The sequence below is a fragment of the Hoplias malabaricus genome, chromosome 17, assembly GCF_029633855.1.
Source record: "Hoplias malabaricus isolate fHopMal1 chromosome 17, fHopMal1.hap1, whole genome shotgun sequence".
NCBI classification, from domain to species: Eukaryota; Metazoa; Chordata; class Actinopteri; order Characiformes; family Erythrinidae; genus Hoplias; species Hoplias malabaricus.
Window position 1 is genome coordinate 19,020,710 of NC_089816.1, and position 288,358 is coordinate 19,309,067.

Sequence of the window (288,358 nt, forward strand, 5' to 3'; positions counted from 1 at the left end):
GAGTTTCTGTGACCTGTTGATTGCAGTCAACCACCACTGACATGCCTCAAAATTAAACAGAGGCAGTTCCACTGTGGTTTATAACCCTCATTCTGTCAGACGACAGGAACTACTTCTGAAGATTCACAATGGATCAGAATCATCACACTGCATCTTATTGTTGTTTTAAGTTCGACTGCTGCCACCACATCAGATCATCCACCGCTCACTGATCAACCCGACCCCAGCTGCTGGGGGGTGGACATGGGAAGATCACACCGAACTGCACAGACAGTGACACAGGGCTTAAACCTAAGCCCCATGGCTCCACAGCTGGGTGAGAGAGACTCCTCATGCCGCTCTGTGGCTGCTGTCAGTAATCTGTCTCAGGCTGAGAGGAATCCTGCTCAGATTAACTGAGTTAAGAAAGAGAACAGACACACACACACATGTTAGGACTTTTCATAGATATAATGTTTACTGTAGTTAATCAACTCTACACCTAACCTCAGTAACCGAAATCACCCAAACAACACTGTCCTCAGAATGAGTGTTTCCTGGAATTTTGTATTGACATTTCACATAACCACACACACACACACACACACACTCAGCAGCAGCTGGACACTCTACACTGTGTGCAGTTTTTCCCCTGGTCCAGCATTTCCTTTCCCGTGATTAATCACTGTGTTCTGGACTCTCTGCAGCATGTTTCATGAGGCCTGACCTGAACTGGACCAAACTAATCCTGCCATACAAATTACTCCTCACCCCATACAGGCGTCTGCACACTTATAGCAGAGGGCTTTCTGATGAAGTGGCCAGTCGGTGTCTCTCCACCTCTCTGGTGTACAGCTACAGATCTGTCTGTTCCTGAGTGTTCCCCTTCCTCGAGCCCCTCCTGATCATTCCAAAAAGCAAAAAATGCAAAATGTAACCTTTAGAAACATCTGTACCTTGTTTTTCCAAACCCTGGATCCAGAGGCACGTTCCTCGCTCTCTGCAGCTCAGGATGGGGTTGTTGATGAGCTGCTGAGTGTGGCCCGGTGCGGTGGGAGCGGTTAAATAAAGTGGGCAGGCAGTGTGCCTCCAGGACCAGGGCTGGGGAACACTAAAGTGTCTTGAAGAGGACTTGAACGGAGCAGTGTACGCTAGAGGAGGTCAGCACTGGGACATCTTCTGAAGTGATGGAGGCATTAGGGATGGTAAAGCCTCTTTCAGACATGCACAGTAACCCAGGAAATCTCTGGACTTTACCCGGAGGAACTGTGTGTGTGAACGCAAACATCGGTGCCATTGTCCTGAATGTTCCCCTGACTTTTTCCTGCCCCCAGTGCACAGTCTGGGTAGTGTCCGAGTGACTCCTGTGAGAATGTTCCAGAGAATAATGCTGTCTAAACCACATGCTGCACAGGCTCCGCCCCCGTCTAAATCACATGCTGCACAGGCTCCGTCCCGGTCTAAACCACATGAATAGCAGAGAAGTCACAACTGATTTTGATCGGCTGTACCAGGCCCTCCACATCCTGTGCTGTGACTATAACATTGAGATGATGATGCTGCTCAAATGAGAAAATCAAGATTTTCACAAAAACAATTGTCTTTAAAACAATCTTGATTAATGTGGACACGGTCTAAGACTTAAGCATTAATTCAGAAGGAACTCTATATTGTTTTAAATACATTTCAGCCCCCCCTACCTCAGGCCTCCCTTGGAGTGCACTCTCTCAGCAGTGTGTGAAGTGCTCCTCCATCTCACTGCAGTCTGGAGGAAGATGAGGGTGTAACTCCTCTTCAGCCGCGAGGTGAGGACAGAGTGCATCTCAATCAGAAACATACACCATGATAAACATTTCCTTAAGAGCGGTGTTCATGGCTGGGGAGGGTGTTCTGCAGTGAGGCGGGGGGCTGGTGGAGGAAGGCAGTTGTGATGCAGATTTTCTGTTTGTGTGAGGGAAATTAGTGCAAGCACATTTCCAGGCAATTTCAGGCGATGCCACGAGCGAAGAGAGCTGACGGCCTCGGGGGAAACGAAGAGAGCGGTCTGTGTTTTCTCCCCCGAGAGAAGAGTGATAGCAGATGGAGGTTATCACCTATAGCTCACTGCCAGGCTTTGTTTATTTATTTATTTATTTATTTACTTATTTATTCTAGTCCACAACATTTTCTGGGACACTGCATGTTTCTGTCACTCAGTTCATCGGCACAACAGCGTTCTGCCAAAATCAGCACCTCTGGGGTGTTTTATGTTTTTACAACATTCTGCAGAACCTGTTCTCACAGACTCGAGTCTAGAACCCTAAAGGCTCTCTGCAGATACCAGTGTAGGGTTTAGGCGGGTTTATGATGAACGTATGGAGAAGCAGATAGAACAATGCATTTATAAACACTTACATTCAGCACCAGACCTCAGTAGTGTTCTTGTGGCTGAATGCCATCAAATCCCTGAAGGACTGTGGAGGTGGAGGTTGTGTTTCTGCTGAAACGAAGGGAAGGAACCCCTGATAAATGCCCTTCATTTTAAAGGAAACCTTAGGGCAGCACCGAGTGTCTAAAGAACAGCCACATGGTTTTGTACAGGGGGTAATAAATGCTGCAGAAAACAAAAAGATGAGCATTCAGCACTGACACTGCACAGAGAGAGAGGGGAAAAAAAGGGGAAGAGAGAGAGAGAGAGAGGATTGAATGTTGAAGAATGTAAACAGACAAAGAGAAAGGGACATAGAAAGCAGGAAAAAAGGAGGAAGAGAAGAGACAGAGACAGACAGAGTGAGAGAGACAGAGAGAGACAGATACAGAGAGCATAGCTGCTGAAATCTTTGACCTTGAAACTGTCAGTCGTTTAAATGAGAGTGAAATGTTAAAATCTTTCACTCATTCACCACACTGTGTGTAGAAAAAATGTTCTGCTGATTTAAACACACACATCCCCTGAGGGAGAGAGAGAGAGAGCTAATAACACACGCTGTCAAAAACAATCCATTGATTAGAAATTGATCTGAATCCACAGGGCTGTTGACCAGCTGATTGGCCAGAGGACATCTGGACCAGGATCGAAGAGGGAGTGTGTGTGTGTGTGTGTGTAGTCACAGTCCAGCTGCTGCCACCTGTCTCCCTGCACAGAGGTGACACCCTCACCCCTCCTCCCCTCTGTCCTAACAAATAACAAACACATACTAATGACTGAAGCTCTGTCCTGATTCGGGAGCACATTCCTCATTAGTGTTCTCTGGAACGCCGCCACGCTCCGGAACACTGTCCGCTACATCCCTCATTACAGCTCTGGAGCGCTGAGGTCATTAGAGAGCTCGGACCAGCGACGTCTCCAAGCGTCGGGCGTCCATCTGAAAAGAGTCTGTTTTTTTATCCGGTACTCTTTTGTGGATCCGGCCAAGCTCCGCCCACACTGGGGCTGTCTGTAAATATCACTTAAAGTGATCCTTTATGATTGTGGCTAAGTGCGGTTCTCTCTGGTTGTTTACATTCAGAATTAAGCGTCATTTAATGTGGAGCGGTGTGTGTGAGTAAGAAGTGACTGTATCTTTTAAGGTGGAGCAGTGTGCGTGAGTAAGAAGTGACTGTATATTTTAATGTGGATTGGTGTGTGATTAACAAGTGACTGTATATTTTAATGTGGAGCAGTGTGTGAGTAAGAAGCGACTGTATCTTTTAAGTTGGAGCGGTGTGTGTGAGTAAGAAGTGACTGTATTTTTTAATGTGGAGCAGTGTGTGTGAGTAAGAAGTGACTGTATCTTTTAAGGTGGAGCGGTGTGTGTGAGTAAGAAGTGACTGTATTTTTTAATGTGGAGCGGTGTGTGTGAGTAAGAAGTGACTGTATCTTTTAAGGTGGAGCGAAGTGTGTGAGTAAGAAGTGACTGTATCTTTTAAGGTGGAGCGAAGTGTGTGAGTAAGAAGCGACTGTATCTTTTAAGGTGGAGCGGTGTGCGTGAGTAAGAAGTGACTGTATATTTTAATGTGGATTGGTGTGTGATTAAGAAGTGACTGTATCTTTTAATGTGGAGCAGTGTGTGAGTAAGAAGCGACTGTATCTTTTAATGTGGATTGGTGTGTGAGTAAGAAGTGACTATCTTTTAATGTGGATTGGTGTGTGAGTAAGAAGCGACTGTATCTTTTAAGTTGGAGCGGTGTGTGTGAGTAAGAAGTGACTGTATTTTTTAATGTGGAGCGGTGTGTGTGAGTAAGAAGTGACTGTATCTTTTAAGGTGGAGCGAAGTGTGTGAGTAAGAAGCGACTGTATCTTTTAAGGTGGAGTGGTGTGTGTGAGTAAAAAGCGACTGAATCTTTTAAGGTGGAGCGGTGTGTGTGAGTAAGAAGTGACTGTATCTTTTAAGGTGGAGCGGTGTGTATGAGTAAGAAGCAACTGTATATTTTAAGCTAGAGCAGTGTGTGTGAGTAAGAAGCGACTGTATCTTTTAAGGTGGAGCGGTGTGTGTGAGTAAGAAGCGACTGTATTTTTTAATGTGGAGCGGTGTGTGTGAATAAGAAGCAACTGTATCTTTTAATGTGGAGTGGTGTGTGTGAGTAAGAAGTGACTGTATCTTTTAAGTGTTCATTCACTGTTTGAATTCCCACAGAAACTCATGTGTAACTCAAGCTGTTTAGTTTTGTAGTGCTCTGTGTTTACTTTCATGTAGAATTTAGAGTCAGTTCCACCTTAAGTAATGTAACTGTAACAGCAAAAATAAGTCAATGTTCCCCCCCTATGGAGCAGGAATAGAGCAACATCCTCATCTCGGTTGGTGCTTTTCAGCATTTGGAGTCTCTCCATTGTTTAAAAACCTCCAGATGGTGTTTCTCTGTCGTGAGCAAAGAGAGAGAAAGCCTAGCATACTGGACCCAGACACTTTGTTTTTACCCATTTACAGACACTGGGGCTTCGTAAACACATTAGAGCGGTTTCCAGAGCAAACCGACTGCAGAGCAGCACATGGAAAGGAGACACACTAAGAGCTTTATACACAGGGTTTTTGATTAAAATCATGAACTTTGCCTTTAAAAACCTGCAGAATGAATCTGGGTCGATCAGAGGAGGAGCTCGAGCACAACACGGAGCAATTACCAATAAAAACAAACACAAGAGTCTGGGTAAAGCCTCTGTTCCTCTGTGTTCCTCTGACCACAGCGCGGAGGCTCGGTCTGATGCTGCTGTTTACATGAGTGTTTACAGTAAATTCTCAACACACTACACTCGCTATAAACACACACTGAGCTGATTTAATCCTAACAATCAGTCTGCAGTCTGTCAGTGTAGAGAAACCACCATGGGACCACCATCTGAGAGAGCATGACATGACCAACAGGTAACTAACGGAAGGACTGATATGAAAACTGATATGAAAACTTCTACAAGGGTTCTTTAGTAAATAAAATAGTTCTATACAGCACCATTAATAAAAGGGTTCCTCTATTGTTACTGCCTGTTAAAATGCTTTTGGTGTCATATAGAACACTTCTCTAAAATGTGCCATATAGAACTATAGAACTTTAATAATGAAAAAGGTTCTTCAAGTGCTCAGGGTTCTATACAGAACCATTTCCTTCAATAAAGAACCATCATTAAGTGTGAAGAGTAAATGAGTGAGTGACCGAGGGATAAACGAGAGAAAAGATGGTCTATCCTGAAAGGACGGAGAGGTGAAGGTATTTAAAAGTGAGAGCGCAGCAGAGACATGGCCGTGTTGTTCCAGGAGACAAGCAGCTTATTGACGACGATTGGCCGCTGGACGGAGAGATTTTATCTCCAGTGAGGGAATGTCATTGTGTCATTCATGTGGTGTCCTCCTCTTCCTCACCTTTCTCCTGCCGTTCTCTCTCCATTCATCAGCCCATAGTCTCCTCTGGCTCGCAGCGTCTCGGGTGGACCGAGAGGTACAGGCTCATCAATGTTATCAGCCGGAGACAGGCGGAGGCAGAGAGAACGACAGCAGCAGACACAGAAGCTTCGCTAAACTGCTCAGTGTCCCCAGAACTCACGTGACCCTGTGGGGGAAATATAGTCTTCAGTCTTCAGTCTCTCGCTTCATTTGGGGACACGTGTGCTTCTGTAAAAATGGCTCTTGGTCAGAAACGCAGTGTTCCAGTGTCAAACCCACACTGCACTCAAGAAGAACTAAACACACCTTCTCAAAAACCATTCTGAGGACAAACGCAGCACTTCAGCAACCTCCTGAAGTGCTGAGTAACTCACAGATGACCAGAGGGAGCCCTCAGAACAGAAACTAGTGTGGATCACTTTGTTCTTCTCTCTCTGGATCATTCTGCTCTGAAATAAAAGCTCTGTCAAGCGACTTGTGAAGCAGCTGATTTCTCTGGATTAAGCACACTCATGTTGGCGGTATTTCGTCAGACACTTTCTCTTATTCGTCAGAACATCACCCTCAGCTGTCTTCCTAAAGTAGTTACAGGAAAACGCATTAACGCCAGGAGACAAACGTCTCGACTCGTCACTGGTTTGTATTCATTTCCACGAAGTGTCCGTGTTTAGGATTCATTTCTGATACAAATTCCGAGAGGAGACTCAATTAATGCCTGAAAAATAATGATGTGCTAAAACCATCCAGAGATGACAGGGGAAACACTCGCCGCAGCGAAGATAAGCCTCGGGATGTGAAATTTAATGTGTCTTTTTCTTTTGAAGCTTTATTCGTTGAGATCTCTCTCCATCTCCAGTTTGAGCTTCAAACACAGACCTCAACATGAAGCGAACCACCTGCAAACTTTCAATTTCTGACCGCTCTCTGGTCCCAGCGTGCTCCGGGTAGAAAGCTAAGCACCTGTAACACACACAGTCTTCAAAATAAATGCTCCTGAGCAGCTCCTGGACGGACAGACCTTTAATGGCTTAGCAGCAGCTGATGGGCCTCCTGAAGATTCCTCATCACTGGAGCTGCTGAAGATCTGTGATTGTGAACTGAGCTGAAAAACCCTACATCCAACATTCATCCAGTGTCTGGCGCCAGACCCTCACTCTGTTCTGACCGACCCGGTTCTGAAGTGACGGTTTAATCTGACAGAGTGACCCTGCACTGACCGAGCGCTGTGTAAATAAGAAGTTCACGAAAATAACGACGATGCAGAGCGGCCGAGTGAGGAGTTAAACATATTTCAATATGTTTCTTAGTGTAATACACACTGAGGCTGCTACTTGTGTATGTGCTTCACATAATTCGATTTATACAGACACTTCTCACTTTATTTCTTAAAGTTAACAGTTTAAAAGCAGCCCTGCCTTATTTATTGTGAGTAAACTATTGTCTTCTCTTGGGCACTGTGTACATGGCTGTGACGCTGCAGTTCAGTGTCAGTTAAGAGTTCTTATCTCATCTCAAACATGAGAACTCTAAACAGCTGACACTCGACTTTGTTTACAGCTGTGTCCAGAGCAGATCTCACAACCGATCCCAAAAACCACAGTGAGTCTTTAAGCCTAATTACTGGAGCTCCTTTAAGTAAAGTATTCTCTAGCTGTGGATAATCACACGTTAGGAACTCGGTTCTCACTCTTTCAGATTCACAGCTGCTCAGACTTTATTAATCAGATCATGTCACAGCAGGGGAACACATTTATTAGACACAGTCGCTCTGAAAATGTATATTAATGGAGCTGAATGGTAGTGGTTAATATCCTGAGGTCCTGTATCGAGGCAGAAGAAGAGGAATCAGTGAGACCTTCTCTGAGTTGAATCCGAGACCAAGGCTGTATTGGTATTCTGAGACAAATGTGATTTATTCTTCGCTTGGTACCAGCTCCAGTTAATGTGAGTTTAATACACCCCTGGAACCGCAGGGACATGAGTTTTGTTAAAGCGATAATCAATTACACTTGGGTAAATTTGCAGACACCAAAACTGAGCCACAAGCAAATGCTTTAAATTAATAATACCAAAGCCTTTAAATCAAAAGCTCAATTGCTTGCTCTTAATCCTAATGAACCCGGTTAGAGTCGCATTATGGAAAGAAATTAGGGTCCAAATCTCCGCAGTAACATGGCCATGCAACATTATCCCCAAATTTAGCAGCTGAAAAAGCTATAATAAAGCATCAGGACACTTCAGACTCGCCGCTTCAGATACGGTCAGCTCTGAGACCGAGGAACAGTGCCAAGAACGCCATCGATGTCAGGCCTTTCTGAAGTTTTCAGCATAACTCTAAAGCCGTGTGAAGGGATTATAATCAGGTGCTGGGCCGAATGAGGGTCCAGTGACAAAGTTAAACCTCCCAGCAGCACACGGGAAATCAGCAGCTTCTTCCCTGAAGAGTCAGAATTATTACACAGCAATTTACAGAGCCGCCCCGAGGAGCTTCATAGGAACAGTATCTGAACCATCTGAGAAGACTAATCCAGGATGTGATCTTTGGCTGTTTTCTGATTTTCTGAATCTGGAAGTGCTCCAGGAGGAGTGATTTACACTGGGGGACGCTGGAGACCCCAGCACTTTCTGAAATGTCCTCTAAGAATATTTTATTCAAAAAATAACTCACTGCAAGCTGTTAGGAAATCCTTTCTGTTCCTTTAAGAGGTGAGAGCGCCCCCTACAGCCCTGTGCTCTCTGCTGTGTCTGTAAATGCTTACTCTGTTTAAACACACAGCTCTCCCACTTCTTTACACAGAGAATGTTCCTCTGGTCTACGGGACACATGAGCAGAGGCTGGGAAAAAGCTGTCCAAACAGTCTGTGGACAAGGCACTACCCTCAGTCCATGGCTCTGATATCACCCCGTCCTTGTCGTCGTCCCTGTCCCCAGCGCTTTTCACACAGACTTCTGGGGACTTAATGTGGCTCTAGGTTAATGGTGTCATCCAGATAAACACTAAGCTCATGTTCATTTCGGTGCTTAAAGTGGTTAAAATATGCTTTAATTATAAGATATTAATTTGTTTTTCTGTTTACATTACATTTGGGGCGGCACGGTGGCGCAGCAGGTAGCATCACACAGCTCCAGGGGCCTGGAGGTTCTGGGTTTGATTCCCGTTCCGAGGGACTGTCTGTGAGGAGTTGGTGTGTTCTCCCAGTGTCTGCGTGGGTTTCCTCCGGGTGACTGTCTTTGAGGAGTTGGTGTGTTCTCCCCGTGTCTGCGTGGGTTTCCTCCAGGTGCTCCGGTTTCCTCCCACAGTCAAAAAAGACACGTTGGTAGGTGGATTGGCGACTCAAAAAGTGTCCGTAGGTGTGAATGTGTGTGTGTGTGTGTTGCCCTGTGAAGGACTGGCGCCCCCTCCAGGGTGCATTCCCACTTTGTGCCCAATGATTCCAGGTAGGCTCTGCACCCACCGCAACCCTGAACTGGATAAGCGGTTACAGATAATGAATGAATGAATGAATGTTTACATTTGCAAACAACAAATACAATCTAAAAGTTTGTGCAGATTTCAAACTTTATAAACTTTGTCATGAATAAAAATAGCTTTTATTATGAAACTGCTTTTACCTGTTGAGACCAATAATGAGAAAAACAGCAGCAAAGCAGATTTTTAAACAGATGTTTGCTCGATGGTAGTGTGACGCAAACAGACGCTGAAAACTGAACTGAAACAACATCAACCTAGTTTAATGTTAGAAGTTTGATAAAATAAACAGTAGTGCTTTATTTCAGCTGATTATTAACAGAATCATAACCACGAACCTGAGTCTCCTTGTCTGTTCTACACTGTATTAGCACCGTTTCTCCTCGGGTTGTGTAGTACAGCTTTAAAATCTCCATATTTATTTATTTCTCCAATAATTACTCACTGGCTTTATCCCAGGATACAGCTCGGTTATGTTTAAAGAATATAAACATCCATGGACTCAGGTGAGCTAATCGAGCCCAGAGTCCAAACTAAACTTGGTGAAGCAGTGTTTAGCCGCTATGCTGTGCTACGTACAACTGGAAGAAACGGCCAGAAAATTTCAGATGTGTCACATTCTCTTTGTTTGAATATTTTTTAAAATCATGTTTATATTCATTTGTAAAATCAATGTTACTGTTTTTCTGGTTCAGTTTTCACACTCTAAATCACGCTGAATGGTCGCAGTGAAGATGCTACATAAATAAACTTGATTTGATTCACAGCTCAGAAAGCAGACTGTAGACATTATGACAATGTGTTTTGTCGGTGGAGCATCACTCTGTCACCTCCAGTCCACTCTGCTCCTGTTCTGATTACAGTAGACATGTCCATTAGGAGCTGACGGACCTGAAAAAGCCATAATAAAGACCTGCAGCTCTCAGTGTTTTCACTCTGGAGGGTTTAGTGCTCTGGATAACGGAGTAGATCTGTTACTGCCTCAGACTGGGAGCAGAAGAGCACTTTTCAGCAGGATTCAACTCTCTCTCTCTCTCTCTCTCTCTCTCTCTCTCTCACACACACACACACACACACTCTGCAGCAGGGTTCAGGTAGTACAGTCTCATTCATCTTCAAAGTGTCTGTGTTGATGGAACACATCACATTTGTCTGGGGCCTTCAGAACCTGACGAGGCTCTGTAGATCATCCTAGAGCCCTTGGATGGAGCTGCATTGCTCTAGAAAAAAAAAAAGTTCCACTGCTCCACAGCCAGGGGATATATAGCCCACCGACTGTTCACATATTTGTCAGAGCTTTTACAAATGGACAACAGCAATCAGACTTTAGTTTAAAACTAGTAGGTGATTTTGAAGAAACCAGAAGTTTTTTCAACTGAAATAATGCCTCGCCCTCCTTCTAAAACCACTTCTCTAAACTACAGGAAGTGCACAGGAAGATTAGAGCCAGGTCTATTGTTGAGGAATGAAGACGGCTCTAACCCAAGTTTGTTTGGTACAGGGATGATCGCAGTATTTTGAGAGAAGAAACTGTTCTTAGTGAAAAATACAGATTTATCAAATGTGTATAAAAAGGAAGTAAAAGTAACAGCTGATTGAGGAAAGCAGTAAGAACTGGATTTATTGAGGTGCACAAGACGAAATCCTTTAGTGCTCATGCTGAGTGTTCTGAAAACTATTGTAACACAGCAACCCAGAAAGAAAGAAAGTGCTGACAGCAAACTCACACACAACACACTCTCTCTCGTCCTCATGACCCAAACTTCCCCTTCCCCTTTCCTCTTCCTGGTTCCAGATTCCTCCCCTTTGTTTCCAGTCTCACTCTTAGGGCCTCTTCAGCTTTTATTTATTAATTATATTAATTCAGTTCACTCTCACTGCACTGGCCCCTGTACCACACAGAAACAAGCAGCAAACTCCCCCTTTTTCAATAACATTGTAACCTTCTATGTTTCAGCTGTTTTCCCAATAAACAATCAACATACAGAAGTCAGTTAAAACCCACCTCACGTGGCACTGTCTCAAACAGGAAACAGCATCAGGTTCATTCAGATTTCTCAGATCAATAAAGACACACAGGGTTCGATTACATCTGTTCTGTTCTGCTCTGTTAGAGATCACACATCACCAGACCTTAACCTCCAGAGACGGCACAGCCTCCAGAATAACAACACACACACACACACACACACACACCTTGAGGAATGGCTGAGCCCTGTGTCTCACGCGATGCTCAGAGCAGGAGCCTTTCCTCTTAATTGCTCAGTTAAAGCCGAGGAGGAGGGAGTGAAGGCTCCTTTCAGGGAAAAGTGGGTGGAAGCCTAAAAACTGCACAGATCTGCTAGTGTGTGTGTGTGTGTGTGTGTGTGTGTGTGTGTGTGTGTGTGTGTGTGTGTGTTCCTCTGTGAGGAGGGAGGATAATGAAAAACGCTGCATTGGTGCAGTTTAAACGTTCCAAATATAATCAGGCCTTCAGTGGTGTATTCCGTATTCCGTATTCTGTATTCTGTATTCAGTATTCCGACTCCTCTCTCCGGGCTCCTTCCCAGCTCCTTGCTCCTGAAGTGTGCTTGTTGTCGTTTTTGTTTTCGTTGTTTTGTTTTTTTGTATTTTTGGTCCTCGCTGTTTTGGGTTATTATTATATTAAATACACACTTCACACTGAAATCTGGGTCACATCACTTGTGTAGTGTAAGAATACACACAGGATACATTCCAGAGAGGGGGGGGGAGGAGTGGAGGGGACGATTAGGGATGCATTTAGGAGGACACCATGCCCACAGGACACCACTCACATTATAACACCACCCACAGAATGCTCCCCGCAGGACAGCACCCACAGGATGCTCCCCACAGGACACCACAGCCACAGGACACCACCCACAGTACACCACCCACAGGACACCACCCACAAGACACAGCCCACAGGACACCACCCACAGGACACCGCCCACAGGACACTGCCCATAGGATGCTCCCCACAAGACACAACCCACAGGACACCACTCACAGGACACTGCTCACAAGACATCACTCACAGGACATTACCCACAGGATGCTCCCCACAGGACACCACCCACAGGGCACTCTCCACAGGACTCAGCTGCCCCAGCTGTTTTTGTTTAATTTCTGAATGTTTTTGTGTCTATTTCCTTTTTTAGTTTTGGCTTCTTGATAGTTCCACATCATTTCAGACCTATAGCATTTCCTTATCTTCTTCTATAAGGACTTTCCGCATACTGACCACCATGCTGATGGCTGTCAAATCACCTCAGAGATGTCTCCTGAGAGTTGTAGACTAGCCTGTTTCTCAGATTAAGACCCGGGTTCTAAACCGAAGGGTTACAGTGGAACCCGAGCATGCGGATCCCCTTGGGCTCATGGTTCTAAAGAGAACACTCCACGTTTCCTGAAAAGTGTTGGTGAATGGAATCAGATGTCTCCCCACACTGTTCTGTGGTTTTCTGTCTGAAATCCATTATTGTTTGGCCCCTGCAGCAGCAGCACCGAGCCGAACAGACCAGACACTCTCCTGGGCACTGTCTGCTGGACGTCCAGCTAACGAAGCAGCCACTCTCAGAGCTCGACGTACAACAACTTCCTCCACTGTCTGCGTTTTCCATCCAGAACCTTTTCCCATTGTGGGATGAGCTCGGCGCAGGCATTTCAGATCAGCTCATTGTGCTAAAGATGGCTAATGGACTGCTGAGACTGGTCAGTGGCAGATGGTGTTAGCAGCTGATGTCCAGGGTTTTGGAGACTACAACACTGTTTACGACACCTGTCTCTGCCTTTCTCCGTCTTTGAAGGACAGTTTTGCTTCCGGTTTTATTGAGCTCTGTGTGAAGTCCTGTTTGACTGAGCTCTACTTTGTGGAGTGAACACTTTTCGCTACAGAAGCTGGGGATCTTGCTGATGATGTTAGTTTCCTAACGTGTGCCTTATTTTCTGTTTTTTGAACCTGTCAGTTTCTGACAAAGTGATCCGTATTACCCACTCTGGTCTGGTTAAAGGAGCTAATGATGAAAAGCACTGGACCCGCATTTATGTGAGAGCACAAAGATGAAGTTAAATGCAACAAAACAGACACAAGGAGTGCTGAGAAATAAGAGTACTGAGTGAAAATGGAGAAGAATGAGAACAGAGCGAAAATTGTTAAAAACCTGAGCTTCTGTTCCAGGGCTGTTTAGACAGGGGGAGAACACTGCTGTGGGGCTCGTGGGGTTTGGACAAAAGCAGGTCACAGATGTTTCATTAAGAAACAGAACTGTGTCACACTGTGGAGACGAGGGGAGTATGGCACCTTTAATGCAGCATCATTTCAGAGCTGTTCTGGATGTAAACATGCTGAAGCTAAGATCCTAGTTTAAGAGATGGATCGGCTTAGCCATTGCCCCTCAGAGCCCTCGCCACTCGTCACTGTGAGTTCTACAGGCCGTTACTCACTGACTGCAGTTTATTCTGGTTTGTTCTTTTGGTGAAAATACAAAATGATTCTATTCGCTGTCTGTTCGATTTCTGTAAAATGGAAGAGTCATCTCTTGTATGAAACTTTCTAACTGAGTCTTCAGCGCTGGGAGGAGATGAGGTGTTTATTTTTCTTTGAATAAGAAGTTGAACCATGCACAAAATCTTTCACATTGTGACGTGTTCAGTGTGAAACAGTCTTTAGATTTGACTGAAGGGTCAGGGCCTATATTTTCCTGGTTGTTAATCGTCCGTCAAGTTCCTCTTTTTGATATTTATGTCATTTAATGAACCACAAACAATCCCAATTTATATTCATACGCCAGTTTACTAATCTCTCTATTACTCTGCATCTTCTGTTGATCATTGCTCACTAGCAGTTCAACACAGAGCCAGCACTGTCTCTGTTTTTCTCACAGTTCTGAGAGACATGTTATTTTATGTGGTTGTTGTATTTAAAGTGTCCTGGTTCTTTTCTGACTGACCACAGCATAGTGGAGGAGCTGCAGAAGAGAGCCTCACTAAAATGAACTGTACTCACTGGAGAGGGAAGTACAGTGGAGGTGGAGTTGGGAGGGTCTCCCACAGAGAGGCAAGAGAAAGTAATGAGACCAGTGAGTGAGACCGAGAAGAGTCTATACTACACACATACACACACACACACACACCACACTACACTACACACAAACACACCACACTACACTACACACAAACACACCACACTACACTACACACAAACACACCACACTACACACTACACACACACCACACTATACACTACACACTATACACACCACACTATACACTGCACACTCTACACTACACACACACACACCACACTATACACTACAAGACTACACACTATACACTACACACATGCACACACACACCACACTACACACTCCACACTATACACTATACACTACACACTACACTATACACTACGCACTACACACTATACACACACATCGCACTATACACACGCACACACATACACTATACACTACACACACACACACACACACTACACACTATACACACTGCACTACACACTACACAATCTACACTGCACATTATACACTACACACTCTACACTACACACACACCACACTATACACTACGCACACACACACACACACACACACCACACTATACACTACACACTATAAACAGCACATTATACACTACACACACACACCACACTATACAGTACACACTATACAGTACACACACACACACACACACACTATACACTACACACACACCCACACCACACTATACAGTACACACTATACACTACACACTATACACACTGCACTATACACTACACACACACACCACACTATACACCACACACACACCACACTATACAGTACACATTATATACTACACACTATACACACTGCACTATACACTACACACACACCACACCATACTATACAGTACACACACCACACTATACACACACCACACTATACAGTACACACTATACACTATACTACATACATACGCGTGTGTGTGTAGAGTGTGTGTGCACGGAAGATGGTCGTGTCCTTCATCTCAGAGAGTCTCCTGAGGTCCTGGACATTTCTTCCTCATCCTCAGCCTCTCGCCCGTTTCTCCCTGTGGCCTCGTTACCGGCCTGTAGCCACGGCGACACACATCTCACTGTAGCTGTTGATTGCACGCAGGTCTCTGGGCGCCTCTGTTTTTGTGTTGATTCCTTCGTCTCGTGGGACAAAGCTCAGGAGATGAGACACTCGCAGAGACCAGAGCATGACCAGAGAGCAGAGAGGGAATTAATAAAGGAGCAGAGGTCTGAGTGACACAGTGAGTGTGTACAACTGTCTACAGGTGTGTGTGTGTGTGTGTGTGTGTCTGTGTGTGTGTGTTTGTCTGTGTGTGTATGTGTTTGGGTATGTGTTTGTGTGTGTTTGTTTGTGTGTTCTGTTAGTGCGTTACTGCCCTGCATCCAGTGCAATTCAGGAAAGAAGGTGGAGGAGGGTGGGGTCAGGAGAGGAGGTGGAAGAGGACGGGGTCAGGAGAGGACTTGGAAAAGGGCGGTGTCAGGAGAGGAGGTGGAAGAAGGCGGGGTCAGGAAAGGAGTTGGAATCGGGCAAGGTCATGAGAGGAGGGAAAAGAACGCGGGTTCAGGAGAGGAGTTGGAAGAGGGCGGGGTCAGGAGAGGAGGTGGAAGAGGGCGGGGTCAGGAGAGGAGTTGGACGAGAGCGGGGTGAGGAGAGGAGTTGGAAGAGGCCGGGGTCAGGAGAGGAGATGGAAGAGGGCGGGATGAGGAGGTGGAGGAGGGCGGGGTCAGGAGAGGAGTTGGAAGAGAGCGGGGTCAGGAGAGGAGCTGGAAGAAGGCTGGGTCAGGAGAGAAGTTGGAATAGACCAAGGTCAGGGGAGCAGGCGGAAGAACACAGGGTCAGGAGAGGAGTTGGAAGAGGGCGGGATCAGGAGGGGAGGTGGAGGAGGGCGGGGTCAGGAGAGGAGTTGAAAGAGAGCGGGGTCAGGAGAGGAGCTGGAAGAAGGCAGGGTCAGGAGAGGAGAGAGAGAAGTAAAAAGAGAGCATGGTGATTCTGTACTGACTGAGAGCAGGTAATTAGCTCCCTATATTGTATGGGTGGTTAAATCTCTACACATTTCTCTCTCCGTCTCTCTCTCTCTCTCTCTCTCTCCATCACTGATTTTGTGAGGGCTTTGATCAGCCGTCTTGTGCTGATTGTGTGTACATCATCATCCTGGGCCTAACACACTCTTCATTTACCCCCCCCCCCCCATCCCCCCAGTCTCACTGTAGCTGGGTGGGCTTCAAAGGGGCGTGGCAGTCTCCGCCCACAGGAGATTAACTCCATCCTCCTGCCCTCAACACCTCACCTCATTAATCCAGGAACGGTCAGGGTGCATTTACTACAGCTCACTGCAAATTACACCTGCAGGAGCCTTAATGGCACCCTTCTGAATCCACATGTTAACCCTTAGGAGCCCAGACTCAGTTCATCATGAACCAAATTATTAGAAACAGAGCTGAAAAAGGAAGAACAAGGAACACATTTCTGTCACATTTCTTGCCATATTCTGTAATTATTTTGGGTTAAAATCCCAATGTAACATTTTCTTCTTGAAATGGGTCGTATGTGACCGGATGGCTCGCTAAAATATTTGACTTGTTAAAAAATCTGGAACACAACTTTTAGAACAAATCTGCTTTTAAAATCAGCATTTCTCTGGTCTCTATGTCCTCACCAAGCACACTGTTATTCTGTAAATGTGGACACACGTTCACACATTCACAAACTGTCTTGTGACCACACCCAGGACATTCAGTAAATGTCACTTAGGTACAATGTGATATACAGCCAAAGGAGTAGTTACTGAGTCAGCAGAGCATTAATAACTTTTACACACTGTGTCCTTCATCGCTCAGCCACCCCTGCTCTGTACATTCACATGGCCTGCCACTTTGTGCCTGAGTTACTGTGGTTCCTAAAGGCCTTCTACTTTTCAGTAATTCTACTGTGGAATGTCTTGCTGCAGGGGTGGCCTCCTTCTACAGCACCATGATCAAATACTGTGAGCTCTTTGGAATGACCCATTCTTTCATAAACATTTGTAAAGGCTGACTTCATGGTCTGGGGTTTCATTTCATTCCCCATGAGGCAATGGGGCTGAATGAAACACCTACATTCAATGATTAAATGGTCAGTCCCAACCGTTTTGTCCACATGGTGTATGTGAATGTGAGTGCATCGTAGGGAGTGTGGAGGAGACAGTGAGTCCGCCCACTGTTTATCTGGCCTCCATAAGTCATGAAAGGGTTAACTCACAGATGTGACACACACACACCACTGTGGTCAACAGATCTTCATCTATCCATCCACTGTCTGTGGATGTGTAAGTCTGTTTCTGAGCGGGCGTGCAGTAACACACTCTGGGCTGCTTCTCTGCACTGAACCACCACCCCGACCCTGGGGGCAGTTAGTGGGGTAGGGGGCTTGCTCAAGGGCACTACAGCCGTGTATGATTTTATTTTCCTGTCGGCCCTGGGAATTGCACTAACAACCCTCCGGTCTTGAGCTCACTGTCTTAAGGTCACGGCTGTTCTCAGTTTATTATTATTCTTTTTATTTATTACTTGTCAGTAACTCCGAACTGAGTGGAGTTTTAGGGGTTAATCCAGGAGGGTGGGGGGGGGGTGGCTCATAAATAATGAATGATCTGAAGACTGTGCTCTGACCCTGTGGAGGAAGAGGGGGTGGAGCATGGGGAGGGGTCTGTCAAATGCGACTCCGTTCCTATCCCGCCTCGTTTGGCACTAACACCGCCTCCTACTCTCTGAATGGCTGGCCACCTGATTGTATGGAAATGAGCGCAGGACGCAGGCAGTCAGTCTGCTCTGAGACTCGGAGCGGAGCTGTCCACTGCCGCGGTGCTGAACCCTGGACTAAGACTCGAACTAAGGGAGAGAGTCGGCGGCTTCCCGAGGAATACAGCGCCTCAACTTCGCTCACGGGGATTTTGCCTCGCGAAGACTAGGAGGACCGGACGCGGAGAGCTGTGGCTTTAGCGCGCGAGGCTCGTGACCCTCCTGGGGGGCTTGGTTTTGGAGTGGGTTTGGGATTACTCTTCGGGATGAGCTGCGGCTGGACACACAGGTAGGACACTGCTGCTTTCGGGCTTTATTCTTTATGGTTCTCGTTATACAATGGGAAATGTATATTAGCATTGACACTGACACACACACACACACGTAGAGAAGTTGACTAAGAAGGGGGAGGTGATTCCAGCGCGGACCCGCTCTCTAAACGTGTGCAGACGCAGTAAACGTGGCTGGATGCTGAAGAGACGCTCAGATTTCGCGAGTTTAGCGGGTTACCCCACCCCCCTCCCTCCCTCCCTCCTCACGCACACACCCCCAACCCCTCTCGCGCTAATCCCTAATCTCGCGCGGATTATGCTCGTGTCTCTGTGTCCGTTCCCGCGATGCTCTCTGGTCAGTGAGCCGCCTGGACACGGGTCTCCACTTCGGTCACCCTTACCTCAACCTCACTGCACCCGCCCCTCATCAGCCAGAACATTACAACCTCCTCCTCCTGTTTCTACACTCACTGTCCCCTCTCTCAGCCCCACTGTCCCCTCTCTCAGCTGCACTGTCCCCTCACTGTCCCCTCTCTCAGCTCCACTGTCCCCTCACTGTCTCCTTTCTCAGCTCCACTGTCCCCTCTCTGAGCTCCACTGTCCCTTCTCTGTCCCATCTCTCAGTTCCACTGTCCCCTCACTCTCCCCTCTCTCGGCTCCACTGTCCACTCCAGTCTCTCTCTAGTTCTACACTTACAGACTGTAATGCCTCTGTTTCTACTTTCTTAGTGCTCAGGACCCCCACAGAGCAGGTGTGATATGGTGGTGGATCATTCTTCAGTAGCACTGCTGTGTCTGATCCACTCACACCAGCACAACACACACCACCACCACGTCAGTGTCTCAGCTGTTGTCCACACTCAGTGTTGTCCTGAGGGCAGTGACCTTAAACACAACACTGTGTGCTGTGGACAGGACGACTGTGTCTCACATCTCACTTCAGTCAGATTCTCAAAATCACACGTGTAAGATGTGTATGAACACAGGTTTCTGAATGTCCATGTAGTCAGCGAACATCCCGCTGTTGTAAACACAGAAGACACTGAATATCACCGCACTAACACAGCACTGCAGAGTTGTCTCCACACCAGCAGGGGGCCCCAGACTAACAGGCCTGTTTATGATGTCTATGTTGGTGTTGTTGTGTAGTAGAATTAACAGAATTCAACAGTGTTTAATGTAGTAGTGTGTGTTGTGTTGTTGTTGTGTAGCAGGGTGTTGTGTAGCAGTGTGTTGTTGTTGTTGTTGTGTAGCAGGGAGTAGTTGTGTAGTGTAGCAGTGTGTTGTTGTGTTGCATAGCAGTGTGTTGTGTAGCAGTGTGTTTTTGTTGTGTAGCAGGGTGTTGTTGTGTTGTGAGGTAGTGTGTTGTGTAGCAGGGTGTTGTTGTGTTGTGTAGCAGTGTGTTGTGTAGTAGTGTGTTGTGTAGCAGTGTGTTGTGTAGTAGTGTAGTGTGTTGTGTAGCAGTGTGTTGTTGTTGTGTAGTAAGTGGTAAAGTGTTGAGGATGGTGTTAGTGACTGTGTTAATGCGATTAAGTGGTGAGGATGGTGTTAGTGACTGTGTTAATGAGATGAAGTGGTGAGGATGGTGTTAGTGACTGTGTTAATGAGGTGAAGTGATGAGGATGGTGTTAGCGACTGTATTAATGAGATGAAGTGGTGAGGATGGTGTGGTGATTATGAAAACACAGATAATGGGTTAAAGTAACTTGTTGTGTATTTTTCGTATTTATTTCCGCGGTTGAGGGCTGTTTCAGAACGAGGACAGAGACTGGGGACAGAACGCTCCCAGAGTTCGTGTGGCCGCGTTGTGGCCTGTTCCTCATGTGAACAGCAGGGGGCGTCTGTGGTCTGGGCCGTGGGGTAGAGGAGGAGAGTCTGATGGATTGTTTCCTTAAAGAATAATCACTGTCGTGTTTCTGTTTTTCTGGTGTTGTATTTTTAAAGGGTCCATGTCCTGAAAGTTTACTTTTTCTGCGTGAGTGCTCCACTCCGTGGTGTTTTTAGTTCTGTTTGTGTGTCTCCGTCCCTCTGCAGTTACACCACCACACCATTAGGGTGAATCTGAAATACTCTCGTCCAGACTATGTAGTGCACAGTGTAGGTGCTGCATTAGCTTTATAATCTGTGAAGTGCACTATGAGGGGAGGAGCACTTTATCCCACGTGGTCCTTCTCCTCGTAGCAAGGTTTTATTTTCCCAGAGACATCTGTATTTACTCCCTTCTTCCACCTCTTTATTCATCCGTGATGTCCAAACTGACGTGTGAGGAATCTGTCGCTGGGTCTGACCTGCCCTCTGCATCTCTGTCGTGTGGAGATGTTTCTGGATGTCATGGATCCTCAGGTTGATCCACAGTCTGTGTTGATGTGAGGCGTAGTTATGTTTCTGGGGAAGTGTGTGTGAGGCTGTGGTGTGAGTACGGCTTAGGGTTTGTAGATACATGGGACCTACACAGTGTCAACGGTATAGATTCAGCGAGTCTTGGTTCCTCTCAGTGTGTCGTCCTCATGCTCTGAGGGAGTTCTCCATGTTGCTGTGGCCCTCAGCTCACCTCCGGATCTCTGTAAAACCGCTTTGTGAACTTTCTGTTGTGAAAACACTGTATTAATGAAATCTGACGGAAAGTTTGAGATGCACAGAAGCGCGTTTGGATCAATGAGGCCGTGGATGAAGTGTGAGCTCTTCTCTTTCTGAGTGGGGTCCTGTATCTTTGGGCCTCTGTGGATCTGATGTGTCTCAGCTCCTACCTCACACACAGAAACATCCCATAATATCCTCCAAGTTGTGTGCTGATGGAAACACTGACATTGAAAACTGTCCATGGAACATCCACACAGAGAGGAATCAGACAAACCGCAAACTCTCTCTCTCTCTCTCTCTCTCTTTATCTCTTTATCCAAAGGCATGTAAAGACCACAGCACAAACATGAGAAACAAAGCTGCCTCGCATCCTGCCATCCGCACGATGCGGAGAGAGACATCCGTTAAAAATACCTGCAAAGATAATGGCTCTCGAACAGAAAAACTGTCCCTTCAGAAATACACAACAAAACACGTCCCGGAGAAGAGGACGCGTCCACTTCACTATGTCCATCAGAGAGAGGAGCGACAGCAGCCTCTGGGTTTACAGCGTCTTTCACACAGTCGTATTTCACTCTTAGTATTTAACATTTCCTCAGGAAAGACCCTGAAACTGAAGCCGTGTGAAAAGTGAAGAGTTTATTGGGCGCTGCATTCGTTCTGAGCTCCATCAGGAAAAAGCTGCAGAAGACTGTAATGGGTTTGTTCTGTTCTTGGGGATAATACTGTGTCCAAAAGTCCGTGTGAGTGTGGGTTTAGACGAGTTACAGATGGGGGAAGTGTTAGAGTTGGGAACCAATGGCTGGTGCTTGCTGGTGTCCAGAAACTGCTCCACAAGGGGGTGCTATTCAGTGTTTCACATTACAGAGACTGTGTGTCCTTGTTCTTTAGAGGTCTCAGCATCAGAGTCAAATGTAACCTCAGTTCAAATGGATTCTGCACGTCCCTCGAGTCCGAACTCCCCTTTAACTCACGGCCCATGGAGTCACAGCCTCTTTAATGAGCTCTGACACGGGACACCGCTCGGCCCTGTGCCATGCTCTAGTCCAGAGCAGCACAGCACTGCTCTCTCTATCTGTCTCTCTCTCTGTGTGAATGTGTGTGCGTGTGTGACTAGGTGAGTGTATGTGTGAGACTGGGTGAGTGTGTGTGTGTGTGTGACTGGGTGAGTGTGTGAGTGACTAGGTGAGTGTGTGTGTGTGTGACTGGGTGAGTGTGTATGTGACTAGGTGTGTGTGACTTGGTGAGTGGGTGTGTGACTGGGTGTGTGAGTGTGACTGGGTGAGTGTGTGTGTGTGTGTGTGTGACTAGATGAGTGTGTGTGTGTGTGTGTGACTGGGTGAGTGGGTGTGTGACTCGGTGAGTGTGTGAGTGACTGTGAGTGTGTCTGTGTGTGAGTGACTGTGTAAGTGTGTGTGTGACTGGCTCAGTGTGTGAGTGACTGTGTGAGTGTGTCAGTGACTGTGTGTGTGTGTGTGTGTGTGTGTGTGAGAGAGAGAGAGACAGTGTGTGTGACTGTGTGTGTATGTGTGTGTGTGTGTGTGTGTGTGTGTGACTGGGTGAGTCTGTGTAATCAGTGAAAGTGCTGTTTTGAGCTGAATGTGTTGGTGAAACTCCGTGGGTCTCTGGAGGTGAGAGTAGAAGATTCTCAGAGGCATTGTGTTTGTTTATCTCTGCTTCAGAAATGACAGCCACAGTGTGTACTGGCTGTCTACTGCTATTTTTATGTTTGTGTGTGTGTGTGTGTGTGTGTGTGTGTGTGTGTGTGTGTATGTGTGCGTGTGTGTGTGAGTGTGTGTAGGCTGGTCAGTGTAACTACTGAAGCGTGCTGGAGTAAAGACAAAAGGCCATTCTCAACGGGTCACTGCAGGACTCTGTAACTTGCTTCAACTGTTGTTACTGTTCTCTCTCTCTCTCTCTCTCTCTCTCTCTCTATCTCTCTCTCAGTGTGAGTACCTGCAGTTTGCAGTTGAGCAGTCAGCTGTTGTGTTTTAATGGCTGCACACTGCAGCATCTGTCCTCCTCCACTCTTCCGCTCCTCTCTCGAATCTGTTATGTAATGAGTTCAAGCCCTTCTCTTTAATCTGACCCTGACTGGACACTGCAGTCACATGTGTCCAGCGCCATGCAGCAGAGCTTACCAGGAAAACATTACATCAGCCCTCGCATCAGCTGGATGTCAAATCTGCAGCCAGCCAAATCTGTCCCAAGCACAGGAGACTGCCGCCGAGTCGCTCAGGGCCTTCGAAACCCTGGTCATCTGCCTCTTACACACAATGGTATAGTCAGAACATCCACCATCTATCTGCATCCAGCATCTATCTGCATCCACCATCTGCATACATCCACCATCTGTCTACATTCACCATCTACATACATCCACCATCTGTCTACATTCACCATCTACATACATCCACCATCTGTCTACATCCACCATCTACATACATCCACCATCTACATACATCCACCATCTGTCTACATCCACCATCTGCATACATGCACCATCTATATACATCCACCATCTACATACATCCACCATCTGTCTACATCCACCATCTGCATACATCCACCATCTGTCTACATCCACCATCTGCATACATCCACCATCTGCATACATCCACCATCTACATACATCCACCATCTAGGTACATCCACCATCTGTCTACATCCACCATCTGCATACATCCACCATCTACATACATCCACCATCTGCATACATCCACCATCTACATACATCCACCATCTAGGTACATCCACCATCTGTCTACAGGGTGGGCCATATATATGGATACACCTTAATAAAATGTGAATGGTTGGTGATATTAACTTTCTGTTTGTGACACATTAGTAAATGGGAGGGGGGAAACTTTTCAAGATGTGTGGTGACCATGGTGGCCATTTTGAAGTCTGCCATTTTGGATCCAACTTTTGTTTTTTCAATGGGAAGTGTCATGTGACACATCAAACTTATTGGGGATTTCACAATAAAAACAATGGTGTGTCTGATGTTAATATAACTTTATTCTTTCATGAGTTATTTACAAGTGTATTTACAAATGTGTTCAAAGTGCTGCCCATTGTACTGGATTGTCAATGCAACCTTCTTCTCCCACTCTTCACACACTTATAGCAACACCGCAGGAGAAATGCCAACACAGGCTTCCAGTATCCGTAGGTGTTAGGAGTCCAGCTACTGGTCAAGCCCACCATGCACAGCCCAAAGAGACCCACTACCCAAAATACAGTACAAGCAAGACAGATTACTCCTACACTCACATCTGTACTCCATCACCACCATCGCCCTCCAGTGTGACTCTTTAGACAGGTTTGTGTTGTGAAAGTGGAGACGTCTGGTTTCACTCATCATCTACATCTCAAAGAGAGCGGAGATGTTGGAGCTCCTTTGTAGGGGAAGAGGCACAGCCCCGTTTTCCCGGAAACTCTGCAACAGTCAAAACACCAGGCACTGAAATGAAGCCAGAGGCCTCTTTCCCCTTAAACATATCCCAGAAAGTGTTTCAGGCAGCTCCCTTCATGTCAAGGGGTGTTTCTGTGAAATCCTACAGCCAGGTATCAGCAGAGAATCTTCATGCAGTCGGAGCATGGTACAGAGCTAAAGTGGAGAATAAAATGAGATCTGAAAGGAGCAGTAACTTGTAGAAGGTCGAAGCTCTGCTGCTGACCATAGTTTTAATCTCAGAATAAAATCCCCAGCTGTGTTTCTTGGAAATATAAAAAAAATAAATAAATAAAAATCAGATCCCATTCTGTGGCAGAGGGATTGAGGAGTGTTCACTGAAAAGATCCCGGCGCAACAGACTGTGTTCCGGCAGAAAACCATGTTTACTTCATGGCAGCTGTTTCTTTAGCACAAGGTTCCAGCAGCAGGGATCAAAGTCTGGAGAGAGAGAGAAAGCTAGAGAGTGACACAGAGAGAGAGAGAGAGAGAGAGAGAGAGAGAGAGAGAGAGAGAGTTGGAGAGAGAAACAGCTAGAGAGAGAGAGAGAGGGAGAAAGAAAGAAAGAAAGAAAGAAAGAGTTACAGAGAGAGAAAGCTAGAAAGAGCGAGAGAGTGAGAGAAACTAAAGTGATTAGCTAACTGCTAGAAGTGGCTGTTAACTGTAGAGCTTCCAGTTGTAGCTCTTTAGTCCAATGTCCTGGATGTGGCCATTTAGGACATTTACAGAGACATTTGAAGCCGTAGCCTGTGCCATCTCATAAAGAAGCAGCACAGGGTAAAGCTCGGGTGGTTTTCCTCAGTCTGAGCGGCCCCCGGGGGAGCGCTCAGTCTTTCTCTCCAAACACAGATCCTCGTCCTCGTCCTCCTCCGGCAGTGTGGCCCTGGGGCTCCACCCAAGTGAATTTAGCTTTCATTCTACAGCCTGACTTTGGGCTGCTGTGAGATTTAGTGTGGTCTGAATGCTGTGTGTGTGATGCTACGGCTGTGGTCAATTTTAGGCGACTGTTCTCTCTCTGTTCTCTCTCTGTTCTAGAGCTCAGCAGACAGCTCTGGAGCCACAGCATGAAACACTGGGACTATAACAGACAGATCTCTGAATCATTTCCACATGAGTATCATACCGCACTGTGATCTGACTGTGCTGTAAACAGTGGATTAACCATGACTCTGTTCTGACACAGCGCCCCCACTGGTGAAGTATCCTTGTTTCTCATCAAAACTGGTGAAAATGACTGGAAAGTGTTCACAAAAACAGAACCCGTTTGATGTTAAAGGGCTAACAGTGACTCCAGGCATTTACTGAACCATGGATATCACCATCACACCACTGTGTCACCACAGAAACATCTGTAAATTAACATTAATTTAGTGCTGACTGTTCCCTATGACACAGAGGCACAGCATTAGTGCAGAGCTGTTTTCTGATTTCTGTAGCCCAATCTGAAGGATTTGCTGCTCTCCCCTGTGACCCCGACCGTATTCCACCAGGATGTAAACACTCCTTTGAGTTGATTAATTTGGAATTTCTGGAATTAATTCCAGAATGTTCCTCTTTTTCAGAATTTAAAATAAAAATTGTTAGCGAATCTTCCCTGAAGTCAGATGTTTACACACCTAAAGTCCACTGATGCTGCGAGAGAGAGTGCAGCAGTTTGGACTTGCACCCAGGGGACTGCCTTTTATTTCAGACTCGCCTCACACGCTACCCAGAATGCCGCGGCAGCGGTGGCAGGCGTGGAGAGTGGGCCCAAGCTGTGAGTCAGCGGAGGTGGGCGAGCTCCTCTGGGATCTCCAGGAGCGATTGTGAACGCAGAGGGAGAGAGGGTTTTCCTTGATCCCTCGTTTGATTCGGCTCTGCTCTGTTTCCCGAGGGACGTCATCCTTTTATCGCGAAGGAGACGAGGGAACGGAACGCAATTGCTCTCTCTTTAACAGCACTCTCCGGACCGATGCTGCCTAAAGAGCCGAGGCTCAGAAATCCAGGGCTTCGGAGACACATTATTTTAAAGAGAGCTTGAGCTGCTCGGAGCTGGATGACCACGTGACTCTGAGAGGATCTGAACCATCTGTTTTTAGACAGGACAGATTTAGTCACTGAAACCAAACCCAAATAGACTCTGCAAGGCAGATATCACACTCCCTCAGTGGAGTTCCCTGTGCTCCTGGAAAGAGAGAACACTGTGTGTCTGTTTATAGAGAACCCTTATGTTTATTGGTGAATTTACTGTGGATACAGATGTTCGCTTCTCAAAGGAAAAGCCTTGCAAGAATGACATGGGAGCAGACGAACAGAGCCAAGCATCAGCACGAGGGGTGTAGAGACATACAGAGAAGTAAAGAGGTTTTTCAGAGGATTCAACCATCCCAGAGTAGCATATTACTGCTTATAGATTACTGCTCTGTAATGGCTCAGGAAACATTATGGTCTTCCTCCTAAAAAGTCCTTATAAAAAAAGAATGAAATGAAAAGGAAAGAGGTGAAGGAGATAAAGGAAAAAGTAGGGTTTAATTCATCTGGATAATCTGAGCACAGTTTAGTGGAGATCTCCACTAAAACTCAAGAGGAGACACATGATATACTGAGGTCTCCTTTATTACCTTTAGCTCTTTCCTTTTTGTCTCATTCTTTTTCTCATAAGGAATTTTAGGAGAATAACAATTATGTAACCTGAGTAACCTATGAGCAATACATTTTCATTCTGGGTTAGTCTAAGGAGACGCATTTGAGCAGCAGGAGACTTATGAGAATGTCTCATTTGTCTTTCCATCTTTTCTCATTGTTGTCTAGGGATCTCCTTGTGGATTATTCTTTCCTCTGGGATGAATTGACAGACTCCTCAGTGAATTTCAGAAAAAAAAAAAAGATTCTCCGCTGAATGGATCCGATGATGTCCTTTTGTAGTTCTTCTCTCTGAAAGAATCGAGAGGTTCTGCCTTTGCTGATAATCATGTTCAGAACTTCTAAAAGGTCAAGCTTTTTGGTCTTAATGCTCATAACTAAACAGTGCTACGTCTGCTCTGTCTGTGGTTACAGCTGCGTGATTGTAGACATTACCCGAGCGGGGGCACCTCTAGGTGACATTTGAAAAATGTACGTATTACAGAGGAACGCTGTGAGAAAGAAAGAAAGAAAGACAGAGAGGTGAAGGGGGAGGAGGAGTAGGGGAAGGACAGGAAGCAGGAAATTCCCGTTCACCAAAGCATTTGACATTTGTTAAGAAAAGAAAGAGAGAATGAAAGAAAATCGTTCCGACACGAGGGATTTACGGACTGATAGGCCGCACAAGGCCGAGTTCGGAGCGGAGTGTAATCACGTTCTCTGTGCTGGGACGGATATGTGAGCAGAGCAGGTAACAAGGCCATTTAAAAGGATTTGGGAGAATAATAAATAATGGCATCACAATCGCGGAAACACAAGGCCCTATCTTCAGGCTGATCTGTGATTGTGTGCTCGTGCCTGCGCTCTGTTATCTGCCTGGTATTTGGAGCAGGGCCCTGGGTGGAGGCAGCAAGGGAGGTGTTCTCGGGCCTCATCCCTGGGCCGGGATTAGGATTACACTCCTGTCTCTAATCTGGTTAGAGAAGCACTGCGTGTGCCCACTCGGCCCTGACCTCACGCCATGTGACCTGGGTTGTGATCACGTGACCAGCAGTGGGCGTCAGATTGCTGTTCTTATCTGTCCTGGACCTGTGTTCTGTTCAGGTTTATTAGATACATATCTGTGTGATGACGAGTTTAATTTTTAATAACAGGACATTACCATCCTCCCTGGCCATTTTACTGGAAACATCTACCTTGCTAGTGCACAGCTGGAGACTGAGGTGTTTTTTACTAATCGCAGATAACACTCTCTGGACAATTTATTGGAAACATCTACAATGCTGGTGGTTAGATCTGTTTTATCTAACTTAAAAATGGAGGCAGTGACATCACAAAACCCCGTCTCTAACTGGAACCTTGGGCTTTGAAAAACACAACAGCAGAATTGATAAAGTCAGGCGCTGTTTCGTGGTGTTGTTGTTGTTTGGACTGAACACGGCTCTGCCCCCAGTTCTCACAGAGCAGTTTTCATCATGTTAGGCATTCGCTGTAGATTTTCCTCAGACACCGACCCAAGGAGCATCTGACCCTCTTCAGAAACCCCTCGGGGGAATGTTACGAGCCGCTGCTGAGAGTCGGATAAAAACTAATGTAAAAGCTGCTGTAACTTCAGAGATTTTACAAGTGGTGAGTTTGTGCTTGAGCTTTGTGTTTCTCTAGTGATTGACAGGTCTCTGGCCAATCAGAGCTCTACAAGTTTTACACCTCACATTTAGTACCTACTCAGCTCGGCTGGAACCGTAAGAGAACAGGAACTAAACAAGAACCCTGGCTCTGGAAAAGCAGGAGAGCCAAGTCAGTGTAGGTTCCATTCAGCAGAAAAGCACCGTTAGACAGAGTCCCCAGAGAGCTGAGATCAGAGCAGTCGGGGAGTCTGTGTCCTAAATAACAAGGGGACTTGATAGAGCAGAGTAGATGTTTATTAAACTGGACGGAGAGAGCCAGGCAGATGTTCTCCTGGTTTTAGTTCCTCTCCTGCGGTGGAGGATGGAGGCCTGGCTGGTGTTGTATATTGATGAGCTTTCAGAGCTGTCTCCAGGTCCAGAGCCCTGTTTAACAGCATGGCCGCAGTCAGGATAGAATGAGAAGAATCAGCGTTATTAACAGAGGTGGCTGGTGTTGGAATGTGTCCACAGATAAAACAAACGGCCTGCTGCAACTGTGAAATAAAACTGGAACGTGAAGGACACAGAACTGGATCAATAGCCAATCAGATCAAAGCTGAGCTCGACTGAATACAGCGTCCCTCTTCATCTGTGATCATCACATTAACACACATCACTCTGCGCTCGGTGAGACCAGGGGGAAGAGGAGAGCTGGAAAACTCAGCTTCCCTTTGGTGATGGAGATTCACATCCCAGTTACTGTCCAGGGAAGAAAATAACACAATAATACACTTCTAAACAGAAGTGTCTCTGTCCTGCTCTGTATTTCTCACGGCCGGAGGGATGCTGACCAGTGTTAGAAGAAGACTCTTCCTAAAAACTCTCTGAAAAACTGAAGCTGAAACAGCGAATGACCTGGAGATCTGTCAGTGATCCTGATAATATCAGAAATCTCCAAGCTTTCTGTTGTCTGCTTTGAGCTCATTTTATTTAATTCTAGTTTATTTTATTATGTCTTACATAAGCAGCAGGTAGTGTCTCTGTCACAGCTCCAGGGTTCTGGAGGTTGTTGGTTCAAGTCCCTCTTCGGGTGACTGTCTGTGAGGAATGTGATATGTTCTCACTGTGTCCGTGTGGGTTTCCTTCAGGTGACTGTCTGTGAGGAGTGTGGTGTGTTCTCCCTGTGTCTGTGTGGGTTTCCTCCGGGTGACTGTCTGTGAGGAGTGTGGTGTGTTCTCCGTGGGTTTCCTCCGGGTGACTGTATGTGAGGAGTGTGGTGTGTTCTCCCTGTGTCTGTGTAGGTTTCCTCCGGGTGACTGTCTGTGAGGAGTGTGGTGTGTTCTCCCTGTGTCTGCGTGGGTTTCCTCAGGGTGACTGTCTGTGAGGAGTGTGGTGTGTTCTTCCTACACTAACGCTGGGTTAAGACTAACGCCAGATGGTGAGCGACTGGTCTGTCTGGTCTGATCCTCTTAGCTGGACATGAGGCCGGAGTGGCCCAGACGTTAAGTGTTTGTCTAAAGTATTGTCCAACATTTGAAATAGCTTCACCTCAGCGTCACCATTATTCCCACAGCTCTCAAAACCACACAGGCCTTGTGTTCACTTCTTAAAGAAACAGGGTCTTTATCGCCCCTACAAAGCTCTGACTTCTGAAGTTGGGGGCATTTTCAGCTTCACACACTCCAGGTTAATCCCAAACACATTCAGGGTCCAGTCAGCAATTCAAAGACCACTTCACCACAAAGCTTTATGATTTACAAATGGTGTGTTCCTCTTTCCACAGCCCCCTACTGGGCATACTGCTGGCAGCACTGTTATCTGTCTCTCCGGGTGTAATTGTGGTGATAGAGGAGTCCTGGCATGTGCACGTTCACACTGCGCAGAGTGAAATAAATCAGAGCAGAATCAGAGCTCTCTGTCCTGTTGCGGGAACTGTTTTTGTTTGGGAGTGAGCGTGAGGGCTGTTTCAGAGCAGAGTGTGTAGTGGTCAGAGCTGAACCCTGTTGTGTTTAATCAGAGGAACAATAAACACAGTCGATGTGGTCATTATTTTCCTGTTGCTGTGTTGTGTTGTTCAGAGTGAGGTTTCTGAGTTTACCTGTCTGACTCTGACAGGTGGTCCTCCTACCACTGACATGCATCATCAGCATCACCCTTTTGGTCCCAACAAGCACTAAGAAGAGCTCCACACACTTTTCTAAGCAACTTACAGAAGACTTGTAGTCCCACTCAGTCTCTGGTTCTTCTGATGCACTGCTGTATTTGAAACAGGGTGATTATTCATCACTCACTGATAAACTGCAAACTCTTTACAGGACTGAGACCCCCATAACGGCGTTAGAAACACAGCAAGGAAACCTGAGGAAACCTGAGAGTCAGCTGCTTGAAGTAACGTAAAAGAGAGCGGTCAGGAGTTTGAAATTGCTTTGCCCACTGATGCACAGCAGCCTCCACCAATCTGGGTATTTACAACCAAAATCAATCCTGAGGGTGGGCAAACGTTCTGAGCCAGCAGCACCCAGGGTGACCCTGCGCCCAAGGATTTACGCCAGGCTTAGGCTTAGCGCTAAAAGCCTGGAATGTTCATGAAAGATTGAGTGAATTATGAATTCAGTCAGATAACACTCATCGGATTTTAAGCGCTCGCCCCGGGCCAGAGACACGGAGAATCCAGGAAAACAGGGAGAGGGCCGAGGATGTAGAGCAGCCTTAGTTTCAGGTTCTGTGTTAATGTTCCTGTGTTTCAGCACTTTCCCAACAATGCAGAACCTAATGAAGAGATGTATGTTTTCACCAACATAAACAGCTTATGTAAAAAAAATTCACTCCCAGCTGGAACCAAAGAACAGTGGGGTCTTCAGCAGGAACTATGATGTGGGCGAATGGAGATAAAGAAGCTCCAGAAAGACCTCAGAGCCTGAAATAAAGGGTTGTGTCATATTGGAGTTGGACGGGTCATTTACAGAGTGTTATATTGTCCTCGATGGGGTTCTGGGTAAAGACCAGAGAACCAGACAAGGCTGAGTAGGTTCTCCTGAAACAGGAAATGGAGAACGGGAAGTGACTTTGAAATTAAACACAAAATTGCAAGTAAATCAGCACGACTCGAGGCAGTCTCTTTTACACTTTCTCCTCGGTTCTCTCTCTGTTCTTTCACTCAGCAGATGGCTCTGGAACCACAGGCTGAAACACTCTGTAAACACTCTGTCTGACTGTAACAGACAGAATTCTGAATCATTTCCACACGTGTATCATACCTCACTCTGATCTGACTGCGCTGTAAACAGTGGATTAACCATGACTCTGTCCTGACTCTATCCCTTTATCTTCGGCTCTGGAGCTCATACAGACACAGCCCAACAGCGCCCCCCACTGGAGACATATACTTGGTTCCCATCAAGTGTGTGTATGTATATGTGTGTGTGTGCGCCTGTATGTCCGACTTAAACACACCCTTAAAGGCAGTGTGGCTCAGCAGAGTGTGTGTGCAGACGGGAGAGTGAGAGAATGACGGCCGCCTGCAGGCTGTGGGAGTGGTGTGGTGTGTACGAAATGAGTGAGTGATCGCTCTCAGTTTAAACCCAATGCCAAAAAGCTTTAACACATCACAGCAGATTTATAACAGTCCACTGAGGATATGATGAGTCAAGAGTCACAACTTTTAATCTCTCTCTCTCTCTCTCTCTCTCACACACACACACACACACACACACTCTCTCTGTTTCTGTCTCTTCCAGTTTCTTCATAATGACATAATGCCTCAATAACAGCCCTCACAAATTCTTCACAGTGCCTTTTGATGCTGAAAATAACATTGTGCTCATTTGCATATTAATCATGAAGCTGGATATAAAGAGCACACACTCACCCTGTCACTCTCACACTTACTCAGTCATTCACACACTCACACACTCACTCAGTCACTCACACTTGTGGACAATGTCACACAGTCACTCCATGTACCAGTGTGTGTTGGGACTGTGGGAGGAAAGCGGAAATCCACACAGACACAGGGAGAACAGATACAGGAATGATGCTGTTTCCTCTGTGGAAGAAAAGGTATAATTCCTCCACTTTAAACTACTTTCCAGCTGCAGATGTCTGTCAGTGCAGCTGATGGATCCGCAATCAAACTGCGACAAACCTGTGGTGATTTCCCCTCAGTGACCCTCCCCTCAAACTCAGTTTCATGAGCTGGTAACTCCTGCCGACTGAAAGTCTGCTCTAATACATGCAAGTCGTCACAGCAATTATCTGAATGTATCAGCTATTTGTCTTGCTTTTATCTTTATTTCTGGCCACTCCTCTCTCCCTGTAATTGATTGGAGGAGATTTAATCCTGTGTGTGAGCTTCTTATTGACAGCATTAGTTTTAAACCCTGCAGACTGGCAGTTCCTATTGTGTGCTCTAATTACTCTGTGGCTGATGTGTCTTCTGCAGCTGAGCAGCGATCGAGCTCGGGGTGGGGTGGGGGGGACTGTTGTGTGAGGGAGGGGTCCAGCCTACTATTTGTGGTTATTTGTATTCATTTGTTGTGTTTTCTCCTTTTCCCCACAGACGAGAGCCAATGAGGGCCTGCGGCTGGTGGTGGGTAGGCATCCTGCTTCTGGGTGGAGTCCTGGGGGCGGAGTCTCGGCCCAGCATGGACAGACTGGCCTATCGACCGCTCGTGAGGTTCCGTCACAAGGTATCGATCTCTCCTGTTCCATTAGCCCTGCCTTAACAAGAGCAGAGTCCGGCCTCTCCGAGTGTGATGCTAATTACTGGGGAAGTCAACAGCCGCATCGATTGTCTCTGTTTTGATTCCTGGCTCTGAATGATTTATCGCACTGCCCGTCCACATCCAGCCGGGCGGGACGTTTAGAAGCTGGCTCTGATTTGCAGGCAGAGACTGTGAGAAACGAGGTACTGTAAGAGGCGTGCGTTGTTCGGGACTCTGTCAACACTGTGGTGCACCGGGATGTTTACAGTGGGTTTAGAGGCTCTTAGAAAAATAAATATAATGAAAAGCCTATCTGTAAGACTAGTAGTCTTATAACACATGTATAATCATACTTCTGTGTAATTGCAACCTTATAAATGTACACAGATGCATAAGCATTGTCCTGCTCTAAGCCTCCATCATCAGGACAGGTATTAGAGCTTACACAGACAGAGGTCATGCAGACAGCAGTGTCTGACCTTGCTGCAGCTGGAGCAGAGCTGCCCAGCCTTATTGCGTAATTGGATGTTTATTGACTGACTGGAGCAGTCAATAAACATGGGGGTTTGATTGTATGCACACACAATCACATCCAATCATGAGGCTCTAGACAGGCTTTTTGTTTCCCTAATGAGCCTCCCCTGCGCCCTCCCTCCACTCGCCGCAGGAGTAAAACATTACATAACGGATCAATTAATCCCTGCCCAGGACGTCACGCTGGCCGAGAGGAAGTGGACGCCTCGCTGTCAGGACTGAGACAATCAGCGACTCCCTCTGTCGACATAAAAGTGAAGGGAAACAAGCTCTCCACTTTTCCTCCACAGAGAACTTCATCCACTTCTCACTCCTGCTCCGCTGAGCTGAGCTGATTAGGACGGTCGGCAAATTAGCTCCAGATTTAATTTGCATGTACGGATCAGTGTCGACTAAAAAAAACTCTGCACGGGAACGAAGGAATAATCATCTGTGCAGATGCTTCATGATGTGGAGGAAGACAGAGAGAAGCTGAAGGAGAAAAATGAATGAAAATGCTGTAGTCCCTCCATCGCTCAGAGAATTCCCAAAGCAAATCCGAATCAAATTCCCTGGTGGAAATGTGTAGAGAATGGTTCCTACATCAGCCCCAGTTTCCTCTGAACAACAGGAAAGCAGGAAACATTCCGGTTCATTAAGATGCCACAGTGATGTCACAGTGATGTCGCCACTCATGATCATTTCACCTCATTTCTCCCGAGGGTTGACCCTTTATAACCGGTGCTCTCGTGCACACTCTCGGACGCTGGTGCCCCTGCTTGTGGGCCGGTGTGGTCACTGATTCACTGATTGGATGGTTGTTGCTATGCCAACTGTGCAGACAAAGATGATTGGTTGGTGAGTTTTTCTCAACGGCGTAATGTGTAATTATTAAACAGAGGGTGAACACAATCATCCATCGAAAAGTCACAATGTTTGTCCAAAAGCCTCTGAATAAAGCGCGGTCAGTGAATGAAGAGCGACACTCTTCCAGCCTCTCACAGCAATAAAAAGCATTAAAAAGTTCATCTGAAAAACACTTCTGACAGCGTCTGACATCAACATCAGAGTCACTCTCTAAACTCTGAACCCTGGCTCCTTTCACAAGGTAATAATAGTATTAATAATAATCTTTATTTCTTTAGCAGCTCAAAGTATTTTCTAGGAATTCTTCAGAACAAAAATTATTAAATATATAACGTTAGAATGTAACCACAATTAAAGTCAAAATGTTTTAAAATAAAATACAATTAAATTATTGAAAATAAGAAATCCACTTAAAAATTCAAAACATTAGAACATCCCTGAGACCTAGAACCTCAAAAAGCCTTTAGCACCGAGAGTTAAAAGGTGATTAAAAAGAAGATCCTCTGGAGTTTTCCTGTGCCCTGAGTGAGGAAGAGCACCTGTAAACCTTTAAACCCCAGGATAAAGGAGAGGAGCTGTGCCTGTGTCGTAATAAATCATTCAAACACACAATGTAGGTCAGAACTTCGTGAACACAGCAGCCACTGAAGAAAACCAGGAAGTTGAGGGGTAAACACTCTGAGCTGAGAATAACCACAGCGTGGGCTGAGGGTCATGGTGAAGGACTGGGGTGTGTCATGTTCCAGAACCGGAACCGAGAGGTAAAGAATAAAGAGCCTTCAGACACTAGGCAGTGTACAAGACCCGTGGAGCTCTCTCTCTCTCTCTCTCTCTCTCTCTCTCTCTCTCTCCATCCCCCTCTCTCTCCATCCATCTCTCCATCCCCCTCTCTCTCAATCTCTCCATCTCTCTCTCTCTCTAACTCTCCCTCCATCTCTTCCTCTCTCCATCCCCCTCTCTCTCTCTCTCTCTCTTTCTCTCTCTCTCTCTCTCTCTGTCGTCAGGGAAACACAGGGTAATTGTTGATGAAAATTGCAGCTTAGCTCTGCATACGCCTGCTGAGCCAGAATCCCTTATTTCCTAAGTGATCACACTTCTCACAGCGCAGCGTCCATTAGTGCTGCCTTGACCTCAACCATTACGTCTGTAAACGGTGGGGAAAAGTGCTGCATTAACAGAGAACACACTTTGTTTACGTTTGTCTGAATTTGGAGAGAGTTGGGTGGTTGTGGTCTGAACTGGACTCACACACAACTCTGATAATGGGGACGGTCAAACACAGCAGTGTGTGCTTGGTGTGTTTCTGAGGAATGAGTCTTGAGAATGTAGGACCCCCCTTCCCCCTCCCCCTCTCACTGGAGTAAACAAACTCTCCTCCCTCAGGGTCAAACCCATCCCCCTCAGACCCCCCTCAGGCCAATCAGACCACGTCAATCTAGATTTAGAGCATATTAATAAAGTTTATCAATGGTTTAAAATCGTGATATTAACACCTTAAATGCCATTAATAATCATTTTAAGACAGAGATTGAAAGAGAAAGAGAGACTAATTTAGTGAAAGTGTCAAAGCTATAGAATAAGCTCAGATCTGAGGATGTGAATGTAGTTGTTTCACATGTTAAACCTGGTGGTTAAAGGGTTAAACAAATAACAAATCTATGCTGGAGCTGACTGGGTTAATGTCGACTGATGGAGGAGACACAGTGAGGTCAGTATTCAGTGATGTCTGAGGCTTAACTGTAGATGGATGAGGGTTCACTATTTGGCAAACACCAGGTCCCAATTACCCTTTCTGTCTATGTGTTATAACTGATTATTAATGACAATTAATGTGTTTATAACCTAATAAATAACAAATTTGAAACCATTTATAAACCTTTATGAGTACAGTCTTATTCCAACATGTTACAACTCACAGTGTGGTGTAAAGGGCTAAAGCTAAAGCTCATGTCTGTGCATTGTTCACATCAGAAACACTCTGGTTACCATCTCAGTCACTGTGGAGATCTATGGGTTTCTCAGCAGTGAACGACTTCACCTTAAACCCAATCCTGTGACAATGTTCGTGCTGATCTCTCACTCCTGGAGAGAACAGCCTCATGTTGCAGTGTGCAGGTGAATTCTTTACCACCCCACCCCCTCCTCCTCCTGCAGCAGGGCAGTGTTTATGGAGTGTGTTAGCCTTTGTTTGTTTTACGGCACAGAAAAATAGAGATAAGCTGTGACCCCATTAGCTCCGTCTACACGAGCAGCTCATCAATCACTCAGAGTAGTCCCACTCACAGCTCCCAGAGCCGGGCCTCAGCCAGCTCAGACTAAACCCAGCATCGCACCAGGGCTCACAGGCCACACCCACATTCACCAGAGCCCCTCATCCCTCTGCTTTCAGCCAATCAATCACAAGAGAAGCAGGTGCTGTGTTGACAATCATTCACTCAGAGCCTTTTATTCTGTAATAAATATGTATGTACAGTATAACCACAGACAATCCCCTCCCCCTTGAGTGAGAAGTGACAGATGTTCTGTATTTTATGCAAATGAGTTAAATCACAAATACCTAACAAAATGGAATGACTGGTTCTGATGGTTTCTCCGACCAATCACCACCTGAATTCCCCATACCAAAATGACATCACTGAATACGCCCCCAGGAGACAGGAGACAGACGTGAGTCAACACAGGGTAAGCCCTTACAGTTTAGCCCTGCCCATTCCTCATCCAGTCATAAGCAGTGTTTCACACTGAACCGAGCTCATTTACATACACTGCTCTTAAAGGCGCAGTAAGAAGGACGGCCTGTCGTGTGTAAAACTGAAATCTGGACCTCGCGGGGAACAATGGATGGTTTATAATCTGAGATCTAAGAGCAGCTGTTCTCTGGAGAACACACAGAAATCTGCAAATTAATCAGGTTAAATTAATCATTCAGATGGGTCTCCTTCAGAAGATCTGATCAGAACCTGGGAGGACTTTCTGCAGAAAACACATCACTCTGAACAGGAACACGGCTCTCAGACTGAGACTCGGCAGAAACACAGACGGAGAGAATAATTAAGGTCCTGCCTTTATCTGACAGTGTTTTATCTGGAAGGATGGAGAGAATGGAGGGAATGGAAGAAAGATAATGAGAGAGAGAGAGATGTAGACAGGCAGAGAGAGGGAGAAAGAGAGAGGTATAGACAGAGAAAGAAAGAGAGAGAGAGAGAGAGAGAGAGAAAGAGAGAGAGTGTGAGAGAGAGAGAGAGAGAGACAGGGGTATAGACAGAGAGAGAGAGAGACGGGTATAGACAGACAGACAGAGAGAGAGAGAGAGAGAGAGAGAGAGAGAGGTAGAGAGAGAGAGAGAGAGGAGAGAGAGAGTTATAGACAGACAGATAGAGAGAGAGAGAGAGAGAGAGATGTATAGACAGAGAGAGAGAGATAGGGGTATAGAGAGACACAGAGAGAGAGAGGTATAGACAGAGAGAGGGGGGGGAGAGACAGAGGTATAGACAGACACAGAGAGAGAGAGAGGTATAGACAGAGAAAGAGAGTTACAGACAGAGAGAGAGAGAGAGAGAGAGAGAGGTATAGACAGAGGGAGAGAGAGAGGTACAGACAGAAAGAGGGAGGGGGAGAGAGACAGAGGTATAGACAGACACAGAGAGGGAGGGAGAGAGACAGAGGTATAGACAGACAGAGAGAGAGGAGGAGAGAGAGGTATAGACAGAGATAGAAAGAGAGAGTTATAGACACACAGAGAGAGAGAGGTATATAGACAGAGAGGAAGTGAAAGAGAGAGAGAGGTATAGACAGACAGAGAGTGAGAGAGAAGTAGAGGTATAGACAGAGAGAGGGAGAGAGGAGTGCAAGGAAGAAGTCAAGCTGGGAAGCAGACTCCATGACCCGGATTTACCACATTGCAAAGCTAGATTAAAGTTGGATAAGCAGAGGGAGAGCGAGCACGCGCAAGAGAGAGAGAGAGAGACTTTTTTTTACTTTTCAAATGCTTTACATTAAACAACAAACATAATACAAAAGGAAAAAGAAAAACTTTTAATTGATCAGAGAAATGAGAGCGAGAGAGAGAGAGAGAGAAAAGGAGAGACCTTACAGTTCTTTATTTAAAAATCCAGTATTTTTTTTTGTGAAACAGTCAGTCAAAATCATCACAAACAAAAAAGAAAAAAAAAACAAACAAACAATCAAACTATTACATCTTTATCAGAGCATTTAACATTTCACCAACTTCCTGGGTACCACTCCCATTCATTGTTTCTTCTGGACAACCAAACAGCCATCTTACCCTGACCCAACAAAAAATTCAGCAACACAACTGTCTTTCTCTGTGCAGCTTTATACTTTGGTCCAAATAAATACAAACGATTAGTCAACACCACCGTAAACGCACTGAACCACGCTCTCAGCAACAAGAACAGAGCAGTCAGTCTGGTGCCGTGTAGAAATAGATGCTCAAGCGTTTCTTCTTGACCACAAAATATGCATTTGCTACTGACAGTGGGGTCGATGCGTGCCACGTATCTATTCGTGGCCACGGCCCCGTGTACTACACGCCACTGCAAATCATCCTTTTTTGTATGGGTGGTTTATACAGTGTGCTCCAGCATCCTCGTGGGGAAGAGTCTGGGGCCAACAGATCTGACCACCGTGACTCCTTCACTCTGTTTAAAACCTTTCCATGAGACACCTTAACACAAATCTCATACAAAGCGCTTTTACTGGCAACTTCCAGTGATGTCACCTGTGGGGTCTTAAAAGTAAGAATCAAACCTTCAGTCTCTTGAAAATCTAGAGTTGCTGCAGCAATTGGAATGGAAAAAAATTATGATGCTGGCTCCCCATAGAGCCACCCGCCAAAAGCTCTCTGAAACAAGGAGGAATTGCAGAAACCAGTTCTCCCATCAACGTCTCCATTAACCGAGCAGACTGTATACCAGCCTGTCTGTGCACACAGTTCATCGGCCGCTTTCCAGTTTCCCATGGTCCTCAGACCAGCTACTGTGGTGATTCAAGCTCGTAAAAAACGCTTTTGAACAAACTGTAATGCTATGACACTAGTCTGAGTAAAAGGGTTATAAAACAGAGGCTCCTGCTGGACCAGAGTTAAAGGCTTGTCTCTTCTATCCACACGCAGCATATTCGACCAAGCTCTCAGGACAGATTGATAAAAAGAAGACGTAGCTGACACATAATTTACATTCAAAACAAAGAAGGACATTTTTCGTAGCCCATACACTCCACACATTGTAAAAGGCGCAAGCTGTGTCAGTCCATGTCAGTCTTTCTCCATACAGTAGTCTTTGAACCGTTTTGAAGCCTAAAAGTCTTTATTCGGCTCAACAGGTCAATGAGGCCTTGTCCCTCTTCCTGCAGTGGCAGATAGAGTACAGCTGCTGGAAGCCAGTGCTGTCCTGACCAGAAAAAAACTAACAATGGTCTTTTGAATCTCCTTTATTATCAGACCTGGAGGTTCTAAAACAATCAGGCGATGCCACAACATAGAAGCCACAAGGTTGTTGGCCACCAGTACTCTTCCCCTGTAGGACAGCTGTGACAGAATCCACATCCACTTAGACAGCTGGGCAGGCACCTTTCCCACTAGACCATCCCAATTCTTCTCCAAGAAATGAGATGTACCTAGAAAACCCCCCAAATACTTCAGGCCCTCTCTGCTTCACCCTCTCCTGCACACCTCTGATAATCCTTGCATTGTGGCTCTCAACCTACACAGCAGAGGCTCTATGGCTAAGCTGTATAGTTGTCCAGACAGTGGGCACCCTTGTTTAATTCCTTTACCCATAGGCATAGGAGCACTCAGACTACCTCCAACCTTCAACATAAAAGAAGCGTCCAAATACAGCACCTTTAACCGGGACAAAAAACAATCACCAATACCAAAAGCTTTGAGGGCATCAAACAGATAAACATGATCCACTCAATCAAAAGCTTTCTCTTGGTCAATCGTAAAAAGACTTGTTTTACAGGAACCAATGTTGCTCAAGTCAACGACATCTCGGACCAAAAATAAATTATCCATAATGGTTCAGTTAGGAATACAATAGGTTTGGTCTTTGTGCACTATAGAGTGCATGCATGTTTTCAGCCTGTTTGCAAGACATTTGGCCAGTATCTTGTAGTCACTTCATAAAAGTGATAGTGGTCTCCAGTTCTTTACAAGTCCCAAATCACCTGATTTTGGTAACAGTGACAGTACAGCTCGTGTAGAGATTACAGGCAGCCTGTTCTCAACAAAGCAACATATGAAGACCTCAAACAAGTCCTCTCCAATAGTCCCCCAAAGATGCTTATAAAATTCGGCAGGAAGGCCATCAATACCAGGGGCTCGTCCATTCATAAGCTCCCGCACTGCAACAGTCAATTCCCGCAGCTCAAGATCCGCCTTGCTCCCTTTTTTTATGCTGTGGAAGGCCGTCCAATAACACTTCTCTGCATGAAGAGAGACAGCACTGTACAAGTTTATGTAAAAGTCAACAGCAAGTTTTCTCATTTCGCCCATTTCCATAGTAACAGTTCTATCCGGAGCACAGAGATGATGTATGAGGTTTTTCTGTGTAGTCTTTGGTGGAAGACTGAAGAAAAAAGCACTTGTAGAGTCCATGTCATTAGAGCTGCAGAATCTTTGTCTAATGAGTGCTGATGTTTTAACCCATGTATAACTTGGCACATCAGGGTTAGATTCCATCCACACATCCACCAGTTCACACTGACGGACAACCCCCTCCAACACCTCAGAAGACTGTGAGTGCGGCTCTTCTCCAATCCTGTCCACCCTAAAATCTAAAGTACAATTCAAATCTCCTCCCATTACAAGCACTGGATCTGTATCAGTCTGCTGCAGTTCATCCCTCAATTTACAAAACAAACATACTCTATCACTACCAACGGAACTGTGTCCCTTCAATTCCAGTATTTATAATTAAAACTCTACCATGTTCCAAATCAGTGACATTCGTATTAGAAAGACACAGTCTTTTATTAAAGAGCACTGCCACTCCTGCTGTAGTATTAGAACAATGACCAAGGAAAATATTCCCTTCCCACCACTTCCTCCACTCAGCCTCATTATTGACGTCACTATGAGTTTCCTGGAGGAAAAGCGCATCAACACCTTTCTGTCTTATACACTCCCCTACCACAGCCCTTCTCATCCTGTCCCTACACCCATTAATGTTCAGGTAACCTATCCTAAGTTTGTCCATCAAAGGAAATTGAAGAAGAGAAAAAAGAAACAGATAAGAAAATCAGTGGGAAGAGAGACAATCACCAATCCGATCGTTACAGTTGTTTTTTTCTTTTGGGCCACAATCCTCCTCAGTTTCGCCAGGTGGTTTTTTAAACGAAATCTCTTTTTTTATCCAATTTTTCAAAGCTTGCCGATTTCCATAAATGTGCTACTGATGCTATGAATTTTTCAGCATCTGGAAAATAATCTATAACATTAACAGATCTACCAAAGGTATTGTCCAGAAAATCAGTGATGTCCTTTAAGGTGTAGAGCTGATTAACTCCCACTACTTGAGACACACTGATGTCAGAAATATCAGAGCAGTTATCATCATCCTGTGAATTAAAAACCCCCTCTCCTCTTCCTGCTCTGCTATACCACCGGCCATCTCAGTACACGTCCCTCCCCACAGAGCCCAATCACTCTCTGTTTGGGCCTGTACTACTGCTCCAGCCTGTTCCAACACCTCAACACCAGTCTGCACCTCTGACATCTGGCCTGTCCCAGCTGAGGTTTCCTGCTCACTGTTTTTCTGATCTCCCAAATCACCACTAACATTAACCTGTTCTCCACCAGGCTGTACAACAGTCATCCTCTCATCACAGTGTCGTTTTTTTCTACTTTGTTTACCACCTGCCTCTTTATTATCAACCTCTGCAGTATTCACCTTTAATCCTTCTGCTCTTTCACCACTTTTTTTCCTCACCACCCTCCTGTCTACCACTCCCCTCTACATTACCAGTGTGTACGGTCTCTTCCATAGCTGGTTTATCAGAGTCCGGACCCGGCTCTACAGTCTGTGACTGATTCATATCTCCAGCTCCAATAGGCCCAGCCGCGGGACTGTCCCGCTTTCTGTGTGGGCAACCAAACTGCTTATGGCCCATGTCCCCACATTCAAAACACCTCATTCTGCCAGTACTCACATAAAGCATGAACGACTTCCCTTCACACAGCACTCTGAAAGACACATTTAACTCCTGCACATCCAGTAACATCAGCACTGATCTCCTGAAGGAGTCAACGTGCCTCAGTGCAGGGGCTGCACAATTCAAAGGAATCTTTCTAACCGCACTCACTATTTTTCCGAAATGAGACAGTTCACATATGATATCCTTGTCCGGGATGAACGTAGGTACATTCGAGATCGTAACTTTAGAAGTTGTTACTTCCAGCGGAGTAACAGGAAAAAACTCGCCACTCACCATCACTCCACGTTCAATTAGCCGATACACGAGCTCCCTATCCGCCAGAAACACCACTACAGCTCTGTTTATCCTGGAGGCCGAGATTATATTCTCACAGCCCACACACTCCCCCACTGCCAGTAACACCTGCTTGACCAAAACTTTGAGTCCCACTTCACATCTCACGCCATAACGTGAGATAAGAGTGAATGAGGTCGGGCTCCACCGCTCAGGTGAGCCGCCATCCCTGCGCTCCGCCACGAGATTACTACACACTGTCTTACAGCACCACTCTAGAGTGCATTACAGAACAGACCCAGAAAATAAAACAGAAACCGAAACAAAAACAAAATAGTTTGAAAGCCCACTCTCAGCGTCTCACACACGTTCTCCATCCACCCTCACTCACCAAACTCCCAGCATGCAAGAGAGAGGGGGGGGGGCAAGAGAGAGAGAGAGGGAGAGAGAGAGAGAGGGGCGAGATAGAGGCAGAGACAGAGAAAGAGGGGGGGCGTTCTCATCTGTTCTCATCTGGACGAGAAAACTGTAGATTACACTGTACACACACAGCTCCTCACTCCCTCTACAGTGAACTACGTCAGTCACAATCTACACTGTATACACACAGCTCCTCACTCCCTCTACAGTGAACTACTTCAGTCACAAACTACACTGTGCACACACAGCTCCTCACTCCCTCTACAGTGAACTACATCAGTCACAAACTACACTGTACACACACAGCTCCTCACTCCCTCTACAGTGAACTACATCAGTCACAAACTACACTGTACACACACAGCTCCTCACTCCCTCTACAGTGAACTACATCAGCCATAAACTACACTGTACACACACAAACAGCACTAGAGTTCAGATTCACACAGATCAATAAATAGAAATGATGTGTGTTAGAAATATTGTTAGAAATATTGCATTGTTGACATCTAAATTCAGTCATTTAAAGGTGTGTATAGTCCACTACAGAGGGAGCATGGAGAGATTTGGGATTAAACCACTGTGTTTATCTCACACATTGTGGTGTGTTGATGTCTCTCTGTAAGAGGTACAATGGCCCCCTACTGGAGTGACGTGAGAATGCAGCTGTTTTTGTATTGAGAATGACGTGAGAATGCAGCTCTTTCTCTCCATTCCTCTCTCAGTTCTTCTCCCTCTCTCTCTCTCTCTAAATGCTTTACCAGTTCTTCTCCCTCTCTCTCGCTCTCTGAGTGCTTTACCAGTTCCTCTCTCTCACTGCATTATACATCGACTCCATTATGCTCCTGAACAAGGAGCAAAGAAAAGAACTGAATCAAAAAATATGAGTCCTGCTCATTCCTCATGCTGCTCCAGTCACACATCCTGGAAAATGAATCCGGGCGTTCGGAATATCAAATATTCATGCCTCTGTCGCCCGTTCTGCCCGCTGGTGTTAACTGAGGATTCCTCCCACAATAACTGGGCTCTTTAATGCCCTCGTAATGGAGGGCGATTGTCGATATACATGAAATACGGAATTGCCTCGGGGTAAATAATTTGACAGCTCTGCCCTTTGGAATGGCTCTGTTTAAAATCACAGTGACACCTAACATTTGCCTTTTGTCTCCCACAATGATGAAGGAAGGAGTTACAGAAGCTTTCTTTAACCTTTAGAAACAGACTTGCTCACTGAGACCTGTCTGTCCTTCCCCTCAGACATGGACATGAATATATCACACACTCTGTAACGATACACCCTCAGTTTGTTTCCAAAATGATGGGGATACTCAACCTCAGTGAATCCGAGCAGGTGGGTTTTACTTTGTTCACTGTGTGAAGAAGCTGGTGTTCACATAAAACTGGAATTCCAATAGGTGCGCTGACAGAAATCAGCTTTTTTTTTTATAGTGGTGTTTTTATGTGGAAGTCAAGAATGAGCTCAAATTAATGCAAAGTGAATCTGCAACAGGCTTCAAACGGCAGCCAATCTCTGAAAAATAAAGAGAAAACGGAATTTAAAAAGTTGAGGAGAGAAAATCTGAGGAGAACACACTGCTCTAGAATAAAAAGTACAAGAAAAGTGAATTCAATAACACTGACACAGAAAGAAGGGGGGGCAAGAGGGGAGAGAGAGAGAGATTTTTTTTTTTTTGATTTTTAAACACAAAACATTTAATCAATCATCCATAAACACATATAACAGTAAACAAACACAGTACGACATCACAGACATAAACACAGTATCAATTAAAGCATTCAACTCAAAGGGCTTGTGAATATCAGTTGTCCCTCCTCAACCCTGCACAGGAGATCATTACAACACCATTCCAGCTCAAAACCTTCAATGTTATTCAGAGTTTTGTAAAAACAAAACTCAAAGTAAATTCTGGACTTTACCAGGGACAAGAACAGAGGTAAAACCTCCTGACCAGATCTGTCCTCCATTTTGTTCCTCCTGGAGTTATAGATCGCCAGTTTTGCCTGACCCACTATGAAATTAAGCAGCTGCCACTTAACACGGTCTTTTTGTCGATAACCAGCCCCAAAAATAAAAGCACAAGAATTAAAAAATTCCCCACTTTTCAAAAATAAAAACTCAAGTGTCAGAAAAAGGGACTTAAGCCTTGAACAGTCTAAAAAACAGTGAAAGATGGTCTCTCTGAGCCCACAAAAAACACACCTATCACTGACTTCTGGATTTATCACAGACACAAAAGAGTTCACTGCTATGACCCCATGTAGGATCCTCCACTGGAGATCTCCAGACCTCTTAGTTAGGGGTTGTTTATATAAAACCCTCCAGACAGGCTGCCTTTCCGTCCCTACCCCCAGCTTGTCCCTCCACACCGTGTCAGGCCGTCCATTCAGTACTGTTTTATTCAACACTTTAACACAGCATTCATATAAAACACGGCCTGACACAGTGTGAAGGTCCACGTCCTTCAGGCCCGAGAGGTCTAACAAAGGGCCCGATGCTCCATCTAAATCAGGAGTAAGAGCAGTACGTGGGAAAAGGTCCCCCTTGTTTGGCATTATACTCCCATTGCTGTAGTTTTCCAACAAAGATAGTTCCTCCAAAGACAGCCTGTCCTTCCACAAGTCAGTGATGGCTTCAGCTTGACGGAGTGACCTCAGCCCCAGTACAGAGGCAACATTCTGGATGTCGTTTAAGCCTGGCCCTAACACACCCACCAGGTCCCGCAATGTCACTGTTCCAGAGTCACTGAGCATTAAAGCAAGGCCCGGTACACCATCTCCAGACACGTCCAACCGAGCCCCTTTTACTATTGGCTCTTCCAACAGCCAAAAAAGCGAGGCAGTAGTCTCCAGTCTATGCTTCTTAAAAAGTCCCCACATTTTAAAAAGCCCCCGATAAAAAAGAGGTAATCCAGCAAGGTGCAGTCTTTTATAGTCTGTAAAAAACAGTGCAGTGTCCAAACCGAGTCCATCAACCTTGCGCAGGATGGTGCAGGCCACCTCTCTCCACACTAGATCAGCAGGGCCAGCCAGAAGTCTCTGCAGGAACTGCAGTCGAAAAGTCGCCATCCTACTCGCAAGGTGTACCAGGCCTTGCCCTCCTTCCTGTCTGGGAAGGTAAAGGACACCTTGTGGAATCCAATGGAGCTTGTCCCAGAAAAAGTCCACGAGGAGCGCTTGTATCCGCGACAATAAGCCCACAGGAGGATCCACACAGGACAACCGGTGCCACAACACTGATGCCACCAGGTTGTTGATTACCAACACCCTTCCCCTGAAAGATAGTTGTCCATGAATCCATTTCCACCTCGACAGCCGACCCATCAGTTTCTCTATCACACCATCCCAGTTTTTCTGCTGCACGGTGTCATCCCCAATAAAAACCCCAAGATATTTTATCCCCCCTCTTTTCCAGACTAAATTACCCGGTAAAGAAGGCAGCCCCCCGGTCCACTGTCCTACTGCAAGAGCTTCGCTTTTGTTCCAATTCACCCTCGCAGCTGAAATTACTCCAAAATCTTGAACAATAGAAACAAGTTTTCCGATGTCTTTCTGCCCCCTTACCATTACAATCACATCGTCTGCGTATGCCGACAATTGATAGCGAAACTGTCCCAGCGTTATACCTTCAATTTCAGATCGAAGCTTGTTTAGCAGAGGCTCAATGGCCAGGGAGTATAACATCCCTGACAAGGCACAACCCTGACGTATGCCCCGACAGACCCCAAAAGGAGCACTCAATCCACCGTTAATTTTTAGCATACTCTCAATGTTTTTATATAGTACTCGTATCATATTGATAAAAGACGGCCCAAAACCCAATAATTCTAGTGTACGCCACAGATGGTGATGTTCCAGTCTGTCGAAAGCTTTTTCCTGGTCGATAGATATGAGACCGACATCAAGCCCTTGAGTTCTGAAAACAGATAAAATATCTCTAATTAAAAAGACATTATCATGTATAGACCTGCCAGGCACACAGTAGGTCTGGTCCTGATGGATTACCTGCCCCATCACATCTCTCAGTCTGGTAGCCAGAGTTTTGGAGAAAATTTTAAGGTCCGTGCAAAGAAGACTCACTGGTCGCCAGTTTTTAATATCCTGCAAGTCACCCTTCTTAGGCAGCAGGGTGATCACCGCCCTCCTGCAGCTTAGGGGCAAGAGACCATCAGCCAAGCTCTCATTGAGAACTGCTAGCAGATCCGAACCCACCTCTGTCCAAAAGGCCTTATAAAATTCCACCCGTAGGCCATCTATACCAGGGGCAGTACCACCCTTCATGCCCTGCATCGCAGCATGAAGCTCCTGCTCTCCCAGTGGTCGTTCCAGTTTGTCACTAGAGCAAGTAGAGATCTTTCGTAGTCCTTCGTAAAATCCTGCCGCCAGTTCTCCATCGTCCATACGCTCACTCTCGTACAGCTCAGCATAAAAACGTACAGCCCGCTTACGGATCTCAGTGGGTTCAGTCAGCTCCTGTCCATCTTCAGCACGCAGGGAGTGCATAAACCGGCACTGACCATTCTTCCTTTCCAGACTGAAAAAAAATTTTGATGGGGCATCCATCTGTGTTAGATTCTGGAACCGAGAGCGAACCAGAGCCCCCTGTGCCCTGACACCCAGGAAATCGCCAAGAGCATTCCTTTTAGATTTCAGAGCCCGGGCATGATCCCGGTCTCCAGTGCAGTTCATCTGCCTTTGAATTTCTAAAATTTCACCTTCTAATTTTTTTATAGCCCGAGTAATATGCCTCGAAACATTGAGAGTATACTGCTGGCAGAGCTGCTTAATTTCTACTTTCCCATAATCCCACCACCCTCGCAGATTATGAAAGAACTGTTTTTGGGTTCTAAAACTAGTCCAAAACACAGTAAAAGCTTTTTTAAAATTCATATCTGACAACAGGGAGGTGTTAAAATGCCAGTAAGCACTTTTAGGCTTAAGGTTTGCAATAAAAAACGAACACAAAACCAAACTGTGGTCTGAAAAATGGACCGGCGTAATACCACACCCTTTAAATATATTAAGATGATGTTTAAAGCAGTAAAACCGATCTAGTCTGGCCAACGCCACATAACCGTCCCTCACATGGGCCCATGTATACTGTCGACCTTTATCATTAAAAGCTCTCCACACGTCAAGAAGATCATGAGCAGACAATAGCTCTCTAAGAGCGCGCTGAGATGCAGCGTGAGGTTCGATGTGATTCCTGTCCGTATTATCATCCTCAGTGCAGTTAAAATCGCCCCCCATGATCAGATAGTCTTCAGAGTTGAGTGTTTTTAAAGCTGTGTTAACAGTGTTAAGAAAACCCACCCTCTCAGCTCCAGAAGTGGGAGCATAAATATTAACAATGGCAAATTTAAACCGCTCAAACTGAGCACGTACAACCATACACCTCCCTGCTATCACCTGCTCAACCTCACACGAGACCGGCAGGAAATGCTTAGCAAAAAGAACGGCCACACCACCTCTGGTCAAGCTCATGTGACTAAAATAAACCTCCCCTTCCCATTCCTTCTTCCAGTCGACTTCATTAGCGCCGTCACTGTGCGTCTCTTGGACAAGCACAATATCCATGCCCTTCTGTTTAATTAATTCAAATAACAGAGCTCTTTTCTGTACGTCCCGCGCCCCATTCAGGTTTAGAGAGCCTATCTTAACTCTACTCATAAAAAGAGGAAGGTGGTCAAGGACAAGCAGCAACAAAATAAAAAGCAGAAAATAACTATGAAGTTTCACAGCCATCATCTTTTAGAAGTTCTGTTCTCAATTTTTTAACCAGTTTCTTAAGTCTGTAGATTTCCTGTACCGTAAATTTATCTTCGCTATCCCCTCTCATAAAAGTCTGTACCGAGTCAATGAACAGTTTACGATCGGGAAAGTATTCTTCCACAACAACCCCCTTCATATTCTTGGTCTTATGCAAAAAAGACCGTATCTTGTTAAACGCATAGACACTTCTCCTACTCCTTTGACTCAAAGCTTCTGGTAGATCACCATCAGAATCATCCCGAGCAGAACCAGTCACAGACCCAGAGTCCTCCACATCCTGTACTTTCCCCTTTTTAACACCTGCCTTAGCCCTCCTCATTTTCCTTTTTCCTGACTGCACTCTGAACACAGCCTCCTCCGATACTGAGTCTGTTTCCATGGCCTCCTCTTCCACAACTAAACTAGCAGCAGCTTTAGGTTCCTCACGTCCCTGATCTTTGGCCACAACATCATCAGGCAACGCAGCACACCCAGAGACCACCAAACTGCTGCCAGAACTAACGTCAGCATTTGCAACTGAGGTAGGGTTCTCCCCTGCACTAATAGTTCCGTGACCTGTCTTTTTTTTCCTTGGACTTCTTGGTCTAGCCTCAGTCCTACCCTCTGCTGTAGGCTCTGACCCAGTCCCAGCCCCAGCTTCCACAGTAGGCTCTGACCCAGTCCCAGATCCAGCCCCACCCTCTACGGTAGGCTCAGGCCTATTCCCAGACCCAGCCCCACCCTCTACGGTAGGCTCAGGCCCATTCCCAGACCCAGTCTCACCCTCAACGACAGGCTCAGGCCCATTCTCAGACCCAGTCTCACCCTCAACGACAGGCTCAGGCCCATTCTCAGACCCAGTCTCACCCTCAACGACAGGCTCAGGCCCAGGCTCAGCCCCACCCCCCGCAGTAGGCTCAGGCCCCACTCTGGAGGGCTCAGACCCAGTCCCACCTCCTGCACCGGCCCCATCAGGAATAGGGCCAGATACCCTAGAGGAGCTTTCACCTGCCCCAAAGGGACATGAACGCCTTAAGTGCCCTTCCTGTCCACACCCAAAACACTTCATCGTGGCAGATGTTGCAAAAATAGTGTAATCAAAACCATCAATTCTGAATTTAAAAGTCACATTCAGTTCTTCAACACCATCCTTTAAGATCATGAACAGCTGGCGTCTGAAGCTGACAACGTGTCTCAGTAGAGGGGACTTAGAAGCTATTGGGATCATTCTAATCTCTGACACAATCTGTCCGAACCGGGCCAACTCTGCAGTCAGCGCCTCATCGGTGATAAACGGTGGAACGTTAGACAGAGTGATCTTTTTAGCAGGTCGTGTGAGGGGCAGCACAGGTGTAAATGTGCCCTGAATAACCACACCATTCTGGACCATAGTGTTAACCTTCTCAGGACTATCCAAAAAGATCACAATTGCACTGTTCATATTAGCAGCAGACAACACACTTTCATGACCTATGACCTCCGCCACAGCCATGCTGCATTCATACACTGAACACCTCACCTCGGGGGCTATTTTTATACTGTTTTTACGAGAAAGTCGAAAAAGACGAGCTTTCTCCGTCGCCGTCATGGCGACCGGCCAAAACGCCGGCATCGTCGCCACGCGCACCCCGCGCTAAACCCAAAAACACACTTTAACAAACACGAACAATAACTAAACTAACAAACAACCAACAAAGACAGAAAAAGATAGAAAAGTTCAGAATTCGCTCACCAAACAAACCGCCAAACTCACTCACACACCACTCGCTCACACACCTCCACTCACACTCGCGCATGCGCACAGAGAGAGAGAGAGAGAGAGAGAGAGAGAGAGAGAGAGAGAAAGAGAGAGAGAGAGAAAGAGAGGGAGGGAGAGAGGAGAGAAAAGAGAATGAGAGAGAGAGAGAGAGGAGAGAAAAAAGAGAGAGAAAGAAAGAGAGCGCGAGACAGGGAGAAAGAGGGACAGAGAGAGGAGAGCAAAAAGAGAGTAAGAGAAAGAGAGAGCAAGAGAGAGAGGGGGGGTAGAGAAAGAGCAAGAGATAGAGGAGAGAAAGAGCGGGAGAGAGAGAGGAGAAAAAAGAGAGAAAGAGAGAGAGGGAGAGAGAGAGCGAGGGAGTGAGAGAGAGAGAGAGAGAGAGAGCGAGGGAGTGAGAGAGAGAGTGAGAAAGAGAGAGAGAGAGAGAGCGAGAGAGAGAGATAAGGGGGAAGAGAGCGAGAGACAGAGAGAGAGAGAGGGAGAGAGGACAGAGAGAGAGAGGGGGGGAGAGAGGACAGAGAGAGAGAGAGAGAGAGAGAGAGAGAGAGAGAGAGAGAGGGTGAGAAACTGATGTGCAGTCGATTTAAATCACGGTGAAGTGTATATTTGCCATGGGCACATTTCTGACGTGACTTTGTGAGGACAGGTCTCAGCAGGCCCGAGTCCCTGGGGTGCGTGTGAAACGTGTGACACGTGTGACGCGGTGAGGTGTGGAGCTGAGGCTGTGACTTGTTACAGAGCCATGGATCAGCTCTGAAACACTCTGCTGTCTGTCTGTGAGACGTCTTATGAGTTTCTCTTTCTCTTCTTGTTCCAGCAGGATGGGATCCCAGAGAGTTTACGGATTAAGGGTATGTACCACCTCTCTCTCTCTCTCTCTCTCTCTCTCTCTCTCTCTCTCTCGCTCCTCCCACTTGTCCTGAGTGTGCAGCTTGAGCCTAGAAATGTTTCTCATTAGAGAGGACAAGAAGGAAAATGGTAGAAAGAGCCTTCACTTCAGAGTGAATCCACTGCTCCCTTCAGAAAAAAAAGCTGTAGTCAGAGGTCTGTGGACTGAGGCTGTGGAGGAACAACTTCTTGTTCCTTAAAGTAACACTAGGATGTATTTTTACTTTAGAATCACAGCTTTAAAATCAGTGTGATACTCCACTGAGATGTAACCGAAAGAATAGAGACTCTGTCGCTGCTACTCTGGCCTCAGCACAGCAGAAACTGCACTATGTAACATTAGGAGTAGGTAGGAAACCACCCCTCTCTCCTACCCACTGATTTCAGAATAGAATCCAAAGACCAACTCCTACCTAGTGTTGCTTTAAAGAGCTCATCTATAGAGGACTGCACTGACCACATCCAGCGCTAAGCAAGAGCCTTAATAATAAATAGATCATCACATGGTTCCTGTGGATGCTGTCGTCATGACAACCTTCCGATCCCTGCATCCTGCTGTTGATTGTTTAGACAGATGTTTATTTTTCTGCTGCTAATGTAAACACAGCCTCATTGTACTCAACTGTTTTTCCTCACGGTGAGAACATCTACTGCATTCATTCATTCATTACTTCCTTCATCTTCAGTGAATCAGGACATCACACACTCACTCACACACACACACAGACTGTTTATTCCCAGATAATTCCTAAACATAAATGTGACTTGATTTGACCGAATTCAGTTCAGATTCCGGTTGTAGATCAATGTGTGAACGGTTTCTACTGGAACATATGTCTGTTCAACGCCTGAAACGCCTGAAGACGTGGGCAGTGGAGAGGGAATGAGGGATTAACTTTCCGTCTACAGAGAGGAGAAACAGAAAGAAGAGTGAGAGATAGAGAGAGAGAGAGAAAGAGGGGACAGAGAGAGAGTGAGTCAGAGAAAGAGAGAGAAAGGGGACAGAGAGAGAGAGGGAGAGACACTGCCAAGCCACTGCTACCAGATGTTCAGAAATATCAAACATCTGGTCTTTATCTCATCCCTGGCATGTGTTTATTAATAAATCAACCTTGGAGTAGAAGCCGGTTTCGAAGACGTCTTTAAGTATTAATTTACTTAATGTTTCCTTCAACTCTTCTTTTCCTCTTCTTTTTCTCCACCTCCTTCTGCTCTTCCTCTTCTTTTTTATCTCCTCCCCTTCTCCTCCTCCTCTTCCTCTTTTTACATTTTCTCTTTCTCCTCCTCTTCCTCTTCTCCTCTATCACTTCCTCATCTTCCACCTCTCCTCCTCCTATTAATATTAGAGTGCGTACAGAATATAATCATTTTTCTGTGAGTTAGAGAAAGTTATTTCAGATTGGACCTGAGCTCAGCAGGAACCCAGAGGAGTTAGTTTCTCACACAGACTTACATTAACGATGGCTTAAACAAATCACCACGCTCTGCTTCTGGCCGCAAATCTGGAGCTGGACTCGGCCCAGAGCTCATCCGTGAAGTAGAGAGTCTGGTGTCTGTCGGACGGCGCTGGGCCTTCATCAGCGGAATATGAGCCTTAACCCCAGAACCAGGCTGATCCGTGGTCAGTCCGGGAACGTCCGCTCTGGCAGCGGCTCTGTCGGCAGCTAATCACAGTCTGATGGAGAGCTCAGCTTACGAAGAGCTGCCGAAGGTCAGAGCTGTAATTGGAAAGGGGAAATTATCATAAAGGGTGGGCCACGCTGTCGCCAACTGTTCAGTTTAATGCACTCTCTTCCTTCCTCATCTCTCGCTCATGCTTCTCTTCCTTAAACTCCTTCAGCCAGGAGACATTTCAGCCCCATTTCCCGAGGTCAACTCGTTCAGGAGCGTCCATCAGATCAGCGCCACGACAACGAAAAGTCGCCGCAGGGAACGGAAAATTACATTAAACATGTCAACATTAAACTGTCCACGACTAATAGAGCCACGACTCCAGACCCAGACTAACTCCAAACTAAACCACACACTCACCCAGTCAGTCACCCACACACACACTCACCCACTCACTTACACCCTCACCCAGTCACTCACACACTCACCCACACCCTCACACAGTCACTCACCCACTCACACAGTCACTCATACACTCACCCACTCACACACTTATCCAGTCACTCACACATTCACTCAGTCACTCACACAGTCACCCACCCACGCACTTAGTCACTCACACATTCAACCAGTCACCCGCCCACCCATCCAGTCATTCACCCACTCATCCAGTCACTCACCCATTCACAGACTCACCCACTCACTCACACCCTCACACAGTCACTGACTCACTCACCCAGTCACTCACACACTCATCCAGTCACTCACACACTCACCCAGTCACTCACCCATTCACACAATCACTCACCCAGTCACTGACACACACACACACACACAGTCACTCACCCGGTCACTCACCCCTTGTTGCCTGGAATCACAAAAAAAACGCTAGTTAAATTAGTTTATAATTAATTGTCAATTATTATTGAAGGGTATAATGAAGGGTAGTTTTAATAGCACGTGTAACTCAAGCTTCACCAGACTGTGATATTTAACCAGGAGTGCTAATGAAATGTCACTGGTGTTCAGCCACGACGGTGTGCTTCCAGAATCCTGTAGCTGGCCTCAGACTCTTTAATTTAACCCCGAGAGGACCGCAGCTGTTTGATGTAAACATAGCCACAGAACGGAACAGAGGTGATGAGGAAAGTGAATGGCATCTCTTTTTCTGCCAAATTACTCTTTTTAATCTTTAAATTTGTTTATTGGTCATCGGCAGTCGTCCGGCCACAACATTAGAAACTCCACCTGTTTGAAAGCTCAGTGAAAGAGAACTCGCTCAGTGAGCCTCACACTGAAATCTCTCTCAGATCTTTACTCCGACATCGTCTTTAGTGGCAGGGAACTGACCTCCGGTGGATGGGGGTCTCTGGGAACTTCAGGGTGGGGGCAGATCAGAGGGTGGAAACGTGGTTCATAAACTCTTTACAAACTTAGTTTTAGTTAAATGAACTTTTATTGTCTCCTCGTGTCGTGTTTAAGTCCGATCCCTTCATCTGGGAACGTGGAAAGAAGCTCAGTCCGAAAACACATTCAATAATGTAGCTCTTTATTACGGTCCTTTATAAGTGGCCTTTAGATCAGTCACTAAACGCTGCCTGCTTCCTACATTCTTTTCATCGACAGCTGGCCGTATCCAACAATCCACACAAAGACAATGGAGACGACACAGGGAAAATGGACAGCAGAATCAGGGATAGGAGGAGAGAGAGAGAGAGAGAGAGAGAGAGTACAGGAGGTGGTCCCCGAATGCTGTATAATTGGGATACAGAATGAAGTGTCTGGTGCCTCAGCAGTGCTCTGTGTGTGTGTGTGTGAGAGAGAGAGAGAGAGAGAGAGAGAGACACTTCCTCAGAGGTATCTACAGCTCACGTCGTTGACCTCAGTCGCCTCATATTTGACGGGAGAGCAGCTTTTTTTCTGTCTCTGTCCTTGCTGTGAGGATTTGATGGCATTCAACTAAGTTAATGTTACTGAGGTCATGGCCTGATGTAGTAAGATTACTTCTAAATCACAAACAGCGCTCCGACTCGTCCTAACATTTCTGGAATGAGCTCCGTCCCCTCTGTCTCTCCTCGGCCCTCTGCCCTGTGCCGCATACCCCTCGGCCCCATGCCGCATACCAGATATTGTTCCAGAGAAAAGGAAAATCTAAAAAATGTTCTTAAATGAATACCACATTTCCTCATCCTTTTCTTCAGAAACAAGCGAAACAATCATCTCCTTCCACCGAGACCCTTCACCATCTCATCTCACAGCCGCAGAACAAATAACAGCCCGACTCTGCTTTAAGATATTCTCAGTGGCCGCTCAGAAGCGTCATTACGGCATAATTCTTGAATCTGTATGCGACATGTGTGTGTGCTCAGCCGCGGCTGATTTGAATAATTCAGAGTGTTACAGACGTATAGCTCTAAATTGTACATTAATCCTGGAATCGTGCTCCCCCTGAAAGATTCAGGCGCAGGTTTAATAACGGAAAGCAGCAGCGTGTGGGATGAGAGATGAGCAGAGTATTGAAGTGTGTGTGTGTGTGAGAGAGTGTGTGGGAGAGCGTGGGGTGGAGGGGGTGCTCTCCTCCAGAGCTCATTTCTGCAGACAAAATAATTTGTCGACAGCTCCCTGATGTTTAAGTGGTGACAGCACATCCCACCGGCCCACAACAACTTAATATATGATCAGTCTCAGCATCTGTGAGCAAGTCCCGTTATCAGAGACTCTGCTCTGTCCACAGAGAGCAAGGGGGGCACAGGAAGAGGGGGGTACATGGTGGAGCTGAAATGAGGGTATGCTGGTCTGAGACAAGAGAGAGAGAGGGAGAGAGAGCGAGCGTAATTTTTAGCGTAATTGACCGCTTGGGGCCAGACGTGACGTGAACATCTGAGAACAACCATGTCAGACTTTGGGCTGAATATTGGTGGGAATATGGAGTCATTACCAAAAAGTAGTTTGAGTAGTTTATAGTTTCTGAGCTCAGTTTAGTGGCTTGTAAAAGAGAACTAAAATAGAGCATGCAGAGCTTTTACAGCAGGGCACTGTTTTAACGCTGTTTGCTGTGCATCTTTTTGGTGACATTGTGTCATGATATTTTCAGGGGTGAAATGACATTGTACATAAAGACAAATGACCTTGTAGCTCTTTTTCTGTCTTTTGGTGCGATATGGCAATATCACTGCTCATTAGTAAAATGAGTTCCACTTTACTTTTCTTCTTTGAATGAGAATTCATTACAAGCGATGCATGAAAAAGACCAGTGAAAACCTGTCACACACACACACACACCAAGACAGAAAAAGAGCTACAACGTCAGCGGTCATCACACAACCAGATGCCACCACAATGCCTTTATGAGAGTCAATGCCTTTTGGAATAAGTGTTTATAAAGGTGTGTGTGTGTGCTTCTGTCAGTTCTTATGAAGGGCTTATGTAAGGCTCATGTAGCTCTTCCAAACAGTGCCCTGCAGTAAACTGCTACTGGATTATATCTGTGCTCCTCTGTCCAACATTGCATCATGGACCAACCGTTTGATGTGAAAGATAACTCTTCATTTCTGGAAAAGCCGAGCCCCGTTTCCTTCTGTGACTCATTTGTTGTTTGTGTTGGTTCCACAAATAACCACAGACTCCCGAGTGGCACAGAGGTCAGAGCATTGGCTCCATCACAGAGAGAACGTTGATTCCAGCCGCGGTTTGTGCGCGAGCTGACAACCTCCCGTCATCACAAGTGTGTGCAGGCATCTGTTGGAGTCTGTTGTGGTTTTCGAGGGAATGTGAGACGAGCTCAAGCTAACAGTCTGAGGCTAGTCGGTGTGATTAGTGTTATTCTAACAGAACGTTTGTGTCCATTGAAGGAGGTGGAAATGGTGATGATTATTGATTGAGGAGAATCAGGATCTGTTCATTAGCCAGGCGTGTGGACACTTACCAAGAACTTGTCTCTAGTACTTTAGAAATGGACAGAGTACAGGTGATTTACAGACAATGTTCACATTTTTACAAACAGTTCACACTGAACAAACAACCTGGATTATTATGGGGTATAAATATATAGCCTCAGTTTCATAAAGAAGCAAGGCCTGTATTGGTCTGGCCCTTATAATTTAACTAGGTGTCTACACTTGGGTCGACACAGACTGTGTCATAATTTAGTTAGAATATCTAGTGTTGCATAACCTGCTGCTTAAATTAAATTTTTTACCATGAGCCTGAGAAAGACTCCAGCACACACACATACACACACACACACACACACACACACACAGCTCCTTTCTCTGGGGTGCGTCCATGTCACCATTAAAACTAATGTCCAATTAATGAACTACAAGCAAGACCAGCGTGTGTTAATTTCTCAATGATGAAGTTTTCCGCCTCTGAATCCAGAGTGTCCACCGAACGTCTGGAGCTCCACAGCCCCTGAATATTCAAACCTGTAATTTAACTCCAGGACAGACTTTCAACACAGCCAGAAAAGTCAATATTTGCATTGCATGAATATTCATGATTCGTGTGGCCCGAGAAACAGGAGGAAGTCTAATTCCAACAAAAGGATCTGAGCTAGAAGAGTTCTGACTCTGAAACATTCAGACGGAGATTACCTCCGCAGCCGGTGCTCACACGACGTGGAGTCAGATATTTGGGAACATGTGATGCCTGTTTTCGGAGAGCAAAGATCACACTTGAGGAGGCGGCAAATGCTTTGTGCAAATTTCCCAGCCTCCCAACAAGCTCCATGCCAACGCCATCGATTGTTATTCAGCTTTAAGTGTCGACTGGTCCTCTGTTAGTGTAACGCTAATAAGACTCCCCAGCCAAAGTGGCCTCGGGCTGTTTCCGGTGCCTGGGCTCATCTCATTTTCCCTGGAAAACCACAATGGACCCAAGTTAAACAGTGTTCTGTGAATATGCCTCAGCAGCACATCAGCGCATCGCGGCTCTTCTTTCTGCTCGTTCTGAATCTCGGAGACGCTCGTCCACTCAGATTCCGCTATAAATAGAGGAGTCCGTTTATGGACGGAGGGATAAATAAGTAAAGAGAAGGCCGGATACTTGTCTCCCTGGCTGTGATGGTGGTGTAATGGGTGTGGGCTTGTGTACAGGATTCAGAAAATGCATGATGCATTAACTCAAATATTTTCTCATCTGTCAGACTGAATAATTAATGACACAGTTGGCCTGTTGCTCTCCATCTCTCTCTCTCTCTCTCTCTCTCTCTTTCTCTCTCTCTCTCTCTGTGTGTGTGTGTGTGTGTGTGTGTGTGTGTGTGTGACTGATGAGGCAGGACAGAAGCTGATGAGATAAACAGCAGCTGAATCATTGTTGTATAAAAGCTGGATTTCAGCTGGTGCCTCTCTCAGCTCCAGCTGGTCCCAGCGGAGGCTCCAGAGAAGCAGCTCCTATAAATAGATACTTGACACACCAGAGGAGTCTGGAAGGGTTACCACATACTTCATAAACTGCTAAATACACTGAAACCTTTCACTTCTTTCACTTTCATCCAGCCATTTTACTCCTGGATTAAACAGGGTGAAGGAGCTTTACTGTCACTGCAGTCAGATAATAGCTTCCTTCCTGTAGGGCACTTGAATCATGGATGGTGAAAGAGGAGAAGGTACTGTTCCTTCACTGCTCCTGCCTCAATTTTCCTACTGGTCCTGGGAATCAAACCAGAGACCTTCTGGTACCAAACCTCTTTCTGTAACCTTTAGAGCTCTAACCACAGCTGCCACCTTCCAACTCCACACAAACCCGGTCAATGGAAGCCATGTCATCTAACAGCTAGGAATACAAGAAATGTCAGCATCTACAAAGTATCTCCGGAGTCTGTGGAGTCTGCAGGACACCGTGTGATGATACACAGCACTGAGGCCACTTTCTCCTCCACTGAAGATCCAAACCGAGGCCTATGTTATTACACTGCAGATTTCTGGAGTGCATCTTTAAATCTTTCGTAATTTCCTTGTACAAAGATGTGATCAACAAGTTTGCAGAATGCCTTGACTCCACAGAACACGTGGCTTAGTGCTACATGAATTAGCAGTGGGAATTTAGTGGAGAGTTTACAGGAAGCCAAGCACAGCGGGGCCTGATAAATAGAGCACTAGATAAGGAAGGCAGGCTAATGGGGATTTCCTCCTTCCCTTGAAAGAGAATCTGGCAATGCACTGTGATCCACCCCTTGAGTTTCTATTGATATCGGAGCTGGAGAGAGACAGAGATCTGCCAGGGTCCACATTTGCCATGACACATTTCAGCTCTGCTCATCTTTACCAGCCAAAACAATCAGAACAGGAGCAGACTTTAACAATCTGCACACGGCTCCAGGACCAATGTGGGTGGAGTTATTTTTCCATGTGCACTGATAAAAACACACACTCCTCCTCCTTCTTCCTCTTAAAGACACATTACACAGTGCCTTTATTTTGTACAACCGACTCCACCCACAAACTCCACGCTAAACACAGGGGGTGGAGCCACAGCCTCTAATCCACTGCAGTAAACACTGTTTACACCATCACATCATTCTACCATCTCCAACCAATCAGCACGCTCTGTTGTACTTCACTGTTATTTCTCCACTCTCAGCTCCACCCTCGGTTTAACTCTGTACAGTTTGGTCAGTAGGGGACACAGGGCATGCATCGCGCCACCTCAAACTCCACCCACAAGCACAGCCATTTACTCATGATCCTATGAAAAAGACTCACCATCTTTTTAGTGCCTCTTTGCTGAAACATTTGCACAAATCAGGATGAGTTTTATGTAAACTGGTAGGCGGAGCTTGATATCAGACACCAGAGCTGATTCATCAACTGCGTTCAGATCTGTGCAGAATCAGAATGTGATTATACCTGGTACAACAAGTTTCAGTGTGGCAAGTTTGGATTTATAACCAACACAAAAATGGTAGGATGAGTTGTGAGGAAATATAATAAAATCTTCCAGAAAATCTAAATACATTTATTTATATAGCACGTTTCAGGATACTTTCAGGATAAGTGGCTCTACATGTTTAAAAACAATCAGAGAATTCAAAAGTACATATGAAACCTAAAGAAAATAAATTGCAATTTCACTGAGAAAAAAGATACGGTAGAATACAATGAAATAAGACTGAATCATACATTAAACAGCACAACTGAAATCTGAAAAGTGAGTATTGAGAGGTGTTTGGAATATGGATGGATCAGTGCCGTCTCTGATGTGTTTCAGGAGTGAGTTCCAAAGGGAGGGAGCAGCTACAGAAAGGGCTCTGTCACCCCAGGTCTGGTGCTCAGTCCTAAGAGATATGGACCAGAGCCTGGCAACCACCTAATAACACGAGCTAATTAAAGAACAGATCCCAGTCTGAAGCCTGTGCTCTCAGTTTAAATCTCACTCTCCTGAAGGCAGAGGTAGCAGCTGTCGAGACTGTTTGGGCCGAGCTGAAGCTCTCCGCACTCTTTATCAGAAGCACAGAAGAAGAGACAGTCCTTGAGTCTCTCTGCCAGAGCAATAAGAAGAAATTCCCAGTCTCCCATCAGCTCTTGCAGCCAACAAAGCCTCCCGAAACTCCCATCTCCCATCGTCCGTGCCCAGCTCATTCCATTTTTACAAATATACCTGTCAGACAGGCGCTGGCCACAGCCGCCGCTAGAGACCAGGCGCTTCCTCACAGCTGAGGCCAGGGCTTAATCCCAGGATTTGTCTCCAATAAAAATTACTCTATTCCGAGCTTTTCCACAATCCGAGTTCCATCCTCAAATGAATACCAGGCGTCTCGGGAAGGTCACAGCTCAGATGCTGTGCATATTTTTACAATTATGTTTAAATCCTTACAAATATTTCCAGTTCCCTGTTTCTCAGAAGCTTCTGCAAACTCCCTGAGCGCACTTTTGTTTTGCAAAACAACATATTTTGTCTCGAAATGCCAGACTGTCGCCCAAAACCCTCCACACAATCCCAACACAAATAATCAGGCTGATCAGTGACTGGCAGACGCCGGCACAGAAACATTTGACGGATTCTGCAGATAAACAGGCTCAGTGTGTACGTCTGAGGGTACGTTTGTGTAGATTATGACTGACGGTTATGATGAAACTGTGAAAAGTGATCCCCTTTGTTCCCCCTCCCCCCAGTAAAGAGAACACTATCAACAACCCAAATTCAGCCAAGAGCACTTTAATCCGCCTTCTCCAGAAGACTTAGTCACATACCACTGTGGTAGGGGTTAGTACAGTTACGGTTCTAGGGTTGAGTTCTAGATAACACATAAGGGATTTAAAAAAAATAACTCTGGTGGTGTCTTCTACTAACATAACCATGCAAATCCTATAGAGAGCTGGGAGTGAGGTGTGGGAGGTGGGGGTGAGGCGAGGGAGGTGGTTGTGAGGCGAGGGAGGTGGTGAGGTGTGGGTGAGGGAGGTGGTGGTGTTGGGGTGAGGGAAGAGGTAGTGGTGAGGTGAGGGAGGAAGTAGTGGTGAAGGTAGGGAGGAGGTAGTGGTGAAGTGAGGGAGGAGGTAGTGGTGAGGTGAGGGAGGAGGAGGTGGTGGTGAGGTGAGGGAGGAGGTGATGATGAGGTGGGTGAGAAGGAGGTGATGAGGTGTGGGAGGTGGTGGTGAGGTGAGGGAGGAGGTGGTGAGGTGAGAGGTGGTGTTGAGGTGTAGGAGGAGGTGGTGGTGAGGTGTGGGAGGAGGAGGTGGTGAGGTGAGGGAGGAGGAGCTGGTGAGGTGAGGGAGGAGGAGGTGAAGTGAGGGAGGAGGTGATGGTGAGGTGAGGGAGGAGGTGATGGTGAGGTGAGGGAGGAGGTGATGAAGAGGTGTGGGAGGATGTGGTGGTGAGGTGGTGGTTAGGTGAGGGAGGAGGTGGTGAGGTGAGGGAGGTGATGGTGAGGTGTAGGATGAGCAGGTGGTGAGGTGAGGGAGGAGGTGGTGAGGGAGGAGGTGGTGGTGAGGTGTGGGAGGAGGTGGTGGTGAGATGAGGGAGGAGGAGGTGGTGGTGAGATGAGGGAGGAGGAGGTGGTGGTGAGGTGCGGGAGGGGGAGGTGATGGTGAGGTGCAGGAAGGAGGTGGTGATGGTGAGGTGCGGGAGGAGGAGGTGATGGTGAGGTGCGGGAGGAGGAGGTGATGAAGTATGAGAGGATGTGGTGGTGAGGTGAGGGAGGTGGTGGTGAGGTGAGGGAGGAGGTGGTGGTGAAGTGAGGAAGGAGGAGGTGGTGAGGTGTGGGAGAAGGTGGTGGTGAGGTGTGGGAGAAGGTGGTGAAGAGGTGAGGGAGGAGGTGGTGAGGTGAGGGAGGATGTGATGGTGAGGTGAGGGAGGAGGTGGTGAGGTGAGGAAGGAGGTGGTGAGGTGAGGAAGGAGGTGGTGGTGAGGTGTGGGAGGAGGTGGTGGTGAGGTGTGGGAGGAGGTGGTGGTGAGGTGAGGGAGGACGTGGTGGTGAGGTGAGGGAGGACATGATGGTGAGGTGAGGGAGGAGGTGATGGTGAGGTGAGGGAGGTGGTGAACTGAGCTGTCGTCTTCCCTGTGATTTTAAAGAGCTGTTTGGTGGCTGTTTATCCGGATTTGTTTCCTGTTGTTGTTCGCAGGCGGAGTCTGCAGGGGCTACTTAACAGGCTGCGGTGAGCAGAGCTGAAAGCTGCCTACTGTTGTTTACTACATTACCCAGAATCCCCAAGGACCGCTGCTGCTTTGGTTTTGGAAAACATCAGATGGGCCGAGACTTGCCTCTCGGGGGTGGGGGGAGTGTGAGAGAGGACGTTGTGTTCAGGACTTGTAAAGGACTTGTAAATGTTTTGTTTTTGCAGTTAGACTTGTTTCTGTGGCTGAATCTCATGAGAGGTGACGAAAAGCTTTACCTCAGATCTGTAGTCCACTGCTCCAAAGAGAAAGTCCACTGTCCCTTCTGTTAATCACTTCAACCTGGGGGGTGTTATTCAGATCCGCCTTCACACACGCCCACTGAACTCACTCTCTCAGTTTACAAAGCAGTCGCTTGCCCTTTATTTGTTTGTCACTGGAATAAACACAGGCCGCTCTGCTTCTGAACTGGTCTGAGTCAGTCAGTGAGTGGACAGAGCTGGACCGGAGCTCAGAGTTCTGACCGTATGATAAAGAGCTAATCTACTGGAGCTCCGCTGAAGCTGGAACTGCTCTCAGAGTCAGGTAGGTCTTATCTGATCCCTGCTCTGAGTCCATACCTGATTCACCCAGCGCCACTCGCTGCACAGCTCTAATAAAACACACCTGATAACTCCTGCTCAGATGAGATATTTTGGCATGAGAGTGTGTTTCCATTAATACTCTCAGAAAACATTTTCAGAGCAAAGTAACAACATGAAAACATAAGAGTTACTAAAGCAGTTGCTTAGTGATGGTCCCTCAGTCCCTTTCACCTGGGAGAGCGTCATCAGAAGAAAAAAATAATAATAATCAACAAGAAAAGAGAGGTGATGAAGGCCGATAAACTGAAAGAATAACACCAGCTCTAGGTGTATACCTTTACTTTTATGTTCAGATATATGCTCATTTTCACATTTCACTCGTATATGCTCATATCACATTTTTCTACAGCAGTGGTGCACAACTCCAGTCCTGGAGCTGGGCCAGTATCCAGCAAAGTTTGATGATTCGTCTGCTGAAACACACCCACTAAAACTGGCAATTAACAGATGAGCTTAATCGGGTGTGTGTGTGAGCAAAGGAATCACCAAACTTTGCTGGTTACCGGCCCAGCTCCAGGACTGGAGTTTTACACCCCTGCTCTACAGCCTGCCCAACCCCCCATGTGATAATGTGATATAACTTGGGAACTAGAAACACTCTCATCCTCTAGTGTTTGGATGAGAATTTTATCACAGAGGAGGCACAGAAAAAATATTTCAGATGCTTCCTCTGACAAATTAAATCAACCCAAAAGGGGCTTAAGACTCAGCTTCACAAAGTGTCTCCTGCAACAAACATCAGCCACAATGATGGGACAGAGGGGACACAGTGACCACTCAACAGTCTGAGGCTTTATACCCATTCTGTTTTATATTTGATTTATATTTTAAATGACTGTTTCATTTTAACAAGTGATGCACAGGAGTTAAACCAGGAACAGAGTGAACAAAACTGAAGAGACACAGACTACAGCAGATAGAAAAAAATAAATACAGTACAACAGAAAGGAACAAAAGGTAAAGACAACTAAAAAGATTAAATAGCAGAACAAAGAAATAACGAGAAAGGGAAGAGACTAAGACTGACCTAAATAAAAGCACAGAGACTGGGAAAGAAGATAAGAACAAGTGGACAAGTGCAGCAAATACCAAACTAACAGACAGAAAAAGAAGAGTGAACTGAGTTCAAAACAAGAACTAAGACTAAGGTAAAGCAAGAGACCAACACTGGACTGAAACCAAGGAAAAGTTAGAGAGAAAAATGACAACTTACAGACACAGAACCCGGCTTATGAACTACTAGTCAATAAGAAACACCTGTGATTAGTCACATGACACAAGAGGGGGTGTGGCAAGAGATCACATGAGGAGACAAGGTCACCTGACTAAACAAACAGAGCACATTGCAGATACAATATAAACATAGGGCACAGACAGAACGAAGCACGGAGGGGTATTGTGGAGGTGGAGCGGGAGGTGATGGAGGAGGATTATAGTGGTCCTAGGTTATTTCATACCTCAGTGGTCTCTGACTTTTGCACAGCTTTGTACAGTAGATCTCAGGGATGCAGTGAAGCATAGCGTGTGTTGCTGCTCTCTCTGACCTCTGGGGGCAGTGCATTCTCGTGCAGGTTAATGTGTTTCAGAGGGCCGTGTGCAGGTCTCTGTTGGTAAAACAGGCACGTCCTGCCGGGGCTGAGAGGTCGGTGCTGAGGTGGAGAGTTAAAGTCTGGGCGGATTCATGGACATTAGCTGTAAGGCACGGCCTTTGTCTTCAGAAAACCGTAACAGACGCTAGCTTTCAGAGCCTGCCATCTCGCTAGTATAACAGACGGGGGACTTTACAGCCTCGTCCTTCTGAAGGGCAGCGGCCCTGACCAGCCCCGGGTCTTTGCTGGAGATGGACGCTATTTCTGCGGCTCTCTCTGTGTGCTCCTCTCTCTCTGGTTCAGTGATCTCGAAGCCTGTGTATTTCCCGCCTGTGTATTTCACATCTGTTTACCACTGATCAGGGCTGATGCTTCCACCCCAGCGCTCCCTGAGCTCCTCCAGCCCTCTAAAGCTGTGGTAACCCACCTGGGCTGGAGGCGGGGGGGTGGCTAAATGGAGACTGGACAGCAGTGTTAGAGTTTTGAACTGCGGCTTTCTTTAAATCCTTTGAACGGAGAAAGGTGAAACTAAAGGAGCTGTCTGTCAGGTTCAGAGGTTTGAAATGTTGATGGACATTTAGTGTTACGTCTCGTGAAAGCTGCTGTCAACACTTACACTTACAGTCAGTCGTACGTACAGTCTCTGATGGAGCGTCTGATGAAGCGTCTGTCTGTTCTGTCCGGTTTGAGATTGACAGTGCGGAGTTTGACGTGTGTGACGTTGTCTGTCAAAGCATCAGTCAGAGCTATTAAATATTTAAAGTGTTTAATATGCAGTTAGAATCAGGCCCCATCCACACAGATCTGTTTTAAAAAACAAAAAAGTTTTTGACTGTGTTTTTTTTCTCCCATCGACACAAACATGACGCTGTGGGTCACTGACTGAAAAGAAAGGTTTTTCTAAGCGCTGTCCAAATTGGAAGTCTGTGGAGATGTCATGGTCTCTGTTCTCGAGTGGACAAGGAAAACTGTAAACTACACTGTACACACACAGCTCCTCACTCCAGTGGACTACATCAGTCACAAACTATACTGTACACACACACTCCTTGCTCCCTCTACTGTGAACTACATCAGTCACAAACTACACTGTACACACACAGCTCCTCACTCCCTCTACATTGAACTACATCATTCATAAACTACATTGTACACACAAACCTCCTTGCTCCCTTTACAGTGAACTACATCAGTCATAAACTACACTGTACACACACAGCTTCTCACTCCCTCTACAGTGAACTACATCAGTCACAAACTACACTGTACACACACAGCTCCTCGCTCCCTTTACAGTGAACTACATAAGTCATAAACTACACTGTACACACACAGCTCCTCACTCCCTCTACAGTGAACTACATCAGTCACAAACTACACTGTACACACACAGCTCCTTAATCCCTCTACAGTGAACTACATCAGCCATAAACTACACTGTACACACACAGCTCCTCGCTCCCTTTACAGTGAACTACATAAGTCATAAACTACACTGTACACACACAGCTCCTCACTCCCTCTACAGTGAACTACATCAGTCACAAACTACACTGTACACACACAGCTCCTTAATCCCTCTACAGTGAACTACATCAGCCATAAACTACACTGTACACACACAGCTCTTTGCTCCCTCTACAGTGAACTACATCAGTCACAAACTACACTGTGCACACAGCTCTTCACTCCCTCTGCAGTGAACTACATCAGTCACAAACTACACTGTACACACACAGCTCCTCGCTCCCTCTACAGTGAACTACATCAGTCACAAACTACACTGTACACACACAGCTCCTCGCTCCCTCTACAGTGAACTACATCAGTCACAAACTACACTGTACACACACAGCTCCTTACTCCCTCTACAGTGAACTACATCAGTCATAAACTACACTGTACACACACAGCTCCTCACTCCCTCTACAGTGAACTACATCAGCCACAAACTACACTGTACACACACAGCTCCTAACTCCCTCTACAGTGAACTACATCAGTCATAAACTACACTGTACACACACAGCTCCTCACTCCCTCTACACTGAACTACATCATTCATAAACTACACCGTACACACACAGCTCTTTGCTCCCTCTACAGTGAACTACATCAGTCATAAACTACACTGTACACACACAGCTCCTCACTCCCTCTACAGTGAACTACACCGTCATAAACTACACTGTACACACACAGCTCCTCGCTCCATCTACAGTGAACTACATCATTCATAAACTACACTGTACACACACAGCTCCTTGCTCCCTCTACAGTGAACTACATCAGTCATAAACTACACTGTACACACACAGCTCCTCACTCCCTCTACAGTGAACTGCATCAGTCACAAACTACACTGTACACACATAGCTCCTCGCTCCCTCTACAGTGAACTACATCAGTCATAAACTACACTGTACACACACAGCTCCTCACTCCCTCTACAGTGAACTACATCAGCCATAAACTACACTGTATACACACAGCTCCTCGCTCCCTCTACAGTGAACTACATAATTCATAAACTACTCCGTACACACATAGCTCTTTGCTCCCTCTACAGTGAACTACATCAGTCATAAACTACACTGTACACACACAGCTCCTTGCTCCCTCTACAGTGAACTACATCAGCCATAAACTACACTGTGCACACACAGCTCCTCACTCCCTCTACAGTGAACTACATCAGCCACAAACTACACTGTACACACACAGCTCCTAACTCCCTCTACAGTGAACTACATCAGTCATAAACTACACTGTACACACACAGCTCCTCGCTCCCTCTACAGTGAACTACATCAGTCAGAAACTACACTGTACACACACAGCTCCTTGCTCCCTCTACAGTGAACTACATCATTCATAAACTACACCGTACACACACAGCTCTTTGCTCCCTCTACAGTGAACTACATCAGTCATAAACTACACTGTACACACACAGCTCCTCACTCCCTCTACAGTGAACTACATCCGTCATAAACTACACTGTACACACACAGCTCCTCGCTCCCTCTACAGTGAACTACATCATTCATAAATTACACTGTACACACACAGCTCCTTGCTCCCTCTACAGTGACCTATATCAGTCATATACTACACTGTACACACACAGCTCCTCACTCCCTCTACAGTGAACTACATCATTCATAAACTTCACCGTACATACATAGCTCTTTGCTCCCTCTACAGTGAACTACATCAGTCATAAACTAAACTGTACACACACAGCTCCTTGCTCCCTCTACAGTGAACTACATCAGCCATAAACTACACTGTACACACACAGCTCCTCACTCCCTCTACAGTGAACTACATCAGCCACAAACTACACTGTACACACACAGCTCCTAACTCCCTCTACAGTGAACTACATCAGTCATAAACTACACTGTACACACACAGCTCCTCGCTCCCTCTACAGTGAACTACATCATTCATAAATTACACTGTACACACACAGCTCCTTGCTCCCTCTCCAGTGAACTACATCAGTCATAAACTACACTGTACACACACAGCTCCTCACTCCCTCTACAGTGAACTACATCAGCCATAAACTACACTGTATACACACATCTCCTCACTCCCTCTACAGTGAACTACATCATTCATAAATTACACTGTACACACACAGCTCCTTGCTCTCTCTACAGTGAACTACATCAGTCATAAACTACACTGTACACACACAGCTCCTCACTCCCTCTACAGTGAACTGCATCAGTCACAAACTACACTGTACACACACAGACAGCACTAGAGTTCAGATTCACACAGATGAATAAATAGAAATGATGTGTGTTAGAAATATATACTGTAATGTTAAGATCTAGATTCAGTCGTTTAAGGACGTGTGTAGTGCACTACAGAGGGAGCATGGAGAGATTTGGGATTCATGAGGTTTTTCTAAATACCATAATAAAAGTGATAGTGTATAGAATGTTACACCCCTACATTACTGCAGAGGAGGTACAAACTAGAACCGCCACTGGTTAGTATTTAAAGATGAAATAAGCTCTACAACTTCTGTGTCTGCACAGTTGCCATTTATTTTCTGGGGTTACATTGAATAAAATGTTCTTTTATTTTATTAAATAAAATTAAACACATTACCTGTGTGAAAGTTACAGCACATTTACTGTTTGCTGCATTAAACTTCAAACCCACATCCTCATCAGAGCTAAATCCTCTGTGTTGTGTGTGTTGCAGGAATTTTGAGCCACAGCACTTTCCCGAACCCCTGCGAGCACAAATACTGCGGCCTGGGGAAGCACTGTGTAGTGGACCGGGAGAGCGGTCAGGGGCAGTGCCAGTGTCTGGAGCACTGTAAACCTCACTACAAACCTGTGTGTGGATCTGACGGGAAACTCTACCGGAACCACTGCGAGCTGCACAGAGCCTCGTGCCTGACCCACCAGAGGATCACCATCCTACACAGCGAGGAGTGCTTCTACAAAGGTAAGGACACGCTGGAGGCCTGAGCAGTGGCTGTGTTCTCTTTGGGTTGTTTATGCTCAAGATCTCAGCATCTTTTAAGATGGAGCAGTGTCTGAGAGTAAGAAGCGACTGTATCTTTTAATGTGGAGCTCTGTGTGAGAGTAAGAAGCGACTGTATCTTTTAATGTGGAGGGGTGTAAGTGAGAAGCGACTGTGTCTTTTAAGGTGGAGTGGTGTGTGTGAGTAAGAAGAGACTGTATCTTTTAAGATGGAGCGGTGTGTGTGAGTGAGAAGCGACTGTATCTTTTAATGTGGAGCGGTGTGTGTGAGTAAGAAGTGACCTAATCTTTTAACGTGGAGCGGTAGGTGTGAGTAAGAATTGACAGTATCTTTTAAGGTGGAGCGGTGTGTGTGAGTGAGAAGAGACTGTATCTTTTAAGGTGGAGCGGTGTGTGTGAGTGAGAAGAGACTGTATCTTTTAAGGTGGAGCGGTGTGTGTGAGTAAGAAGAAATTGTATCTTTTAAGGTGGAGCAGTGTGTGTGAGTGAGAAGCGACTGTATCTTTTAAGGTGGAGCGGTGTGTGTGAGTGAGAAGAGACTGTATCTTTTAAGGTGGAGCAGTGTGTGTGAGTAAGAAGCGACTGTATCTTTTAAGGTGGAGCAGTGTGTGTGAGTAAGAAGCGACTGTATCTTTTAAAGTGGAGCAGTGTGCGTGAGTGAGAAGAGACTGTATCTTTTAAGGTGGAGCGGTGTGAGTGTGAGTGAGAAGAGACTGTATCTTTTAAGGTGGAGCGGAGTGTGTGAGAAAGAAGAAATTGTATCTTTTAAGTGAGAAGAGACTGTATCTTTTAAGGTGGAGCAGTGTGTGTGAGTAAGAAGCGACTGTATCTTTTAAAGTGGAGCAGTGTGCGTGAGTGAGAAGAGACTGTATCTTTTAAGGTGGAGCGGTGTGAGTGTGAGTGAGAAGAGACTGTATCTTTTAAGGTGGAGCGGAGTGTGTGAGAAAGAAGAAATTGTATCTTTTAAGTGAGAAGAGACTGTATCTTTTAAGGTGGAGCAGTGTGTGTGAGTAAGAAGCGACTGTATCTTTTAACGTGGAGCGGTAGGTGTGAGTAAGAATTGACTGTATCTTTTAAGGTGGAGCGGTGTGTGTGAGTGAGAAGAGACTATCTTTTAAGGTGGAGCGGTGTGTGTGAGTGAGAAGAGACTGTATCTTTTAAGGTGGAGCGGTGTGTGTGAGTAAGAAGAAATTGTATCTTTTAAGGTGGAGCAGTGTGTGTGAGTGAGAAGCGACTGTATCTTTTAAGGTGGAGCGGTGTGTGTGAGTGAGAAGAGACTGTATCTTTTAAGGTGGAGCAGTGTGTGTGAGTAAGAAGCGACTGTATCTTTTAAGGTGGAGCAGTGTGTGTGAGTAAGAAGCGACTGTATCTTTTAAAGTGGAGCAGTGTGCGTGAGTGAGAAGAGACTGTATCTTTTAAGGTGGAGCGGTGTGAGTGTGAGTGAGAAGAGACTGTATCTTTTAAGGTGGAGCGGAGTGTGTGAGTAAGAAGAAATTGTATCTTTTAAGTGAGAAGAGACTGTATCTTTTAAGGTGGAGCAGTGTGTGTGAGTAAGAAGCGACTGTATCTTTTAATGTGGAGCAGTGTCTGTGAGTAAGAAGAGACTGTATCTTTTAAGGTGGAGCACTGTGCGTGAGTGAGAAGAGACTGTATCTTTTAAGGTGGAGCGGTGTGTGTGAGTGAGAAGAGACTGTATCTTTTAATGTGGAGCGGTGTGTGTGAGTAAGAAGCAACTGTATCTTTTAAGGTGGAGCAGTGTGTGTGAGTAAGAAGAAACTGTATCTTTTAAGTGAGAAGAGACTGTATCTTTTAAGGTGGAGTGGTGTGTGTGAGTAAGAAGCGACTGTATATTTTAAGGTGGAGCGGTGTGTGTGAGTAAGAAGCGACTGTATCTTTTAAGGTGGAGCAGTGTGTGTGAGTAAGAAGAGACTGTATCTTTCAAGGTGGAGCGGTGTGTGTGAGTAAGAAGAAACTGTATCTTTTAAGTGAGAAGAGACTGTATCTTTTAAGGTGGAGCGGTGTGTGTGAGTACGAAGCAACTGTATGTTTTAAGGTGGTGCGGTGTGTGTGAGTAAGAAGCAACTGTATCTTTTAATGTGGATCGGTGTGTGTGAGTAAGAAGAGACTGTATATTTTAAGGTGGACCGGTGTGTGTGAGTGTTCTTTATTTTAAGGTGGACCGGTGTGTGTGAGTGTTCTCACTCACACACACCGGTCCACCTTAAAATATACAGTCTCTTCTTACTCACAGAAGTATCACTTACTCACTGTATCTTTTAAGGTGGAGCAGTGTGTGTGAGTAAGAAGCGACTGTATCATTTAATGTGGAGTGGTGTGTGTGAGTAAGAAGCAACTGTATCTTTTATTGTGGAGTGGTGTGTGTGAGTAAGAAGCGACTCTCCCTGTTCCATCACTAAAGCCTCCAGACCTAGCCCCAACCACTAAATATTTATTTTAAATATTTTAAATTTTACAACCTGATATTGTCCACAAAGCAGCTTCACAGAAGTAAAAATAAAACAAAAAACAAGACAAAAATAAGTTGAAACTAATAATGAATCACCCCAGGTGAGCATCCAAAGGTGATTCTGGCAAGAAAAACTCCCTCGAAGCAGATGTTCTCATATATTTGACTGAAGTGAAGGATATAAGGGAAGCACCAGTGTTACACGCTGTGCTGGAAAATAAACCTCATTAGCATAATCTTCTCAACCTGCCACTTCATCCAAACGCATCCAGGCTCAGGTAAAATCAATTTCACAGCGCAGACAAGTGTCAAAAGAGGCTCCTCAACACCTGTCTGCCCTAACAGCAGCGGAATACTCAGCTTCGCCGCTTTTGTTTTCCCCGAACTCTCTGATGCTTAAAGACTAGTGACTCTTTTTCTCTGTGATCCACTCAGCTGGATGATGTATTTATAGTTATAAACACAGTGATATAGAAACATATATGTCTAGTGCTGCTACTGTTTTTAGGTGGATTGTGAGCTTTACATTGTGTTTATATTTTTGGAAAAATGCTCCACAATTTCTCAATTAAATACTCAACACATGAATCCACTGTGGTCTAGGACTGAGCTCGTGCCTCAGTTCTGATCTTTCTGTCATGAATCTCTTCAGAATCCCTGAAAATGTAGAGTCTACCCTATCCACTCAATCATCCCCAGACCCTACACCCCTCACATCTAGAGTTATGAGGCTGTGAAGAGGCGCTGAGACACACGAGACATATCTGAGATCTGACTCTCGCTGCGTGTGACTGCTGGAGTCGTGTGTCCGTCGCTGTTCCATTTGGAGTAGACCGATGGATGGCAGGAGATCACTAAGAGCCGACCCGTCCTCCCAAAACCCTTTCTTCTTGGTTCGGTCAGTGCGGAGTGTGTGATGTGGTGTGTGGAGAGTGTCCTGTGGCTGAAGCTGCTGCTGAGGTTTGGAAGATATTAAAGAAGATGAAGGAGGGGGTTGGTCCTAGACGAGGGACAAAGGTTAGATTAATAACCTGTTGATGTTTTGTTTTGTTTGGACATTGATGGTATGTATGGTGATATGATCAGCTTAATTCCTTGTTTGTGTTTGTTTGATAAGCACTGAATGTGTTGATAATGAAGGAGTAATTACTTCCCGTTGTTGATTACTGTCTGGGGCGTCTTCTCTCCATGGCGTGTTTTCAGAATGGCAGTGAAAACATGGTTGTGTTTTTCTTGTTTGTAGCTGAGGGATGAAAGGAGCTGTGGAGAGAGCGCCGAGCGCCGTGCGGAGGTCTTCGAGTGGACGGGAGGAAAATGGCTGTTTGTGCTGTAGCCTTGCTTTGATGGGGCCATCTTTCCTGACCTGAGCGTCAGCCCTCTTATCTTTGAGAGAGAGCGAGAGAGAGGAAGAGAGAGAGAGGCAGGTTTTGATTTGGTACTAAATTGGAAACCCTCCCTGACCCTGCTGACCTCTCTCATTCCTCTCTCTCCCTCCCTCTCTTATTCGCCGTCTGTTCTCGGAAAGAAATAGGGGGAGATTGGCTTGGCCAAATGCAGGATTAAATCAGATTGGAAATTAAGTGGCATTCAAAGTCGGGAGGAGACACAAGCGCTGAGGTCAGCAGCCTTGGCTTCCGCTTACTGAGAAAAGTAGTGGATAATTATTAATAATCTCTGTGACGTAAGCATGGCTTTGTGTGTGTGTGTGTGGGGGGGGGTTACTAAATTCTCAGGGATTATAACAGGCCATATTCCCCACTGCTAATTCAGTTTGATAACAGCTGTTTGGTGTCTCGAATCACATCCCAACGCGCCCTGATTTGACTCAGACTCACATCACAATGAGCCCTGATTCGATTCAGATTCACATCACAGTGAGCCCTGATTCAACTCAGACCCAGCAAACCTGACTCAACTCAGATTTAAATCCTAGTGATTCACAACTCAGGACAGACTCACAACCCCACAGACACATGTATATACTTGCATACTTGTAAATATTTACATATATACAGGCTCTTCACTGAATATAAAGATCAAACTGTGGCTCACCAAAATTGACACTGACTGAACAAAGCTGCAGCAATTGAACCTCATTTCATATGAAGTAGAGTTAAAACAGAAGAGTTTTCTAACCAAATGTTATCTTCAAACCACAGCCAGGAAAATACACCACTACTCCTGACGTGCCAGAGACGAGGCTGTGGATTCCTGCCCGAGGGGATATGTGCTTTGGCACGAGTGCCTGTGTTTGAATGAAGTGGAGGTGCAAGCTGTTAACTTGGCGAAGTGGACTGTAAACACGTTATTAACTACATCATGCTCTTGGCAGTTACAGTAGGTCTGGATGTGGCTCCCGGAGGGAGGATGAAGCCTCGTGGCTGAAGTGAACACAACTGAGGAAGGACTGATTGGTCCCAGAGAGAATCAGAGCCAAAATAAAGTTCACATTGCTGTGTTTTTCTTATTAACAGTCTGGAATATTACAGAGCTTTCACAGTTTACACACCGTCCTCATCGACCAAATTGACCTTTTATTGATTATCTACAGGGTGCTGAGGGTTAGACTGGGTTTGAAGTTAAAGTTACAAAAGACTGACTGCACAACTTTGAGACTTTACTAAACTTTGAGGTCAGGGATCGGTTCATGTTGGAGATCAGTGTTCGGTTGGTGTGGGAGGTCAGTGTGTGGTTCTGTGTTGGAGGTCAGGGATCTGTCCATGTTGAAGGTCGGTGTTGAAGGTCAGGGGTCGGTCCATGTTGGAGGTCAGGGGTGGGTTTGTGTTGGAGGTCAGGGGTCGGTCCATGTTGGAGGTCAGGGGTGGGTCAATGTTGGAGGTCAGCGGTGGGTCGGTGTTGGAGGTCAGCGGTGGGTCAGTGTTGGAGGTCATGGGTGGGTTGGTGTTAGAGGTCACGGGTGGGTTGGTGTTGGAGGTCAGTGGTGGGTTAGTGTTGGAGGTCAGGAGTGGGTTGGTGTTGAAGGTTAGGAATCGGTCCGAGTTGGAGGTCAGGAATCTGTCCGTGTTGGAGGTTGGTGTTGGAGGTCAGGGGTGGGTTGGTGTTGGAGGTCAGTGGTGGGTCGGTGTATGAGGTCAGGGGTGGGTTGGTGTTGAAGGTCAGGAATCGGTCTGTGTTGGAGGTCAGAGGTCGGTCCATGTTGGAGGTCAGGAATTGGTCTGTGTTGGAGGTCGGTGTTGGAGGTCACGGGTGGGTCAGTGTTGGAGGTCAGGAATCTGTCCATGTTGGAGGTCGGTGTTGGAGGTCAGGGGTGGGTTGATGTTGGAGGTCAGTGGTGGGTCTGTGTATGAGGTCAGGGGTGGGTTGGTGTTGAAGGCCAGGAATCGGTCCGTGTTGGAGGTCGGTGTTGAAGGTCTGGGGTTGGTCCATGTTGGAGGTCAGGGGTTGGTTGGTGTGTCAGAGGTCAGTGATCGGACTGTGTCTGAGGTCAGGGGAAGACATCCAGCTGTGACCGAGGTGGAGCTGCAGTTACACAGACTTCGCTGCTCATTGCAACATGTGAACATTTCCACCACAGAAATTAGAGAGAGGAGTTTGAAGCGTCTTTCTCTAATCCACATGCTGTTAGAGACCGGATGCTTTGATCTGCTTTGAAGAGGAGGGGGGCTCACACGGCTGCCATGAAGCGCTCGACACTAAATGCTGCATTACACTTACACTCTCCTCTCCCTGTTCCTCTCCATCTCTTTCATCTGAGCACAGAGCTGCAGCTATATCTCTGCTCAGCGCCGTGAAGTGTGACTCTGCTCTCATTCTAATGTGCTCTCTCTCTCTCTCTCTCTCTTTCTCTCTTTCTGTCTCATATTTCTATCGCAGCCGAAAGCGAGTAAACAAATTTGTGAAATTATTCTGTGAAGATCTGTATAAAGTTGACTGAACTGTTGACTGACAGTTTTTCAGGGTGGGGGAGGGGGGGTCAACGTGAGGGCGAGGTTCAGGAAGCTGCCGTCCGCCTGAGACCCTTGGATTTAGGAGAATTTCAGATTTAGATTCAGGACGCACACCTGGACGACTCATCCGTCTGTGCAGCTCTTTGTCTTCAGTGATTATTCCTTCACACATCTAATTAAGCTCCTTTCCCTGGGGGAGAACAAGAGGAGAGAGAGAGAGAGAGAGAGAGAGAGAGAGAGAGAGAGAGAGCGAGAGAGTGAGAGAGAGAGAGAAAGAGAGTAAGAGAAAGTGAGAGAGAGGGAGATGTACACAATGCTCTGGTGCAGTCTGACCCTGTGATGACCCAGGGTCTGTATGTTCTTGTCCGGACCATGTGGAGGAATTGGATCCAGCTGGAGCTCAATGTGGAGGGTTCCCTGAAGATAAAGACGAGCCATATAGATATATGAGAAAGAGAGATATATAGAGAGGGAGAGAGGGAGAGAGAGAGAGAGAGATGTAGAGTAAGAAAGAGATGGACAGAGAGGTAGAGAGAGATGTAGAGAAAGAGAGAGATATATAGAGAGATAGATGTAGAGAAAGAGAAAGAGAGATGTAAAGAGAGAGAAATAGATGTAGAGTAAGAAAGATGTAAAGAGATGGAGGGATGGCAGTAATGAAGGCTCTAATCTGCCGGAGAGAAAGCCCCTCTCCAGTTGAAGGGCCCCTGGTTCTAATGGGATTCTGAAATGCGGAGTTGAACTGAAGAGTCGTGGTCACTGTGATAGGAGACAATCAAGACGCTGGCGAACACTAAAACACCCCGAGGAGAATTTAATCTCATACCAGGTGTGCCTCTGACTCGTGTGATTCTCCGCCTCATCCACCAGGTCACTGAGATCATGCAGCATCACCTTCACTCTCAGATTCTCCATCTGCCTCCTACATCCCAACATCTGCTCCAACACTTCTCCTGAAACGAAGGGCAGTAATCAGGAGGGTGTCCCTCTTTACTGCTGTAAACTTCTCTACTCTTCTGGAGAGGATTTGCATCACATATAGAGGATAATGGGGTTTCATTCTGGACCAGAAACACCACTCAATCTCATCTCAAAGGTCCTGGATGGAGCTTCGATGCTCCACAGCTCCATGTTTGGGAAGTCTTACCCCAGTGGCCCATGACTGGCACTATGCATAAGACCAAATGCTGGAGAAGGACACAAAGGAGTGAGGTGTTTCCATCAAAGTGAAAGTTTAAAAGGTATATGAAAGAGGAAAAAAAGGAAACGAATAAATTAGAAAGAAGGAGACATGGCTCGGAGATCTGTATTCAGATAACTGTCATGTGTTGAAGGAGATGATTTCTATCTCAGCTCCAGGTCGTTCCCGTCCTAAACCTGTCATCAAAGAACGTCAAAGGGGCACGGGCACGGCGGCGGAGGGTGAGGTTCCCAGGGCCTTCGCGCTGCAGTGAAATGAAGATGAATTCTGTGATGTTAGCTGTAATGATGTTTGGATGTATCCTGCTGCTTAGGGGGAAAGTCAATGACCCATTTTGGGGAGAATTGATTTGAAGAGAACTCGGAATTGTATCATACATCTTTTTGTGCAGTGGCTGCTGTTGGAGAAACAAGGGCAGAGCTGGAGAACCGCTCGACCTCGTCTCGCTTGACCGGCACGGGTTAAAGAAGGGTATACACATTAGCATATTAAGAGCAGATGGCCTTGGTTGGGACATGGCTGAGGTCAGTTCTGATCTGTGATGACCTTTTATTCAGGGCTCTTTCTTTTGCTGACCGAGCTGTAAATGAATCTCGCTCTGGTGCTTTTCTCATGCCTTTGTTTTGTGTTAAATCCCTGTCTGCAGTTTGGGAGTGACGTAGGCATGGAGGATGTGAGCACTGAATTAAGCTTGAAGAAGGCTGGATATTTTATTTGTTTTTGTTTATTTCAGAAAACAGACTTTTTTTTTTTTTTGCTTGTTTGTTTTTTAATGACGCTCTCAGATTTATCCTCTCCACTCTGACAGGAACTCATGTGGTCTTCCATCAGTGGCCTGCTTCTGACAGGACGCTGCTTTGCCCGAGGCTCAGGGAGCCTCGGCTGCGAGGAAGACTCCTGAAGGAGAAGGAGACTTGACAGGGCCAACAGCGGCATTTCACGCCAATTGTCTTCTCTTAAAAACATTGCCCGTAAGCCATTTTTCCTGCTTTTCATTTTGCGCCTGAAGAAGCTCTCTTTACAGGTCGGTCCCTCAGTGTTTACTGTGTCTCCTGCTCCTGCGGTGACCTCAGTAAGACGCGAGAAGCGAGGAGATAAATTATATGCATAAGCTGTTTTTTATGCTACAGTGCCACAATAGGTGCGTTAATGTTTCTGAAAGAGCTTCACATCTCTCTCATATTCCAGAGGTTTGCGAGGGAAATGACGCCTTAGAAAACACACGCTTCTGCTTTGAGTCCACAAAGAGACAGCACTAAGGCTTTAATGCAGCGTTCAGGCAAATCAAGGCTGTAACGTGAGCGCAGCTGATATCGTCAGGGAGAAGGGGCTGAGCTCCTCTTTCTCTGGAGATCCACTCTCAAATCCTAGTCCTCACAATGGGACCGGGGCCTTGTGGAGGGTTTTAAAAGCTCTCACTTGTCCTTAAAGTCGATCTGAAATCAGAGTGGAAGCTCCTTATCTCGCCATGGGTTTTCAGGTGGGAAATAACTGTGGGCGGATGTGATTTTATCTGTCTGGGTTTGAATGGAAATGTGGAAAGTGGGCGTTTCAAACTTTAAAGTGAAAGCAAGGAGGAGACGCTGAAGAAGGAAATAATATCAGATGGAAATTCAGATAAAACCTGTGTGGAAGTGTAACTAAGAACACGTTACAGACACCGGCCAATATCTGGCTGACCTTCACATGGACAGTGGTCAGAGGTGGAGACCATGGCTGAAGTGTATGTAGTTTATCTAGTGTACCTCTGTATAAACACGTACAGTGTAGACATGTTGCATTTTTAGGAGCGATTTACACCAGCACCTGTCACTCACAGTCAGTGAAAACAAGCCGATCACAGATGTCCTCTTCCCCGGACGGAGGACGAGGAGAGTGTATCTAAACACTCTGAGGATGCTGACTCCGACTGAAGTTAGAGGGGAACCCTGCATGAATAAAACAGACCATTTCATCAGGGGGATCTTCAAGCTCAGAGAAGCGAGAGCAACAGGGGGCATCTGTGAGCAGAAACAGATAACGCATGAAACCATGTGGTATGTAGAAAACACACATTCAAAATACACAGCTACATTTCAATGATTCATAATCTTTAGTGAAATGTTAAAGCTTAAATCTGTAGTCTGATATGGCTGAGATGTGTTTAGTGCAGTTAAAGTTGAGCTCTTTATACCAAGGGCGTAGCTTTGCTCTTGATATTGGTGGGGGCCTATGAATCTACAAGCAATAACACTGGCCATGTTCGGGAGGTGGGACTTCGGGAGGGGATCAAATTATAGGAGGGAACAATTCAATAATCGCTGGACACTGGTGGGGACACGTCACTTCTGTCCATGCTAATTCTACGCCCTCGCCCTGAGCCCATTCTTAGAGTCTAGAACCTGAGTATGTCGTAAATCTAAAGCCGAGAGACAGAGCAGACACATCTTCTAGTGTGCTTTCACAACCACAAACTATTCTTCGGTTATGGTTCTGTTAGTGAGACCGGTGCTTGACAAGAGCCGGCTCCTGGAGTTTATTTACATGGATCCGGCGCCTCTGCACGTGTTCCAATTCCTTCACACTCCTTACAAATGAAACCCTGACTCTTCACACACACATAATCAAGACGAATACGTTAGCCTAGCATGCTACCAAAGCTACAGCCTTCGCTCTTCTTCTTCTCCATTCTTTATATTTCATCTTGGTTAGAAACAGACCTTTCTCAGGGCTGTGATTCCACTTCGGGGTGAGAACGGTGTGCACCGCAGGGGTTCCACCAGGCTATGATGATGTTAAACTCACACTCAGAGAACGGCACCAAACAGCTCTTACACAGAAATAGGGAACAATGCTGAAACACATCAGCAGCATTTACAGCCTCCAACATAGAGACAATGGAGCACACGATGCTTACAATGTCGCAGCACACTCCTGAGTCCTGGGTGTGAGGTCCAGTAAAAGATTTAATTGTTACAAAATTGTATAATCTTTCTGTTCTTTAAAGGTATAAGTCATTTTATTTACAGTTAGCATTGGTGCAGATTCTGTTGTGGCTCTGTGTCTCTTACACATCGAGCATTGGTGCAGTCAGGGGCTGGATGATTAGCTGTGGATCAAAAACACCACTCCAACAGATCACAGAGATTTAGAGATTTTGAAAGTCCATCCTCCAGAGAGCACTGTTCCCTTTGTTCCACAGCCCAGTGCTGGGGGGTATAGACCACATTAGTGCACACCTGGCACTGGGCATAGGGACATTTCCTTTATCCTACAACAGATGTTACAGTGCAGGCAGCTTTAAGCTTCAACACTTGTCGGATACATTGTGAATGTTTTTAAATCCTTCAGCGCTCAGAGTAGAGCAATGGTTCCTTAGTCTTCAGTGATTCAATTGAAGCTTCAATTTATATCAATTTACAGAGTAGAGTGTAATGGCACTTTTCCACTGCATGTTGCAGACTGGTGGAATTCTACTGGTCTCTACTGGACTCTACTCTCTGATTGGTTCCTGGTCAGTTTTCCGGTGTATCCGGTGTCGACACTAACCCCGTCTCTAAGGGGAACAGTGGACTTTGGAATCCACAACAATGGCGGTAACGTTAAGCGGTGTTTACTCATGGTGTATTGGCGTGTTATTGTTTCGGACTGAACACAGCTCCGTCATCAGTTCAGACAGATCAGTAAAGTTTGTTCCGTCCTTGTTGCAGCGTCCAGCTCTCGCTGGATTCTTCCATCGGCCACCGATCCAAGGAACGTTTGAACCTCTTCATAAGACCACGGTGTAATTTTACGAGCCACCGTCATGAGTCGGATAAAAACAAATGTGATCTCTGCTGCAGCTGGAGATTTTACAGATGGAGAGTTGGTGCTGGACGTCTGCGTTGCGTAGCATAGAGTGACAACTCTCTCTGGACAATCAGCGCTCTGCAAGGTTTACATGCCACGGTTTAGTCCCTACTCGGCTCGCTCTGAACCACGAGAGAACAGCCACTAAATAAGAACCTGCTTCCAGAACCAGGACCTGATTTACCTGGTGGAGGAGGAGAGTATAGAGTAGAGACCCTGCAGTGGTAGAAGTCAGTAAATTCAGTAAATGCAGTAAATTCTCTTTCCTTTTGGTGTGAATACATTGCCACCATAAAAGAACACAGGGCAGTGAGAGGAGTAATTGCGGCATGTTTGGACCGCTGAGTGTCTGCTGTGTCTTTGTGTCCACAGGGAGGCATCTCTCAGTGTCGAGGGTGGGCTCTTATCGAGGCATGGGGTGTGTGTGACGTGTGACGGCTGTGTGTTTGCGGTAGAAAATGAAAAGGTTTGAGTGTGGCGCCGAGACAAAGCACTGCTGCTTGCTTTTGATTGACACGTCTATTTGTAGAGTCCGTGCAGCTTCTGAACCTGTTAATGATCGCATGTTAATTACACACTTCAAAGCATGTAATTAGATCACAACAGCAGAAGAAAGATTTTTCATACCACAGCTGGAGTAAAGCAATGATACTGACATCTCAGCCATTACTTCCTCTTTCTGACGCCGTGCCCCTCTGGTGTGAGGGCAGTGACAGCACAAGGTACATCTGTCTGAACTGTGGCTTCTCCTTGTGTCATTTATTCATATGAATTACTCCTTAATTACATAGTAATAAGTAATTCCACTTTTTCTGGATTTTCTAATTCTTCATCTGCATTGTGAGTTTGTTCTTCTACTTTTTAGTTCTGTTCTCTTCTCTGTTTTTCATCTCTTTTGTTTTTCTATTATTTCTTTTTCTGTTTGCTTTTCTACATCTTTTTGTAAATACTTTACTTCTTCTCTTTCTTAATTGATCTTCCACTACACCACACTACACTTTCTCTTTTCTTCTCCCTGTTTTTAAAAATAAAGTCCTCACTGTAATTAGTCTCTCTCTCTCTCTCTCTCTCTCTCTCTCTCTCCCACTCCCTCACCAGCTGATGTGATCATGAGGATATCTCCCCCTCTCCTGGTCACTTGTGCTCCATCATGTCATCACACAAATCCGCTTTAGGAACAGAGCCTTTGTAATGAAGAGCAGCAGGGGACCTCCCGGACTGAGAGAGAGAGAGAGAGAGAGAGAGAGAGAGAGAGAGAGAGAGAGAGAGAGAGAGAGAGAGAGAGAGAGATGAAGAATAGACACAGAGAGAGGGAAGGAAAAAAGAAGAAAAGAAAAAAAGACTCTGTTCAGAAAAAACTATCCTCCATCACTGAGACACAGCAGCTAGAATAATCCAGTCACCCACACACTCACCCAGTCACTCTCACACTCACCCTGTCACTTTCACACTCACCCAGTCACTCTCTCACACTCACCCAGTCACTCTCACACACTCACCCAGTCTCTCTCACCCAGTCACTCTCACACACTCACCCAGTCACTCTCAGACTCACCCAGTCTCTCTCACACTCACCCAGTCTCTCTCACCCAGTCACTCTTACACTCACCCAGTCACTCCCTCACACTCACCCAGTAACTTTCACACTCACCCAATCACTCTCACACTCACCCAGTCACCCAATCACTCTCACAGTCACCCAGTCACTCACACACTCACCCGGTCACCCTTACCCGGTCACCCTCACCCAGTCACTCTCACACACTCACCCAATCACTCTCACACTCAACTAGTCACTCTCACAGACTCACCCAATCACTCTCACACTCACCCAGTCACTCTCACACTCACCCAATCACTCTCACACTCACCCAGTCACACTCGCACTCACCCAATCACTCTCACACTCACCCAGTCACACTCGCACTCACCCAGTCACACAAACACTCACCCGGTCACCCTCACCCAGTCACACTCTCACTCACCCAGTCACTCTCACACTCACCCAATCACTCTCACACTCACCCGGTCACTCACCCAGTCACTCTCACACTCACCCAATCACTCTCACACTCACCCAGTCACTCTCACACTCACCCAATCACTTACCCAGTCACTTTCACACTCATCCAGTCACTCACCCAGTCACTTTCACACTCATCCAGTCACTCACCCAGTCCACTTTCACACTCACCCAGTCATTCTCACACTCACCCAGTCACTCACACAATCACTCTCACACTCATCCAGTCACTTACACACTCACCCAGTCACTCTCACACTCACCCAGTCACTCTCACTTGTGGAAAATGTTATTTCAATAATACTGTAGAACTCTGGAGGATGTACGCAGTCAATATCTAGAGCTTTAAGAGGCTGCAAAAGAAAAAGACTTGCCGACCACAGAAATTAGTTCTTTATTCCGCAATTAATCCGTGGAAATGTGGAATTCCAAAGAAGCGACGATGTGAAAACTCAGTGGAAATGTATTTCTTTTCTCTCCTGTGGTATGAAGCAGAGCAGGAGTGCATGAAATGGCCCAGTTCTCATGTGCAAAGTCTCGGCCTTCATTGGCCTCAGGGGGAATGAGAGCCCACTCATGAGAATTAGAGGGAGGGAGGGAGGGAGGGAGAGGGAGAGGGAGAGGGAGAGGGAGAGAGAGAACAGTTCTGTTCTGTTCCAGGATTAGCAGTGAGATAACAAGCCCGTGAGCCGTTTTAATGTTACTGTCACCTCGCGTCTGAAGAGCAGCCCCAGCCAAGTCTACTGGCAGGTAATGAGATCCTCAAAGCTGCTGCTCCCTCCAGTAAGCGAGGGATCACAGATAAAGGGACTCAGGAAGGGAAAGAGAATAAAGAAAAACCTGTGACAGGAGAAAGAGGAGTGTGCAAATCAAATTACGGCTGCAACAGGAGCGAGAGGACTTCCAGACGCAGGTTTGGGAGAGATGACTTTGTGTCACTGATGGAGGGAGGGACAGAGAGAGAGAGAGAGAGAGAGAATGAAGAAACTGAGGGCCATAAACACTGTCAGTGAAACGACACCACTTCAGGACGGCTGCAGAGAGCAGAATCTTGGAGCAGCTGCGGCACGCCGGGAGAATCGGGATAATGCCCTTGCCCAGATTTGGAGGCTTGCTATTGGAGAATAAATCCCCAGGCAGGTGAGCTTGTTATTGAGCACAGTCTGAGCGTCTCCTCCGGGACCCGGCACCGTGGGGTGGCCAGCCATGGCGAAGAGGTACAGGCTTTGTAGCCCAGTGCCCACAAACATCCCATAAATAAAACATGGCTGGATTTCAAAAGCAGCAGGCTCACCTGTGGGACGCTCTGAAGAATGCAGCGAGAACCGGAGGCTGGATAAAAGGAAAGAGGGAGCGGACACCTCCACCTCCGTTCCAGGCAGAAACTGAAGGATTGTGGCCTTCCCGGAGCACCAGGGCCACCTGCTTCTTAATGTGCAGCCGCGAGAGAAGCCGACAGGTCGGAGCATCATTCTTCTTCATCTCGCTGCCCTTCAGCCGGGCACTTAACCACAGGCTACTTCACAGCTGCCCTGCGCCCCAGACCAAGAGCCTTGGAAAACAGAAGGTTGACTCCAGACCTCGATGAGCACTGAATAACAGCAAGAGGAGGATTTAATACTTTATGATTAGGTTGATTCTTTGCTGTTTCCGAACTTGAGCTTGTTGTTGTTGTTCCACTGTCAGCCGCTCCATGTGGGGAGGGGTCATGTCGATGAAACATTTCAATATACAACAAATCACCACACCAGTTGCCTTAGGAATGAGCTGCAAACACACATTGGCTTACATTCACTGCATTGGTGACATTTCTCCTTTTACACACGGAGGAGGGACAAAAATGATCCACACTCTGGCTGTGCAGTTTATTTTAATCAAATTTCACTTTCCATCTGTCAACAACCTTCCACAGCCCCTTTTCAAAAACGTTTGAGGCTGAGCTGTGAGTCTTCATCTTCATCTTGTTGTGGCTTCTTTCATGGACCAACCAAGGAAGTGTGTGCAGTGTGGACAGTGGCATGAGGACAGTGTCCTGCAACAACACAATGACCTTGGATAACAGTCTAATGCTTTTGTCCAAATATTAGACCTCAGGTTCTCAGTGAGCTTCCAAACTCTGTCAGTTACCCTCAGGCTTGTGGTGATGGAACTCTTCATTTTAAGAATCATTCACCTTCACTCACAACACTTCAGTGTGGTTCCACAAACTTTAAAAAGTCTGGAGTGCAGGTCATTTTTGACTCGTAGTTTCCTGACGTCCATTTGTTTTCTGTGTCATTTGTGCAGTTTGTGGCGTCTGTACTTTTTTTAAATAATCATTCACAGGTCACATGAGGTCACTCTATATCTCATTTGTTGGAGACATGCACTGACCATGCATTACTCTTGTGGTCTCTTGGACCCCTGCAGTGATCAAGTCATGAATTCCACAGAGCAGCAAACGACTGTTTGTTCTAAAGCATTTCAAACCTCTAATCAATACAAAATACCCGTGCTTTTATTTTGGAGAAAAATAAAAGCACAACATCAACAATGATATATAAACAAATTAAGCATGAAATTTTCACCGCAGGGAATCACAGGTTTTACACTGGATACCCTTCCTGACATCACCCTCCCTCTCCACCATAACTTGGGATCAACGCTAAGTCAAGTGGATTTTATTGTCACTTTAACTATATACAGTGTGTACAGCCCATGGTGAAACAACACAACGCTCCTCCAGGACCAAGGTGCTACATAAAACAGCCCCCACAGGAGTGAAATGCAGGCATGTAGACACATGGACAAGAGGAAAAAGCACTGGCAGTGACCTACAGTGAACACTGCACCATCACACAACAGGGCTCTGGAGGGCTCGGTGTCTTAGAAAAGACTTAAGAAAACCTATGAAATCAACACTTGTGTGATTTGGTTTCAGCATTATTATCGCTATCATATCACCCTCTTACCCTTATCCCCACCCTGATGGGTCCAGGCTGATGATAACTCTGTCCGGATACATTTGTTGTTGCTTGTGTTCAGTTCACATCCACAAAACACAGCACTAATGAGAGAGTAGATGGCATTTTATTACCCGCCGTTGTCTGTAGCAACATGCTCTTGCTCTGCCGACGGTGGAATCTCAAGGGCAGCAGTTACGGATGCTAAACAAAAGAAAGCACCATCTTCAAAGCTTCCTTTCTAGCCACACCATCAAAGCAGGGGAACTTTCTAAGCTCCCTACGCCTGGAAACTGATCCTATGGTCCCAAGGTCCCCCGGTGAAGTCGACATTAAAAGCCAGTCCTTGGAGAGCAGCAACATATCGTCTGGAGACACAAGCGGTTAGATATTAAAGAGTGTTCTGGCATCTTTTCTTGTTTGGCATTTATTGAATTAATTGCGGAACTCGGCGGCCTGCGCTGCTGCCAGACGGAGAGGAATAAAAGATCAAGCTTTCCTTTCCTGTGATTTATTCTTCTGGGTCCACCGACTCCTCTGTGCTTCGGTTAAAATTTTAAACACACGCTTAAGCGGATCATTTCAGGCTGGAACTGTTTGCCGGAGGACGTTTTAACGTCAGACTGTGGATGCTTTGGCATCAACTGAAGCAAATCCAGAATCCATTTGTTATTCCTTGTGTCATTGTCTTTCCAGTCCCACAGTGGACAGTGACTTTAGTGTCAGGCATCACTTATACTCAAACAAATCAAAGTGGGGGCATTGCTCATCTTTAAGTGAGAGGAAATGTAAAGTAAAGCAGTGAAACAAAATTTAAAGTGCACTTTGTAAATATTTACAGGGAACAGACCCAGAGATCTGTCATGGTAGTGGTTGACAAACCAAAGAATTCCCAAGGAATGGCACTCCAAAGACAAAGTCATCACCTGCTCCAGGTCTCAGTGAGGAATAGAGAGCCCTCATCAGTGAGAATCTATTCTCCGATTGGTCCCTGGTCAGTTTTCCACTCCCACAGCTCCCCCCTGAAATGTATCTGGTGTCTCAAACCTTGTCTCTAAGGGGAACAGTTGACTTTGGAATCCACAACAACGGCGGTGTTAACGTTAAGCGGTGTTTACTCATGGTGTATTGGTGTGTTGTTGTTGTTGTATGGGACTGAACACAGCTCCGTCATCAGTTCAGTCAGATCAGTAGAGTTTGTTCCTTCCTTGCGGCAGCGTCCAGCTCTCGCTGGCCACTGATCCAAGGAGTGTTTGAACCTATTCAAAAGACCATGGCGTAATTTTACGAGCTGCCATCGTGAGTCGGATAAAAACAAATGTGATCTCTGCTGCAGCTGGAGATTTTACAGATGGAGAGTTGTTGCTGGACGTCTGTGTTGCGTGGCGTAGAGTGACGACTCTCTCTAGACAATCAGCGCTCTGCAAGGTTTACATGCCACGGTTTAGTCCCTACTCGGCTCGCTCTGAACCACGAGAGAACAGCCACTAAACAAGAACCCGCTTCCAGAACCAGGACCTGATTTACCTGGTGGAGGAGCAAGTAAAAGACGAGTCGAGAAGTGTAGGGACTGTACTCGAGTGGAAAATTACACATTACACAGGAACACACTCTAGGTGAAGAAGGGCAGCTGTTTAACATGGTATCATTATTAACATGTTCACAAATCATATCAGGAAAGAAATGAGACGCACAATCTTCAGGATGAATAGCCTGGGGATGAAAAGCCTGGCCTTGAACTCTCTCACATGGCGGTGTGTGGAATGTAAGCCATGATTGTGGAGTAGCTCTTAGGACGATGACTAGACATAAAACCAGAGGTCTCTTTAAATACTTGTGTCAGGTGTGTGTCCAGTGAAGCTGATAAATCTCAGCCACACTCCACACTGACACTGTCTGCATAATCATTCATAATGCAATTTTTTCATGCATGGGAAAAGCACAAGTGATAAATGAGGCCCTAATTAACTCAACACGGGGGTGTCTCACTGCACTCGGTTGAGCTTCGGAGGCAGAATTCACAGTGTTACACACGTTATGAATTTCTGTTGAAGGAGCAGCAGGATCTGCGTGGTTTACACATAGAGTGGGAGTGCGAGGAATCCTGGTGAGACCTATGCTCTATCTCTCCCTCTCTCTCTCTCTCTCTCTCTCTCTCACACACACACACACACACACACTGCTGACCTTCATTTCTCTTGGGAAGGGGGCAGAAAGGCATTTATCTTTTATTCATTCTGCCATTTCTGAGGAAGGCAGCTTTTCTGTCATTCTGTGCTGTCAGAGTGGAGGCCGAGCGGTGATGTGTGAGACCCTGTTGCTGAACAACACACACACACACCCACACACACACATGTGCATATATACATAGATCACAAAACTGTCAGGTCACTGGGTCCTTAAGACACACCATTCATAACGTTTACACGTGTAAACATCAGAGACCAAGTTTCATTTATTTCTATTCAAAACTGTTAAAAAATATTTCTGAGACAATCCACTTTTAAAAGGAGGAGGAACATCAAAGGGAAATAAGTCATAAAAGAAAGACATGCAGAGATTAAAAGGGACCCCTAACAACCCCAAAAGACCTGGGGTCTCTCACCTTCATCAGACATACAGCACTGAGAGAGTTCAACTCTGAGAGAGCGAACATCCAGCTCCACTCTCACTTCAGATCTCACCACACCCACACCTTCCACTGTGAGACTAACAGAGGAGCGCTGTGGGTCTGAAAGGATGTGGAGGCGGAGAGAAGAAGCCCACACTGAGAAAATTAAATAAAACTGTGGCACAACTGTGATTTTATAAAATACTTCAGCATTGATTTCCTCAGGCACGCACTGACGCACACACACACACACACACACACACACACACAGGAGCAGGTAAAGCCATGATGTCACTGATGTAAAGTCGCGCTCTGACAGCCGTGGCGTCTGACAGTGAAACCGTCTCAGTCCAGAGAACCCAGCTGCTGCTGCTCTCCTTCATCCTCTGCTTCTTCCTCCCTTTCTCTTTTTCATTCTCTCAGCTCTTTCATTTCTGTTGGGATCTTTGGGCTCCAGAGACGGAGCGGGGACTTGAACGATCCAAACTCCAGGTACTGTCAGAAAGGTAGAATAAAAACAGCGTCACACTGTAAAGGTGATGATGAAAATGCTGCTGTGGATTTGAAGCAGCTCTTGACAAGTCGTCTTTTTTATCTGCTTTGTTGGAAGAACCGTTTCAGGCGCTTAACACCTTTCTCCTGGTTGTGACGTGTCACTGGTGTGTGTGTGTGATGCTGAGCAGAGCTTTATGTTGATGTGCTTTTTGTTCTGACGTGATGGACACACTGACTGAAGTCTGTGTTGTCAGTGGTGGAGAGAAACCTGTAGAACACAGTAATTCAGCATTCAGCCCTCTCTCCACTGGCGTGGCGTGGTGCTGGTGCCATTATCTCAAATGTTTCAACACTTTTCTACTGCAGTAAAAATGGTTCTCAGGCCAGAAATATTGGTGCCTTTCTGGGTCTCATCTGGAGACAAGAAGACCATGACGTGAGTAGCTGAGGGGCGGGGTTCTAACGGCACGGTGTAAAGTTAAAGCTAAAAGTACGACAATTGCAGTAAAACCAGCTTCAGTGGATGATCAGTGTTCTGCAAAAGGAACAAACCCAGGATGAGAAACACGAGATTGTCTCAATCCATATCTTCTGTTCCTGTAATTTACGAAACACCCACATCCCAAGATGTTCCTGCTGAGTCCTCAATCTAATCAGCTCCAGGTCCTACTCGATCTCCAACTCCAATTTCAGCTTCATCTCTAGCTTCAGCACCATCTTCAGCTCCATCACCAGCTTCAGCTCCATCTTCAAAACCAGCTCTAGCTCAATCTCCAGCTCCATCACCAGCTCAATCTCCAGCTTCATCTTCAGTTCCATCATCAGCTCCATCTCCAGCTTCATCTTCAGCTCCATATTCAGAAGCAGGTCCAGTTCCAGCTCCATCTCCATCTCCAGCTTCAGCTCCATCTCCATCTCCAGGTTCAGCTCCATTACCAACTCCAGCTCCATCTGAAGTTGCATCTCCAGCACCTGCATCAGCTCCAAAAGGAGCTTCCATATTTTGTTGATAGGAAAGTGCTATATATAAAAGCCTCAGATTCATATTGTCTTGTGTTGTGAGTGTCAATAATCCCAAGTTAATGAGCAGCTGAGAGCGCTGAGGGAAACAGCATCGCAGACATTCTTCAGGTTTCCCCCTGCTCCAGTTCTACAGTCCCACAGCACCATCGCTCCACTATCTTCCCTCCAGCTGCAGCGTCTGTAACAGTGACACGTAGCTGATGTGTTGACGTGACACCTCGTGTCACTCAGTAGAGGCTGAGACGATATTCCAGGACATGGCTTTGTGCTTGGTGTTTGTAACACATTGTTATTCTCCACCATCATGATCCGTGTGTTTAGAAAGTGAAGTTCACGATGTCGACTGAGAGGAGGCGGGTCTCTGGTGTCAGTATAAAAAATTAATGTTTGCATTTGTTCAGAATTTAACCTGATGTAAGTGTGGCCTCTGACTGATCTCTGCACAGCGCTGTGTCCTAAACTAGAAGCATGTGTGTGCTCTGATCAGAACAACACATGCTGTTTTATTCCTCTTTTCCTGAATAACAATAATAATAATAATAATAATAATAATATGATATCCTCCTGTATGTGTTTGGAAGCTGACCGGTTGCATAGGGTGGACTGTATTTATGTTGTTTGTCTCATCTCCCTCCCACAGATGATAACTGCCGTCTGGGCGACTATAAGAAGCTGAAAACCAAAGTGCTGGACCTTCACGCTGAGCAATATCAGGCGCCGAGTGACAGAGACCGCTATGAGAAGGACATGGCCTCCAGGAAACACGTGGTTGATCTGATGTTCAAGCGCTTCGATGCAGACGGAAGTGGGCGAGTGGACAGCAGTGAGCTCTCACAGGTGAAGGACACAGTTGGGTTTACTTCTGTGATGAATAAGTAATATTTTTACCTTAAAATCTCAACTTCAAAATGATTTTGTCACTCCACTGAGCTGTAGCAGTGAGAACTCATTTTTAGAGCTTACAGAAACATCACTTTCACAAGATGAACCCACAGTTTTAAAAGGTTGCCAGATCCAGATTTTATATGCATGTTCTTACATCAAAACTATAACCACAAATTTTAGTTTATGAGCTAGGGTTAGGGTTAGATCGGGTCCTGCATGTGCACAGACATCATATTTATCTTCATAAGTGTAGATTTGAGCAGGAGCCGCTTTGTCGTCTGAAACGTCTGTAAACCCTGAAGCCCAGTAAACTGCTTAATGTATGTGGCACAGCTTAATGAACACAGCTGCAAAAAGAAGTTATGCCTGTGGTGTTAAAGTCACAGCGCTGTTTTACTCTACACTCTCAGAACTGTCTCTGTGGTGGTACCCTCAAGGGAACATATTCTGTGCCTTTAATTAAGGAAAATAATTCTACATTACTGTATTTTAATTGTAGATTTTTAAATGGAACGTCTAAGATTGTGGGGAGCTGCAGTTATCTGTGGTGAGTTTACATTCAGAAGCTCTGCATCTTTAAAGTGGAATGGTGTACCTTAAAATGGAGAAAACAGATCTTGTTGGTGGACTTTAACACAACTGCTGCACCTTTAAAGATACACTACACTGTTTGTAGCTTTAGTGATAATAATAATAATAATAATAATAATAATAATGCCCCTGTATTGTTTTTTTTATTTCTGAGAGGGAATGTTAGCGTTCAGGGAAGGCCTCTACTCATATCAGGGCTAAGGGTCAGAGCTGCAGATAAAATTAAATAATGGAGGGTTGCAGTAAATTCCCCAGTGTGAATATTTCAAAGCAAAGAACTTCCAAACCCACTCTCAAAGACTTTGTTTACAATCTCCCTTTAAATTAAACAGGAGCTCCCAGTGTAAATCAGTGGAGGGCAGTTTAAGACACTGTGTGTGTGTGTGTGTGTGTGTGTGTGTGTGTGCGCTGCAGCTGAGTGTGTTGTATTTGCACTGTTTCTGAGTGGAGGTGACAGGGCGGCGAGGTCTGTGCGGAGTCCCAGGCCCTTCACTCTGAAAGGGTCAGGGCTCTGAGTCCCTGCGTTAAACCACTGCAGAAAGAGAGAGTGGAGACTCAGGGCACGTTTACAGTCTCCTCGGGTGGAGGAGCGTCGTGACCGGCTGATCTAACTTTTATAAAGTGGTCTTCAAGTAACTTTAGACATCTGAGTAACTGACCAAGGCAGGGTGAAGGAATATATATATACACATATCAGCCACAAGATTAAAACCACAGAGGTGATGTGTACGCCGTGTGTTTGTGTAAGATCACAAGTGCAGTTTTAGAAGTGTGTTGTTTTATAAAAGAAAACTTTTTAATTTTAAATTTTAAATTTGTCAAACATACACTGTACAGTCAGCAGTGGAAAGCTACAGTCTTTAAGATAAAGAGATGAAAAGATTTACAGGGGTCCAAAACCAAATAGAGATTCAAAATAAACATGTACACACACACACACACACACACACACACACACACACACACACACACGCAAACACACAGACACACACACACACACACACACTCACACACAGAGAGAGATAACTAAAGCACAATGTACAAAATAAAGGTATAAAATAGTGATCTAATGAAAAGACACAAATTGAGATTTAAATTAAATAGAAAAAAAAAACATGAAGCTATATAAGGGCCTCACTGTGGAGCAGCAGGTAGTGTCTCTGTTACAGCTCCAGGGTCCTGGAGGTTGTGGGTTTGAGCCCTGTTAAAAGAAAGTGTGTGTGTGTGTGTATTCCTGGTTTATTATCCAGAGCTCAAAGCCTCATCCCAAACACACTGAGTGATGTTGAGTCCATCACTCTGAGAACATGAGCTCCTTGTAGACGTCCTTCCTTTGTGTCTGTTTCTTTCCTACAACTCCACACCCTTACACACACACACACACAGTAAAGTGTATTTAATATTACATTCTCCATTCTGGGCTGAGGAGTTCTGCTGGTGTTCCCTTATGATTTTACAGCTACATCCTGGAAAAGACAAGACAGGTCACAGCTAATGGACCTCTCTCTGCCTGTCCCTGTCCTTCAGGTCATTAAACAAGAAGGTCTGAGCAAGACGGCGTCAGAGTGCACTTTGTTCGATTTGCTGAAATACAATGACGCCAACGATGACGAACACCTCACCAAGGACGAGTTATATGCAGCGTTTGGTGAGTACAGACTTTAGGGAGCTTTTACTAACTCTGCGCTGCTCTGTGCTGGAGCAGTGCCTCTGCATTCATCACCAAAATATTAATAAACAACATTTCTACATTGTCCACATGAGCCTGCAGCATTCTGCCCACAGAAATAAACCCTGTAGAGGTGAGTTTGATGTTTCTGGTGCATAAACACACACAAATGTCATCAGTTAACTTCATATTGTGGGATATGAGCTGAAGGGGCCACATGAACACAGAGCCACGCAAAAAAAAAAAAAAAAAAAGCCATATCAGCACTGACTGCATAAAAGCCGTGTTGATGCTCAAGGCAGATTTCAGAAAGATGTCGTCCCCAAGGGACCCACTCTTCTGCTCTTCAGACCTCCTCGACAGATATGACTCATATAAGACTCATATAAGACTCTGAACCGTGCTCTGGTTTCCTTTGCTTCTTTGTGAAACTTTGAGCCAAAGGCCTGTGGGTCTGATGAATGTGGGGTCGGTTCTGTCCACAGAGGTCCAGAGTCCTTAAGCTACGTCTCTCTCTCTCTCTCTCTCTCTCTCTCTCTCTCTCTCTCTCTCTCTCTCTCTCTCTTTCTAAATGAACAATGAGACGTTTCCTCAGGGTCAGGGGCCTTCGAAACGGGCTGGAGCCGGGGGCCAATCCTGCTCCACACTCGCTCCTAAAGGTGAAAAAAACCTTGTTACGCCTTTATTGAAGTTTACACTGATATCTTTGCTCAGGTCACGGCATGAGGACTCTCCCAGGCCAGAACTCTGCTCTTATCTCCCGTCTCATTAAGAGACTCGCTCTGATGAAGCTGAGGGCTGATAATTACCTTCACAGCCCAGAATTCAGTTAGTACCTGTCATGTTTTTCTCTGCAAACAGATATAGGGAAAATGACGCTAATTTGGAGGGCATTGTGGGTTGGACTGTGGTAATTAAGGCACTGTCAGGCCATGTGGGAGAAACTGCAGAGTTTCTTGGTTTAATTGAGCCTCACGGTGGTAAACTGTTTGGATTTTTCACTGATGAAGTTAAACTATACACATTGCTAAAGTTAGAGACTTAAGGGCACGTTTACTTTGTACCGCTTTGCTTTTATACAATCCACACAAACCTGGCCCTGGATCCTTCTCTAGATCCAGGTGAATGTTGTGAGCTCTGCACTAGACATTCAAAAGTGTCCGGACACCTCCTCCGCTAAAAACACATTTTTGTTTTTAATGTTAACGGGTAGTTTATCACGCGTTCACATTACCATTTATTATTCATTCATTCATTCATTAAAAGTGCAAAATGTTTCATCATAATTCTCAGCTTTAAATTATTACTTTTGTGTAGATCTTGTCTAGTTTTTGTTCTGGAAAAAGGTCTCAGTATTTTTCATTATAGATTTCATTAACAAACAAATTTGGACATTCATTCATTAACCCAAGCACTTCATCCTGATCAGGGTCACTGTGTCTGTGTGTGTGTGTGTATGTGTGTGTGTGTGTGTGTGGACAGAGCATCAGTCCACCACTGTGGACACATTCACACAGACACTGCACTTCCCAACGCAGGTAGAAAGACTTCAAACCAACACATTACAGAGAGAGAGAGAGAGAGAGAGAGAGAGAGAGAGAGAGAGAGAGAGAGAGAGAGAGAGAGAGAGAGAGAGAGAGATCTTTCACCCTTTCAGTTCTGGAGAAGAATGAACTGAAGTGAATAATTTAAATTGCAAACTTTTGCTCCTGAGCCATGAGACGGCTGCTTCTTCACAAAGACCACTGTCATTTCTCAAAAAATAGAAAACAAATATTGATAGATGAGTGTGTGAAGCCTCTGGGGCTGGAGGAATAGAGCCTTGTGATCCCCATCTCTCTTTCTCTCTCTCTCTCGCGTTCTCTCTTTATCCTCCTCACATTGCTGTCTCGTCCTGTTTTGGCATTTCAAATCTACTCAATATCCACTGACATTCTGCAAGGGCCGATGCTGTCTAATCAGGGTGTGTGGGGTGGGAGAGAGGAGGAAGATGAAAAGCAAAATGAAGCAATGTTGCATCTTACTGTAACTCTCTGGATGTTTCAGGAGAAATCTTACATTTTCATAGAATACATTTCTAGTTTTGGGGCAGAATTGTGTCCCAGAAGTCTGCCACTGTAGTGCAGTAGTGTGTGTGTGTGTGTGTGTGTGTGTGTGTGTGTGTGTGTGTGTTGTAGCCCTTCAGGCAAAATACATCAGTCAGAATGAGTAGCAGTTCTCACTTTGTTTTGTTCTTCATGTGTTTGAGTCACTTTCCACTCTTCTTTCAGAGCTCTGACTTTAAAATGAAGAGACTGTGTGTCAGCAGGTCCGCTCGCTTGATGGAGAGTTATCCTCTTCCTCCTCTTCCTCCTCCTCCTCCTCATCCTCCTTTGCCACCTTGTCCACTGGTGTAAATACTGTAGCAGCAAGCATCTTAAAAATAACGTATATCTGAAAATCCAGTTTGAATATTCAGCAGCAGCTTCACTGGGAGAAGATGGCATGTCGCTGTGGGTTTGACAAAAGGAAATAGACACAAAAGAATCAATTACAGTATGTTTAGAACATTGTGGTTGTTCATTAGCTCTCGTCAAACAGTGCATTCAATGTTTTAGTGTTTTTAATACTGACAAGGCCTGGGAAATCCACTGTGGTGTAATTTATCACAATAACATTCTGCCATATTATACCTCTATAAACAAAACTCCTTTACTGCGTGAAGGAGCACTATGTAAGATTTGCTATTTTTGCTCATGGGCTCCCTCTACAGTTGCAGAGTGTGCTTCACTTTTATAGCACTGTCCTTGTATCAAGGGAGAGAGGGAATTAGAATCAGAATCACTTTATTGGCCACTGTGCTGCACACAGAGGAATTTGTTCTCAGCATTTAACCCAATCCATGCAGTGAAACATACATTCACACACACTAGTGAACACTAGGGGGCAGTGAGCAGTGCCTGGAGCGGTGGGCAGCACTAAGCACAGTGCCCAGGGAACAGTTGGGGGATAGGTGCCTTGATCAAGGGCACTTTAGACATGACCTGGCTGCTCTGGGGATCGAACCAGCAACCTTCTGGTTACACGCCCAGTTAAAGGTAAAATACTACTTAGTGCTGCTTTAAAAGACTCTCTTTTCCAGTTACTCATTAATCTGAATCTGCCTTGCGTCCACTCCCCGGCTCCAGGAGTTGTGATTGTGCAACCATGTGGACTGGCAGGACTGCAATCAGAAGGTTGTCCAGTGTAAAAGATGCCAGATTGTGTCAGTAGCATGGTGAGTGATCCACTTTGGCGACCCCTAGAGGAAGCGCCTGAAAATGAAACAACAACAGCTCTGAACTTGCTGTTGTCCTTTCCCTTCACTGTCAGAGAGTCTGAAGTCAAGCGGCTCTTAGGGAAAGTGACTCTGATTGTTCAGCGCACTCAGTTTACACTGTGTATGTTCAGAAGGCTCATCGCCAGACAGCTTCAAATGCTCTTCACAGGAGGTGGACAACTGGAAATACACCAGACAGCCCTGAAATACATGCAGTGTCATCCATGTTAATATAAAGAAGAGAGTAAGCGTTTATCTTTGCATTTGAAAGAGCTCCGTCTGAACTCCCTTTGCTTTGCCTGATTTTGTTGAATATTCAAGCGTCAGGTGCATTGTTTGTCATTGTGGAGATAACACATTGTGCTCATAAATTATTCATCATTCACAGTCCCCATTGCCCACCTGAACTACACCCCCCTGACCCCCCCCCCCACACACACACACACACACACACCTGACAGGCACAATCCAAGCTTCTCCAATCAATGCTCCCAGGGGGCACTGTAAGTAAACTGCTGAATTTTAATTGTGTCTCTGATGCGAGAATCTTGCTGCGTTAAGATCAGCCACAGTTATTCATCAGAGCACTTCAACCCCATTATCTGCTGAACTCCCACATCACACACGATGCCCCCAACACTGAGTGGGTGAGGACAAGCACATGCTTCCTCTGAGATACACTAATGCAACATTACTAGACAGCTCAATGCACCAGAGGAGAGCGCTGACCCCCTCAGGTTTGTTACATCAGCCGAGAGACTCCCGCACGGTACGGACGGGTCCATCTCACCCACCCAGAGAGAGCAAAGACAGCTATGTTCCCTTAGGGCCCCCAGTTGTGAATGAATGAGGCATGATCAAGGACTCCTTTCCAAATGCATCAGTTTGTAACTCTCCTCCTCATCCATACTACTCAAAGCTAGGATCAAGATTCCTCTGAGACACAGGTTCAAAGACACTGGAGCTCTACACACTTGGAGGATAGCTATGGCTCTCACTGCTCAAATGCAAAACTATCAGATCAATCAATTGCAGATCAATCAATAGCTGCAGGGTCCCTACTTGACTCGACTCATCTTTTCCACTCCTCTACCAGGTAAATCAGGTCCTGGTTCTGGAAGCAGGTTCTTGTTTAGTGGCTGTTCTCTCGTGATTCAGAGCGAGCAGGGTAGGGATCACGGCCGGTGGCCGACGAAAGAATCCAGCGAGAGTAGGCACTATACAATGTGTGTACACAGGGAAGACCTGGATGTCTCCTGTGGATAAGGTGTTCATTTCCACAAGATGAAGCTGATTGTTTGTACTTGATTCATTGTGCTGCAGACTCTGTTTCACTGTCTTTCAAATCGGACGCATCTCTGATAACAAAAGGCTTGTGTTTGTGGACGTGAAGTTGGACTCACATCATCCCTCACATCCACTGTGTCTTTGACCTCAGTGTGTTACGGAGCTGGCAGGAATTGATCAGCTCTGATAGGTATTGATGAGGTTTGTTTTGTTCTGGAGCCGCTCTGCACTGCTGGGGCTGTAAGTAAGTGTTCCTGCTCCTGACTCCACACCATGATGGAGGGTGACAGACCATGAGGGCGTGAAATGGCACAGTTTTGGTTTGCAGAGTCCCGGACTCCCCTGGGGTTCAGGAGGGACGAGAGACACCGCCTGTCAACTAGAGAGAGAGACAGAGGGAGAGAGACAGAGAGAGAGAGAGAGAGAGAGGGGGAGAGACAGACCCAGAGAGAGAAAGAGAGAGAGACAGACCCAGAGAGAGAGAGAGAGACAGACAGACAGAGAGAGAGACAGAGAGAGAGAGAGAGAGAGAGAGAGAGAGAGAGAGAGGAAATACATTGCAAATGTCATCTTAAAGTTCCCCACATGTGAAAGCATTGTTGAATCTGCTGTTGAGATATTTACACCTCTCAAGAAACACAACACTGTCAAACTTTTGTGTTGAAGTGACCTTCAAAAGCTCTGTTTGGATGAGTTTTACCTGTGGGAATGGGCTAATGTAATAATTACTGGAGCATCTCAGTAGTTTTAATCCCATCCGAATAAACTTTTAGACTTTTCCAGAGTGAGTTCTCCAGTCTCAGGAAAGATTCCAGAGTCATTTCCCTACTGCAGACAAATTAATCTCATGTGAACTGATGTGGGGGAATATTCCATCATATTCTAGGAGGGGGGGGGGGGGGGTGGGGGGGGGGGGGTTGGGGGGGGGGGGGGGGGGTTCTCGAGAAATATATCAGAGGAGTTACAGCCTCACAGTGGAGCAGCAGGTAGTGTCTCTGTCACAGCCTCTGGGTCCTGGAGGTTGTGGGTTCGAGTCCCGCTCCGGGTGACTGTCTGTGAGGAGTGTGGAGTGTTCTCCCTGTGTCTGTGTGGGTTTCCTCCGGGTGACTGTCTGTGAGGAGTGTGGTGTGTTTTCTCTGTGTCTGCGTGGGTTTCCTCCGGGTGACTGTCTGTGAGGAGTGTGGTGTGTTTTCTCTGTGTCCGCTTGGGTTTCCTCTGGGTGACTGTCTGTGAGGAGTGTGGTGTGTTCTCCCTGTGTCTGTGTGGGTTTCCTCCGGGTGACTGTCTGTGAGGAGTGTGGTGTGTTTTCTCTGTGTCTGCGTGGGTTTCCTCCGGGTGACTGTCTGTGAGGAGTGTGGTGTGTTCTCCCTGTGTCTCCATGGGTTTCCTTCGGGTGACTGTCTGTAAGGAGTGTGGTGTGTTCTCCCTGTGTCTGCATGGGTTTCTTCCGGGTGACTGTCTGTGAGGAGTGTGGTGTGTTCTCCCTGTGTCTGCATGGGTTTCTTCCGGGTGACTGTCTGTGAGGAGTGTGGTGTGTTCTCCCTGTGTCTGCGTGGGTTTCCTTCAGGTGACTGACTGTGAGGAACATGATGTGTTCTCCGTGTGTCTGCGTGGTTTCCTCCGGGTGATCCGGTTTCCTCACTCGCTCCAAAAACACACGTTGGTAGGTGGACTCAAAAGTGTTCATAGGAGTGTGTGTTGCCCTGTGAAGGCCTGGTGACCCCTCCAGAGTGTGTTGCCACCTTGTGGCTAGTGATTCCAAGTAGGCTACGGACCCACCACTGCCCTGAACTGGATAAGGGTTACAGACAATGAATGAATGAAAAAATAATAGAAGTTAAATATGTCTGAAAGATTATGAGTGAGTGGAATTCTTTGCCATGTTCTCGTCCATTAACGTTTCTGAAGGAATAGAAGATAACATTTACATTTACATTTATGCATTTGGCAGACGCTTTTATCCAAAGCGACTTACAAAAGAGGATCTAACATTCAAACTACAGCACAATTTATACAAATTACTTTACATTGAGTGCAATATGCCAGGAAGTAATAAGTGCATTAAAGAAAGACTTTCAGTGCAAGAGATACTCTCGGAAGAGTTGGGTTTTCAGTTCAGTTCAGTTCAGGCCAGAAGACCTGTCAGGAGGGCATTGCAATAGTCAAGACGGGAGATTACTAACGTCTGAACAAGGAGCTGATAAGGTCGTTGAGGGATGGATATCTTTTGGTTTCAGGGCTGTTCTCAGAACAGTAGTGAGAGTCTAAAAACTCCAATAGCATTGCTGTGTCTGATCCACTGTGTGTGACAGCAGTGCATAAATCAATTGAGATTTCTCATCCAGTGTGTATCCATCATAAACCTTACTGTTGTCCTGTGGTAAAATTACATTTCCCCAGCTCCTTGCAGAAAACTAAAATAGGGCTATAGTCGTATCATATTCCCAGCCATTTTCGCCAAACTTACTCCGTCTCCCTCTCCTCCTCTCCGTGCCTCTGGGACCACATTCTTTTGCAGGAGAAGCTTTTTAAAAACATCCTAAATGAGTTTACACACATTTCTGCCCTTGTTTGTGCCTCCAAAGGCTATTTCTGCCTCACCTCAAGGCATCTGGAGTTGGAGTGACACTTTTGAGGCTTGATTGCAGGAAAGAGTGGTTCGGCTTATTCACGGCTAGCGGTGCAGTGACTATTAGTGGCTCCTCATATAAACACACACACACACACACAGCCCCCCAGTGGGACCAGACCCCGCAGGCTTCCTCACGCTGGTAAATTGAGCTGGTAAAACTTTGCATATGTTTTAGCTTCTGTTTAGAAGAGACAGCTCTCTGAAAGCTCCTGAGTTGAAGCTGATGCTGTGGACAATGTCTCTGTGTAAAAATGGATCCATAAAAAACACACTAAAGATTTCCAAAAGCAAAGATTAAAGATCAGCTTCAGAATCCCTCTCCACTGCGAGGGGCATCCGGTACGGTCCGCTCCAGTCAGGAAAGCTGGAAAGATCAGGCTAAAGGAACAAGGATTTCTGACACATCAAACAGAACAAAGCACCAGCTGTGGTTTTTAGCGTGAAGATGAGATCCGTAACTCCAGCATTTTATCCGAATTAGAGTTCCCTGTAATGTCCCGCCTCAGGCCATCATCCGTATGGGGTTAATGAAAAGGTAAAGCTTCTGCTTTTGGAATCACACACATTAAGAAGGCAGTAAAGTTTCATAGTCGTTGCAGGACGTCTTTAACTTTGTAAGTGAAGCCATTAAAGGGTTCTGTGCTGAAGTGAATCGACTTTTTGAAATAAACATTCAGAGTAAATCCTGTTAAAGTTTGAAAAGGTAATCAGACAATGACAGGACCCTCGTCTGCTCAGGCCTGGGTTTAGAAAACCACCATCATCACAAAGAAATATATATAGTAGCGTGTGAGGTCAGACTGAAGCTGTGTGCTGATTGGAGGATCTGCTTCATGATCACAGTGTGATATTAGCTCTGTGCCGTGATTGGTCCTGTGATGCTGTGATGGTGAGTGTGTTCAGTGATGTATCTCTACAAGGAATGAAAAGAGAAGTAGAGCAGCTCTTTAGGAGAAGAGTGGATATTCCACATTCACGTTTCACTTGAAGACTTATTTTACATTCAGTGCATGCTCTGACAAACACAGAGAGAGAGAGAGAGAGAGCTCCTGGAGTGGGAGGGGAAGAGAAGGAAAGCGGATTTGGGATGTGATTCATCTCCATACTTCCACTGTTTCTCCACCAAAATAAATAAATAAATAAAACTAAAAGAATAAAGGGATGTGTCTTTGTGTTTCACACTATTAAGATCTTCCCATGGAGTCAGAAAGCAATTACTGCCTCCCTGGCCAATAGGCTGTGTGCAGAATTGCTGCTCCTTTCATCAGGCGGCGTTGATACGCCTCGACGAAGAGCTTAAAATCCAGCACTGCCCCGACACACAATCACACTTTCCAATGTCATCGGCGTAATAAGAAACCGGGGCTCGATTCCAACCAAATTGACTTCAATAAGAAAGTCACGGAGGCTGTTTAAGATTGTCACTGACGCGGAGATGAGAGAAAGGGAAGGATGAACTCACAGAGAGAAAGAGAGAGAGAGAGAGAGAGAGAGAGAGAGGCAACCCACAAATAAAAAAGCAGACCTCCTCCGACCTAAATCAGGAGCATCCTCTTCCTCCTCTCTCCTGCAGTTTCTTCACCGTCCCTGACAGAGGTGTATTAAAATTAGAGCAGTTATAGGTAGCGTGCTAATGCTGCAGCGCCTCTGGAGGCCAGCGATCAGCCAGACACTCACAGGCGACGACCTCAGTGCAGCTGTTTTCTCGTCCGTCACTCACATTGATTGGACGAATTTATTCCACTCGGCCGCACTTTTGAAAGATTCCCCTGCGATCAAAGCGGCTTTATGGGCTTAAAACTGCACTTCGGGGGGGTGTGGGGGGGTGCAGCTGGTTTTCATCAGGCTCTGGAGGACCTCCTTCCAGCCGCCAGCGAAGGATTTGCAGGTCCTCAGCCTGGAAGCCGAGGTGAATTAGTCTCATCCTGTGAGGAACTGTCTCTCCTGTCTCCTGTTTGGAGACGTCCTTTAATGTTTGTGAATACAGCACTTTTATGGCTTCAGATGTGAGTACACGGCTCGTATAACCAACGTAGGAAACTATTAGGATGCTCTGGACCAGCTGCACATGAATGAACATCCTCAACAGCCAAGCATCAGCAAGAGGAGTACACAGTGCTGTCTTTTCCTCTCCTCTCTCACTGAGAGAGAGAGAGATACACAGAGAAATGGAGAAAGAAGGAGAGAGAGACAGAGGAGGTGAGAAAGGGAAAGAGTGAGGGAGATCGAGGAGAGAGAGAGAGACTTCAAGAAATGATTAGAGGTTTGTCACACTTTGGCTGCTACAACAAAATCAGACCCACATTAAACACTGTTGACAATTGTAGAAATCAAATAAAAACATCAGTCTTTAGTTAGTAGTTTTGTGTATATCCCAGTCAAACAACAGCAACACAGTAACAACAATTACCACTGTCTGATTTAAACACCTTCAGAGCCACACACATCTGCCTCAAGGTCACTGTCTCACTTTCCTAATTTCTTATTATTTCGAATGTATCTAAACATAGATAAAAACATCTGCTATGAAGATGAAGACCTCAGAGTCGACAGGGGGCTTTGGGATGGAGGGAGCTGTAAATGGAGGAGTGAAGAGAGCGAGACTTTAGCGTGAAATCACAGTGTTTGTTTACGGTGGAGAAGGATAGTGTGTGAGTGAAGACAGGATCTGCTCCGACAGTCTCCATTGGAAATGCTCTTTGTTGACGGTTCAGCTGGTGGCGTTTGATGCTGTTTCCCCTCTATCACCTCCTCTCCTCTGATTGGTCGTTTGCCCTGCCCCTGCTGTAATCACTCAGCGAGCGGGAGTTTAATCCGGGTCCTGAAGGCTCTGCTCGGCGCTGTTCTGTTATCCTCCGCACGCTGAAGGCAGCTCAGAGAAGAGCGAACGCAAGTGTCTAATTCTCTAAATTAACTTTTAATGAGAGAGCAGGGAAGGGAAGGCGGAGTCGCCGCTCGCTGCGGGAGGGGGCTGTTTGTCTTTTTAGCTGGGGCTTGTTATGATTGTTGTGATTGTTATGATTTCCCGGCTCCGTAATTGTGTAATCATTCCAGATCCCGCCGCCAACCTTGTTCTCATTTGTTCCGGCCCGAACTCGATTATGTTTTCCATGAGCGAGGATTTAATTACGCACTGTCAGATATTTTAAATAATGCATTTGTTTGTTTGCACCAACAAAGCGCTATACATTTACAGAAGAGATGCTCTGTGGCAGCGTTCATGAGCCTATTCATCTCCATGAATCCAGAGACTCGTTTCCGTTTTGGATTCACAGAGATGCCTCCGTGTTTCCTGAGGAATTGCCCCGTGCAGCGAGGAAGGAATCGTTCTTTCAGATCTGCTTCGGTCCTGACTCACGGGGTCTGTTCACACCAGGGTCATATTCAGATTTCACTCGTCCCCATGAAAATCCAGGTGTAAACACAACTAAGACGCACTGTGATTTGATCATGGATCACTCACCACATTCAGAGGAGCTCAGAGACTGACCTTTTTTTTTTTCTTTTCTGGAGATCAGCGGCAGAACCCCCAGTGGCTGCAGGACGCAGCCTTGTCCTCAGCTGCTGCAGACGACCCCTGGCCTGTTTTACAGGTTTATTTCTGAGGTTTGACACACTGAGAGCAGGAAAGAGACCGTTTTTAAACCCCTCAGTGTCACTGCTGGACTGAGAATAGTCCACCAACCAAAAACATCCAGCCGACAGCGTCCTGTGTCACTGATGAAGGTCTAGAGGACACACTCTGTGCAGCGACAGATGAGCTACTGTCTCTGACTTTACATCTATAAGGTGGACCAACGAGGGAGGAGTGTCTCACAGAGTGGACAGTGAGTGGACACAGGGTTTAAAAACTCCAGCAGCACTGCTGTGTCTGATCCACTCGCACCAACACAACACACTAACACACCACCACCACGTCAGTGTCACTGCAGCGCTGAGAATGATCGGGGGCAGTGTGTGACAGTAGAGGTACAAAGTGTGTGTGGATTATTAGAGTGGGTAAATGTTCAGAGCCCTGTTCCTCTACTGCATTGTGTTTTCATGCGATGTCCTTTATCAGTGAGTGTCTGGACATGAGCAGCTCTTCAGAGTGTGTGTATGTGTGTCTGTGTGCCCTGTGCTGTTTGTGTAGCCTTGTTCTCGTATAGCTGCACTTGACTGCGCACAGACCAGCGTTCATTTCCACAGTGTCCTTTCATACAGCAGCACAACAACGGCATCGCGCCTCTGCATCTCAGCAGCAGCTCAATGAAAAACCCTCAGCACAAAACAGCACTCAGGCTCATAATGTCTGAGTACTGTAACACTCCCTGCTTTTTCATAGCTGCTCCCTCCCTTTCCAAACACCACAGAGACTGCACTGACCACACCATCTATGAATCACCTCTCAAACTCACAAAAGTAACACAATGTACATGTGAAGAGGTATCGTACACAGTCAGAAAAACTGTCTCTGTGGTGGTGCCCTCAGTGAAACATATACAGTACCTTTAATTAGGAACAGAACTGTACCTTACTCTATATTAACTGTAGATGTTAAAGTTGTGTTGATCTCATTTGCCCCGTTTCCTTTTATTGTGTTCTTTTATTCTCCACAGTTGTATAATGAAAGATTACAGAGATCCCCCTCTCCTTCTGGAGAAGAGAATGTAATGAACTTTTAGGGAACAAAACTGGACTCTAACACCAATGCTGTACCTTTAAATATACACTACACTGTTTGTAGCTTTAGTGACAGTAATGTTCCTGTACTGTACCTTTATTTCTGAGAGTGTACTTTATTTTCTTATTTGAGCTGTGTGTTTATTGCTTTAATGTTCTACTCTTTTATTTCTCTGTTGGTTTTGATGTGTGTAAAGAGACTCCGTCTTCTGAAAAGCCATATATAAATATAATGTGTATAATTATTATAATTATAAATGTAAATCACGATGAGAGTTTGATTGTTGCAGCAGTGAAGTCAGCTGCTGATGACAAATGATTAATTCTGGATTCTCTATTTCAGTTCTGCCACCTTGGTTTATTTTATTTTAATATTTTTTTTTCATTCTTTTAGTCCATTCTCCGTGTTTATTTTTATTTCTGTTCATTAAACGACAACTCGTCCAATCTGTCTTTCATTGCTGCTCGCACTCCGCATCACACTGGATCACAAACACCACTCCAATGACTCCAGAGAACACAGTTCCACCATTTAAACCACACCTAGCATTCAGCTCATGTGCAGCTGCTTCAGAGAATTATATCCTATTGGTCAGGGCTGTTCTGTGGAGATTAGGGACACAAGGGGTGTGTCACCCTCCAGCGTCTAGCTGCTGAATTTACTCACATGAAATTTAATAATTTCCCCTCTTACACTCTTTTCCCAGAGGTGTATCAGCTGAGTCTCGCAGAGGAACAGAAAGTGAGCGTCTCCACGGTAACCGTGGGACAGAGCATGGTGCTGATGTGTGGCATCAGCGGCGACCAGCGTCCACCAATCATCTGGACACGCAACAACCACGCCCTCAACACACTCCAGCTGGAAGACATCAACGTGAGTGACACACACACACACATACACTTAGGCAAATTAAGACTGCACTAGAACTAACTCTTACCTCATGAACTAAATAAATAACATGTTTTTGTAAAAGCATTACAAGACCTCACAATACCACATCTGGTCCTCAGAAACATATAAAAACGATACTCCACACACACACACATTTACTGGGACATCACTACTGGTCTAACACTAACCCAAACATGTCTTCTCTTTAAAACGTAATGATTACTTTGTGGGGACCCACCCTCCTTGGTGTACACCCACACACACACACATTTTCCTGCATATTTTAAGCATTATTTCTATGTAATGTCAAATTAACAATCGTATGATAAATAACAAACCATTTAAAAAAGATCCAAACTTTATATTCTTCATTATATTTACCATGTTTTACATTCAGGAAATAAATGTACACTGAATGAAACATATGAGGAAGGATGCTCAGTCTTTTGTATCTGACAGGACACACATAAACATGCCCAGCAGGAGTGTTATTAGAAAGCCAGTACATTGCACACACACCAATTATTATTATTATTATTATTGTTATTATTACACATAGGAACTAATATATAACGTTAGACACAGCGTCTGTTTTTATTACATAATCATAACTGCAGTGGGTGTGTGTGTGTTCAGGGCCTGTATGATTTGCTTTTGATGTAATGATGATAAAACACATCACATTCTGATGAATCACATTCACCAAATAAAAACAACGTTTCCAAGAAAAACGAGCAGAGAAAATGGATTCTGAACTAAAAGTAAATCATTGTTCCTCTGTGCCTCAGGCCCAGCACACACACACACACACACACACACACACACACACACATACACACATACAGTCTTGTCTCCATGGTTTCAAGAGACATTACATAGATTTAGAGTCACATAGAGACTTACACTAAACATAAATACTAGATCCAGAAGGACGCTGGTTCATTTCCCAGAATTGACAGGAAAACTGGGGTCAGGGGGTGTGAAGAAATAGTGCTGTCCTCCTCCCTCAACATCCACGGCTGAGAAGGGCACCGCACACTCAAATGCACCCAGGCACCCAGGATAGATGCCTGCCGCTGTGGGTGTGTGTCCGTTGCCCCTAGCACACTGGTGTGTGTGTGTTTGTGTGTGTTTCACTGCCATGAATGGGTTAAATCTGGAACACACATTTCGCTGTACATTGTACAATAACAAATAATTAAACATAAAACCTATTAAAGCTAACCGTAACATGTCCTCAGTTTTAAATGTAAATATTACATTGTGGAGACAAACGTTTGTCCCCACAATGTCTGTGTGCAAACAGGATTGGTCATCACAATATAATATATATCTGGATCACACACACACGCAGAGTCATAGGCTTTAGCCAGGATACATACACACACACACACAAACACACACACACACACCCCTCTACAAACCAGGGCCGGTGCTAGAGTGTCGTGAGAGAAGGTGTGCGCTTGTGTACGAGCGGAGTGCATCATTCATCACGGCTCCGGCTCAATAAAGGAGCCCATTAATATGAGCACAGACCCAACAGAAAGTGCTTAAGGAGAGTGGAGGAGCTTTGTCAGCCTTTTACTCTGAGTTACACTGAGCGCGCTCAGTGAGACGGACGAGGGCTCTTTCAGGAGAAACCGTAGAGAAAGGACAGTGAGGACAAGGGCGAAGAGCTGTGTGGAGACGCTGACACCTAGAGCAAAGACAAATCCACGTGGAACTGAGATATTTCTCTGAGCAGAACATATCTGTGATTTTAGCTGAGTTTTATTGATTCCAGTCCTGATCCGTGAGGTACAGAAACCTGAGCACTGAAGGAATGCTCTTTATTTATGTGGTGCATTGTGATTGTAATTGAAAGGCAAGGCAGGTTTATTTATACAGCACCTTTCACATACAACAGTTTTATACAATACACAGTGCAAAAAGAAGACGGAATAAAAAGATAGATTACAATATTTGTTTGAAATACAGTGTGGTTACAGAATTAAAAGGTGCATTACATGTGTGTGATACTTCTCCTTGACCTGAGGCTCCTCTTGTCCCTGCGGAGTAAACAGATCCTGAATCTGTAAGCGATGTTTAAAGCAGTAATAGTGTTTATGAAATCAGTTTTACAGCACATAAGAAGCCAGTGTAAGGATTTAGGGACGGGAGTAAAGACAGAGAGATGCATTCCCAATTCCAGAAATCCGATGCTTGCTTGACGAACTGCACATCTGCACACACTGTAGAAAAGTAATCAGCACAAATGACATGATCTAGAGCTCCATGGAGGTAGATAAACCCTGGCCAGCTGTGCCACTGGAAAGGTCTTCAGGAGCTGCACCCAAGGCTTTTCAAATAATAAAGTAAAATACTTTAAAGTAAAACTTTAAAATAAGTATAGCACATTTAACAACCTAATGGTTTCACAAAGCAGCTTAACAGACCTAATAGAATCTGAATGAATTACCCCCAGGAGAGCATCCAAAGGCAAAGCAGCAGGAAAAACTGTTGGAATAACCTCGAGAGGAATTGAGGAATCAAGGGATTGTCCTTCTCTGATCAAACACATTATAAACAACAGAGTTTTAATTTAAAGCTGCACTTCATTTTTTAATCAGTGGAATAAACCGGGGACGGAACAATGGAGCAGCAGGTAGTGTCTCTGTCACAGCTCCAGGGTCCTGAATGGTGTGGGTTCGAGTCCCACTCCGGGTGACTGTCTGTGAGGAGTGTGGTGTGTTCTCCTTGTGTCTGTGTGGGTTTCCTCTGGGTGACTGTCTGTGAGGAGTGTGATGTGTTCTCCCTGTGTCTGTGTGGGTTTCCTCCGGACGACTGTCAGTGAGGAGTGTGGTGTTTTCTCCCTGTGACTGCGTGGGTTTCCTCTGGGTGACTATCAGTGAGGAGTGTGGTGTGTTCTCCCTGTGACTGCATGGGTTTCCTCCTGGTGACTGTCGGTGAGGAGCGTGGTGTGTTCTCCCTGTGTCTGTGTGGGTTTCCTCTGGGTGACTGTCTGTGAGGAGTGTGGTGTGTTCTCCCTGTGTCTGCGTGGGTTCCCTCCAGGTGCTCCGGTTTCCTCCCATGCTCCAAAAACACACGTTGGTGGGTGGATTGGAGACTCAAAAGTGTCCGTAGGTGTGAGAGTGTGAGTGAATGTGTGAGTGTGTGTCACCCTGTGAAGGACTGGCGCTCCCTCCAGGGTATGTTTCCGTCTTGTGCCCAGTGATTCCAGGTAGGCTCCGGACCCACTGCCACCCTGAACTGGATAAGGGTTACAGACAATGAATGAATGAAATAAGTCAGGTTTAAATTGTTAACAAAGTACGTCACATTTTCATCAACACGTTAAATTCCACAGCACCTGATTATTTAGACAGTGAACCTAACTCTCCCTCTCTTACTTCTTGACAGAGCAGTGTTTCTGATCATCTAAATAATCCATACTCTCCGACCTGAAACTCCTGAAATATCAGCGAGGGCAGAGCTGCTCTGGGATCAGTCTCTGAGGAGAAACTTTTCCTCATGGCCCTGAAGCAGCCGCCCCCTCCAGCACTTTAACATCTTCATGTGAGCTTTATATCTCCCACACTGCAGTCCTGAAGGCCATGCTCCACCCTCTGGCACATGCTCCAGCCCTGCACTCTTCTACCACTTCAACTCTGAGTGTGGTGGGAGTTTCAGCTCTGCTCTCTCCAATAAATAAACTCTACACTCACTGGCCTGTGTGATACGATCATAACACAGACTCCAAACTAACACCATACTTATCAAAGCTCAGCTCAGAAATGAATCGTTCTGGTTCCGGATCAGTCTGAATGAGCTGCACATGGCGTCTCACTTTCTTTCACGTTTTAACCAGTCCACGATGAGAAGCGTGAAAATGTTCACACACCTACGGCATTGGCCCAAAAACGAGAGGCTTTCCAGACGATCCAGAGCAGGGGCTCAGAGCCAAAGCAGCTTAAGCGCATTAAACGTGGAAATGAAGGCTCTTGCCGTGAGTTGCATCACAGTACACAGCCGGGCCATTAGGACTGGTGCAGGGAGGGACTGGGGACTGAGCAGCCAGTGATACGACCTGCTGCTGAATATATGGAAAACACATTCAGGTTTCTCTCGCCGTTGGACAAGCGGCTTCTCGGAAATGTTTTAACGGATGGAAATTTTCCAAAGCCATGTGCCATCTGTCTGCTGCTCGTCTGAATATTTTCTGTTCAAGAGCAGACTCTCAGAGCTGTGCGGCAGCGTGCAGGCAACTCACCGCTTTCCTGTTTTAGATAGGCGAGGTCCGTCAGTGAATTGTTTAATCTGTGAGAGATGGGTGAGAGTAGGTTTGTGTTCAAATCAAAAAATTCTTAAAACCAATGCCAAACAATTCAGTAAAGAGTTAACATGCAGACATCATAAACAAGGGGCGACAGGTCCATAGTGGGCGCTAGAGCACCACCGTCCCTGTTGGGAATATAATAGCTTTACTTTATTAAGTAAGCATTTCTATAAAATAATTAACTAAATGCTTTATTAAAACTATGTTACATATGATGTGTAATTAATCAAATATATTGAAAAAAAGAAAATTAATTTTCATTTCTGTTTCTACTGGCAGTGTTTCCATTGGCCATTTTGCTGCAGATGGTTTCAGGTGCCCGCTCTAAACTGGGTCAGAACCAAAAACAGTTCCTAAGAGACAATACACACATAGCAACATAAGTTTAACCAATCAGCGTCTTCAAATCTGACGCCTCAGGGCACTTCGTCTCTCACTGCAAAGCAGAGTCTGTCAATGGTCGAGTAAAGTCCTGGTGGTTAATGGCGATCCCTCAGGACACTGGATTCCAGTAGACACACACACACACACACACACACACACACACACGCACATGCACATACTCACACACAGAGCCCTGTTGTCGTTGTATATAAATACAGAATGATCCAGCCTAGAGATTCCTAATATTGTCTCATTAGTGATTCTGAGCCAGTCTGTATTATATGATTCACATAACGTAATGCACCTTATTTCTGAGCACAGTACAGCTGTGATTCTTGATTCTTTTGGTGAGTATTATTCGGCTGATTGGTTTTTATATCCATTATAAATGATTACTTTTCACAGTGTGCTTGTGTTATGCAGTGTGTGTTGGATTGTATTGGGATGATTGTTGAAGCTAACACTCAGCAGGACCTTCTCTAAACCCATCAGCAACTTTTCAAAATGTGTTGTGGCCAAAGAGATTAGTGTCACAGGCTGCTGATAATGTTCTTAAAGGCTTTCCTAATTTTGTTTCCTTTCAATGACACATTTAAACATGTCTTTCTCTGCCTTGTCTATTTTCTAATTTAAGTTCTCTTAACCCAACTTCTCTTACCCTGCTGTCTGTGCTGATTTCCTCCCTGTAGATGCCATCACAGGTAGGTGTCCTCAGCTCTGCGCTGGACTGCATGCCCACAAGCCTCTCCATCCCTATCTCAAAGCCCCGAAGTTAATCCAGTCTAGCGTTACCTTAAACATTAAAATAGTAAACTTATACATCCACAACTCTCAGACTGTCAGTACACATGGTGTCTCCAGTTTTTAAAGGTTGATGTCAGTGACATTGCATTTTTCTTTGGCTGCAGAATCATTGCTGTATTGTTTCATGTGGGTCTGTTTTTGTTGTAGCACCAGGGACAACCCTCTGCCTTTGCAGGTCACTTTAGTTTTAGTCCTGGCAGCTTCACTCTTCACTTGCTGTGCTTTTCATTATCGTACACAATCATGGTCATCATCACCTTGAGAGGATGTTTAGAAATGTTTAGAGCATGGGGAGTAAATAAAGTCAAGGTAGTACTTTTTTAGGTCAGTCCAATGCCCATTTTTGAGGTCCACCTACTTTCTCAGTCCATATGTTGGTACATAGTTTAATCCTAAATCTACTACATAAATCTAGCTATTCAACTAGTCCTTGGTCAGTTTCCCACTCTCACAGCTCCCCCCTGAAATGTCATCAGTTCAGACAGATTAGTAGAGTTTGTTGTTTCGTCGGCCACCGATCCAAGGGGTGCTTGAACCTCTTGAAAAGACTTTTAAAAATTAAAAATTAAAAGTAATTTTACGAGCTGCCGTCATGAGTCGGATAAAAACAAACGTGATCTCTGCTGCAGCTGGAGATTTTACAGATGAAGAGTTGGTGCTGGACATCTGTGTTGCGTGGCTCTGCAAGGTTTACACGCCATGGTTTAGTCCCTACTCGGCTCACTCTGAACCACGAGAGAACAGCCACTAAACAAGAACCTGCCGCCAGAAACAGGACCTGATTTACCTGGCGGAGGAGTGGGAAAAAAGAGTTGAGGAGAGTAGAGCAGAGTAGACTAGGGACCCTGCAGTGGAAAAGCACCTTAAGAGAAAGCAGAAAATATCTGGTGGAGGAGTGGAGAAGACAAATCGAGTGGAGTAGTGTAGGGACCATGCAGTGGAAACGGCACCATTAGAGAACCAAAGGCCTGTAGAACACGAGCTCTTTCTAGATGACCATGAGATTTCCATGTTTGTATTTTTCATATGCACTTTTTTTTGTCTGCTGAGCATGTGATGATTTAATTTTTCCCATGCTGTTAGGTCAGACAAAGGAGAGCAGGGAGAGAGAGAAAGAGAGAGAGAGAGAGAGAGAGAGAGAGAGAGAGAGAGAGAGAGAGAGAGACCAGCCGGCGGCCTAATTTGGTCTTTAGAGAGATTGTCATCTATTAAAATTCAGCCAGCTTAACACTTCTGTTCCTCTAACCACCTCCACCACCCCCACCACCACTCCCTCCGCAGCACTGCAGCAGTGTGTAAGGAAGGAGGCGTAAAGGGTAAGTCAAGAGAGGAGAAAGAGAAAGTAGTTGAGAGAGAAGGAGAGGAGGGAGGGGGGCAGGACGTGGTGTTTTGTCACCTTTTTTCATTTAGGAAGGTGGAGAGAAAATACACAGGGCTGCTAGCAAAATGACACCATCAATTCCCATTGTGCTCTGAACACCAGCCGAGCTCCAGAGGAGAAAGCACACACTCCTGCACTGTCGTTCTATAGTTCTCAGGCAACACACATACACACACACACACACTCTTTCAGCCTTATCTGTAACACAGAGACAGGAGACCCACTCCACAATAACAACTCTTACACTGTGTCTACAACAATCTATTATTATAACAGGGATATATTTCTCCTGGTGTAAGACTCAGGCGTAAATACCAAAAAAAAAATACCAAAGGCTGGACACAACACAAGCATTTGTTTGACACACAGTTATCAAATATTACTTCTGAAGTCAGTATTAATGACAGCCTCTGCTCTTCTGCTCACAGCTGTACACTACAACAGGGGTTTTCAACATTTTTGTACATGTGCCCCTACCTCAATGTGTTTCTTTTAACCTTCCCCCTGACCGTAGTATGTTTTTCAGCAGGAACCGCGACGGTGTCCGTGGGCAAGATAAGGAAGCTCCAGAAAGAGCTCAGAGCCTAAAACAAAGGGTTATGTCACATTGGAGCTGGACAGGACATTTACAGAGTGTTAAATCGTCCTCGATGGGGTTCTGGGTAAAGACCAGAGAACCAGACGTGGCTGTGGAGCTTCTTCTGAAACGGGGAAATAAAAAACAGGAAATTGCTGTGTTTCTGGGGAGTCAATTTGTTTTGCCTACTTTCCTCGACTGTGCACAGGCTCAGCAGCAATAACACAGAATTAATCCACCACTCTGACCTGACTCTATCTGTTTATCTCTGGCTCTGGTGCTGAGCTCAGACACAGCGATGTTGATACCCAGCCCCCTGCATTTTTTGTTGTCAATCACATTCTATGAAGCCAGGAGTTTATCGTTCTCCGCTGCAGCCGCTCATCTCAACAGTTCTTCATACGCCGCCGTATAACGTTTACTTGAGTGATTTTTTTGGGGTGAGGACCACAGGTTGGAAACTTCTGCACTAGACTAGGATCATTGCTGTGTGGATCTGCTGGCGGTCAGTGAGGTCAGGACTGATGTTGGATGATTAGCTCTGCATTACACCCACCACTTGTTCCAAAGGAAGTTCCACTGCTCCGGCAGTGGAGAGGGCTGGGGGCTGGTACAGACCAACGATTTGTAAAGCAGTGCTTTCCAGTTCAGTTTTGTGAAGAGTTAATAAGTTAAGAATGTCAGATACCGCTCAGAGATACGGGTTTCCCACAGCATCTCGCCTCTGGGATCAATCACACACACAAATAATTATCCAACGCTAAATTAACGGAAGCGCAGGCTGAACTCAATTCTGGAGTCGTAATTAACCACGCCGAGGAGGAGAATAACGGGAAGATGGGGAAAATGAAACAAAGGATTTTCAATCTCTCCGCTCTGTCCCCGTTGTCTCGGGGTGATGCGGACTAATCAAATTCAGATCTAATCAGAGGGAGGAGAGAACACAGCAAATGGAGAGACAGCAGGAGCCGGTCCTCAGAGGAGCTGAGCTGAGCTCTTCTTGCGTGACTCTGTGCTCTGAGATGATGCTGATATGTATCATGGCACGGCTGAACTTTCCTTGTGTGGATGATTTAGCTTCAGGGCTGGCTCTGGCTTCTGGACTGATGAAGCGAGGGGTGCGGACTGACGGAGGGCGGACGCAAACGCTAATAACACAGACTTTATTTAACAGGACAAAGAACAACACAAACATTAACAAACTAGGGGGCAAACACTAAGGGAGGGAATAACAAGACTATGAACGAGAATCGGTAACAAACTGTACAAAGAGCAATACCATATAAAGAACCAGGCGAACATAACAAAGAACAAGGCGAAGAAGCAAACCATATGAAGAACAATGAACGACCATAACAAAGAACAATGAATGACACCAGGAAGTGAGGGAAGGGGACTTAAATACAACAACAAATGAGAAACACCTGAAACAAATAACGAGTGACGAACAAGAAGGCGGAACAAAGGCGGGGCGTGAACGACAACAAAACAAAGCCATGTGCTGAGACAGAGAAAACAAACCAGATGAGACAAGGGTGTGACAGAGGCCCCCTCCTGAACGCGCAACTCCCGGGGCGCGTAACCTAGACCCCCCAGAAGCTGGCGCAGGAGGGAGCACGGAAAACAAGACAGACTAAGACAAGGAACCGTGGGGCTGGAGACAAGAGACTAGAATTTGGACAGAACAGAAGACTGACAAAGGGGAGAAACCGGTGAAGAATCTAGAAACAGAGACACGAAAGAACTATAGACGGGTGGCAAAGCACTGAAACAAAGAGTATGGACTGGAGACAGAACTTGAGCGGGGACAGAAGACTGAACTAACAGGGGATGGGACCTGGGGCTGGAAAGTACTAGACTAAACGGGAGTGTTTATATGAGACTGGACGGGAGACAGGACAGACGACGGGACTGAGTGCTGGGAATGGACAGGAGACGGGACTTGAGACAGGACAGAAGGTTGAAACGGGGACTGCTGCAGAACAGGAGCGGAGACAGGGGACTGAAACATAGACTGGACAGGTGCTGAGACTGAGGATGGATACTGGGAGTGAACAGGGGACTGGACATGAGACCGGACAGAGGGTTTAAGTGGTGACTGGACAGGGCTAACAGGGGACTGGACTGGACTTGGCAGGGGAACAGGGACCATGACGTTTACCGGGACGGACACGAACACCGTGACAGGGACAGGAATTGAAACAAAAGCAGACACTGGTACAGGGACAAGGAGAGAGACAGGAACTAGGACAGGGACAGACAGGGGAACCAAAACAACATGGGGGTGCCCAGGACTGGCAAATGTCTGAGGGGAAGTCCGAGTAACCAGCCTGGGCACAGTTCTGGGGATCGGCCCCGAAGTCCTTGGGGCCGTCCCATGGACACAACCAAGAGCGGCTGGGGCCACCATCACGGGAGCAGAAACGGCCGTAGCCACAGTCATGGGGGTAGAAACGGCCGTAGAAACTGCCTTCTCTGGGGCATGAGCGGCCGACGAAGCCGCCCTCACAGAGAATGGAGCGGCCGGAGGCGCCGCTTTCACGGGGAATAGAGCAGCCGGAGGCGCCGCTTTCACGGGGAATGGAGCGGCCGGAGGCGCCGGTTTCACGGGGAATGGAGTGGCCGGAGGCGCCGCTTCCATGGGGAATGGGGAATGGAGCGGCTGGCTGCGCCGCTTTCATGAGGACAGGAGCGGCTGATGCCGCCTTCAAGGAGACCTCCAGACGCGCCATGAGGCTTGTAAGCTTCTCTTGGAGGTCAGGAGGAAGTGCAGAGAGGTGCTTGGGAGCTGGTGCCCTTGCGACGACGTCCATGGAAACAGGAGGACCTGCAGCGATGTCGTCCATGGAGCCAGGGGACCCTGCAGCGACACCGTCCACGGAGGCAGGAGGCCCTGCAGCGACGCCATCCACGGAGGCAGGAGGCCCTGCAGCGACGCCATCCACGGAGGCAGGGGCTTGTGCTGGAGCTGTAGAGGGTTTAGGGGGTTTGACGGGCGCACTCATGAGATCCCCTAGAGGTGCGCTCCTGTTAGCCTCACCTTTGTTGTCCTGAGGTTGGAGGCTAACAGCCCCTACCCTTAACCCCCCCCCAAAAAAATTTCCCCGGACCTGAGGGGGTAATCCACCAGCGAGGGGGAGTCTCCAGCATGATTCCTTCGCCGACTCCTTCGACTTGCACTGGCGCAGATACTCGATTCACGAGTCGACTCCTCTGGTAGAGGATAAGGAACTGCACCAGGCATGAGCTGGAGCCAGCTACTCCACTCCACCGCCCTTTCAAACAAAGTCTTTGTACTAGCTGCGTCCATTTGTGGGTCGTTCATTCTGTTAGGAGCGAGGGGTGCGGACTGACGGAGGGCGGATGCAAACGCTAATAACACAGACTTTATTTAACAGGACAAAGAACAACACAAACATTAACAAACTAGGGGGCAAACACTAAGCGAGGGAAGAACAAGATTACAAACAAGAATCGGGAACAAACAGTACAAAGAGCAATAACATATAAAGAACCAGGCGAACATAACAAAGAACAAGGCGAACAAGCAAACCATACGAAGAACAATGAACGACCATAACAAAGAACAATGAACGACACCAGGAAGTGAGGGAAGGGGACTTAAATACAACAACAAACGAGAAACACCTGAAACGAATAACGAGTGACGAACAAGAAGGCGGAACAAAGGCGGGGCGTGATCGACAACAAAACAAAGCCATGTGCTGAGACAGAGAAAACAAACCAGACGAGACAAGGGCGTGACAGTTTCTTTTCAGTGGCTGCTTCTTTTCTGTTTCCGTCGCTCGCTGATTCTTTCTGGGATGCATATTTTATGCAGTGGCGCTTTGTTTTATTTTACAATCATTAATCACATACTCACCTGTGCTGTTCTGGGCCATGCTTTGAACTTACTGCTGGGTTTGGCGTGTGTTCCAGATACACACTCAGAGATTAGTAACTAACTTAAACGGTGCATAAAAAACACTTCTATAGAGTAATTATCTGTGGTGTTACACAGTGTTAAATTTCTCTACCTTTAATTAGGAACAGAACTGTACCTTACTCTATATTAACTGTAGATGTTAAAGTTGTGTTGATGTCATTCACCCCGTTTCATCTTCAGGACTTTTATTGTGTTCTTTTCTTCTCCACAGTTGTATAATGAAAGATTACAGAGATCCCACTCTCCTTCTGGAGAAGAGAATGTAATGAACCTTTAGGGAACACAACTGGACTCTAACACCAATGCTGTACCTTTAAAGATACACTACATTGTTTGTAGCTTTAGTGACAGTAATGTTCCTGTACTGTACCTTTATTTCTGAGAGTGTATGTACCACAGCCCCCATGATCCTCAGCACTAGGTCAAACCCAGCACTGCACTCCTCTGTAGTGACAGAAGTGGGATGGAGCTCAGGGGGGACCCGCTCTCCAGAGCTCTGCTTTGGCCCATGGAGGATCTGTTGACGTGTTTGGTTCTGTTCTGCTCTGAAAGCCCATGCTGTGCTGTGCTCTTTGTTGCTTTCTGCTCCATCCTTCAACGATCACAGCTTCCTTCCTTCATCAGATCAGAGAAACACATGGCAATAAACTCTTTACCAAAGATCATTTACACTCCCCAGACCATGTCCTCCCTCATAAACATGAACCTATTACTCTCTCTGTCTGTCTGTCTCTCTCTCTCTCTCTCTCTCTCTCACCCACCCTCTCTCTTCATCCCTCTGTCTCTCTCTCACTCTCTCTCTATCTTCATTCCTCTCTCTCCCTCTGTCTCTCTCTCACTCTCTCTTATTCTTCATTCCTCTCTCTCCCTGTCTCTCTCACTCTCTCTGTCTTCATTCCTCTCTCTCTCTCTCTCTCTCTCTCTCTCTCTCTCTCTCTCTCTCGCTCACTCTCCCACTCTCTCTTGATCTGCATATTCCTGCAGACGAAGCTGTGTCCATGTCCTTTATCTGATGTTATTTGTTTGGAAAGTGATTGAAGATTGTGATTGATTATTGGCAGCTGATTGACTGGTTTCTCTTGCGACTCCTGATCATTCCATGGATTTTTCCAGTAGAATATTGTAAAGTTAATCTCCTTTCTTCGCAGGATTTTGGAGATGATGGAAGTCTGTACATCACAAAGGTGACCACGACACACACGGGCAACTACAGCTGCCATGCGGAGGGATACGAGCAGCTCTTCCAGACACACACCCTTCAGGTCAATGGTAAGTAAAGAGTGTGAGAGGGAGCTAACAAAGTATGCAGAGCAACAGTCTGTAAGTGTAGAAAAACAGTGACTGGTGTGGTCAGTGGAGGGTGTAGAACTGAAGTCATTTTAAAGGTTTGGCTGATCAGAGTATGCCTTAATTACACCTTAGAAGTGCAATTATACAGCCTCATAAATGCATGCTTCTCCCACTCTGGTGGTCTAAATTCAGCACGCTCAGAGGGGTCTTATTTTCATTAATGTCCTCAACGTTCACGCCAATCAAAAGTGGGCTTAATGATAAGATCAGATGTTAATTGGCTGAGAAACGGCTCCGCCAGCCTGGGGAGCTGTCGTCAGGCCGTTGATTTGTCGATGCAGGGAAGGAAAAGTTAATTAGCATGACACATGCTGGCCCTTTAGTGCAGGCAGCCGGGGTCTCCCGCCAGCATCATGTTAAATTATGCACCATAACACGCAGGAGCCGTGGCACATTCGGTGACGTGCTCATTCTCAGCTTCGGCTTCTCCACTGAAGCGCCGGAGAAACATATGCCAGAGTGGCTTAGGCAAGCCTTAAAGCACTCACTTAAAACCTCCTGTCGAGAAATAGCTCTGGATGTACGATTTGAATAATGCATGGCAGCTGCTTTACGTCCTGGCGCCTCAACACCACCGACACCTTTCACATTTTCATTAACTATATATAAGCTTCATAAACACATGCAACTGAACGTTACTGTTGTTATTGTGTTCTTGGTGCGGAAAAGCCAAGGGAGGGAGGGAGGCAGTTTATCATGATGCTGTGTCTTTTAAATATGTCATTGTGTTTATTCTAATACACAAGTGTTTAATAATAATTAAATATTTTGTAAAGATCCTTATAATAATAGCTGTTACTGTTATAAGCAGCTGAGTAAATAACCAGTGTACTAAATACATTTTTATTAGACGGGCTATTGGCCCTGAACTAAATGCTGAAAGGCTAGGCCTGCTGTGACTGTCAGAGCTCTATCATTCATGGATCCTAGAGCTGAGAATATCAAGTAAAATAAGTCAGTTTTATTTATTTTGTTTACTTTGCCACAGTAATATCCATGTAATAAATCAACATCAAAGATGCTTATATTTCCAACTAACAGACACCCTAATCTTACAATTTCTGAAAAGATATTTGATGTAAGAAGGCTGTACATTCAGAATTTTGTAAACAATAGGCACATGGGGGTGAATGAGTGATCTGGGAAATGAATGTGGCTCTATGGCCTCCTTGTCATTGAGTGTGAAAAGAAAACGAAAGCCTCTTTCTGTGTCTGGATGCCAATAACAATAGGCACATGCCAAAGTATTTCCAGAAAATATCAAATATCAGTTAACATTTAAACCTCAAGTGATTGCACATTTGAGTAACATGGAATTTGGCTCTCCATCAAAATTACTGTTTAAATGCAACTGAAAGAGGCACTGACTAAAAAAGAGTGTTTCACCACTCTGTTTGCAGTGGAAAAAGCTCAGGTGTTTTAATGTAACCCTGGCTCAGAATGGGAAATGTTTTTTTTTTATTATTTTTATTATTTCAATGGAATTCACAATGACGAGAACTATCACACTTTCACCACAGCTTTCTCTGATGTAATCATTTCACAACTGAAAATTTTGAGTTAATGTGTGAAATGCAAATTCACATCCTCGACCAAGGACAGCACGTGGGGACTTTTTACAGCAGCACTGTGGATCCAAACCACCATGTGTAGGCAGGACATTTTATACAACACACTCTGAGCTGATTATGAAACGGTGCACAAACCTGAGGCGTCCTGGAGTGCTGTCAGTCAGGAGGTGGGAGTAGAGGTTATGTGTGTGTGTGTGTGTGTGTGTGTGTGTGTGTGTGTGCATTGTGTACAGTGTTGGTTTAACTGTTTACACGTCAAAATTTATTCGGTTTGTTAACAACTCTGAGCTCTGAGGCGAGGCGGTGGAATTCCTCAAGCTGAAAATATGATGAACCCACAGCCATTTCTCCCCCTCCTCCTCCTCCTCCACAGCAGATGCAAAGCGACTCCGAAGCTTCTTCACTCTCACCGTGGTACCCACAAAACGGATGAGTGTCCTGCTCTGAACAAACTGCAAAAGTCTGGTGTGACCACAGCTAAAGATTACTTTTATAAACAGAACAGAATGCATAAGACATAAATACACAGTCTACTACCAAGATATACAAGATAACTGAGGACAATAAACATACAACTGTCATCCAGTGATAATCAATGACTAACTGGAGAAATAAACATGACAAAATAAACTCCTCAGTCAACAATCACGAAACAGACCCTTAAGCTATTAGCCACAGCCCTTTCTGTGGGAGTGGCTCATTGTCTTAGGGGTTTAGTGCCTTTTCTCCATAAGAAAATGTTCAACAGTAAGACCCTAGGGGCCTGTTTACACCAGCATTAAAACACCATCAGATTTCATCTGAAAATCCAGGTGTAAACACCACAAGACGCTCTGAATGTGATGCGAGTGATCCGATCTGAATCCGATCACTCACACCACATTCAGAGGAGCTCAGAGACGGGTCTCATCCAGGTTTAACACAGAGTGTGTTTTCTGGGTCCAGATGGAAACACAGGTGTTTTTCTGGGGATCAGCGGCCGGATTTTTTCAGAGATTCACTGGAACATTGAAGGAGTGACAGGAATCCTGTGTCTGTGTAACCGGACCTGACTCTGTCCCCAGTTTTAACGTTACTGTCGTGTCCAAACTCTCCTCTGGACAGCGGAGTCTCTGGCAGCTGCAGAATGTAGCCTTTTCCTCAGCTGCTGCAGACAATCCCCGGCCTGTTTCATAGGTTTATTCCCGAGGTTCGAGAGAGTATAACACACTGGGAGCAGGAGAGAGACATGTTTACAGTCGGTTAGAGGTGTGAACAGAATCCGGTCAGAGTAAATATATATATGATCCAGATACTAAACACAGGTTACTGCCAGGTGTGAACAGAGTCCGGTCAGAGTAAATCCAGATATGATCCAGATACTAAACACAGGTTAATGCCAGGTGTGAACAGAATCCGGTCAGAGTAAATCCAGATATGATCCAGATACTAAACACAGGTTAATGCCAGGTGTGAACAGAATCCGGTCAGAGTAAATCCAGATACGAACCAGATACTAAACACAGGTTACTGCCTGGTGTGAACAGAGTCTGGTCAGAGTAAATCCAGATATGATCCAGATACTAAACACAGGTTAATGCCAGGTGTGAACAGAGTCCGGTCAGAGTAAATCCAGATACGATCCAGATACTAAACACAGGTTAATGCCAGGTGTGTACAGAATCCCATCAGGGTAAATGTGTTGGAAGACAGTTTTGGGAGTATTTCTTCCCAATTTTACAGAATTTATAATAATTTTCAGTGCTGTTCTCCACTCTCAGTGGGATGCATAGTATTTGACCCTGAAAACAGCTTGTAAGACTAGTACGTTGTGTTTGTGTACACACAGTGTGTCAGGGTTAGGGTTATGTTTGTGGTTTGGGTTGGAGGCTTAGCACTGGGCTGTGTCGCTGTCTCCTGAAAGGAACGGAAGCTGTAATAAAGACAGAGAGGACAGGGGACGTGCTGCAGATGATTCTGTTAGATTTAGTGGTTGAGGTTTGGTGTCATCTTCTGATAAACATGTTCACAGACAGAGAGAAACGATCTCCCAGAGTCTAATGGCTGTTTGACTGAGAATTCAATACAGGAAGGGTGGTCTTCTCCATGTGTAGTGTACTGTATCTACCTATCCATCACTGTCTTTCTCTCTGTCTCTCTCTCTCTCTCTCTCTCTCTCTCTCTCTCTCTCTCTCTCTCTCTCTCTCTCACACACACACACACACACACCTATGGGAGACAGGAAACAAGAACAGATGGCAGAGGGTGTATTCACCCCCTGCTATCCCTCTCTAACACACACACACACACACACACACACGCACACTCACACACACATATATCAGCACAGAAAGAGAGGCGCACACTCCCCTCCAAACGTCCTCAGTCGGACACATCACTCTGCCGCACTCTCCTCCTGGCCTCAATTAGAGCTGACAATAATACATCTGTCAACACAGGGTGAGTATTAAACGTCATGTTCGGTATCGTACGTCGCTCCTGTTCACACACTCATCCAGAATGGACCCCAGCGTCTGTGCAGTGACCTGCCAAGCTGCCAGATCTGGCACAGATAACACTGACCTTCACTTTGTGCTGCATTCATCACTTTAGGAGGTCTTTAAGTTTACTTCTGAACTGTTTTTATATTCAGACATTTGAAGGTCTCAGGTCTTCGTTTCTTTCATCGCATAGGTCAAAGAGTCATTACGTTGTTAATGGAGTGGATCCTCATACCACCTCTGGGATATTGAAGGATGCAGGATTTCTCAGTTAATCCAGATTTCTCAACTTTAATTAAGCCTTTTCCAATCGGAACAGAGCTGCCGGAGGCTCCTACTGGACAGTCCTTAAATTAGAGTTTGCAGGTACGGACCACATTGTAATGGCTGATACGGCAGCGTGAATTCAGATATATTATATCGGAGGGAGCGTGTTTGACTGACACGGAAATGCCGTGATTTCACAGGGTGAACATAGGGCTGATGGGAGGGGTTTGGGAGTGGTCCTATTCCCAAAATTAGGTTATTATATCAGTTTAAGGTAGATGACTGAGAGTGTGAACCTCAGAGATCCTAATAAACAGCTCTGAGAGGAGGAGGAAATCCAGCTCTACTCTTGCATCATCTTGCATTTTGAGCCTGTTTTAAAATGTTCCATTAAACGTTTGCCAAGTTCCTGAGGTGCTTCCACAGCATGCCCCAAACTTCCAGACGACTTCTCTGTTTTGGAAAGAGGGACAGGTTGGTACAAAGGACCCTGTTTAAAGAAGGAAAGATGATTAATTGTCCTGCTTTCTGTGGCCTCTCTCCTCTGTGCCCCTCTCTTCCTGAGAGAAAGCTGCTGAAATCAATGGTTTTTGTTGTAAAAAAAAAATAAATAAAAAAAAATCAATGGCTCCTCAACAACAGGCTTCTCTGCTGTTTATCTGGCTCATTTGTTTGGCCGCTGCTGCGCTGGTAAACACACGGAGCCGATTTGGAGCCACACGCAGGAGGCTGGAGAGCCGTGGCTGTGTCATTGATACCAGGCTCAAGTGTGTGATTTGAATTCCAAATGGACTTGGCATCCAGACACAGAAAGAGGCTTTCGTTTTCTTTTCACACTCAACGACAAGGAGGCCATAGAGCCACATTCATTTCCCAGATCACTAATTCACCCCTATGCTATTCTCTCTCTCTCTCTCTCTCTCTCACTATCTAGTTCCTCCGGTTATCCGGGTGTACCCTGAGAGCCAGGCGCGAGAGCCCGGTGTCACTGCCAGTTTGAGGTGTCACGCCGAGGGCATTCCTGACCCACAGCTTTCCTGGCTGAAGAACGGCATGGACATCACCTCCAAACTCTCCAAACAACTCACACTGCAAGGTGAACAAGCACTGGTCACTTCTCACCATCTGCTCACATCTGCTCAGACCCATCCACCAAGGAGTCTAAAGATAATGAGCACTCACTCACTTTGTGGCATGTGCAAGACATTTTATATAGTTTGTCTCATAGGTGTAGAGTGTCATGAGGACATTGTTATCAGTGCTGACATATTCTGAAATAAAATCTCTGATACTGGTTTTAAAAATCATTTTAGCCAGTTTTAACCCCTTTAACTCATTTTCAAATTCCACAGAACTGAATCTGACTCCTTCTTCCAATCTAATATAATCAGAAATATCAGTGTTGGGGGTTCAATCCTTTCAAAATAAAGAGCAAATTAAAAGTAAATGGGAAAAGAGGAAACTGAAAAATATTTGGGTTTCTGACATCATTTTCAATACTATTTGAGTTTGCTTTGACTGTTTTCCTCTTGCTCCCACTGTTAACAGAGCTGAGGTCAACAGGTCAACAGGGCGGCTCTGAAACCATACTGAAGTGATATTAGACATGGCGAGAAGAGGACAGCAGTGTTTGCCACTATGTCGCATTATTATGGGGAAGAAAGAGTTGTTTTCTTTAGTGTCAGTGCATTCTGAACTCAAACTCACAGAACTTGGTATAGTTCATAAATCTACATCATGAATAAAGATCTGTGCCAGGTCTATATCCTGGATAAACCAAGTTTAAAGGTTTAGTCCAGACTCTGTCCACTATTCTACATCTCTGGCGCTGTCCATGCTAAATCAGTAAAGATTCGACTCCAGGAACCTGTCACCACTGAAAATATTACTGTAACCTTGAGCTGCCGAGATAACGGCCTGGGCAAAAACTTTCAGAAAAATAACAGACAGCGCATTTTTCTGTTTTAATGTCAGAAATTGGATAAAGAATTTTTTCCCCATTTTCCATTTTCTCAATTTGAAAACAAAACTAAATGGCTAGAACATCACAGAGCTACATCAAATCAGTACAGAAAGCAGTCCTTTGTTATACACAGACTTTAGAGGCAGAATGATTCTGCTGTGAACTTGCTTTTTGACTCTTAGTCTGTTGCACCCTGCAGAAGCTAACGGCTAACGTCAGTCCAAATCATGTCAGTTCTCCTGAGCCTCACGGCTGTGAGTGAGTGGCATGTTTGTCCACACCTGGGGCCTTTTCTCACATCCAGAAATCCTCCCAGTGGAGCTATCATCAACAAAACCTCCTCCTCCACAAATCCAGCCACTCAGAACAAACCCAAACCCGATGTGACAACTTGAGAATAGCAGGATTTTTTGGGGGGCTTCTATCAAAAAACACACTTGCGGTTCCATTAGAGGGGCTAACTGAAGTGGAATTGCTTCAGCGCTGGAGTGTAGAGAGGGGTCTGGGGGAGTTGTGGGAGCAAAATACCTTTTCTCGATTCAGTCACATCTTCTTCTTTGTTTTTTTTTTTTCCCTGTCTTTCCTTCTCTAAAAATAAATCAGCAAATGGAAGTGAGGTGCACATCAGTAACGTTCACTTCGAGGACACTGGCGCGTACACCTGCATCGCACGAAACGAGGCCGGAGTGGATGAGGACATCTCCTCTCTCTTCGTGGAAGACTCTGCTCGAAAGACACGTATGTTTAAGTCATGATCTCGCTATAATGGAGCCTCCCTTTTTACCACAGAGCTGCAATATTCATCTGAGTGTGCATCAATACTTCATCAGCTTCAGATGTAGACACTGTCAGCAGTTTGAGAACAGTCAGTAGATATCAGTGTCTCAGAAATAAGACGATTGATTGGACATTAAAGTCCAGTCTTTCAAACCCAGTGCTGTGTCTTTCACTCATAACATTAGGTGCAAAAATACATTTTAAAATGTTTTTTATGTCACATATAATTGTAATTAAGAATTCTTCTGCTATTTTGTCATTTTTGTCATGCAGTATTAAAAATGACTTGTATGATTGTAGCTCACACTCCTAAAAACAAAGGTGCTACAAAAGTTTCTTTGAGTAATTCCATAGAAGAAGCATTTTTATTTCACAAAAGCTTTTATTGGAAAATAGATGAGTGTGAAAAGCCTTTTAAAGATTTAAAGAAGTGTTGAACAAGTTCTTTACCAATTTAAAGGTTCTTCACACTTGCAGCTTCTTTATGGAACCAAAAATGGCTGTTGTTTGGCACCTTTGACTTGAAGAACCCCGTGCAGCGGTGGTGTGAGGCTGAATGACACCAGCAGTGTTGCATCTCTGCCAGAAGTGTCCCACAGTTGCATGCTACCAGGGATCTGTTAGAATAAGCCATTACCAATGTTTATCTAGGGTTTGTCTATTGTTTTGATGGGTTTTAGGAGATGCAGCCCTTCATAAATTGTTACCTGATATTTTGAGAGTCCCATAGCCTCGCTAACTAAAGACATTATAACAATTTGAAAGTTATAGCTCAATTTTTCCAAGTAGAGTGGAATGTAGAAATGTTTACATATTTAAGGCTCATTTGTTTTCTCTTTACGTAGGTAAAAAGAAAACATGTCTTCTACTTTTGTACATATTTCTGTCCTTTACCTCGGTGCGGAGGTTAAGCCCTACATCCACTAGAGGGCAGGTTGGAGGCAGAGGCGTAAACTGCAGGGGTCTGCGAGGACGTTAAATACGTCACCACAACTGCACTGCCCCCGATGTTTTCTAGTCGTACTGCTCTGCTCTGTACATATCCATAATTAGAGAATGTGCACAAACACAGACGAAATGAACACAGAGTACGGATGGAAGGCTTGCCCGTGTTACGTTTTTAACATATGTAATATGCGTGTCTGTACCTGTATTTAATGCTGAACCTGAATGAGCCTTTAGAAAACCTTATTGTTTGAAATCCAGTCACTTTGCTATGCTTCCAACTGAGGAGACAGGCCCCATGTTTGTAGAACAAGATTTTGATGTGTTCCCGGAGGTGACCCTCACTTCAAACTCTCCAATACTTCAAATATCTGACACTTTCAAGCCACAAGCTTTTCACCTCGTATAGGCCGGAATAGCTTTGGTGTAGGTTGCTTTCAGGAGCGGTTTCCAAATAAATTACACTACCTTTCATTCGTTGCTGGCCTACCTTTTGTTTCATTGCTTGATCAGGTAGAAGGCAATGTTTCTGAGAGAGCAGAGTTGTAGTTCCAGAGGTTGAGCTCATTATTGAGGTGTATTAGTTTGGAAAACAGGCTCAGTTTCCATGTGACACAGATATTTTCAGCTCTTATGGAGAATTTACAGAGATGGAATAGAAAAATACATTTAACCTCTTCTTACAGAAGGCAGAAGTGATCAGAGCCATTCATTTTATATATCTTCCTCTTCATATTCCATACCAGTTGACCTATATGAACCTATATGCTTATAAACCCACATTTTATATGTGCACAGTTTCCCCTGGATAACAGCAGTGGATGACAGGCCTGGAGCTGCTCGGATGTTGATAGTCTGGGGCCTAATACAGGTGCCATTAACCTTTGAATGCTTATACATAGAGGTTTTAATCTTATCTGACATGGGACGTGTAATTTAGAGAAGGGGTCAGAGGGTAGGATGGCCCCGGGAGGCGTATGTAGTGATGAAGGTGCGCTTCTGTGGTGCACTCACCACTCTGAAGGGCATGCTATCACGCTCTGATTGTCATGTAAGGGAGTTGAGGGATGAGGTCCACAGACAGGGTGCAGAAGGTGGGGTTCTGCAGTTCAAGGGGATGTGAGGGCTGAGAAAGTGGCCTGACAATGACCTGTGCAAACAGAAGGAAGGGTTCGAACATGGGTCAGGCAGCTTGAGAAGTGGCCTGTGTTTCTGCTGCATGCATAATATATGAGCTCAATTTTATTCGCTTTACAGTGGCTCTCTGCCCACTCATCTGGAGTCTGCTAATCCTCACACTTTGATCTCTGCTTTGGTGGGAGAACTCCCCCTCCAGCTGCTGCACACCACACTCGCTTCCTCCTCCTGGTTCTGCTATTGTTATCATCACTGCAGAACTCACTGGCCCCGGCTTCAACATTTTATAACCGTTTAAAAATCTAGCTGTGATGATTGCACTGCACACCACCATCTGTCCTGAGTGCCTAATTGTTTGGATGATGAAAATGTTGGAAAGGTGGCACCTGTGGCTGCAGCCTCTTCCCAGAGCCCCCTGGTGGTCATGAAACTGTTGTGATGTGAGTCGATCTCAAATGTTAACTGTTTCTCCTGGTGATAGAGGAGTCCCGGCGTGTGCAGGTTCATGCTGCGCAGAGTGAAACAAATAAAAGCATCAAAGCTCAAGACTTTCTGTCCTGTTGGAGGTGCTGTTTCTGAGTGAGCGTGAGAGATCCATATAGTCATAGGGTCATAATATTTCTGTTCCTCTGTTCTGTTTTTCAGAATAACTGTTTGGAACCACAACTAAATAAATGTCTATGAACGTCCAGCCTTTTTTAAACTGATGTCACATCAAACCCATACACAACATCAGAGACATGTCACACTTGAAACAAAGGACAGGAAGAAACATCGTGTCAAAAAGGCAGACCATTCAGACTCCAGTGAGGGTTTAAGATTAATCTTATCACATATGTCTTGTAATATTGTTTTTATTTAGTGTGGGGGCAGCGCCTCTGTTCAGACTTGTCAAAAGGAAGGTGTTTAATGCTTCATAAACCATGAGGTTATGGCAAATCAATGGTCAGAAACATAAATAAGACAAAAGCCATTTTTATTGTGATAATCCTATGCTCCAGTTAAAGTAAAGAAGTGATTTACAGGCTGTAAACAAACTCTACCCAACTCTGAGAGAGAAGAAAGTTAGTGTCTGAGTTTCTGAGCCGTGCGAGTGTGTTTTCTTAGCTCTAGACCTGTGTGTAGTGTTACCACATCACCTGCTGTGAAGTAGCAGCTTACTGGAGAACGATATTGATTAAGAAGGTCCACAGTCTGTCCGTTAAGAGCAGTCCTTCAATACCGAGATTCTTTTTATCCTGAAAACACACTTATGCAATGTGTATAAACTTCAGAAAACTAGCAGCACTCCTACCATCAGACTGCCAGACTGTGCAATCAGATGATGGTGAATTGGACACAATTTCAAAGGGCTACTACCCACAAAAAAAGAAAAGAATCACTACACTTCCTCTAGGTCTGGGGATGTATGGCCATTAGTGTTGAATTTGACATTTCCAGGTAAATCTGTCACTGTGGATGAGAGGATGAGAGATCTTCTATCATCAGTTTCCATTCACATCTGTTCTGTTCTTTACCTGTGGAGTGAAGCATATAATCCTGGGGCAGTTGCCAGCTCCACCTGGAACTATCAAATACATTTTCATCACTCATTCTCTCTCTCTGTTTCAGTCAGACAGGTGTGTCTCGAGGTTCCTGGCTGCTGAATGTGTCTGTGTGCTTTAACTTTAACTGGTATTCAAACATCTCTAGCATCCCACCAAGACGAGGAAAATCTGCACTCACCATCTTTTCTCCAGAAATGAAGTGCATTCACCTGAAGTTTGTTCCTCATTCGCCAGAGTGACAGGCTCAACTTGTCAGAGAGGGCTACAGAATAGATGTTGGAACACCTCCATGAAAGTTTAATGACTTTCTGTGATATGGCCATTGATCTAATCAAGGTCAAGGAGATACACCACTCAAGCCATGTTTGACACTACGCAGATTTGCCTCATGCTGAATCCTTTCTATGGAGAACATCCAAGCTCCATGTGAACCCTCAAGTAACAGAAATCAGTATCAAAGAATATTCACCACAATCCTTCAGGTATTTAGCAGAGTGCACATCTTATTTTCCTGAGACTTTTCTTGGAAAATGCCATAACTCCTCACAATATTTTCAAAAGCAAGGAAAAGCCCACAATGTGTAATTCATCAGTTGTATTCCTGATATCGCAACCACTTAAATATTCAATATTTGCCATCATCACAGCAGCTCTTCTGAGAAAACAACCCATAACAGAATGTTAAAAGCAGATCCCCTATGCTCTGATCTGGAGTCCCAACAGTTTTGTCCATGGAACTGTTACCAGAAACGAAGTCCAAAGATTGAAATGGTGCCTGTGCCTCAGGTATAATCACACTCATCTGCTCCCAGAACAGAGAAAATGTCACTGCCGTGACTCAGGAGGAAAACAGCAGTAATAACACGCTAAGGCTGGGGGAGGAGGAATCAGAAGATACGGCAAGGAACGAGGTCTGAATTAAGGAAGGCTCTGAAATCAAAATGTGTTTTTATATAATTTCTGGCCACAAAATCATCAGACATTTCTTCAGAAATTTGTCAAGTTCTTCCCTGCTTTGCTGGAGTAACAGATTTTATTCTCATCAAAAGAGATGTCCTTTCCACATTCACCAGCAGCATATATTTTACATTGCATAATGTTACAAGCAAGATATTGAGGATGTCTTTTTCTGAAATGACATTCAAGGTTCGCTACTGGGTCCTGTGTTGTTTATGTTTTGGTTTGGTGTTCGTTCGGTGAAGGCTACAACATACTTGAATTGTTCCTATAAACACACACAATAGCATCCTTGGGAACTTAAAAAGTGTCTGAATGACTGTATACGCTTGGGGGATTAACACCCAAAGTGTCATACCATTCTGTCCATGTGTTGTGAATGTATTGTTTACTGGACACAGAGAATGCATCTGAATTATTCTGTGGCTTCCCAGCACTGTTGTCTCTTCTCAGGGAAAGTTCCTAAGTTAGCCGGTCATTTGTCAAGCTATCACGGCGCAGATCTGCTGTGTTGTTGTTTATCTGGACCTCGCTGTCTATCTCTGCTCTGGTTGTGCGTTTGCTGTCAGGATTATCTCCTGGTTCTCTGTAATTTACGGTTCCACGCTGACACACAGTGAGCCAGTGAAGCAGCTCCAGCAGCTCTCTGCCGTGACCGCTCTGGATATGCCCACCTTCACTGTCCACTGCCTGCAGCAGGGTCCTCCAAACACTTGCCTAAAAATAAAGCTGCCAGAAGCGGTCTTCTTTAGAGCAGATCCCCGAACAACCCTACAGTGGAGGAGACTTTTTAAAATTTAAAGGGTCTTCACAAAATGGAAGCATTATTTATACTTTTAAAAACAGGGAGATGGTCAGCATGGTCAGATGTTGATGTCGGAGGATCCAGGGAATGGTTCTGGACCGTAGGCACCACTCAGAGTAACAGCACACTTTCAGCAGCTTTGGGGATGACTCTGAGGGTGGGTGGCTTTATAAAGCTCTAGACTCGTGTGCAGCTGCTCTAGAGTGTCCCATTACCCTCCCAAAAAGCACACACTTAAAAATAAATTGGTTTTCCTTAAAGTGGCTCCCCAAAGAACCCTAACCTTCATTGGAAAATGACAAATGCTAAAGGATCTTCTCTCAGGTTAACGGTTCTTTATGCTCCATCTAAACCCATGTCTCTAATGGAGTTTTTCCACAACATGGTCTCTACTCTACTATACACAGCTCTACTCTACACTACACTGCTTTACTTGATTCGACTCGTCTTTTCCACTCCTTCACCAGGTGAATCAGGTCCTGGTTCTGGAAGCGGGTTCTTGTTTAGTGGCTGTTCTCTTGTGGTTCAGAGCGAGTCGAGTAGGGACTAAACCGTAGCGTGTAAACCTTGCAGAGCACTGATTGTCCAGAGAGAGTCGTCACTCTATGTGTCGCAACGCAGACGTCCAGCACCAACTCTCCATCTGTAAAATCTCCAGCTGCAGCAGAGATCATGTTTGTTTGTATCTGACTCACGACGGCAGCTCATATAATTACGCCATGGTCTTTTGAAGAGGTTCAAACGCTCCTTGGATCAGTGGCCAACGAAAGAATCCAGCGACAGCTGGACATCCAGCAGAGCCCTGTCAAGTCCAATAGAGTTGGTACCATAAGAAAGCACCATAAGATCTTGAAGTCAGAAAGGGCATCTAAAACATGCTCCATGTGGGGATCATCAGACATGTGGTGGGTGTTTCAGCTACAACAACAACAACACAGGTGAATTATTCTTAAATCATTTTGGAACCTTTGGATGTTTCTCTTTCTGGGTGTTTATCCTCTAACATAAATCTTCAGATAATAGAGTACAGAACCAACTGAGAAGCATGTAAACCTTTTAAGGATTCAAAACATACCTTCACATGAAAGAAACAGAAGGGTTTTTTGAGATGATGTGATGAGGTGAGATGAGGGTTTTTATAGTAGCCCCCTGCAGAACTCTTCAGTGGAAGAAGCCTTTTTAAACTTTAAAGGACTTTCCCAATATGTGAAAAAAAAAATTGGAGTGTGAGGAAGCTTTTAAAGGCTTAGAGTACCTTCGTATATGTAGTAAAAATTAAAGAATGGTCTTAAAATAATGAAGCCACAAAGGATTTTGTACAATGCCTTTAAGTAAGTGGAGGTTAAGGAGTTATAGGCAATAGTAGATAGTCATCAGACGGAGTAAGATCAGACAGATCTTCCTCAATGAGACTTTCCTCCAAAAACAACAAAAGCACAACTTTCTTAGACTTTCTCCCTCATCCGCCTCCTCTCGGCTCCAGCTCACAGGTGCACACAGAGCCCAGCGCAAAGGAGCAGAGATCTGAAATGTGTGCACATCCTTATTGATCTGAGTGGGTTCGAATGACAGAGGGAGTCTCTGGAGTGTTCCATTAAAGCAGCCCAGATTCAGTTCTCTGGAAAGTCACCCTAACTTGTGCAGCTCCAGCCAGTTGGAGCGCCCTGGAGCCACTGCTCTTTTATTTTGCCTTTGCTTATGTACAGGTTTCATTGGTCTGATCACACTGCTGCCACTATGGGCTTGGAAAACAATTATTTATCCTCTGTCACAGCTCTCCACCTGACAGCAGACCAGCTCCACCGACAGAGCCAGGCATCCAGCCGGCCTCCCACTTCCTCTGGATTTTCTGCCTGCAATTATAGCAACTTTTGAAAGATGTTTTTTTTAGTTCTCCACTCCTCCAGACCTCCGTTGGATTGGATGCTGTCTGAGCCTGTTTTGGCTGAAGCCCGGGAAGTGTTGATATGCGAGTTTAAGCCTGGGAAAAGCCCCTCCAGCTAAACAGCACTCCTCCAACGTAAACACTTCCACACACAGCCAACCGCAGCAAAGTTAAAGAGATTTCTCTGTGGCGTTTGGTGTAGAATTAACAACAAATTCACTCCAATGCTCATTTCACTTCTGAATATTTCACATAGATTGTTACAGTGTCCGTTTGGCTGATGCATATAGTTTGAGCATTTTGGTGCTAAGGAGATATTAAAGTAGGTTTATAAGGAATTGAAATTCCAGTTATTGAAATATTGACAGTTATCTTGAAATGTAAACAAAACTATTCAGCGTGGTTTTGCAAGAAATGATTGGCAATAGATTTCTTTCCAATGCAAGTGAATGGAACCAGGCATCTCCATGTCCAACACGTGTGTTTACTCTTTAACAGCACATTCAGTGACCTACTCACATCTTCTGTGGTTTAATAAGGAATGATGATGATCTGAAATGTTATATTCTCTTATGTTTTTATTATTTTGGATTATCACGCTTTATGTACCCCTCCACCCCTAAGAGATTTTGTAGAATGCCAAAAAAAAAAAAAAATTAAACCTTTGCAAACTATATCTAATGCACCAGGCTGTATATTCCTAACAACAGAGGTGTTAATCTGTTCAGACATCTGGTTCCTATCACCACCAGGGCACTGTAATTTTACCAGAAGTTGACACAACTCAAAAAGACTGTCGCAAAACATTGCGTTGATTTTTTTTTTTTCTTTTGACCCAATTTTTTTCTAGAGTTAGTGTAACGAATGCTGACCTGATCTGTACAGTCTGAATGACTTTATATTCATCTTAATTACATCAGTATTCAGAAATATTCAAGAGCTGGAACATTCATGAATTTCATCATCTGCTTGAAAATTAGAAGCTTATAGAACTAACAGTGAAGTATGAAGCTAAATCAAACTCAATCTGGTTTTATTTTAAACAACCATTGGAGGACTCTGCAGGAAACAGGCGGCACATGCCGAGGGGACTGTGATGCCCCCTGCTGAATCTCCTGGGTGGAATATGTGGTGGACAGTGAGATCTTCAGTAGAAACCTTCTCCAGTGTCCGTACGGCTGTGAAGATAAGCATCCGTGTGTTTCCCAGTTAATTAGAGCCCAACTCCGGTCTCCGCCCGATGGGCAAGTGTCGCATAAACAAATGTTGAGTGGAGCCTCTGTGTCTGCCTCAGAGAGCTGGAGCACAGTCGTGTGGATACGCTCTGTTTCTCCCGGAGAACAAGCTCTGGCTCAGAGAGATTTCCAGAGATGTAAGAGGAATCTGTACTGTCCACAAATGAAGACCAGGGCTACAATGCAGCTTCTGTTGTGAATATCTGAGCTATAAATTCAGAGTAAGAGATTCTAACACACATCTAGAAATAATAGCCCATAATATTCATAAACACATCAGCTGTTTCTTGTATAAACAGCGCAGTGGATAACCCTACAGCCATCCACATTACAGAGCAGGGTTCAGCTCCCAGCTCAAGCAGGATCCCCACACGTCACCAGCAGGAGGCTCTTAACAGGAATAACATTCTCCACATCCTGTAAATCAGTAAAACCTGGTCGAGGGATAAGACCATACCCCACTGGAATATACTGTTACTGCCTTTAAACAACAACACGCTCCTACACAGTAGATCACCAAAAACCAACTGCCCTGGGAACGTGATTCTGCAGATTCTCTCTCCAGCGGCAGAGCTGCAGACACACATCATCTCACTCTTGCCGTATCAGTGACCCTTTCCTGTTTATAACGTTTCCCGTGTCTTACGTGTAGTTTGTGAGGTCTGTGGTCTCCGTCAAATTGATCATTCATGTGAGGTTACTATGGATCCCATACATTGAAGTCACACACTGACCCTGTACTGACCCTACACTGCCTTCACACATACAGCAGGTTAGTTTGGGTCGGTCCGGACTAAACCACTGCAGTTGTCCTCCTGAACGTGGACCAGTGCAGTGTGATGTATGAGGTGTGGTATGATCAGAACTGCAGCCATCTCCCCGTCCAGAGATCGAATAGCATCAGTACTCAGTGATATTGGAAAAGACTGGGGCCTTCACAAATCACATCTCTAAAAAAACCTTTCTCTCTTTCTCTCTCTCTCTCTCTCTCTCTCTCTCTCTCTCTCTCTCTCTCTCTCTCTCTCTATATATATATATATATATATATATATATATATATATATATCTTTCTCTCTCTGTCTGTGTGTCTCTCTCTCTCACTGCAGGGGCAGTGTGTCTCCACTGCTTTTCTTCATGCCATCACACACTCGTTTAATCTCCGGTGGTCTCCTGTAACTTTTAATGAGCACATATTTTGAAAAGATTAAAGTTTGCACAAATGTATTTGAAAGAAATGAGTCAGCACTTCTCAGAGAAGAGAGAGAGAACGAGAGAATGAGAGAGAGAGAGAGAGAGAGAGAGAGAGAGAGAGAGAGAGAGAGAGGATGCCACGAGGGAGATTAACATCAGAGGTGAGCTGAGGGAGATTGCTTTGCTGAGCTCTGGCCGATGGAAGCAGGAGGGAATGAAGTGGAGGGAGAAAGGGGGAAAGGAGTGACAGAGCTGGAGGTCACGCCTCTGCATTTGGGGAGTGGAGAGGAAGAAGTCCCAGACTCCAGTCATCATTGTCATAAATGTTGCGGTCATTTGTCCGTAATGAGGCATATTCATCAGCGGAGCAGGGCCCTGACAAACGCTGTCCGTAAAACCTCGCCACACATCTGCCGTGTGCTTCTCTGGAAGATGGCCATGCGTCGATGATAGGGCTGGAACACCGGAGCGGATCTCCTCCTCTTTATGGACACAGAAAACCTCATTAATCCAAGCTGAGGAGGGGCCGGGGGAATTCTGGGAGAGTTAATTGTGCAGTGCGTCTCTCCGCGGCCGGCTGATCGTTTATAGGTTTTAAATTATTAGTGATTTCAGTAATTGATTTTAATGACGAGGACGAGGGACGAGCGCTGACAGCTTCCCACACAGCCTCCACCCCCAGAGTCACACTGACACCTGATGACCACTTAATATTGTGTGGGGAAAAAGATATTTAAGGTGGGAATGAGATGTTTAAAGCAGGGGAAAGATATTTAAGATGTGAGGAAGGAGTAATTTAAGGTCATGTACAAGATAATTAACATGGGAACGAGATGTTTAAAAATATGGCAGAGCAGGAGATACTGTATATGAAGGAGGAAGGTGTGGTTGTTTAAGGTGGGGATGAGATGTTTAAAGCGGGGGAATGAGATAGTTAAGGTGGGGTAAAGGAGATATTTAAGGTGTGGGGCAACATCCTCTTTTCTCTAACAGTTCTCTCTCTCTCTTCTCTTCCAGTGGCCAACATTCTTTGGAGAGAGGAAGGTGTGTGACACTCTCGCGTCCAGATCTGTTTGGTTTTGATTTATATTTTTGTATTGATGTATTTACTGTATTACATTACATTGTTACTCTCTCTTTCCAGGTCTGGGCATTGGTAATATGTTCTACGTGTTTTACGAGGACGGTATAAAGGTGATCCAGCCAGTGGCCTGCGAGATCCAGCGGCACATCAAACCCAGTGAGAAGCTCCTGGGTCTTCAGGTGAGGCGCCCATTAAGACCCGGAGGCTTTATTACATTTTATAACATTGTTCAAAGCATTTATAAAGCTTAATGAGTACAGGATTCACAAAGCAATGACGGACGAACAACATTCTTATGCTTTAGAGCAGTCAGTGTACAGCTCCAGTAAAGTGTGTACATCACTATAAACCAGATTATATGAGAGAGCCTGAGCTAACCTTAGTGTTTATATGTAAATAAGGGAAAAGTGCCCAGACCTGGAATAATTTATCATTTTCCAGTCAGATTTTCCAATTAAAGCATAAAATATTCATCGATCGTTCACTCCTTGGTTTATATTTATCAGCTTTAACGATACCGAGCTGTGTGAGAAACTTGGGGCCAGACGTCAATGAGAAAATACACTCATTCATTCCTTCATTCATCTTCTGTAAGTGCTTCACCCTGATCAGAGTGTCCTAGGTCCGGAGCCTACACTGCACTGAGTCATTTGGCGCGAGGCAGGAACACATCTGCAGTTCTTTTATGTCCCTCATTTGGCCTTGGGGGTCTGTCTGCCTTGACTCAGCCACAGCTCCACCTTAAATGGACCCCATATCAGGTGTGTTCTGAAACAAATCTGATCCAATGTCCAGCCCAGATGCTGGCAAGTCTCTGCAATCCAGGACCATGTGAGGAGCACCAGTGCAGCACAGGTACCAACTAATAAGTGGATCATTTTACACTTTATTTACGCTTACAAACACGCTTTATTTGGATGAATACTGACCCCCCCCCCCCCCCCCTGTGTGTTTGGCAATTGCCAGTGACTCTGGGGTGCAACTGAACGGTGACTTACAGCACAAACCCTCACATCATCTTCGTGTGTCTTGGCCTCTGCACAGAAAGAGGGAGCTTCAATCCTGTCTCACCCGATATTTCAGCTCCGTCTAATTAGCGTCGAGCTCTGTCTGAGCCGAGACGCTCGCGGCTCCCGTGAGAGAGAATGGGTGATGAATCCTCCAGTCATATCCAGTGATATCACTGCCTTCTCTTCTGCTTCTCTCATAGTGGGGGGTGGTTGATAGACGACTGGGAGATGCTTTAAATTGAGCGTTTTCCTCTCTCTTGGTCGTTTGATGGTAGTCGTGCTCGTTCAGGAGGCAGGAGCGTTAGCGTGGAGCAGAACCTCAGCCTCTCTCAGCTTCCCCAGAGGCTCTCGCTCTTCATTAGGAAATGGGTCTCACGTCCAGGCCTCAACACGAGTGTCGTCTGGGGAGGAACTGTAGAGGAACATGCTCCTCTGTGTAAGAGCCATGACCCTGTTGTTTCCTGCCTCTGCTTTCTGCACGTAAATGAGAACATGTTAATAAATCGTGGGGTGATGGACAGATCGCTTTACTTAGCATCAGCAAAGAAGGAGAACAAAGTACAAATGAGAGGTCAGGGGTTTAACCCCTATTTATATTATAGTTTCTTAGACCTTTGCAGGTATCCAAAGTGACAGCTAAGAGCTGCGGTGAGAAATGAATGAAATTATACCATGCTTGTTCTAGACATTTAAATACCATGATTCTTCAAGGGTTCTTGATTAACGTCAGTGGTTCTAGTTGTGTATAGAACTATTTGCATGGAGACCTAGACTAACATGTTGAAATGGTGCCTCAGATTGGTGGAAAATGGTTCTACACAACACCAACATTTTAAAGAGCTGGAAATTATAAAAAATATTTTTAATACCTCTGGTTTTTAGCTGTTTTTGCTTGTTCCTCTTTCTTCTCCGTTCTCGTTTTTCTCAGTGTTTACTCACTGCTCTTATTTCTCTTAGCGCGGGTCCAGCGCTGTGATTGGACAAACTCAGACAAGGGGTCGGGGCAATTCTTGACGTTAGAAGAAGATTAGAACCTTTAATGTGAACATGAACCGAACAATGGCTCCGTATCTAACCTCCCTGATCTTTGCCTGAATTATCTGGCTTAGAGATGGCTTTCTCAGTTGCTGAAAAGTGTTGGAAACAATGACCTCCACCCGCGAACAGAACAGATCCAGTCGTGTGTGAATACTGAAACCCTGAGCTTGTTAAAGTAATTATCATACGGGGTCCGGAGCAGCTTGGTGCAGGTGGGCTGTGAGTAATTGCGAGAGCAGTGAAAGAGGCTCCATCTCCATAGCTGCAGAGACCCGGGGGGATGTGTTGGCGAGTGGATGGTGGACCTGGGGCTGGACGTTAAAGAGGTGAGAACTCGCTCGTATGAGGATCGCGAGTAGGCTCTGGACCCACAATGATCCTGATCAGGTCCAAGTGCTTATAGAAGATTGATGAAAGTTCCAGTCTGCTCTATCGATCCTATGGAAGAATACATCTATATATAGAGTGGAGATATTAGCTAAATATTCACTAAATGAAAACATTAACCCCTTCTTCAAATGGGAAGTATATTTGTTATAATTCACTGTAAGGAACCTCAGTAAAAGTCACAGGTATCACCAGGAGTTTTGCTGAAACACAGACATTAGGCTCGGCACAAACACAGAGTCGAGGAGGAATTTTAAAATATGCACATGGTCCCAGCACAGCACAGGCCTTAATGCCCACTTCAGCTAAACCCACCGAGGCCTGGGAGAGCTGCTCTGCACCATATGTCTCACTGTGATATTCTGAGAGCTCCTCTTTCTCTGCACGCGAGTCCCTAGCATTGACTTTCAATGAAGTCAGCCACATCTGGTAAATTGCAATGACATGCTCGGTTTTTGTGTGTGTTTACAGGAGGAAGTTTGTCCGAAAGTGGAGGGCGAGGAGGAGCAGAAGTGCACGTGGACGTCGGCAGTGAACGTGAAGGATAAGTTCATCTACGCTGCACAGCCGCTGCTAAACAGAGTGCTGATTGTGGACATCCAATCTCAGAAGGCCGTTCAAGTAAGCCCACAAATAAACCACAACTAAAATTTCTCCATCTAATATTCCAGGCTTCAGAGCTTTGTCTCCGATTTATCTAATGAAGCTGTGCTGGGAAGTGGTCCGCCGACACCAGAAACACCATGTTCACTGCATAATTCATGCACTCAGAGACTTTTAAGTGCACGCTTGTTGCGAGATATCATTTTGTATATTTCTCCCAGACATATTCTAACACCTAATGAGCTCATTTCCAGCCTTAACCCCATCCCTCTCGCCACGTAGGGCAATTCTCGCTGATGCTTATAAATGCAAGTGGCTTCAGCGCTTCATTTCCACAGTAATCATGCTGCGTCCTATTCTCCGTGCCAGTGTGAGCCACTAAAACATCTCTTGCTCCAGACTGAGCGGATTAAAAGTGGCCACCAGTTTGGCGAGCTCGCTTTTCAACATCTACCCTTTTGCTCAGAGGCTTCCTGGCTCTCAGAGTTCATGATAAAAAAATAATACATTGTTATCAAATGTTCTTTCTTGGATTAAACGTACTCTGACTGACTGGTCCAAGCGTACATCATTGTCTTTGTAGAATCACGAGGCTTTATTCTCTCTCCCAACACCGTGATTCTCAACACACAAACAAACCCTTGTTTCGGAGGTCTTTGTGCTTCGGTGCTCTCGTTTGGCACTCAGATGTGGCTGTGCTGTGTTGCGAGATCTATTGGCTGTCGAGCTGAGTGAGTGTGTGCATGTTATTGTTGCCTGTTGCAGCATCCAAGTTTGGGAGAAGCCCTGCTAGCCTAGCTACATTTAGCAGGAGGTTGTTTAGAATTGTCTGGAAAAGGATGAACATCTTGGTCACAAAGGATGAGGACATTTGTTTGTCATGAAGTGGAGCAGATTAATCAGGAATGTCCTCTTAGAGTCACTGTAGGCATTTAACTTATTTCTAAAAAAGCAAACTGGCCAAAGTACTTGCTAGTCGCTCAGAAAAGTTTCCTAAAGTTTGAAAGTCTTTGACAAATCTTGACGTGGTTACAAGAGTGAGCACAATCTCAGACAGACAGCTGGGTGAAAAATGGGGGAGTTTCAGAACAGGAAAGGGGCAGAGTTACTCTGTTCATGTGCATGATTTATGGCCTCCGACCGCCGCAGGTCAGTCTCAGAACGTCAGTCAAATCTAGATTGCTGTTGCCTCTTTGGCCTCAGGACACTGCCAGTGTTTTCCAGCTCAGCCCTCCCTGGCGATACTTGGGTGGTGGGAAGGAGGCTGGCAGGGAGTTGGCAGATGTGTCAGGCAGATAAAACTGGCCGTCCCTCTCAGCCAGCGCCCTGATTGGTGCCAGCGGGTATCACTATTTCTCTCTCTCTCTCTCTCTCTCTCAGCCAGGCTTCCAGTGGCCCCTCGTTGGAGACACATGCTTGTTATTCCATCACTGAGAGATTTGGCTTCATTATCTCTGATTATCGAGTGCTAATTAACCACCTGATCCAATGGAGATGGAAAGACAGGGGGGTGCTCCAAGCATTTGCCCACAGAAAACCGACCAAGACGAGATAAAATTTTCATCTTTAAATATTCCTCTGAATAAATGTCTCTATATTTCTCCCTTTCTCCATCCTGTGTTCAGCGGACCTGAGGGAGACCACGATCATACCAACTCCAACATCTCCACAGTCTCTTAGCCCTTTAGACCAAATTAACAAAAATCAGGTAACGGGTCATTTCCAGTTTTCCATTTCCCTATTTCAGAAGGAGAACCTCCACAGACTTTACCCAGAACACTATTGAGGGTGATATAACACTCTGTAAATGACCAGTCCACTTTATTTTAAGCCCTGAGCTCTTTCTGGAGCTTCTTTATCTCCACTCACTCATGAATTTCATCACAGTTCCTGCTGAAGAACCCACTGTTCTTTGGTTCCAGCTGAGAACAAGCAAGATGTCAGCGCAGTTAGATTTTCAGTCGTTGTGGAACAGGAACAAGGTTTGGATGTGACTGTGATGATGGAAAGCCAGGTTTTGTGGATCAGCAGTAGTTTGCTGAAAGGAAAGATGGAACTGGGTCCAGCTCCAGTGCCGAGTTTGTGCAAAAGACACTGGACCAGAACTGGACGAATCAGAGAACCAGAGCGCTGCAGTGGAGCTGAAGCAAAATGAGCACAGTGGGAGGTTTTTCAGACTTGATTCATATTTAAATAAATACCCAAACTCCTCTGAATGTTCACTTTCTGAAACCAGGTGTAACGAGTGAAAACATTGCTCCGATGTTGATATAAATGTCAGATGTGTGTTGCATCAGTCGGCGTGTGTTTGCATGAAGAGGTTTGTGAAATCCTTTTTTTTTAATTGTCTTTATTTTCTGTTCAAAAATGAGTTATTCGTGTCTGAGTGAAGACAATCCCCTGGCGGGCGACTGGAAATGAGTACAGACAGAGAGCAATTATCCCAGAGTGTCTGAACAATTGTTACTGACAGTGCTCCATTACGAAATATGGCCATGTAACTGAACCCCGCGAATAAAAACCTTCCATCTGTTCTTTTAAAAGCAAGATGTTCACTGACAGGCTCGCTGAGAGTGTGCAGGGTGTTAAAATGCCCAGAGCCAGGAACATTAGAGCAGGGCCATGGCCGGACTATTAGGAGAGGTGAGGGAGCAGCACGCTACCATTTCATTATTAACCAGAACAGTTTGATGGGTCTGTACTTCCTCCCGTGCTCTTAGAGAAAGAGTGGTGTGCGTCTTGCCTTTACAATAGATGCTGCAATCCCTGTGAGGATTTGATTGCAGCCACATACTGCACAACTTTGTCTCTCTTTCCTTGAACACATGCCAGAGACTGATGTGTTTTACTTTATTTCTGTACAGACAGTGAACACAGACCAGGTTCCAGTGAAGCTCCACTACGATAAATCCCATGACCAGGTGTGGATTCTGAGCTGGGGGGATCTGGAGAAGAACTTCCCCACCCTACAGGTAACAAAAACACAGACGTCCAAGAGCTTAAGTCATTCAGTTGTTGGTGCTGGTGAGGGTTAAAGAGCTCCCAGATAGATTTAGGCTTAATCTGTGCCACTTTTGGCTCTTACGACTCAATTACAGCACCGGCCAGTGTTGTGTGGGGACGGACATGGGCCAAATGTTGATTTGGCCCAGATTTGTTCCACAAAACACCTGATATCTGGCCCATTTAAGGTGGCTCTGTATCTGAGCTTAGGCAGCCAGACTCCCCCTGAGTCAACACGTCAATGAAGGCCAGATGTGGGCCATAAGAGTGGTGCAGATGTGCCATATTTGGGCCAAACATTCATTGCTCTCTGGGCTCTCACATGTGCCAAAGTCTTTGTCATGGGATGCTGAAGTCATACCCAAAAATTTGGAGGCCTCCATTTAGATGATTATCTTAATGACAATAAGAATATAATAAATATACAGCCCCTGTTTGATATGCCACATTGAATGTTTTAATTTTTGAACCCGGTGTGTGGCTTAGAATATAAACAGAAATAAACAGAACTGCACAAATATTAACCCCAATATACTGCAGCTTCCTCCCTTCAGAGGATGTCACCTGCAACTGCTGAGCTGTGGAACCCAAACTCTTCAGCAGGACCTGATCATGTCCATCTAGTGATCTGTAATGACTCCCACACCTCAAACGTCAACCCCCCCGACCTGGGGCAAACACTCCAGTTTGAGAACAGTGGATGCAGAGGATTAGCTCTCAGCTCATCATGTTACAAATCATCTTTAAGGGTGCGCTAATCCCCAGCTCTGCTCTCAGGTCTCAAATCTGTCACTCAGCATCTCTGGAGTGAAGATCACACCTTGTTAAAAACTGCTCTTGAAGTGAGTGGAAGTTCACTTCCCTCCCCTTCCTCTGGTCCCTTAATGATTTTTACTGACATTTCCAGGCCATTTGTAAATGATGTAACATGATTGAATCAGCATAGCAGGGTGTCCCCGCGGAGCCACCTTTCAAATTACTGCCCCAAATAAAGCTGTAAGCAGAGCCGTCCCAGAGCAGGACGACAGCGAGGCAGATGAGACGATAGCTATCAAAGCCGAGGCCACGGCGCCGATGTGAATTAACTCTCGGATCAGAACCTGTCATGTTGTTTTCCTGATGCGCAGGTGATTAACCAGGCCAGCGGCAGCTCCTCGCACCACACCGTCCACACGCAGCCGGTGGGACGCCGCTTCGACAGAGTGGACGACTTCTTCATACCTCCCTCCAGCCTCACCATCAATCACATCAGGTACGGCCCGGTCCCAGCCTCAGGAAGGCCAGGGACTAAGAATTAGTGAATGTACTGGAGTACATACAATAAACTTATTCTAAACCTACTGTAATCCTAATCCTAACCCCAACTCAAGGCATCATGCTCAGTACCACCAAATCACCCCTGACCCTGAGGTGTTGTGTACAAATCTACAATGATTATAGAATATGGTTCATTTATGTTCCCTAACTAATAGCTCTTTTTCGGCTGCATGGAACCTACTCACCTCGCCTCAGCTCTCCTGCTTTTCCACCGGCCAAATCCGGTCCTGGAACCTAATTGTAATTTACTAATTGTAAACCCTGCAGACCCTCCAGCAGCACTGCTGTGTCTGATCCACTCGCAGCATCACAACACCACCACCACGTCAGTTTCACTGCAGCTCTGAGAATGATCCTCCACCACACCTGCTCTGTGGGGGTCCTGAGGAGGATGGACTGTGACTGTAGAACTACAGAGTGGCTGAAGAGGAACAGGGTGGCTCTAATGTTTGAGATGTTTTGGACGCTTTGTTTTATGTTCAGGACACATTTGCTTCCTTTGCTGCAATGTCAAAGTCTTATTCAATAACAGGTGTGTGTCCAGCATCGCTGCACGCCTGGAAAACCTGCCGGGGCTAAAAGTTTGATTTCTCACCAGGGTCTGGCTCATTATTCCACATTAGCTCTGCATCAAATCATGGGTGAACAGCTGACTGTCAGCGGAGAAGAGGATCAGAGGAACACGAGCCGTTATCTTCAGACGGGATTCAATCAAATCAAATGAGCTTGTCCTTTCAGGCGTCTCCTCTCGCGCTGTTTACTCAGGGTTTAATCTCACGACTCTCGTCCCCAACACTGCTAAATCCACTCCGGGACGCAAGTGACTGTGAATGCGTTATAGGGGATATTAGGGGCTAATGTTAATCCTCCGTTGTGGTTTACTCAGCTTCACTTGGAGCACAGTGTCAGTCGTACAGTCACGAGAGCCAATTCCACAGGCCTGGCTGCGACATGAGGATGGAGGACTGTGATTGTGGCATGGATCTATACCTGCTTTAAGAAATGGTACGAGAGTCAGTTATCAAAGGCAGGAGCACAGCAGGAGGCGCCCCAGCTTCTGAATCTAAAAATATCTTAAGGAGCGAGGTCTATATTTTATTTACTATTATTTTCATTATTTATTTATGTCTTTAAAAGCAGGAAAGAGCTTTTGAAAATCCCAGTTCACATCTATAAACTTCCTGGCTTTAATTACAACCCCAAACTGAACAGCGTTCAGGCATTTTTTACTTTGCCTGAGCTTTGACTGAATTACACGACAAGCTACAACCATCATAAACACTGTAGTGTAACATGTTGCAGCTGAGTGTGTGCTGTGTGAGAACAGCTTGCAGAGAATCGATGGTGGGCAAGTAATCTGGATATTTATAAACCTAGAAACTGCACTGTAATCTGCACTAGTGCCTCAAGTTTGTAGACATTTCCACCTTAAGTGATCAGAGAGAGAGCCTAGCATACCAGACCCAGACACTTTGTTTTTTTACCCATTTACAGACACTGGGGAGAGGAGACACACTCAGAGCTTTATACACAGGGTTGTTTTAAATCACTGTCCTACCTCGCTGCCCAGGAGTTTTTATTTTTGGTCTTGGCCTACTTCAGTTTTGCACCTCCTAGGTGCGATGACATTTAGCGCCGCTGTCCTTTTCCTGACCCTCCTCAGTGCTTTAATGTGTCTCAGAGCTGAGGTCAGCTGCATGCTAAACGAGGCCAGTGCAATGCAGTGCAGTAGAATGGTCACTTAAGTGCGTCGTCCTGCGCCGGACGGCAATGAGGTTACATCCCCGACACCAGCCCTGGGCCAGAGAAGACATTTCAGCTCTGTTTCATAATAAAACCCAGCAGTGTGAGTAAATCCAGAGAGGAAAAGCAGGACAGAGCTGATGATGAAACAGATTATCCTATAAATCTGATTGTGTTCATAATCTGTGTGTGACGAATAATAGAAAGGAACCACGCAGTGCACCTGCCACCTTAAACCGTCTCTTTATTTCCAGTGAAAAATCAAGCAGAAAAACACCAGCAGCACACACTGTTTTAGTGGTTATTAACTTTCTAAACCAACAGGCCCTTAGTGACCATTAACATGGGCAGCGTATAAATAACACGCCTCTGATTCACAGTGTGATGCTGTATCTAACGCAGGAGACATAATTAACCGCCTTTAGTTTCATTACAGTGGCATAAATAGACTGAAGGATGCTTTATAAAGTGTGCAGTAGTTAAACAGCACTGTTTTCTTTGATGTCCAGTCATTAAGGGTCATTAAGCAGAAGTTACTCATTCCTGAGGACGTTACATTAATCCACTGACCGATGGAAGGACAGTCCACAGAATAAGAGAAATATCAGCCATTAAAGCCAAATCCTTGTTTCTACACTCACCTTACCCTCACTGTCCCCCCTCTTGGCTCCGCTGTCCCCTCACTGTCCCCACTCTTAGCTCCGCTGTCCCCTCCCTGGGGTGGGCCAACGAGGGAGGAGTGTCTCACAGAGTGGACAGTGAGTGGACACAGGGTTTAAAACTCCAGCAGCACTGCTGTGTCTGCTCCTCTCGCACCAGCACAACACACACTAACACACCACCACCACGTCAGTGTCACTGCAGCGCTGAGAATGATCCACCTTCCAATACAGCCTTTAATTTCACAAGTACGGAAGGAGTGGCGTGGTCAGTGGAGGAGATGAAAGGAGCGTGAGTGCGTGAACAAGGAGCTCATTTTAATGTTTTGGCTGAAGGCTGTTTGTTTGATAGGGAATGTGTTTGAGGTCAGTATTTTCCAGCATCCTCAGTCCCTCTCATTAATAAATGCAGAGAACATGCTGCAGAACTCCATTCATTGTGATACTGAGCTCCTGTCAGGCTTTTATCGATACTCTGGGGAGCACCCCGCTTCTCCATTTCTCTCCATTTCGTCTAATTTTACATTCAGTTTTTTTGCTCGGGCCGTTTCAGCAGGCGCCTGGTGTTAAGGGGAAGTGGCTTTTATTTGGTTTGTGTTTAGGACGCGTCCTCGGAGGCGACTCTCAGAAGAAGTCACTTCCATTAATCGCTTTACAGTGGCTTCTATAAAACAACAAACCCACAGGTAGTCATCAAACATCCACAAAGCCAGTCCAAGCAGCTCTGGGCTCTTTTATACAGAGCTGCTGCTGTTCTTTATTAGACCTCTTTTCAGAAACGGCCTTATCTGCTCTGCTACAGAAGCTATAGGGTCTCATTAGCATTCCATCTGCTGCCTGAGCTATAGGCCACGGGAAGTAGAAAACACAGACCTACGACTGGTTTGAGACCACAGCACAGTCCTGCTTCAAAGCTCCTGGGATGGCGTTAGGTTACGAGGCAGGGTTGAGCCTCTCTTGATCTGTGCATCAAGGCTCCTGAGACCCAGACGACTCTGTGGATGCTGTTGGCCAGAGGGATCCCTCCAGAGCGAGTAATCACAACAGATGTCAGCACAGGAGACCTTTGCAGTGTGAAATACCCATTTGTGACCCTCTCTTCCACTGTGCACTGAACACCTTCAGTAAAAATAAATGAACCGCTCAGATCAGTAATGCACCCTCCGAGCATAGCGTAACTATAAAACACTTTGTGCTCATATACAATACTCAAACATCTAACAAAATACCACACCACAGCCTCAGCGCTGTGTCTGTGTTTGTGTGAATAACAGTAGTTAAAAAGACCCATGCTTTGGACCTGAGGTAAAGCAGCTTAGAGTGAGAAACATTGTCTCTGTTTTCTTCAGAAGAGCAGACCGATATTAAGAGTGAGTTAACTGACCAATTCTCTACAGTGCCACCCTGTGACAGACCAGTGCTGCCGAGCTGGTTAGTTTAGAAAAATAAAAGCTGAAATTCTCCATTTTTGTTGCAAACTCAGTAGGGTTCACAGATACCAACAGAACACACGCACACACACACACACACACACGATTTTATGACTTTCAACAATTCCAAAAGGGTTAATTAGGGGGCCTTGGACCTGCTGGGATCTGCTGTATTTTGCACCTTGACCTTTCCCACACATGCTGCAATATATGAGCACGCTTCCAGTCTCCAAACCCGGGCTCTCGAGACGACTGGGACGGGAACTGTTCTGAAATTCTGCTGTGTTTCTCGCTCTTCTTTACATGTGCATGGATTAAAGTTTCATAAAGACCTATTCAGATATCAGACAGACATTAAAATAACCTCATTTCTACACTCTGTCTCTTCTCTCAGCTTCACTGACCCCTCACTCTGTAGTTCTGCAGACTGTGGTTCATCTGCACGTTCTCTGCTGTGTCTGATCCACTGCTATCAGCACAGCACACCACCACAAATCATACCTGCACTGTGGGGGTCTGGACCGTTGAAACTCCAGGGTGAAAGGGGGTTAACAAAGTTTGCAGAGCATCTGATAGAGTAGAGTGTGTAAATGTAGTAAGTGTAGAACTGAGAGAATGGACAGTGAGTGTAGAAAGGAGGAGGTGGCTGTAATGTTATGGCTGATTTCTAATGTCTGAATTGTATGAACCATGAGAGAATAAAATGATAAAATCCCTTCCACGTTCATGATGTGACTGAAGTCTCTTCGTACTAATGGACACAGAGTGGACAGGAGAAGCTGGAAACTTAAACCTCTAATGGACAGACAGCATCGGCCAATCAATGAAGCTCATCATTACAGACAATGAGGTGTCCATCAGCCTGAAGCGGACGGCAGCGATCTCTTTGACCCAGTCAGAGTCACAGCCTCGGAAATCGGACTGCAGCGCACTGTGGGATTGATCAGAGAGCATTTGTGTTTAATTGAGGCTCATCACCTGCTGACATTTCCTCCTGGTCCTTTCATCTCCTTCTGTAAGAGATCTAATGGCCAGTGGTCAGCTTCTGTGGATGTTTTCCTCCTAAAGCTTAAGAGATCTTATAAAGCAGAAACAAGGTAGAGAGTGTGTTAACCACAGGTTTGAGCGGGACCCTGCCTGTGTTAGATAATCGTGGACAGCTGGGGGGGCCGCTCTAAGAAAGGCAACTGCAGCATAGCCCCCGTGTCCTGTTCCTTCTCCTCCAGAGCTGGGCATAAGAGCCTCCCAGCTTCAGATAGTCTCCACCAGATACTCCACCCAGAAGCATATGTTCAGACTGCTTTTCAGTGGGAAAGCGTGTGATATGAAGTCTGACACAGAGAAGTCTAAACAGAGAATGTGGAAGTTGAGATCCTGTCTCCACCCAGAGCTCCACACCTCCACCATTAGGTCAGGTGTATCTCAGTCTGGGATCTGATCAGTGTCTCTCTCTCTCTCTCTCTGGATCTGAGCGGAGTTACACAGCTGGCTGCCGGTCCACTAAAGCCTGAGGGCAGATTAAAGTCTTGCTGAGAGCAGGTCTTTCACCGAGGGTTATCCAGGTCTTATACAAGTTACATCTGGTTTTCTGGGATGTGTGGATTTGCAGCAGGGGCTCCACAGCATGGGAAACAGACCCCATTTTGAAACCTGAAATAGTTTTTTCACAGATTCTTCCTTCAGTAAGGTTGAAGGAATATAAATCCTTGTGGAAAATCTGTTGTGTTTTAAAGCTTTTTCTCATGTTCTCACCTTGTTTTTTTTAGTATAAGAAACACATGTTAATCCCAGCACAGCGGTTAGGAGTAGAGTGTTTTTACCCCTCATTGCTCGCTAGCAGCTCAACTCTGGGTCCCAAACACTTCATAGACACAGAGTCAACAATGTCCTTGTTAATTTGAGGAGAGACTGATGGTGAAATGCTGTGGTCCTTAAAGTAACCTAAGGATTATGTTCTCCATTTCAGGTTTGGAATCATCCTCCATAAGAACGAGCCGGCTCTTCACAAGTTCGACCTGGAAACCATGTCCTATGTGAAGAACATCAGTTTGAGGGAGTACGACTGTGTGCCTCAGTCTCTGGCCTACACTCACCTGGGCGGCTACTTCTTCGTCAACTGTAGGCTGGACTCCACCGGCGCCGTTCGTCCACAGCTGATTGTGGACAGCGTGACGGACGGAGTGATCGGTCCTAACGAAGATGTGAGTGGCACCCCCTACGTCTCTCCTGACGGACATTACCTGGTCAGCGTGGACGACAGGGACGGCCTCATGAGGCTGCAGCCCATTTCTGTCCGCGGTCAGATCGGTCAGGCTTTCGACATCCACACCAACCTGCACATCTCCGACCTGGCCTTCATGCCGTCCTTCACCGAGGTCAACCAGTACAACGTGTTCGGCAGCTCAGGACAGCAGACAGACGCTCTGTACGTGGAGCTCAGCACCGGGAATGTCAAAATGATTAAGAGCCTCAAGCCTCCCATTTCGGCCTTGCAGTGGCGCTGGAGCCGCAAGAACCGCGTGATGACCGGCAGCGGCCTTTTTGGACAGTACCTCATGACCCCTTCCCAGAGCTCTCTGTTCATCCTGGACGGACGCCTGAACAAGCTCAACTGTGAAATCACTGACGTCCCCCTGGGGAACACTGTGGTGTGGGTGGGAGAGGCCTAGGGCCCTGAGTAGAAGCTCGGGGGAAAAGCATAAAACAGAAGTACAATTGCACTGAATTTGGTCTGTGTTTAATTTCCACTGAGAGGAAATCTCATGTTCTAAATAAAAAAAATACCAAATTGACTGTTTTAAAAACCACTGCATCTGTTCCTGAGGAATTTAATCAAACGTAGCTTGGGGTAGAGTGGGATAGGCTTGTTTTTAATGCACTGGGTAGGACCCCAAGTGAAATAGCAAACTATTAGTCACTCCACTGTTAGGACAAAATTAGCCCTAGTGTCTTATAAAGGAACTTTATTAGGACGTAATTCAGTTCGGAGACGTGAGGAAGGTTCAGTCACCTTTGAACGCCGGCGAATTCATGATATTCAAACAAAACAAAAGAGCGAAACTCTATGGCTTCCCTGATTGTTTAACACTTAACACTATTTCTATTCCTCCCCTGCGCCCCCCGTCCTGTACACATTCACATGCACGTCTGGGCCCACTGTGCCTTGAAGGGACACTCACTCAAAAGTGAAACAGAAAAAAAATTTAATTGAATATCCCCTCTGACCTTTCAGAGCTGGAGGAGAGAAAGACGTTCAACACTTTAATTCCACCTGTTTAGACCCTGGAGACCCTGGCCGTGTGCGCTGATTAGAATTAGAAAGGCCCCTCGCTCAGAGATTGTCTGAAGTGGCGATGGAGATGTTGTAAAAGTCAGAACGGCAACGTTTTGGAACCTCTCTAGTTGCGGAGGATTGTTTTGATTTTACGAAAAGTAGGAGTAAGGACGGATCATTTATTCTGCGCCGCAGGTTCATAGAGAGATACGTGATTACGTAGCCCCACAGTGTCGAGGTTAGGGTGGACGTAGTTGTATGTACCCAGGGTCCAGCACTGGCTTTCAGTAAATCATACGGTGTGTGTTTTTTGGTGTGGTGTTAGACGAGCTTTGTACATTGCAAGGTTTCTATAAGCTGAGATCTTTACTTTGATCCTGACTTGAGTCACAACACAGAGGAATGTTTTTAGAATAAAGCAGAAGCACAAAAACGTGTGCACATCACTGACTGCATCTGAAACGGCCTAAATGCTGTCTCTGAGGGACGACGGCGCCGAGTCCTGTCTATATAACACACGTCTCTGTTCAGCTGATTTCTGATGGTCGTGCAGTCCTTCGCTGCCTTGTACTCCCACAATCCTGAGTGTCACGGTCAGCACTGCTCAGGAGTGGCAGCGATGTTTTTGCGCAGATGTGAGTTAGATTTATCTTTATATATTTAATGAGCAGAAGTAGTCAAATCATCACACACCTCTCGTTCCTTTATCTCCAGACGCTGTGATTATTCAGGCTCGTGAGCATGTCCTGAGCATTGTGGCGTGTTTCTACCTCTGAATCGTGTCTCAAACACGATTTGGTCACAGGTTCCTTCACGTCAAAACGCTGGCTTTTGACTCATGAGACAAGCAAGGCATCGAGGTGCTACCTTCTGTTTCAGACGCAGCCAGTGCCAACCTCCGACAGCCAGAGTCTATGCATTCTCACCGACACTCAAACCCAGCGATGGACTTGAGAAATCGTCACAGGTTTATTCCTCTCTCCACTTTGGGAATTGGACTCTTTTTTTCAATGTGATTAGGTTCAGATTTTGTATATTTGGCTTTAAACAGCATTTTTATTTGAACATTTTGACCCTATTTTCATCGCTGCACATCCACAGGACCCCCGCTGTGACCCCTTTGTGTTCTGTATATAGAAGAAAGAGGGATATGGTTTTTCAAAAAAAACAGTCCTCCAAAAAAATCATCCACTTCAGCAGGTTGAGCTCCTGGAGGTTTTAAAAACCAGATTCGACTGCACTGACCTCTGTTCCACAGCCGAAGCGTGGAGTGCATCTGGGCGTCAGGTCCGGAGATCTCATCAGACCCATGTAGCCATGTATGTTGACTCGTGTGCTTGTTATTTCTGTAGAGAAATCATGCTTGACATTTTACCAGTTAAATAAAACCTATAACTTTGAAAAAAAAAAAAAAAACGCTCAAGCATCCTCCATTTCTCTGGCTCATTTCCCTCCAGAAGGAGTTCAGACTGAAGCAGTCAGTGGAGACCCATAAGGTGAAAACGCTTAAATCCAAACTCCACACTGTTGTTTCTTTACTTTCTCATAATGAGCGCGAAGCACAGTGATGAAATTCAATGATTAGCGCTCGCTTCTTTCCAAAGGGAATTATCTCCACTCCACTGCCTCAATTATGCCTTCATTATGTGACATAATGAGACCCGACTTTAAAGCACTGTTGGGGAGAGTGGAGAGTAAACTGGTGGTTTCACACTGTACCCACGGCTCCGGGCGAAGAAAACCTTTTCAGGACCTGAGAGAGAATGGGCACTGTTGGCAGATTAAAGCATTATTAAAGCATCACTGTGCCATGGGGAGGGCTCTGGGTTCAAGTGCAGTGTTTACACAATCAGTGACATGATCAAATCAGTCTGACGTAGAGATTATGGTGGCCCAGAGAGTCAAAACACATTTTAGAAGACAAACAAAACAGAAGAACACTATTACCCTTAAGGATGCACACTTTAATGCTAAGATAGATAATTATAGATAGTTAGCATCTGCCAGAAGCGTATGCAGTCAAAGCAAATACAGTAGAAAATACACACACACACACTCTGACTTTACATCTACAAGGTGGACCAACAGTGAGGGGACAGTGGAGCTGAGAGAGTGGACTCAGAGTGTGTTTGTGTGTGTATGAGAGCCATAACTCTGCTGCTCTCCCTCTTCAGTAACGAATAAGAGTGTGTGCAGAACTGGAGCTGTCCTCCTGCCTCTGTATTTAAAGCTCATTAAACACACTGATGAATTCTGGATGATTTTATTCACGTGGCTAAACTACAGAGACCCATCCAGAACATCAGAGCTTCATCGAGACGCGCGCCCCCCAGAGGTGCAAGCTTCATTATTCAGAAAGGTGTGTGTGGGGCGGGGGAGCGGGGGGAGCGGGTGATCTTAATGTCCTGGTCTTTATTATTGGGTGCTGAAATGTTCCAGGTCAGTTTTCACACACAGCACACTGGGACTTCCACTTTAAATTCATGTTTGAGATATTTCAAATGAATATTCATTCATTCATTCATCTCCTGTGATCACCCAGTCACCATCACACTCACCCAGCCGTAAGGAAGTTTGTCAAAAGTACTTTAATAGTCATCTCATTCTGTTCATTATGTTGTTCTCAGTGAAGTTTGTACTCAGCCATTCATCTCTTCTTCAGTCTTTTTCTCTCCGCTCTTCAGCTCTACTGCCACTCATCCAGACTCTAATGTAGAGGAAGGCTCCAGAAACACAAACCTGATTCACTTTTCTCTCCAATTTTCTCATTGTTGCTGCTGTGGTTGTTTCCGGGAATGGGTTTGACTCAGAGATTTCAGAGAGCTGCTGAAACTGAGCCTCAACCTGGGGCCCTCACCCCTCTCTGTCTCTGATTCTGTGAAGGTGGAGAGCAGGAAACACACACACACTCCTCAGACACACAGAGTGTGTGAATGCAGGTGTGAGGAACAGCTTTGGTGTGAAATTAAGGTAAACTTTAAGACAGTTTTACCTCTGTAATGACACATTAATATCTCTGTGGTTCCACCTTAACATTTCTGTAAATATTACAATCTCAGAATCAGAACAGCTTGTTTATCCCATGTTTTCTCACTGCGCCATCTTCTTTCACTCTGTGTGTATGTGTTGGTGGACTTCAGATCCACACATTAAAACGCGCCCATGTTCTGAAGAAGGGATTTATTTATAACACATCTCCTTTAAAGACCGGGGACAAAGAAACTCTTGGCTTTAGGCTCAACGCCGACATCCTCCTCACATCCTCCACAAGTCAAACTCCTGGTGACAGGATCTCAGTTTCTATGACAACCCCCTGGTTTCCTCACTCCCTACATCTGTCCCCGTCCGGCTCCACGCCAGGGGTTTGTCACAGTTACAAATTATTCATCCCCTCATTTGGGAGAGTGAGAGATGGAGGGATGAGAGGCGGGAGGTGGAGAGTCCATCACTCGGCTCTAAACAGAAGCTCAGAACTGAAACCAGCAGACCACTAACACAAACGCACTCAGTCACAAACCAGGAATAAGGGCTGGGAAAGAGAGAGAGAGAGAGAGAGAGAGAGAGAGAGAGAGAGAGAGAGAGAGAGAGAGAGAGAGAGAGAGAGAGATAGATAGATAGATAGATATGTGGGGTGCTTCATCTGTAGCAAAATTCCTGGGCATGGCATCAGACGGACATCATTAGGAAAATGCTTTATTGCTCCTCCTGCCACTCAAGTGTCTCTCTCTCCCGCTCTTCCTTTCTTTCTGACAAAACCGACTTGCCCAGTCTGGCCACGCGGGGAGAGTCAGCTGCTTACACTAAGAGATAACAGTTGAAGAAACACACACACACACACACACACACACACTGTATGTTAAGCTGTTGCTGTGATTGGAACAAGGCAAACAATATGCGGCGCAGTAATTAGAGCTTACTGTTCCAGCGATAAGAGAATGAGAAATGCAACACGCTGTCCACTCACTGTCCCTAGACTTTAAAGCAGGCTGTGTGTGCTCAGGGACATGTCCATCATTCTCCTGTGACAGGACAGCTCGGTGCTCAGGGTCTGAAAGGACTTGGAGCTGCTGGTGTTCTCAGGACAATGAGCTGGCCGCCCCACAACCCAGAACTTCACCCCGCTGAGAGTGTTTGGAATTAACTCTGGATAAGAACTGAGACTCCACTCCTAGGCACCACAGATGGAGCAGGGGTCTCAGTTCTTGTTGGGACAGAGGGGTGGAGTGTGAGGGCGACATGGTGTATTATCTGAGTTTCAGTGGAGTCTCAGAATTTCAGTTCCACCTTAAATAGTGAAGCAAATACATTCTAGGACCTGAGGCTACTGCAGCATTTAAGGTGGAGCTGAAAGTTTGAACAGAACTGAACAGAATGAGTATCTGAGCTGAGCTCCATATCACAGAAGAGTGAGGAGAGGTGGGTAATCCCTGATTGTGGAATTCTTCTGAAGGAGAATGAGGCCATAAATGTAACAAAAGTCCAGCAGCTCCTCTGATATGACTGCAGACTGGTGCAGAGCTACTACAGAGCAGTGCTAGTCGCCTGGGAATGAATGTTTTATTTGTGTTCTGATGATGTATCTTGAAAGGTCTTGAAGGGTCATCCCGTGTCGTAGGGGGAGATTTTAACTCTAACTCAGCTCAAAGGGGCAAGAGGACACTCAGAAACAAGGGGGAGGGGGGAGGATAAGAAATGGGAATTAACCCTTACAGAAACATGGGTTTACACCAGAATAACAGCTGGGATCTGCAGCTAATTCACTGCTGTGTGAGGATTTCATTTCAAAAAGGGACCTCTCTCAGAGGTTTTGCTTCAGCAGAATTGCTTTGGTTTACACTGTTGAACAGGCACAATATCAGGAGCCAATTTTCAGAAGCAGAAAGTGGAGAGCGCGTCTTATGACTGAGTTTTAGGGATAGATTGTAAACGTTTGATGCCCGTATAAAGCTGTCTGGGTGAATATCTGTAGATTTTAAACGTCTGCTACAGGCTACGCTACATTCCAAGGCATAATGTCCTGGGTTTGCTTGCACAGGTAAGAAATAAAGAGGTGCACTGAAGCAGTAAAAGAAACAAACTGCATAAACCCCTTTGCTCCTAAACCAAAACATTTAGCTGCCCGATTTCCAGCCGGGTGCATTTGTGTATCTGTTGTAGTAAAATGCTGCTCCGCTCTGACAACCTCTGAAATATACAGATGCTTTTAGAAAAGCAATTCCAATGCAATGGAGCACACAAAGAATCTGTTTTTCTTCTTCCGCCCAGCAGCAGAAACAATGTCCCTGGCCTCTACACTCTGACAGCGCCCGGGTTCCTCGACCCTGGGGTCAGACTAGTTCGTGCCAGGTCACTTTTCATCCCGTTCCACTCTCTGGCTCAGACTAGAGAAAACAAATCACCTGCTGGAGGGCACTGGCTGGGCGTACTGTCCAGAAAAACTCACAGTGACCCCGAAAGTGTGTGGCGTGGAGAGTATTGGCCTCATTAGGAACCTTGTGAGGCAGCGGAGAGTTTCCTCATTGCACTGAGATTGTGTGGCTAAAGGCGATGAGAAATCTGACTCACATTACTAATCTGTAGAACGCAAACATGCTGCTAATCAGATAAATCCACAAGGGGAAATGGAACTCAGCACAACTCACTTTATAAATTTGTGCAATTACATATTTCTACCAGTGAGGTCACTAAACTTCCCTAATGTATTGTACAGCTTTAAAAGAACATCTCAGAATCCAGAGAGATAAAGGCCCTCTGGTACTAGGCTTAAAGTTCTCCTGCACTGCATTAAAAACCCCTGCTCCTTTCTCTGAAGCCTCAGTCTAGAGGGACAGATGGGATTGTGTATAAAGTCACTCATTCATCACTAACTCCCGCAGCAGTCTTGTCTTCTGGCAAACAAAGCCCTGCTCCTCTGTGCTGAGAAAAAGTAATTGCTGCTCTTTGTGGCGCGGAACTCATTTGTCACGAAGCAGCGTCTCTAAATTTCAGTGTTATTTAATTAGAACAAAAAAATGCTTCAAATATTGATGAAGAAATGAAAGACATGAAAATAGTCTTTTATGAAGTGATTAAATAGTGATCATTTGTAGTCTTCGTCACAGAGACGTCTTTGTCCGTCTGTCTCCTTAGGGACATTATTCCACCAAATATTTAAGAAAAAAAAGGACCCAAAACCTGAACCTAACCAGAGATTATTGTTCTGTTTTATCACTTGAAGCAGCTGTAGCCAAAATAACCTATATAGGCCGTAAATGTCACAGGGGTTTATAGATCCAGCCCCCCACAGACACTGAGGAGCTCTGGAGTTCAGGAATGTGAATGCATGCGACTACTAGCCATGGGAAGCTCCACTCTGGAGGAACAGGGCGGCCTTGCCCTTACGTGAGGGAACACTGTGCTCCTGGATGTACAGAGGTGGCATACAAGTGCATCATCATCATCTTTAATTGGACTGGGTACCGAAAGTCAGTACCAAAATATCTCAGGGTGACAGAGTACATGAATGAATGAATGAATGCTGTGCCCATTTTTGATATTTTGAATAAAACGGCAGTGTTTACTTTGTGTTGCATCCACCTCATAGTTGGAGCACACACATTCCAGAAACTATTTACATTGCCCCAGCATCTTTACACAGAAGAACGTTTACTCCCTCAACCCCAGTGCTCACAGCACTCTGTTTACAGTTTTAAGGTGGAACGGTGTGTTTAACTGTTGGTGTGTGTGTGTTGGTGTCTGAAGTGTAAATTGTCTGTCAGTTTTTATTCAGTCTTTGAATTCCCACAGAAACTCGTGTAACTTGAGCTGTTTATTAACAGTGCTACAAAACTAACGCAGTTAGCACTCTCCAGAGTTTGTAGACATTTCCACCTTAAGTGATCCGAAACAGCAAAAATAAGTCAGTGTTACCCCCCTATGGAGCAAGAATTGAGCAACATTCTCATTTCTGTTGGTGCTTTTCAGCGTTTGGAGTCTCTCTGTTGTCTAAAAACCTCCAGATGGAATTTGTCTGCCGTGAGCAGAGAGAGAGAAAGCCTAGCAAAATAGACCCAGACACTTTGTTTTTTTACCCATTTACAGACACTGGGGCTTCGTAAACAAATTAGAGCGGTTTTCAGAGCAAACCGACTGCAGAGCAGCACATGGAGAGGAGACACTGTGTATAAAACTCTGAGTGTGTTTTTTTGGTTAAAATCATGGACTAGGCCTTTAACTCTGCGTGGCTGGGTCCTTCACTGTTGATTATGCTGCAGAGATAGAGAAAATCTTCAGCTCGTCTCGGCTGAGCGACACACTCTACAAGTGCCAACATAATGCCACAGTAATGACGCAGTACATCACTTCTGCTGCTTTGCATTTGGTGGCCTTCGACTGCCACTGAATTGGCCATACACACACACACACCCCTCAGTTTCGGGTGACATTATATAGTCTTCCATTAATTTCACGAGTCTTAACCTCTTAACCATTGCCCTGAAGGACCTGCACCCCCTCCAGGGTCTGCCTCACATCCCAGTGGATTCCAAGTAGGCTCTGGACCCACCTCTGAACTGAACTGGATAAAGTGGTTATAGACAATGACTGAATGAACCATGATTACTACCAACCCGAACCCTAAACCCCCTCTTTCCTTTAACATCTAATGGTTGTCATGGGGACATACCCCACAAGCCCCTAGTGAGTGAGTGAGGACACTAATTTCTTTCTCTCTGGACGGTGTCTGTCCTCTGGGAGAACATTTCAGGGGATCTGACCCTGAGGTTTCTCCAACTCTCCAGATCCTACCACTCTAACATCTGGAGTTATGGGGCTGGGACACGTCTGAGTTGTTTGGATGGATGGGATACTAGTGTCACTAGTTCTTCCTTGTTTTCCGATCAGCACTTGCACTTTCACACTGATCACTGCACTGCTGTCCATCTCAAACCCAGACTCCAATGAAACACAGATTAATTAAGCCCTGAGTAGAACGCATTCTGCGTGAGGCATGTGCAGGACCATTGAGAAAATAAACTGATTTGCAGCAGCTCTGTTTCTGCTGTGTTACGCCCCAGTGGAGAAGCAGAGTGTAATCTGAGCAGAACCTGGTTCAATCAGAACTCCAGCGAGTAAGCAGTTCTGGCTCTGAGATCATGCTCTGTGGGTATTATCTGAGTATCTCTGCTATCAGAGGGAGTGTTAGTGTCGTTATTGTTAACGCTGCTAACCCAGAAAAGCTGAGGAACACACGAGGCACAACTCTGTTGTTCTGCATGTGTTTACATCTGACAGCACAGACTGTTTACGGCCGGTGCGTGTGATTTCCAAAACCTGCTTAATGACCCCATAACCCAGCGGCGGAGAGACTTATCAAAGGCTAAGACTGTGGAAGTTTAGCGGAGAGTTCCTGGGATCCTACTTTAAGCTGAAGTTCTGCAGTGTTTTGAACGGAAAGCACAGGGAGGCGATGAATAAACCATGACTGGGTTAAATATGCATGATTTAAAGCCTCGAAATGAGACTAAATTCTCTTCCTCAGCGATGGCTGCATTTGCATCTAGGTGCTCCTCGGGGACGCCTCTTCTCAACTCGACAAAATGATGAAAAACTCTTCGGGAAGCGGCTCCTTGCTCTCCGAGGCGATGCAGAGCGCCGGAATGAGAAGCAGCGACTACAATGCTTTCCAAGAAATGACATTTGCCGGATTAATTGAATCGGAGCTCGATGAATTAAAGAACAGTCTTACAAATTATCATTTGTAATTCACTTAACTGCTCAGGCGTGTGAATCTGCTTTTCCGGAGCCCAACACGAAGCTCTTCACTCTCAGTTTGTGTCACTTCCAAAGAAAGGCCCTGACACTTTTGTCACAGTGAATTACTGGGACACAATCCCAGCGAAAACTGCTGTGAAAAAAATTTATTATTTTGTTTTATTATTTTCTAAAAAGGTATTACTGTTTTGTAGGCACATCATAACACACACACACAAGTAAATGTTTAAACGTGTTAGTCCATCCTGAATTGTGTCACGCCCTCGTCTCGTCATGTCTGTTTTCCACGGTCATGTGCTTTTAGCACATGGCTATGTTTTATTTATGTCCTTGTCTCCACCCTTGTCCCGCCTCCTCGTCCGTGTCATGTGTTAACCCGTCCTCCTCGTTATCTGTCCAGGTGTGTCTCATTTGTGTCAGCATTTAAGCCCTCTTGTTTGACGTCCTGTTTGTCGTTCATTTCACTTCGTATTTTACTGTTGGTTCCCTAGTCATGTCGTGTCTTTTGCTATGTACCGAGTCTTGTTGTTTTCCTCTGTCCAAGTTAAAGTCTAGTCGAGTCATGTTGTTTTGTTTAGTTTCCCAGTCGTATTGTTTCACCTTTGTTTGTTCCTGTTCATGTCCTGTTGTTTCTCTCCAGTCCAAGTCCTGTCGTTTAGTTTAAATTTCTAGTATTGTTGTTTCCTCTGTTGTCTGTCTTGGTTTTGGTATATTGTTTGTTAAATTAAATATCACCGTGTTTTAGCAAATGCGTCCGCCTCTGTCAGTCCGCCCCGTGATCCGTGACAGAATGAACGACCAAACTAAGGATGCAGCTAGCGCAGACAAGTATTTTCGGAGGCTAGGAGAAGTCCAAACGTCCATAATTTGGGCTATTGTAGCGTCTAGGACTTCAGAATAGCCGAATTATGGACAGAGTGATTGCGCCAGCGCGAGTCGATTGTGCCCGTGGACTACGTCGCAGGTCCCCCTGCCTCCGTGGACTACGTCGCAGGTCCCCCTGCCTCCGTGGACTACGTCGCAGGTTCCCGTCTCCGTGGACGACGTCGCAGTTTCCTCTGCCTCTGTGGACGTCGTCGCAGTTTTTCCTGTCTCCGTGGACGACGTTGCAGATCCCTCTGCCTCCGTGGACGACGTAGCAGGGCCTCCTGTCCCCGTGAGCGCGGCTCCCTCGGCCGCTCCTGTCCCCGTGAGCGCGGCTCCCTCGGCCGCTCCTGTCCCTGTGACTGTGGCTACGGCCGTTTCTGCCCCCGTGACTGTGGCCCCGGCCGCTCCTGGTCATGTCCGTAGGTCCCTAGAGTTGTGCCCAGGCTGGCTTCTCAGACTGCCCCACAAACATTTGCCAGTCCTGGGCATCCCCCTGTTATATTGGTTCCCTTGTCTATCCCTGTTCTGGTTCCTGTCCTTGTCCCAGTGCCTGTGTCTGCCTTTGTCTCTGTCCCAGTCACTGTGTTCGTGTCTGTCCCCTTGAATGTCTTGGTCCCTGTTCCCCTGCCAAGTCCTGTCCAGTCCCCTGTTAGACCTGTCCAGTCCCCGTTTCAACCCTCTGTCTTGTCTCATGTCCAGTACCCTGTTAGTCCAGTCCAGTCCCTGTTTCAACCCTCTGTCCCCTCTCTAGTCCAGTCCCCATTGCAGTCTAGTGTCATGTGACCTGTCCTGTCTTCTGCCCAGTCACATACCCCTGTCCAGTCTAACGTTTCTGTCCGGTCCAGTGCCTTGTCCCCTGTCTCGTCACCAGTCTCTGCTCCCGTCCATTCCCAGCAACCAGTCCTGTCATCTGTCCTGCCTCATGTCCAGTCCCCGTTCCAACCCTCTGTCCTGTCTCATGTTCAGTCCCGTTAGTCATGTCCAGTCTGTTAGTGCATTCCAGTCCCCTGTCCTGTCACCTGCCCGTGTCCAGTCTTCTGTCCCCAAACATGTCCAGTCTCCGTATCCGTCCAGTGTTCAGTCACCTGTCTTGTCTCCATTCCAGTCCCCTGTCCTGTCACCTGCCCGTGTCCATTCTTCTGTCCCCAAACATGTCCAGTCTCCGTATCCGTCCAGTGTTCAGTCACCTGTCTTGTCTCCAGTCCAGTCTCCCTTTCAACCCTCTGTCTTGTCTCAAGTCCTGTCACCTATCCCGTCTTCTGTCCAGTCCCTGTTCCCATCCAGTGTCATGTCCAATGTCAAAAATCCTGTCCAGTCTCCCGTCAAGTCTCATGTGTCCACTCCCGTCCTGTCCAGTCCGTTCTCGTCTCTTTTTCAGTCTCTTGTTGCCCCCCTTTGTCAGTCTCCTGTCATGTCCCATTTCCCATCTCATTTATCCGGTCCTGTCATGTCCCCAGTTCCTGTGTCTGTTCCTGTCTAGTCTTGAGTCTTGTCTTCTGTGGTTTCGTTTTTCGTGCCAACTCCTGGGAGGTTTAGGAGTACGCGCCCCGGGAGTTGCTGTTGTCTGTCTTGGTTTTGGTATATGTTTGTTAAATTAAATATCACCGTGTTTTAGCAAATGCGTCCGCCTCTGTCAGTCCGCCCCGTGATCCGTGACAAATTGATACAGATGTGTGTTTATTTTATAACCTCAGTCGTAGTTTACACCGTGAACATGTCCCCATCATTTTCTGAAAGCATTGTATACAAACTGCTCACTGCAGAGGGTTGAGAAACAAGCTCCTGTTCCTTTAACCAGTGTGTGGGGGTGTTAGTGCCCCTTATAGTCCAGGTGTTTGTAGAGGTTTTGTTTAGAAGCTGCCTGTTGCTCCTCTGATTAAAACACTAGGCTTCTCCCACTTCCTCTTTCTGATGTGGTGTTACGATGGGCTCTGTCTAAACACAAGGAACAGTCGGTGTAAAAGTGGGTATTACCCTAGAGATAATGAGCTCTATCTCTAGAACTAGGAGCAGAGAACAGGCTCCTCTGGGCTCTACAGGACACAGGAGCAGAGACGGGGGGCAAGACACCTGTCCAAACCGTCTGATTACAATACTGTTCCTGGGCCACGTATGTGTCACAGCACTCTTACAAGCAAAGTCTTTCCCACATCACGGGCTGTAGACGTTCTCGCAATAACACTTCCTTCATAATCTATTTTAGCTATAGAACACCAACATCGACACACCCTGCTCCGACATTTCCTGCGCTCAGGCAGATGTTATGAATGCAAGTCAAGTTTATATATAATTTGCCATATACAGCGTTTTTAAAGTGCTATACACGAGTACAGGACAGAGATAATTACAACTTTAAGAATTTAAACAATTTAGTTCAATTAAACAACTTAAGTCTTGATTTAAAACCAGTCTAAAACCTGAGCTCTTCTGATGTTCTCTGGTTCTGTTTAAGTCTCTCCATGTTCAGTCTCCAGAGTCAGGACTAAGATTTCAGGATGAGGGGTGGGGGTGTCTACTTTACTCCTAGTGAGACTCTGGCAGATGCCCTTTTTTTGGAATTCCAGTTAAGAGACTGTTACACTAATGAATCCTGCTAGAAATAAAAGCATAGATATGTTTCTCCAGCTCTGGATTAGTCAGAAAAGCTGGTAAAGTGCTGATCTAGTAACTGCTTTAACATGACACTAAACCCAAGAGCTGAGTCCGCTGCACCATGGTTGAGCCAGTTCTTTAGATCTGGGTTCTCGAGTTCAGGTACGCAGCCCCCACGGTCCCTTCGCAGGTGACTTTCAATTACGTTGTGAGTGAAGGGATTATTAATAATAAATCTGTGTCCATAGCGTCGGTCACAGCCATGACAAACAGATCAGCACGGCTGAATGTTCAGAGCAAGCTGGACATCTGACCGGTCATTTCTCTCCAGGAGCCACTGATAGGATCAGCATATTTAAACCAAATTACTCCCTATCACCTCTGGCACATTAGTTTTCTGTTTCAGAAGCATGTTTAAAGATAAAGCACATCCAAATAACTCTTTATCAGCCGCTGTTTACAACACAGCCCTGTTCGCTTCTATTGAGCAACAGTAAAGTCCTTATCTCTTTAACACAAGGTCCAGCTTCAGATTTTCATCTCCTATGAAACACTGCTCCAGAAACAGACTCTGGGACGTGCTAGAAAACCTTGTATCTCCAGTTTATTGATTCTAGGCAGCAAAAAAAAACATTTCTGAATGAATCTTAATGGAAAAGTCATTTTGAACAAATTTTCATTGGTCTATTCATCACATTTTAAATGCACCCTTAAAGGACAACAGCTTTTAATGACTGCAGTGGATTTACTCTACACACCTCTCACCACAAGGCTCTGTACTTGTCCAGTTTCAGTGGTGCACTGCTGCAGAGAGAGAGAAAATTAAAGAGAGCGAGGGTACTATATTTGTCTGTTTTAAAGCCATATTGATCAGAAGCTCCCAAATGGAGTTTCACATTGTTTCCTCCCGCTTTGGAAACAACCAGAGGCTCAAGAGAGCGAAAAGTGCCAGACCTTGACCAAATCTTCAGCATTACTGCATCCATCCTGCTCTCAGGTTCTCTCACTTTCTCTGAACATCCACTGTGGTAGATGTCCTTGATAGCACTGTCTTTCCAAACCCGCATTAATAACATCACTCGGTCCGCATACTTCTATCTTCGTTACATCAACCGCCTCCGACCCTCCCTCACTCACTGATAACACTGCCGTCCTGGTACACTCCCTGGTCACATCCCAACTGGACTATAGCAATTCTCTTCTGTCTGGTTTCCCCCTTAAGTCCCTCCACAAGCTACAACTGGTTCAGAATGCTGCTGCTGTCCGGATCACCACTCAAACCCCATCCATTCATCACATCACCATTCTTCAGCAGCTCCACTGGCTCTCACATTTAAAGGCCATCCACCACTTCACCAAGCTCCTTCACATAAACAGACTCAGCCAGACTCTCAGATCCTTCTCATCTATCAGCCTCACTGTCGCCCAGCCCATTTTACCACCATGGGTCTAGAGCTTTTAGCGGCTCAGCCCCTCTTCTCTGGAACTCCCTCCCACCGGACATCTGTAATAATGACTCCCTGGATATCTTCAATCACACCTCAAAACCCAGCTGTTTAGGACAGCGTACGTTCTTCAGCCTGCTCCCTTGATTTTCCATTCATTCATTCATTATCTGTAACCACTTATCCAATTCAGGGTCACGGTGGGTCCAGAGCCTACCTGGAATCATTGGGCGCAAGGCGGGAATACACCCTGGAGGGGGCGCCAGGTCTTCACGGGGCAACACAGACACACACACACATTCACTCACACACTCACACCTACGGACACTTTTGAGTCGCCAATCCACCTGCAACGTGTGTTTTGGACTGTGGGATGAAACCGGAGCACCCAGAGGAAACCCACGCGGACACGGGGAGAACACACCAACTCCTCACAGACAGTCACCTGGAGTGGGAATCAAACCCACAACCTCCAGGCCCCTGGAGCTGTTTGACTGCGACACTACCTGCTGCGCCACCATGCCACCCCCTCCCTTGATTTTGTCAGTTTTTAATCTGTTTGTCTGTTATGCTTTCATTTTTTTCCTTTTATGTACAGTGACTTTGAGCATCCTGAAAAGGTGCCTATAGATACAAATGTATTGCTTAAAAAGATGCCCAGGGCCCAGTTTTTCAGATCCAAACTTCCCAGATATTCAAGTCAGGCATTTTCCAATGATCTCAGATTTTGTTGAAGTTTTTCAAAACATTTTCAGACTGGATGACCGTATTAATCACTTTTACAGAACTGGTTTATTTTCAACTCTGTCATCCTGGAATTTGGTATCAAAATGTATCCAGAACTTCTGGTTAAAGTTTTGTACCATTTAATCATTCATTCATTATCTGTAACCACTTTTCCAATTCAGGTTCATGGTGGGTCCAGAGCCTACCTGGAATCATTGGGCGCAAGGCGGGAATACACCCTGGAGGGGGCGCCAGTCCTTCACAGGGCAACTCAGACACACACACACATTCACTTTTGAATCGCCAATCCACCTGCTATGTGTGTTTTTGGACTGTGGGAGGAAACTGGAGCACCCAGATGAAACCCACATGGACACGGGGAGAACACACCAACTCCTCACAGACAGTCACCTGGAGTGGGAATCGAACCCACAACCTCCAGGTCCCTGGAGCTGTGTGACTGCGACTACCTGCTGCGCCACAGTGCCACCCTACCATTTAATCATGTTTAAAAATTAGATTGGATTACAGAATCCAGTTCCAAATCTTCAGGATCAAAAACTTCAGTTTTGAGAAGCCCAGTTTAAGTGTGATCTAATTAGACTGTTTTAAACTTAGTCAGAATTTTTGAAACACAGTGAGAATTTAAACGTGGTGAATGACGGCTGCTGATAATTTAACCTAAGTTTGAAGTCTCCATCACAACTCCAGCAGTGTCCAGTTCATGGAGACAATCAGATCGATCCCCTCTTTGTCTCGTTGGTCAGAATCCAGAGGTCGCCTAAAAACATTCTAATTAGCTGAAAATAGAGAAGCTCCTGAAGTGCCACTCTGCACAAACCAAGTGTGAGCAGCAGTGTCCACATTTACTCACTCCCTCATTAAACAGCTGTCCATTAGGAATTCAGCAGCAAACAAAGGCACAGCCTATGAGTTTGGGATTTAGGAGGCGAGCTGACGCTTCTCCGGGTCCAATCTGCATTAGATCAGAGCAGAGCACTGTGCGAAACTCAGAGATCATCCTTCATTCATTTAAGGCCCAGTCCAAATAGACATTTGATGAATGTTTCTCATGTTATAGATATTTGAGTAAATTATGTTAATCTGCCTGCTTCAGGAGGAGGAACTCCAGTGGAGAATAGGATTCCATTCAGGAGGGAGACCCTGCAGTGAAGGTAAAAATAAAAAAGTAAAAATGACTCAGGTTGTAAGATACAGGGGGTGGGGGGACAGTGACTGCAGATTCCTTTTGAAAATTAGTCACAGAATGAACTGCTTTTATAACAAATATATTAACATGGAAATACAGAGACACATGGGTCTTCTGCTTCTAGACTCCATTGTCATTTTATTTTAAACACAGTAATCCATACAAACCATACAGAGAAAGACTCCTGGGAGACTCAGGGGACAGAGGAAGGGTGAGAACACTCGAGAAAACCGACAGAACGAGGGGGAGTGTGAAATCTCTCAGCCCTCTCTACCTTTACCTGGCTGTGTCTGTAGCCCACAGGAGACTAAAGACTCAGCAGAGAGAGACTGCTCCTGCTGGGTTATATACCCCCAGCTCCAGGTGTGGAGTGTTGATACTGGTGCTGTGCTGCCTCCCCCTGGTGGATGGGGCTGGAACAACACCAGAGACAACCCTTACATGAGTTAGAGAGTGAGTGAGTGAGTGAGTGAGTGAGGATATGTGTGCAAATATGTGAACATGTATATGAGAGTGTTTAGGATAAGAGAATGAGTGAGTGAGAGAGAGAGTGAGAGAAAAGATGACTGTGATGGTAAGACACTAAATGTGAATCACATTCATGACTGCGATGAGATGAAGATGAAATGGAAAGGAGATCAAAATAAAAAAAAATTATAGATGAACATAGAGATGAAGATGAAGGAACATAATAAATATAAAGGTGGAGATAAAGATAAAAATAAAGATGGAGATGAAGAAAAAAACAAGATAAATATAATGATGGAGATAAATTTAAAGAAAAAGTTGGAGATGAAGGTGGTCTATTTTTTGGACGTATGTCTGTGTGAGACCTGAACTGACCAGACTCTCCACAGCTGTGAATCTCCTTCATTTTAAATGACTATGAACTCAGCTCTGCGCCAAATCTTGCGTTCCTCTTCTCTCTGGAGCTTGACTCTTCAGATTTCCAGGTGAAAACAAGGCCAAAGTCATCATTTAGCCGGTGGCTGACGCTCCCAGGAACGCCACTCACCCTTCTGCTCTTTATCCTGACGTTTCTGAGAAGTTTCTTCATGATCAAGAGCCTCAGTGAAAGTCATTTTCAGACATCCTCGGACATCAAGGAGAACCTGAGCAGGAAGAGGGATGGAAACTTACGGCGTCTCTTGAGATGAGATGTCTGTGAGGGTCTGGAGATGCTTGTGGTTTAACTGCGCATTGAGCCGACAAGTTCCTTTCTACAAAAACTTTTCTGTTTACTTTTACAGCCATATTTGAAGTTAAGGACGTTTTTAAAAAGCACTCCCTGCACTCTGCAGGTCTTTAATGCCTTAGAGCAGATGAAGCCATGTCCTAAAACAGATGTAACTGACCATGCAGAAGTGCAGACAGTGTCTGGGCTGCATCAGAAGTGAGCACTCACAGCATGCATGAGCCTTTGGGATGCACCAATATGGGAATTCTGGGCCGATGCAAATATCCGATATTAACATTATGTAGCGAATTGCTAGAAAATAGTAGTGACTTAGCTAGTTTCCAATATTTAAATACCAGCGCTAAATACCAAAGGTAAGTATCTGGGATTAATTAACAAGAAATATAAAATAATACTGTGGGCCAATCAGAAAAACCTAGGATCGTCTACGGAGCCAAGGACGACACCACGCAAGAGATGACACTGCACCACTGCTCTGAGATTTGGAGGTTAGGGAAAGCCTCCTTTTAATAAAAAGGTAAGTAAAATATTATAAAATAAAATACAACAAAACAGGCAGGATATTCAATATAAATAATACACCTTATGTTACTGTTATTACCATATATATATATATATACACATATATATATATATATATATATATATATATATATATATATATATATATATATAACTGTATCTATATCAATATTTATCTACTACTACCCGGGTAGGGAAATATGTATTTCAATAAGAATATATATATATATATATATATATACATATATATATATATATATATATATATATATATATCAATCAAATTTATTTATATAGCGCTTTTCACAACTGATGTTGTCACAAAGCAGCTTCACAGAATTCCAGTAAGACAAGATTTGACATGAAATGTAAAGACAAATGTAAAACCCTCAAGTGAGCAAGCCAGGGGCGACAGTGGCAAGGAAAAACTCCCCCAGCTGAGGAAGAAACCTTGGGAGGAACCAAGGCTCACAAGGGGTGACCCATCCTCCTCTGGTCAATCTACTGGTGATGATAGTTAGTAGTCCATGAGAACTTCAGTGTAGGGACAGCTTCAAGGCACTTGGTGGTTGCTGGAGCGTGGGCAGCTGGTCTGAAGCGTGGAGGAGGATCTCGACAGTCATCCATCAGTGTCCAGACAGACAGGTGGGCAGTCGTTTACTCGGAAAGATGTAAAGGGATGGAATTAGTTTTGAACTGTTTTGTGTTTGTAAAGTAGAAAATATGAAAATTTCCAGAGTGTGGCTAATGACTCCGGCAGATCTGACTATGACAGCATTAACTAAAAGGAGAGAACCAGGAGGACACACAGACACGGGAGCATCCTGAAACACTGGCATCCCTCCGCTCCACCGTCAACAAACCTGAGTGATCGCGAGAAACGGCGGGACGACAGCACCAGCATCTCAGTTTACTATAATTCCCTGTGTCCATGGACCCCCCGGATCTGCCGCCTTTATCTATGGGGGAGCATTAGCTACCAAATGATAAACTAAACAAATGAGTTTTTAGCCTACATTTGAAGATTGCGACTGTGTCTGAGTCCCGAACATTTTCTGGAAGATCATTCCAGAGTTGGGGGGCTTTATAAGAAAAGGCTCTTCCCCCAGCTGAGGCCTTCTGAATTCTGGGAACATTTAAAAATCCAGTATTCTGTGATCTGAGTGAACGTGGGGGCTCATAATAGGAAATTGTATCTTGAAGATATTCAGGAGCAAGCCCATGTAGGGCTTTATATGTTAATAACAAAATTTTGTAGTCAATGCGGAATTTAACAGGCAGCCAATGAAGTGATGATAAAACTGGTCTGATATGTTAAAATTTTCTAGTTTTAGTGAGGACCCTAGCTGCAGCATTTTGAACTAGTTGAAGTTTTCTTAAATTGCTGCTGGTGCATCCTGACAGTAGTGCGTTACAGTAGTCAAGCCTTGAAGTAATAAAGGCATGTACTAATGTTTCTGCGTCCTGGAGGGATAAGGCATTTCTAATCTTAGCAATATTGCGAAGATGTAAAAAAGCTGTCCTAGTGATACTACCTATGTGTTGATCAAATGATAAATCCGGGTCAATTATGACACCAAGATTTTTTGCTGCTGAACCAGGTTTAACTGGAAAGTTAGCTAGATTTAAAATTAAGTCTGATAATTTATTTCTTGTCACTTTTGGACCCAAAAGCAGGACCTCTGTTTTGTTGCTGTTTAGGAGGAGGAAATTACGCAACATCCAGCCTTTCACGTCTTTTACACAGTCCTCTATTTTCTTTAATCTGTGTTTGTCATCGGGCTTGGCTGAAATATACAATTGTGTGTCGTCTGCGTAACAGTGAAAGTTAATGTCATGGTTTCTTATAACTGTGCCTAGCGGTAACATGTATAATGTAAATAATAATGGTCCTAAAATAGAGCCTTGTGGAATTCCAAATCTTACTTTAGAATAATTTGAATTTAGATTGTTTACTTTTACGAATTGATAACGTATTGATAATATATATATATATATATATATATATATATATATATATATATATATATATAATATATATATATATATATATAATATATATATATATATATATATATATATATATAAATTATATATATATATATATATATATATATATATATATATATATATATAAATTATATATATATATATATATATATATATATATATATATAATTTATTTATACACCAATATCTATTGATATCAAAATATCCCTTTTTTCTGTGTGTGTATATATGAGTAATTAATGTCCGGTTGTTTCACAGGTGGCAGTTGGAACTGAGTATGTGCAAAAGGTCCAGTCTGTGAAGCACAGCGCATCATAGTCGGCTAGCGCCGTAATTACTAAATTAACTCACCGATGCAAAACTCAGTGTATCCCAGTTTATAACACTCCTCTTCGCCACGAAGGGCTTCCCAGGTCCACCAGCTCGGTGATCTAGTCTAAAGAGGGTTTACTTGCTACCACTGCAGTTTTTACTACATAAAACCAGATTTTTTATCTATCTTTCTCCTTTCTTCTGCAGATGCGTTCTGCTCACGACGACTGCTCGACCCAAAAGAAAGAACTGGGTCCAGATCAGCAGAATTACCCGCGCTTATCAACGTAGTCAATCACCTTATTGGCTGTAGTGTGTGACGTACTACTAAACAAATTAAATATTCTCAAAAATATATAAAATAATTATTTTTTAAGTGAATAAAGTTTCTGTTCCTCACATATATGTGTCTTTATTTATTTATAATATTGTCAAAACTTCTTATTCAATTTCAGCTTCAGTCTAACTCAACTTTTGTGCCCTTTTAATAATAAAATATTATTTTAATAATTCAGGCTTTTATAACCTGGGTTACAATTATAAACAAAACATTAACATTATAACATTATAAAAAAAGTAACAGGCCAAATTTACTTAGTAAACGGATCCCTTATAAAGACTCCTCACAGCTTTAAACTCCCTCTTTAAATTAACAAGTTAAATAAAAGATCTACTCAAAATAATATAAATTAATAATGTTTATAAAACAAAGTTAAAGGTTGACTTAAACAAAGGAATATAGACAAATAAATACCAATAAATGGCCCTTTAGCAGAGTGACTATTCCACTGCTCTGCCTCTGTGCTCCTCCACACTGTAAAAACAGGGAAGAATCTCAAATTATTTTAGAAAAAGAGAGTCATAGTCTTCATCCAGCTGAAAATAAAACATGTTAGCAATTATTCGTCTGAAATATTGACAAAATCATAGCATCAGTCCAGTGCTGATAATCTGAAAAGCTGAAAAGCAGTAATATGCTGACACTGATATAATTCTGATATCATCATGTATCTTTAATGATCTCCATGAGAAGAGAGACCCCGGAGCAGCTGGCTGGACCTTATGGTCTCCAAACCCAATGCCAGGTTTGGGCCTGAGGGGTATAAAGCCCTGTAGTACTGGGCTGTGGAACTCCATCCAAGACAGCAGGGATGATTTGTAGTGGTGTTTCTGAAGCAGTTATTATCCTCCTGACCTCACTGATGCTCCTGTAGCTGTATCAGCTTCTCACTGACATGCTCCTACATCTGGTGTAGGGTAAAGACTTCCAAAATGAGCAGATGCTGCCACTGCCACAGTTGAGCCATGAAGGAACACACTCCCTTCCTCTCAGAAGTGTTGGACCTTATGGTCTCGCAGCCCAGCTTCAACACTTCCATCTTATCAAGAGCCACTCAGAGGCTGTAATTTACATTTCACACTCTGACTCTGAAAAAAAAAAAAAAAAACACAGAGGAGAGGTGTTTTCCTCACGCCGCATTTCTTTCCCTTCATAAACACAGCCCTCGCACTCTCACACGCGTGCACTGATAGGAAATCAGCAGCCGAACCCCCCGAGGCACAAGTGAGGCGGCTGTCCGAAATGAACGGCTGAAGAGACTGAGGAATGCAAGGTGCTGAAATTGCCTTTTATCGACAGGTTCCTTCAGTTTCTGTGGCTTCCTGCGCTCTGCTGAGTGTGTGCTTTTTGTGAAGAATATACATTTAGAAATGTAGAGAATCGCTCTTCATTTATTAGAACGGAAAAGTTCAACTTTCAGGAGCAGCTCAGAGTTCAGGATCAAACTACCTTCACGTTCATAAAGACCACTTTAATGAAGATAAAATATGAAAAAGAGTGAAGAACCAACACTCTACATACGGTACAGATACTACACATTTCCTAGAACCTGCAACCAAAGCAGAAATTAGAACCTAGAACCAACAGTCTAGGAACCTTTACAAAATAATGAAATAACTAACAGAATGGTTAACAAACAGAATAACTTTTAGTTTGAGCCTCTGCGTTAGAGTTCAGTGCCTGTAAATCTATCTCTCTCTCTCTCTCTCTCTCTCTCTCTCTCTCTCTCTCTCTCTCTCTCTCTCTCTCTCACTCTCTCTCTCTCTCTCTCCTGAGCTGGTGGGAGGCTACTGAACTGTTCAGTTGTGAAATGGGAACGGACTGCAGCTGTAATCATGGCCAGGCAACAAAGCATCTGAATCCTGCTCATAAAACAACTGCCCTGGAGTCTGGTCAGAAAGAGTTTACTAGTCATTTTAATGGTGATGAGAATGAGAAGCAGGGATCGGTCACTCTCTGCTCATGTGTTCAGAGAGTTTAAGTGTCTGCAGATCAACAAAACAGCTCCTAGAATTCACACAGCAGCCCTGGGGTCTGCAATGACATCTGGACTGTGATACACACACCGTCCAAATGGGACAGAAATCATTGCATACACACACACACCGCTCCTGAAACCACACACATGAAGTAGGGGCGGTGTAATCCGATCCTACTCTTAGTGTCAGGGTTAGACTCAGGATTAAGGCTCTGAATGAGACCATGTTAAACCCTCCACTCTGATTTTCTCTGATTATTATTAAATAAACCAGCGGGCGGCACGGTGGCTCTGCAGGTGATGTTTCTGTCACAGCTCCAGGGTCCTGGAGGTTGTGGGTTCGAGTCTCGCTCCGAGTGACTGTCTGTGAGGAGTGTAGTGTGTTCTCCCTGTGTCCAGGTGGGTTTCCTCCGGGTGACTGTCTGTGAGGAGTGTGGTGTGTTCTCCCTGTGTCTGCGTGGGTTTCCTCCGGGAGACTTTCTGTGAGGAGTGTGGTGTGTTCTCCCTGTGTCCGCTTGGGTTTCCTCCAGGTGACTGTCTGTGAGGAGTGTGGTGTGTTCTCCCTGTGTCCGTGTGGGTTTCCTCCGGGTGACTGTCTGTGAGGAGTGTGGTGTGTTCTCCCTGTGTCCAGGTGGGTTTCCTCCGGGTGACTGTCTGTGAGGAGTGTGTTGTGTTCTCCCTGTGTCCAGGTGGGTTTCCTCCAGGTGACTGTCTGTGAGGAGTGTGGTGTGTTCTCCCTGTGTCTGCGTGCGTTCCTCCAGGTGACTGTCTGTGAGGAGTGTGGTGTGTTCTCCTTGTGTCCGGGTGGGTTTCCTCCGGGTGACTGTCTGTGAGGAGTGTGGTGTGTTCTCCCTGTGTCTGCATGGGTTTCCTCCGGGAGACTTTCTGTGAGGAGTGTGTTGTGTTCTCCCTGTGTCCAGGTGGGTTTCCTCCGGGTGACTGTCTGTGAGGAGTGTGGTGTGTTCTCCCTGTGTCTGCGTGCGTTCCTCCAGGTGACTGTCTGTGAGGAGTGTGGTGTGTTCTCCCTGTGTCCGGGTGGGTTTCCTCCGGGTGACTGTCTGTGAGGAGTGTGGTGTGTTCTCCCTGTGTCTGCGTGGGTTTCCTCCGGGAGACTTTCTGTGAGGAGTGTGGTGTGTTCTCCCTGTGTTCGCTTGGGTTTCCTCCAGGTGACTGTCTGTGAGGAGGTGGTGTGTTCTCCCTGTGTCCAGGTGGGTTTCCTCCGGGTGACTGTCTGTGAGGAGTGTGGTGTGTTTTCCCTGTGTCTGCGTGGGTTTCCTCCGGGAGACTTTCTGTGAGGAGTGTGGTGTGTTCTTCCTGTGTCCGCTGGGTTTCCTCCAGGTGACTGTCTGTGAGGAGTGTGATGTGTTCTCCCTGTGTCTGCGTGGGTTTCCTCCGGGAGACTTTCTGTGAGGAGTGTGGTGTGTTCTCCCTGTCTCCGCTTGGGTTTCCTCCAGTTGACTGTCTGTGAGGAGGTGGTGTGTTCTCCCTGTGTCCGTGTGAGTTTCCTCCGGGCGACTGTCTGTGAGGAGTGTGGTGTGTTCTCCTTGTGTCCAGGTGGGTTTCCTCCGGGTGACTGTCTGTGAGGAGTGTGGTGTGTTCTCCCTGTGTCTATGTGGGTTCCTCCAGGTGACTGTCTGTGAGGAGTGTGGTGTGTTTTTAAGAGCACAGGCACATGGTTTTCACTCTTTCCCAGAACCCAGTTGTCTCCGCTGCATCAGTGTGGTGGAGATTGATCTGATGAGATGGGGGCAGTGTGTGCAATGCTGGGAGAAGCTGCTGGATCAGCGGTTTTCACAGTGTCTACCGCTCCGGTGGTGAGGACTGAAAAACACTGAACCCTTCATTGCTCCGATCTTGAAGAACCCAGAGAATGTGGCAGAGGTAAACTGCACAGCAGAGTGCAGCTTCATCTCCTCAGCTAAATATTAACAAAATGTTGGAGGAGAAATAAGTCGGATCTTCGGGCCCAGCGGGGCCTGAGGGAGTGTGTGGAGGCTGATATCGAGCTCTAAGCTCACAGTCTGTTATTGCATCTCACCACCAACAGACATTAAGTGCTTTCAGGTCCTGGGCACCTGGAGCCTCGGCGCCGGACAGGATTCCTCTTCTGCAGAGGCCCGGGCGAGGAGTATCTCCAAAACAATCTGCACTTCAATTCCTCGCCGCTGCACACACTCAGCAGGAGAAAGACTGGAAGACTCTTCATCCCTCTCTCTTCACTCAGCAGCCTCTTCCCGCTGTCCCTCGCCTCAGCCCCCGCCAAGCTCCTCCAGATAACACCGACCTAATCACAATGCACTCTCAAAATCATTTCATATCTGGCCTCAGCCCTGTCCACTGTGTCCACTGTGTCAACAACTGCAGTGTGCAATCACTGCCATTTGGAGCCTGCGGAGCCTCGGAAAACAAAACCTCCAGAGAAGACCTTGCCGTGTTTGTACAAAGCTCAGACATGACGCAACACCACGGCTACAAAGCGCTACATGAGTAACCTGCTACGATAGGTCAAGCGAAATCTGTCCCGGAGGACTCGGCCAAGCCGGCAGAAAACATCAAAGAGAGCTCTAACAGGCGAAAGGGAATCGTTTAAAAAGAAAAAAAGGAGAGTGCAAACGGAGCAAAGGGAGCAGGGAATGTTTCAAGGTCAAGAAATTTAAATATTCTCAACTGACCGAGTCCATCATCCAGTCCACCCCAGAGCCCACTGAGAAAGGCTCAGCGGGAATCGTAGGAGTCGCCGAAAGAAGCGGGCTGGAGTCTCCCCCTTGCTGGTGGATTACCCCCTCAGGTCCAGGGGGAGGAGGGGGGTGGGGGGGGGTAAGGGTAGGGGCTGTTAGCCTCCAACCTCAGGACAACGGAGATGAGGCTAACAGGGGTGCACCTCCGGGGGAATCCCTCAAGAGTGCGCCCATCAGACCCCCTAAACCCTTAACAGCTGCAGGGCCCCCTGCCTCCGTGGACGTCGCTGCTGTCCCTCCTGACCTCCAGGAGAAGATTGCAAGCCTCTTGGCAAGTCTGGAGGTCTCCATGAAGGCGGCCACCCAAGCCGCTCCTGTCTCTGTGAACGCGGCGCCCGCCACTCCTGTCTCCGTGAACGCGGCACCAGCCGCTTCTGTTCCCGTGAAAGCGGCCCCTCCGGCCGCTTCTGTTCTCGTGAAAGCGGCGCCTCCGGCCGCTTCTGTTCCTGTGAAAGCGGTGCCTCCGGCCGCTTCTGAATCTGTGACTGTGGCTCCGGCCGCTTCTGAATCCGTGACTGTGGCTCCGGCCGCTTCTGAACCCATGACTGTGGCCCCGGCCGCTCCAGGATCATGTCCATAGGTCGGCCCCATGTACTTCGGGGCTGATCCCCTGAACTGTGCCCAGGCTGGTACCTCAGGTTTCCCAACAGACTTTTACCAGTCCTGGGTACTCTCATATTGTATTAATTCCCATGTCTGTCCCTGTCATTGTTCCTGTTTCTGTTATCGTCCCTGTACCTGTGTGTGCTTTTGTTTCGGTTCCTGTCCCTGTTACGGTGTTCGTGTCTGTCTCGGTAAACGTCATGGTCCCTGTTCCCCTGCCAAGTCCAGTCCAGTCCCCTGTTAGTCCTATCCAGTCACCATTTAAACCCTCTGTCCAGTCTTATGTCCAGTCTCCTATCCATTCCCAGTTCCCAGTCCCATCACCTGCCCTGTCGCCATTTCACTCTAGTGTTCATTCAAATGTCCAACACCAGGTACAGTCTCATGTCTCTGCTCCTGTCCTGTCTCAGTCCCCGTTCAGTGTCCAGTATAAGGTCCAGCACCCTATCTTGTCACGAGTCCCGTCTCCTGTTTCTAAAATTGTCTAGTATCCGTTACGGTCTAGTCCCTTGTTCCCAGCTCCATTTCCTGTCTTGTCCTGAGTATTGTGGTTTCATTTTTGTTTTGTTTCTCCTGATCCCTCCTGCGCCAGCTCCCGGGGAGTCTAGTTTTTCGCGCTCCAGGAGTTGCACGTCTTGGAGGGGGCGTCGGTCACACCCTGGCCCTATCTTGTTTGTTTTCCTCCGCCATGTGGCTCTGTCTGTCTGATATTTTCCATGTCTCTGCCTTTGTCCCGCCTTTGTTCCGCCTCGTCATTTTCCCTCGTTATCTGTCAGGTGTGTCTCGTTTGTTGCTGTATTTAAGCTCCCTTGTGTTACTTCCGTTGATTGGTCATTTGTTGTTTGTTTTGTTTGTCGTTCTCTTACACGTTTACACGCAGCGAGCGCGTCCTGAGGAAACGACACAGCAATGTCAAAACATGTTCAAATATAATGCTGCATGTTTGAACATGTGGCGAGTGAATATACACACATGTGAAACTCACGAGAGCAGAGAGGAGATCCAGACTGTGTTTGTCCAGTTTAACTTTCATATCGTTGGGACCCACTAGCTGCTATTCACCTCTGCACTCGAGTTCTGACCCAGGGGGTGGTTCTGAAAGTCTGACCACATTCTAGGTCTAAGAAGAATTTCAAGAATTTTAGAATGTACACTGCTCTAGATCACACTTCTGGATGAGAGCAGGAGTACAGTATCATTTTTAGCCAAAAGAACGAACATCAAACAAATATAATATATTTATAGAACAAAGCTCACTGAAGATTTTTTTTCAGTGCAGAAAGCGTACAGATTTAATTGACACTGAGCTGTCACTCAAAAACTCATTAGCCAATGGGGACACTCCAAAGAATAGCCCCAGTGAAAAAGCTGCAGCACCACCACAGTCCAGAGTGTGTTACAGTCTGAACACTTAGAAATTCTTTATTTTTTATTTATGATGATGATTGTTATTATTTTCAATGTTTAAAAGGTTTTATTGGCTGTTTTTGCCACAAACTGACTCCATACAGAAGCAGGCAGGGCTCGGGATGGTGAACATTCCTGGAGTTGTGTACGCTCAGGAAGTTCAGGCTCATTGCACATTGTAGAGGAGGCTGAGAGCGGTGGTAGGAGACAGGGTTTAATTGTGTTAATTATAATAATTAATGGACCATGTGGGAGGGAGCGCTGCAGCTTATTCTTATATAAGTCCTCCACATGCAGCTCCAGTCGAGTTATAAAAGTGTTCTAACAGCAGAGAAGCTCAACAGATGATGCTCAAGAAGAGGAAATGTATGGACAATAAATCCACATCTAGTAAACAAATCAACAAACGTCGCGGCTCTGAGCTGCTTTAGGAACACATTAGCATTTCATTCTGATGGGTTTTTACAGCTTTGATCTTCAAACGTCACCAAAACTCTTTTATGTGGGAGTTGTTCTACAGAGTGTTTTCAGGAGAGCGCTCCAGACGTCTTCATGGACGAAGTCTCTCTCTCTTTGTGTTCCTCACGTCCAACACTGCTGCTGTACACACAGAACAAAGACAAAACGCATGTCTTCATTAAACATCATAGAACACAGAATGGGATTCATATGTAAATGCAGCTGTGCAAAAGTCAGAGACCACCCTATTAAAACTCTACTTAAGTTCTTCCTTCAGCATCAGAAACAACACAAAAAACAACATGGACTGAAACTACAGCAAATCAGCTGCAAGAACTAATACACATTGGAACATTTTTTGTTTAAAACGTTCAGAATTTCACTTCATGGGGACTTTAAAGCTTCCCGTCTTTTCCGAGCAGTTTTGGTGGGAATCCTGCAGCGCTGACACTTGTGTCAGCTGAAAACTGAAGAAATGGAAAGTGGCCTCAGCCAGACACTGGAGGATTAATACACCATTCAAAAGCGCTCCACAGTTAAAGTCCATACATAATGTGTTTGAGTGACGGCTGTAGAAGTGTGAGTCTAAAAGTAGTGGATGGACAGATGATGGACTAATGAGTCAGTCATACCTCAGTCATACTTTCTTTCTGTTGGAAGCCACAAAGAAAATCTTTTTCCACAGGGACAGCAGCGGCCCGATAAACCAAGTGCTGTGGGTCCACTGTGAATTTCCTGGTCCCTTAAACCTGCTGCAGTTGATAAACATGCACTCAGCTTCTGAGCAGGAGAGCAAGGGACTGCTGGTGGCAGGATTCATTCATCAGGAGTTTCCAGAACACTGACTAGAGATAGATTCCTTCAGAGAGGGTTACAGAGTGTTTTAGAATAATTAGAATAGATACAGAACAGACAAGTATTGCCTTGTGTGTGAGATTTCTGAAACTAAACACATGGGAGGGGTTTACAAATGTCCCGCCCCTTGCCCCAATTCTAAAGTCTCTTGGCGTCAGAAGTTGAGGATTTAGAATCAGAATGGCTGATTGTTTTTAGCAGTTTTTGTTTCTGTGTACAGACGCTGGGATGATTTGAAACACTCTACTTTTAAACTCAGACACAGTACATTAAAGGACTCAGATTTGCATAATGTAATCCTTTAAAGACGGCAGGAGTGGAGCGTAATGAATGGGAGCGGAGCTGCGGTGATGGAGAGGGTGGTCCGGACCCGTGTTAATTATGCATGGTGAGTTTGTAGTATTTTGAGGATGAGAGCTGGGTGGAAGCAGGTGGGAGCCTCCTCTCTGCTGTTGTACCCCACTCAGAACCAAGGGCGGAGGATGTCATCTTTGGGGGGCGTGTGGATAATTTGGGTGGTGAGAAATATTATGAGAATATTTAATTGGACAAGTAGATTCCTCTGGGTGAGCATATGATTCCTTAGTGGGCAGATGATTCCTCCGGTTGGGCAAATGATTCCTCTGTGTAGAGAGATGATTCATCTGTGTGGACCAATGATTCCTCTGAGTGGGGCAAATGATTCCTTTGAAATTACCCCCTGGATGGGCAGATGATTCCTCTGTGTGGGCTGATGATACATGCAATGTCAACCCAGGGCTTATGGCAAGGATTGTGGCAAGGAGTGAGTACTATATATTTTCAGAAAACCATAAAAATCCCAGAGATGAGTTTGTACAGGAGTTTCTCCCTCAGACAAATCCGGTTTAGATAAAAATAAATCACAAAGAATCACCTGCAAGATAGGAAATAACCCCAAGAGCCCTCAGACATTTAATCCCATCTGCAGAGTGATGTTTACAATGTTTGCCATCTGAAAGAATGCTCTGATGATTTTTGGTCAGTTCACACTTCCCTGGACAGGTTTTACAATGACGAACATACATTGAAGCAGACACTGAATCAGACCAGCTGCAATAACAGCCTCAAACCACCCGGAGAAAGCAGCCTCAGCCACGTCTGAGGCTGCAGAATCAACACAGAAAGCTAAAGCAACTGGAAGCAGCAGAAGATCAATTGTGTTAAAATGTGACAGAAGCGAAGACTCAGATTCATAAAGATAGGAAACTTTGCGAGTAATAAAGCAGCTCACATTTACTAAAGCGTGAAACAAAGCGCTGTTCCTCCACAAACACAGCCCTGGTAATAATACACCAGCGTTCAGTGGATTATTATCACAGTCACAGCTGCTTCTTCACACCTTTAGAGCTTTATCAGAAAAGCCGCCAGTTCGGAGCGACACCTGCATGAATCACTCACGATGACAGCTCCTCAGAACAAGCCTCGTACTCTTCAGTCACTCAACAGGCCTCACAGTCTCTCTGCTCTCGCCTGACCACAGCGACACCACTCATTTACCACACAGTACTGTGCACAATCAGAGACCGCCCTTCATTTATTTTAATTCCAAACAAAATTGTGGGGAAATGCAGTTCCAAGCTCTGCATCGTTTAAGATGGAGCGGTGTGTGAGTAAAAAGCGCTGTATCTTTTAATGTGGAGCGGTGTGTGTGAGTAAAAAGCGACTGTCTTTTAAGGTGGAGCGGTGTGTGTGAGTAAGAAGTGACTATCTTTTAAGGTGGAACGTTGTGTGTGAGTAAGAAGTGACTGTATCTTTTACGGTGGAGCCGTGTGTGTGAGTAAGAAGCGACTGTATCTTTTAAGGTGGAGCGGTGTGTGTGAGTAAGAAGTGACTGTATCTTTTAAGGTGGAGCAGTGTGTGTGAGTAAGAAGCGACTGTATCTTTTAAGGTGGAGCGGTGTGTGTGAGTAAAAAGAAACTGTATTTTTTAAGGTGGAGCGGTGTGTGTGAGTAAGAAGTGACTGTATCTTTTAAGATGGAACGGTGTGTGTGAGTAAGAAGCGACTGTAGCTTTTAATGTGAAGCAGTGTGTGTGAGTAAGAAGTGACTGTATCTTTAAAGGTGGAGCGGTGTGTGTGAGTAAAAAGCGACTATCTTTTAATGTGGACACACACTCTGGAGTTAAATCTCTTTAACTACACAGTGTTAAACAGGTTGTTACTAAAGGCACATTGCCCCTACAACTGATTGGTGACCAGAGGGGTGCAGCAGTGCTGCTCTTAGCTCTGTGTGGGCCCCAGTAAAAGCTGACGGACCTAATGAATATTCCCCATCACTGCAGCTGCTGAAGATTTGTGATCTGTGCTTAACCTTTATGTCAAGATTATTCACTGAATTCATCAAAGGCTCAAAGGCTGAGTGATGTTTACTGTAAATGTTTCCAGTCAAACTCTCTTCTGTGGTTGTGTAAGGACAGGACGGTTTGTTCCGTGCTGATTGATGCGACAGAGGCGAAGCGGCGGATGGAAAACACTGGGCTGCTTCCACACAGCTTCAGTTTGGCGCTGGTCCCTTGACAACCTTCAAAAGCACATTTTCATTTTGTCGTTTTTGATCAAAGCCTGCCCTCAGGAGATTGTTCTCAGCGGGTTCGGCTCACACAAGGTTGTTGTTTACGCAAATACGTTGTTGGTCTTCGATCTCAAAGCCTATGGTCCACACACACACACACACACTGTGCAGACATCCATCACGATGTTGATTACCAGCTAATGAAGTCTTGTTTTGCGGCACTCCTCTCTTAATGGCTGGCCGCGATCAGAACCGTGTCCTTGGAGGGCCGCAGTTTTCTCAAAACAAAGCTGCGGAGAGTCATTTATTCCTTTAATGTTTTTTATGACGGGGAAGTGGAAGTGGGAGATCTGTAGAGAGGAAAGCTGCAGAAATCCCTCCTCCTCTTTGATCCCACTCTGTATTTACAGCTCAGAGCAGCAGGTGATTTCACACCCTGGAGGCATGAGGATTAGATTAGATCTTTAATTGTGAATTCGAGCTGGTTACTTCATGCCCGTCGTGGTCAGCTGTGTCCGAGAAGTAGAGGAACACGTTGTTTATCGACAGAAATACAGCTACAGTCCTGTAGAAGGGAGCACTTTCACTCTCACTCACACACACACCTGTGGACAGTATCACACACTCACTGTCTCACTCACTCACTCACAACACACACACACACATACACACACCTGTGGAGAGTATCACACACTCACACAGCCACTCTCTCTCTCTCTCTCTCTCACACACACACACACACAGTGTTTGTATATATATATATATATATATATATATATATATATATATATATATATATATATATATATATATATATATATATATATATAAATTATGATTCAGCAATATACGGCACCCTAGGAATGTGTTTTATTAGTGTTTCTGTGGAAAAATATCTGTGTGACTCTGAACCAATCTTTATTATAGGACTCATATAATGTGCCTTATATTGGAGCACGTTAGAGCTGCAATTTAAGATTAGTCTGCTGAGTGATTTTCACTCTGCGCCCCACCTCCAATATCTTTCACCTCATATTAGAAGAGGAGTTTGGATCATGTTTACAGACGTAGTTCATGATTTTAATCAAAAACCCTGTGTATAAAGCTCTGAGTGTGTCTCCTCTCCATGTGCTGCTCTGCAGTCGGTTTGCTCTGGAAACCGCTCTAATGTGTTTACGAAGCCCCAGTGTCTGTTAATGGGTAAAAAAAACAAAGTGTCACATACTTATACTGTATGTCAGATACAGTCGCTTCTTACTCACACACACTGCTCTACCTTAAAAGATTCTTACTCACACACACCACTCCACCTTAAAAAATACAGTCACTTCTTCCTCACACACACCGCTCCACCTTAAAAGATACAGTCTTCTTACTCACACACACCGCTCCACCTTAAAAGATACAGTCTTCTTACTCACACACACCGCTCCACTTTAAAAGATGCAGAGCTTCCAGACGTGAACAAACCAGAGAGAAGTGTGCATAGCCACAATTGTAGACGCTCCTTTTCAGTTTAAAAAAGTGAGGAGATCTATGGGGTCTGTGCACACGTGCCCCTCAGTGTCCCAACATTTCATTACCCCACAGCTCTCTGAGCGCTCGCCATTGAGAGAGGAGAGAAGCAGATGAAATCCATTTATTTCCGGAATGCAATTTTCTCAGCGGGAGATTCTGCAGCTCCTGGGCCACCATGTAAATGAGAGCGAAGTGCAGAGGCATGATGAGTGTGGCTTTAACCAAATCAGTATCGAAGCATGTGAGGAGGAGAAATTATATTCCAATACTCACAGGTTACTTTCCACAAATAAAGCTGAGGAATATTTAATGCCTCCTTTTTAATTTCTCTTCCTGCCGATGGAAGTGATACAGAATTCATTAAGAATGAGAACAGGGCTGTGTCTCGGGGCGTGATCATAACTAAAGATTCATGTTTTATGGAGCTATTATAGCAGAACGAGTGTGGTGCACACACACACACACACACACTTCCCGAGTCAGATCCTGTGGGGGCGAGCAGCATTATTCAAAGTGATTGTTTTCACATCTCATTTGTCAAGTGTGCGCCCCTGTTATGCCAAATAATCCCCAGCCTCACCGCTGATTTATTACAGGGTAGGGATCTGATCTCTCACACATTAGTGCACCACAGCCACGTCCCCTCACAGATGCCCACTTCTGCCTCCCTGTGTCCTCACACTTAACTCCACCACAGGAGACCCATCAGAGAACGGCAGGCTGCAGAGTTGGGAACGTTGGCATGAACACATTCAATGGTCTCTGCGTGTCCGGACACAGACGGACTTGGGGGAGTTTCAGGACCTGATCCTTTTGCCCCCGGGGTTCTTCAGGATCTGTTTCAGTGCAGGTCTTCTATGAAAAGCCACTGTACACTCACTGTCCAGTCTGTGAGACAGTCCTCCCTCGTTGGTCCACATTGTAGATGTAAAATCAGAGACAGTAGCTCATCTGTCGCTGCACAGTGTGTGTTGTTCGTCCTCTAGTCCTTCATCAGTGACACGATGTCGGCTGGATGTTTTTGGTCGGTGGACTATTCTCAGTCCAGCAGTGACACTGAGGGGTTTAAAAACTCCAGCAGCACTGCTGTGTCTGATCCACTCACACCAGCACAACACACACTAACAAACCACCACCACGTCAGTATCACTGCAGCACTGAAAATGATCCACCACCACGTCACGTATGCAGAGCCACAGGTGGACTACTGCCTGTAACAGTAGAACCACAGAGAGACCGGAGTGGACAGTGGAGCTAAGAGAGTGGACAGTGAATATAGATACTGGGAGGTGTCTGTAATGTTGTGGCCAGTGGGTGTGTATTTCAGGTTGTGTTGTGTACTCTACAGGATGCAGATTGTGGAGATTTATTTAAAGCTGAGGTTTAATCAATAAGTATTTTTTCAGGGAAGCAGCAGGTCTGTAAAGTTCTCTCCACCTCACAAACAGACTCCGAATATCAGAGCCGCTCAGAAGCCAGGAGCCTTTCAGGAGCCGCATCGTCACGGAGCTTTTCAGCCGGATCAGAACAAGCACAGGAGCCCGGGGTCGCACTGGTGATTGACGTTTATTGAACACATCATCAAAGCTGGAGAGAAATGTATTGACAAGAAAAGCAGTGTGTTACAACGTCTCTAACCATGACAGCTGCTGTTTACAAAGACTCCCACATCCAGCCTTCCTCAAAAGACTCACACAACAATAGACGACAACAACAGGACGCGGGAACGAGGAGCGAGACAAACGTCAGAAACTACTCTGGATGGTTGGGTTTTAAATTAATAAACATCACTCCAGAAGGGGCGCTGTTACTCTATACCAACACTGTCAATAATCAGAAACTGTACCACCTTCAGTGTGACCCTACCTTTCTACAACAGTTCTGTGATCAGCCTTAACAGAATATGATTGGTTTGTTGGCTTCACCCTCACAAATATTCCGTAAGATGCTAGTGCAGCCTGCTGCTTTGTTAGCACAGACATCCAGAACCACAGTTGGTCCAGAGCAGGGCAGGAACACACCCCTGGAGATCACCAGTCCATCGCAGGGAACTGGGCTCCTGGGTTTCCTGGAATTCAGAAGTTGAAAGAAGTTCACAAAAAGGTTTTGTTTGGTGTTTGTACAACAAAGGCATCACATTTGGCTGAAAGTGTTTTACTGCCAGAGAGACGACTGAGAAAATAAAACACAGAATCCTTCAGTAGTTTGTGTCAGAGGAATAGGGCATCCAGTTTTTGGGAAAAGGTCATCCTCTCCCGCAGACTATGTTTTACACCTTCATGCACCACTCCCAAAAGAAGGACCGTCCCAGTCCTTAAACATCTGGAGATCCTTATTCTGATGTAATTTCAGGCTAATATTTTGAAGACGACTGAGATGGTGCGCTGTTGTTTTCCTCTCACTGCGTTTAGAGAAAAGTTGACCTTGGTTTAAAAGCAGCAAGTAGCCCTCGTCTTTCATCTAAACTCCTGTCCATTTATCTCTTGTCATTCTCTAAATGTGATCGACAGAGCAATAAAAATGCAGGTGACTGAGCTGGTTCTGCCCGCTCCGCTGAGTGACAGAGCTGAGGGGAGTAAACACCAGCCGCATGAAGTGTCCCACTACAACTCTAAAGCATTAGAAATGCTGATTCCGTCTTTGTGGAGCTCTTGTGCCCTTGTGGGTACTTGTGAAACAACAAAGACAACTACATGAACACAACCACACCACAGAAACCAACCCACATGCCTTTTAGAGTTAAGTGAGCCTCGTGTCCCTGAAAGTGCAGCATCTTTCCAGGTTATTTAGCTTCATGAATAATCTCCATTCGGCTGAGTGCCTCTGCCTCGCTGTGAGCTGTCGGCGGAGCGAGGCGCGGCTGTGTTGGAGCAGGAGAGGAGGAGAAGCTCTTGTTTCTGTCGACTGTGGAAGATGAAACGCTGCGTGTTCATGTGTGTCAACATCGACAAGGGCCTCTCAGAAGAATGCATCGCTTTTGTATGGAAGCAAACAACAAAGCAACACACTACTTGTGACAAGCTGGAGCAGCCGAGAGAGAGAGAGAGAGAGTTGTGTTCTTTGCTTTTCTGAAAGCGAGCTGTGTTTTATTCATTGATGGAGCAAAGCGAGTGAGTGGTGTAATGGGACTCAGACGTGCCGTATTCATTCATTCTCTTTAAATTAGAGTTGAAGGTTATCCAGGAGTGATTTTGGTGCCATGAGAACATTGATGAGATCTTCTCCTGACTTAATCATATCTCGCTGCTTTGTCTAAACCCTGTCTGATGTCTCTAGGGCTCTTTTAATGTTGTCTTTATATCATCAGAATAAATGAATATGAATATTTATAAAAGTTGAGCATAAGGATTTGAGCCACACTGTGATGGTTATAACGTTTGGGTCCGTCTCCAGAACTCGGGTGTGTGGGGAGCTCCCGGTGCGCAGTGGTCAGAACTGACCCAAAGTGGGCTGCTCAAATGGTTCTCCTGAGATAAAGACCTCAGTTTTACATGGGTCTCCTCTTGAGATTTAGTTGAGATCTCAGTAATGTCACAAACTTTGCTCATTTTGGGTGATTCTCCTCTGGACTTTTAGGGCATTGGGACTGGACCATGGAGCAGTGGAAGGAGGGACCTGGTCTCACGGTGGTTTTAATGTTATGACTGGTAAGTGTAATAACCTAGTACTCCAGAGCTTGTGCCACACACTTATTTGGTTATTATCTAGAACATAAGGGACAATAAAACCTCAGCTACGCCCCTGTGTGGTGACTTCACCAGTGGCAGTGTGCACCCCTTAGTGAAGGTGAGAGGGTAAATCAGAGAGGAGAGCAGAGAGAAAGAGAGGAGAGCAGAGGTGAGGAGAGAGAAAAAGGAGAGTACAGCAGAAGAGAGGAGAGCAGAGAAAGAGAGGAGACTAGAGGAGATGAGAGGAGAAAGAGAGGAGAGCAGAGGTGAGGAGAGAGAAAAAGAGGTGGGGAGAGGAGAGAAAGAGAGGAGAGAGGAAGAGGAGAGTACAGCAGAAGAGAGAAGAGGAGAAAGAGAGGAGAGAAAGAGGATAGTACAGCAGAAGGGAGTAGAGCAGAGAAAGAGAGGAGAGGAGAGGAAAAAGAGAGGAGAAAGAAAGAAAGGAGCTGAGAGAAGGAAAAAGCAAAAGGTAAAGCTGAGGAGAGTGAAGAAAGGAGGTAGAAAGAGAGACAGAGGAGAGAGGGAAAGAGGAGAGTGAAAAGCAGAGGAGGGGGAAAGAGAAAACAGAAAGGTGACTAAAGAGAAAGGTTTCAGTTAATGTCAGGTTCGTCTGGAGTCGTGATGATGGAGGCGAGGTGTGTTGTGAGAGTGGAGAGGTGGGTGGTGGAGGGCTGGAGGGGGGGCCTATGGAGATGGTGTAATTTTACTGGTGGATAATGGAGGGCTAGAGATGGAGTGAGAGCACAGCTCTGCTTTTTTCATCAGATAGTGCAGAGACTCAGTGATTATTGTTTCTGGAGGAAGCGGGATGCTGATGCGGTGTGAGTGTGAGGGGCAGATTTAGAGCTGAATCATGGCGACAGACACAGGGGGAAGGAGAGGGGTATGACCATTGTTTACATATGTGGTCCTACAGAGAATAAAACATAAGGCAGAAGAACATAGGAAATATCTAACCCTAAATTCAATAGTTTACCTATCAGTTTAAATCAGGGGAGAAGGACAGTTTTCATGCCCTGGAGAAGCTTTTCTGCTGGACTCTACTCTCTGATTGGTCCCTGGTTGGTTTTCCACTCCCACAACTTCCCCTGGAAATGTATCGGGTGTCTCAAAGGGGAACGGTGGGCTTTGGAAACCCCCAAAACAGCGGCAGTAACGTTAAGCTGTGTTTATTCATGGTGTATTGTTGTTGTCATTTGGGACTGAACACAGCTCCGTCATCAGTTCAGACAGATCAGTAGAGTGTGTTCCGGATTCTTTTGTCGGCCACCAATCCAAGGAGCGTTTGAACCTCTTCAAAAGACCATGGTGTAATTTACGAGCTGCCGTCGTGAATCGGATAAAAACAAACGTGATCTCTGCTGCAGCTGGAGATTTTACAGATGGAGAGTTGGTGCTGGTCGTCTACGTTGCGTGACGTAGAGTGACGACTCTGGTGGAGGAGTGGAAAAGTTGAGTCGAGTCAAGCAGGGACCCTGCAGTGGAGTTTCTGATCTCTGGGTTGGATCTGTGGTAGCACTAACAGACCACTATATTTGACTAAAGTTCACAAGATGTCAGTGTTAAGATTGCACGTATTACTGCACACAGTGATGTGATATCTCACTTTATCATCACTGTCTCTGTATCAGCCACAGAGGAGCTGTAGGGGGTGGGGTTGGGGTCTAAGGAGGAGGGGGGATGTTTTGCCAAGAACATCATTTATGCTAAAACCACAACTGATGCTGCAGGCTGATATCAGATCAAACAACATCAGACTTGATCTAAACCACAATTTATCAATTAAAGTGATAAACATCTCTTTAATTTTCCTTTTCAGCGTTTCTCCGTTGTCTAAAAACCTTCAGATGGCGTTTCTCTGCCGTGAGCAGAGAGAGAGAAAGCCTAGCATACCGGACCCAGAAACTTTGTTTTTTTACCCATTTACAGACACTGGAGCTTCATGAAAACATTAGAGCGGTTTCCAGAGCAAACCGACTGCAGAGCAACACATGGAGAGGAGACACACAAAGTGGTTTTTCATTAATATTATCATGAACTACACCTTTAAATTAAACACAGAAAGATTCTGTCTCTAACTGGAATCCTTCACGATATTGCTATAGTACAGGTGTTTCTGATAAAGTGGCCAGTGCATTTAGAGAGCAGAGGAGAGTTGAGGAGCCTCTGTCTCACAGAGACATGTTTCTCTTTGCTGTGTAGGATGGTATTCTCCAGCCACTGATACCTTAGTGCTTTAATGATGCTCTAGACGTTCTAACCTCTGACATAAAGACTCGAGAGAGTTAGACTAATGCTCTCTCTCTCTCTCTCTCTCTCTCTCTCTCTCTCTCTCTCTCTCTCTCTCTTACACACACACACACACACACACACACACAAGCAGCTAATTTTATTCCTGGACATTTGCGCTGAGAGAGTGTAAGGTCTGACACATTAGCGGCGAGGTAGAGAGTGGACAGATAAAAAAAAGGTTGTGTTATCTCAGTCTGATTGAGGAATTCACAGTCCTCAGAGTTTTACTGAATAAAAGTATTCAACCTTCTACAACCATCAGCTTTTATTATTAAAATTAGAGCAGCTACCAGGCCTTAAACTGATGTAAAACATGGTCATTTTCCACTTTCCAGAAATAAATGTTAAGAAAATTCATCTTTTAAGGTGGAGCAGTGTGTGTGAGTAAGAAGCAACTGTATCTTTTAATGTGGAGCAGTGTGTCTGAGTTAGAAGCGACTGTATCTTTAAAGGTGTAGCGGTGTGTGTGAGTGAGAAGCGACTGTATCTTTAAAGGTGTAGCGGTGTGTGTGAGTGAGAAGCGACTGTATCTTTTAATGTGGAGCGGTGTGTGTGAGTAAGAAGGGCTGTATCTTTTAAGGTGGAGTGGTGTGTGTGAGTAAGAAGCAACTGTATCTTTTAATGTGGAGCAGTGTGTCTGAGTAAGAAGGGCTGTATCTTTTAAGGTGGAGTGGTGTGTGTGAGTCATAAGCGACTGTATCTTTTAAGGTGGAGCGGTGTGTGTGAGTCATAAGCGACTGTATCTTTTAAGGTGGAGTGGTGTGTGTGAGTCATAAACGACTGTATCTTTTAAGGTGGAGCGGTGTGTGTGAGTAAGAAGCGACTGTATCTTTTTTACGGTGGAGCAGTGTGTCTGAGTAAGAAGCGACTGTATCTTTTAAGGCGGAGCGATGTGTGTGAGTAAAAAGAGACTGTATCTTTTAATGTGGAGCGGTGTGTGTGAGTACGAAGCGACTGTATCTTTTAATGTGTAGCGGTGTGTGTGAGTGAGAAGTGACTGTATCTTTTAATGTGGAGCGGTGTGAGTGAGTAAGAAGAGACTGTATCTTGTTGGTTTCTGAAGTGTAAAGTGTAAAGAGTCAGTTCCACCTTAAGTAATGTAACTGTAGCAGAAAAAATAAGTCAGTGTTACCGACCTATGGAGCAGGAATAGAGCAACATTCTCATCTCAGTTTGGAGTCTCTCCACCGTCCGAAAACCGCCAGATGCAGTTTCTCAGCTGTGGCTCAGAAAGAGAGAGAGAGAGAGAGAGAGAGAGAGAGATGTCTGAGCCAGTTCAGACCTAGACACGTAGTTTGTTTGTTTGTTGTAGTTTGTTTGTTTCCTGTTAACTCTGGGAATAAACATCCCCAGTGTCTGAACACATCCTGAGGGGCCTGATAGCTGCTGGAAAAGGTTTAAATGAGATGGACCCCCCCCAAAATCCCCCTGTTCTCCACGTCCACGTGGATCTTCCCATTGCTTGGAGAAATAGATATAGGGAAGATTCTGGAGATAATGGTCTTTTCTCCTCACAGCAGTGGAGCCTCTGACCTCACATCAGTTCCAGGGCTGCCTCTTCCCACCATCTGCTTTAATTATGGCGTGATGTGACAGAGTAACGAGAAACAGCCCCTTAATGAGACAGCGTCAGCTCCACGCAGAACAAACCACGCACTCCTGGCGCTGACATTTAGAGAGTTTCTGCGTCGTCTGGGTCCAATAACGTCCCCATCTCCGCTGTCCACACGCTTCTTTTAGTGGAGAATTTACAGCTGTTTCGTTACGAGCGCTGGATGTGGACAATGATGAGCGTTATTGGACATTTACTCCACACAGAGCGGGTCACTGTTAAACATCTCTCCTCTGATTGGCTGGAGACATGGGCCCATGGGAAAAGGCCAGAAGCCTCAGTTTCTGTCACATTAAAGATTAGAGAAGAAAAATCACACCTTATTAGACATCATCATTTATTCATCATCTGTAAATACCTCATCTTGATCACACTCACCCAGTCACTCACACGTTCACACATACACACACACACACACACACTCACACACACACACAGTCACTCACACATTTAAACACACACCCACACTCACACACTCACACACAGACACTTACACACACACACACACACACACACAGTCACTCACACATTTAAACACACACACACACCCACACTCACACACACACACACAGAGTCACTCTCTCACACAGTCACTCTCTCACACACACACCCACACTCACACACACACACACCCACACTCAAACACACACTCACACATACACACACACACAGTCACACACACACACTCACTCATTTACACACTCACACATTCACACACACAGACACACACACACACACACACACATACACACACAGTCACTCACACACACACACACACTCCCTCACACATTTACATACACACACACACACACAGTCACTCACACACACACATACAGTCACACACACACAGACACACACACATTCAAATGAACCCTCAAATTGTCTGGAGTATGAATAACCTGGATACTTCTAATCTGCTTTATCTGAAGAACAGAGACAGTGGAGATCTCTCTCTCTCTCTCTCTCTCTCTCTCTCTCTCTCTCTCTCTCTCTCTCTCTGTGTGTGTGTGTGTGTGTGTGTGTTTCATTCTGCACTAAAGGCCAGTGAGGGTAAATGTGCCAGAAACACACCTCCATCCTCTTTCACTCTTCTGTGTTACACTGCGTCTCCGACTCGACCACCTCAGATCGCTCTCATTAATCGTGGTCTTTTCTCTCTCTCTGTTCACCATTACACTTTACACATTACACCATTACACCCCCAGCACCCCCCAGATATGCTCCTGTAGTTAGAGGGGCTGTATGTATCGCTATATTTCGAAGGCTGTGTATGTGTGGACCCTCAGGACGTTCTCAAGTGTGATGTAGAGCCACAGATGTCCACAGCGTGTGATTAAAGGAACAGGGCGTGTTTACAGAGGCACATACTCACAGAACTCCACTCTGCCCTCGAGGCTTTTCTTTAACCTACAAAGCAGTTTCTGAGTCTCTGGCTCCACAGCACAAAGCTAATCACTGGTTGACTCTGCTGGTTATTTAATTGGTTTATATATTCTCATAAACCCGACATGAACTCGTAAAGAAAACACCTGTGAGAACTCAGAGTTGTGGGATTAAACTGACTCAGGCACGTCACTGGAAAAGACCCCTGTTTTTGGAGTGTGGGAGGAAACCAGAACTCCCGGAGAAAACCCACGCAGACACAGGGAGAACACACCACACTCCTCACCGACAGTCACCCAGAGGAAACCCATGCAGACTCAGGGGGAACACACCACACTCCTCACAGACAGTCACCCGGAGGAAACCCACGCGGACACAGGGAGAACACACCACACTCCTCACAGACAGTCACCTGGAGAAAACCCACATGGACACGGGGAGAACACACCAATCTACCAAGTGTCTCACAAGTGTCTCATTCAGCCTGGAGATTCTCCTCAAAAGTCTGAGAAAAGTGATGAGGTTGTGTCCAGCATCAGAGCTGAGCGTATTGTGAGCGCTGGTGAAAAATGGTGGAGCTCTGTATTTACAGCTGCAGATCAACAGGAGTGTTATTATCTCAGCACTGAGCCCAGTGAGAGATACCACTGAGATCTCCAAACAGAGGAAGGAAAAATCTCTAATTCAAACTCTGCACCTTTACTTTCAAACTACAAAACAATGAGATCAGATGGAAAGACAAATGAGACTTTAGCTGGTCTCTTGCTACTCCAATGTGTCTCCTGAGATACAGACCTCAGTGATCTCATATGTGTCTCTTCTTGAGATATAGTGGAGATCTGAGTGAGGTCATAAGCTCAGTTTAGTCAAATTAACTTAACTCAAGAGGAGACACAGTGGACATTCCTGGGCTCTTTCTCTCAGGAGAAACATCTGAAGAGCAGGAGACACAAGCAAAATCTCCACCATGTCTCCGTCTGACCTCAGCATGGTCATAATTGCACTTTAATCCCATCTGAACTCAGGGTGGAAGCACTGAGATTGTTCGTTTAAATCTCACAATGCTACATCCCTGGCCTCCATCCAGGGCAAATACACTTCTTTCAGGTTTCCACGCCAGAAGCCTTCGATCACCCACAGCACACCGCTCTCAAAGTCCTGAGATCAATAGTTAATTCGGGGCCAGAGGAGAGAGATGTAGCACTCGTCTCAGGATGAAAGCACTGAAGGCTTGGGGCCTGGAGCCTTGATCTGCCAAATGCAGCTCCAGCGACGTGAGCTCGGACAAAAATGACCATCCGTCTGTGGAGGATCTGTCAGAGACAGGGAGGCAAAGGCCATGTGAGTCTGAGCAGGAGAAAAATTCAGTGGACAACCAGGACCTCGGAAAGGCTTCAGTAGCTGGGTCTCCATCTAAAAATGTCACAAATGTTATGTGCAGTAAAGACATTTCACAGGAAAAATGAGAACTAACCATATTTCCATCCACTGCACTTTTGTAAATAAACTCCAGGTGGTGTTGGCTCTGTGATCAGGTGCAGCATGGAATCGAGAGAGAGATCCGAGTGGGTTGAGCCTCGATCAGAGTGGGTTTTCCAGCCGTGTGTGAGCTCTTTACAGCTGTGGTGCAGTTCAGAGAGCCGTGTGAACGAGCAGTAACACTGATGAGGGCTGAAGTGCCCATGTTCCCCTGACCATGTACACCATAAACCTGAGTGTGTAAACACAGCAGACAGCAAAAAAGAAATATACTTAAATTATTTTGGAACCACTCATTTGTACTAAATCACTACTAATATGTAATTTAAATTATATCCAGTTACATTGAACGTCCGCTGAGTGAAGGAGGCGTGGCGCAGGTAGTGTCTCTGTCACAGCTCCAGGGCCCTGGGGGTGGTCTGATAAACGTCTGTGTTCAGTTGGTGTTTACAATCGAAACGTCATCGTTCATAAAACCTTTTTTATTTTTAGCGTATTTTGATGTTTTTATTTCTATTCTCACAGCTCTGTTGTCTTGGCTCTCCCATTATTTTCATTTCAGGTAACACTCATAGTGTAGGAGCAGTTTATTCCGTTATAATTCAACAATAAAACCTAGATTACAACCTAATGTGGTGTTAGATCTTTTAATCAATGTCTGCCCTCGTGAACATTAGAAGTTTTGAGCTTGTATTTGCTTCATTCACCTGAGCCCATACCGCATATTTTTTTAAGGCAAAGTAACATTCTATATGTGTTATTTTGACAATATCAGACAATGAGATGCGCTCTGAGCGCGGTTCAGAAAAGCTTTACAACCAGAGCTGGGTGAAAGTTTTACGGTTGAAACAATGTTGTAGTTTTGTTTATCAGCTGCTGGTGTTCCAGTTGCATAAAATCTATATGGTCAACTGGTTCCTGTGGTGGTTGCTATGGAAGCCAAAAAGGTGTGTGTATGTGTGTGTGTGTGTGTCTGCTCAAAGACATGTACATGTTGATGTGTGAAAGGAGAGTAAATGCTTAAACTCTGTTTTATTCACTAATTGTATTCTGATGGATTCATTTTTAATAACCCACTGTTTTTGACCGGAAACTTTTTAAAGAGGAAATTTGTAATGGATCAGCTTTGACCAGAACACAACGGAGGGTTGAAGCACTTTGCATGACTGCAGTGTATGAAAGGAGCTGTATAATTTTAGAATTAGAATTAGAATCAAAATGTGTACTCTATAACATGGTTATTACAATATTATGTAGCAATGTTTATGTAGGGTGTGACCAATCGTGTTTAAAGAGGAACCCAGACACTGTGATCCTCAGGAGGCTCCTGTTCTCTGCTGATGTGATGTGGTGTTATATTTGTCTTAAATGATGGTCAAATCCAGAGCAGGAAAGACAGGAAATGAGGGAAGGGAGGGAATGCTATTCTCTGCTTACCCTTTTCCAGAGGAGGAGCAGCTCTCCCGGGGCTTGAGCTTTGATGCCGAGCGAGCAGCTCGCCTGAATGTCATGTGTAATTGCTCCTGAGATCCATCTCTCTCAGCTCTCTCCCGCCACAGACTAAACCGCCGCAGAGGCTGCAGCTAACTCCTGTTTCTTCAGCTAATAGGAGGAAACAGAAAATTACTGAGACTGACTCCCGCTCGTAGCAGGGCCTGCAGTTACATTTAGAACACTGAACACTGTACTGAACACTGGAGGAAGGTTTGCTGTTTGTTATTTGTGTTGTTTTGTGTAGCACATCACTGTTGAAGTGAATATTAGCTGCTCTTCCTCCTGTTCTGTGCTGAACAGTCGACAGGTTGGTGCTCGTTTGTAACAAGCTCACTCTGTTTTTAGTAAAGTGTCTTCAAAATTTAACCACAAACCAATCAGTGATGACAGGGTATTTTACTGGGAAGAGCATCAAGCCGCATTGGACCAGAGGTTACCACAGCTGCCAGCTTCACACACACACGTCTGGGCTGTAGGATAACAATTCAGTGAGGGGTGAAATAACAGTCTAGATGTAATAAAACTCTAGATGTAAGGAAATGAGACACAAACGTGTGTGAACTGATGTGAAACATTTCAGAAAGATAGCGTGTAGAGTTCGAATCAGACATTTTGCCAGACTTTTTTTTTGAGAAGTGCATCTGCGAGACCACAGCTGCAGACAGGAGCTAAAGTTCAGTTTGGCTGAAGTCATTGTAATTTCACCTGGGTTTGTGTCTTTCTTTGAAACGTTATTGTAAAGGAGCACAGTGTGGAGAGATACAGTGGTATGTAACATTTTTCAAACTCATTTATTGCGACGATACTCAAGAGCTACTCAAATATAGCGCAGTTAACGTTGTGCTACCTTAAAAACCAGTTCATGGCTTGGTCAAACTCTAGTGAAGTACACACTTTACATGGGTCCTAACTGAGTTTGTACACAGCTCTTGACTTAATCCAAATACAATTAAATTCAGTTGATAATTAGATGTGAGTTCATGGCCCAGTGTACTGTTGTTATTCTGGGAGCAGTGCAGTAAAATTCCCAAAAGTTTTCACCGAGCGAACTGCGCCACAATATAGAAGCTGCTCTGAATGAATGAAAAGTACACAATTAAGGCGAAATGTAAACTGAATGAGTTACTGCTCTAAAATTACTCACATACCTTACGTTTGTATTTGTACGTTAATACATTTTTCATTTAAACCTCATTGTACATCTTCGAATCACAGTTTAGGAACCTAGCCCCATACCTTACCTCTAAAAGAGAAGAAAGAACACCACACACTGTCCACACTTCATCCGTTCACCCACGGTGGTGGGACGTGAGCGGCGGACGGAGGGGAGACGAGATAAATAACGATGTGTGTGGTGTGCACTGTCTGTCAGTCCAATTTAACTTCCTATTAAAATGAGTGAGTGAGGGGGGTGAATGAATCCAGGGGAAAGGAGGAGCGGTGCTCTCTCGTCTCACGGTTAGCCGGCAGACTCATTAAATCTGTCAAATACCCGCCTCGCCTGGCAGCCTTTCTATTGGCCGCTTACGGCTTTAATGAACACCTCTGCCGGCGCGTGATAAGCCCTGATAATGATTCCTTGGCGAGGTGCTGGACAGGGTCAGCGCTCGAGAAGAGAAATAATGTTGCCTCATTACGGTCATGCGCTCGGCAGGAACTGATACAGAAACGTTACTCTGTTAATGCTCAAAAAATCTATTTAAAAATGGCTTTTTAAAGGAAGGACTCTTCCGGGATTATTCCAGAGACTTCCAGGACTGTCCAAGACGCGGCTTTCCCGTGTTCCCTTCTCTAAACACGGAGAAATAAAAACCAAAGAGCTCTGATCTTAGATTTCCCCAAATATCTCTGTGTACACCCACTCACCCTGTCACTCACACACTTACCCTGTCACACACACACTTACCCTGTCACTCACCCAGTCATTCACACACTCACCCAGTCACTCACACACTCACCCAGTCACTCACACACTCACCCTGTCTCTCACACACTCACCCAGTCACTCACACACTCACCCTGTCTCTCACACACTCACCCAGTCACTCACACACTCACCCTGTCTCTCACACACTCACCCAGTCACTCACACACTCAACCAGTCACTCACACACTCACCCTGTCTCTCACACACTCACCGTCAATCACACACTCACCCAGTCATTCACACACTCACCCTGTCTCTCACACACTCACCTTGTCTCTCACACCCTGCCTCTCACACACTCCCCCTGTCTCTCACACACTCACCCTGTCTCTCACACACTCACCTTGTCACTCACACCCTGCCTCTCACACACTCACCCTGTCTCTCACACATTCACCCTGTCACTCACACACTCACCCTGCCTCTCACACACTCACCCTGTCACTCTCACCCTGTCTCTCACACACTCACCCTGCCTCTCAAACACTCACCCTGTCACTCACACACTCACCCAGTCACTCACACACTCACCCTCTCTCTCACACACTCACCCTGCCTCTCACACACTCACCCTGTCTCTCACACACTCACCCTGTGGACACTTCATATCCTAATTACTGAACTCACTGGAAATAATCATGACACTTAATCAATGAGAACATGAATTTAATCATTCAGGTTTTATGAAAGGGTTAATTGATCATAATCAATTTCTCCTGACAGCTCTGACTCCGAGAGAAGTGCCTGGTTCTTCTTAAGACAACGTAAAGGACAAATTTCATTCCAGCGTTCTCCCTCTTCACGGCTCATTAAGAGTGTGTACTCTCTCCCTCTTTCTATCACTCCCTTTCTCTCATTCTGTCTCTATATCTCTTTCTCTCATTCTGTTTCTTTTTCTCTCTTTCTGTCTTTCTCTGTCTCTATCTCTCCCTCTCTCTCTTTCTCACTGGAGGATTTTTATCTCGAGTTTGGGAGCGGAGGTGAGGATCCAGTGCAATCTGGCAACCACAAGGACATTAAGAATCTTTGCTCCACCTGACAGCGAGCGCAGCACTTTCCCAGCAGCTGTTCCTCCTGCTCCGGTGTCACTTCTCTGGGGCAATTCGAAACGATTCTAGATATGGGCCAGTTCTAGACACCTGCTAAGATCTCCTAGACATTCTGGCAACCGCTCGCTGGCAACCGGATTTGTTAAATCTACAGAACACTTCATTTAACACAATGAAGTATTTATTATCTGACACAAGGCACTGAACGATCACCTCAAATAACACTGGACTGTAACCAGGGGAGATGTGGAAAGGGTTAAACAACACATTCACACTCACACACACAGTGGTTGTTTCTTGTTTGTTTCTGGTTGGAGTTTCGTGTCCTGTTCGTGGTTGGTTTGTTTGGTGTTATGTGTTTATTTGTGATTGTGATTTTGTTCTCGTAAATAAAATATTCCTCCACCTCCTCATCCTCCCTCGGCCGTGACCGACAAATCACTGCGTCTGTATTTACGCCTTGATCAATATATACTCCTCAGAACTTTAAAACCTTCAGTGGACCTCCCCTTCATTGTATTTTTAATGTGATGTAAATGCTGCAGCACTGATGTTCTCTCAGATATCAGTCAGCAGAATTCACCAGCGCTGTCTTCAATTAAAAAATCTCCCATGTGACATTTAGGCCTGGGCTTTTGGTGAGTTTCAGGGTTGAACGGATTTCATTAGAATTCATAAGCGTGAGGTCCAGGGAGGCGTGACTACGGGCCGTGATATCTTATTATTAGCCGTGACAGCGAGAGATGAGGCTGCTGCTGCACCAGGACTAATGAAGCAGACCAGCGATACGACCAACACAAGCAGATCCACTCCCGTGACATTTTACAGCATCAGCTCGTATTCAATCAGGAACTCCGGAGCTCGGCCCTCAGCCGCCGTTGACGTCACGGTTCGAGGGGAAAACGAAGGTGAAACAGTGTGAACTGAAAGGGTCCTCTGTGTTCTCCGGCCAAGAACATCTAGGGTCACACCGAGGTTTCAAAGAGAAGTGTCTGAAAGTTTGTGGACATTGGCTCCTCCAAAATCTGAAGGGTCTCTGTATGGGGACTGTTCAACTTTCCCTCAGTAACAGCTTCTGCTCCTCTGAGAAACTCTCACACTATACATCAGAACCATCTCTGTGAGGATTTGATGGCATTCAGCCTTCACACAAGAGGAACTCATCACTCCAGAGAACACAGTTCCACTGTTCCACACACCAGAGGAACTCCATCACTCCAGAGAACACAGTTCCACTGTTCCACACACCAGAGGAACTCCATCACTCCAGAGAACACAGTTCCACTGTTCCACACACCAGAGGAACTCCATCACTCCAGAGAACACAGTTCCACACACCAGAGGAACTCCATCACTCCAGAGAACACAGCTCCACTGTTCCACACACCAGAGTGTGTGAAGTGAACACACCAGAACTGATGATGGAGCTGTGTTCACTCCCAAACAACAACAACAACATGCCAATACACAGAATCAGAATCAGAAATACTTTATTGATCCCAGGGGGAAATTGCAATTATTACAGTAGCAGCCAGTTGTAAAAGAATAAACACTCTAATAAAAATTTAACACAAAAGGAATTTTTTACAATATGTACACATCTATAATAATAAATACAGATATACTGTATACAGCAGTATGAGTATTGCACATTTGAGTTGTTACACTCATAATTAAAAAAATTGTTCTATTGTTATTACTGTACGTGTGAAAGGTGTCGTGCTTTAAGTGTGGAGTTATAAAGTCTGGTAGCCACTGGTAGGAATGACCTCCTGTGGCGCTCTGTAGTGCATTTTGTCTGAATGAGTCTTGCACTGAACGTGCTCCTGTGTCTCATTACCATGTGATAAAGAGGGTGGGAGCCATTATCCATGATAGCCTGCAGTTTAGACAGCACCCTCCTCTCAGACACTGCCGTCAGCGAGTCCAGCTCTACACCCACAACCTCACTGGCTCTACGGATCAATTTATTAAGTCTGTTAGCATCTGCCACCCTCAACCCGCTGCCCCAACATGCAACAGCATAAAGGATGGCACTGGCCACAACTGACTCATAAAAAATCCTCAGCATAGTTCTGCAGATGTTGAAGGACCTCAGACGCCTCAGAAAATAGAGACGACTTTGGCCCTTCTTGTAAAGGGCGTCAGTGTTCTTAGCCCAGTCCAGTTTATTGTCAATGTGTACGCCCAGATATTTATAGTCCTCCACAATGTCCACATTGACCCCCCTGATGGACACAGGGGTCACCGGCGTTTTGTCCCTCCTCAGGTCCACCACCAGCTCCTTTGTCTTTGTCACGTTGAGCTGCAGATGGTTCAGCTCACACCACGCAACAAAGTCGTTCACCGTCTCCCTGTACTCATCCTCATCACCCCTGCTGATACATCTAACAAGTGCAGAGTCATCAGAAAACTTCTGGAGGTGGCAAGTCTCTGTGCAGTAGTTGAAATCAGTAGTGTAGAGGGTGAAGAGGAAGGGAGAGAGGACAGTTCCCTGCGGGGCTCCAGTATTGCTGACCACTCTGTCTGACACACAGTGCTGCAGACGTACATACTGTGGTCTGCCAGTCAGGTAGTCAACAATCCAGGACACGAGGGGGGCGTCTACCTGCATCGCGTTCATCTTGTCACCCAGAAGAGCAGGCTGAATGGTGTTAAACGCACTGGAGAAGTCAAAAAACATGACCCTCACAGTGCCGCCTGGCTTATCCAGGTGAGCATACGCTCGGTTCAGCAGGTAGATGATGGCATCCTCAACCCCCAGACGAGGCTGGTAGGCGAACTGGAGGGGGTCTAGAAGTGGCTGGACCATGGGCCGGAGGTGATCCAGGACAAGTCTCTCCATGGTCTTCATGATGTGGGACATCAGTGCCACCGGCCTGTAGTCCTTGATGTCACTGGGCCGCGGAGTCTTTGGCACAGGAACAATGCAGGACGTCTTCCACATCACCGGGACCCTCTGGAGACTCAGGCTCATGTTGAAGACATGTTGCAGGACTCCACAAAGTTGGGTGGCACAGGCTTTAAGCACCCTGGGGGGAACACCATCAGGGCCTGCAGCCTTGTTCGTGTGGAGTCTCTGTAGCTGTCTTCTCACCTGGTCAGCTGTGAGATTCACCATGAGTAAACACCACTTAATGTTACCGCCGCTGTTGTTGTAGTTCCCAAAGACCACTACGGGTTAGAGATGAGGGGAGCTGTCAGAGTGGAAAACTCACCAGGAACCAATCAGAGAGTAGAGTCTGGTAGAGTCCAGTAGAAATGGTAATGTGTTTGAAAAAACATTAAAAGTGTGAGATTAAGCTGGATTTCTAGTGATTGAATATTTCCAGATACTTCCAAAAGCTGTTTAATCTTCTTTGTCGTTTCTGTCACAGGTCCTCGGACCCCCGTCTAGATCCCACTCAGCCTCCACTCCCGTGTGCAGCACTAATGCATTATCCTGAGCGCACATGGGCGTGAATCTGTGCTAAAACCTCACGGATCTCAAGGCTAATGTATGCCTCCGCGACTGTAAACAAAGCACCCAGTACCTGTCAAGACACTTCATTTGTTAAATGAGCAAATTACCTTCAACGGTTTAGCCTGTTAGCCTAATGAGCCGCGGAGGACGATGTACGTATGGATGATTGGAGGAAGCCAAGTTTGTGGCTCAGCAAATTATTAAACTGTTTATGAAACAAATACAGAACTCTACAAATTCTTTCCACACTCAGCGCTGTTCACCTCCGCGTGGTCGAATCAGGAGAGTTCGGAACAAGGGAACAGACCTCCAGCACCTCCCTCCTCAAGAAAGTTTCAAAGAAAAGCAGTGAGACCAAGTCTGCAATTACCTGCATCTGTTTTATGCATCTTTCTCTGGTCTGCCATCTAGTGGAAGCCTTCACTTACAAGCAGTTTGTTTTTTGGAATTTCGGAAACTAGGGCGACACAGTGGAGCAGCAGGCGATGTCTCTGTCACACCTCCAGGTCCTGCTCCGGGTGACTGTCTGTGAGGAGTGTAGTGTGTTCTCCCTGTGTCTGCGTGGGTTTCCTCCGGGTGACTGTCTGTGAGGAGTGTGGTGTGTTCTCCCTGTGTCTGTGTGGGTTTCCTCCAGGTGCTCCGGTTTCCTCCCACACTCCAAAAACACACGTTGGTAGGTGGATTGGAGACTCAAAATTGATTGATTGGTGCCCCCTCCAGGATGTGTTCCCACCTTGTGCCCAGTGATTCCGGGTAGACTCCGGACCCACCGCAGCCCTGAACTCGATAAGGGTCACAGACAATGAATGAATGATTTATGACTAAATGATATCATTGTGTACATCACTGATCAACACACCTCCCAGGAGATGGAAATGTAATATGAGATTAATGAAATGGATCCCTCTCACATTTCAAGAGGCAGGAGTGGTCCTCAGGGTGACATCTCTGTAGCTTGTCCCAACTTAAGCCAGGTAAATACACTGCAGGTTGGTGGCATGTGTCGTAGTCGTTCTAAAGCTCAAGCACTGGTGAACATTGTGCAGTCTGCTGTATGGGGTGCTGTGTGTGGAGAGAGGGGGGAGTCTATGAGGAAGTCTACAGAGTGACGAAGGTCAGGAACACAGGCAGAAGCCACGGCGGTGGTCACCATCCCGTTGGTCGATTTAAACACAGAGAAGTGTGTTACAATTCACAGCTTCACACTGTCATCACATAATCCCTGAGACCCCCAAACAAGGGGAAACACCTTGTTCCAACCTGGAGCTGAATCACAGGTCTGTAAAATCACACACGTCTGCGCAGACGCCAGAGAACTGAACACACACACACACACGCCCTACACACTATAACACCATACACACCGGCTTTGTCTGTCCTCACGACTTAGAAACACAAACTTATAAACACAGGAGGAATTTAAAACCTTCAGATAACTCTTACCCCCTCGTGTGCCTCTGCTAAACTCCCTCCGGCACCTGATAAACTGCTGAGAAATTTATAAATGCAAACGTAATCTCCACTAAACTGAAGATAATTCAGGTTCATTAGAGGAGTCTCACTCTGTCTGTCTCTCACTCTCTCTGTCTGTCTGTCTCTTACGCTTATCTCTCAGTCTCTCTCTCTGTGAGTGAGGATGAATTGGGGTTGCCAGAGATTACGCAAGTTGAGATTTGTTTGCAGTCAGGACCCTTAGCTGTTTCACAAATTTAACACAGCTCCATGCTGCCCTCTAGTGACCATCACTGAGCCTTGCATTCTCAAGGAGCTGTAGGATGTTAAACCTTTTACATAAACATGAGAGCATCAGCGTGACTGTTTCCACATGAAGTTGCAATAATAATAATAATAATAATAATACACAGCCAGGGAGATTTTCTTAAACTGAATAACATGAGAGTTGAGCAGGTGATGCACAGAACACTCATAGTGGTTACAGCGCCCCCCATCGAGGTTTGGGGGTATATCAGGCAGAGGGTGAGCGGTCAGTTCTTGAAGTTGATGCTGGATCAGGAGAAAGGAGAGTGGTCAGTGTCTGAGGGCCACACTGTGATGGTTATAATGTTATGGTTAGTCTCCAGAACTCAAGTCTGTGAGGTGCAGTGATCAATACCTCCTCCCACATTTATTCTCCCTCCATTTCTCCTCTTCATCACTTTCCCCAATTTCTCCCTCCCTCTGTTCCCTCCCCAGGTTTCCACACTCCCATCTCTCTCTCTCTCTCCTCCCATCTACCCTTTCCTCTCCTCACGCTAGCCCCCCACCTTTCCATTCTTCCAATCCACTCTTTCCCCTCTCTAGTAACACAGCAACTATTTAATCTCTCCCCCACCCCTCTCTCACTCTCTTTACCCCACCCCCTCTCTCTCTCCCCCTTTACCCCACCGCTCCATAACTCCCTCTCTCTCTCCCTTTACCCCACCCCTCTATCCAACCCGCCCCTTCTCTCTTTTCTCTTCTCTCCCTCTGCCACCTCCTAGGGTTTCCACCTCTCTCTCAGGCTGGAAGATGGCTGCTGATCCGCGGAGAAGAGTGCTGGTTTACGGGGGGAGAGGGGCTCTGGGCTCGGCGTGTGTCCGCTACTTTAAGTCTCGGGGCTGGGTAAGTGTGGTTCTTTACTCCCCCCGTGTTTCCCGGGGTCAGTCTGCGTTCACAGCTGAGCGACTGACACCTGTTGAACGGTGAGTTGTTGACGCTGTGTCTGTGGTGGTCTGGTCTGTTGTTGCCCAGTGGGTCGCCAGCGTGGACATCGCGGAGAATGAAGAGGCGAGCGCCAGCGTGTCGGTCCAGACCTGCGGGTCTCTCCCGGAGCAGGCGGAACAGGTGGGTCACCTGCTGCTTCACTTTCCACTCGTTTTCCGTCAGGGGCCGCCTCTGTGCGCCAGGATTGGCTAGTGCTATCCGTGTGATTGGCTGCCAGACGTGGCTCACATCGCGGTCAGCCAATGGTAGCTGTAGTCTCCGGGGCAAAAGTATGGGTACACCAGTGATGCGTTTCTGAGTTTTCTTTATTCCTAAGGGTTTTATATTATATTACCTTTATTTTAGACTCCAAATAGTAGAAGAAATGAGTACCTCAGCCTTTATTCTCTGTGCTGAGAGATGCTGGATGTGCTGCTGAGCTTCTACAGAGATTTGAAACGATCTCTGTCTCTATCTCTGAGTCTATTTCAGTTTTCTGGTTTAATTTATTCCTGTAAATTATCAACACAATCTATAGCTCTTTTGCAATAAACTTGAAGCAAAGAAAAAGAGTAAACCTTTTAGTTAAACGTTCAGGACTTTCCTGATCTTCATTAAAGCAATCTACGCCTCTGGAAATCAGCCAGTCATATCAGGAGGTGGTTCACTGCCAGCCAATCACAGCACAGGAGGTGTGGCTTGTCATATTAAAGTGAAGGGGTGGGGCTTACCATCTATGCCTGCTGCAATTTCCTGCCTTTTGTTGTCTGCAGCTGCTCTCCCTGCACAGTCCTGCTCATGATGTGATCTGCTGCGTCTGTCTCTGTGTTATAATAAAAGTGTGGACACAAAAGACATAGGAGTGTCCTCCTCAAACCCACAGATTAGATGTGTCTCTGTCTCCTCCACATTGCTGTGTTATTCTCCTCCAAACAAAACCCAGAGTCTGAATGAATGGATGAACGAATGATCTGTTTGCTTGCCTAAAAGGCCCAGTCTGAGTCTTATCTTATGTTGTTGCCATAGGTAACCGCAGATGTGGCACGGTTGCTAGGCAACGAGAAGGTGGATGCTATTTTGTGCGTAGCCGGAGGATGGGCCGGAGGAAACTGTGGATCAAAAGGTAAAAGGTCTTTAATCGGAATCCTAGTGCTGAGACACAAGGATTTTCTCCAACCCAGAGTCCTACAGAGTCTGGTCAAATTCTAATGTTAAGTTTACGTTTATAAAGTATTAAGTTTCTAGCCAGAAGTTCTCTTACAGCTGAAGGACCATCGGCCCCGGTCGGTCTGGGTGGTCTTAAAGAATGATCTTCCTAGATTCCCCTGTCCTGTGGGTGTCTTTAATCCAGTCTTTCCTTCTCTAAGGATAGGGAGGATAGTGCAGTGTGTGGACTGTAATGACCAGCAGCAATCACGCATAAAAATATTGGTGGAAAATGTCTTTATTTATGGGGTTTCATGCTTTCAACCTTGGTTAAAATTTAGAACTGTATCTAAAGGCACTTTTCCACTGTATGTTACCATCTCTACCAGACTCTACTCTCTGATTGGTCCCTGGTTGGTTTTCCTCTCCCACAGCTCTCCCCTGAAATGTACCTGGTGTCGTCTCTAACCCCGTCTCTAAGGGGAACAGTGGGCTTTGGAAAGCACAACAACGGCGGTAACATTAAGCGGTGTTTACTCATGGTGTATTGGCGTGTTGTTGTTGTTGTTTGGGACTGAACACAGCTCCGTCATCAGTTCAGACAGATCAGTAGAGTTTGTTCCTTCCTTGTTGCAGCGTCCAGCTGTCGCTGGATTCTTTCATCGGCCACCGATCCAAGGATCGTTTGAACTTCTTCAAAAGACCACGGTGTAAATTTTACAAGCTGCCGTCATGAGTCGGATAAAAACAAACATGATCTCTGCTGTGGCTGAAGATTTTACAGATGCAGAGGAGTCCAGAGAGAGTCGTCACTCTACGCCACGCAACGCAGATGTCCAGCACCGAGTCCAGTCCAGTCCAGTAGAGTAGTGTAGGGACCCTGCAGTGGAAAAGTTCTGTAGTTGAGGCTCAGATAAAGGGTGGAACTTATTCAGAAACACACATAAGATGCCCCTCTGGGAAAATCATCCCCCCCACTGACTCATCCATCCATCCATTATCTGTAACCGCTTATCCACACACACATTCACTCACACACTCACACCTACGGACACTTTCGAGTCGCCAATCCACCTTGCAACGTGTATTTTTGGAATGTGGGAGGAAACCGGAGCACCCGGAGGAAACCCACGCGGACATGGGGAGAACACACCAACTCCTCACAGACAGTCACCCGGAGCGGGAATCGAACCCACAACCTCCAGGTTCCTGGAGCTGTGTGACTGCGACACTACCTGCTGCGCCACCGTGCCGCCCCCCCCCCACCCACTGACTCATCACTTATATATTTTCTAGTTAACTCACATATAAGTTCCACAAAGGAATTATTGATAGCTCGATGGACCAATCATAAGCCTCTGCACTTATCATGGACCTGAGGAAAGACTCATGTTATTCTTTAAGAGTTTCCATGTTCTCCCCGTGTCTGTGTGGGTTTCCTCCGGGGCTCCGGTTTCCTCCCACAGTCCAAAAATATGGAGGGTAGGTGAATTGGCTTCTGTAATAACTGTCCTGATGAATGAGTGTGTATGTGAATGAATGTGTGTGCGCCCAGATACGGATTGGCGCTCTGTCCTGGGTGAAATCCTAGTGCCCGATGCAGTCCTCCAGGTGGACGGTCATTCCTGGTCGAGAGTACGCTGTGTGCGTTTGGCTGCCGCTTCTCGCCAGTGTGTGTGGATTGAGCGTTCTGAGCAGTATGGATTGTAAAGCGTCCTTGGGTATCTAGAAAGGCGCTATATAAGTGTAACGATAGATAGATATTAGAATATTTATTCTTTTAGAATAAATAAATGACTTCCTATTTACACTAACTCCTCTTTGCCTCTGTAGATGTGTTTAAGAGCAGTGACCTGATGTGGAAGCAGAGTGTGTGGACCTCCACCATCTCCAGTCACCTGGCCACTCAGCACCTGAAGCTCGGAGGTCTGCTGACCCTCACTGGAGCCAAAGCTGCTCTCTGTGGAACTCCAGGTGCCTTTCCAGCTGGTTTTTATAAAAGATATTATGGTTTATTTTTATTCACTGCAGTGACCTTACCTGGGTTCAGTGCTGGTTTCATTAAAACCATAAAGACAGAAGAGTGTAGACAGGCGCTCATCCAACACTTCTTCTGAAATGAAGGGCATTAATAGGGAGTTGATCCCAGTAACAGCCTCTAGTGGTAGGGGAGGTTTTACACTAAAGGTTGAGACTTTTCTCTGTGAATTTGATGCCATTCAACCATTTAAACTCAAGTACGATACAGGTCAAGTCTGTAAGGTCAGCCCAGCTGTGGGCCTTTGATTATTATTTAAAATAATTTATCTTCTCAATAACTGAGGTGCTTGTTTATTCTGATATTAGGAGGGTTTTGTTTGTTTGTTTTTAATCAAATTTACTCTTACTGCTGATATACAGTTTTTTAAACATCTTTTTCTCAGGAGTCACCGATGAGACCATAGTGTGTTAATAATAGAGGGCCCACCTTGGCTTTACACAACCCACTCTGGACCTCTTAAATAGCAAGTTACATGGCCTCCCACATTTCTCTGACACCGGTAGCTCACCCGGGTCTCACTGACACTGACATGTCCACCCCATGTGGACCCCACTGAGGCGCTCTGGGTGGGTTATTCACATTGCTGCATGATGTCACTGAGCTGGATGATAATGGTCAGGGATAAATTATGTAGCTGCTGGTTTGTGAGAGAGGAGTTCGATGTATTCAGTAGCACTAAGGGAATTTAGCTTTGGCTCGTGTCCACATCAGCTCTGCTCCAATAAAGTGACGCCCCCTGACTTCACTCGGGGCTCTTCATCAGAGCCGTCCTGATCTGGTTTTATAGTCAAAGCTATTAATCCTCTTTGTGCTTACAGACTCTCCACTGTTCAATCCAATTCTTAAAGACTTCTTCTTAAAGTCTCTCAGCAGCAGCCTCTTAACTTTGTTCTGATTACGATGTTACATTCCAGAGGCTCACCCACGTCCACCTCTGGATCATATTTAAGACCCTCACTCAGATTATCTTGTACTGTATTTCTGGTCAGTGATTGAAAGTCACTGTTATTTATTAAACTCAGAGCAGACAGGAAATCTTTGGCCTGAGACTGAAGTAGCCTGTGAAATAACGTCTTCTACACATTAATCCTACAATTTTTTCCACACAGGTTTTCAGCCCAAAGTTGCAGGGCTCCCTCTGTAGTGTTTAGGGCATAGGGATTTTTGAGAACCCTTGTTTATGATAGCTACTTACGCTCGGGTCATTATCGGACCAGGCCGAGCCCCTAAATCTCACCCACAAGGCTTTAAATCTGAAGAGTGTGATTAGTGCGGAGGTCATGTGATGCTTTAGGACAAAGCCTCCTGGAGCCGACCCAGAAAGCCCTGCATCAGCATGGATCTGAAACGTGGCTCTCTGATTGGTTGCCGGTCTGGGAGGAGACATGACTCAGCACTTTTTCTGCTGCATATATGTGTGTGTGTGTGTGTGTGTGTTTGGACTGTAGTCTGCTATCTGCACACACACACACAGAGTGACAGACACAGGGGAAAATGCCCCGCAGCCAGGAGCAGCAGCTTTGATCAACCATGATGTGAATCTCCATTTCTGCTCTTTGATGTGTCCCCTTCAAAGACACTTGAATGAGATGGGGCATTGGGGGTATGTTGGGGGGGCTACAAAATGTTTCTGACAGACCTCTAAGCCCTTTTGGTCCTCACAGATCAACACATCTCAGAGTAGCTCAGAGAGACACTGATCAACTTCAGGGAGACAAACGGTGTGATGGAGCAGTGGGGCATTAACAGAACACAAATAAGAAACAGCTTTTTATTTGTTCATTAACACAGTGAAGAGGAGTTGGTGTTTTAAATTTCTGTAAATATCAGGGCTCTCAGACGATTTAAAAATGAATCGCGATTAGTCAGAGCACTGATGTTAATCCTAAAGTCTCAATATTCCTGTTAAAAAACCGAGAGATTTGTTCAAAACAGAAGAGCCACAAAATCAGCTTCATCAGGATAGGTTTATTACTGTCAGTGATTCAGGAGCGTCCGCTTGAGGTTTATCAGTTTACAGAACCAGGGAACAGAACTTAATCCTCCAAAGACTGTGTAGTAAATAAACTGAGCAGAACAGAGTGCAGTTTGGATGCTGCCAGCTGCCGGTTAGTGTAGCGAGGAGCTAATGTCTGAGAAAAGAACCCCAGTTTATTCATTCATTCATTATCTGTAAGCGCTTATCCAGTTCAGGGTCGTGGTGGGTCCAGAGCCTACCTGGAATCATTGGGCGCAAGGTGGGAATACACCCTGGAGGGGGCGCCAGTCCTTCACAGGACAACACAGACACACACTCTCACACCTATGGACACTTTTGAGTCACCAATCCACCTACCAACGTGTGTTTTTGGACTGTGGGAGGAAACCCACGCGGATACAGGGAGAACACACCAACTCCTCACAGAAAGTCACCCGGAGAGGGAATCGAACCCATAACCTCCAGGTCCCTGGAGCTGTGTGACACTACCTGCTGCGCCACCGTGCCGCCCCCAACCCCCGTTTAATTTTGACATATTTTTTTAACAGTATAAAGTTCTGAATCAGTTGAGTTTACACTTTTTTTTGTTGCACTTTTTACACAGTGCTGTGTGCTATATTGGGCATTAACCATCTTCAAGTCTCCTTGCATGTGTAAACCAGCTCTCTGTTTAGCACAGGTTTGTTTACATTCAGTATCTGGTCTCTTGTTTGCCCCTTTACTTATTTCACACAGATAATTACCAGCTCCCCCTAAAGGAGGTTTATTGTAACAACTAGGCTTTAGTTAGCATGTGTAGAGACAAAACTGTAAATGAGTTACCAGCTTTCAAACATAACTAATTATATTTTTTCAATTTATTCAAGTTAAAGCATTATTATCAAATCATATCAAATTTGCTGGACGATACGGACAAAATTTATAACACAATATATTTCTAAATTTTAAGCAGTACGATGATTCTCATAAACGCCACATAAATCTGTTAAGAACAAACAAAAAAGAAGGCCACCATCAAACATGAACATCCTGGCTTTGTCAATATTAATATTTTTAAACTAACTTTAAAAGTAAGGGCAGTGATCTGATGGTGGCGCCCCCTAATGACCATCAGTCAGTGACAGATGCCATAAATAATGTGTACTGAAATATTAAAAATGTGTTTAAAAATCATATCATTGTTACTGAAACGATTTATATTGCGATAAATATTGATATTGAACCACTGTCCAGCTTTAATCTCAAATTAAAGTTTATTACATACTTTGAATGAATGCCCCAATGAAAAATAAAATAAGTAACGATTGAATTGATTGGGCGAATAGTTTAAACATAAAGATATTTAAGGGTGAAAATAGATATCAAGAAACTTAATATAAAATAATGTGTACAGAGAGATGGTAATATAGAAAAAAATGTGCAAAGACCAGTATGGTAAACAGTAGTGTGCAATACAGAAATATTGCAACAGTGTGTGTACACGCAGCACCTTCTTGCAACAAAGACATCTCCCTTTGAGGTCGGCTATGCCGCCGGCGGGATAAAATTGAAATTCCACATAAACACGTATATAACTCTGCGAGATTTTATCCTAAAAAAAAAATACAACATACCTCGGAAACCTTGAAGGGTCTACTTTCCAACTATATACAGGATGAAACGATATATATATTTATATTCTTGTGAGAGAAGCGTAAACAACAACCGGCACATTTTTGAGGCACAAGCTTTTTTGTTCCGCCCATAGACGCGTTCTGCCATTCATATGTTAACACTATGGTAATTCGGCAGCTGCTAGTGGAGGATCATTGGCTGATAATTTGCATGAAAACGCCCAAACACAGAGCACATGTCGCGGAATTGTTTACGTGGAGCTTCGTCATGTCGCACTCACGGGAGCTGCGGAGGAGAGCTTTGTTCTGGAAAATGAAGAGGATTTCAGCTCATCTGACGAACGCGGGGAGGACAGTGACGAAGAAAGATTTATTTTGAGATGCGGATTGATCCGAAGGAGGGTTTTTGTGATAGGTAAGTGAAATATTTCCTTTCAAATGAAACAAACCCACGCTTCGCGCTCACTGTGTACACTCCGCGAATTCCGGATAAATTAAAACAAAGAATAAATTAAATAAGTATTACTTTGTATATGAAAGCATAAATTAATGTAAAAAAAACCCTGCTGTTGTGTAAACGGGACATTCAAGTGTAGCCTGTTGCTGATCTGAGTGTGCATGCTGAGAGTGCTAACATTAGCATGCGAGGCTCCAGTACCATAAGTGTGGCTTATGGCTGTATATGTTTAGCCTAGTGTGGTAATGTCATGTGTAAATGGCCTGTGTGAATGTGATAGTGTCATCCTATGTAGCTTGTTATGCTATGTACTGCTATACATAGGTCATATGTAAGTACTGTATTTGAAATACAAGTAATTATTAGTTGTAGTGACTGTTGGCATGTATAGCTAATCTTTGTAACTGCTCAGAAGCTCACATTTCTTATTATTTTTCTTTCAGAAATGTGGAAAATACTCCACCTCCAAGCAAAGATGACGGCGTCAACCAAGTCTGCAACCACCAACGTGTAAACACATGGTCCTTCCACATCTGCTCTGTAAGTTTAGCATTTTGCAGTACACAACTCAGCACAAAACTTTGAAGTGGTACAGAAAACTGTTTCTTCACTTCTTGGACATTGCTGCTACCAATGCCTACATTCTCCACAACAACTTATGCAACAGGACAGCCTGACCCACAAGGCATTCATGGAAGAGCAGTATGACTATCTTTAGTATATTATCACTATGTTTACATGTGAACACATTTTCCATTTATTTTAATTCATGCCATTTATTTATTTTTTTGTTTTTATTGCTTGTTTAGTTCTCTTTTTTTGAAATAAACTGTGATAAACTCTGCCTCTGGTCTCTTCTCTTTTGACAGCTGTGGCGGTGACAGCTAATGGGCCATTCATTAGTCAGTGGGGTGGGGACCTCGCACCTCGGTTTTCGCACCTATCTTCATACATATGCAACGTAGGAGCCAGTGACTGAGAAAAACAGAGTGTCACCTCACATTTGTTATGTCCTAAGTATAAAATTACATACAATTTTTGAAAAGTAGAATCAGCAGTGTGTTGCCAAGACCCGTGTTCACAAAGTTTTGACCTCAAAGGTCCCGGTGAGAAATGTTTAGAATGTGTTTTTTCACAGTATATCAGCACTTCTGAAAATAGGTTTTTGGAAAGTCTAAGTTTAGAGTAAATTTAATCAAAATGTAGATGTATGACACTCTTACTGATTCAACACTGTTGTTGCAGAGATAGTTCTGAAAAATGCATGTGTAACACTTTGAAATGATTTTTTCTCAGATGCGTACAATTTGTAAAACAATCAAGGCATGTCAGACTACACCAGGGTGTCTGAAAACCCCTCAGACTCCAGGGGGTTATGTTTGGAGCCCTATTAAAGAACAGAGAAAATTGAGATAATTTGTTCTTCTGGAGATGAACTGAAGAAAAAACAAAGGAGGAAGGATGTTATTTCACTCCAGAAATGATGTGTTGATGGTGGATTTGTGCAGAAACGCAGTCAGTCCTCGGCTGATTTGTTGAAGCGTGTTTGGGAGGAAGGCAGAACACAGAGTAAACTGCAGTTAACCCGGGCTCTGAGAGTTCTGACCTATTGATAATTTAATCTGAACCTAGAGACGCAGAGCGTGTGAGCGCACTTTGACCCAGTTTTATCTGTGGTTTTAAACCTGAGGTCAGAACAGAGCTGCAGAGGGTCTTCAGAGAGAAGTCAGACCCCTCCTCCACCCCTCGCCCTGATTGGCCGGCTCTCAGGAAGTGTTCTGTGCGGCGGCGCTGTGTTCGGAGACGGAGAGCTGCTGGAGGCCACTTATTGAGTCCAGATGCCGAAGCCCCAGTCATGTGGAGACATTAGTGATTCACTTCAGCCTGGTCTCCTCTAGGTCCTCTCTGGATATACACAAGGCCAACTGCAATAGAGGGACTAACCCGTGGCGTGTAAACCTTGCAGAGTGCTGATTGTCCAGAGAGAGGCGCAGACGTCCAGCACCAACTCTCCATTGTGTGATTTTTCTATTGTTTATTGTCCTGTTTCGACCAATCAATAGTTTCACAGCAGTGACACAATGTATGTCACACTCGAATAGACCACACAGCCCCTAATACACACGTAGAAGTCAAAAGGGTCAGTGGGGTGGTCCTGTGCTCCTCTGTGTTCATTCATTATTGCTTTTTATTTTGTTTTTATTCACATGCCTACACCCAGCTGTTTAAGGTGAAGTTCATGATTTTAATCAAAAACCCTGTGTATAAAGCTCTGAGTGTGTCTCCTCTCCATGTGCTGCTCTGCAGTCGGTTTGCTCTGGAAACCGCTCTAATGTGTTTACGAAGCCCCAGTGTCTGCAAATGGGTAAAAAAAACAGTGTCTGGGTCCGGTATGCTAGGCTTTCTCTCTCTCTGCAGAGAAACTCCATCCAAATGCGAAAAGCACCAACCGAGATGAGGGTGTTGCTCTATTCCTGCTCCATAGGGGGGTAACAATTACTTATTTTTGCTGTTTCTGATCACTTAAGGTGGAAATGTCTCCACACTCAGGAGATGACTAACTGCATTAGCGACAATGCTACAAAACTAAACAGCTCGAGTTACACGAGTTTCTGTGGGAATTCAAACAGTGAATAAACACTTGCAGACACTTTACACACCAACAAGATACAGTTGCTTCTTACTCACACACACCACTCCACCTTGAAAGATACAGTTGCTTCTTACTCACACACACCACTCCACCTTGAAAGATACAGTTGCTTCTTACTCATACACACCACTCCACCTTAAAAGATACAGTTGCTTCTTAATCACACACACCACTCCACCTTAAAAGATACAGTTGCTTCTTAATCACACACACCACTCCACCTTAAAAGATACAGTTGCTTCTTAATCACACACACCACTCCATCTTAAAAGATACAGTCGCTTCTTACTCACACACAATGTTCCACCTTAAAAGATAGTTGCTTCTTACTCACACACACCGTTCCACCTTAAAAGCTAGTGGCTTCTTACTCACACACACTGCTCGACCATAAAAGATACAGTCGCTTCTAACTCACACACTGCTTCACCTTAAAAGATACAGAGCTTAGAAGTGTGTTTCCCTGCAATTCCCTTAAATACTCTCAAGATTTCACTGCATGTATGTCTCTCTCATCCTCTCTCTCTTTCTCTCTCCCTCCCTCTGTAGGTATGGTGGGGTATGGCATGGCGAAGGCAGCGGTCCATCAGCTGTGTCAGAGTTTGTCGCGATCTGACAGTGGTCTTCCTGCTGGAGCCGTAGCTGTGGCCATCCTTCCGTGAGTCTGCATCATTAGTCAGAATTACAGCTGTTACTGATCTGGACGCACATCTGTTCACAATAGGCTCCATGACTCAGCACTTGTCAGAGAGAGAGAGAGAGAGAGAGAGAGAGACTGTGGAGAGCTGAAGGAGGTTCATTCAGTCAAATCTGACTGTACAGCGCACTCTGCTGGACATGTTGTGAATGACGACCTCTAACTAAGAGTACTGGGACTGTTCCCTCAAAATACAGGTGGGGCTTTACACTGTCCATGTTTAAAATGTCTATTCCTACTCAATGAAGATCCGACTGGAGCCTGAGTGAACCAGTGAACCACTATGAAGATCAAATTCTCCATGTGCACATTTCTAGAAGATACAATACCCTAGTCTTTCCATGCTCTTCCTGTTCAGAGTTAAACACTGGTCTCCAATGACAGACTTGAACACTAAAACTGGGCTCAGAGTGTTTATCTTAGTGTTGATCAGACCCTGTGATTGACACCCGTTTCTAGCTGAAATCACAGGTTTGTGCTCTACGCTTGTGTTTGTTTTATGAAGATAGACACAGTAGAAACTTGAGATATTAGAACTGAAATGTGATTTAAAAACCATGCTCAAAATCAGATGAAAAAGATCCATCCATCCATCCGTTATCTGTACCTGCTTATCCAATTTTAGGGTCGCGGGAGGTCCAGAGCCTACCTGGAATCATTGGGCGCAAGGCGGGAATACACCCTGGAGGGGACGCCAGTCCTTCACAGGGCAACACAGACACACACACATTCACTCACACCTACGGACACTTTTTGAGTCGCCAATCCACCTGCAACGTGTGTTTTTGGACTGTGGGAGGAAACCGGAGCACCTGGAGGAAACCCACGCGGGCACGGGGAAAACACACCAACTCCTCACAGACAGTCACCCGGAGCAGGAATCGAACCCACAACCTCCAGGTCCCTGGAGCTGTGCGACTGCGACACTACCTGCTGTGCCACCGTGCCCCCCTGATGAAAAAGATGCTGCATTTATTTTAATATCTTCATTCTTTTTTTTTTTTTAATCTCATAATGGAATGTTAGAAAAGTTTGGAATATGCTGACTCTTCCCTACAGAGAGAGAGAGAGAGAGAGAGAGAGAGAGAGAGAGAGAGAGAGAGAGAGAGAGAGAGAGAGAGAGAGAGAGAGAGAGAGAGAGAGAGAGAGAGAGAGAGAGAGAGAGAGAGAGAGAGAGAGGGATGAAAAGAATCATGCTATGAAATGCTAAAGACATTTCATTGTCCTCACTGTTGTTCTCCTCACACACACCTGCGTATCTCCATCCAGCCTCTGCATCTCTCAAAGAGGTGTGTGTGAGACTGCTCTACTCCTCCTGAGGTTTTCCCTGACATCCCTGTCATGACATTGTCCGCAGGGTTACCCTGGACACGCCAATGAACAGGAAGTTCATGCCTGATGCAGACTTCAGCAGCTGGACACCTCTGGATTACATCGCAGAGTGAGTGCCTGGCTCTCTCAGCCATTCACACAGCAGCACAGTTTATTTTCAGCCACAGTCTAACCAATACTGTCTAACCCCTATACAGTCTAATAAATACTGTCTAATCAATACCGCCTAACCCCTGTACAGTCTAACCCCTATACTGTCTAACCCCTATACTGTCTAATCAATACAGTCTAATCAATACCGTCTAACCCCTACACTGTCTAACCAATACCGTCTAACCCCTATACTGTCTAATCAATACAGTCTAATAAATACTGTCTAACCCCTATACTGTCTAATGAATACTGTCTAATCAATACCGTCTAACAGTCTAATAAATACTGTCTAACCCCTATACTGTCTAATGAATACTGTCTAATCAATACAGTATAATCAATACCGTCTAAACACTATACAGTCTAATCAATACCGTCTAACCCCTACACTGTCTAATCAGTATTGTCTAACCATTATGCTGTCTAATCAATTCTGTCTAACCCCATACTGTCTAATCAATACTGTCTAATCAATACCGTCTAACCCCTATACTGTCTAATCAATACCGTCTAACCCCTATACTGTCTTATCAATACAGTCTAACCCCTATACTGTCTAATCAATACCGTCTAATCCCTATACTGTCTAACCAATACCGTCTAACACCTATACTGTCTAACCCCTATACTGTCTAATCAATACCGTCTAACCCCTATACTGTCTAATCAATACCGTCTAACCCCTATACTGTCTAACCCCTATACTGTCTAATCAATACTGTCTAACCCCTATACTGTCTTATCAATACAGTCTAACCCCTATTCTGTCTAATCAATACTGTCTAACCCCTATACTGTCTAATCAATACCGTCTAACCCCTATACTGTCTAATCAATACCGTCTAACCCCTATTCTGTCTAATCAATACCGTCTAACCCCTATACTGTCTAATCAATACCGTCTAACCCCTATACTGTCTAATCAATACTGTCTATCCCCTATACTGTCTAATCAATGCTGTCTAACCCCTATACTGTCTAATCAATACTGTCTAACCCCTATTCTGTCTAATCAATACTGTCTAACCCCTATACTGTCTAATCAATACCGTCTAACCCCTATACTGTCTAATCAATACTGTCTATCCCCTATACTGTCTAATCAATGCTGTCTAACTCCTATACTGTCTACTTAATACTGTCTAACCCCTATACAGTCTAATCAATACTGTCTAACCCCTGTGCTGTCTTATCAATACTGTCTAACCCCTATACCGTTTAATCAATACTGTCTAACCCCAATACTTTCTAATCAATACTGTCTAACCCCTATACTGTCTAATCAATACAGTCTAATCAATACCGCCTAACCCCTATACAGCCTAATCAATACTGTCTAAACCCTATACTGTCTAATCAATACCGCCTAACACCTATACAGTCTAATCAATGCTGTCTAACTCCTATACTGTCTAATCAATACTGTCTAACCCCTATACTGTCTAATCAATACCGTCTAACCCCTATACTGTCTAATCAATACCGCCTAACACCTATACTGTCTAATCAATGCTGTCTAACTCCTATACTGTCTAATCAATACTGTCTAACCCCTATACTGTCTAATCAATACTGTCTAACCCCTATACAGTCTAATCAATACTGTCTAACCCCTATACTGTCTAATCAATACTGTCTAACCCCTATGCTTTCTAATCAATACTGTCTAATCAATGCTGTCTAACTCCTTTACTGTCTAATCAATACCGTCTAACCCCTATACAGTCTAATCAATACCGTCTAACCCCTATACTGTCTAATCAATACCGTCTAACCCCTATACTGTCTAATCAATACCGTCTAACCCCTATACTGTCTAATCAATACTGTCTAATCCCTATACTGTCTAATCAATACTGCCTAACCCCTATACAGCCTAATCAATACTGTCTAAACCCTATACTGTCTAATCAATACCGCCTAACACCTATACAGTCTAATCAATACTGTCTAATCAATGCTGTCTAACTCCTATACTGTCTAATCAATACTGTCTAACCCCTATACTGTCTAATCAATACTGTCTAACCCCTATGCTTTCTAATCAATACTGTCTAATCAATGCTGTCTAACTCCTTTACTGTCTAATCAATACTGTCTAACTCCTTTACTGTCTAATCAATACTGTCTAACCCCTATACAGTCTAATCAATACTGTCTAACCCCTATACAGTCTAATCAATACCGTCTAACCCCTATACTGTCTAATCAATACCGTCTAACCCCTATACTGTGTAATCAATACTGTCTAATCCCTATACTGTCTAATCAATACTGCCTAACCCCTATACTGTCTTATCAATACAGTCTAACCCCTATACGGTCTAATCAATACTGTCTAACCCCTATACTGTCTAATCAATACCGTCTAATCCCTATACTCTCTAATCAATACTGTCTAATCAATACGGTCTAACCCCTATACTGTCTAATCAATACCGTCTAATCCCTATACTGTCTAACCAATACCGTCTAACACCTATACTGTCTAACCCCTATACTGTCTAATCAATACCGTCTAACCCCTATTCTGTCTAATCAATACTGTCTAACCCCTATACTGTCTAATCAATACTGTCTAACCCCTATTCTGTCTAATCAATACTGTCTAACCCCTATACTGTCTAATCAATACCGTCTAACCCCTATACTGTCTAATCAATACTGTCTATCCCCTATACTGTCTAATCAATGCTGTCTAACTCCTATACTGTCTACTTAATACTGTCTAACCCCTATACAGTCTAATCAATACTGTTTAACCCCTGTGCTGTCTTATCAATACTGTCTAACCCCTATACCGTTTAATCAATACTGTCTAACCCCAATACTTTCTAATCAATACTGTCTAACTCCTTTACTGTCTAACCCCTATACAGTCTAATCAATACTGTCTAACCCCTATACTGTCTAATCAATACAGTCTAATCAATACCGCCTAACCCCTATACAGCCTAATCAATACTGTCTAAACCCTATACTGTCTAATCAATACCGCCTAACACCTATACAGTCTAATCAATACTGTCTAATCAATGCTGTCTAACCCCTATACAGTCTAATCAATACCGTCTAACCCCTATTCTGTCTAATGAATACTGCCTAACCCCTATATGTCTAATCAATACTGTATAACCCCTATACAGTCTAATCAATACTGTCGAAACCCTGTACTGTCTAATCAATACCTCCTAACCCCTACACTGTCTAATCAATACTGTCTAACCCCTATACAGCCTAATCAATACTGTCTAAACCCTATACTGTCTAATCAATACCGCCTAACCCTATACTGTCTAATCAATACTGTCTAACCCCTATACAGCCTAATCAATACAGTCTAAACCCTGTAATGTCTAATCAATACTGTCTAACCCCTATTCTGTCTAATCAATACCGTCTAACCCCTATTCTGTCTAATCAATACCGTCTAACCCCTATTCTGTCTAATCAATACCGTCTAACCCCTATACTGTCTAATCAATACCGTCTAACCCCTATACTGTCTAATCAATACTGTCTATCCCCTATACTGTCTAATCAATGCTGTCTAACTCCTATACTGTCTACTTAATACTGTCTAACCCCTATACAGTCTAATCAATACTGTCTAACCCCTGTGCTGTCTTATCAATACTGTCTAACCCCTATACCGTTTAATCAATACTGTCTAAACCCAATACTTTCTAATCAATACTGTCTAACTCCTTTACTGTCTAACCCCTATACAGTCTAATCAATACTGTCTAACCCCTATACTGTCTAATCAATACAGTCTAATCAATACCGCCTAACCCCTATACAGCCTAATCAATACTGTCTAAACCCTATACTGTCTAATCAATACCGCCTAACACCTATACAGTCTAATCAATACTGTCTAATCAATGCTGTCTAACTCCTATACTGTCTAATCAATACTGTCTAACCCCTATACAGTCTAATCAATACTGTCTAACCCCTATACTGTCTAATCAATGCTGTCTAACCCCTATGCTTTCTAATCAATACTGTCTAATCAATGCTGTCTAACTCCTTTACTGTCTAATCAATACTGTCTAACCCCTATACAGTCTAATCAATACCGTCTAACCCCTATTCTGTCTAATGAATACTGTCTAAACCCTGTACTGTCTAATCAATACCTCCTAACCCCTACACTGTCTAATCAATACTGTCTAACCCCTATACAGCCTAATCAATACCATCTAAACCCTATACTGTCTAATCAATACCACCTAACCCTATACTGTCTAATCAATACTGTCTAACCCCTATACAGCCTAATCAATACAGTCTAAACCCTGTAATGTCTAATCAATACTGTCTAACCCCTGTACAGTCTAATCAATACCGTCTAACCCCTATACTGTCTAATCAATACCGTCTAACCCCTATACTGTCTAATCAATACTGTCTAAACCCTGTACTGTCTAATCAATACCTCCTAACCCCTACACTGTCTAATCAATACTGTCTAACCCCTATACAGCCTAATCAATACCATCTAAACCCTATACTGTCTAATCAATACCGCCTAACCCTATACTGTCTAATCAATACTGTCTAACCCCTATACAGCCTAATCAATACAGTCTAAACCCTGTAATGTCTAATCAATACTGTCTAACCCCTGTACAGTCTAATCAATACCGTCTAACCCCTATACTGTCTAATCAATACCGTCTAACCCCTATACTGTCTAATCAATACCGTCTAACCCCTATACTGTCTAATCAATACAGTCTAACCCCTGTACAGTCTAATCAATACTGTCTAACCCCTATACAGTCTAATCAATACAGTCTACATACATCAGAGTAATGCCTGTATACACAAACTCGTAGTGTTATTATATTGTCGCTGTCCAATTAAAACCCTGTATCTCCGTGTGCGCGTGTGTGTTTAGTTACTGCATCATTTGAACACAGCAGCTGTCCTCCACACCGTGTGTAAATCTCATGACGAATGACCAATAGAAACACTCTAAAATGACTCTGAATAACATCTTTTTACACTGATTTCCACTGAGAGTTGAACAATTGGATGTCAAAGATTAAAAAAATGTGTATAGTGTTTGTAGTATTTACGTATCTTATATTTATTATAGCCCCCTCCAGTGATTCTGGGTAGGCTCCGGACCCCCCGCTGCCCTGAACTGGATAAGGGTTATAGACAATGAATGAATGAGTATTTATTGTAATATTGGCCTAAAGAGGTGCTGGTGTCTGAATTTAACATCTTATAAAATCTTTTAAATCATTCATTCGTCAAAAGAAATTGATTTAATGTTTTAATCTCAGTCTTACTTTAATTCAGTCATATTTTATGCATCTGCTCAGATAAACCAATCATCTCTGTCCCAAGATAAACATGTAAGTAACTTCACAGCAGTAACTTCACAGGAACAGGAACATCTTTCAATGAAAGTCAATTAAAAATAATATTAAAAATAATAATTTTAGTGTGTTTCTACTGGTCATTCGTCATGAGATTTACACACAGTGTGGAGGACAGCTGCTGGGTTCAAATGATGCAGTAACTAAACACACACACACACAACACACACACACACAGATACAGAGTTTTAATTGACAGCGACGATATTAAGTCTGTTCTTGGTTTTGTAGAGAGTTGTGATTACTGTCACTGGGGGGTGGAGGCTGTAGAACTGTGTTTATGAAGGTCTCTTATGATTAATTATTTTCTTTGCTGGTTATGAATGTGCTCACGCTGCTCACAAACACAGAGACAGGACGAGGCTGAATAAGGGATCAGTTCCACTGTTGACCACAAGATGGCAGTAGTGTTTTTCAAGAGGCAGCAGCTGGCAATGAGAGCAGAGCTTGTCTACACTGTGGTTCTGTTTGTTTGAAGCAGTGGCGGATGCTGGTCTTTCAAGGAGGGGAAGCTCAATTTCGGCCTACATCATAAAATGTGTCGGTTTATTTATACACAAATTCTACCCTCCGATCCTTTTCAAGAAAATGATCTGTGATCCTGTCGTACCAACAAGGCGTCTTTTCCAGGGACTTGACTAGTGTCCTCTCAATGGCCAGCAGAGCTAGGCTGCTTAAACGGCCTTGGCCCATGTGAAGTATGTCCGCCTGTGAGTGCTTTGTGACGTTGGAGGGGCTCAGCAGCACCCTCTGGACAGAAACTGCGAAAGAAGTCAGAAAGAGTGATAGAAGTCAGTCTCCAATAACAAGCAGCTACAAAAAAACCCACCAGAAATAGAAGCTCGATTTGTCGCTAGTCGTTTTTAACAAAGAAAATGCCGCTAAAAGGATTAAGAAAATCTCCGGTTCAACGCAGAACAGAATGAAAATGTAATGCTCCCACGGAGCTTTACACCAGAGGATCGCTGATTCGCTCATTTCGCTCTCAATCAAAAAGGGATTCAGCCTCAGACAGATCATCCAATCATCATGCAGAAGCTGAGCGTCCGGGCCAGCCGAGTACAGCCCACTGCCCCATAGACCCCCAGAGACGCTGAGCGTCTGATGGGTGGGACAAAGCCCAGCCTTTATCCAATGTAACTACTGGAGGAGAGTAGGAATATTCATAGAATAGTAATGTGACACAGATAAAAATGTACGCCTTCAAACTCTCACAATGGAGAAGCTGTGATCCTCTGAGCACTGTCCTCCCTGGATCATTCCTCTGGCCACCGGAATCCAGTCCTGGATTTTGTGATTGCAGGGACACTGTTAGAGCCACACACATCAACAGTCCAGTAAACAACTGGTAATTCCAAACACAAGGAATGGATTCTGGATTCAATTGTCCAATTGAAAGAGTCCAAAGAGTCCAATTTCCACTTTTCTGGTTTCTAGTGGGTTTCTCTTTGGGAATTTGGGGTTGAGGTGTGTGAGTGTGAAGAAGGTGAATGTAGATTTAGGAGTACAGCCCAGGGATGTGTCCCTGCCCGAGCTCCTCCTCCTCATTTCTCTACCCCTCTCTGTATTTCTCTTTTCTCACCTCTTCTTCTTCTCTCTCTCTCTCTCTCTCTCTCTTCATTCATTCTCTTCATTCTTTTCTATTAATCATACCATCTCTCCTCCTCATTTCTCTACCCCTCTCTGTATCTCTTTTCTCACCTCTCCTCCACTCTCTCTCTCATTCACTCCACCACCACCTCCACCCCCACTCTCATTATCCAGTGCTCACTCTCTCCTTCCACTCGCCACATCATTTTCATTACTCTCTCTCTCTTTCTCCCTCTCTCTCGCTCTCATTCTCCTTCTCTCTCTCTCTTACATAGGCGCGCACACACACACACACTGTCTGACACACACATAATACACCTACACAAACATATTCTGTCTGACTCACCTCTCTCTCTCTCTGTCTGTCTGTCTGTGTTCCAGAACCTTCCACAGCTGGGCCACTGGTTCTGGTCGTCCAGTTTCGGGGAGTCTCATCCAGCTGGTGACGACTGGAGGAAAGACAGAGGCCAAGCCATTTCAGTAAAAACAGGAGCGAGGGGTGAATAGGAGAAATAGAGAAAAGAGGGTTCAGAAAAAGGCAAACATTTACTGCAAAAGTGAAAGAGAAAGAAACAGATAAACACTGGTAAAGGAAGACGGAAAGGAGTGATTTCATCCATTCAGCCTTACAGTGTTTAAACACAGTGCCCTCTACGTGTGTGTGTGTGTGTGTGTTTGTTTCAAGGCCATTGCACTCTGAACGTGATGAAAATAAATAACATGAACGTATCAGAATATTTGGGAAATACACACATACATCGAGAACATGGTTAAAAATAGTTTTTAACAACAGCCCAAGCACCAGTGTATTCTGCACCTGAACAGCTATATCTGTCTGTTGTTGTGGTTCATCAGGTTGGCTACAAGAGGTCGTCTTTAATAATGCAGTAATGGTGGTAATTCTGGATGCCTGACCTCTGGTGTTGAGGTAGGTGAACTACAACAACACAGACAAGGGCTAGAGCACCTTTAAGAGACAACAGTGAAGGGGAGTCTTTATCACCTGTAAACCATCACAGGAATGAAAAAGATACATATGCAAATGTATCTACAGAATATATCATAAAAATGAAATAATCACGTTCTGTGTGTAAAGGCCTTTATTCTTCCGGGATGTCACTGTTTGTCCGTATAAGGAATTCTGGATCTGAGCTACAGAATCCCTTCAAGTTTCCTTCAACCACTTTGTCCTTCTGACATCAAAGAGTGGAGCACTAATCCAGATGTGTAAAGATGTTGTGTGATTCCTCTTTAAAGCTAGTAAAACTTCACAGGTGTGTTACTGTTCTGTTCAGAACTTTCCCAGTGAGAGGCCTTAGTCTGTGTGTAGTGTGTTGTTTGTTTGCCGTTCCTCTTCCTCCCACTTTTGTCTCACTGCCATTAAACTTCAAACTGCTCTTCAACAGGAAAGTGTTTATTGATCATTTTTACTTCTCTGTTTGTCAAAGATCTGCTTCAGAAACATCTGCACTGTTTACATATCTGTCAGAGAGAGAGACAGAATAACAGAAGGAGAGACAGAGACAATAACAGAAGGAGAGGTACAGAGAGACAGAGTGAGACAGACAGAGACAATAACAGAAGGAGAGGTACAGAGAGAGAGCGAGACAGAGACAATAACAGAGAGGTAAGGAGAGGTGCAATGAGACAGACAGAGAGGTACAGAGAGACAGTAACAGAAGGAGAGGTACAGAGAGACAGCGAGACAGACAGAAAGACAATAACAGAAGGAGAGGTGCAATGAGACAGACAGAGGTACAGAGAGAGGCAGCACGAGACGGAGACAATAACGAAGAGGTACAGAGAGACAGCGAGACAGAATAACAGAGGGAGAAAAGAAAAGAAAAGAAAGACTAAGAGACAGAGAGAGGGAAAGAGACAAAGAAAGAGGACGTACAGACAGGGAGACAGTTGTAGGGAGAAAGTGGGAGAAACCATTTGTTACACTTGCGCCACCTATCTTCCTGGCTGTGTTACTTCAGGTGAAGTCTCCCAGCTCACACCCCACTGCGGCCAGGTCCGGGTCACACACCCTGCTCGCCCCTTTCTCTGGAGTTTTGTGATGAGTTTTCTCAAGTGTTTCCTCTAGTGGAAGGGGAGCAGATGAATTTTGGTGTTGAATCTGAATCGTGGAAACTATTTCTACCGGAGAACCCAGCGAGGTGGTGGAGATGGAGATTAACACCACCTTCTTGTTCCTACACTCACTATCCACTCCGCTCACTCTGTGCCTCTTCGGTTACAGACTGTGGTCCTGTTGCTGTGGTATGGACCCCCACTGAGTTTAAATAACCCACATGGTTCACCATTGCTCCAGTGTAATTGTGTGTGAACTCCACCTCTAGATGGCGCTGCCTTCTCAAGCATCTCAGTGTGAAAAGACAATTAAGCGAGAGTTAAATGATCCCTTTCTGTGGAGATTCCCTCAGAAGACACAGCAGGATTAGTTCATCACTCCGTTCCGTTTCTCTTCCAGGGAACAGAGAGGATGTTAACACACCTGTGGAAGGTGTATCGCTGGCTTGTCCCGCTGTGAGCGCTGGTGAAATCTCCCTGGATGTAACTGGATGGTGGAGCATGACAGGGCTGGTATAGACCTATACGTTATTGTGCAGAACTCAGAGACAACGTTTTAATGATTAATCTAATGAGACCAAACCAATCACACACACTTCCGAGGAGACAATCGAGACAATCCACAATCCACAAACATTATCTAATTTCTCCAGGAAGTCTCTGGGAAAGGATGGAAGCTGAAGTGAAGGCTGGATTTGGACCCTGGAAATAAAGTCTAGATGTAAATTGTGGTCAGTTGCGGATTCATCTGTGTTCCTATTCTCCATTAAACAATGTTTTTTTCCCACTGCTGAGAAATGGCATGCGCTGTTTTGACAGGAAAGGGAATAAATGAGGGTTGGTCTCTGACTTCTGCACAGTGCTGTAATGAGAAGGGGCTTCTGTGGTGTTTAAAGGGTTAATTCAGTGGCTGTCCATTGCTCCGAGGAGGTGTCAGCAGCAACAGGAACGTCTGCAATGCAGCCTTATTACACAGACACATATTCAGGGGCTGCACAGCGGCTTAATGATGTGTCTGATTTGTCAAAGCTGTGTGTGTGTGTGTGAGACAGAGAGAGAGGTTGGTAGGTATATGGCATGCTTCACCCATTACCCTGAGTCTACAGCTTTGACACTGTCAGCCACGTCTCTCTCTCACTTTCTGTTTCTCTTTTCCAGATATTTTTGATTTCTTCATAATTATCTCTCCTTTCTCTGTCTCTGTTTTTATTAAAAACTAAGATATTTCCTCCCTATGTTTTTGAGAATATCCCCGTCCAGACAAATACGATAATGGCTGCATTCTCATGTCAGTCCAGTAGGGGCCCATAGTACCTCTTACAGAGAGACATCAACACACCATGACGTGTGAGATAAACACAGTGGTTTAATCCCAGGTAACTCCATCCACCCTCTGTAGTGCACTACACACATCCTGAAACGACATAGTAGTGCAGTATATATTTCTAACACACATCATTTATGTTTATTCATCTGTGTGAATCTGAATTCTACTGCTGTCTGTGTGTGTACAGTGTAGTTTATGACTGATGTAGTTCACTGTAGAGGGAGCGAGGAGCTGTGTGTATACAGTGTAGTTTATGACTTTTGTAGTTCACTGTAGAGGGAGCGAGGAGCTGTGTGTGCACAGTGTAGTTTGTGACTGATGTAGTTCACTGTAGAGGTAGCGAGGAGCTGTGTGTGTACAGTGTAGTTTATGAATGATGTAGATCACTCTACAGGGAATGAGGAGCTGTGTGTGTACAGTGTAGTTTGTGACTGATGTAGTTCACTGTAGAGGGAGTGAGGAGCTGTGTGTGTACAGTGTAGTGTATGACTGATGTAGTTCACTGTAGAGGGAGCGAGGAGCTGTGTGTACAGTGTAGTTTATGACTGATGTAGTTCACTGTAGAGGGAGCGATTACCTGTGTGTGTACAGTGTAGTTTATGACTGATGTAGTTCACTGTAGAGGGAGTGAGGAGCTGTGTGTGTACAATGTAGTTTATGACTGATGTAGTTCACTGTAGAGGGAGCGATTAGCTGTGTGTGTACAGTGTAGTTTGTGACTGATGTAGTTCACTGTAGAGGGAGTGAGGAGCTGTGTGTGTACAATGTAGTTTATGACTGATGTAGTTCACTGTAGAGGGAGCGATTAGCTGTGTGTGTACAGTGTAGTTTGTGACTGATGTAGTTCACTGTAGAGGGAGCGAGGAGCTGTGTGTGTACAGTGTAGTTTATGACTGATGTAGTTCACTGTAGAGGGAGCGAGGAGCTGTGTGTGTACAGTGTAGTTTATGACTGATGTAGTTCACTGTAGAGGGAGCGAGGAGCTGTGTGTGTACAGTGTAGTTTGTTACTGATGTAGTTCACTGTAGAGGGAGCGAGGATCTGTGTGTGTACAGTGTAATTCATGACTGATGTAGTTCACTGTAGAGGGAGCGATTGGCTGTGTGTGTACAGTGTAGTTTATGACTGATGTAGTTCACTGTAGAGGGAGTGAGGAGCTGTGTGTGTACAATGTAGTTTATGACTGATGTAGTTCACTGTAGAGGGAGCGATTAGCTGTGTGTGTACAGTGTAGTTTGTGACTGATGTAGTTCACTGTAGAGGGAGCGAGGAGCTGTGTGTGTACAGTGTAGTTTATGACTGATGTAGTTCACTGTAGAGGGAGCGAGGAGCTGTGTGTGTACCGTGTAGTTTGTGAGTGATGTAGTTCACCGTAGAGGGAGCGAGGAGCTGTGTGTGTACAGTGTAGTTTGTGACTGATGTAGTTCACTGTAGAGGGAGCGAGGAGCTGTGTGTGTACAGTGTAGTTTATGACTGATGTAGTTCACTGTAGAGGGAGCGAGGAGCTGTGTGTGTACCATGTAGTTTGTGAGTGATGTAGTTCACTGTAGAGGGAGCGAGGAGCTGTGTGTGTACAGTGTAGTTCATGATATAGTTCACTGTAGAGGGAGCGAGGAGCTGTGTGTGTACAGTGTAGTTTATGACTGATGTAGTTCACTGTAGAGGGAGCGAGTAGCTGTGTGTGTACAGTGAAGTTTGTGAGTGATGTAGTTCACTGTAGAGGGAGCGAGGAGCTGTGTGTGTACAGTGTAGTTTGTTACTGATGTAGTTCACTGTATAGGGAGCGAGGAGCTGTGTGTGTACCGTGTAGTTTGTGAGTGATGTAGTTCACTGTAGAGGGAGCGAGGAGCTGTGTGTGTACAGTGTAGTTTGTTACTGATGTAGTTCACTGTAAAGGGAGCGAGGAGCTGTGTGTGTACAGTGTAGTTTGTTACTGATGTAGTTCACTGTAGAGGGAGCGAGGAGCTGTGTGTGTACAGTGTAGTTTGTGACTGATGCAGTTCACTGTAGAGGGAGCGAGGAACTGTGTGTGTACAGTGTAATTAATGACTGATGCTGTTCACTGTAGAGGGAGCGAGGAGCTGTGTGTGTACAGTGTAGTTTGTGACTGATGTAGTTCACTGTAGAGGGAGCGAGGAGCTGTGTGTGTACAGTGTAGTTTGTGACTGATGCAGTTCACTGTAGAGGGAGCGAGGAACTGTGTGTGTACAGTGTAATTAATGACTGATGTTGTTCACTGTAGAGGGAGCGAGGAGCTGTGTGTGTACAGTGTAGTTTGTTACTGATGTAGTTCACTGTAGAGGGAGCGAGGAGCTGTGTTTGTACAATGTAGTTTATGATATAGTTTACTCTAGAGGGAGCGAGGAACTGTGTGTGTACAGTGTAGTTTATGACTGATGTAGTTCACTGTAGAGCAAGGAAATGTGTGTGTACAGTGTAGTTCATGACTGATGTAGTTCACTGTACAGGGAGTGAGGAGCTGTGTGTGTACAGTGTAGTTTATGACTGATGTAGTTCATTGTAGAGGGAGCGAGGAGCTGTGTGTGTACAGTGTAGTTTATGACTGATGTAGTTCACTGTAGAGGGAGCGAGGAGCTGTGTGTGTACAGTGTAGTTTGTTACTGATGTAGTTCACTGTAGAGGGAGCGAGGATCTGTGTGTGTACAGTGTAATTCATGACTGATGTAGTTCACTGTAGAGGGAGCGATTGGCTGTGTGTGTACAGTGTAGTTTATGACTGATGTAGTTCACTGTAGAGGGAGTGAGGAGCTGTGTGTGTACAATGTAGTTTATGACTGATGTAGTTCACTGTAGAGGGAGCGATTAGCTGTGTGTGTACAGTGTAGTTTGTGACTGATGTAGTTCACTGTAGAGGGAGCGAGGAGCTGTGTGTGTACAGTGTAGTTTATGACTGATGTAGTTCACTGTAGAGGGAGCGAGGAGCTGTGTGTGTACCGTGTAGTTTGTGAGTGATGTAGTTCACCGTAGAGGGAGCGAGGAGCTGTGTGTGTACAGTGTAGTTTGTGACTGATGTAGTTCACTGTAGAGGGAGCGAGGAGCTGTGTGTGTACAGTGTAGTTTATGACTGATGTAGTTCACTGTAGAGGGAGCGAGGAGCTGTGTGTGTACCATGTAGTTTGTGAGTGATGTAGTTCACTGTAGAGGGAGCGAGGAGCTGTGTGTGTACAGTGTAGTTCATGATATAGTTCACTGTAGAGGGAGCGAGGAGCTGTGTGTGTACAGTGTAGTTTATGACTGATGTAGTTCACTGTAGAGGGAGCGAGTAGCTGTGTGTGTACAGTGAAGTTTGTGAGTGATGTAGTTCACTGTAGAGGGAGCGAGGAGCTGTGTGTGTACAGTGTAGTTTGTTACTGATGTAGTTCACTGTAAAGGGAGCGAGGAGCTGTGTGTGTACCGTGTAGTTTGTGAGTGATGTAGTTCACTGTAGAGGGAGCGAGGAGCTGTGTGTGTACAGTGTAGTTTGTTACTGATGTAGTTCACTGTAAAGGGAGCGAGGAGCTGTGTGTGTACAGTGTAGTTTGTTACTGATGTAGTTCACTGTAGAGGGAGCGAGGAGCTGTGTGTGTACAGTGTAGTTTGTGACTGATGCAGTTCACTGTAGAGGGAGCGAGGAACTGTGTGTGTACAGTGTAATTAATGACTGATGCTGTTCACTGTAGAGGGAGCGAGGAGCTGTGTGTGTACAGTGTAGTTTGTGACTGATGTAGTTCACTGTAGAGGGAGCGAGGAGCTGTGTGTGTACAGTGTAGTTTGTGACTGATGCAGTTCACTGTAGAGGGAGCGAGGAACTGTGTGTGTACAGTGTAATTAATGACTGATGTTGTTCACTGTAGAGGGAGCGAGGAGCTGTGTGTGTACAGTGTAGTTTGTGACTGATGTAGTTCACTGTAGAGGGAGTAAGGAGCTGTGTGTGTACAGTGAAGTTTGTGAGTGATGTAGTTCACTGTAGAGGGAGCGTGGAGCTGTGTGTGTACAGTGTAGTTTGTTACTGATGTAGTTCACTGTAAAGGGAGCGAGGAGCTGTGTGTGTACAGTGTAGTTTGTTACTGATGTAGTTCACTGTAGAGGGAGCGAGGAGCTGTGTGTGTACAGTGTAGTTTGTTACTGATGTAGTTCACTGTAGAGGGAGCGAGGAGCTGTGTGTGTACAGTGTAGTTTGTTACTGATGTAGTTCACTGTAGAGGGAGTGAGGAGCTGTGTGTGTACAGTGTAGTTTGTGACTGATGCAGTTCACTGTAGAGGGAGCGAGGAACTGTGTGTGTACAGTGTAATTAATGACTGATGTTGTTCACTGTAGAGGGAGCGAGGAGCTGTGTGTGTACAGTGTAGTTTGTTACTGATGTAGTTCACTGTAGAGGGAGCAAGGAGCTGTGTGTGTACCGTGTAGTTTGTGAGTGATGTAGTTCACTGTAGAGGGAGCGAGGAGCTGTGTTTGTACAATGTAGTTTATGATATAGTTTACTCTAGAGGGAGCGAGGAACTGTGTGTGTACAGTGTAGTTTATGACTGATGTAGTTCACTGTAGAGCAAGGAAATGTGTGTGTACAGTGTAGTTCATGACTGATGTATTTCACTGTACAGGGAGTGAGGAGCTGTGTGTGTACAGTGTAGTTTATGACTGATGTAGTTCACTGTAGAGGGAGCGGCTAGCTGTGTGTGTACAGTGTAGTTTATCACTGATGTAGTTCACTGTAGAGGGAGCCAGGAGCTGTGTGTGTACAGTGTAGTTTCTGACTGAGGTAGTTCACTGCAGAGGAAGCGAGGAGCTGTGTGTGTACAGTGTAGTTTATGATATAGTTCACTGTAGAGGGAGCGAGGAGCTGTGTGCGTACAGTGTAGTTTGTTACTGATGCACTTCACTGTAGAGGGTGTTAGGAGCTGTGTGTGTACAGTGTAGTTTATGATGTAGTTCACTGTAGAGGGAGAGAGGAGCTGTATGTGTACAGTCTAGTTTATGACTGATCTAGTTCACTGTAGAGGGAGTGAGGAGCTGTGTGTGTACAGTGTAGTTTATGATGTAGTTCACTGTAGAGGGAGAGAGGAGCTGTGTGTGTACAGTGTAGTTTATGACTGATGCAGTTCACTGTAGAGCAAGGAGCTGTGTGTGTAAATTTCAAATTTCAAATGTATTCATTTATATAGCGCTTTTCACAACTGATGTTGTCACAAAGCAGCTTCACAGAATTCCAGTAAGACAAAGATTTGACATGAAATGTAAAAACAAATTTAAAACCCTCAAGTGAGCAAGCCAGTACAGTGTAGTTTATGACTGATGTAGTTCACTGTAGAGGGAGCAAGGAGCTGTGTGTGTACCGTGTAGTTTGTGAGTGATGTAGTTCACTATAGAGGGAGCGAGGAGCTGTGTGTGTACAGTGTAGTTTGTGACTGATGTAGTTCACTGTAGAGGGAGCAAGGAGCTGTGTGTGTACCGTGTAGTTTGTGAGTGATGTATTTCACTGTAGAGGGAGCGAGGAGCTGTGTTTGTACAATGTAGTTTATGATATAGTTTACTCTAGAGGGAGCGAGGAACTGTGTGTGTACAGTGTAGTTTATGACTGATGTAGTTCACTGTAGAGCAAGGAAATGTGTGTGTACAGTGTAGTTCATGACTGATGTAGTTCACTGTACAGGGAGTGAGGAGCTGTGTGTGTACAGTGTAGTTTATGACTGATGTAGTTCACTGTAGAGGGAGCCAGGAGCTGTGTGTGTACAGTGTAGTTTCTGACTGAGGTAGTTCACTGCAGAGGAATCGAGGAGCTGTGTGTGTACAGTGTAGTTTATGATATAGTTCACTGTAGAGGGAGCGAGGAGCTGTGTGTGTACAGTGTAGTTTGTGACTGATGCACTTCACTGTAGAGGGAGCGAGGAGCTGTGTGTGTACAGTGTAGTTTATGACTGATGTAGTTCACTGTAGAGGGAGCGAGTAGCTGTGTGTGTACAGTGAAGTTTGTGAGTGATGTAGTTCACTGTAGAGGGAGCGAGGAGCTGTGTGTGTACAGTGTAGTTTGTTACTGATGTAGTTCACTGTAAAGGGAGCGAGGAGCTGTGTGTGTACCGTGTAGTTTGTGAGTGATGTAGTTCACTGTAGAGGGAGCGAGGAGCTGTGTGTGTACAGTGTAGTTTGTTACTGATGTAGTTCACTGTAAAGGGAGCGAGGAGCTGTGTGTGTACAGTGTAGTTTGTTACTGATGTAGTTCACTGTAGAGGGAGCGAGGAGCTGTGTGTGTACAGTGTAGTTTGTGACTGATGCAGTTCACTGTAGAGGGAGCGAGGAACTGTGTGTGTACAGTGTAATTAATGACTGATGCTGTTCACTGTAGAGGGAGCGAGGAGCTGTGTGTGTACAGTGTAGTTTGTGACTGATGTAGTTCACTGTAGAGGGAGCGAGGAGCTGTGTGTGTACAGTGTAGTTTGTGACTGATGCAGTTCACTGTAGAGGGAGCGAGGAACTGTGTGTGTACAGTGTAATTAATGACTGATGTTGTTCACTGTAGAGGGAGCGAGGAGCTGTGTGTGTACAGTGTAGTTTGTGACTGATGTAGTTCACTGTAGAGGGAGCAAGGAGCTGTGTGTGTACAGTGAAGTTTGTGAGTGATGTAGTTCACTGTAGAGGGAGCGTGGAGCTGTGTGTGTACAGTGTAGTTTGTTACTGATGTAGTTCACTGTAAAGGGAGCGAGGAGCTGTGTGTGTACAGTGTAGTTTGTTACTGATGTAGTTCACTGTAGAGGGAGCGAGGAGCTGTGTGTGTACAGTGTAGTTTGTTACTGATGTAGTTCACTGTAGAGGGAGCGAGGAGCTGTGTGTGTACAGTGTAGTTTGTTACTGATGTAGTTCACTGTAGAGGGAGTGAGGAGCTGTGTGTGTACAGTGTAGTTTGTGACTGATGCAGTTCACTGTAGAGGGAGCGAGGAACTGTGTGTGTACAGTGTAATTAATGACTGATGTTGTTCACTGTAGAGGGAGCGAGGAGCTGTGTGTGTACAGTGTAGTTTGTTACTGATGTAGTTCACTGTAGAGGGAGCAAGGAGCTGTGTGTGTACCGTGTAGTTTGTGAGTGATGTAGTTCACTGTAGAGGGAGCGAGGAGCTGTGTTTGTACAATGTAGTTTATGATATAGTTTACTCTAGAGGGAGCGAGGAACTGTGTGTGTACAGTGTAGTTTATGACTGATGTAGTTCACTGTAGAGCAAGGAAATGTGTGTGTACAGTGTAGTTCATGACTGATGTATTTCACTGTACAGGGAGTGAGGAGCTGTGTGTGTACAGTGTAGTTTATGACTGATGTAGTTCACTGTAGAGGGAGCGGCTAGCTGTGTGTGTACAGTGTAGTTTATCACTGATGTAGTTCACTGTAGAGGGAGCCAGGAGCTGTGTGTGTACAGTGTAGTTTCTGACTGAGGTAGTTCACTGCAGAGGAAGCGAGGAGCTGTGTGTGTACAGTGTAGTTTATGATATAGTTCACTGTAGAGGGAGCGAGGAGCTGTGTGCGTACAGTGTAGTTTGTTACTGATGCACTTCACTGTAGAGGGTGTTAGGAGCTGTGTGTGTACAGTGTAGTTTATGATGTAGTTCACTGTAGAGGGAGAGAGGAGCTGTATGTGTACAGTCTAGTTTATGACTGATCTAGTTCACTGCAGAGGGAGTGAGGAGCTGTGTGTGTACAGTGTAGTTTATGATGTAGTTCACTGTAGAGGGAGAGAGGAGCTGTGTGTGTACAGTGTAGTTTATGACTGATGCAGTTCACTGTAGAGCAAGGAGCTGTGTGTGTAAATTTCAAATTTCAAATGTATTCATTTATATAGCGCTTTTCACAACTGATGTTGTCACAAAGCAGCTTCACAGAATTCCAGTAAGACAAAGATTTGACATGAAATGTAAAAACAAATTTAAAACCCTCAAGTGAGCAAGCCAGTACAGTGTAGTTTATGACTGATGTAGTTCACTGTAGAGGGAGCAAGGAGCTGTGTGTGTACCGTGTAGTTTGTGAGTGATGTAGTTCACTATAGAGGGAGCGAGGAGCTGTGTGTGTACAGTGTAGTTTGTGACTGATGTAGTTCACTGTAGAGGGAGCAAGGAGCTGTGTGTGTACCGTGTAGTTTGTGAGTGATGTATTTCACTGTAGAGGGAGCGAGGAGCTGTGTTTGTACAATGTAGTTTATGATATAGTTTACTCTAGAGGGAGCGAGGAACTGTGTGTGTACAGTGTAGTTTATGACTGATGTAGTTCACTGTAGAGCAAGGAAATGTGTGTGTACAGTGTAGTTCATGACTGATGTAGTTCACTGTACAGGGAGTGAGGAGCTGTGTGTGTACAGTGTAGTTTATGACTGATGTAGTTCACTGTAGAGGGAGCGGCTAGCTGTGTGTGTACAGTGTAGTTTATCACTGATGTAGTTCACTGTAGAGGGAGCCAGGAGCTGTGTGTGTACAGTGTAGTTTCTGACTGAGGTAGTTCACTGCAGAGGAATCGAGGAGCTGTGTGTGTACAGTGTAGTTTATGATATAGTTCACTGTAGAGGGAGCAAGGAGCTGTGTGTGTACCGTGTACTTTATGAGTGATGTAGTTCACTGTAGAGGGAGCGAGGAGCTGTGTGTGTACAATGTAGTTCATGATATAGTTCACTGTAGAGGGAGCGAGGAGCTGTGTGTGTACAGTGTAGTTTATGACTGATGTAGTTCATTGTAGAGCAAGGAACTGTGTGTGTACAGTGTAGTTCATGACTGATGTAGTTCACTGTACAGGGAGTGAGGAGCTGTGTGTGTACAGTGTAGTTCATGATGTAGTTCACTGTAGAGGGTGTTAGGAGCTGTGTGTGTACAGTGTAGTTTATGATGTAGTTCACTGTAGAGGGAGAGAGGAGCTGTGTGTGTACAGTCTAGTTTATGACTGATCTAGTTCACTGTAGAGGGAGTGAGGAGCTGTGTGTGTACAGTGTAGTTTATGATGTAGTTCACTGTAGAGGGAGAGAGGAGCTGTGTGTGTACAGTGTAGTTTGTTACTGATGTAGTTCACTGTAAAGGGAGCGAGGAGCTGTGTGTGTACAGTGTAGTTTGTTACTGATGTAGTTCACTGTAGAGGGAGCGAGGAGCTGTGTGTGTACAGTGTAGTTTGTGACTGATGCAGTTCACTGTAGAGGGAGCGAGGAACTGTGTGTGTACAGTGTAATTAATGACTGATGCTGTTCACTGTAGAGGGAGCGAGGAGCTGTGTGTGTACAGTGTAGTTTGTGACTGATGTAGTTCACTGTAGAGGGAGCGAGGAGCTGTGTGTGTACAGTGTAGTTTGTGACTGATGCAGTTCACTGTAGAGGGAGCGAGGAGCTGTGTGTGTACAGTGTAGTTTGTTACTGATGTAGTTCACTGTAGAGGGAGCGAGGAGCTGTGTCTGTACAGTGTAGTTTGTTACTGATGTAGTTCACTGTAGAGGGAGTGAGGAGCTGTGTGTGTACAGTGTAGTTTGTGACTGATGCAGTTCACTGTAGAGGGAGCGAGGAACTGTGTGTGTACAGTGTAATTAATGACTGATGTTGTTCACTGTAGAGGGAGCGAGGAGCTGTGTGTGTACAGTGTAGTTTGTTACTGATGTAGTTCACTGTAGAGGGAGCAAGGAGCTGTGTGTGTACCGTGTAGTTTGTGAGTGATGTAGTTCACTGTAGAGGGAGCGAGGAGCTGTGTTTGTACAATGTAGTTTATGATATAGTTTACTCTAGAGGGAGCGAGGAACTGTGTGTGTACAGTGTAGTTTATGACTGATGTAGTTCACTGTAGAGCAAGGAAATGTGTGTGTACAGTGTAGTTCATGACTGATGTATTTCACTGTACAGGGAGTGAGGAGCTGTGTGTGTACAGTGTAGTTTATGACTGATGTAGTTCACTGTAGAGGGAGCGGCTAGCTGTGTGTGTACAGTGTAGTTTATCACTGATGTAGTTCACTGTAGAGGGAGCCAGGAGCTGTGTGTGTACAGTGTAGTTTCTGACTGAGGTAGTTCACTGCAGAGGAAGCGAGGAGCTGTGTGTGTACAGTGTAGTTTATGATATAGTTCACTGTAGAGGGAGCGAGGAGCTGTGTGCGTACAGTGTAGTTTGTTACTGATGCACTTCACTGTAGAGGGTGTTAGGAGCTGTGTGTGTACAGTGTAGTTTATAATGTAGTTCACTGTAGAGGGAGAGAGGAGCTGTATGTGTACAGTCTAGTTTATGACTGATCTAGTTCACTGTAGAGGGAGTGAGGAGCTGTGTGTGTACAGTGTAGTTTATGATGTAGTTCACTGTAGAGGGAGAGAGGAGCTGTGTGTGTACAGTGTAGTTTATGACTGATGCAGTTCACTGTAGAGCAAGGAGCTGTGTGTGTAAATTTCAAATTTCAAATGTATTCATTTATATAGCGCTTTTCACAACTGATGTTGTCACAAAGCAGCTTCACAGAATTCCAGTAAGACAAAGATTTGACATGAAATGTAAAAACAAATTTAAAACCCTCAAGTGAGCAAGCCAGTACAGTGTAGTTTATGACTGATGTAGTTCACTGTAGAGGGAGCAAGGAGCTGTGTGTGTACCGTGTAGTTTGTGAGTGATGTAGTTCACTATAGAGGGAGCGAGGAGCTGTGTGTGTACAGTGTAGTTTGTGACTGATGTAGTTCACTGTAGAGGGAGCAAGGAGCTGTGTGTGTACCGTGTAGTTTGTGAGTGATGCATTTCACTGTAGAGGGAGCGAGGAGCTGTGTTTGTACAATGTAGTTTATGATATAGTTTACTGTAGAGGGAGCGAGGAACTGTGTGTGTACAGTGTAGTTTATGACTGATGTAGTTCACTGTAGAGCAAGGAAATGTGTGTGTACAGTGTAGTTCATGACTGATGTAGTTCACTGTACAGGGAGTGAGGAGCTGTGTGTGTACAGTGTAGTTTATGACCGATGTAGTTCACTGTAGAGGGAGCGGCTAGCTGTGTGTGTACAGTGTAGTTTATCACTGATGTAGTTCACTGTAGAGGGAGCCAGGAGCTGTGTGTGTACAGTGTAGTTTCTGACTGAGGTAGTTCACTGCAGAGGAATCGAGGAGCTGTGTGTGTACAGTGTAGTTTATGATATAGTTCACTGTAGAGGGAGCGAGGAGCTGTGTGTATACAGTGTAGTTTGTGACTGATGCACTTCACTGTAGAGGGAGCGAGGAGCTGTGTGTTTACAGTGTAATTAATGACTGATGTAGTTCACTGTGGAGGGAGCGAGGAGCTGTGTGTGTACAGTGTAGTTTGTGACTAATGTAGTTCACTGTAGAGGGAGCAAGGAGCTGTGTGTGTACCGTGTACTTTATGAGTGATGTAGTTCACTGTAGAGGGAGTGAGGAGCTGTGTGTGTACAATGTAGTTCATGATATAGTTCACTGTAGAGGGAGCGAGGAGCTGTGTGTGTACAGTGTAGTTTATGACTGATGTAGTTCATTGTAGAGCAAGGAACTGTGTGTGTACAGTGTAGTTCATGACTGATGTAGTTCACTGTACAGGGAGTGAGGAGCTGTGTGTGTACAGTGTAGTTCATGATGTAGTTCACTGTAGAGGGTGTTAGGAGCTGTGTGTGTACAGTGTAGTTTATGATGTAGTTCACTGTAGAGGGAGAGAGGAGCTGTGTGTGTACAGTCTAGTTTATGACTGATCTAGTTCACTGTAGAGGGAGTGAGGAGCTGTGTGTGTACAGTGTAGTTTATGATGTAGTTCACTGTAGAGGGAGAGAGGAGCTGTGTGTGTACAGTGTAGTTTATGACTGATGCAGTTCACTGTAGAGCAAGGAGCTGTGTGTGTAAATTTCAAATTTCAAATGTATTCATTTATATAGCGCTTTTCACAACTGATGTTGTCACAAAGCAGCTTCACAGAATTCCAGTAAGACAAAGATTTGACATGAAATGTAAAAACAAATGTAAAACCCTCAAGTGAGCAAGCCAGTACAGTGTAGTTTATGACTGATGTAGTTCACTGTAGAGGGAGCGAGGAGCTGTGTGTGTGTACAGTTTAGTTAATCACTAATGTAGTTCACTGTAGTGGGAGTGAGGAGCTGTGTGTGTACAGTGTAATTTATGACTGCTGTAGTTCACTGTAGAGGAAGGGAGGAGCTGTGTGTGTACAGTGTAGTTTATGACTTATGTAGTTCACTGTAGAGGGAGCAAGGAACTGTGTGTGTACCGTGTAGTTTGTGAGTGATGTAGTTCACTGTAGAGGGAGCGGCTAGCTGTGTGTGTACAGTGTAGTTTATCACTGATGTAGTTCACTGTAGAGGGAGCCAGGAGCTGTGTGTGTACAGTGTAGTTTCTGACTGAGGTAGTTCACTGCAGAAGAAGCGAGGAGCTGTGTGTGTACAGTGTAGTTAATGACTGATGTAGTTCACTGTAGAGGGAGCGAGGAACTGTTTGTGTACAGTGTAGTTTGTGACTGATGCAGTTCAATGTAGAGGGAGCGAGGAGCTGTGTGTGTACAGTGTAATTAATGACTGATGTAGTTCACTGTGGAGGGAGCGAGGAGCTGTGTGTGTACAGTGTAGTTTGTGACTAATGTAGTTCACTGTAGAGGGAGCGAGGAGCTGTTTGTGTACAGTGTAGTTTATGACTGATGTAGTTCACTGTAGAGGGAGTGGCTAGCTGTGTGTGCATAGTGTAGTTTATGACTGATGTAGTTCACTGTAGAGGGAGCCAGGAGCTGTGTGTGTACAGTGTAGTTTCTGACTGAGGTAGTTCACTGTAGAGGAAGCGAGGAGCTGTGTGTGTACAGTGTAGTTTGTTACTGATGTAGTTCACTGTAGATGGAGGGAGGAGCTGTGTGTGTACAGTGTAGTTTGTGACTGATGTAGTTCACTGTAGAGGGAGCGAGGAACTGTTTGTGTACAGTGTAATTAATAACTGATGTTGTTCACTGTAGAGGGAGCGAGTAGCTGTGTGTGTACAGTGTAGTTTGTGACTGATGTAGTTCACTGTAGAGGGAGAGAGGAGCTGTGTGTGTACAGTGTAGTTTATGACTGATGTTGTTAACTGTAATGGGAGCGAGGAGCTGTGTGTGTACAGTGTAGTTTGTTACTGATGTAGTTCACTGTAGAGGCAGCGAGGAGCTGTGTGTGTACAGTGTAGTTTGTGACTGATGCAGTTCACTGTAGAGGGAGCGAGGAACTGTGTGTGTACAGTGTAATTAATGACTGATGTAGTTCACTGTAGAGGGAGCGAGGAGCTGTGTGTGTACAGTGTAGTTTGTTACTGATGTAGTTCACTGTAGAGGGAGCAAGGAGCTGTGTGTGTACCGTGTAGTTTGTGAGTGATGTAGTTCACTGTAGAGGGAGCGAGGAGCTGTGTGTGTACAATGTAGTTTATGATAGAGTTCACTCTAGAGGGAGCGAGGAGCTGTGTATGTACAGTGTAGTTTATGACTGATGTAGTTCACTGTAGAGCAAGGAACTGTGTGTGTGTACAGTGTAGTTCATGACTGATGTAGTTCACTGTACAGGGAGTGAGGAGCTGTGTGTGTGTACAGTGTAGTTTATGACTGATGTAGTTCACTGTAGAGGGAGCGGCTAGCTGTGTGTGTACAGTGTAGTTTATCACTGATGTAGTTCACTGTAGAGGGAGCCAGGAGCTGTGTGTGTACAGTGTAGTTTCTGACTGAGGTAGTTCACTGTAGAGGAAGCGAGGAGCTGTGTGTGTACAGTGTAGTTTATGACTGATGTAGTTCACTGTAGAGGGAGCGAGGAGCTGTTTGTGTACCGTGTAGTTTGTGAGTGATGTAGTTCACTGAAGAGGGAGTGAGGACCTGTGTGTGTACAGTGTAGTTCATGATATAGTTCACTGTAGAGGGAGCGAGGAGCTGTGTGTGTACAGTGTAGTTTATGACTGATGTAGTTTACTATAGAGGGAGTGAGGAGCTGTGTGTGTAGTTTAATTTGTGACTGATATAGTTTACTGTAGAGCAAGGAGCTGTGTGTGTACAGTTTAGTTCATGACTGATGTAGTTCACTGTACAGGGAGTGAAGAGCTGTGTGTGTACAGTGTAGTTCATGATGTAGTTCACTGTAGAGGGAGTGAGGAGCTGTGTGTGTACAGTGTAGTTTATGACTGATGTAGTTAACTGTAATGGGAGCGAGGAGCTGTGTGTGTACAGTGTAGTTTGTTACTGATGTAGTTCACTGTAGAGGGAGCGAGGAGCTGTGTGTGTACAGTGTAGTTTGTTACTGATGTAGTTCACTGTAGAGGGAGCGAGGAGCTGTGTGTGTACAGTGTAGTTTGTGACTGATGTAGTTCACTGTAGAGGGAGTGAGGAACTCTGTGTGTGCAGTGTAGTTTATGACTGATGTAGTTCACTGTAGAGGGAGCGGCTAGCTGTGTGTGTACAGTGTAGTTTATCACTGATGTAGTTCACTGTAGAGGGAGCGAGTAGCTGTGTGTGTACAGTGTAGTTTGTGACTGATGTAGTTCACTGTAGAGGGAGGGAGGAGCTGTGTGTGTACAGTGTAGTTTATGACTGATGTAGTTAACTGTAATGGGAGCGAGGAGCTGTGTGTGTACAGTGTAGTTTGGTACTGATGTAGTTCACTGTAGAGGGAGCGAGGAGCTGTGTGTCTACACTGTAGTTTGTGACTGATGCAGTTCACTGTAGAGGGAGCGAGGAACTGTGTGTCTACACTGTAGTTTGTGACTGATGTAGTTCACTGTAGAGGTAGCGAGGAGCTGTGTGTACAATGTAGTTTATGATATAGTTCACTCTAGAGGGAGCGAGGAGCTGTGTGTGTGTACAGTGTAGTTCATGACTGATGTAGTTCACTGTACAGGGAGTGAGGAGCTGTGTGTGTACAGTGTAGTTCATGACTGATGTAGTTCACTGTACAGGGAGCGAGGAGCTGTGTGTGTACAGTGTAGTTTGTTACTGATGTAGTTCACTGTAGAGGGAGCGAGGAGCTGTGTGTGTACAGTGTAGTTTGTGACTGATGCAGTTCACTGTAGAGGGAGCGAGGAACTGTGTGTGTACAGTGTAATTAATGACTGATGTTGTTCACTGTAGAGGGAGCAAGGAGCTGTGTGTGTACCGTGTAGTTTGTGAGTGATGTAGTTCACTGTAGAGGGAGCGAGGAGCTGTGTGTGTACAGTGTAGTTCATGATATAGTTCACTGTAGAGGGAGCGAGGAGCTGTGTGTGTACAGTGTAGTTTATGACTGATGTAGTTCACTGTAGAGGGAGCGAGTAGCTGTGTGTGTACAGTGAAGTTTGTGAGTGATGTAGTTCACTGTAGAGGGAGCGAGGAGCTGTGTGTGTACAGTGTAGTTTGTTACTGATGTAGTTCACTGTAAAGGGAGCGAGGAGCTGTGTGTGTACAGTGTAGTTTGTGACTGATGCAGTTCACTGTAGAGGGAGCGAGGAACTGTGTGTGTACAGTGTAATTAATGACTGATGCTGTTCACTGTAGAGGGAGCGAGGAGCTGTGTGTGTACAGTGTAGTTTGTGACTGATGTAGTTCACTGTAGAGGGAGCGAGGAGCTGTGTGTGTACAGTGTAGTTTGTGACTGATGCAGTTCACTGTAGAGGGAGCGAGGAACTGTGTGTGTACAGTGTAATTAATGACTGATGTTGTTCACTGTAGAGGGAGCGAGGAGCTGTGTGTGTACAGTGTAGTTTGTGACTGATGTAGTTCACTGTAGAGGGAGCAAGGAGCTGTGTGTGTACAGTGAAGTTTGTGAGTGATGTAGTTCACTGTAGAGGGAGCGTGGAGCTGTGTGTGTACAGTGTAGTTTGTTACTGATGTAGTTCACTGTAAAGGGAGCGAGGAGCTGTGTGTGTACAGTGTAGTTTGTTACTGATGTAGTTCACTGTAGAGGGAGTGAGGAGCTGTGTGTGTACAGTGTAGTTTGTGACTGATGCAGTTCACTGTAGAGGGAGCGAGGAACTGTGTGTGTACAGTGTAATTAATGACTGATGTTGTTCACTGTAGAGGGAGTGAGGAGCTGTGTGTGTACAGTGTAGTTTGTGACTGATGTAGTTCACTGTAGAGGGAGCAAGGAGCTGTGTGTGTACCGTGTAGTTTGTGAGTGATGTAGTTCACTGTAGAGGGAGCGAGGAGCTGTGTTTGTACAATGTAGTTTATGATATAGTTTACTCTACAGGGAGCGAGGAACTGTGTGTGTACAGTGTAGTTTATGACTGATGTAGTTCACTGTAGAGCAAGGAAATGTGTGTGTACAGTGTAGTTCATGACTGATGTAGTTCACTGTACAGGGAGTGAGGAGCTGTGTGTGTACAGTGTAGTTTATGAATGATGTAGTTCACTGTAGAGGGAGCGGCTAGCTGTGTGTGTACAGTGTAGTTTATCACTGATGTAGTTCACTGTAGAGGGAGCCAGGAGCTGTGTGTGTACAGTGTAGTTTCTGACTGAGGTAGTTCACTGCAGAGGAAGCGAGGAGCTGTGTGTGTACAGTGTAGTTTATGATATAGTTCACTGTAGAGGGAGCGAGGAGCTGTGTGTGTACAGTGTAGTTTGTTACTGATGCACTTCACTGTAGAGGGTGTTAGGAGCTGTGTGTGTACAGTGTAGTTTATGATGTAGTTCACTGTAGAGGGAGAGAGGAGCTGTGTGTGTACAGTCTAGTTTATGACTGATCTAGTTCACTGTAGAGGGAGTGAGGAGCTGTGTGTGTACAGTGTAGTTTATGATGTAGTTCACTGTAGAGGGAGAGAGGAGCTGTGTGTGTACAGTGTAGTTTATGACTGATGCAGTTCACTGTAGAGCAAGGAGCTGTGTGTGTAAATTTCAAATTTCAAATGTATTCATTTATATAGCGCTTTTCACAACTGATGTTGTCACAAAGCAGCTTCACAGAATTCCAGTAAGACAAAGATTTGACATGAAATGTAAAAACAAATGTAAAACCCTCAAGTGAGCAAGCCAGTACAGTGTAGTTTATGACTGATGTAGTTCACTGTAGAGGGAGCGAGGAGCTGTGTGTGTGTACAGTTTAGTTAATCACTAATGTAGTTCACTGTAGTGGGAGTGAGGAGCTGTGTGTGTACAGTGTAATTTATGACTGCTGTAGTTCACTGTAGAGGAAGGGAGGAGCTGTGTGTGTACAGTGTAGTTTATGACTTATGTAGTTCACTGTAGAGGGAGCAAGGAACTGTGTGTGTACCGTGTAGTTTGTGAGTGATGTATTTCACTGTAGAGGGAGCGAGGAGCTGTGTGTGTACCGTGTAGTTTGTGAGTGATGTAGTTCACTATAGAGGGAGCGAGGAGCTGTGTGTGTACAGTGTAGTTTGTGACTGATGTAGTTCACTGTAGAGGGAGCAAGGAGCTGTGTGTGTACCGTGTAGTTTGTGAGTGATGTATTTCACTGTAGAGGGAGCGAGGAGCTGTGTTTGTACAATGTAGTTTATGATATAGTTTACTCTAGAGGGAGCGAGGAACTGTGTGTGTACAGTGTAGTTTATGACTGATGTAGTTCACTGTAGAGCAAGGAAATGTGTGTGTACAGTGTAGTTCATGACTGATGTAGTTCACTGTACAGGGAGTGAGGAGCTGTGTGTGTACAGTGTAGTTTATGACTGATGTAGTTCACTATAGAGGGAGCGGCTAGCTGTGTGTGTACAGTGTAGTTTATCACTGATGTAGTTCACTGTAGAGGGAGCCAGGAGCTGTGTGTGTACAGTGTAGTTTCTGACTGAGGTAGTTCACTGCAGAGGAATCGAGGAGCTGTGTGTGTACAGTGTAGTTTATGATATAGTTCACTGTAGAGGGAGCGAGGAGCTGTGTGTGTACAGTGTAGTTTGTGACTGATGCACTTCACTGTAGAGGGAGCGAGGAGCTGTGTGTGTACAGTGTAATTAATGACTGATGTAATTCACTGTGGAGGGAGCGAGGAGCTGTGTGTGTACAGTGTAGTTTGTGACTAATGTAGTTCACTGTAGAGGGAGCAAGGAGCTGTGTGTGTACCGTGTACTTTATGAGTGATGTAGTTCACTGTAGAGGGAGCGAGGAGCTGTGTGTGTACAATGTAGTTCATGATATAGTTCACTGTAGAGGGAGCGAGGAGCTGTGTGTGTACAGTGTAGTTTATGACTGATGTAGTTCATTGTAGAGCAAGGAACTGTGTGTGTACAGTGTAGTTCATGACTGATGTAGTTCACTGTACAGGGAGTGAGGAGCTGTGTGTGTACAGTGTAGTTCATGATGTAGTTCACTGTAGAGGGTGTTAGGAGCTGTGTGTGTACAGTGTAGTTTATGATGTAGTTCACTGTAGAGGGAGAGAGGAGCTGTGTGTGTACAGTCTAGTTTATGACTGATCTAGTTCACTGTAGAGGGAGTGAGGAGCTGTGTGTGTACAGTGTAGTTTATGATGTAGTTCACTGTAGAGGGAGAGAGGAGCTGTGTGTGTACAGTGTAGTTTATGACTGATGCAGTTCACTGTAGAGCAAGGAGCTGTGTGTGTAAATTTCAAATTTCAAATGTATTCATTTATATAGCGCTTTTCACAACTGATGTTGTCACAAAGCAGCTTCACAGAATTCCAGTAAGACAAAGATTTGACATGAAATGTAAAAACAAATGTAAAACCCTCAAGTGAGCAAGCCAGTACAGTGTAGTTTATGACTGATGTAGTTCACTGTAGAGGGAGCGAGGAGCTGTGTGTGTGTACAGTTTAGTTAATCACTAATGTAGTTCACTGTAGTGGGAGTGAGGAGCTGTGTGTGTACAGTGTAATTTATGACTGCTGTAGTTCACTGTAGAGGAAGGGAGGAGCTGTGTGTGTACAGTGTAGTTTATGACTTATGTAGTTCACTGTAGAGGGAGCAAGGAACTGTGTGTGTACCGTGTAGTTTGTGAGTGATGTAGTTCACTGTAGAGGGAGCGAGGAGCTGTGTGTGTACAATGTAGTTCATGATATAGTTCACTGTAGAGGGAGCGGCTAGCTGTGTGTGTACAGTGTAGTTTATCACTGATGTAGTTCACTGTAGAGGGAGCCAGGAGCTGTGTGTGTACAGTGTAGTTTCTGACTGAGGTAGTTCACTGCAGAGGAAGCGAGGAGCTGTGTGTGTACAGTGTAGTTTATGACTGATGTAGTTCACTGTAGAGGGAGCGAGGAACTGTTTGTGTACAGTGTAGTTTGTGACTGATGCAGTTCAATGTAGAGGGAGCGAGGAGCTGTGTGTGTACAGTGTAATTAATGACTGATGTAGTTCACTGTGGAGGGAGCGAGGAGCTGTGTGTGTACAGTGTAGTTTGTGACTAATGTAGTTCACTGTAGAGGGAGCGAGGAGCTGTTTGTGTACAGTGTAGTTTATGACTGATGTAGTTCACTGTAGAGGGAGTGGCTAGCTGTGTGTGCATAGTGTAGTTTATGACTGATGTAGTTCACTGTAGAGGGAGCCAGGAGCTGTGTGTGTACAGTGTAGTTTCTGACTGAGGTAGTACACTGTAGAGGAAGCGAGGAGCTGTGTGTGTACAGTGTAGTTTGTTACTGATGTAGTTCACTGTAGAGGGAGCGAGGAACTGTTTGTGTACAGTGTAGTTTGTGACTGATGCAGTTCAATGTAGAGGGAGCGAGGAGCTGTGTGTGTACAGTGTAATTAATGACTGATGTAGTTCACTGTGGAGGGAGCGAGGAGCTGTGTGTGTACAGTGTAGTTTGTTACTGATGTAGTTCACTGTAGAGGGAGCGAGGAAATGTTTGTGTACAGTGTAGTTTGTGACTGATGCAGTTCAATGTAGAGGGAGCGAGGAGCTGTGTGTGTACAGTGTAATTAATGACTGATGTAGTTCACTGTGGAGGGAGCGAGGAGCTGTGTGTGTACAGTGTAGTTTATGACTGATGTAGTTCACTGTAGAGGGAGTGGCTAGCTGTGTGTGCATAGTGTAGTTTATGACTTATGTAGTTCACTGTAGAGGGAGCCAGGAGCTGTGTGTGTACAGTGTAGTTTCTGACTGAGGTAGTTCACTGTAGAGGAAGCGAGGAGCTGTGTGTGTACAGTGTAGTTTGTTACTGATGTAGTTCACTGTAGAGGGAGGGAGGAGCTGTGTGTGTACAGTGTAGTTTGTGACTGATGTAGTTCACTGTAGAGGGAGCGAGGAACTGTTTGTGTACAGTGTAATTAATAACTGATGTTGTTTACTGTAGAGGGAGCGAGTAGCTGTGTGTGTACAGTGTAGTTTGTGACTGATGTAGTTCACTGTAGAGGGAGAGAGGAGCTGTGTGTGTACAGTGTAGTTTATGACTGATGTTGTTAACTGTAATGGGAGCGAGGAGCTGTGTGTGTACAGTGTAGTTTGTTACTGATGTAGTTCACTGTAGAGGCAGCGAGGAGCTGTGTGTGTACAGTGTAGTTTGTGACTGATGCAGTTCACTGTAGAGGGAGCGAGGAACTGTGTGTGTACAGTGTAATTAATGACTGATGTAGTTCACTGTAGAGGGAGCGAGGAGCTGTGTGTGTACAGTGTAGTTTGTTACTGATGTAGTTCACTGTAGAGGGAGCAAGGAGCTGTGTGTGTACCGTGTAGTTTGTGAGTGATGTAGTTCACTGTAGAGGGAGCGAGGAGCTGTGTGTGTACAATGTAGTTTATGATAGAGTTCACTCTAGAGGGAGCGAGGAGCTGTGTATGTACAGTGTAGTTTATGACTGATGTAGTTCACTGTAGAGCAAGGAACTGTGTGTGTGTACAGTGTAGTTCATGACTGATGTAGTTCACTGTACAGGGAGTGAGGAGCTGTGTGTGTGTACAGTGTAGTTTATGACTGATGTAGTTCACTGTAGAGGGAGCGGCTAGCTGTGTGTGTACAGTGTAGTTTATCACTGATGTAGTTCACTGTAGAGGGAGCCAGGAGCTGTGTGTGTACAGTGTAGTTTCTGACTGAGGTAGTTCACTGTAGAGGAAGCGAGGAGCTGTGTGTGTACAGTGTAGTTTATGACTGATGTAGTTCACTGTAGAGGGAGCGAGGAGCTGTTTGTGTACCGTGTAGTTTGTGAGTGATGTAGTTCACTGAAGAGGGAGTGAGGATCTGTGTGTGTACAGTGTAGTTCATGATATAGTTCACTGTAGAGGGAGCGAGGAGCTGTGTGTGTACAGTGTAGTTTATGACTGATGTAGTTTACTATAGAGGGAGTGAGGAGCTGTGTGTGTAGTTTAATTTGTGACTGATATAGTTTACTGTAGAGCAAGGAGCTGTGTGTGTACAGTTTAGTTCATGACTGATGTAGTTCACTGTACAGGGAGTGAGGAGCTGTATGTGTACAGTGTAGTTCATGATGTAGTTCACTGTAGAGGGAGTGAGGAGCTGTGTGTGTACAGTGTAGTTTATGACTGATGTAGTTAACTGTAATGGGAGCGAGGAGCTGTGTGTGTACAGTGTAGTTTGTTACTGATGTAGTTCACTGTAGAGGGAGCGAGGAGCTGTGTGTGTACAGTGTAGTTTGTTACTGATGTAGTTCACTGTAGAGGGAGCGAGGAGCTGTGTGTGTACAGTGTAGTTTGTGACTGATGTAGTACACTGTAGAGGGAGTGAGGAACTCTGTGTGTGCAGTGTAGTTTATGACTGATGTAGTTCACTGTAGAGGGAGCGGCTAGCTGTGTGTGTACAGTGTAGTTTATCACTGATGTAGTTCACTGTAGAGGGAGCGAGTAGCTGTGTGTGTACAGTGTAGTTTGTGACTGATGTAGTTCACTGTAGAGGGAGGGAGGAGCTGTGTGTGTACAGTGTAGTTTATGACTGATGTAGTTAACTGTAATGGGAGCGAGGAGCTGTGTGTGTACAGTGTAGTTTGGTACTGATGTAGTTCACTGTAGAGGGAGCGAGGAGCTGTGTGTCTACACTGTAGTTTGTGACTGATGCAGTTCACTGTAGAGGGAGCGAGGAACTGTGTGTCTACACTGTAGTTTGTGACTGATGTAGTTCACTGTAGAGGTAGCGAGGAGCTGTGTGTACAATGTAGTTTATGATATAGTTCACTCTAGAGGGAGCGAGGAGCTGTGTGTGTGTACAGTGTAGTTCATGACTGATGTAGTTCACTGTACAGGGAGTGATTAGCTGTGTGTGTACAGTGTAGTTCATGACTGATGTAGTTCACTGTACAGGGAGCGAGGAGCTGTGTGTGTACAGTGTAGTTTGTTACTGATGTAGTTCACTGTAGAGGGAGCGAGGAGCTGTGTGTGTACAGTGTAGTTTGTGACTGATGCAGTTCACTGTAGAGGGAGCGAGGAACTGTGTGTGTACAGTGTAATTAATGACTGATGTTGTTCACTGTAGAGGGAGCAAGGAGCTGTGTGTGTACAGTGTAGTTTGTGACTGATGCAGTTCACTGTAGAGCAAGGAACTGTGTGTGTACAGTGTAGTTCATGACTGATGTAGTTCACTGTACAGGGAGTGAGGAGCTGTGTGTGTACAGTGTAGTTCATGACTGATGTAGTTCACTGTACAGGGAGCGAGGAACTGTGTGTGTACCGTGTAGTTTGTGAGTGATGTAGTTCACTGTAGAGGGAGCGAGGAGCTGTGTGTGTACAATGTAGTTTATGATATAGTTCACTCTAGAGGGAGCGAGGAGCTGTGTGTGTACAGTGTAGTTTATGACTGATGCAGTTCACTGTAGAGCAAGGAACTGTGTGTGTACAGTGTAGTTCATGACTGATCTAGTTCATTGTACAGGGAGTGAGGAGCTGTGTGTGTACAGTGTAGTTCATGATGTAGTTCACTGTAGAGGGTGTTAGGAGCTGTGTGTGTACAGTGTAGTTTATGACTGATGTAGTTCACTGTAGAGGGAGCGATTAGCTCTGTGTGTGTACAGTTTAGTTTATCAGTGATGTAGTTCACTGTAGTGGGAGTGAGGAGCTGTGTGTGTACAGTGTAATTTATGACTGATGTAGTTCACTGTAGAGGGAGAGAGGAGCTGTGTGTGTACAGTGTAGTTCATGACTGATGGAGTTCACTGTAGAGCAAGGAACTGTGTGTGTACAGTCTAGTTTATGACTGATGTAGTTCACTGTAGAGGGAGTGAGGAGCTGTGTGTGTACAGTGTAGTGTATGATGTAGTTCACTGTAGAGGGAGCGAGGAGCTGTGTGTGTACAGTGTAGTTTATGACTGATGTAGTTCACTGTAGAGGGAGCGATTAGCTGTGTGTGTGTACAGTTAGTTTATCACTGATGTAGTTCACTGTAGTGGGAGTGAGGAGCTGTGTGTGTACAGTGTAATTTATGACTGATGTAGTTCACTGTAGAGGGAGAGAGGAGCTGTGTGTGTACAGTGTAGTTCATGACTGATGTAGTTCACTGTAGAGCAAGGAGCTGTGTGTGTACAGTGTAGTTTATGACTGATGTAGTTCACTGTAGAGGGAGTGAGGAGCTGTGTGTGTACAGTGTAGTTTATGATGCAGTTCACTGTAGAGGGAGAGAGGAGCTGTGTGTGTACCGTGTAGTTTTTGAGTGATGTAGTTCACTGTAGAGGGAGCGAGGAGCTGTGTGTGTACAGTGTAGTTTGTGACTGATGTAGTTCACTGTAGAGGGAGCAAGGAGCTGTGTGTGTGCCGTGTAGTTTGTGAGTGATGTAGTTCACTGTAGAGGGAGCGAGGAGCTGTGTGTGTACAATGTAGTTTATGATATAGTTCACTCTAGAGGGAGCGAGGAGCTGTGTGTGTACAGTGTAATTCATGACTGATGTAGTTCACTGTACAGGGAGTGAGGAGCTGTGTGTGTACAGTGTAGTTCATGATGTAGTTCACTATAGAGGGAGTGAGCAGCTGTGTGTGTACAGTGTAGTTTATGATATAGTTCACTGTAGAGGGAGCGAGGAGCTGTTTGTGTACAGTGTAGTTTGTGACTGATGCAGTTCACTGTAGAGGGAGCGAGGAGCTGTGTGTGTACAGTGTAAATAATGACTGATGTAGTTCACTGTGGAGGCAGCGAGGAGCTGTGTATGTACAGTGTAGTTTGTGACTAATGTAGTTCACTGTAGAGCAAGGAGCTGTGTGTGTACAGTGTAGTTTATGACTGATGTAGTTCACTGTAGAGGGAGTGAGGAGCTGTGTGTGTACAGTGTAGCTTATGATGCAGTTCACTGTAGAGGGAGAGAGGAGCTGTGTGTGTACCGTGTAGTTTTTGAGTGATGTAGTTCACTGTAGAGGGAGCGAGGAGCTGTGTGTGTACAGTGTAGTTTGTGACTGATGTAGTTCACTGTACAGGGAGTGAGGAGCTGTGTGTGTACAGTGTAGTTCATGACTGATGTAGTTCACTGTACAGGGAGCGAGGAGCTGTGTGTGTACAGTGTAGTTTGTTACTGATGTAGTTCACTGTAGAGGGAGCGAGGAGCTGTTTGTGTACAGTGTAGTTTATGACTGATGTAGTTCACTGTAGAGGGAGTGGCTAGCTGTGTGTGCATAGTGTAGTTTATGACTGATGTAGTTCACTGTAGAGGGAGCCAGGAGCTGTGTGTGTACAGTGTAGTTTCTGACTGAGGTAGTTCACTGTAGAGGAAGCGAGGAGCTGTGTGTGTACAGTGTAGTTTGTTACTGATGTAGTTCACTGTAGAGGGAGCGAGGAACTGTTTGTGTACAGTGTAGTTTGTGACTGATGCAGTTCAATGTAGAGGGAGCGAGGAGCTGTGTGTGTACAGTGTAATTAATGACTGATGTAGTTCACTGTGGAGGGAGCGAGGAGCTGTGTGTGTACAGTGTAGTTTGTTACTGATGTAGTTCACTGTAGAGGGAGCGAGGAAATGTTTGTGTACAGTGTAGTTTGTGACTGATGCAGTTCAATGTAGAGGGAGCGAGGAGCTGTGTGTGTACAGTGTAATTAATGACTGATGTAGTTCACTGTGGAGGGAGCGAGGAGCTGTGTGTGTACAGTGTAGTTTATGACTGATGTAGTTCACTGTAGAGGGAGTGGCTAGCTGTGTGTGCATAGTGTAGTTTATGACTTATGTAGTTCACTGTAGAGGGAGCCAGGAGCTGTGTGTGTACAGTGTAGTTTCTGACTGAGGTAGTTCACTGTAGAGGAAGCGAGGAGCTGTGTGTGTACAGTGTAGTTTGTTACTGATGTAGTTCACTGTAGAGGGAGGGAGGAGCTGTGTGTGTACAGTGTAGTTTGTGACTGATGTAGTTCACTGTAGAGGGAGAGAGGAGCTGTGTGTGTACAGTGTAGTTTATGACTGATGTTGTTAACTGTAATGGGAGCGAGGAGCTGTGTGTGTACAGTGTAGTTTGTGACTGATGCAGTTCACTGTAGAGGGAGCGAGGAACTGTGTGTGTACAGTGTAATTAATGACTGATGTAGTTCACTGTAGAGGGAGCGAGGAGCTGTGTGTGTACAGTGTAGTTTGTTACTGATGTAGTTCACTGTAGAGGGAGCAAGGAGCTGTGTGTGTACCGTGTAGTTTGTGAGTAATGTAGTTCACTGTAGAGGGAGCGAGGAGCTGTGTGTGTACAGTGTAGTTTATGACTGATGTAGTTCACTGTAGAGGGAGCGAGGAGCTGTGTGTGTACAGTGTAGTTTATGACTGATGTAGTTCACTGTAGAGGGAGCGAGGAGCTGTGTGTGTACAGTGTAGTTTGTTACTGATGTAGTTCACTGTAGAGGGAGCGAGGATCTGTGTGTGTACAGTGTAATTCATGACTGATGTAGTTCACTGTAGAGGGAGCGATTGGCTGTGTGTGTACAGTGTAGTTTATGACTGATGTAGTTCACTGTAGAGGGAGTGAGGAGCTGTGTGTGTACAATGTAGTTTATGACTGATGTAGTTCACTGTAGAGGGAGCGATTAGCTGTGTGTGTACAATGTAGTTTATGATAGAGTTCACTCTAGAGGGAGCGAGGAGCTGTGTATGTACAGTGTAGTTTATGACTGATGTAGTTCACTGTAGAGCAAGGAACTGTGTGTGTGTACAGTGTAGTTCATGACTGATGTAGTTCACTGTACAGGGAGTGAGGAGCTGTGTGTGTGTACAGTGTAGTTTATGACTGATGTAGTTCACTGTAGAGGGAGCGGCTAGCTGTGTGTGTACAGTGTAGTTTATCACTGATGTAGTTCACTGTAGAGGGAGCCAGGAGCTGTGTGTGTACAGTGTAGTTTCTGACTGAGGTAGTTCACTGTAGAGGAAGCGAGGAGCTGTGTGTGTACAGTGTAGTTTATGACTGATGTAGTTCACTGTAGAGGGAGCGAGGAGCTGTTTGTGTACCGTGTAGTTTGTGAGTGATGTAGTTCACTGAAGAGGGAGTGAGGATCTGTGTGTGTACAGTGTAGTTCATGATATAGTTCACTGTAGAGGGAGCGAGGAGCTGTGTGTGTACAGTGTAGTTTATGACTGATGTAGTTTACTATAGAGGGAGTGAGGAGCTGTGTGTGTAGTTTAATTTGTGACTGATATAGTTTACTGTAGAGCAAGGAGCTGTGTGTGTACAGTTTAGTTCATGACTGATGTAGTTCACTGTACAGGGAGTGAGGAGCTGTATGTGTACAGTGTAGTTCATGATGTAGTTCACTGTAGAGGGAGTGAGGAGCTGTGTGTGTACAGTGTAGTTTATGACTGATGTAGTTAACTGTAATGGGAGCGAGGAGCTGTGTGTGTACAGTGTAGTTTGTTACTGATGTAGTTCACTGTAGAGGGAGCGAGGAGCTGTGTGTGTACAGTGTAGTTTGTTACTGATGTAGTTCACTGTAGAGGGAGCGAGGAGCTGTGTGTGTACAGTGTAGTTTGTGACTGATGTAGTACACTGTAGAGGGAGTGAGGAACTCTGTGTGTGCAGTGTAGTTTATGACTGATGTAGTTCACTGTAGAGGGAGCGGCTAGCTGTGTGTGTACAGTGTAGTTTATCACTGATGTAGTTCACTGTAGAGGGAGCGAGTAGCTGTGTGTGTACAGTGTAGTTTGTGACTGATGTAGTTCACTGTAGAGGGAGGGAGGAGCTGTGTGTGTACAGTGTAGTTTATGACTGATGTAGTTAACTGTAATGGGAGCGAGGAGCTGTGTGTGTACAGTGTAGTTTGGTACTGATGTAGTTCACTGTAGAGGGAGCGAGGAGCTGTGTGTCTACACTGTAGTTTGTGACTGATGCAGTTCACTGTAGAGGGAGCGAGGAACTGTGTGTCTACACTGTAGTTTGTGACTGATGTAGTTCACTGTAGAGGTAGCGAGGAGCTGTGTGTACAATGTAGTTTATGATATAGTTCACTCTAGAGGGAGCGAGGAGCTGTGTGTGTGTACAGTGTAGGTCATGACTGATGTAGTTCACTGTACAGGGAGTGATTAGCTGTGTGTGTACAGTGTAGTTCATGACTGATGTAGTTCACTGTACAGGGAGCGAGGAGCTGTGTGTGTACAGTGTAGTTTGTTACTGATGTAGTTCACTGTAGAGGGAGCGAGGAGCTGTGTGTGTACAGTGTAGTTTGTGACTGATGCAGTTCACTGTAGAGGGAGCGAGGAACTGTGTGTGTACAGTGTAATTAATGACTGATGTTGTTCACTGTAGAGGGAGCAAGGAGCTGTGTGTGTACAGTGTAGTTTGTGACTGATGCAGTTCACTGTAGAGCAAGGAACTGTGTGTGTACAGTGTAGTTCATGACTGATGTAGTTCACTGTACAGGGAGTGAGGAGCTGTGTGTGTACAGTGTAGTTCATGACTGATGTAGTTCACTGTACAGGGAGCGAGGAACTGTGTGTGTACCGTGTAGTTTGTGAGTGATGTAGTTCACTGTAGAGGGAGCGAGGAGCTGTGTGTGTACAATGTAGTTTATGATATAGTTCACTCTAGAGGGAGCGAGGAGCTGTGTGTGTACAGTGTAGTTTATGACTGATGCAGTTCACTGTAGAGCAAGGAACTGTGTGTGTACAGTGTAGTTCATGACTGATCTAGTTCATTGTACAGGGAGTGAGGAGCTGTGTGTGTACAGTGTAGTTCATGATGTAGTTCACTGTAGAGGGTGTTAGGAGCTGTGTGTGTACAGTGTAGTTTATGACTGATGTAGTTCACTGTAGAGGGAGCGATTAGCTCTGTGTGTGTACAGTTTAGTTTATCAGTGATGTAGTTCACTGTAGTGGGAGTGAGGAGCTGTGTGTGTACAGTGTAATTTATGACTGATGTAGTTCACTGTAGAGGGAGAGAGGAGCTGTGTGTGTACAGTGTAGTTCATGACTGATGTAGTTCACTGTAGAGCAAGGAACTGTGTGTGTACAGTCTAGTTTATGACTGATGTAGTTCACTGTAGAGGGAGTGAGGAGCTGTGTGTGTACAGTGTAGTGTATGATGTAGTTCACTGTAGAGGGAGCGAGGAGCTGTGTGTGTACAGTGTAGTTTATGACTGATGTAGTTCACTGTAGAGGGAGCGATTAGCTGTGTGTGTGTACAGTTAGTTTATCACTGATGTAGTTCACTGTAGTGGGAGTGAGGAGCTGTGTGTGTACAGTGTAATTTTTGACTGATGTAGTTCACTGTAGAGGGAGAGAGGAGCTGTGTGTGTACAGTGTAGTTCATGACTGATGTAGTTCACTGTAGAGCAAGGAGCTGTGTGTGTACAGTGTAGTTTATGACTGATGTAGTTCACTGTAGAGGGAGTGAGGAGCTGTGTGTGTACAGTGTAGTTTATGATGCAGTTCACTGTAGAGGGAGAGAGGAGCTGTGTGTGTACCGTGTAGTTTTTGAGTGATGTAGTTCACTGTAGAGGGAGCGAGGAGCTGTGTGTGTACAGTGTAGTTTGTGACTGATGTAGTTCACTGTAGAGGGAGCAAGGAGCTGTGTGTGTGCCGTGTAGTTTGTGAGTGATGTAGTTCACTGTAGAGGGAGCGAGGAGCTGTGTGTGTACAATGTAGTTTATGATATAGTTCACTCTAGAGGGAGCGAGGAGCTGTGTGTGTACAGTGTAATTCATGACTGATGTAGTTCACTGTACAGGGAGTGAGGAGCTGTGTGTGTACAGTGTAGTTCATGATGTAGTTCACTATAGAGGGAGTGAGCAGCTGTGTGTGTACAGTGTAGTTTATGATATAGTTCACTGTAGAGGGAGCGAGGAGCTGTTTGTGTACAGTGTAGTTTGTGACTGATGCAGTTCACTGTAGAGGGAGCGAGGAGCTGTGTGTGTACAGTGTAAATAATGACTGATGTAGTTCACTGTGGAGGCAGCGAGGAGCTGTGTATGTACAGTGTAGTTTGTGACTAATGTAGTTCACTGTAGAGGGAGCGAGGAGCTGTTTCTGTACAGTGTAGTTTATGACTGATGTAGTTCACTGTAGAGGGAGCGGCTAGCTGTGTGTGTACAGTGTAGTTTATGACTGATGTAGTTCACTGTAGAGGGAGCCAGGAGCTGTGTGTGTACAGTGTAGTTTCTGACTGAGGTAGTTCACTGTAGAGGAAGCGAGGAGCTGTGTGTGTACAGTGTAGTTTATGATATAGTTCACTGTAGAGGGAGCGAGGAGCTGTGTTTACAGTGTAGTTTGTGACTGATGTAGTTCACTGTAGAGGGAGCGAGGAACTGTTTGTGTACAGTGTAATTAATAACTGATGTTGTTCACTGTAGAGGGAGCGAGTAGCTGTGTGTGTACAGTGTAGTTTGTGACTGATGTAGTTCACTGTAGAGCAAGGAGCTGTGTGTGTACAGTGTAGTTTATGACTGATGTAGTTCACTGTAGAGGGAGTGAGGAGCTGTGTGTGTACAGTGTAGTTTATGATGCAGTTCACTGTAGAGGGAGAGAGGAGCTGTGTGTGTACCGTGTAGTTTTTGAGTGATGTAGTTCACTGTAGAGGGAGCGAGGAGCTGTGTGTGTACAGTGTAGTTTGTGACTGATGTAGTTCACTGTAGAGGGAGCAAGGAGCTGTGTGTGTGCCGTGTAGTTTGTGAGTGATGTAGTTCATTGTAGAGGGAGCGAGGAGCTGTGTGTGTACAATGAAGTTTATGATATAGTTCACTCTAGAGGGAGCGAGGAGCTGTGTGTGTACAGTGTAGTTTATGACTGATGTAGTTCACTGTAGAGGGAGCCAGGAGCTGTGTGTGTACAGTGTAGTTTCTGACTGAGGTAGTTCACTGTAGAGGAAGCGAGGAGCTGTGTGTGTACAGTGTAGTTTATGATATAGTTCACTGTAGAGGGAGCGAGGAGCTGTGTGTTTACAGTGTAGTTTGTGACTGATGTAGTTCACTGTAGAGGGAGCGAGGAACTGTTTGTGTACAGTGTAATTAATAACTGATGTTGTTCACTGTAGAGGGAGCGAGTAGCTGTGTGTGTACAGTGTAGTTTGTGACTGATGTAGTTCACTGTAGAGGGAGAGAGGAGCTGTGTGTGTACAGTGTAGTTTATGACTGATGTTGTTAAGTGTAATGGGAGCGAGGAGCTGTGTGTGTACAGTGTAGTTTGTTACTGATGTAGTTCACTGTAGAGGCAGCGAGGAGCTGTGTGTGTACAGTGTAGTTTGTGACTGATGCAGTTCACTGTAGAGGGAGCGAGGAACTGTGTGTGTACAGTGTAATTAATGACTGATGTTGTTCACTGTAGAGGGAGCGAGGAGCTGTGTGTGTACAGTGTAGTTTGTGACTGATGTAGTTCACTGTAGAGGGAGCAAGGACCTGTGTGTGTACCGTGTAGTTTGTGAGTGATGTAGTTCACTGTAGAGGGAGCGAGGAGCTGTGTGTGTACAATGTAGTTTATGATATAGTTCACTCTAGAGGGAGTGAGGAGCTGTGTGTGTACAGTGTAGTTCATGACTGATGTAGTTCACTGTACAGGGAGTGAGGAGCTGTGTGTGTATAGTGTAGTTCATGATGTAGTTCACTGTAGAGGGAGTGAGGAGCTGTGTGTGCACAGTGTAGTTCATGACTGATGTAGTTCACTGTACAGGGAGCGAGGAGCTGTGTGTGTACAGTGTAGTTTGTTACTGATGTAGTTCACTGTAGAGGGAGCGAGGAGCTATGTGTGTACAGTGTAGTTTGTTACTGATGTAGTTCACTGTAGAGGGATCGAGGAGCTGTGTGTGTACAGTGTAGTTTGTGACTGATGTAGTTCACTGTAGAGGGAGCGAGGAGCTGTGTGTGTACAGTGTAGTTTATGACTGATGTAGTTAACTGTAATGGGAGCGAGGAGCTTTGTGTGTACAGTGTAGTTTGTTACTGATGTAGTTCACTGTAGAGGGAGCGAGGACCTGTGTGTGTACAGTGTAGTTTGTTACTGATGTAGTTCACTGTATAGGGAGCAAGGAGCTGTGTGTGTACCGTGTAGTTTGTGAGTGATGTAGTTCACTGTAGAGGGAGCGAGGAGCTGTGTGTGTACAATGTAGTTTATGATAGAGTTCACTCTAGAGGGAGCGAGGAGCTGTGTATGTACAGTGTAATTAATGACTTATGTAGTTCACTGTGGAGGGAGCAAGGAGCTGTGTGTGTACAGTGTAGTTTGTGACTAATGTAGTTCACTGTAGAGGGAGCGAGGAGCTGTTTGTGTACAGTGTAGTTTATGACTGATGTAGTTCACTGTAGAGGGAGTGGCTAGCTGTGTGTGCATAGTGTAGTTTATGACTGATGTAGTTCACTGTAGAGGGAGCCAGGAGCTGTGTGTGTACAGTGTAGTTTCTGACTGATGTAGTTCACTGTAGAGCAAGGAACTGTGTGTGTGTACAGTGTAGTTCATGACTGATGTAGTTCACTGTACAGGGAGTGAGGAGCTGTGTGTGTGTACAGTGTAGTTTATGACTGATGTAGTTCACTGTAGAGGGAGCGGCTAGCTGTGTGTGTACAGTGTAGTCTATCACTGATGTAGTTCACTGTAGAGGGAGCCAGGAGCTGTGTGTGTACAGTGTAGTTTCTGACTGAGGTAGTTCACTGTAGAGGAAGCGAGGAGCTGTGTGTGTACAGTGTAGTTTATGACTGATGTAGTTCACTGTACAGGGAGCGAGGAGCTGTTTGTGTACCGTGTAGTTTGTGAGTGATGTAGTTCACTGTAGAGGGAGTGAGGAGCTGTGTGTACAGTGTAGTTCATGATATAGTTCACTGTAGAGGGAGCGAGGAGCTGTGTGTGTACAGTGTAGTTTATGACTGATGTAGTTCACTATAGAGGGAGTGAGGAGCTGTGTGTGTAGTTTAATTTGTGACTGATATAGTTCACTGTAGAGCAAGGAGCTGTGTGTGTACAGTTTAGTTCATGACTGATGTAGTTCACAGTACAGGGAGTGAGGAGATGTGTGTGTACAGTGTAGTTCATGATGTAGTTCACTGTAGAGGGAGCCAGGAGCTGTGTGTGTACAGTGTAGTTTCTGACTGAGGTAGTTCACTGTAGAGGAAGCGAGGAGCTGTGTGTGTACAGTGTAGTTTATGATATAGTTCACTGTAGAGGGAGCGAGGAGCTGTGTGTTTACAGTGTAGTTTGTGACTGATGTAGTTCACTGTAGAGGGAGCGAGGAACTGTTTGTGTACAGTGTAATTAATAACTGATGTTGTTCACTGTAGAGGGAGCGAGTAGCTGTGTGTGTACAGTGTAGTTTGTGACTGATGTAGTTCACTGTAGAGGGAGAGAGGAGCTGTGTGTGTACAGTGTAGTTTATGACTGATGTTGTTAACTGTAATGGGAGCGAGGAGCTGTGTGTGTACAGTGTAGTTTGTTACTGATGTAGTTCACTGTAGAGGCAGCGAGGAGCTGTGTGTGTACAGTGTAGTTTGTGACTGATGCAGTTCACTGTAGAGGGAGCGAGGAACTGTGTGTGTACAGTGTAATTAATGACTGATGTTGTTCACTGTAGAGGGAGCGAGGAGCTGTGTTTGTACAGTGTAGTTTGTGACTGATGTAGTTCACTGTAGAGGGAGCAAGGACCTGTGTGTGTACCGTGTAGTTTGTGAGTGATGTAGTTCACTGTAGAGGGAGCGAGGAGCTGTGTGTGTACAATGTAGTTTATGATATAGTTCACTCTAGAGGGAGTGAGGAGCTGTGTGTGTACAGTGTAGTTCATGACTGATGTAGTTCACTGTACAGGGAGTGAGGAGCTGTGTGTGTATAGTGTAGTTCATGATGTAGTTCACTGTAGAGGGAGTGAGGAGCTGTGTGTGCACAGTTTAGTTCATGACTGATGTAGTTCACTGTACAGGGAGCGAGGAGCTGTGTGTGTACAGTGTAGTTTGTTACTGATGTAGTTCACTGTAGAGGGAGCGAGGAGCTATGTGTGTACAGTGTAGTTTGTTACTGATGTAGTTCACTGTAGAGGGATCGAGGAGCTGTGTGTGTACAGTGTAGTTTGTGACTGATGTAGTTCACTGTAGAGGGAGCGAGGAGCTGTGTGTGTACAGTGTAGTTTATGACTGATGTAGTTAACTGTAATGGGAGCGAGGAGCTTTGTGTGTACAGTGTAGTTTGTTACTGATGTAGTTCACTGTAGAGGGAGCGAGGACCTGTGTGTGTACAGTGTAGTTTGTTACTGATGTAGTTCACTGTATAGGGAGCAAGGAGCTGTGTGTGTACCGTGTAGTTTGTGAGTGATGTAGTTCACTGTAGAGGGAGCGAGGAGCTGTGTGTGTACAATGTAGTTTATGATAGAGTTCACTCTAGAGGGAGCGAGGAGCTGTGTATGTACAGTGTAATTAATGACTGATGTAGTTCACTGTGGAGGGAGCGAGGAGCTGTGTGTGTACAGTGTAGTTTGTGACTAATGTAGTTCACTGTAGAGGGAGCGAGGAGCTGTTTGTGTACAGTGTAGTTTATGACTGATGTAGTTCACTGTAGAGGGAGTGGCTAGCTGTGTGTGCATAGTGTAGTTTATGACTGATGTAGTTCACTGTAGAGGGAGCCAGGAGCTGTGTGTGTACAGTGTAGTTTCTGACTGAGGTAGTTCACTGTAGAGGAAGCGAGGAGCTGTGTATGTACAGTGTAGCTTATGACTGATGTAGTTCACTGTAGAGCAAGGAACTGTGTGTGTGTACAGTGTAGTTCATGACTGATGTAGTTCACTGTACAGGGAGTGAGGAGCTGTGTGTGTGTACAGTGTAGTTTATGACTGATGTAGTTCACTGTAGAGGGAGCGGCTAGCTGTGTGTGTACAGTGTAGTTTATCACTGATGTAGTTCACTGTAGAGGGAGCCAGGAGCTGTGTGTGTACAGTGTAGTTTCTGACTGAGGTAGTTCACTGTAGAGGAAGCGAGGAGCTGTGTGTGTACAGTGTAGTTTATGACTGATGTAGTTCACTGTACAGGGAGCCAGGAGCTGTTTGTGTACCGTGTAGTTTGTGAGTGATGTAGTTCACTGTAGAGGGAGTGAGGAGCTGTGTGTACAGTGTAGTTCATGATATAGTTCACTGTAGAGGGAGCGAGGAGCTGTGTGTGTACAGTGTAGTTTATGACTGATGTAGTTCACTATAGAGGGAGTGAGGAGCTGTGTGTGTAGTTTAATTTGTGACTGATATAGTTCACTGTAGAGCAAGGAGCTGTGTGTGTACAGTTTAGTTCATGACTGATGTAGTTCACAGTACAGGGAGTGAGGAGATGTGTGTGTACAGTGTAGTTCATGATGTAGTTCACTGTAGAGGGAGTGAGGAGATGTATGTGTACAGTGTAGTTTATGACTGATGTAGTTAACTGTAATGGGAGCGAGGAGCTGTGTGTGTACAGTGTAGTTCATGATGTAGTTCACTGTTGAGGGAGTGAGGAGCTGTGTGTGTACAGTGTAGTTTATGACTGATGTAGTTAACTGTAATGGGAGCGAGGAGCTGTGTGTGTACAGTGTAGTTTGTTACTGATGGAGTTCACTGTAGAGGGAGCGAGGAGCTGTGTGTGTACAGTGTAGTTTGTTACTGATGTAGTTCACTGTAGAGGGAGCGAGGAGCTGTGTATGTACAGTGTAGTTTGTGACTGATGTAGTTCACTGTAGAGGGAGTGAGGAACTCTGTGTGTACAGTGTAGTTTATGACTGATGTAGTTTACTGTAGAGGGAGCGGCTAGCTGTGTGTGTACAGTGTAGTTTATCACTGATGTAGTTCACTGTAGAGGGAGCGAGTAGCTGTGTGTGTACAGTGTAGTTTGTGACTGATGTAGTTCACTGTAGAGGGAGGGAGGAGCTGTGTGTGTACAGTGTAGTTTATGACTGATGTAGTTAACTGTAATGGGAGCGAGGAGCTGTGTGTGTACAGTGTAGTTTGGTACTGATGTAGTTCACTGTAGAGGGAGCGAGGAGCTGTGTGTCTAAACTGTAGTTTGTGACTGATGCAGTTCACTGTAGAGGGAGCGAGGAACTGTGTGTCTACACTGTAGTTTGTGACTGATGTAGTTCACTGTAGAGGTAGCGAGGAGCTGTGTGTGTACAATGTAGTTTATGATATAGTTCACTCTAGAGGGAGCGAGGAGCTCTGTGTGTGTACAGTGTAGTTCATGACTGATGTAGTTCACTGTACAGGGAGTGAGGAGCTGTGTGTGTACAGTGTAGTTCATGACTGATGTAGTTCACTGTACAGGGAGCAAGGAGCTGTGTGTGTACAGTGTAGTTTGTTACTGATGTAGTTCACTGTAGAGGGAGCGAGGAGCTGTGTGTGTACAGTGTAGTTTGTGACTGATGCAGTTCACTGTAGAGGGAGCGAGGAACTGTGTGTGTACAGTGTAATTAATGACTGATGGTGTTCACTGTAGAGGGAGCGAGGAGCTGTGTGTGTACAGTGTAGTTTGTGACTGATGCAGTTCACTGTAGAGCAAGGAACTGTGTGTGTACAGTGTAGTTCATGACTGATGTAGTTCACTGTACAGGGAGTGAGGAGCTGTGTGTGTACAGTGTAGTTCATGACTGATGTAGTTCACTGTACAGGGAGCGAGGAACTGTGTGTGTACCGTGTAGTTTGTGAGTGATGTAGTTCACTGTAGAGGGAGCAAGGAGCTGTGTGTGTACAATGTAGTTTATGATATAGTTCACTCTAGAGGGAGCGAGGAGCTGTGTGTGTACAGTGTAGTTTATGACTGATGCAGTTCACTGTAGAGCAAGGAACTGTGTGTGTACAGTGTAGTTCATGACTGATGTAGTTCATTGTACAGGGAGTGAGGAGCTGTGTGTGTACAGTGTAGTTCATGATGTAGTTCACTGTAGAGGGTGTTAGGAGCTGTGTGTGTACAGTGTAGTTTATGACTGATGTAGTTCACTGTAGAGGGAGTGAGGAGCTGTGTGTGTACAGTGTAGTTTATGACTGATGCAGTTCACTGTAGAGCAAGGAGCTGTGTGTGTAAATTTCAAATTTCAAATTTATTTATTTATATAGCGCTTTTCACAACTGATGTTGTCACAAAGCAGCTTCACATAATTCCAGTAAGACAAAGATTTGACATGAAATGTAAAACAAATATAAAAAACCCTCAAGTGAGCAAGCCAGTACAGTGTAGTTTATGACTGATGTAGTTCACTGTAGAGGGAGCGAGGAGCTGTGTGTGTACAGTGTAGTTTATGACTGATGTAGTTCACTGTAGAGGGAGCGATTAGCTGTGTGTGTGTACAGTTTAGTTTATCACTGATGTAGTTCACTGTAGTGGGTGTGAGGAGCTGTGTGTGTACAGTGTAATTTATGACTGATGTAGTTCACTGTAGAGGAAGGGAGGAGCTGTGTGTGTACAGTGTAGTTTGTGACTGATGTAGTTCACTGTAGAGGGAGGGAGGAGCTGTGTGTGTACAGTGTAGTTTATGACTGATGTAGTTAACTGTAATGGGAGCGAGGAGCTGTGTGTGTACAGTGTAGTTTGGTACTGATGTAGTTCACTGTAGAGGGAGCGAGGAGCTGTGTGTCTACACTGTAGTTTGTGACTGATGCAGTTCACTGTAGAGGGAGCGAGGAACTGTGTGTCTACACTGTAGTTTGTGACTGATGTAGTTCACTGTAGAGGTAGCGAGGAGCTGTGTGTGTACAATGTAGTTTATGATATAGTTCACTCTAGAGGGAGCGAGGAGCTGTGTGTGTGTACAGTGTAGTTCATGACTGATGTAGTTCACTGTACAGGGAGTGAGGAGCTGTGTGTGTACAGTGTAGTTCATGACTGATGTAGTTCACTGTACAGGGAGCGAGGAGCTGTGTGTGTACAGTGTAGTTTGTTACTGATGTAGTTCACTGTAGAGGTAGCGAGGAGCTGTGTGTGTACAGTGTAGTTTGTGACTGATGCAGTTCACTGTAGAGGGAGCGAGGAACTGTGTGTGTACAGTGTAATTAATGACTGATGTTGTTCACTGTAGAGGGAGCGAGGAGCTGTGTGTGTACAGTGTAGTTTGTGACTGATGCAGTTCACTGTAGAGCAAGGAACTGTGTGTGTACAGTGTAGTTCATGACTGATGTAGTTCACTGTACAGGGAGTGAGGAGCTGTGTGTGTACAGTGTAGTTCATGACTGATGTAGTTCACTGTACAGGGAGCGAGGAACTGTGTGTGTACCGTGTAGTTTGTGAGTGATGTAGTTCACTGTAGAGGGAGCGAGGAGCTGTGTGTGTACAATGTAGTTTATGATATAGTTCACTCTAGAGGGAGCGAGGAACTGTGTGTGTACAGTGTAGTTCATGACTGATGTAGTTCATTGTACAGGGAGTGAGGAGCTGTGTGTGTACAGTGTAGTTCATGATGTAGTTCACTGTAGAGGGTGTTAGGAGCTGTGTGTGTACAGTCTAGTTTATGACTGATGTAGTTCACTGTAGAGGGAGTGAGGAGCTGTGTGTGTACAGTGTAGTGTATGATGTAGTTCACTGTAGAGGGAGAGAGGAGCTGTGTGTGTACAGTGTAGTGTATGACTGATGCAGTTCACTGTAGAGCAAGAAGCTGTGTGTGTAAATTTCAAATTTCAAATTTATTTATTTATATAGCGCTTTTCACAACTGATGTTGTCACAAAGCAGCTTCACAGAATTCCAGTAAGACAAAGATTTGACATGAAATGTAAAACAAATATAAAAAACCCTCAAGTGAGCAAGCCAGTACAGTGTAGTTTATGACTGATGTAGTTCACTGTAGAGGGAGCGAGGAGCTGTGTGTGTACAGTGTAGTTTATGACTGATGTAGTTCACTGTAGAGGGAGCGATTAGCTGTGTGTGTGTACAGTTTAGTTTATCACTGATGTAGTTCACTGTAGTGGGAGTGAGGAGCTGTGTGTGTACAGTATAATTTATGACTGATGTAGTTCACTGTAGAGGAAGGGAGGAGCTGTGTGTGTACAGTGTAGTTTATGACTGATGTAGTTCACTGTAGAGGGAGAGAGGAGCTGTGTGTGTACAGTGTAGTTCATGACTGATGTAGTTCACTGTAGAGCAAGGAGCTGTGTGTGTACAGTGTAGTTTATGACTGATGTAGTTCACTGTAGAGGGAGTGAGGAGCTGTGTGTGTACAGTGTAGTTTATGATGTAGTTCACTGTAGAGGGAGAGAGGAGCTGTGTGTGTACAGTGTAGTTTTTGAGTGATGTAGTTCACTGTAGAGGGAGCGAGGAGCTGTGTGTGTACAGTGTAGTTTGTGACTGATGTAGTTAACTGTAATGGGAGCGAGGAGCTATGTGTTGTAGTGTAGTAAGGTACACTGAAAAATATAAATATATTTCTATATTTATATTTATAGTTTTATAGCGTTGACCTTATTCAAACTCCTCTAATCTCTGATATTTGACTTAATGATATTAATTAAAGTTTATAATTGGCTTACGCAATTAAAACATTACTAATTAGTTTGAGAGTGAATAATAATCACGCTAAGTGAGTACGTCAGGATTTTCAGGAAAATAATGAACAAATTGCAAACACTGTGATTTCAAATAATGAGAGTTTTATTAATAAAGAGAAGATATTTAATTAACATAGCGTAGCCTTATAATCTCACGGTATCACAACAGGGAAAACCGATTTTGACCTTAAGGTGGGCTAGGCGCTACTGTCTTGTGATTAAATTGTTGCTAACTAAGGTTAATAAAGGGTAAATTATAAAGAAAGGTTTACTTTAGACATTAGCTCCTGGAAAAGGTTTGAGATACGCTAGCTTACTCGCTTGACGTTTCACCGAGCCGTCGCGTCCTGCTGTTCAATCTCCGTGCTCTGGGGTTGTTCTCGTCGTTCCCACGTGGTGAGAGGCAGGCCCGCTTATGGGAAGATCTCTTTCGGTTGAGTTGAAAACTTTCAGCTTCAAGCTGAGCTGCGTCGATCAAGATTTCCCCTCTTTGGAGTTTCGCGGTCGTGGCTGGTTTTCCACCGGAATGGAGCGGCTTTCTCCGAGTATTAGCTCTTCTCGTTGTTCAGTTTTCCAGGAGTAATGTCTTCAGGAATCAGCTTATAACGTTAATATATCTGCTATCGACTAATCAAAAGGTTGATATCTTATTCTGGCCACAAATAAGTTTCACCCGCTTTGATCACTCGTGAGATCACACTTCGATGGGTAATAAAACATAAACAAGATTAAAAGAAAAGAAGATATTCAAATTACTCGACGTATTAGTAAAACTTCATACTTTTAGCTAATTTCGAGACGTCTCTCGTAAGCTTTCAATGAAGTCTCTGAGGTTTTCCTTTGTTTCGTTGTCGGCGTGGAGAAGAAAGCGTTTCTTCGTAGTTTCAAAGTTTCTCGGATGTTCTCGCCGTTATTGTTGTCTTTTCTTCTCCGTGAACTGTTTCTTCTCGTCGGCTGAACTCTTCTCTTCTTGGCTGCTGAACTGATTCTCTGTCTGGATCTTGCTGACTCCCTGTGCTGCGTTGCTGCTCTGTGTTATCAAGGCTGGCGCGGTCACGCCCTAACGGGAGGCGTCCTCTTTCTGATTGGACCCAAATTCAGTCTCACGTGACTCTCGCGAGGGGGAGAGAGTAGAAGGGGGTTTGAATCATTGATTCACACATAAAGAATATGAATTTCGCGTATCGTAATTCTTATACCTGTTATCGACATATAACAATGAGTACACTGGATTATTAATATCAAACGTTTACATAAGGTTCCATCTTTACGTCCCATTTATGATGCTATGCTGGGAAAGAATATTAATTCGTTTAATACTATTCAGAGGTAGGATTTCTCTTCATGATAGAAACAATCCACAATATACAACATTTCATTAGGAGGTAGCCATTCATCTGAGGGTACAGAAAGTGACATTAATATTTATAATATAATATTTATTTATTTATTTATTATAATTTATTTATACACGAATAATTCAGAGTTCGACTATTTTCCGTTATGGTTTCGGCGACCCCGAGCGAGGCGTAGTTTCGCCAGTGTCCATTTGGTGTCGCTGTTGGTCCATGCGTTGGTTAACGAGAGGTCAACCCCGAGTTCAATCAGTTTGACCATCTGGGCTGTCTGTTTAGTGGTTCGAGATAAGGACTGAGACATTGAGGTGCCACTTCGTCATAAACGGGATTATAAAAGCTCTCTTCTTTGTTCTGTGTTCCTGTTAGTTAAAAGAGAGAAGGGGGGTGTTGGGGCCATGTGTTACTTTAAAGGGTTCTTTGATGTTTTAGATTGGGTGTGTGCATGTGTGTGGGGCTGCTATGTTGCAGACGAAAAGTCTTCTTCAGAATGGAAAAGTTTTAATTCAAAACTTTTCATTTCTTCATTTCGATCTGTCCAAATCTATCTTTGGTCCATACTCCACTACATTCCCCCCTTTTTTTTTCAGTTTTATGGTTCGGCAGGGATCATGGAGCTGAAAAGAACTTTTGCTGTGGAGGAAGGTGAGATCAGCAAGCATATTCAAACACATTTCCAGAGCTAATGTATTCCTATTAGTGTATGGGTGTATATGGAATGTGTATGTTTGCATGCTGAAGGGATTCTAATTATTTAGGGGCAGGTCTTGTTCAAACGCAACCTCGAGAGCTGATTCTTCGACATGGCCTTCGGCTTCATATCTAAAACTTGGGGGTTCACCTCTCTGGGCTCTTTTATGTCTGACGAATTTGACCATTTTATTAGACCAAGTTTCTAACCTGCTCTGGAGGGCTCGAGTGCGTTTGAAATAGAACCAAGCTATACCAAAGGTCAAAAGATATCCTAATCCTACTAGGATAACTAGTAAGGTGTCCGGGGTGGACCATGCATAGGTGACAGGCTGAACTGGCCATAGGGGTTGAGACGACAGTTCTCTAAGAGTGTTATCTATGGGGGTTAGGTCAATGACTTGGGTTCCCTCATATTCTAGGCGAGTTAGGGTTTTAGTATCTAGCTCGATGGTGTGTTTGGAGAAGAACTCTGAGATTTCTATGTCGCTCTCATATTGGTCAGGGTTTAGGTGATACAGGGCCAGGTCTCCTACATGTAAGATTGCGTTTACGGGGACGTCTATCCAAAAGGTTTGGCTAGGAAGGAATACCCTTTCTGAGGTGTCATGTTGATCATAAGTTAGTAGGGCCTCTCTAAAGGGGGTGTTAACCAACCAACGATTTCCAACAATTTCAGCTTGGGTACTGGTTACCAAACGTCGGGGCGTGACGACTACCGGGCATTGAGTATTACTCATCATAGGCTTAAGGCCACAGATCCCATTTGCGCTGTCACGAATGAAAGGTTTGCTAGGGCACAAGTAGTGAATGTCTTTAGTGAGTGTGCACATAAGCAAATTGGGTACCAGATATAGGTCAGGGTTATCGTCTTGGTATGCTACAAGAGATGTTGTTTTCACACGAACGTAGGCAGAATCCTGCCAGAAACCAACGTTGACAACATCTTTCAAACGGTATATGTTTTCAGGCGCCATTATGGGAAGGTTAATAATGAATGCTAATTCTCGGTCTTGAGGATTAACATAAATTGGGATGGCGCTACCTAAGGTATAGGCTTGGTGAGCCTGGAGGTCAGTAACTACTTCTCGAGTTGCTGTAGATAAAATCTCCTGTACTAAGGATAGAGGCACCAGGTAGGGAGGAATTCTCCCCATGGCTAGGCTATCTACAGAGGAGCTGATTTCTTGTAGCATATCAGACAATAACATATTCACAAACTGGATGTGGGCAAGGTCAAGTTGTACTACTGAAAGCATAGAGTTAACCGTCTGGAGCGTTTTGTTCAAAGCGACACTGTGAGCGTTGAGCACTACGACGGTGCCACGTAGGGTTTGCCCAATTGTTTGCAGGTGCTGCTGCTGTTTGTCTAATTGGGTTTTAATGTTCGGAATTTCCGCTTGTAATTCCCCTACTTGACGTTTAACAGTGGCTACATTGACGGCATTGACGGCGGACGTTCCGAGACTCAGTAGTGATCCCACCGTTGCAGCTGCCATTAGCAATCCGCCTATGAAGCGTTTAGGTCGTTTATTAAAACCATTTAGTTCTGATTGCGTTACGGTGAACTTTTGTAACTGGCGGAGCATGTGAGTTACGTCTGCTTCAGCATGGCTGATAGCTTCCTCAGTCCATCTAACTCCATTCCGGCCAGTCTGCAGAGTGGTTATTGGTAGGTTTTTGCTACACGCTTCGGCGGGATTCAACCGTACAAATACTCTCTGGGTATGGAGGCGGCAATTAGTGATTAGCAGTCCCGGCTGGTCTTTCAGTATTATTCCTGAGTCAGGACCCGGTTCAATCACTTCAGGGAGCACGGCGGTTCCTAGGGAGCCGACGATCAGGAGAATGAGCAGCGGGGCCATCCTACCGGAAGAGATGCTCATGGTTAGATTTAGGGTATTTACGGCGAGTCGTTTAGACAAATTTATAAAATTTTCCACGATACCCCCCTTTTGATAAAAATTTTCTAGGGTAAACACTTTACAATAATTGACGATGAGGGACTAGGGTCTTGCACCCTGAGTGTCCTCAGTCTGGTTAGAAGCTCATTGCCTGCTAAAGAGTGAGAGGAAAAGGGAAAAGGGGTAGGAGAACTAAGGTGTGAGTAGAAGGTTATAGTTGTTTGTTAACTAACACCCTTCCTGCCTCTGGTTCTGTCGTTTATGATCTAACACAAGCGTTAGTATCCCCTACAAGTCCCATGGGGGTTGTGTGTGGTCGGATTTGGTTGCAGTGGACCCATTTGAATTCGGTACTGCCCCGAGCTTTGTTTATTTTGATCCTGTAAACAACGGGGGACAGTTTGTCTGTTATCTTATAGGGACCGGACCATCGGGGTAGGAATTTGCGGGCCAAATTCCCCCCTGTTTTTCGCGACCTTCCAACAGGTTGGACAAAGATGTAGTACCATACTTTGTCCCCTATTTGGAGTTCATCGTGGGATGCTTTGTGATCATAGTACGCTTTGCGACCTTCTGCACTTTTTTCCAGTTTCTGCTGGACAAAGGCGAAAGTAGCTTTGAGGTGTTTCTGCAGATCCTCCATATACTGATGAGTGGTGTAGGCTACGGCTATGCTAGCTTCACCTGGCTGATATAACAGATGTAGCGGCAGAGTCATTTGTCTCCCTGTCATCAACTCAAAGGGTGAGACCCCGACCGCATCGTGTGGGGTCGCCCGTATGGCCATCAGTATGAGGGGTAGCTTGACATCCCAGTCTCGTTGGTTTGCTGCTACATACTTTTTCAGTATGCTAACAACAGTTCGGTTGGCTCGCTCTACCTGACCTGAGCTTTGAGGATTGTAGCTAATGTGAAGGCTGGCTTTTACTCCTAAGAGTTGCCAGAGCTGCTGCATGACCTCAGCTGTGAAATGTGTCCCTCTGTCAGAGTCGACACGGCTGGGTAGGCCAAACCGTGAGAAGACATGGTTCATCAGTAAGTATGCAGTGGTTAGCGCTGTGTCATTCGGTGTGGGGAGGCATTCTACCCATTTAGTGAATGCACACGTGACTGTGAGGAAGTACTTGTTACCTCTTACTGTTCGAGTGAGTGGTCCAACCCAGTCTATCTGGAGGTTTGACCAAGGGAAGGATACTCCTTTCTTTTGCAAGGGGGCTCTATGAAGAGGATTTGAGGGTTGAAATTGGCAACATACCAGACAGCCTTTAATATAGTCAGCCACATCTTTTACCATGTGGGGCCAATATGCCACCTGCCTGAGCGCATGGTGTGTTGCTTTGACCCCTTTGTGTCCCGCAGATGGGGAGTCATGGGCGTGCATCAGCATCACTCCCCTGTGGCACTGAGGAACCACGAACGTAGGTAAAGTGTGTGAGTCAGTGGCATGAACTAGCAAGCCTTTGACGACTTGGAGGGACGCTCTGGCGCCGTATAGGTCTTTAAGGCCTGGTATGGTGTCAAGATCCTGTGCTGCGATGGGATTAGTAGATGGGTCAGAGATATGGCTAAGCATTTTAGAAATGGATGGGTCTCGAGCTTGGAGAGTAACTAAGTCAGCGTCCGAAAAAGCAGGGTTAATAGAGACAATGGTAGTTTTGGCATTGTCAGGCGACGCTTTTGTTACAGTTCGAGACCGTGTGACAGCTAGGACTTCGATGTCGGGTGGGTTTGGAAAAAGGGAGGGATCGAATGTCCACGATGTGCCTTCGCGGGCCCCTTGTTTGGCTAAGCTGTCTGCTTGATCATTGAATTCTTTGTCATCTCCCGGGACTCGGGAGTGACCCTTCACTTTCTTCCAGTAGATCTGCAGGTCATGTGTGTCTACCAAGTGTTCGCATGCCGCGAAAAGCTCTTTGTGTTTAACTGGCTTTTTGTTTGACGTGGTGTAGTTGTTGGTTTTCCACAGTCTCAAGTGGCATGTGAAGCTTAGGCGCGCGTAGTTGGAGTCTGTGCAGATCACCAACGTTTTTACGCTTTTCTGGACTGCAGACTGGATTGTGATGAGAATTCCTGCTATTTCAGCATATTGGGAGGACTGAGCACCCAATTTGAAACTTAGGGGTTCGTGAGGCCATCCGTTTATTCCGATAATACCCACCCCTGCCATCAGGGTGTGTTCTCGGCGGAATGAACAACCATCTACATACGCAGTGACAAGGTCTTTGCATGTGTTAGGATCGAAATAGTGGTGGTTAGCCACGGTGGGTAAGAGGGTTTCTGGAGATTGTGGCACTTGGGAAGGAATGTTTCCTTCGCATCGCCTGCAGGAAGCAAGGCCTGTGCCTAGGGGGCTCTTGTAGTTTTGTGCGTAACGCACCTCTAAGTCAAAGCTTTGGAGAGCCATTAGCCATGATGCTACTCGAGCGTTAGTTACTACACCCTCTCGAATTCGTTGGCTGTTTAGGAAAGTGAGTGGTTGATGATGAGTTTCAACAATCACCTTCTGACCACCTAGGTAGTTGGAGAAATGTTTGACTGCCCACACTGTTGCTAGTAGTGCTTTTTCGCACTCACTGTATGTGTTTTCGGCAGCCAGCATAGTTTTACTAGCATAGGCTATGACACGTTTGTCTCTGTCGTGTAATTGATACAGACCGGAGCTGAGACGGTGGTCCGAGAACCCTACATCTAGGTAGAATTCTTTGCTACTGTCAGGATAGGCAAGGCATGGAGCCGTGCACAGTTTCGATTTTAGTGCCTGCATGGCGTGTTCCTGGGCTTCGCCCCAGGTGAACGGAGTGTCCTTTTTCAGGAGGTCATAAAGTGGACGAGCTAGGTCCGCATAGTTCTCTATGAATTGTCGTGAGTAGTTGCATACTCCTAAGAAACTGCGGAGTTCCTTAAGATTGGTGGGTGCTGCGAGGTTTGTTACCCCTTGCACTCGACTCACTTGTGGTTCAACACCATCAGTGCTTACGAGCAGACCGACGTAATTCACTTTTTGTTCTGCACCACTGACATTTGGAGAGTGATATTTTCGCACCTGCTGTTGTAAGCTGGTCAAGAACATGATCAATCTCGTCAATGTGTGCCTGTAGGGAGTGGTTACACATGAGTATGTCGTCCACATATATGAGGGTGCCTCGCTCGCGGGCATCAGGGCATGCTTTATTTAAGAAAATATTGAACTCCGCGGGTGAGTTGGCATATCCAAAAGGGCACCGAGTGAATGTGTACTGTCGGTTTGCGAAAGTGAAAGCGAGCTTGTGTTGGTCTTCTGCTTGCACCGGGATGGTCCAGAAGCCAGAGGCTACATCGATGGTGGAAAAGTATTTAGCGTGTCGGATCGAGGGAAGTTCTTGCTCCAATTGTGTCATCGGCCATCGAGACAAGGGAACCTGTTGATTTAGTTTCCGATAGTCGATGGTTAAGCGCCATTTACCATTTGGTTTTATGACGGGCCATAATGGTGCCGAATACGTGCTGTTACAGGGTCGAATTATGCCCTTTTCCAGCAAGTCATCAATGATTTCTTGTACCGGTTCATAGGATGCCAACGGAATTTTGTATTGGCGGACAAACGTGGGTGGTGCTCCTGGACGAGTGGGAATGCGTACTGAATGAATGTCAGTGAGACCACAGTCCGTTGAATCTTTGGAAAAAGATTTTTGATATTTAAGGAGCACTTCACAGAGTTTCTCATGTTCTTCTTTGCTTTGGAGGGCGTCGGCCTCCTTTAGAACTTGTTCGACTTGGATACGAAATTCGGAGTCAGATAGTTCCTTCGAAGTACGTGGATTTGAAGTGTTTTCTCCCGCTTCGGGAAGAAGAGATGGTTCCCGGGAGGATTCCGGGGGTGAATCTATGGAAAGAACCGTGATCGTCATTTGATTGTCGTCAGCGAGATCTATCCTGCAAATGGCGTCGTTACTCATGTTCAGAGCTGAGAAGAGAGCAACAGCTCGCGTCGGATGAGTGTAGAACACCTTTGATTCTGCCTGGTCAAGAAGCAGGGATTCAGGCATTGGCCCTATGATCGGAATTCGCAACTCGAAATCATGGAATTTCGTACTGACTAACCAACCCAGAGGGGATGAGTGAGGGATCGTCAAGGGTTGAGTGGTTTCGTTCCGTACGAATAGATAGGTGGATCTTGCTCGCGTCTCCACCAAAGGTGTGGCTTCGAGGGTGAGGCCTAGTTCGAAGAACTGAGGTGACGGTTGGAAAAGTGCATGCGCGTGGCTTAAGTGTTGGCCAGGTCGCATGACTAAGCGGATGGGTACATTTGCTGTGTTCGCAGGTACCACAAGTGAACCTTGGTTAGTGACCTGACATACCTTGGGAATAGTTTGTCCTGAGCCTAGGTTGCTGAGATCAGAGGACCAGGTTTCCGTTGAAACATCAGTCAAAGACCACAGCACGCTGTTGAGGGTGTCTACGTGGACTTCGAGGCGCACCAAGAAGTCACTTCCAATGTAAACGTCGTGCGGCAAGTCAGGGACGACTAAGAAATAATGGGTGATTACCCTTTTGTTCCACTGGACGGTTAAAGCGCAAATTCCATCAGTGGTTGACATTGCTTTTGATGCCAGGTTAAGAGGAAAGCGACAAGGACTGCTCACCAAAGGAATATTTGGTTGAGTGAGGCGCAGAGTGTTAAAGAGGGTTTGGCTTATGGCGGACTGGTCGGTCCATAGAGCCAGAACTGCATTGTCTACATGATGGTCCTGCATTGTGAGACCATTCACGATGGGAAGGCCAGGAGCGTCTGTTGTGGACGGCTGTGTGAAAGTGCACAGGAATGTGTTCCGTTGTTCTAACATGGCACTAGGGGGCCAGGGAGAGACTGTTGTCTCCGGCGTGGCTGCCATGGGCTCAGTTTCCTCTTCCTCAAAGTGAGGGATCTGACTTGGTGGATCTCCTATTGATTCAGGCCGGATTTCGAGACGGCAACACTGAGCTTCCCGGTGGTGTGGGGTGCAGATGGGTAAAGGCTCACGCACTTGTGCCCAGATCTTTGACCTTTTGAAGTCAATTAGTGGTTCGAAGCGATTAAGGAGATCTTTGCCGATAAGGAAGGGAATTGTTTCCAGAGGAGACACATGGACTGGATGCACTAAGGTCATTGGTCCAATGGCTAAGTGTATTAGTGCCATAGATTGGATAGTGAGGCCTGCATGTGAGTACGGCTGAATTTTAAGAGAACAGTTTTGGAGCTGTATCTCGCGATTTTCACGCCGCGCAATGGCTCGAACCTGGTGGAACAAGGCGGAAGACATGAGCGTGACATCTGATGCAGTGTCCAACAGGGCCTCATGTACTAGCCTTCTCTCCACAATGGTGGACAAATAGAATTTGCGTGCAACCCCTTTCTCTGTTAGGTGTCCCATGAATTGTCGGACGGGTGTGTCGCCTTCAATGACTGAGGGGTCATTTGGCGTTAAACCTTCTTTACCGTCTAACTGAACAACCAAAACAGCACTGGAGGGTGGTTGCGAGTCACCCCCCTGTATCATTGGGTCTTCAGTGTTTGTTTGGGTCACGAGGAGATTGCACGGTGCGCTAGAAGACGGAGCTTCGCTTGTTACTTCTCCTACATAACTCTCTAACATTTAGAGGAGGTGTTAGAGGATGGCTTTGGGTTAGACCGCACAGAGGTGATAGAAAGAACGTCAGGTTTTTTCTTTTTCTCCTTGCAAATCATTGCAAGCATTTGGCGGATGTCCTCTAACTCCTTAGAGCTGAGTTCCGTGCCTTTAAGCTTGTCTTTAGCGTGATTTTCTTTATTTTGATACCAGTATTTCTCTTTCTTTTCTCTATAGGAGTCAGAAAGCTGGTTCGGAGCTGTTCGCTCATATCCCTTATGGGGATGTGATGGTTTTCCACGGCCCGCACCGCGGTTTTCCACAGGGTATTAGTCACGACCATACCCAGCCCTGTCCCGAGGGTTCCAGAAATCTTTGTCGTGATTTCTGTCTGGCCTGCGAGGAGGGTAGCGCTTGTATTGGTGTGAGGGCGGATGAGGTTTCGGGCCCTCACTGGTCCACGGAGTGGAGGAAGGGTCCAGGGCGGATCTTGGTGGATCGGCCTGGGTGGCACCTTCTAACTCTAAATGTGGGGAGTTGGAGTCGACATTGAAGACTTGGGGTGTTTCGGACCGCCTGTTGGGAGTTTGTTGGGATTTTAGGAAACCTCTGAGTGCTAAATCGCACAGCTGTCTGCTAGACAGGGTGCGAGGGCAAGCTGAGACTTCCAACTGATGACTGGTGTGGGGATGGAGGTTTTGGATAAATAGTGATTTGAAATTTAACTCTTCCTCCATTCCAGAGTCATTTCTAGGTCCGAAGTAAGCCTGTCTGAGTCGGTTATAATATTGCTGAGGGGATTCCTGGCGTTGCTGTTTTATGTTCAAAGCAGCGGCCAGTCCGGTCTGTGACAGGTGGTTGGAGAATTCTTCCTCCAATGCTTGGCACAGCACATCATATCGCGCTTTTACATAGTCTGGCTGACGTTCAATGAAGTTACTGACGTCTCGGTTGGAGGTCAGTTTAATCACATATAGTCGGTCATCTATGGTGATCCCGGGGAACCTTTGGAGGTAGAAGTCAATATCTTTTAGGTAGGAAAAGATATCATTAGAACCGTCAGGTTTGGGATCGAAGCGGGTTATATTACGCGCGATTTTATCTAGGTCCTTGTATGAGGGACCGTGAGAGGGTAAAGGTTGAGGGGACCAGACACTGGGTTGCAGTGCTCTGGGTCTAGCAGGGCGGTGTAAAGGACGGCTGACAGGAGACACAGGGGAAGGTGAAATACCCGTTGATACCAGAGGAGGTGCTGCAGCAGCTCTAAAGGTTACGGTCCCTGAGTCTGGTTCCTGATCCTCACTATCTTCCTGCTGGCCTTGTCTTTCTGTAGCGGCACTAGGTGGCACATCAGGTGTGACCTGGGGCAGTGTGTTCCCTTCAGCTATTTCGCTTTGAAGTTGACTTAACTCTGCCTCTACCTTTGCCTGCTGTCGCTGTGATACTTCGAGCTCACGTTCGCTGGCTCTGAGCTGTACTAAAGCGAGGATGGCTATTTGACTTAATGCCTCCGTTAGGGACTTGCCCTTGGCCATGTGGGTTAAGTGGTTCTCTACCCACTTAGCCACCATGTGGTCCCGGCCGACCAGGGAGGTCTTCTGCACAGTCTCTGCGAATCCAGGCATCACATCACTGGTGATGCTGGTCAGAACAGAGAATGCCTCATCCCACAAACCTTCTACATATACTTCCGAGGGAAAGGTTCCTTCTGCCATGTTAGCTGTGTTTTAACTGCGAGGTGTAACTTACTTCTATTTAGTTAGGATTAATTCCGTTAATCCCTTTCCTAACTAAATCTGAACTAAATTCACCTGTACCGAGTGCTCTAAGAGTAACTGCTAGTATGTATGGTGTTAGAGTTCACTTGTGAATCTCTAAGGGAAGTCTGTTAGTAGGAGAGGGTGGAGTGAAAGTTGCTATGCGCAAGTGAATACAAGAAGAGAGAAATTTTTTTTTTTTTTTTTTTTTTTAAATTTCCAATAATTAAAATTATTAAAAATTTTGAATTAAAGAATTGTCGAAAAATTTGGATGAAGGAATTTTAATATTAAGTGAGGTTTATTACTAGATATAATTTCCAATTAAGGAATTATGAAAGTAAAAGAATTTTTGAATTAAAGAATTATTAAGAATAGCAAGATTAAAGGACTCTCTTTTTAACTGCGTTTGTGATCTGGTATCAAGTTAAAGTGTCAATCTCTAATTACTGCAGACTGTCTGCTGTAGTTGTATCAACTTATTATGCTTCCAAGCCTTTACTTGTAATTATTCAGATGTGCAGGGTTTAGAGACAGCCACTAGAACTGTGATACCAGGTCTTATCAGTGTGAACTGGTCGACAATTTCAATTGCGATAGCAAGTTTTCTCCACCAGAGGGTACTGAAGGTAAGTCTGAATGGCAACAGCGAGCTTCAGTATTTAAGTTGAACTTAAATTGTAATACCAGACTAGGACACCAGAGGGCGACAAGCAAGTTACAATGCAATAGCAGCAATGGACACCAGTCGGCGCTGGTGGGAATCCCAATCAACACGGCGCGAGCAGACACAATAACACAAATGGGAATTTCCACTGTAGCGGGAAGTTTCAACACTAGAGGGTGTTATCAAGTTAAAATCTAAAATCGGATAAAGATTTTAAACGCTCAGATACTCTATCAAAAAATAAAAATTAAAATGTTAAAAGGGGAACAGAGATTTTACACTAAGGTATTTTAAAAGAATTTCATCTGTAATGACAACTTTTAAACACCAGAGGGCTGCTAAACACTTATGTTGTCTAAGCGGACAACCTCCCAACCACTAGAGGGTGTACGGGAATCAAACGTCAAGGGTAGCACCACTTGACCACAAGGAGGAGCACGGGAGGACACGCTTCAATGGACGCTAGTTATGAAGTATTTTTCCCTGCAATTTGTCTTCCTCTGTTTTGGGGGCGTTTTGAATTTCCCTCCTTAGTTTCAGCTCCGCCCCTTCAAAGGGGTTCGTTCCTTTCCTGAATACGCGTTCAGTTTAACTGGAACAGCTGACAAGAGCAGATAGCTCTTCACACAAGCTGTATTTTCGGCTGTTTAATAACCTCCCAATTGCCTAGCGCGCGATCTTGTTATTAACGCTGGTAGCGACCCAGTTTAAAACGAACGGGGGTATTCGGTTCGGTGGTTTCTCGCCGGGATTCGCGGCTGAGGGGTCGAACCGACGGCAAAGTCTTAAAAGCGGAGTTTCGCGCAGTTCAGACGTGCCCAGGCCTCAATTTAATGCATGCAAAATGGCGCAGAGCCGCGCTCTTTCAAAAACAACCAAGCTTATTTTCTAACCGGTATATATCACAACAGTTTTTCAAAAGTAACAGACACAAGATGCAATTACCCACATCAAGCTTTGAATCTCAATCGTTATTCAGCAACACAAACAGCGGAAAGTATTTCATAAACCCAAGCTGTGATTGTTTCAGTGTTTTGCAGTTTGTACATTAAAAGCCTTTTTCCTGGCCTCGCGTGGGCGCCAAAAATAAATATGCTGTATATGTAGTGTAGTAAGGTACACTGAAAAATATAAATATATTTCTATATTTATATTTATAGTTTTATAGCGTTGACCTTATTCAAACTCCTCTAATCTCTGATATTTGACTTAATGATATTAATTAAAGTTTATAATTGGCTTAGGCAATTAAAACATTACTAATTAGTTTGAGAGTGAATAATAATCACGCTAAGTGAGTACGTCAGGATTTTCAGGAAAATAATGAACAAATTGCAAACACTGTGATTTCAAATAATGAGAGTTTTATTAATAAAGAGAAGATATTTAATTAACATAGCGTAGCCTTATAATGTCACGGTATCACAACAGGGAAAACCGATTTTGACCTTTAGGTGGGCTAGGCGCTACTGTCTTGTGATTAAATTGTTGCTAACTAAGGTTAATAAAGGGTAAATTATAAAGAAAGGTTTACTTTAGACATTAGCTCCTGGAAAAGGTTTGAGATACGGAATGGAGCGGCTTTCTCCGAGTATTAGCTCTTCTCGTTGTTCAGTTTTCCAGGAGTAATGTCTTCAGGAATCAGCTTATAACATTAATATATCTGCTATCGACTAATCAAAAGGTTGATATCTTATTCTGGCCACAAATAAGTTTCACCCGCTTTGATCACTCGTGAGATCACACTTCGATGGGTAATAAAACATAAACAAGATTAAAAGAAAAGAAGATATTCAAATTACTCGACGTATTAGTAAAACTTCATACTTTTAGCTAATTTCGAGACGTCTCTCGTAAGCTTTCAATGAAGTCTCTGAGGTTTTCCTTTGTTTTGTTGTCGGCGTGGAGAAGAAAGCGTTTCTTCGTAGTTTCAAAGTTTCTCGGATGTTCTCGCCGTTATTGTTGTCTTTTCTTCTCCGTGAACTGTTTCTTCTCGTCGGCTGAACTCTTCTCTTCTTGGCTGCTGAACTGATTCTCTGTCTGGATCTTGCTGACTCCCTGTGCTGCGTTGCTGCTCTGTGTTATCAAGGCTGGCGCGGTCACGCCCTAACGGGAGGCGTCCTCTTTCTGATTGGACCCAAATTCAGTCTCACGTGACTCTCGCGAGGGGGAGAGAGTAGAAGGGGGTTTGAATCATTGATTCACACATAAAGAATATGAATTTCGCGTATCGAAATTGTTATACCTGTTATCGACATATAACAATGAGTACACTGGATTATTAATATCAAACGTTTACATAAGGTTCCATCTTTACGTCCCATTTATGATGCTATGCTGGGAAAGAATATTAATTCGTTTAATACTATTCAGAGGTAGGATTTCTCTTCATGATAGAAACAATCCACAATATACAACATTTCATTAGGAGGTAGGCATTCATCTGAGGGTACAGAAAGTGACATTAATACATTTATTTATACACGAATAATTCAGAGTTCGACTATTTTCCGTTATGGTTTCGGCGACCCCGAGCGAGGCGTAGTTTCGCCAGTGTCCATTTGGTGTCGCTGTTGGTCCATGCGTTGGTTAACGAGAGGTCAACCCGAGTTCAATCAGTTTGACCATCTGGGCTGTCTGTTTAGTGGTTCGAGATAAGGACTGAGACATTGAGGTGCCACTTCGTCATAAACGGGATTATAAAAGCTCTCTTCTTTGTTCTGTGTTCCTGTTAGTTAAAAGAGAGAAGGGGGGTGTTGGGGCCATGTGTTACTTTAAAGGGTTCTTTGATGTTTTAGATTGGGTGTGTGCATGTGTGTGGGGCTGCTATGTTGCAGACGAAAAGTCTTCTTCAGAATGGAAAAGTTTTAATTCAAAACTTTTCATTTCTTCATTTCGATCTGTCCAAATCTATCTTTGGTCCATACTCCACTACAGTGTGTACAGTGTAGTTTGTTACTGATGTAGTTCACTGTAGAGGGAGCGAGGAGCTGTGTGTGTACAGTGTAGTTTGTGACTGATGTAGTTCACTGTAGAGGGAGTGAGGAACTGTGTGTGTACAGTGTAAATAATGACTGATGTTGTTCACTGTAGAGGGAGCGAGTAGCTGTGTGTGTACAGTGTAGTTTGTGACTGATGTAGTTCACTGTAGAGGGAGCGAGGAGCTGTGTGTGTACAGTGTAGTTTATCGCTGATGTAGTTAGCTGTAATGGGAGCGAGGAGCTGTGTGTGTAGAGTGTAGTTTGTTACTGATGTAGTTCACTGTAGGGGGAGCGAGGAGCTGTGTGTGTACCGTGTAGTTTGTGAGTGATGTAGTTCACTGTAGAGGCAGCGAGGAGCTGTGTGTGTACAATGTAGTTTATGATATAGTTCACTCTAGAGGGAGCGAGGAGCTGTGTGTGTACAGTGTAGTTTATGACTGATGTAGTTCACTGTAGAGCAAGGAACTGTGTGTGTGTACAGTGTAGTTCATGACTGATGTAGTTCACTGTACAGGGAGTGAGGAGCGGTGTGTGTGTACAGTGTAGTTTATGACTGATGTAGTTCATTGTAGAGGGAGTGGCTAGCTGTGTGTGTACAGTGTAGTTTATCACTGATGTAGTTCACTGTAGAGGGAGCCAGGAGCTGTGTGTGTACAGTGTAGTTTCTGACTGAGGTAGTTCACTGTAGAGGAAGCGAGGAGCTGTGTGTGTACAGTGTAGTTTATGACTGATGTAGTTCACTGTAGAGGGAGCGAGGAGCTGTGTGTGTACCGTGTAGTTTGTGAGTAATGTAGTTCACTGTATAGGGAGTGAGGAGCTGTGTGTGTACAGTGTAGTTCATGATATAGTTCACTGTAGAGGGAGCGAGGAGCTGTGTGTGTACAGTCTAGTTTATGACTGATGTAGTTCACTATAGAGGGAGTGAGGAGCTGTGTGTGTAGTTTAATTTGTGACTGATATAGTTCACTGTAGAGCAAGGAGCTGTGTGTGTACAGTGTAGTTCATGACTGATGTAGTTCACTGTACAGGGAGTGAGGAGCTGTGTGTGTACAGTGTAGTTCATGATGTATTTCACTGTAGAGGGAGTGAGGAGCTGTGTGTGTACAGTGTAGTTTATGACTGATGTAGTTAGCTGTAATGGGAGTGAGGAGCTGTGTGTGTACAGTGTAGTATGTTACTGATGTAGTTCACTGTAGAGGGAGCGAGGAGCTGTGTGTGTACAGTGTAGTTTGTTACTGATGTAGTTCACTGTAGAGGGAGCGAGGAGCTGTGTGTGTACAGTGTAGTTTGTGACTGATGTAGTTCACTGTAGAGGGAGTGAGGAACTGTGTGTGTACAGTGTAGTTTGTGACTGATGTAGTTCACTGTAGAGCAAGGGGCTGTGTGTGTACAGTGTAGTTTATGACTGATGTAGTTCACTGTAGAGGGAGTGAGGAGCTGTGTGTGTACAGTGTAGTTTATGATATAGTTCACTGTAGAGGGAGAGAGGAGCTATGTGTGTACCGTGTAGTTTTTGAGTGATGTAGTTCACTTTAGAGGGAGCGAGGAGCTGTGTGTGTACAGTGTAGTTCATGACTGATGTAGTTCACTGTACAGGGAGTGAGGAGCTGTGTGTGTACAGTGTAGTTCATGATGTAATTCACTGTAGAGGGAGTGAGGAGCTGTGTGTGTACAGTGTAGTTTATGACTGATGTAGTTAAATGTAATGGGAGCGAGGAGCTGTGTGTGTACAGTGTAGTTTGTTACTGATGTAGTTCACTGTAGAGGGAGCGAGGAGCTGTGTGTGTACAGTTTAGTTTGTGACTGATGCAGTTCACTGTAGAGGGAGCGAGGAACTGTGTGTGTACAGTGTATTTAATGACTGATGTTGTTCACTGTAGAGGGAGCGAGGAGCTGTGTGTGTACAGTGTAGTTTGTGACTGATGTAGTTCACTGTAGAGGGAGCAAGGAGCTGTGTGTGTACCGTGTAGTTTGTGAGTGATGTAGTTCACTGTAGAGGGAGCGAGGAGCTGTGTGTGTACAATGTAGTTTATGATATAGTTCACTCTAGAGGGAGCGAGGAGCTGTGTGTGTACAGTGTAGTTCATGACTGATGTAGTTCACTTTACAGGGAGTGAGGAGCTGTGTGTGTACAGTGTAGTTCATGATGTAGTTCACTGTAGAGGGAGTGAGGAGCTGTGTGTGTACAGTGTAGTTTATGACTGATGTAGTTAACTGTAATGGGAGCGATGAGCTATGTGTGTACAGTGTAGTTTGTGACTGATGTAGTTCACTGTAGAGGGAGTGAGGAACTGTGTGTGTACAGTGTAGTTTGTGACTGATGTAGTTCATTGTAGAGGGAGTGAGGAGCTGTGTGTGTACAGTGTAGTTCATGACTGATGTAGTTCACTTTACAGGGAGTGAGGAGCTGTGTGTGTACAGTGTAGTTCATGATGTAGTTCACTGTAGAGGGAGTGAGGAGCTGTGTGTGTACAGTGTAGTTTATGACTGATGTAGTTAACTGTAATGGGAGCGATGAGCTATGTGTGTACAGTGTAGTTCATGACTGATGTAGTTCACTGTAGAGGGAGCGAGGAGCTGTGTGTGTACAGTGTAGTTTGTGACTGATGTAGTTCACTGTAGAGGGAGTGAGGAACTGTGTGTGTACAGTGTAATTAATGACTGATGTTGTTCACTGTAGAGGGAGCGAGTAGCTGTGTGTGTACAGTGTAGTTTGTGACTGATGTAGTTCACTGTAGAGGGAGCGAGGAGCTGTGTGTGTACAGTGTAGTTTATGACTGATGTAGTTAACTGTAATGGGAGCGAGGAGCTGTGTGTGTACAGTGTAGTTTGTTACTGATGTAGTTCACTGTAGAGGGAGCGAGGAGCTGTGTGTGTACCGTGTAGTTTGTGAGTGATGTAGTTCACTGTATAGGGAGTGAGGAGCTGTGTGTGTACAGTGTAGTTCATGATATAGTTCACTGTAGAGGGAGTGAGGAGCTGTGTGTGTACAGTGTAGTTTATGACTGATGTAGTTCACTATAGAGAGAGTGAGGAGCTGTGTGTGTAGTTTAATTTGTGACTGATATAGTTCACTGTAGAGCAAGGAGCTGTGTGTGTACAGTGTAGTTCATGACTGATGTAGTTCACTGTACAGGGAGTGAGGAGCTGTGTGTGTACAGTGTAGTTCATGATGTAGTTCACTGTAGAGGGAGTGAGGAGCTGTGTGTGTACAGTGTAGTTTTTTACTGATGTAGTTAACTGTAATGGTAGCGAGGAGCTGTGTGTGTACAGTGTAGTTTGTTACTGATGTAGTTCACTGTAGAGGGAGCGAGGAGCTGTGTGTGTACAGTGTAGTTTGTTACTGATGTAGTTCACTGTAGAGGGAGCGAGGAGCTGTGTGTGTACAGTGTAATTTGTGACTGATGTAGTTCACTGTAGAGGGAGTGAGGAACTGTGTGTGTACAGTGTAATTAATGACTGATGTTGTTCACTGTAGAGGGAGCGAGTAGCTGTGTGTGTACAGTGTAGTTTGTGACTGATGTAGTTCACTGTAGAGGGAGGGAGGAGCTGTGTGTGTACAGTGTAGTTTATGACTGATGTAGTTAACTGTAATGGGAGCGAGGAGCTGTGTGTGTACAGTGTAGTTTGTTACTGATGTAGTTCACTGTAGAGGGAGCGAGGAGCTGTGTGTGTACAATGTAGTTTATGATATAGTTCACTCTAGAGGGAGCAAGGAACTGTGTATGTACAGTGTAGTTCATGACTGATGTAGTTCACTATACAGGGAGTGAGGAGCTGTGTGTGTACAGTGTAGTTCATGATGTAGTTCACTGTAGAGGGTGTTAGGAGCTATGTGTGTACAGTGTAGTTTATGATGTAGTTCACTGTAGAGGGAGAGAGGAGCTGTGTGTGTACAGTGTAGTTTATGATGTAGTTCACTGTAGAGGGAGAGAGGAGCTGTGTGTGTACAGTGTAGTTTATGACTGATGTAGTTCACTGTAGAGCTAGGAGCTGTGTGTGTAAATTTCAAATTTCAAATTTATTTATTTTTATAGCGCTTTTCACAACTGATATTGTCACAAAGCAGCTTCACAGAATTCCGGTAAGACAAAGATTTGACATGAAATGTAAAAACAAATGTAAAACCCTCAAGTGAGCAAGCCAGTACAGTGTAGTTTATGACTGATGTAGTTCACTGTAGAGGGAGCGAGGAGCTGTGTGTGTGTACAGTTTAGTTAATCACTGATGTAGTTCACTGTCGTGGGAGTGAGGAGCTGTGTGTGTACAGTGTAATTTATGACTGCTGTAGTTCACTGTAGAGGAAGGGAGGAGCTGTGTGTGTACAGTGTAGTTCATGATGTAGTTCACTGTAGAGGGTGTTAGGAGCTGTGTGTGTACAGTGTAGTTTATAATGTAGTTCACTGTAGAGGGAGAGAGGAGCTGTGTGTGTACAGTGTAGTTTGTGACTGATGTAGTTCACTGTAGAGGGAGGTAGGAGCTGTGTGTGTACAGTGTAGTTTATGACTGATGTAGTTAACTGTAATGGGAGCGAGGAGCTGTGTGTGTACAGTGTAGTTTGGTACTGATGTAGTTCACTGTAGAGGGAGTGAGTAGCTGTGTGTGTACAGTGTAGTTTGTGACTGATGTAGTTCACTGTAGAGGGAGGTAGGAGCTGTGTGTGTACAGTGTAGTTTATGACTGATGTAGTTAACTGTAATGGGAGCGAGGAGCTGTGTGTGTACAGTGTAGTTTGGTACTGATGTAGTTCACTGTAGAGGGAGCGAGGAGCTGTGTGTGTACAATGTAGTTTATGATGTAGTTCACTCTAGAGGGAGCGAGGAGCTGTGTGTGTACAGTGTAGTTTATGACTGATGTAGTTCACTGTAGAGCAAGGAACTGTGTGTGTACAGTGTAGTTCATGACTGATGTAGTTCACTATACAGGGAGTGAGGAGCTGTGTGTGTACAGTGTAGTTCATGATGTAGTTCACTGTAGAGGGTGTTAGGAGCTGTGTGTGTACTGTGTAGTTTATGATGTAGTTCACTGTAGAGGGAGAGAGGAGCTGTGTGTGTACAGTGTAGTTTATGACTGATGTAGTTCACTGTAGAGCAAGGAGCTGTGTGTGTAAATTTCAAATTTCAAATTTATTTATTTATATAGCGCTTTTCACAACTGATGTTGTCACAAAGCAGCTTCACAGAATTCCAGTAAGACAAAGATTTGACATGAAATGTAAAAACAAATGTAAAACCCTCAAGTGAGCAAGCCAGTACAGTGTAGTTTATGACTGATGTAGTTCACTGTAGAGGGAGCGAGGAGCTGTGTGTGTACAGTGTAGTTCATGACTGATGTAGTTCACTGTGGAGGGAGCGATTAGCTGTGTGTGTGTACAGTTTAGTTTCTCACTGATGTAGTTCACTGTAGTGGGAGTGAGGAGCTGTGTGTGTACAGTGTAATTTATGACTGATGTTGTTCACTGTAGAGGAAGGGAGGAGCTGTGTGTGTACAGTGTAGTTTATGCCTGATGCAGTTCACTGTAGAGCAAGGAGCTGTGTGTGTAAATTTCAAATTTCAAGTTTATTTATTTATATAGCGCTTTTCACAACTGATGTTGTCACAAAGCAGCTTCACAGAATTCCAGTAAGACAAAGATTTGACATGAAAAGTAAAAACAAATGTAAAACCCTCAAGTGAGCAAGCCAGTACAGTGTAGTTTATGACTGATGTAGTTCACTGTAGAGGGAGCGATTAGCTGTGTGTGTGTACAGTTTAGTTAATCACTGATGTAGTTCACTGTAGTGGGAGTGAGGAGCTGTGTGTGTACAGTGTAATTTATGACTGCTGTAGTTCACTGTAGAGGAAGGGAGGAGCTGTGTGTGTACAGTGTAGTTTATGACTTATGTAGTTCACTGTAGAGGGAGCAAGGAACTGTGTGTGTACCGTGTAGTTTGTGAGTGATGTAGTTCACTGTAGAGGGAGCGAGGAGCTGTGTGTGTACAATGTAGTTTATGATATAGTTCACTCTAGAGAGAGCGAGGAGCTGTGTGTGTACAGTGCAGTTTATAACTGATGTAGTTCACTGTACAGGGAGTGAGGAGCTGTGTGTGTACAGTGTAGTTCATGATGTAGTTCACTCTAGAGGGAGTGAGGAGCTGTATGTGTACAGTATAGTTTATGACTGATATAGTTCACTGTAGAGCAAGGAACTGTATGTGTACAGTGTAGTTCATGACTGATGTAGTTCACTGTAGAGGGAGTGAGGAGATGTGTGTGTACAGTGTAGTTCATGATGTAGTTCACTGTAGAGGGAGTTAGGAGCTGTGTGTGTACAGTGTAGTTTATGATGTAGTTCACTGTAGAGGGAGAGAGGAGCTGTGTGTGTACAGTGTAGTTTATGACTGATGTAGTTCACTGTAGAGGGAGGGAGGAGCTGTGTGTGTACAGTGTAGTGTATGATGTAGTTCACTGTAGATGGAGAGAGGAGCTGTGTGTGTACAGTGTAGTTTATGACTGATGTAGTTCACTGTAGACCAAGGAGCTGTGTGTGTACAGCGTAGTTTATGACTGATGTAGTTCACTGTAGAAGAAGTGAGGAGCTGTGTGTGTACCGTGTAGTTTGTGAGTGATGTAGTTCACTGTAGAGGGAGCGAGGAGCTGTGTGTGTACAGTGTAGTTTATGACTGATGTAGTTCACTCTAGAGAGAGCAAGGAGCTGTGTGTGTACAGTGCAGTTTATAACTGATGTAGTTCACTGTAGAGCAAGGAACTGTTTGTGTACAGTGTACTTCATGACTGATGTAGTTCACTGTACAGGGAGTGAGGAGCTGTGTGTGTGTACAGTGTAGTTTATGACTGATTTTGTTCACTGTAGAGGGAGTGGCTAGCTGTGTGTGTACAGTGTAGTTTATGACTGATGTAGTTCACTGTAGAGGGAGCGAGGAGCTGTGTGTGTACCGTGTAGTTTGTGAGTGATGTAGTTCACTGTAGAGGAAGCGAGGAGCTGTGTGTGTACAGTGTAGTTTATGATATAGTTCACTGTAGAGGGAGCGAGGAGCTGTGTGTGTACAGTGTAGTTTGTGACTGATGTAGTTCACTGTAGAGGGAGGTAGGAGCTGTGTGTGTACAGTGTAGTTTATGACTGATGTAGTTAACTGTAATGGGAGCGAGGAGCTGTGTGTGTACAGTGTAGTTTGGTACTGATGTAGTTCACTGTAGAGGGAGTGAGTAGCTGTGTGTGTACAGTGTAGTTTGTGACTGATGTAGTTCACTGTAGAGGGAGGTAGGAGCTGTGTGTGTACAGTGTAGTTTATGACTGATGTAGTTAACTGTAATGGGAGCGAGGAGCTGTGTGTGTACAGTGTAGTTTGGTACTGATGTAGTTCACTGTAGAGGGAGCGAGGAGCTGTGTGTGTACAATGTAGTTTATGATGTAGTTCACTCTAGAGGGAGCGAGGAGCTGTGTGTGTACAGTGTAGTTTATGACTGATGTAGTTCACTGTAGAGCAAGGAACTGTGTGTGTACAGTGTAGTTCATGACTGATGTAGTTCACTATACAGGGAGTGAGGAGCTGTGTGTGTACAGTGTAGTTCATGATGTAGTTCACTGTAGAGGGTGTTAGGAGCTGTGTGTGTACTGTGTAGTTTATGATGTAGTTCACTGTAGAGGGAGAGAGGAGCTGTGTGTGTACAGTGTAGTTTATGACTGATGTAGTTCACTGTAGAGCAAGGAGCTGTGTGTGTAAATTTCAAATTTCAAATTTATTTATTTATATAGCGCTTTTCACAACTGATGTTGTCACAAAGCAGCTTCACAGAATTCCAGTAAGACAAAGATTTGACATGAAATGTAAAAA

At 45.2% G+C, this 288,358-nt stretch overlaps 2 protein-coding genes across 3 annotated transcripts; both read left to right on the forward strand.

Moving 5' to 3' along the window:
• The first annotated feature begins 18,178 nt into the window (after nt 1-18,178).
• On the forward strand, nt 18,179-152,771 carry fstl5 (follistatin-like 5). Of its 2 annotated transcripts, none has more exons than XM_066649968.1 (16): nt 18,179-18,404; nt 33,191-33,320; nt 51,929-51,962; nt 69,623-69,871; nt 91,048-91,244; nt 93,411-93,531; nt 106,139-106,305; nt 118,879-118,999; nt 124,333-124,494; nt 125,965-126,099; nt 136,858-136,884; nt 136,985-137,103; nt 139,831-139,980; nt 142,827-142,934; nt 144,093-144,217; nt 150,081-152,771. In XM_066649968.1, exons 1-16 carry the CDS (start codon nt 18,382-18,384, stop codon nt 150,781-150,783), a joined length of 2,571 nt encoding a protein of 856 aa, XP_066506065.1. In that variant the 5' UTR covers nt 18,179-18,381; the 3' UTR covers nt 150,784-152,771. The 2 variants fall into 2 exon arrangements, with proteins under 2 accessions (XP_066506065.1, XP_066506066.1); XM_066649969.1 differs by having other exon boundaries at nt 51,932-51,962.
• A 51,489-nt stretch (nt 152,772-204,260) lies between these two features.
• qdpra (quinoid dihydropteridine reductase a) lies at nt 204,261-224,956 on the forward strand. The gene is made up of 7 exons (XM_066648966.1): nt 204,261-204,418; nt 204,548-204,640; nt 205,526-205,622; nt 207,479-207,619; nt 214,937-215,045; nt 216,442-216,525; nt 223,940-224,956. Exons 1-7 carry the CDS (start codon nt 204,326-204,328, stop codon nt 224,040-224,042), a joined length of 720 nt encoding a protein of 239 aa, XP_066505063.1. The 5' UTR covers nt 204,261-204,325; the 3' UTR covers nt 224,043-224,956.
• The last annotated feature ends 63,402 nt before the right edge of the window (nt 224,957-288,358 follow it).

Excerpts from the sequence above, each read along its gene's own strand:
- fstl5 (XM_066649968.1), top strand. The coding sequence starts at position 18,382 with ATGAGCTGCGGCTGGACACACAG. Across the intron at positions 106,306-118,878 it reads TCCAGCTGGAAGACATCAAC|GATTTTGGAGATGATGGAAG; the intron begins GTGAGTGACACA and ends CTTTCTTCGCAG. Across the intron at positions 124,495-125,964 it reads CAAACAACTCACACTGCAAG|CAAATGGAAGTGAGGTGCAC; the intron begins GTGAACAAGCAC and ends AAAATAAATCAG.
- qdpra (XM_066648966.1), top strand. The coding sequence starts at position 204,326 with ATGGCTGCTGATCCGCGGAGAAGAGTGCTGGTTTACGGGGGGAGAGGG. Across the intron at positions 207,620-214,936 it reads TGCTCTCTGTGGAACTCCAG|GTATGGTGGGGTATGGCATG; the intron begins GTGCCTTTCCAG and ends CTCCCTCTGTAG. Across the intron at positions 215,046-216,441 it reads GTAGCTGTGGCCATCCTTCC|GGTTACCCTGGACACGCCAA; the intron begins GTGAGTCTGCAT and ends CATTGTCCGCAG.